General features: G+C 45.2%; 10 protein-coding genes across 13 annotated transcripts; 4 read left to right on the forward strand and 6 right to left on the reverse strand.

Moving 5' to 3' along the window:
• Window positions 1–6,018: 6,018 nt before the first annotated feature.
• Window positions 6,019–45,788, reverse strand: LOC122739136 (antileukoproteinase-like). The gene is made up of 7 exons (XM_043980981.1): window positions 45,704–45,788; window positions 44,508–44,660; window positions 11,862–11,954; window positions 9,785–9,943; window positions 7,009–7,155; window positions 6,435–6,475; window positions 6,019–6,097 (listed from the first exon to the last, which is right to left on the reverse strand). Exons 1-6 carry the CDS (start codon window positions 45,786–45,788, stop codon window positions 6,468–6,470), a joined length of 645 nt encoding a protein of 214 aa, XP_043836916.1. The 3' UTR covers window positions 6,019–6,097; window positions 6,435–6,467.
• Window positions 45,789–47,969: 2,181 nt separating this feature from the next.
• LOC122739137 lies at window positions 47,970–90,971 on the reverse strand. The gene is made up of 9 exons (XM_043980983.1): window positions 90,876–90,971; window positions 89,523–89,681; window positions 88,898–89,044; window positions 85,245–85,418; window positions 84,698–84,746; window positions 82,287–82,428; window positions 57,474–57,602; window positions 57,226–57,245; window positions 47,970–48,135 (listed from the first exon to the last, which is right to left on the reverse strand). Exons 1-9 carry the CDS (start codon window positions 90,955–90,957, stop codon window positions 47,970–47,972), a joined length of 1,068 nt encoding a protein of 355 aa, XP_043836918.1. The 5' UTR covers window positions 90,958–90,971.
• An 8,156-nt stretch (window positions 90,972–99,127) lies between these two features.
• Window positions 99,128–108,691, reverse strand: LOC122741689 (matrilin-4-like). Its single transcript, XM_043985397.1, has 11 exons — window positions 108,568–108,691; window positions 105,477–105,594; window positions 104,580–105,152; window positions 103,881–104,003; window positions 101,953–102,075; window positions 101,736–101,858; window positions 101,402–101,524; window positions 100,854–101,267; window positions 100,326–100,478; window positions 99,606–99,710; window positions 99,128–99,455 (listed from the first exon to the last, which is right to left on the reverse strand). Exons 2-11 carry the CDS (start codon window positions 105,550–105,552, stop codon window positions 99,397–99,399), a joined length of 1,872 nt encoding a protein of 623 aa, XP_043841332.1. The 5' UTR covers window positions 105,553–105,594; window positions 108,568–108,691; the 3' UTR covers window positions 99,128–99,396.
• Window positions 106,398–122,027, forward strand: RBPJL (recombination signal binding protein for immunoglobulin kappa J region like). The gene is given in 13 exon segments (XM_043980984.1): window positions 106,398–106,419; window positions 108,498–108,527; window positions 108,530–108,644; window positions 110,408–110,533; window positions 112,218–112,288; window positions 112,469–112,575; window positions 112,851–113,025; window positions 113,989–114,126; window positions 117,452–117,561; window positions 117,781–117,930; window positions 120,855–121,010; window positions 121,153–121,256; window positions 121,428–122,027. Coding segments are annotated over 13 exon segments (1,578 nt in total). The 3' UTR covers window positions 121,702–122,027.
• A 24,553-nt stretch (window positions 122,028–146,580) lies between these two features.
• On the reverse strand, window positions 146,581–154,985 carry LOC122739139 (matrilin-4-like). The gene is given in 13 exon segments (XM_043980985.1): window positions 146,581–146,729; window positions 147,434–147,586; window positions 147,967–148,380; window positions 148,515–148,542; window positions 148,545–148,569; window positions 149,362–149,567; window positions 149,569–149,636; window positions 149,639–149,991; window positions 150,458–150,961; window positions 153,785–153,855; window positions 154,066–154,223; window positions 154,533–154,570; window positions 154,879–154,985. Coding segments are annotated over 13 exon segments (2,274 nt in total).
• Window positions 154,986–172,134: 17,149 nt separating this feature from the next.
• Window positions 172,135–197,519, reverse strand: SDC4 (syndecan 4). Its single transcript, XM_043987455.1, has 5 exons — window positions 197,385–197,519; window positions 177,523–177,667; window positions 175,602–175,639; window positions 174,599–174,785; window positions 172,135–174,224 (listed from the first exon to the last, which is right to left on the reverse strand). The coding sequence occupies exons 1-5, from the start codon at window positions 197,442–197,444 to the stop codon at window positions 174,073–174,075; spliced, it is 582 nt and encodes a 193-aa protein (XP_043843390.1). The 5' UTR covers window positions 197,445–197,519; the 3' UTR covers window positions 172,135–174,072.
• An 18,989-nt stretch (window positions 197,520–216,508) lies between these two features.
• SYS1 (SYS1 golgi trafficking protein) lies at window positions 216,509–229,837 on the forward strand. 2 transcript variants are annotated; one of them, XM_043984546.1, is made up of 4 exons: window positions 216,509–216,687; window positions 217,179–217,458; window positions 219,044–219,111; window positions 227,703–229,837. In XM_043984546.1, the coding sequence occupies exons 2-4, from the start codon at window positions 217,297–217,299 to the stop codon at window positions 227,887–227,889; spliced, it is 417 nt and encodes a 138-aa protein (XP_043840481.1). In that variant the 5' UTR covers window positions 216,509–216,687; window positions 217,179–217,296; the 3' UTR covers window positions 227,890–229,837. The 2 variants fall into 2 exon arrangements, with proteins under 2 accessions (XP_043840481.1, XP_043840480.1); XM_043984545.1 differs by lacking the exon at window positions 227,703–229,837 and adding an exon at window positions 220,007–221,450 and having other exon boundaries at window positions 216,516–216,687.
• A 2,256-nt stretch (window positions 229,838–232,093) lies between these two features.
• TP53TG5 (TP53 target 5) lies at window positions 232,094–234,251 on the reverse strand. The gene is made up of 4 exons (XM_043982089.1): window positions 234,228–234,251; window positions 233,700–233,771; window positions 232,968–233,098; window positions 232,094–232,508 (listed from the first exon to the last, which is right to left on the reverse strand). Exons 1-4 carry the CDS (start codon window positions 234,249–234,251, stop codon window positions 232,094–232,096), a joined length of 642 nt encoding a protein of 213 aa, XP_043838024.1.
• A 10,031-nt stretch (window positions 234,252–244,282) lies between these two features.
• DBNDD2 (dysbindin domain containing 2) lies at window positions 244,283–257,472 on the forward strand. Of its 3 annotated transcripts, none has more exons than XM_043985255.1 (4): window positions 244,283–244,675; window positions 246,832–246,984; window positions 249,453–249,599; window positions 252,488–257,472. In XM_043985255.1, the coding sequence occupies exons 2-4, from the start codon at window positions 246,840–246,842 to the stop codon at window positions 252,673–252,675; spliced, it is 480 nt and encodes a 159-aa protein (XP_043841190.1). In that variant the 5' UTR covers window positions 244,283–244,675; window positions 246,832–246,839; the 3' UTR covers window positions 252,676–257,472. The 3 variants fall into 3 exon arrangements, with proteins under 3 accessions (XP_043841190.1, XP_043841191.1, XP_043841189.1); XM_043985256.1 differs by having other exon boundaries at window positions 244,314–244,671; XM_043985254.1 differs by having other exon boundaries at window positions 244,569–244,701.
• Window positions 257,473–266,627: 9,155 nt separating this feature from the next.
• On the forward strand, window positions 266,628–272,178 carry LOC122739140 (proline-rich protein 36-like). The gene is made up of 8 exons (XM_043980986.1): window positions 266,628–266,791; window positions 267,069–267,748; window positions 267,821–268,474; window positions 268,595–268,947; window positions 269,254–269,769; window positions 270,013–270,520; window positions 270,641–270,993; window positions 271,300–272,178. Exons 1-8 carry the CDS (start codon window positions 266,628–266,630, stop codon window positions 272,176–272,178), a joined length of 4,107 nt encoding a protein of 1,368 aa, XP_043836921.1.
• Window positions 272,179–285,988: the final 13,810 nt, after the last annotated feature.

Raw genomic sequence — 285,988 nt, forward strand, 5'->3', positions numbered from 1 at the left:
CCAAATTTATCTCCCCAGGGGTAAGGGAGACCAGAATGAAGGGTGGAGGTCCCAAAGCTAGCTCAGTCTGATTTGGTTCCGCTTATCTCTCCAGGCATATCTGTCCTCTGGTTTAGTTTCTTCAAGAAGATTCCTTGGGGCAGCGAGGTGGCGCAGTGGATAGAGCACTGGCCCTGGATTCAGGAGTACCTGAGTTCAAATCCGGCCTCAGACACTTGATACTTACTAGCTGTGTGACCCTGGGCAAGTCACTTAACCCCCATTGCCCCGCAAAAAAAATAAAAATAAAAATAAAAATAAAAAAAAAGAAGAAGATTCCTTGATGTGCCCCAGAGAACTTCTGGGGTGCTCTCTGCACCCCATGACACAACCTATATATAAAAAGAGACCTGAGGACTCCAACCAATCAGATCTGGGCATCAAGCTTATTAACCAGCTAAACACAGGCAGCTGCCATATCAAAGGTGCCCCATGCTTCATCCAATAAGACAAACAGAACTCTAGTTGGAAGTTATTTCTTTATGATATAAAGAGAGGGTCATCAAGGCAGAGTTTCACAGTTTCTTTTTATTTTTGGGGGGGGGAGGATGAGGGTTAAGTGACTTGCCCAGGGTCACACAGCTAGTAAGTGTCAAGTGTCTGAGGTCAGATTTGAACTCAAGTCTTCCTGAATCCAGGGCCAGTGCTTTTTCTACTGCACCACCTAGCTGCCCCCTAAGGTAGAGGCTTTCTCAAACAAAGTCCCTCTGGGGTCACCAGAACATGATAAAGTCTTCATTTATCAGGCTCTTCCTCCACTGGGAAGGTGTGAATGGTAGGGATAATTCAACACAACCTGGGGAAAATACCAGTTCCCCAACTTGGGAAGAGGGAGACCCTGAACCCTTACAGAGGTCAATGGTTATCACAAATCTTAGTGCTAGACAGGACTTTAGAGAGTTTATGATCTGGCTCCCTATCTGTCACAAAGGAAGAAACTGAGGCCCAAAGAAAGTCTATGATTTGCCCTAGGTCACCTGGCCAGGAAATATTTTTGGTTTTTTTGTTTTGTTTTTGTTTTTTTTAGTGAGGCAATTGGGGTTAAGTGACTTGCCCAGGGTCACACAGCTAGTAAGTGTTAAGTGTCTGAGGCTAGATTTGAACTCAGGTACTCCTGACTCTAGGGCTGGTGTTCTATCCACTGCGCCACCTAGCTGCCCCATGTCCAGGAAATATTAGAGTAGGCACTAGGACTGTGCTTGAATCTTGTATCCTGGAGGAATGCTTCCCTTGCAGCATCCTGCTGGGTCTAAATCCACCAGTATTTTTATTCGTCCTAGGTCACCCCAAAGGCCCAGCCGTGAGAATTTCCTAAGGGGCTGGTACCTGTTGTTCCCAATACAAAGAAAAAAATCTACTGGGCAGGGGCCACCAACAAACATACTCTCCCTTGCCTTATGAGGACTGAGGCCCTTGAACCGTAGAGACTTTGCTTTTGAGACGGGGGTATATATAAGAAGATGAAGAAAAGAAAGGTCTCACTCCCCGAGATAGTTCCGGGGTTGAGGAAGGAGAAGGGAAGAAAAAGCCAGGATTATGAAAACAAGATAGTATATTAGAAAGCCCTCTAGACCAAGTAAAGAAATCTGGGTTCAAGTTTCACCTTTCTCCCTCATTAGTTGTGTGACCTTAGATACATCACATTATTTCTTTGAGAGTCAAACTCCTTTATATAATTAGAGTATTGGTCTAGAATGCTCCAGCTCTATCTGTGAAACAATTTCCCACCCTCCATCCTCCACTTAGTTGATATATTCCCAGAAAGTTAGGGGCAGATAAGAGGGGTAGCAAGGTGTTCATATGTGAAGGAAATGCAAAGGTGTATCTATACCCAGTTATCCTTTTACAAAGTATGACTGAGTGATCTGATTGAATTAGGAAGGAGTACATTTTTTTTTTTGCAGGGCAATGGGGGTTAAGTGACTTGCCCAGGGTCACACAGCTAGTACGTGTCAAGTATCTGAGGCTGGATTTGAACTCAGGTACTCCTGAATCCAGGGCCGGTGCTTTATCCACTGTGCCACCTAGTCGCTCCTGATCTGATTGAATTAGAAGGGAAACTTGGCACTGACCAACCAAAAACTGGCTGAGCCCCTGGAGTTTTTTACAAAGCAAAATCTGCCAAGCCCTGCCAAGTTGATTGCAGATTGCCGAGCAGTTTGAGGGAGGATGCATCTGTATGGAATGGCCCTAGAAGACTCCAGAACCATTACCAGATAGGATCCGTGGGTATAACAGATTTTCTCTCTACCCCATTCCAAAAGCCATAATCTTTTTTTGGAGCTGCTCACCCTGTAGGAGACATTGTACCCAGCAGGGAGCAGAGACAGACAATACTCTAGACAGACAAGAGAGGCAGCATTATGGGAAGAAAGCAGCTTCAAAGAGCATGGCCCCTGGCTGCAGAGAAGAGAGCCAACCATGGACTCAAAAGGGAATTAAATCTGGCAACTGGCAGTTGACCTTCATAGAGAAGCAGAGCTAGGAAACTCATCAGAGTGACCAATGCAGAAAAGACTCTGTGCCCAGCGAGGAGCAGCATAAGAACACGAGAAGATAAAGGATTTGGCCATTTGTTTCTTAGGTGTATGCCTCATTATCTAAATGTGTACCTCCTTTTCCTATGGATGCTGTGTGCATTTGCAGGAATAAAGGGTGGGGGTGGGGTGAGGAGTGCACCCCAGGTGTGTGGATGGGGAAGATATTTTACAGCTACTGTTCTAACTATGCCATTTTTGTAAGTGCCTTCGTTTCGAACCACTTAGGTCTTCTTGTTGTTTGTTCGCTCATTTCTCAGTAATGTCCGACTCCTGGGGTTTTCTTGGCAAAGATACTGGAGTAGTTTGCCATTTCTTTATCTAGCTCATTTTACAGATGAGGAAACTGAGGCAAATGGGATTAAATGACTTACCCAGGGTCACACAGCTAGTGTCTGAGGCCAGATTTGAACCCAGGAAGATGAGTCTTCCTGACTCTATCCTGTGCTCTATCCACTCTACCACCTAGATCCCTACATTGGGTCTACTGGCTAATTTTTTTTTTTTGGCAGGGCAATGAGGGTTAAGTGACTTGCCCAGGGTCACACAGCTAGTGTCAAGTGTCTGAGGCCAGATTTAAACTCAGGTACTCCTGAATCCAGGGCCAGTGCTTTACCACTGTGCCATCTAGCTGCCCCCTACTGGCTAATTGTTAAAGGTAAGCTCACTGGTGGGGATTGCTAAACTATACAAACTATAGTATAGTATAGTATAGTACAGTATAGTATAGTATAGACAGAGAATTTAAAACCTAGGGGAGTAGTTACCTCCTTAGGGAGCCAACTTGCAAATCTCTGCTTACTGAGTTGAGGAGAGTTGAGGAGGGGACATGGAGTGGGGGGCAGTGGGCAGGGCTACACATAAAATAGGGCAGATATTCGCAGTAATCGTCTTACAAGGTTGTTATGAGGAAAGTGCTTTGGAAGCCTTAAAGTCATAGAAAAAAAAACAAAATGGAATTGTTCTCATTAGACTTCTGGTGGCTGCTGTTGAGAATTGGGTTGGTTGAATCTGTCCTGATTCCTGTGAGAGTGTTGTGATGTTTCAAGTCTAACACTGAGAGAGGGGACCAAGAGTCAAACCCATGATTTCAGAGAGGGCTGTGGGGGAAGGATGGGAGACATCACTGTTGGGCTGGGCTGGGCTGGGCTGGGCTAGTGTCTTACTCTGCGCCATCATTGCTTAGAAAAGCCTCCCCATCAACTCAGTGACCCTGGAAGGCTTCTGTTGCTATGTAAAAACAAAACAACCCCCCCCCCAAGAAAATAACCTGCCCTAAGGCTCATATATGAATGGCTCATTCCATCACAAGATCTATCACCAAGACCAAGGCAGGGAAGACCCCCTTCCCTCTCCCCCTTCTGTTTACCTTTTACTTTCATGTTAACTGGATAGAAATGTCAGTTTGTCTGTCTGTGTTTAGAGCTCTGCGGGGTGGGGAGGACACTATGATTTGCTCTAGCTGATCTCCCTAGAGATGGTTCTAGACCTCACAGTCCACTTAGAACAGCCCCACCTCCAAGCTTTTGCCATCCTAAATTCTTAATCGATTCATAAACATCTCCTTCCAAAACCTGTCTCCAAGCTAACCTCCTCCTGGAAGCCTTCCGTGATTGTCATAAGAACGTATAACTTTAGAGATGCCAGGAACTTTAGAGATCATCATATATTCATTTTACAGGGAAGGAAGCTGAGTTTCCTAGAGCAGGGCTTCTTAAACTTTTTCCACTGGTGACCCCTTTTCATCCAAGAAATTTTTACATGACCCCAGGTATATAGGTATATAAAATAGGCATACATAAACTTTTGCTGTTGCCAAATTTTTTGTGATGACTCCCCCCAACATTCATTTACAAGACCCCATATGAAGTTGAGACCCACAGTTTAAGAAGCTAAGTCCAGGGGCAGCTAGGTGGCGCAGTGGATAAAGCACTGGCCCTGGAGTCAGGAGGACCTGAGTTCAAATCTGACCTCAGACACTTGACACTTAACACTTACTAGCTGTGTGACCCTGGGCAAGTCACTTAACCCCAATTGCCTCAGCCATAAATAAATAAATAAACAAACAAACAAAAGAAGCTCACAAGAGTGAGAGGGTGTTGACCAAGCTTAAACAGGTTAATGGCAGATCTAAGACTAGAATTCAGGTCCTTAGATGTCTAGGCTAGGGCTCCTTCCACCACTACTATACCACAGCCTATCTACCTCAGACCACTCTCTGAGCCTTCCTCTGACTGCAAGACTTGGCAGGGGTGGTTAATACTCAGACTACATGATATTCCTTTCCACTCATGTGGAGTTTCTTTGATTAGTAAACCATGCCCTCTGTGAATCAGGGGTGGGGGTGGGGCACAATTTTGGCTCAGCTGGTGTTAAGACCTGAAGTTTCTTTCTAGAGTGGTAATGAAGTATGGGACCTCATTCCCCTGGGCAGTCCATAGACCAATGATTCAGCCCCCTTCTTGTCCCAGTCTTCTATTTCACCATGACTGTGCTAACCTAGCAAAGTCTTCTCCCACTGCCCAACGTCACTCCAACGCCCCAAACTGCTTTAGTTCTAGGTGAAATGATTCCTAGGTAGAACTCTGCTCCCTAATAATGACATCTGACAACACTGAGGATGTGATTGAAGAAATCAGGGCTAGGGTGAACAGCAAATGCTTCCACTCTGTCCTCTCTAGTAATCCTGTATGCCTAAGAGAGAAGCCAGTGACTGAATCCTTGGACAGTGCTCTGACTCAGTCAACTGGGGACGGGCCGGTCTCTGGATGAATTCTCTCTTCCCAACTCTTTCAGATAAAAGTCCATGAACCACAGAAGTCATACATGCTAAGATACTTTGGTTCATACATGGATCCCAGTCAACTAACCAGTCATCAAAAGTATACATTATGGGGGCAGCTAGGTGGCACAGTGGATAGAGCACCAGCCCTGGAGTCAGGAGTACCTGAGTTCAAATCCAGCCTCAGACATTTGACATTTACTAGCTGTGTGGCCCTGGGCAAGTCACTTAACCCCAATTGCCTCACCAAAAACAAAAAAAGTATATATTATGCATGTACTATGTGTCAGAGATCCTGCTAGTCTGGGAAAACAAAGACAGAAAGGAAACAGTGGTTGACATCAAAGAACTTGCATTCTATTGAACATAAAACAGGTGTGCCTCTCCTCAGAGGGACCAATGTTTTATTTTGCACCAAGGGCTATGGTAAGGGTTACAACAGGAGTTCAGTCAGTCCCCACTACATGTGAAGCCCCATACCAAACTGGGCTCTGAGGACAACAGATATAGCCAGGCCTTCACCCAAACCTGGATGATTTTGCTTGTGATAACACAGAGAAAAAGAAGACAAGGCCCTCTACCATCCAAGAGTTGCTGGTGACTGGTCTGATCCATGGGAGGTACTCTCCCACAGAGAGCCCCACTTCTCATAGTGCTAGGGGCAGAGAAAGAGTAAGTGTTGCCATCTTGGAATCCAGATATATGAGTTCAACCACCTCAGCTTGGATCAGGAATCAATCTAAGGAGAAAAAAAAAAAACAGATAAAGGAGTCATAGTTCTAAACTGTTCCTTGTGCCCCCCCCCCGCCCCCCATCAAGCCCAGCCCTGATTACCTGGATTCTTTAGCCTGTCTACACAGGGGAGAAGGGAAATGGAGGGACAGGTTGTTATGAAACTAGGAACCCTAACAGTTAAGGACATAGGAAAAAGGTATCCAATTATACTTAGATTTGGGTAAGGAGAGCTCAATAATAAAAGTATTACAGGGGCAGCTAGGTGGTGCAGTGGATAAAGCACCAGCCTTGGATTCAAAAAGACCTGAGTTCAGATCCGGCCTCAGACACTTGACACTTACTAGCTGTGTGACCCCGGACAAGTCACTTAACCCTCATTGCCCTGCAAAAAAAAAAAAAAAAAAAGTATTACTTCTTGTAGGGACTTTGGACCAATAGACCCTGAAAATAGTGATTGAGCTCATAAAATTCTAACTGAAGAAATCACACACACACATACACACACTCACTCAGCCCTCTATCAAATATCAAACTAGGCCAATAGATGACTTAGCTGGGGATTCAAACCCAGCTCTTCTGGGTTTCTTCTCCAAGTTAAGTGCTCTTTCTACTACACTACATTGCCTCTTGATCACCATGAAATTAACTGGGAGAAGGTCCCCCAAAGCTCTCATATGCCCATAATGCCCAAGTTGATCTTGGATTTGGCTTGGGACAAAGGCCCTGGCATAGGATCACTCATGTAGAGATCAGGAGAAGAACACCTTGCGATCAGAATAAGGGGCAGGGAGATCTGGAGAGAGGCCCCTGCTGGGGGGAAAGAGAATAGGAAGGCAGGATGATGGATATGGGACAGGGAGAACAGCCTCCTGCTGGGACTTTGGAGGGGGTGCTGAGGTCACTTCAATTCCATACCTTCAGGGGCCATGCAGACTTTCCCACACATTCCCTTACAGCACTTCAGGTGGCCCTTGCATTGCCTATCGCTCTCACAGGCGTTTGGGGGGTTGAGCATAAGGCACTCAGCCACTGGAACTGGACACTTGCCTGGCTTTGATGAAGCTGGAGAGAGAAAGCCAGACAAGTTAAAAGAGGCTTCCCAAGAGAGAGAAGCATGCTGGTAAACATTTAACAACAGGCTCTTGGTGGTGGGGGTATGCTGGACACACTTTTAAGTATAATCTACATTGTTAACGTTTTTTCCATCACTTTCTTAAGTCTAAATAATCAACACAACTATAATTCAAACGCCTAATTTATAATATTTTCTTATTTCTGAGGCTCAGTGGATAGAGTGCTAGGCCTGGAGTCAGGAAGTCCTGTGTTCAAATCAGCCTCAAACACCAGCAGTGTAACTCTGGGTAAGTCACTTAACCCCTTTTATTCTGGTTTCCTTATCTATAAAATGAGCTGATGAAGGAAATGGCAAACCACCCCGTATCTTTGCCTGAAAAGAAAAAAAAGCCAACCCAAAATGGGCTCATGAAGACTCAGAAATGACTGAAAATGACTGAATAACAACAATGCATATAACAATAATGAAAATTTAACAATCCAGTCTTGCAAGCTGAATCCAGCACTGCTCCTGCCCAGAGAGCATCCCTCTCTGGATCCAGGGGACTTGCCCCAGTTCCCAGCTTGTTGAGACAGAAATTCTGGCCTCCCTCCTTATTCCAAACATACTTGAATACCAGAGTATGTTTCCTAAAGGTAAAAGTTTGATTGTGTCACCCTCCCCTTCAGCAAAGTCCAAAGGCTCCCTATTGCCTCTAAGATCATATATAAGCATCTCTGCTTGAACATTTAAATGTTTCCCACAACCTGGCCCTTTCCTACATTTTCAGTCTTATTCTTTACTCCTAGCCATGTCAGCCTACTCCATGGTTTATACATATAGCACTGCACAGCACACAACCCAAGTCTCCCATCTCCAAGCCTTTGCACCTTCCTTACCCTCCTCATCTTTTGGAATCACTGGTTTCCAATAAGACTCAGCTCAAGTGGCACCTTCTACATGAAGCTTTCCCTGGCCACCCCAAACTAACTTGCATCCATTTTGGTTATGCTCTGTACACTTTCAAGTGTAACTGATGTCTCTCCCATCAGAATATGAGCTTCTTGAGGTCAGGTACAGTTTCACCTTTCTCTCTGTTCTCTCCAGTGCTTAGTATAAAGCCTGACCCATAGTAGACTTGTACTTGCTCCTTGACTGATTGGTTTGTTGACTATGGCTCATGTCCTTGAGTCTGGTCTGTCTTTCCCTTCTTGGTCTCCCTAGTCCCAGATGCTTCCCCAACCTCACCCTCCAGTACTTCTGACCTCTCTTCTCCACATCCCTAAGGCTTGTCTGTCCTTCTCCCCTCTTCATCTCCTCAGACTCAGAAGCCTTCCCTACCTCCTCTCTCTTCTCCCACTTTGTGGGGCTTTACCCCTCTGGTCCCTCCAGCCTCATCCTCTGCAATCTCTGGCCTCTCTTCCTTCATGCCCATCCCTACTGTGGCCGGGGACTCTTCATTTCAGTCCTTAATCTCATCAGGATTTGCACACCTGGAGCCTCAGTGATAATAACATTTCTACTTCTCTGGGCACTGCCTAGCACTGTGGGTGACACTGTTGGGCTTCAACATGAAGACAAGAGAAAGGAGGTGTGAGGCAGGTAACTGCTCTGTTGGCTCTTGGAGAATGAGTCAAGGGGGTGAGGACATAGATGAAGCTTGAACTCCTATGAAGAGGAAGCCTGGGCTCCTAAAGTTCTTGCACAGGGAGCAGTCCCCAAGAATGCAGGCTCATCTCTCTAATTACCATTGTGACTTTGGGTAAGTTACTTCCTCGTTCTGTAGCAGGATTGTCCAGTTCTAAATCCTATGATCTTCAGGGTAAAGGGAAGGGACCAGGAAGGGAGAGGCTCTGGTAGAAGAGGGACTGAGCCCAACTTGACCTTGAACAGGGAAGAGTCACTACTCTGGAGGATGGGCCTTGATTGGCCAGAAGGAGAGATAACAGATGGACAATGAGGCATTAACACAGTGAGAAAGTGTGAAACAGACAAAGGAATGAGAACAAGGGAGAGAGACAGAGACAGAGATAGAACTAGCTGTCTTTGCTGCAACCTGTAAGGGAAGGAAAGCGATGAATCATCAAGATGACCCCAGGGCTCCTCCCAAACAGCCTAGACTATAGTTTGATGATCTTGGACACCATATCTCCAGGGTACTTCCTTCCTAATGCAGGCTTCACCTGAGGTGCCAAACTCCCATCCTTCTTGGTGGGCTGAGCAGAGAATATATGTTTCTGGGCCCTGAGAATTAACCCCCACCCCCACCCCAGAGCTCCCACATCCTGCCTTTCTCATCCAACAGCAATTCTCTCTAGTCTCAGGAGACCTGGAGCCCAACACATTTAGGGTACATCACAACCCCACCTCCCTTCTTGGGAGGAAATCTGATATCTTGTTTCTGACCCCAGAAGCCTCTGGGATTGAAGCTCTTCTCCTTAGAGGCTGGTCTCTCCTTCCCATTTTTCCGTCTGTATGCACAGAACTGTCCATTCCCTCCCTGGGTGCTGCTGCGCTGAGAGCTCTGTGAGAAACCCTGGCTACAACCATCCCTCCCTGGGAGAGGCCTCCTTAGACCCAGGTACTTGTAGTTTCCCTCTCCCTATCCTGGCCCCATGCCCAGCACCAGAGCCTCACCTAGATCCTCTGTCCTGCTGGACTCCACACACTTGAAACCACAATGATAATAACAGCATTTCTGCTCTCTGGGGCACTGCTTATCACTGCCGCACTGCGGGGGATCTTCCCTAAAACAGCGGACGTTGTCTGGGGGGCAGCTCCCAGCTTTCCCTTTAGCTGCAGAAAGAAGCCAGAGGTTAGAATATGGGGCCTAGGCCCAAGCGCCCATCCATGCCCATGGATAGCGAGGTTAGGCTCAGAAGGGGAGAGAGGACACTTACATGGGTGGAATGTCTCCTAGAATCTAGACTCATCCACTGACTACCTCTGTGACTGTGGCCAGCAACTTCTCCACTCTGGCCTTTTCTCTTCTGTCAAATGAGAAATTTGAACTACATGCTCTCTAAGATTCCTCCCATCTCTAAATTTTATGTGAGCTGAGAGAAAGCTCTGGAATGTAAGTTGGGGAGGGAATATGGATGGGGGTGGGGAGAGGGAACTCTGTAAGCAAGAGACAGCTCACTTCACCCTGAACCTGAGGAGTCACTATTTTAATAGTAGAGGAGTGGAAGTCAGGATTTCCCAAGAGCAGCAAAAGGAGCACATATAAAGAGGCATCACAGAGGAGAGAGTGAAAGGGGTGCTATAATAGCTCCCATTCCTTTAGTACTATGAAGTTTATAAAGGCCTTTCCCCACAACTACCCTGCTAGGTAGTTGCTGAAAGCTTTAGTATCCCATTTTGTAGATGAGGAAACAGATTCAGAGAGGTTAGGTAGGTAACTTCCCTAAATAAGTAGAAGGAAGCAGGGCTTGAACTTGGGTCTCTCAACTCAAAGAATAACTAATTCTCCACTCCCAGACAGAGGCAGAACCGGAATGACAATGGCAAAAGATATCTCAGGGACAGAGAAAGTCATTGACGAAATGGGAGGATGCGACAGAGGGAGATAGAATGATGGAAAGAGAGAATGAGCTAGGGAGTAAGAAAAAGAGAAGGAAACAGAGATGGAGGGAGGAAATGAGAGAATACAATGGAGACAAAGGGTGGGGAAGAGAGAGGGGGAGGGTCTGAAACAGAGAGACTCAGGCAGACACACAGAATGCAGCAGAGAAGCTTTTGCATGCCTGACCCTTAGAAACTTCTCAAACAGCTTCTCTGCTTGGGAGCTGGGGCATGGGGGTAAGAAGACTATGACAGGGGTAGGGAAATGGGGACTGGAATTTTCTGTCTTTGTCTGCTGTGTGCAGAAGGCCAAAGCTTCCTATTGATATGGGCCCAGAGCACCCCAGAAGTTCTCTGGGTTACATCAAGGAACCTTCTCCTTGAGAAGCTAAACCAAAGGACAGATACATCTAAAGAGATAAGTGGAACCAGATCGGACTGAGCTAGCTCCGGGACCTCCATCCTTCATTCTAGTCTGAGGAGATAAGATTAGGTGTGGCTGCTGCCTTTGTGTCCTTGGGAGATGGCTTGAGAGATCTGCAGCTACCCCTCACCCAACTCCTCCAGCTACTACCAGTGGGGGATGGTCCTCCCTCACTAAAGGAACTTTCCAGTCAGATGATCACCCCCATCAGTCCTCTATAAAAGTACCTGCTAGGGCAGGCAGCTAAGTGGTGCAGTGAATAGAACACTGGCCCTGGAGTCAGGAGGACCTGAGTTCAAATCCGGCCTCAGACACTTAACACTTACTAGCTGTGTGACCCTAGGCAAGTCACTTAACCCCAATTGACTCACCAAAAAAAAAAAAAAAAAGTACCTGCCTGTCCTCTGCTCAAGGAGATTGGTATCTCAGAGCCACCTCTGTGCCATGCCTTTCTCCCTATGAGAAGTCCAAGGATTTCTTTCATGGTTTCCCTTCCCTTCCCTTCTTCTGCCCCAAAATAAATTACTATCTTACTCTAACTGCTTTTGTGTGCAAGAGGGTATAATTATTTAAAGAGAAATTCCTAAGGACCCCAAACTCCTATCCCTACCCAAACCCCCTACCCCATTTTCTCCATGACACTATCCTGGGAAGCTCACTCTTAGTGAGGCAGAGGGAATTCCAATCTTCCATCCTGCAGGCTTGCCCGGCCAAGCCTGACCTCACCTGTTTTGGCAGCGTTCAGGGTCCTGGCAGGTGTCAGGAACACAAGGGCAAGGAATGCCATGGAGAAGAAGATCCTGGACTTCATGGTGAAGGCTGCAGTCATTGGGGTAGCTCATGCTAGGACCTGGCATTTATAGCTAAACCAATGGGTGTGGTCCCAAAAGGATTGGTATAGTCATTATACTGGCTTTTTGGGGGCGGGTTGTAAAGCTTGGACCTGAATTTAATTTTGCTGACTTCTAAAAATTCTGATCACCATTTTCCCTTTCCCTGAGGGGATGGGGGTGGGGTGGGGGTGAAACCTTGAGGTCCCAAGGAAAGGGATGGGCCTAATGGGGAAGTGATGTGTAGGAGAAAAGGGAGGAACAAAGTGCTGGGTTATCCATCAAGCCTGACAATGTGAATGGGAAAAATTCCTATTCCTAAAGTGCTTTATCATTCAAGGTGCTTTATCAAAGCATACTCTTAGGTTTGAAGTCAGAATCTAGGCTTTGAGCCTTGATTAAAATTCTCCTCTCTGGGCCTCAGTTTCCTAACCTTTAAAAGTCACTTTCATGGGCAGCTAGGTGGCGCAGTGGATAGAGCACTGGCCCTGGAGTCAGGAGTACCTGAGTTCAAATCTGACCTCAGACACTTAACACTAGCTGTGTGACCTTGGGCAAGTCACTTAACCCCAATTGCCTCACTTTTTAAAAAAAGTCACTTTCAGCTCTAAAATGATGATTCTGTGATTTCCCAAGTTCCTTCTGTGAGGGAAAAGACCATCCTCTTCTCAATAATTCTCAGGAACTCAACAGGGATGTGTCAAAAGCTCTTTATTTCCTTCTCGTGAGAAGGATACACCCTAGTGTGCAGCTAGTGGGTGCCCAGAAAGGGGGCTCTCAGGTCCTGTTTTATACCCTAGTCCCTAACGTGAATGGACCCTCCCCTTTTTTATTACTGGTCCCATTACTCAAGGGTTACAATCTACATGCAAAAACTAGCTAATCGGAATGCAGTATTCCCACCCCTCTTCCTTGTATGGGCATGACTCAGGAGTGGACCTTATACTTCCTTATATGGACACAACTCTGGAGTGGACCTTATTGAGACCAAGGCTCCTTGAACCATGTGACTTTGCTAACCTGAGGGGGAGGAGGGGATCTGAGACCTTTGTCCTACAAACAGGTCAGGAGGAGTATGACTATTATATCCACATTGAGAGGAGACAACTACCCATTTTTCTCATACTTCCAGTCTTCCATCCATGATCCTATGATCTCTGACTCCTCTCAACCCTACGTTCTGTGCTCCCCTGGTAAATGAAAAGAGGTTTTGTTCCAAATCTCATATATAAATGGGGTGAGGGATGCAAATTAGGGCTTGGGGCCTTGGAATTTGGGAAAGGAGCTATTTAGAATTGAGCCTGAAGCCAGAGTCCTTCACATGCTTGTGATGGATTAGGCATATGCATAATACTTCTCTGGCACAATTATTCCTGAACTTGCTGGTCTTATGACACCCGACTGTTGGATTTTCAACCCCCTCTCCCACACCTAAACTTGGGTCAGGAAGTGGAATGAACATTCTTCCTCTGAGAGCCCAGACTCAGGGTCTAATCTTGTCTTTGCCATTAACTTACTGTGTGACACTGGCCTCATCAATTAATTGCTTTGGTCTTTGATTGTCCCCTTTGTCAAATTGGAATAATCACACCTCCCCTGCCTACTTCATAGGACTCTGGATGTGAAGGATGGCTATGAAAGCTTTTCAATACTTCCTATGAGATTGACCTGTTTCCTGAGGTATCCAAAGGGATCCAGAGAAGTTTAGGGAAAAGGGGAAATGGTAGGAGAGATCAAACTCACGGGATTGCATGGAGGCATTGAAAGATTTCAAAGGAAGACTGATTCAAACCACACTAAACTGGACTCTGTCCCCGTACTAGGTACCAGTAATAACTGAGCTATACCAGTTTACTGCGTTCCTATTCCTTTTGCCAATATGAGAGTAGATGATTAAAGTTAGCACTAGCCCTGGAAGACTGTTGCATCCAATATCTTGTGATGGAAGAGAAGAGAGCCTACCTGACCCTTAAGAGACTCCAGGAGTCATACTTTATGTAGCCAGGTGAGAATACTGGTCCCATATGCAAGGATGGGAGCTGGCCTGAACAAACACCAAACTCCACCTCTCACTGCTACCTGCTCACTTTTTGGTCAAGTGTTTCTCTGGGTCCATAAAGTCTAATGTGTATCAAGATCTTGAAGTTTCCTAAAATTCTAGAATATCTCTACTTGGCTCACTTATAACTACAGGACAAATTTAGGGAGAAACTCCTCTCTTTTTGGGGTTAGATTCTTCTCATTGTTGTTCATTCATTTCTGACTCTTCATGACCCCATTTGGGGTTTTCTTGGCAGAGATACTAGTATGGTTTATCATTTCCTTCTTTAGTTCATTTTACAGATGAGGAAACTGAGGCAAACAGGGTTAAATGACTTGCCCAGGGTCACATAGCTAGTAAGTGTCTGAGGCCAGATTTGAACTCAGGAAGATGAAGTGTTTGACTCCAGGCCAGGCACTCTATGCACTGTGCCACCTAGCTGCCCTTAGATTCTCTATCCCAATCTCATACCCAAAGGCTTAGACAAGGATCATTTTCAATGGCCATGTACCTTGATATTACTTTCAAATAACATAGGCATGCAGATAGACATTAAAATAAAACATAGCAGGGGCAGCTAGGTGGTGCAGTGGATAAAGCACTGGCCCTGGATTCAGGAGGACCTGAGTTCAAATCCAGCCTCAGACATTTGACACTTACTAGCTGTGTGACCCTGGGCAAGTCACTTAACCCTCATTGCCCCACAAAAAAGCAAAAAAACAAAACAAAAAAAGAGTGGCCTATTTCCCAGGACAATAAAATGGGAGGAACTCAGCCCTTGGCCTCAACTCCCAAGTGAGCATTTAGCCAGGCTATCCCCCAAGCTTTGAATGTTCTTTCTCCTCCTATTTGCCTCCTGGCCTCCCTGGCTTCCTTCAGATCCCAGATAAAATTTCATCTTCTACAGGAAGCCTTTCCTGACTCTCCTTTAACTTAACTTCCAGTCAATCCTGCATATGGCTTGTCTCAGTGTAGCTGTTTGCAGGTTGTCTCCCTTCATTAGTCTGAGCTCCTTGAGAGCAGGCACGGTCTTTTGCCTTTCTTTGCATCCTCAGTGCTTCGCACAGTGCTTGGCATATAATTGACTGACTCTCCAATGTGGCAAATAATTCTTCACACACACACACACACACACACACACACAAACCCTTAACCCCCAACAGCAATGGTAAATTTGAAAAATATGGAAGCTGAGGCACATATGTGGGTTTAGGAGAGTCTGAAGCTTGGCCTTGGGGCCCTGAACACTACTTTTGTTTAATTTATTTTTTTCCTGAGTATAGGTGACCAAAGAGTGATCTTGAGATCTGGAGTGTTGGAGACAACCTTGTGAGTTCAAGGTGTTATGGGCCCAGAGCACCCCAGAAGTTCTCTGGGGCACATCAAAGAACCTTCTCCTTGAGAAACTAATCCAAAGGACAGACACACCTAAAGAGATAAATGGAACCAGATCAGACTGAGCTAGCTGGGGACCCCCACCCTTCATTCTAGTCTCCCTCAACCCTGGGGAGATAAATTTGGGTGTGGCTGCTGCCTTTGTGTCCTGAGGAGAGAGATGGCTTGAGAGATCTGTAGCCACCCCTCACCCAATTCCTCCAGCCACCACCAGTGGGGGATGGTCCTCCCTCACTAAAGGAACTTTCCACAGTCAGATGGTCACCCCCATCAGTCCTCTATAAAAGTACCTGCCTGTCTCCTGCTCGAGGAAATTGGTATCTCAGAGCCATACTCTGTGCCATGCCTTTCTCCCCATGAGAAGTCCAAGGATTTCTTTCATGGTTTCCCTTCCCTTCCCTTCCTGCCCTAAATAAATTACTATCTTATTCTAACTGCTTTTGTGTGCAATAGGAATTCCTAAGGACCCCTAACCCCTACCCAAACCCCCCTACCCTATTTTCCCCATGACAAAGGGATGCAGAGATCCTTTGTCACTTGATCAGTGCTGATGGGCAGGGAGCGCTTATGGGTGAGAGAGAATAGCCACCAATAAAGGGAGGCTCTCAACCCTTAGCCAGGCTTGTCAGAAGACATAGACAGAGGGAATTATGTGGATAGTGCAGAGCTAAAATGAGATGTTAAATGCTTGTTCAAAGCCCTGTAAACTACATTAGATCTTGATGTTTTAAGTTATCAACCTCCCAGGAGACTATAATAGCCCTCATCAGTTATTGCTTTTCACTTGAACTTTTCTGTCAATGTGTGTTTGTGGGTGTTGTGTGGTTTTGGGTAGAGGAAATAAAGAACCAAGCTATACCTAACCCACATTGCAGATTGGATACCTGCTACTCTCTTACATTGGAGACAACCTAGACACGAATCAAACCTAAGCTTTAAGTCATTTTCCCTGAGAATCGAAGATTGGGTTGTAAAGAGCCAATATCTCTGAGAAAAGGAGTCTCACACCTCTCATTGGAGGCTAGGCACTCCTAGGACTGAACCTGGTACCAGCACACATGTGCTGATGGGTTCCCTCATGGAGAGGGAGACAATAGAGCACTCTAGTCCCTTGGGCCTAGCAGTGGCCACACTTCTTTAATTTTTATCTTGAAATATTCATGGGTTGTTGTTTTTTTTTTTTTGGTGAGGCAATCGGGGTTAAGTGACTTGCCCAGGGTCACACAGCTAGTAATTGTTAAGTGTCTGAGGCCAGATTCGAACTCAGGCACTCCTGACTCCAGGGCCGATGCTCTATCCACTGCGCCACCTAGCTGCCCCTAAATGGGGTTTTTTTATGATTGCCAAGTTCACAATTTTTAAAATGAGGAAAAGGAATAAGAACAAAATCAAAAGTGGAAGGGCAGCTAGATGGCGCAGTGGATAGAGCACCGGCCCTGGAGTCAGGAGTACCTGAGTTCAAATCCGGCCTCAGACACTTAACACTTACTAGCTGTGTGACCCTGGGCAAGTCACTTAACCCCAATTGCCTCACTAAAAAAAAAAAAAAAAAAAAAAAAAAAAAGTGGATACAGGTGTGGCTCTTAGCCCAAACATCAGCAAGTGGTCAAGTAATTCATGAATGCTAAAAATACCATTGTATGACTCCATGGAGATTTTTGTTAACATCTCAATGTTCCTAATGTATTTTATCAATGTGAAATTGGAATGCTCAGTCTGTGTGTCTCCCTGTGGATGGTACAGCCTTCCTGATGTCTGCCAAAACCAACCTTTCCTTGAGTGTTTTGCTCTCAGAGTTTCTATTTTGATCAGAATGGAACTTGGCAATTAAAACACCTCATAGGTGATTTCACCTCATCCAAGCCTAACACGAAATGCAGCTAGGTCCTGATTAATGTGAATAATGAATCCCATTGTTATGGGGGAAATGGGGTACGGGGTTTGGTTTGAGGTTGGGGTTCTTAGGAATTCCTCTTTAAAGAATTACACCCTATTGCACACAAAATCAGTTAGAATAAGATGATAGTTTATTTAGGGGCAAGGGAAGGGAAGGGGGTTGAGGGAAGGGAAGGGAAGGGAAACCAAGAGAAATCCTTGGACTTCTCTTGGGGAGAAAGGCACAAAGCACGTGACTCTGAGGTACCAATCTCTCAGAGCAGGAGACTGGCAGGTACTTTTATAGAGGACTGATGGGGAGAGGGGGTGACCATTTGACTGTGGAAAGTTCTTTTAGTGAGGGAGGACCATCCCCCATTGGTGGTGGCTAGAGGAATTGGGTGAGGGGTGGCTATGGATCTCTCAAGCCATCTCTCTCTCTCTTCAGGACACAAAGGCTGCAGCCACACCCAAAGTTATCTCCCCAGGGGTAAGGGAGATCAGAATGAAGGGTAGAGGTCCCAAAGCTAGCTCAGTCCGATTTGGTTCTGCTTATCTCTCTAGCCGTATCTGTCCTCTGGTTTAGTTTCTCAAGGAGAAGATTCCTCAATGTGCCCCAGAGAACTTCTGGGGGACTTTGGGCCCACAACACCATGAAGTGGTAGCATTGTTTGGATTTGCACTAGTCAAAGTTATAATATATGTAAAATATAATCATTGGTCCAGCCCAGTGGAAATATTCAAAGAAAGTTCATGGAAGTCAGAGTTTTACTAATTACTAATTTACTAATTAGGATCTAACTAGAATCTTTACTTTTCTTCGAATCTTTCACAGCTCTCTGTTCAATGACTTTATAATATCCTTATTTTTCTCAGTGACTACTCTCAATATCAAGAGACCTTTGTGTGTCTCTCAGCCATTATATAACAATACAGATCCTGCATTTCAGTCTCCATTTTCTCAGATATTTATAAAACATTTCTATTCAGCAAAAAGTCCTGTTAAACTTAGCATTAGATTGTAGCATCATACAGTGATAACACACACAAAAAAATTCTAGAAATAAATACTAGGTTTAAACAGGAAAATATGGATGCAAATTCAAATGCAAAAATGCCATCATAAAATATTTGTTGTATCATGTAAAGGCAAATACCATAACTGCATACACATACCAGCAATATATGAACAAGCAATGTTCACTAAATTAACATATGTGCACAACCTTAGTAAAACATATAACTGAATGCCACCTGCCCTTTTGCTATCCTCTGTATCTCTCTCCTATTAGAACTTAGACTCTGCCCTGGAACCCTGAGCTCTAATAGGCGAGTTCTTGTATCTTGTTCAGAACCTGGCTTCCATATAGTTTTCCAGCTATTTCTAAATAGCTTTTGCTTGCTAACCATTGCTCACCACAGCTCTCCTTTGTGTGTTGTGTCCCACCCCCCACCCCCAATTATGTAACATCCTCAAGGGCAAAAACTGTTTTTCTTGCCCATGTATCCCAGGTGCTTCTGGAAAGTGCTTAATAAATGCTTCCCCCCTCCCCCCCATATTTGCCTATGCATTCAATGCACAATTTAGAAGCAACAAGAAAAAGGATCAGCTTTGCATTTATAACAGCCCCTTGAAGCACAGTGGGTCAATCATGAGAAAGGAAATAACCATGGAGAAAAACACGAATAAAAAATATAAAACCAGGATATTTTTAAAATTTTAGGACTGGGGGCAGTTAGGTGGCACAGTGGATAGAGCACTGGCCCTGGATTCAGGAGGACCTGAGTTCAAATCCAGCCTCAGACACTTGACACTTACTAGCTGTGTGACCCTGGGCAAGTCACTTAACCCCAATTGTCTCACCCAAAAATAAACAAAAAAACAAACAAATAAATAAATAATTTAGGACTGGAAAAAAAACACCTGAATGACAAACAAAAAATATTTCAAAAATGAGCATACGAAAGAAAAAAATAGTAATAATATTGAACCAACATTTTGCACAAAACTCAAAAGCATTGAAGTCCTTCTTAATATTAGTACTTTCCTTTTGAAATGATCTCTAATTTATCCTGTATATATCTTTGTACATAGATGTTTGCATGTAGTTTCTCCCCATTAGATTGTGAGCTCCATGAGAGCAGTCAATGTTTTTGCCTTTCTTTGTATCTCCAGTGTTTAACATAGCGCCCTGTACATTGTAAGTAGATGCTTAATAAATGCTTACCGACTTGACTTGTTGACTTGAGTTAACAAAAAATTGTCCACAGTTACTATCATCGATATGACCTCTGTGTCAATGAATTAAAACTAATCAAAAGGAAATACAAATAGCAAGAAGAAAGGATTTTTTTAACGTTAAAAAAAAAGTCCCAGAAAAATGAAAAAAATCCTAACTCCCAGGGCTTCATGTATAACCAGTTAGAAGTGGGTGGTGAGAGTGTTATGTATAATCACCTGAATAAATATACCAACATCCACCTCATACTTCTATTGGCACGATTCCTTATTAAATCTTTCTCTGGGTTCATATTGGTTATCTCAAACACTACTAAAGTTACAGAAATTCTCTATCTGATTGGCTCCTTCCTGCTCCAACCTGAGCTGGAGAGAATCTCCTTTCTCTCTTGGCTTTAGTTAGCCTTTCGGAACCAAACTGGATACTTAAGAGGTTTCTACAAGGATCATTTCAAATGTGCTTAATAGCAGTTTCAAATAGCACAGGGGCATAGTAAAGCATTAAATAAAGGTTAACAGGGCATAATATGAATTGGAACTGGGGAGGTAGGAGGTCAGATCTCTTCCTCCTCTGCCCCCTATTCATTGGAGGGAGAACCAGGAAGAAAATGGTCAGCCAGCAAGTTGAGGGTGGCTTTCCAAAGCAGTACTCCAAAGAATCCAGAAAAGGAAGATACTATGGATTAGACTCTTAAAGTCTCACCAACCCTGGTCTTCTGGTTCAACCCGATCTCCTTTCCATTTCTGGAGAAGCCATTGCTGGCCTCTCTGATCACATCTCCTTTTATCTGATCATCATTTCACTTCTGTTTCTAGTCTGATCATTTGCATTTTCCCTGCTCTCTGTGTCAGGGAGGACTGCTCATGACCCCCTTTCCCTGATCTAGGCACAAACCTTCAGGCTTCTGTTTGTCTTAGTTACTGGACTTCTCCAGAGGAAGTTCCTTAAAGATCAAAAATGTAAGAAGTTGGGGAACTCTTAGTGTGTGAAGATCTCCCTTTTCCTCCTCCCCAGCCCTCCCCATGTCTATAGACTCATGTCCCTAAGTAAAAACCACATGTAGTGTAGTAGAACATTTTCTGAACTTTCTGGAAATCCTTGGTTCAAGCTGGGGCTCTTTCATTTATTAGCAATGTGACCTTGAGCAAATAATTATCTCTCTTTGGCCCTGTTGTGGGCCCAAAGTTCCCCAGAAGTTCTCTGGGGCACATTGAGGAATCTTCTCCTTGAGAAACTAAACCAGAGGACAGATACACCTAGAGAGATAAGCGGAACCAAATCAGACTGAGCTTGCTTCGGGACCTCCACCCTGCATTCTGGTCTCCCTTACCCTTGGGGAGATAACTTTGGGTGTGGCTGCGGCCTTTGTGTCTTGGAAAGAGAGAGATGGCTTGAGAGATCCATAGCCACCCCTCATCCAACTCCTCTAGCCACCACCAATGGGGGATGGTCCTCCCTCACTAAAGGAACTTTCCCACAGGCAGATGGTCACTCCCATCAGTCCCCTATAAAAGTACCTGCCAGTCTCCTGCTTGAGGAGATTGGTACCTCAGAGTCACGTGCTTTGTTCCATACCTATCTTCCCATGAGAAGTCCAACGATTTCTTTCATGGTTTCCCTTCTCCCCCCCCCTTCCCTTCCCTTTACCCTAAATAAACTACCATTTTATTCTAACTGCTTTTGTGTGCAAGAGGGTGTAATTTTTTTTTTTTTTATAATTTTTTTTTTTTTGCAGGCAATGGGGGTAAAGTGACTTGCCCACGGTCACACAGCTAGTAAGTGTCAAGTGTCTGAGGCCGGATTTGAACTCAGGTACTCCTGAATCCAGGGCCGGTGCTTAACCACTGCACCATCTAGCTGCCCCCAAGGGTGTAATTCTTTAAAGAGGAATTCCTAAGAACCCCAACCCCTACCCAAACCCGCACCCCATTTTCCCCCATAACAGCCCTTTCCTCATTTGTAACAATGAAGGAGTGGGAAGAAAGGGTTTCTAGGGTCTCTTATCTTTGAAAGTGTCTTCAGTGACCTATGTTCTGTCACCCACAGCCCAACCTCCCTCCCTACAAGGGACTCCAAGCTCATACTAGAGAACCTGCCCCAACTCGGGTGTACACTCCCTTTCTCAAGTCCCTTAAACAATCTCTCAAGACAAATCTAAGGGACAGCTAATGTCTAGGGCTTCCTCATATGTGGCAACAGGGTCACCTCCCACAAAGGTACTCATTATACAACATTAGCATTAGGTTTGAGACAGCCTTTTGTTTCTTCCACCATAAAAATTATAGAAGACACATTGGACCGTGGATAGCCATGAACAAAGAAATACAGGAAATACAAGACACTCAGTAAACTCCCCAGAAGGCAAAGATGTTCATCCAAACTTCCCCACCCCGAAGGGAGAGAAAGGCTCCTCCCCCAGACCTCCACAGAGGCCAATGTTTATCTGAAAAGGGGAAAGAACTTTAGACAATTTCTAAACCAGCCCTCTCATTTTACATGTGAAACTGAGGCGCAAAGAGGGAAGGTGACTTGGTCTAGGTCACCTAACCAATTTAGAACAGAGACAACTCTAGAACCTCAAGAGAGTCTCCTCTCCTGGATCAGGTCTCCTTCCATTGTTATGATCCAGGGAGGAGCTACTACATCCTAATAGTAAACCAGGAAAGGCCCTTCTCTCCTCCTTTCTCTTTCCTCCAGGGGTGTGTAGGAGCGGACTAAGAATCTGAGTGACTCCTGCACACGGCTGAAGGGAATTTCGATTGTGAAATTTTCAGTTTGAGCATTTGCTACTCAGAAATTGGCAATCATGAATCAGACCTTGATTTATGGTTCTGTTGATTGCCTAGTCTTTTCTTTTCTTCTTCTTCTTTTTTTTTTTTACGTGTGTGTGTGTGTGTGTGTGTGTGTGTGTGAGGCAATTGGGGTTAAGTGACTTGCCCAGGGTCACACAGCTAGTAAGTGTCAAGTGTCTGAGGCTGGATTTGAACTCAGGTCCTCCTGAATCCAGGGCCTGTGCTTTATCCATTGTGCCACCTGGCTGCCCCAATTGTCTAGCCTTTTTTTTGGGGGGGGGGGCATGAGGGTTAAGTGACTTGCCCAGGGTCACACAGCTAGTAAGTGTCAAGTGTCTGAGGTCGGATTTGAATTCAGGTCCTCCTGAATCCAGGGCCGGTGCTCTATCCACTGCGCCACCTAGCTGCCCCCACTAATACTTTCTTAAGACTAGACAATTGAAGAGAAAGCATCAGCCCTGGATTCAGAAGGACCTGAGTTCAAATCCGACCTCAGACACTTGACACTTACTAGCTGTGTGACCCTGGGCAAGTCACTTAACCCTCATTGCCCCACCCCCCCCCCCCCAAAAAAGTATTAGTAATACAGATTAACATTTTTTTCTTTCCTTTTTTTTTTTTTTTTTTTTTGCTGAGGCAAATCTCATTTAAGTCTCAAAACATCCCTGCCTCCCTTCTTTCCTCTAAGTGGTTCACTTTCACCCAAATTATGCCAGATAACTATGTTGGTTTATATATGTTTTGGGGGCTTGTGAGTGACCTAACATGATTTTCCTTACCCAACGGGACCTATTAGTCAATCAATGAGCATTTATGAAGTCTGAGATCTCACAACCTGTTGACGACAGACCCACCTTCAAGCTCTTGCCCTCTTGCATCCTTTGTCCACTGTCATAGGAAATACATGGCCTTACAGTCAGGAGAAGCCTTAGAAATCATTATCTGTTCATTTTACAGGTAAGAAAGCTGAGGCTCACAGAGAGGAAGGGTCTTGCCCAAGTTAAATAAAACAAATTAGTAGGAATTCTGGGGCTAGAACTGGGGCTGGGATTTCTTCTACTGTTTGATAACTTATCAATCCCCACCTACCCACTTCGAATCACTTTCTGAACCTTCCAATGGTATACTGTCCCTAGTCCAGTTATATGCTGTTCTTCCCACCTACTTGAAGTTCCTTGATTGGCAAACAATGACCTCTGTGAATCAGAAAGGCAGCTGGCATTAACAAAGATCTGAAGTTCTTTGTAAAGTAATAACTAGGTGGAGTGTGTGTGGGACTTGACCGTAAGCACCAGCATGGGTTGGGGCCTGGTTCCTCCTGGGCAGTCTGGAAATGAGGGACTCAGATTCTACCCCATCCCAAATTGACTCTGATTACTTTTTTTTTGTGAGACAATTGGGGTTAAGTGACTTGCCCAGAGTCACACAGCTAGTAAGTGTTAAGTGTCTGAGGCTGGATTTGAACTCAGGTCCTCCTGACTCCAGGGCCAGTGCTCTATCCACTGTGCCACCTAGCTTCCCCAATAGTTCTGATTACTATTTCTTTTCTTTTCTTTTCTTTCTTTTTTTTTTTTTTTTTTTTGCCAAATTGACTCTGCACAGGGCTGCCCTCTGACCTAGGGCCATGTTCTCTCCTCCACTCTACCTCCCCACTCCATGGTTGTTTTGGCCCCAACCAAAGAGAGTCCTGGTTATAACTCTTCTGCTTTCCATGTTACTAGTTTGTAATCACCATCAGCATCCCTTGACCAACCTATCTGGCCCCCTGAACTTTCTCTAAACTGTCTCCAGGCTTATTTTGTGTATTCTTAGGAGAGTTCTTATCTCAATATGACCCTGAGCTAGGATTATAGGATTTAGAGGTAGCTGGGTCCTTAGAACTGGTCTACCTTTTGGTCAAACCACCCTATTTTAGAGAAGAACAAGCTGAGGCCTGGAAAAATTAAGGAACTTGCCTAGGATCACAAAAGCAAAAGTAGAACTGGATTTCAAAACATGGGCCTCTGACTACAAAATCAGTCTACAACATGCCCTCAAAGCTTCTTAGATTCAGAATCATATAATCTCAGGACTGGAAAGGATCTCAAAAAACAATCTAATCCACCCCCTACCTGAAGCAGAAATCTCTTCTACAACATCTGACCAGTGGCTGCCTAACCTTTGCTTGAATACCTCTGGTAATGAAGAACTCACTACCTTTCTAAGAAGACTTTTCCTTATTGGACATCTGTAATTATGAGGAATTTCCTATTTGTAGCTACAATTGTCCTTGGAATTTACCCTTATTGATCCTAGTTCTGTCTATAAGGGCCAAGTGGAATTAACCTAATTTTCCTTTCTTCCTTTCTTTGACCTCCTTAGAGTATATGCCTCACCATGAAACTTCTCACTCAAAGGGCATGGGCATTTTAACAATTATTTTAGGATTATTCTAAATTGCCTTGGTTGGACCAGTTCTCAACTGGTCCAACAGTTTATTACTTGTTTGTCTTGCCAAAGTCTCTCTAACTCTACCCATTCATCTTTGCCAATTTGCTGGTTGTGAGGTGAGACCTCGTTGCTATTTTGATTTGCATTTTCTTAGTGACTTGGAACATTCTTTGTTATGTTTGTTAATCATTTGCCATTCTTCTTTTGCTTTTTTTATTCTTCAAATTAATGTATGCAGCTAATGTAATTCTTCTTATGATACTAGATAAGATCATAAAGAAATCTGTATGGTAAAGAAGAGCACAGAACAGAAAAGTTGATGAACACAGTTTTGTTCCAAATCAGTTGTCATCAAAAGTATATGATGCTAGGGAAAAATAAACAGACCAGTGGAAAAGAATAGACACACCAGACATTTAGTTACAATTATGCAAAAGATCAGTACTTACAAAACCTAGACAAAATAAAAACTGGAGGAAAAATTCATTATGTAACAAATTTTTGTGAAAAATGTGGTTAACAATCTGATAGGAAACGGAATTAGATGCATCTTACACACAGTATGCTTCAGTCAGTTCCAGCTAGATGAGACATCTATACACACACACACACACACACACACACACACACACACACACACACAATGGAAGAAAATTAAAGCATCTCAATTATGGATGAGAATTTTTAAAAATTCAACAAATGGGGGCAGCTAGGTGGCACAGTGGATAAAGCACTGGCCCTGGATTCAGGAGGACCTGAGTTCTAATCCAGCCTCAAACACTTGACATTTACTAGCTGTGTGACCCTGGGCAAATCACTTAACCCTCATTGCCCCGCAAAAAAAAAACAAGAAAAAACAACAAACAAACAAAAACTGAACTAAGACTTTTGGGATGCTTTGTACAAGACTAGCAGCTGTTCCCCAGTTTATAAGTGGTCAAAATATATTAACAGTTTTCAAGAGGAAAATTTCAGACTATTAACAAGTATATGACTTGCCTAGGGTCACATAGCTAGTAAGTGTCAAGTGTCTGAGGCCTGATTTGTACTCAGGTCCTCCTGAATCCAGGGCTGGTGCTTTATCCACTGCGCCTTAGTTCAATTTTAAGGTGCCAAAACTTTTGGTGCTGTGGCAACATCTATGTATTTCTTCTTAGAATGTGATTGTATCTTTTACAGACCACAATGCAAAAAGACAGACTCAAATGGGATCTTGATCATAGAATCCTCAGTGGGTGAAAGAATAAATAGGAGCAAACAATCAACAACCATGTGAAGGACAATAGTAAGGCAACCAGAGGCACAATGGATAAAGAGCTATGCCTGGCAAGACCTGAGCGCAAATCCAGTCTTTGAGTAGCTATGTAACCCTGTGATTTGACTCAGTGTCAGATCTCAGACACTGAGTAACTGTGTGATCCTGGGCAAGTCACTTCAACTGCCATCTGCTTCAGTTTTCTCAACTGTAAAATGGGGATAATAACAGTACCTACCCTGTAGGGCTGTTGTGAGCATTGTTGTGTGCCTGGCACATAGTAAGTGCTATATAAATATCCATTTCCTTTCCTTCCCTAATAACAATAAGGCAAGATGCCAAAATTTCTAAGATGCACCTAATGTAGTCCTTAGTGGGAAAAAAATCCTGAAAAATATATGTTAACAAAATAGATGGGGGCAGCTAGGTGGCTCAGTGGATAAAGGACCAGCCCTGGATTCAGGAGGACCTGAGTTCAGATCTGGCCTCAGACACTTGACACTTACTAACTGTGTGACCCTGGGCAAGTCACTTAATCCTCATTGCCCCGCAAAAAAAAAAGAGAGAGAGAGAGAATTAATGAATGGAATATGCAATTTTTAAAAGTGAAAAACCAACAAATGAACAAACCCAAAATAAGTACAAAAGAGGAAATATAGAAATTAAAGGAAAAATAAATATATTGGAAGCCAAAGATTATAGGACTGATAAAATTAAAAGCTCATTCTCTGAAAAGACTAAGAAAATTGATAAAATTGATAAAAAGAAGAGGAGGAAAAAACAAATTGACAACTTGAATTTTAAAAATAAAATAAAAAGAAGAAAGGAAAATCAAATTAGCATAATAAAAAATGAACAAGGTGCAATCACAATAAAACCAGAATAAATTAAAAAGTTAACAGAAGCTACCATAATTACATGCCCCAAAACTGAGAATTCAAAAAATAGATAGTCATCTACAAAAATACAAAATACCCAAATTAACAGAGATCATAAATAATCAAATTTCAGTAAAGGAAACTGAGATAGTTTTTTAAAAGACTACCTAAAGGAAAAAAGGCTTGTCCAGATGGATTTTCAGAAGTGTTATACTTTTAAAGAACAATTAATATATATGCCACACAAATATTCTCAAAATTGAGAAAGAAGATACTCTCTCAAACATGTTTATGAGAAAAATATTATCTTAATAACCAAACCAGGAAAGAATAAAGAAAAGAACGCAAAATACAGATCAATATAATTAATAAATCCATTCCAAAATTTAAATTAAAATCCTGGCAAAAAAAAAACTTACAGCAAAGTATAGCAAACTAGAGCAATTAATCAAGAAAAAAAATCACTATGAAGTTGGATTTATACCAGAGAAGCAAGAATAGTTCAAAATTAGGAAGAACAATTAACACAATAATATTAAAACAAAAACATACAAATCCATATAATTATCTTTATAGATGCAATAAAGAAAGCCTTTGTATCTATAGCTATATGAAAAAATGCTCTAAATCACTATTGGTTAGAGAAATGCAAATTAAAACAACTCTGGGGTACCACCTCACACCTATCAGATTAGCTAATATGAAAAAAAAAATGATCAATGTTGCAGAAGATGTGGGAAAATAGGGACACTAATGGATTGTTGGTAGTTATGAACTGATGCAACCATTCTGGAGAGCAATTTGGAACTATGCCCAAAGGGCTGTGAAACTGCATACTCTTTGATCCAGCAATACCACTATTAGATCTGTATTTCAAAGAGATAATAAAAAAGGGGAAAGGACCCACATGTACAAAAATATTTATAGCCCACCAACTGGGAAATGTTTGAACAAGTTGTGGTATATGAATGTAATGGAATAGTATTGTGCTATAAGAAATGATGAGCAGGTAGATTTCAGAATAACCTGGAAAAAACTTAAGTGGACTGTTGCTGAGTGAAGTGAGCAGAACCAGGAGAACATTGTACACAGTAATAGCAACATTGTATGATGATCAGTTGTGAGAGACTTGACTCTTCTCAGCAATACAATGATCCAAGACAATTCATGATGGAAAATGCTTTCCACATCCAGAAACAGAACTCTGGAGTCTGAATGCAGATTGAACCATACAATTTTCACTTTTTTTTTTTCTTGAGGTTTTCCCCTTTTGTTCTGATTCTTCTTTCACAATGTGACTAATGTGGGAATATGGTAAACATTATTGTATGTATATAACCTATATAAAATTGGTTGCTGTCCTGCGGAGGGGGAGGGAAGGAAGGGAGGGAGAAAAATTTGGAGCTCAAAATCTTATAAAAACAAATGTTGAAAATGATCTTTACATGAAACTGGAAAAAATAAAGATTGAGAAAATGAAAATTGAGAAAAAAAGCCTTTGACAAAGTCCAACACTCATCTGTGCTTAAAAAACAAAAACAAAAACAAAACAAAAAACCCTCCAAAGTATCAGTTTAAAGGGATATTTAGAATATAATAAAATATGATAAATATGATCAAATTTATCTACTGAAAACCAAGCTAGACTTATATGTAACTGGGGAAAATTTAAAAGCTTCATGACAAGATAATATACTTTGGAAATTCTGGGGAATCAGCAAAAGAAACATTGACAAAAAAGCTTCAGGAAAGTGGCAGGCTACAAAATAAACCCACAAAAATCAAAGCATTTGAGGGGGTGCAATGAGGGTTAAGTGACTTGCCCAGGGTCATACAGCTAGTAAATGTCAAATGTCTGAGTCTGGATTTGAACTCAGGTCCTCCTGAATCCAGGGCCAGTGCTTTATCCACTGTACCACCCAGCTGTCCCTAGCATTTCTTTATAGCATAACAATATCCAGGAGACGATAAGAGAAAGTTAAGTCTCATTCAAAATGACTATAAAATGCCTAAAATAAATATCTGGAAATCAATTTACCAACTTTGGTAACGACATTCAGTACAGAGACACAATTACAAAATGCTCTTTAAAGAGATGACACTTGTGTGACCCTGGGCAAATCACTTAACTCTCATTGCCCTGCCCAAAAAACAAACACACACAAAAAGAAAAGAAGGAAAGCTAGGGAGTGGTCCCATGATTTGACTAATGTGGGAAAATCCCAGATGAAGAAACTGCATCCAAAAATGTAGGTCAGCATCTTCTCTGCAAATTATCGTCTTAGATGCCCAGAGCAATGAGTGATCAAGTGGCCTACCAGGGATGGTACAGCTAGCATGTCAGAGGCAGGAAATATGAAACCAGGTCTTCCTGATTCCCAGACTGATACACTATCCACTGTACCACACTGCCTCTTCAAAGAACAGCTTAAATAACTGCAAGGATATTCAGTGCTCATGGATGTGTCATGATAATAGAATATCAATATATTGATCAAATATAGTAAAATAACAATGGCAATACTGCCAAAATGGATTTCTAAATTTAGTGCTATAGCAAACTATAGAGTGATCAATCTACAAGTAGTAAGTACCTGCTTGTGCCAAGCGCATTTTATAGTCGTTTTTTTTTTTTTTTTTCTTTATTTTTTTTTTTTTTGGTGAGGCAATTGGGGTTAAGTGACTTGCCCAGGGTCACACAGCTAGTGAGTTGGCAAGTGTCTGAGGTCAGACTTGAACTCAGGTCCTCCTGACTCCAGGGCTGGTGCTCTATCCACTGTGCCACCTAGCTGCCCCTATAGTCGTTTTGAATGAGAATCGCCTTTCTCTCATTGTCTCCTGATGTTGTTACGCTATAAAGAAATGCTGTTGATTTGTGTGGGTTTCTTTTGTAGCGTGCCACTTTCCTGAAGCATTTTGGTCACAAGTTTCTTTTGCTGATTCCACTCTGGCCCTGGGTTTCTTCCTCTATTGTTTTCTCCTTCTTTCTGCTAACCCTGCTTCCTGAGCTTTCCCGGCACTGAGGAAGCAGTTAACTCTGTTCTAAGGGCTCTACCGGTTCTGACATTTCGGGTTTTATGTTCTGAAGTCCATCCCAGCTCTGACATTCTGTATGCTGTGACCTTTGATTAAAACTGGCCTTTCTATCTCTAACATTTTCTGATGTAGGAGTCACTCATTCTAAGCTTTGATGAGGACAGAAGAGGAAGGAAAGATTCCCAAAGAACATACACATTTTCTTTCTGTAGATGTTCCCTTGTCCTGTTCTGCCTTGATATAAACTCCAAGTCTTTGATAATCCTTAAAAAGGGGGGCTTGTAACCTTCAGAACCTCAGACTACCTGTAGTTCCCAAAGTTTGACAGTTAATCTAATTCCTTATCTGAACCTCCCTTGTGGGAAAGAAGCAGAAGGTCAGAGGTGTTGTAGGATTTAGCTAAGGACATGATGCTAACAGCATTTTAACTCTTCTCACTCCAAGACCAAGGAGCTGGTTACACTCGCAATATCTGGCTACCTCTTTGACCTTTGTAAAGTTGAGGGAAGAAGGAGGAGAAGATGGCAGCCCAGGGAGATCAACAAATAAGTAACTTCTAGGGGTAAACTTTTCCCCCTCAGGGCAATGAGGGTGAAGTGACTTGCCCAGGGTCACACAGCTAGTAAGTGTCAAGTGTCTGAGACCAGATTTGAACTCAGGTCTTCCTGAGTCCAATCATGGTCATCCAGTATCCTAGTTAGAAAGGACTTTAAAAATCAACTATTCTGACCTCCTTACTGGAGGAAACTGAGACAATTCCTAACCCAAGGAGCAGCATAGTTTAGTTAATAGAGAGTGGGGTCATGGAGTGAGAAAGACCTGAGTTTCAAATCTTCCCTCAGGCATTATTAGCTATGTGGCCCTGGACAAGTTATTTAACCTGAATGTGTCTTGATTCATCAATTCGTCATATATAAAATGAAGGGATGATGCTAAATGACATTCAAGATCCCTTATAACTCTAAATACATGATCAGACTCTGATCCAAGGTCATAGAGCAAGTTAGGGGCAGAGCTAGGACTAAGTTTTCTTGGATGCCAAAGCCAGGTTCTTTCCAGTAGGTTTACCCTGAAGTGATAGGCCTATCCTTCTCCAAGAAGGTCTGTGCCACCCCCCACGAATGAAGCGATCCTATCTCTGATCAGTGCTTCCTTCCAATGTTCTGTTTACCTGCTTCTCCCTTGTTCCCCATCTGCCTCCTTGGCTACCTACCTGCCCTGTGGCAGGATGAGGGTGCCTGCAACTTTGAGAGTCCTCCAGATAGAATCCTTATCTACCAGTCCTGGACATTCAACAGATCAAAAGACCCTCTCAACATAAGGGAGAAGCCCCAGCACCAATATCAGCATCATAGCCAGCATTTAGGTGATAGCTAGAAAGTGATAATTCTGTGCCATGGGGGGAGGGCATTTAATCTGGAGAAGAGGATGCTCAAAGGGGGCATGAGAGCAGTCTTGAAGTCTTACATGACAGGCTGCCCTGTGGACAAAAGAATAGATTTGTTCTGCTTACCACAGAAGGCCAAACTAGAAGCCATAGGTGGAAGTGTGGAGAAGCGAATTTGGCCTTGGTGTATGAGGCATCTTTTGGAAAATCTCAGGGGTCCTACAGGGAAATGGGCTGCCTTGGGAGGCAGGTTGTTCCTCATCACTCAAGGGTTCCAACAAAGGCTGGAGGAAAGTCTTCTTCTGATACATATTGGACAGGATAATCTCTGAGGTTTCTTCCTGAGATTAGGCTTCCATGGTCCATTCTATATTCCGTCTCTAAGAGAAGTTGAGTAGGAGGGAGGAGACTTGCTTTGATCATATTGTATCTACACACTAATTTGATCTTACACCTAATCAACCACAAGACCAGGAAGATTGGGATGTGCCTGGACAAGCAGTACAGGCCCAGGATGAACCAATAATAAAACTTAGACTTTCTGAACTGGAAGAGACCATAGAAAATAGCACCAATAATGCTAGCACTATAAGGAGAAGTGTGCTGGATCTCATCAGAGCTGATGCATGACCATGCACATGGTGGAAATTAACAAATGCTACAGATCAGGGCTTGATTTCTTGTTTGATTGATTGATTGTATTAAGAAAGTGATTAACAGTGCAGATTAACTGTAGAAATCTGTTTTGCATGATTGCACATGTATTACCTATATCAGATTGCTTACCCTCTTAGAGAGGGTGGAGGGAAGGAAGGGACAGAGGGAGGGAGAGAATTTGAAACTAAAAATTCTAAAAAAGCAAATGTTTAAAATTGTTTTTACATGTAATTGGGGAAAAATAAAATGTTATTCAAAAAACCTCAATGCAGATTAAACTTAAAAGTGTGTCCTTTGTACATGTTTTTCCCCCCAGAGAGCCAGTTGTTAACATTTACTAGCATACCCCTAACTGTAAGGGACCTCAAACATCAGATGGCAGGGCTGCAAAAGACTTCAGAACATAGAACTGAGTATCAGGGCTAGAAAGAACCTTAGAACATAGAAGAAACAATGCTATTGCTGGAAGAGAGCTTAGATCATAGAATACATAATTCTAGTGATAGAATGTAATAGCAGGACATAGACTGTTAGGGCTGGAAGAGTCCCTGTAATTTTGAGTGTTTGAGCTGGTAGAGACTTAAGGATCATCTTGTCAAACCTTTTCATTTTATAGAAGAGAAACCCGAGACCCAAGGATCTAAGTTTGAAGGGATGGGGAGACAGACTAAGGAGTCCAATCAGGAAGGTAAGAATAAGCAAGTTGGTGGAGGGAAGGGGAGCAGCTAGAGATGGACCTACAGGGACAGCAAGGAAGCTAGACTGGTATTTATTGGAGTGGTAGAAGATCAGAAATTATTGCATGACATAGGAGATGTTGCCAAAGAATCACCCTTCATAGCTTGCCCACATCAAAGAAGGTGGTGTAAAGGGAAAAGGGACCCACATGTACAAAAATATTTATAGCTGCTCTTTATGTGATGGCAAGGAATTGGAAGTTGAGGGGATGCCCATCAATTGGGGAATGGCTGAACAAGTTGTGGTATATGAATGTAATGGAATACTATTGTGCTGTAAGAAACAATAAGCAGGAGTTCAGAGAAACCTGGAAGGACTTGCATGAACTGATGATGAGTGATATGAGCAGAACCAGAACATTGTACACAGTATCATCAACATTGTGTGTTGATCTACTGTGATGGACGAGATTCTTCTCACCAATGCAATGGTACAGAAGAGTTCCAGTGGACTCATGATGGAAGGGGCTCTCCAAATCCAAAAAAAAAAAAAAAAAAGAACTGTGGAGTAGAGATGCTGATTGAACCATACTATTTCTTTTGCTTTTGGTGCTGTTGTTTTTCTGTTTTCAGGTTTTTCCTTTTTTGCTCTGATTCTTCTCTTATAAAATGACTAATGCAGAAATATGTTTAATGTTATTATGTGTGTGTGTGTGTATATATATATATATATATATATATGTACACATAAAACTGTTAAGGGGCTAAAATTCTAGCTAGTCTGTCTAAAACCTCTAGTAAGTGGTCACCAATAAATTATAAGCATTAGCAAGAGTTAGACTTTTAAGCATTTATTAAGGAGAATAAGAATTTGGTAAAGAGAGAGAGAGAAAGGCCTACATTCATCTATTGATTAAAGGGAGAGAGCATTCCTAGTTCTGCTCTCCGCCAGAGTCCACAGGAAAAAGCCTCAATCAGAGCAGCAGGCTCCCCCTTCTTCCTTCCACAAGCAAAGGTCACTTCCTGATGCCATAAGAAAAGACTCATGGTTTTTTTTTGCCCTCAGAGACCTTCACCTCTTGGCAGAGCTTTTCTACAGTAAATATCCAGCAGGTGGCATCGTTCCAATCATTACATAACCTATATCAGATTACCTGCTGTCTAGGGAAGGGGGGAGGGAGGGAGAAAAATCTGAAATTGGAAATTGTATAAACAAATGTTGAGAACTATTTTTACCTGTAACTGGAAAAAAAATAAAATACTTTTATCAGAAAAAAAAAGGAAGGTGGTGTGCTCTATGAGCAAAGCAAAATTTCAGTAGCCCAAAAGAAATGTGAGATGCACCTATTTAGAGACATCTCCTCCTCAAATGTTCATATGGACTATTTGTGCCCCACCTATAGTAAAACCTTCTGAGTTCATGTTGCTCTGATCAGTCACAGTCAGTTGGACACACTGTAACTTCACCCCGATATAGTGATGTCATTTGGGTCCTCTGAGAATGAAGGATGACAACTAACCAACCAACCAGAAGGTCTGACTGACGAGGTAGAAATAAGCAGAGAGATGTGGGTCATTGAAAGCAAACAGAGAAATTGTAACAACCAAGCTTGGCCCCAACAAAAGATATACAAGAAGATATTTTCCACCCACTTTGCTGAGGTCAGAATCCTGAATGTGGGATACTACATGTAATATCAGACTTTTTCAATATATTGGGTAGTTTTGCTGGAATATTTTTCTTTCCTCTCTTTTTTATTCTTTATTATAGAGAATAGATCTCTGGGAGGGATGAAGGAAGGAAAAAGATATAAACAAAAGCAAAATCTATTTTTAAAAATCTAAATAGACAGATTTGGAAGTGATGCTGTAGAAATAGATGGGCAACCAAGATGATGAAGGGATTGGAAACCATGTCATATACGGATTATTTGAAGGCACAAGGATATTCAGCTCGAGAAGAAAAGATATGGGCAGGATAGAGGTCATGAACACTATCTTTTTTTTTTTTTAGTGAGGCAATTGGGGTTAAGTGACTTGCCCCAGGGTCACACAGCTAGTAAGTGTTAAGTGTCTGAGGCCGAATTTGAACTCAGGTACTCCTGACTCCAGGGCCGGTGCTCTATCCACTGCGTCACCTAGCTGCCCCATGAACACTATCTTTAAGCTCTGTGGTGTGAAGAGGGTTCAGAGATGTTGTTTGACCCCAGAAGGCAAACCTAGAAGCTAAGTTATAGGCAGTTAAAGTTATAGCTCTTAGCAGATCTTAGCTCAATATGAGGAAATTTAATGCATAGATTGCTGACCCCATAATCAAGAAGACCTCAAAAACTCGCTGTGTCATCATGAGCAGGTAAGTCATTTAACTACAGAGTTTTCTTACCTGTAAATCTGGGATAATAATAACAGTGGTACTCACTTCCCCTGGTTGTTGTGAATCCATAAAGTGCTATGCAAATTTTAAAGCACAATATAAATGTCAACGGTCACAGAAGTAATATCTATCCCATGCAGGATGGGCTATTTTTTCCATAAAAGGCATTGTAGGGGGGTAGCTGGGTGGCGCAGTGGTTAGAGCACCCACCCTGAAGTCAGGAGGGCCTGAGTTACTATCCATGAGATGTAATTGGTCAAAGGACCAAATTACTCAGATAGCTTTCTAAGTACAAAAGCTAGCCTAGAGGGAGCCAGGATCTACATGCTCAGGCATGACACAGGTTTCTGATTGCTGATAGTATGATCAGCATGGAGAGAGGGAAGCTGTGCTGTCTGCTTGCTAAATATCCTTTTCACTTGACTTCTTTTTTTTTTTCACTTGACTTTCACTTCACCGAATATCCTACCTGATGAGGCACATCTGATAACATTTGCTAAATGACCCAACCAGGAGGAAAGCATCTTTTGGTCCTTTGGAATTTGGACTACATCATCCATTATGCCTTGGTACTTGTCTGTGAGCAGCAATTTGTTTCTTTGCACCCTGTACTCTCATTGGACTTTCTCAATGGGAACACTACGGTCTTGGAGATAATGGTATCAATGCCATTGGTCATGAAGTCCTGGCAAGAAAAGGCAGCCCAGCCCATCTTGGTCACCAAGTTGGAGGCGGGAGAAAGTAAATTCAGGGAAAGTATTGTTGTCTATATGGGCCCTAGTTGCAGCTCAGATCAAAAAGTCATCATCGGGGCAGCTAGGTGGCGCAGTGGATAGAGCACCAGCCCTGGATTCAGGAGGACCTGAGTTCAAATCCAGCCTCAGACACTTAACACTTACTAGCTATGTGGCCCATGGCAAGTCACTTAACCCCAATTGCCTTGTAAAAACAAACAAACAAACAAAAACAAAACAAAAAAAGTCATTATCTAAATGGTAAAAGAATCTAACAGGCAGTTTTCAGACAAAAAAATCAAAGGTATCTATAGTCATATGAAAAAAGACTCTAGATCACTATTAATCAGAGAAATACAAATTAAAACAACTTTGAGGTACCACCCCACACCTATCAGAGTGGCAAATATAACAAAAAAGGAAAATATTGGATGTTGGAGGGGATATTGGAAAACAGACGCTAATCCACTGTTGGTGGAGTTGTGAAAATATCCAACCATTCTGGAGAGCAATTTGGAACTATGCCCAAAGGACTATAAAACTGGGCATACCCTTTGATCCAGCAATATCACTGATAAGTTTACATCCCAAAGCCATCCTCCAAAAGAGAAAAAGACCTGTTTGTTATATTTATAGTAGCTCTTTTTGTGGTGACTAAGAATTAGAGATCAAAGGAATGTCCATCAATTGGGGAATGGCTAAACAAGCAGTGGTATATAATTGTGATGGAATATTATTGTGCTATAAGAAATGACAAGCAGGGGGCAGCTAGGTGGCACAGTGGATAGAACACCAGCCCTAGAGTCAGGAGTACCTGAGTTCAAATCTAGCCTCAGACACTTAACACTTACTAGCTGTGTGACCCTGGGCAAGTCACTTAACCCCAATTGCCTCACTTAAAAAAGAAAGAAAGAAAGAAATGACAAGCAGGATGATTTCAGAAAGACCTGGAAAGACATGTGTGAACTAATGTATAGTGAAGTGAGCAGAAGCAGGAGAATGTTGTGCACGGTGACAGCAATATTGTTTGATGATGTGGTAAAAAAATATGAAAGTTTTTACCAGTTGGTTAGGATAACTGAAAGACGCCAGTTTTTGAAGGACCACCCTTTTGGGGAGGAGACGAACAGTTCGCCTGCTGCGCACGTCAGACTGCCTGCGGGGACTCAACTTCCGGGGTGGAGAGAACGGAAGTGGGGCTTTTGCCTGCTCGGCTAGGCTCCTGACGGCGCGGCACAGACGGTCTCTCTCCAAAGGTGGCTTTTCGGTTTGGTGAGTTTTTATAAGGAATATAGACTAAGCTTAGACTTAAGACGATTTGTATTGTGTTTCTACTTTCCTATCCTTTTAATCAACATCACCTTGTGACTACCATAACAATAAATAAAAGGGTCTATCTAGAAAACCAAAAGCTTCTTCCATTTACTAGTCTGGGAGATAAATTAAGGGAAAGGTTAAGTAGGGGAGATTTATGATCTAATATCCAATTTTAAATCTCACAATGAAGAACTGTGAATGACTTAACTTTTCTCAGCAGTACAATGATTCAAGACAATCTCAAAGGACTATTGATGAAACATACTATCCACCTCCAGAGAAAGAACTGATCGTTGATTGAACACAGACTGAAACATGCTATTTTTCACTTTCTTTCATTTTTTCTTTTATTCAAGTTTTCTTGTACATAATGACTAATGTGACTAATATGGTCATGTTTTAGGTAATTGTTATACATGTACAATTATATAAAACATTACCATATTAGTAACTTTATATATTTTATGTTTTACACAATTGTACATGTATAACCCATATCTGAGGGGAGGGGAGGGAGGGAAAGAGGGATAAAAATTGGAACTCAAAACTATAAATAAAAATGTTTATTACTTTAAAAAATAGTACCTGACATTCATATAGTGCTTGCTGTGTGCCAGGTGCTATGCTAAGCACTTTAAAATTATTGCTTCATTTGATCCTAACAGCAATCCTTCAAGGTAGATGCTATTATTATCCCCATTTTACAGATGAGGAAACTGAGACAAACAAGGGTTACGTGACTTACCCAGGGTCACACAGTTAGTAAATGTCTGAGGACAGATATGAACTCAAGTCTTCCTGACTCCAGGCTCAGCAATCTATCCACTGTGCCCCATAGCTACCCATGGCAGAAAAAGATAGCTCTCCTGTGGGTGAGGCAAGGGTGAAAACTCTTTAATTGAACAAAGACAAAATATCTATGGGCAAGACTGAAATTTGATATATCACCAAAGAAGGATATCTTGAGTCAAAGATAAGAAGACTCTCTAGGAAAAAACCATATGTGAGACTTAAATGAGATAAATAACATAGTTATCCCTTCCACATTGTGACTTTCCCCATTGTGTTTTGAGATATCATGGGTTGGCATAAGAAATTAAATGGGAGGGGCAGCTAGGTAGTACAGTGGATAAAACACCAGCCCCAGATTCAGGAGGACCTGAGTTCAAATCCAGCCTCAGACACTTGACACTTACTGTGTTACCCTGGACAAGTCACTTAACCCTCATTGCCCCACAAAAGAAAAAAAGAAGAAGAAATTAAATGGGAATTTTGGGGGAGTTTTTCCAAAGTTTTAGGTTTGTGTGTACAAAGGGCAGCAAGATGACACAGAAACAGTTTCAAAATTCAGATATGCATAAAATGTATGTACTGTCCTGTATAGTATCACCTGTACGGTTTGTATTTTACTATTTCATAACATAAATGAACAGCTACACAATTTTTTCCTTAAAATTAAATTTGTAGTAAAAGGCCTCTGTTCTACGCACTGGTTTAGGGATGCCAAACATGTTTACAGCAATTTGTCCCATGACAACTCACAGTGACCTTACAGTGATATTTGCTTCTTGAGTTTCTTGTATCTTGTGTTGTTTCAATTGCAAGGGGAGGGCCAAAAACATTTACCTGGATTTTCCAGATATCGGGGGCACTATGACCCTAACCTCCTCAACGTGGAAGGGATCATTCTACTTTGCCAACCTCCTCCAGGGAACGAACATGAAAGGTTTATGCCAGCAAGGAGACAGAATCACTATGGAATCAGCAAGCGTCTGCACTGGAAAAGATGTGTAAATCAAATGGAATGCCTTAAAGGGCCAACTTTTGGAATTTTATGGGACCTGAACAATTCTCTTCCTGAACTCATGTAGCAAAAACTAGAGAGGTATCGTGGTGTTGGCAGGACACCATGACAAGTTTATATGATTCCTTTATTAAGATTACCACTCTAGGGGCAACTAGGTGGCATAGTGGATAAAGCACCGGCCCTGGATTCAGGAGTACCTGAGTTCAAATCTGGCCTCAGACACTTGACACTTACTAGCTGTGTGACCCTGGGCACTTAACCATCATTGCCAAGAAAGAAAGAAGGAAGGAAGGAACAAAGGAATGAAGATTACCACTCTAGATAAAGAGGGGCAAAGTCCCCTGACTTGGCGGTTCATATGAAAGCACAGCTAATAAGGTCACCTCTCACCTCACCACTAATGAGGGAAGATGTCAAGCCTGAGAAAGTACATGAGGTATGAGTAGAAGGAACACATGGCAGCTGGAGATGCAATGGCCCAGAGATAAAATGGTATCTAGTTGACATTCATTTGTACTTGCCTCACCCAAAAGTAGAAAAAAATCATGGACATGATACACAGCTCTGTAGGGGAGGGCAGAACTGCCTGAGGTTTTTTCCCTGGGAAGACTCAGCCTCCCCTAGCTCCCAAGGGCCCTCTTGTGTATGGGCAATAGAAGCAAGACAAGACTATCGTAATTTCATGCAGTTTCACTGGCTGTCCCCCCATTCCTTGACTTCTCTCCCTTGACTCTGCCTCCTGGTTTCCTTAACTGTCTCTAAGTTCCAAGCAAAGCCCCACCCTCTGCAAGAAGCCTGAAGGGTTAATACCTTCTCTCTATTGATTTTCTTCCATTTATCCTGATCATATCTTGTTTCTATAGAGTTGTTTGCATGTTGTCTAACCCATTGGCTTATGAGCTCCTTAAGGACAGGGGCTGTTTTTTTTGTCCTTCTTTGTATCCCCAGTGCTTAGTACAGTGCCTGGCACATAGTTGGAAATGAATAAGTGTTTATTGATTGATAGAATACAGAAATTCAAAGGTAGGATGAGATTCCTGACCCTTGACACTTAGCCCTGTTTCCTCAGGCTCAGCTTTCTGTCCTGAGGTTCCGAGGATAGGCCCTTTATACAAGGTTCCTAACTGAACACATAGTAGGTGATTAATAAATGCTGGCTGGCTGACTAAAGATACAGATACAGAGAATAGAATAAGAATAATTCTAAGAGAATAGAAGCGAGGAGATAGAGACCTGAAGACCACAGAAAATCGGGTGAGAGGTAGACAAAACCATGCTCCCTGGAAAATGTAACGGCACAAAGGAATCCAGACCAAGAAGGCTGGACATGCAAACCACACCACCAGGAGACAATCAGAAATCATCTTCTTCTGTGAAGAAGATGGCCATGCCTGTAGGTAAGCTGTACTGGTAAAGAGAATGCAGCCTGGGTGTTATGGAAGCTGATGTGTCCAGGAGCAGCACTGGGGAAAGGAGAGGGGACCAGGGAAGGTGAGAACCTTCGACCCAGAAAACAGGAGGCATGATGCTGATAAAGCACTTGGACTCATGGGATCCATAAAAGAAGACAAAGACTGAGAATGTGAAATGTACTGTCTTAGAGAGCAGAGCACCATTGTATTCTAATTGTTCTGTAGGAGGTATTTGACAACAAATACCATGATAACCTTTAGAAGGGCTTGGACTTAGAGAACTGAGTGGCAAAAACTAGGCTTATCTGTGTTATATCAGAATGAGCCTGGAGTTCACTCTGGAGCTTGTTGATATCAATAGAAAAGTGTATACCTTGGATCATGTGTGCCCAGACCCAGAGATTATTATCTTTGACGTGTTGGTACTAATTGGAACCAAGTCCAGTCTTGTTAAAGATATGACAAGATAATGAATACAAGTCAAGCCCCAATACCTGAGCAGTTTTACCATCTATATAGTCTATACAGAGACCTATAGGAGAATGGAAGCAAGATATGGTAGTGAACATCACAAGAATACTGGCTCTTCAACTTCACAAATTGATGCCAAGATATCAGATTTGGGCGATTGTCCAGTAGCAGAATAGAAGGACTGATTGATACAAAAGCTCAACAAGAGGACAGATGTGTTCTCATTGCATGAGTGGGATGAGGCATGCATGCCAGGAACAACCTACAGGATCCACCTCATTGACCACCAACCATTCCAGTAATGATCTAGAAAGATTTCTTTGTCTGTGACAGATGACCTCAGAAACCTTTTCAAAGACCAACTAGCCAACACCATCATCAGAGTCTGGCAGTCCATATGCATCAGCCATATTATGGTGGTACAGAAAGAGAATGGAAAGATATCAATCAAAGTGAACCAGTAGCCCATGCCAAGGGTTCAAGACATCCTTTACCATGTAATAGGCAGAATAAACTTATGTAATGACCATTACTAGGTTCCTATATCAGACAAGGAATAAATAGCTTCCATCTGCCTAGCTGGATTTTTGGTGTCTGGGAGGCACTTGCTACTTTCCAATGACTGATGGAGAAATTATTTAGAAGCATGAATCAATCTTGGCCCAGCTAGATGACTTCATAATCTTTGGGAAAACGCTAGAATGTGAGAAGAGACCAATGAAGGTGTAGATCATCAAGAGGAAACCTGTTTGAAGCTTCCAATTAACCAATCTTGACTTTTCAGAGCCTTTGTCAAGTATGTGGGTGACATATTATCATAATGTCACCCCATTTCAATGCTATACAAGGTGGGGTAGGATACCTAAGTGAAGACTGTATTTGCGAAGGCCAGGGAACTAGGTTACAAGCAAATGACAGCATAGTGAAGAGTTAGGGACTTCCTACCAGACACTATACTCACAGCATATGTGAAACTTGTTTCATTGAACCAGACTTTTGTGCCTCAGCTGTTTGTAGATACCTAGAAGCAAGAGCAGATAGCATGATACAAGCCAAGAAGTAAGGCAATAAGAACACAAGCCACATTTTGGTGATATCTGACCATATCACAAGACTAGCATAACTAACCAGAAATCAGAAAGCTTTCACAGTTGCTAAAGTGTTATGGGAAAAGTATTTCCCAGTGTACAGACTTCCTTCCAGGTTCAGAGATCTGCCAAGGCAAAGATTAGTCAAGGAAATGTTAGCTTTGGCTGGCATCAAAGAATCCAGAAATCTACTGTTCCAACTTCATGCTGGCTGAATATGTTAGGGACACTGAGAGCAGAACAAAACTCCTGGTGAAGTTAGCATGTAGCATTCATTCCTAGCAATAAATACATTCTACCAAGAGTGTTGGTCCGGGCATTGCACCATCCCTACTGTGGACAGTTTGCCTCAGTTCCTCAATTATGCAATGAGGATAACAGCACCTACCTCCCAGGGTTGTTGTAAATACCAGACGAGATAATAATTGTAAAGCACTTAATACAGTGCTTGGCACATAGTAAGTTCTGTATAAATATTAGCTATTATTATTATACTGTCTGCCATGGAACATACGAATTTGTAGTGTGTTTGCAGAACATTGGAAACCACCTCAATACCTCGTCGTGGAGGGACTAGGCAACTTGCTTATTTATAGAATAGTCCCGGGGACTGGCAAGAGCTCTGTCAAAACATTTTCCTGTACCCTGTATTTACCATATGAGAATCAGTTGGATCTCCCTGATGAGATTAAAGGACAATAACCTCTGTAGACTCTAAGTGAAAGAAGCCATCCGCCGGTTATAAATGTAATGCAGGGCTCAAGTGTGTCTCATTTGCTTAAGACTATCTTCATTGGTGAAGGGCATCCTTACTAAATATCTGCACCAGGGATGGAGCTGCATGAGAGCCTAGGAGAAGAAAGACTTCTTGTTTCCTGCTTCCCATGATTGCAGGCCCTTTTAGGGGAGAAACCCAAAGAAAAAGAGAATATACTTTGAAAGGCAGATATGTAAAGGAAAGCGGCTCCCTTCACCAAACATGTCCCTAATGTCTCCAGTCTTGTTCTCTTTCTCTCTGAGTTTCTCCCTGAGAGGGTCTTCTGAAGCCACATGTGTCCTCTCTCAAAGCAAGAAACAAGCTTTCATGCCAACTCTACCTGTCAGTCTCTCTCATGCAGGCATGTCATGTTATCAGCATCCTTTCCAGAGTTTTATGCAGATGATCTCAGCTGAAATGGCAGTCAACTTGGAAAGACTCTCTGAACTGGGCAGTGGCTCAGAAATAGATCCTTCAAATGAAGAAGACACTATAAGCTGTAACATAACAACCAATTCAGAAAGAGAGAGGACTGAAGCCAGAGACAACACCTCTCCTGCCTAGAGCTTTGGCCCTGGGATTACTAGGGTAAGAGACATCCCAAAGGGTATTGTAACACTGCCAGTCAGCTTAGACCCTCTGCAAGGTCAGGTTCAGGTCTGTAAGACTGCCTTTCTGATGAGGTCTAGGATCAGTCTATACCATAAACCACCTCAGGTTCAGGGGAAAACAGGTCAACAGGTTATAAAAGAGAAATATTTAACTTCTCACCTTACTAACTTGTAAGCAATTAACATTGCTGGGTTGTTAAAATCAATTATCTGAAAAAGAAAACAATTCTGAGGTACAAAGCTTCTGAGTAGATAATGATTTAATAAGTCATGGCTGACAGGTTACCTGTAAGTCAGGTCAACTAATTCCCTCAGTAATTTGTGACAAAGGAGTGATTTCCAGAGCTTATTTTTATAACAGAAAACAGACATAAGATTTACAGGAATAGGGAAGCAGACCAAGACCAGGGAAATAGGTTGATTTGAAGTATCAGGCTGCTGGCATGGCAGAGGCATGCAGAGTTTCCAGGGTGAGACAATTCTTCAATCTGATATCCTACTGGATTAGGGCCTGTGCCTATCAACCTGTCTGGCAAAGTGATATTGCCTTAGGAATCTGCCCTGCACTTGTAGCATTTTGCAATTTTAAAAGGCTTATGTTAAAGGGTGCTATACAGTTATCCCTTCCACATCATAGGAGTTAGGGCACAGCTCAATCAGGAAAATCTGCGTAAAATGTTTTGGCCTTCCCTTCATCCCAGAGAATAAGTCTGAATTTTTTTTCTTTTCTTTTATACAGAATTTACAGTACCTATTGCAAATTTTGGGTTAAGTATCTAATCATAGGCTCTGTGTCATCTGCTGGCCTTTGCATGTCACCTGCGGCATCAGCAAAACTCCAAAAATGTTCCCATTTAATTTTTTTGGGGGGGGCAATGAGAGTTAAGTGACTTGCCCAGGGTCACACAGCTAGTAAGTGTCAAATGTCTGAGGCTGGATTTGAACTCAGGTCCTCCTGAATCCAGGGCCAGTGTTCTATCCACTGCACCACCTAGCTGCTCCTCTCCCCCCATTTAATTTCTTATGCTGACCTGGGAAATATCAAAACCTCAGTGGGGAAAGTCAGGATGACCCCCAGAATGAAATATTTCAAATGCACAGACTCAGGTCCCCAAAACAGTGCTGAGTTTGGTGGTTGAAGGTGAGAGGAAGAGAGGTGGAGGCAGGAAGAAGAAGGGACAAAAAGAAAGAAGAAAACTCCCCTTAAGTCCTGTTCTGTAGTCTTGGCAAAGATCTTATAATTAGGGGAAAGTGTGTGGCAAGGAAAAGGGAGGGATTAGGGATCCTGAGCTCAGAGAGCCTCCATACCTTTCAATGGATCCATGCAGGTCTTCCCACACCTGCCCACGCAGCACTTCAGTTCACCAGGGCAATGTCCATCATTGTCACATTCATTTGGAGGATTTATCATTACACACTGTTCTAACACAAATGGGCATGTTCCTGGCTTTTCTGAATCTCCTAAAGCCAAGCCATGCAAAGTCAGACGGTTTATTTTCTAGAACAATCCTCCCCACCCAATCCAAGCTTGACTTGAGGCACTCAGCTCCATCCCTCCTAGGCTAACTCGCCTAATAGCATCTCTCTCTAGTCCCAGGAAACCTGACACAGCTACCCTCTGGAGCTTGGACACAATCCACCCTTTTCATTTCTGCTTGGAAGTCTCCTAATCCCCATCTACCCCAGCAGCCTCTGGGACTATGGCACTCCTGCTCAGGGGTGGCCAGTGAAAGCATTAGCATCCCACTTGATAGATGAAGAAGCCCAAACTCAAGAGTTTATGGACTCAACCCTCAAGGACAGGTTTCTGTGATTTCCTGAAGTAGGTGGTGGAGACAGGCCTTGAACCCCGGGGTCCTGACTCAAAGAACAATAACCTCCACTAGAACATGCTGCCTCCCAGAGAAAGAGACAGTGACAGAATGGCAATAGCTATAGAGAAGGGGCCAGAGAAGGAGGCAGATAATGAGACAGAGACTGAGAGATAGAGTGATGGACAAAGACACTGTGCTAGGAGCAAGAGAAAGAAGCTAGAGATAAAGAGTGATTGAGAGTAAGAATAAGATAGAGAGGGGCAGCTAGGTGGTGCAGTGGATAAAGCACCAGCCCTGGATTCAGGAGGACCTGAGTTCAAATCCGGCCTCAGACACTTGACACTTACTAGCTGTGTGACCCTGGGCAAGTCACTTAACCCTCATTGCCCTGCAAAAAAAAAAAATGAAGGACAAAGAGTAAGAGGATGAGACAGAGGATGAAACTGAGATACACAGAGAATGAACAGGGAATGTAGTTTGGAATCCTAAAACCTTGGGGATTTCTCAAATAGCAGCTCCAGCTGGGAGATGGCCCACAGGGAGGGGCCATTGAGAGGCTTGGAGGATCTAGGAAGCTTTTGTCTTTGTCCAGAGGGCCCAAACTTCCTACCCTAGAAAGCTCAGCCTTGGGGTAACAGAGGAAATCCCCCAATCCCCCATCCTGCAGACCAGACCCAGCCATAACCTCACCTCTTCTTTCAATTTGAATAGTAGCTGAAGCAAGGGACACAAGGGTCACTAGTGCCAAGAGGAAGAAAAGGCTGCTGGGCTTCATGGTGAGGACAGGAGCCACTGAGATAACTGGTACAAAGGCCTAGTATTTATATCCACCTCAGTGGACTTAATCCCTGGAGAATTGCATCAGGAACTCTTTACTCTTTAGGGTGGAGCTTCGCAAGCAGGAAGCTCTGACCCTGAATTGAACAATCTTGGAATCTTGAAATGTTGATAGTCCTTTCCTCTGAGGCCCATGAGGAAGGGATGGGGTTAGTAAAGCTGGGCTGGAGAGAGAAAAGAAGCATGGGCCAAGTCAAAAAGTCCTTAGGAGAATAGCTCATATTGCTAGTTCAATTTACATACAAAACACTTTGATCTGGTTTGATTTCACAGCACCTGCGTTAAAAATGAGTGACCTTAAGCAAGTCATTACCCTCTTCTGGGCCTCAGTTTCCTCATTTTCTGAGGTCCCTTCTAGCACTAAAGCTATGACCCTATTTTCCCCAAGGTCCCTTTTAACCCTAAATCTTATCCTTCAATGGTCAACAATCTACACAAGCTATGTGCTTTTAGATCTGTGCTATGGCTGGTTAAACCTCCTTTGGCTAACTGTTCAATAATCTGTGAACATCTCACTGTACTTTAACATTGAACCAAAAGTAGCCAGTTAAAAGCCTAGCTCAAGCTCCCCACCCCCATTGCTAATGGGGTTTGGACCTAGATTTGATGCTAGAGCCTCTGGAGCATGAGGACTCCTGTCCTTTCTGGTATTATGACATGCTAATATCCATGTGTCCAGGGGACCAGTGATGAAGCATCTTATCTACCTCCTGCCAGAGAGATGATAGACACCAGAAAAAGAAAGATATGGGCATAGATATAGACATAGATGTAGATGTGGACGTGGTCATGGATGTGGACATTGCCATTGCCATTGAAATGGACATAGACATAGACATAGACATAGACACGGACACAGACACAGACACAGACACAGACACAGACACAGACACAGACACAGACATAGACATAGACACGGACCCGGACACAGACACAGACACAGACACAGACATAGACATAGACATAGACACAGACCCAGACATGGACATCCACATAGACATAATGATAGGCATACAGATACAGATACACATGTACATACATGCACATAAACATACACACATAGATAAGGATATAGATATGTTTGTCCATGGCCCTTGTCTGAATTGATTTTGCTTGTCTAAATGTACTTGTTACACCAATTTTTTTCTCTTTTATTCCATTTTTATGTGGAAAGAGGTTTCGTGGATGGAGGATGGTAATAGTGAAGCCTGAGAAAAAGGGTCATTGAAACAGTTTACCAAATGGACAGAAGAGAACAGAAACATGCTTAGAAGGAAAGAGACAAGGAGGATAACTTGTTGCCATATGTAGAATTTATTAAATACTTGTTGTTGGGGGTGGCTAGGTGGCACAGTGGATTAAGCACCGGCCCTGGATTCAGGAGTACCTGAGTTCAAATCCAGCCTCAGACACTTGACACTTAACTAGCTGTGTGACCCTGGGCAAGTCACTTAACCCTCATTTCCCTGGGGGGTGGGGTGGGGAACAGTCTTGGTACCAAAATAGATAAAACTCATGGGCCTTCCCTGCAGCATGGAAGAATTGGTAAATAAGACAGATCTAAGTCAGAGCAACTTGACATCTATAATTGTACCAGTTACTGGGAATGGCTGATCTGGGTCCTGTTTCTTCCTTACTTAAGCTGTATTTGCTGATATTACAGAAGATTATGGAATGAAAGGCAGCATGACATAGTGGATAGAGGACTGCCACAGAGGAGGCAGACCCAACATGGTAGAGTATGGTATAGTAGAAACTAAAACAGTGAGCTCCCCAGGTCCAAAAAAAAAAAAATGCCACTACCAAACAGATCTGCAAAATGTATCAGACTAAATCCAAATGGGGAAATCCAGAAGAAGCAATGGTGAGTTACTTCTTCCACTCAGGTGGGCATAGGAAGACAGATGGAGAGGTCCATAGAGACAAGGGATGGATACTAGCCAGGAACACACTGGAAACCAAGTTCTCCAGTGCTTAGGGACTGGCTATGCACCAGGGCAAGAGGAAGTCCCAGCTCATCTAGGAAAAATGCATTCAGAGTACTAGAAAAGGTGCTAACTGGAAGCTTTGGAACCCATCATCCAATTCTGGGTCACCAAGACTGAGATGTCAACCAAGATCAGGCTGAGAAATGGACCAGCACCTGGGGATACTCTTCCAAGGTAGGGAGTCCCAGGGTGGTGTACAGAGAAAGGAACAAGTTCAGAAGCAAGCAGCAGTGGTGTGATTCAGACCCCCGGGAACAGAGCAGGGTCTCAGTGCCAGCTTCTGGCCCACACTGAAGCCTACAGAGGAATAACCAGGCAAAGAATCCTCTACCAAAGGGGGCCCTACAATTCTTTTTTTTTTTTTCAATTCTTTCTCTCTAAACTAGCAGGTGAAATCACAAATCATGTCCAAAATTTTTTTAAGTAAATTACTGAACTCTAAACTTGGCCTCTAAGTCTATGGGCACTACTGCCTTGTGCTCAAGGAAGTGGGATAGCTGGGTGGTAAAGTGGTTAGAGTGTTGGACAGAATCAGGAAGACCTGAAGTCAAAGCCTGCCTCAGATAACTATCAGCTATGTGACCCTCAGCTAGCCACTTCATCTCTCCATTTCCTCATCTGGAAAATGGGGATAAGAATAAGCACTTACTTCCCAGAGTTATTGGGAAGACCAAGTGAGATGACTTGCAAAGCACTTTGCAAACCTTAAGGCTCTACATAAATGCTAGATATAAGAATTATTAGAGACAGACAAAAAAAAAAAAAAAAAGAGAGCCCAAGAGGAGTAGTGTGGCCTGGACTTCCTGGAAGTCCTGGCTACAAGGTGGGATTCTGACACTCCTTACCAGAACTTTGACCTTTGGCAAATCCTTTTCCCTCTCTGGCCCTTAGTTTCCTTATCTGTACAATGAGGGGGTGAACCCAATGGTCCCTGAGGTCTCTTAGAAAAGTAGTTCTTGCAGTCTTTGACTTACTCTCTAAATATCAACCCTGGACAAGGGTCACCAGCAAACACACCTGGGTTCATTCTGAGATCTAAAGGATAGACTACCTCTGGATCACTAATGGCTCATTAATTGGGGATACAATTGCAGGAAAATTTGTAAAAATAAAACCTACATTTCCTGAGTTCCCCCATGTGTTGGTAACAACATGCCCTCCCACAAAGGGCTTGGAGAGACAATTTGCATACCAGGTATGGGAAAGATTGTGATTTCCTCTACCAGTGAAACTGAATAAGACAGAGGACCCAGACACCCATAAACATAGATAAGAAACATAAAGCAATCTACTAGCCCATTATCCTTCTTTGATTCCACACAAGGTAAAGATACTCCATACTGACCAAGTGCCAGCCCCTTTGCCTCACAGGGCCACTGTCCAAACAACTCAGAGAAATATCCTGGGCTATTGGTAAGGTCCAGAGCTCCTGCCTCCCCTGACATGGCTGTAGTCCTTCAGCTCCAGAAGGTTTCTGGCAGTGATCTTGCCCTCCCCTGAGAATGGGGCTGTGCAAGGCACTTTCTCCCTCCAGCTGGCTGGTGCCTGGTTCTCAAACTCAGAAGTTTTTGAACTCAACATTGCCAATGAGTTTAACCCAGAAGGCTAAAAACATCCATGTGTCAGCACTGCTAAACACTAGCCTGTGCTCAGAAAAGGGAAGAGAAAGGCAAAACAAGCCCACCAAGAATTGGAAGGCCTAGGAAACCTACCTCAGGCTCATCAAGGAAAGCACATGTCTCCCCTTGCCTTGTGCTTCTGCCTTATTCAGGGAGGGACAACAATTTCTCCTACACCCTCTTATTGCTCTGTAGTCTGCGAATCTAAGAGAGAGAAAATATGTGAAAAAGAGGTCTCCTCCCCTAAGTGCATGGGCCATTTCTCCTCTATTCAAGGATTCACAGGGAGAGGCAGAAGAAAAGTCATTCTTGTACAGCTCAATAACTGTAGACCACTCAGGGGAGCTCACTGTGTCCTCCCTCCCAGCAGGGGCCAAGGGCCTATGTCAAGCTACATGGGACATGCCCCCTTCCTACAAACATCTATATCCTATAATCTCATCAAGTGAATTGGAAAGCCAACAAAAACTCCTCAGGGGCTCTCCTGAACATCTCTTCTACATAGGGGTCCCTGCAGCCACCAATCAATCCACGATTCTAAGTTCTAGGGTGGGGGCCGTGTAAATGATTTCAAAAGGTTTTGTCCCTTAACAACTTCTGCTACCCTCCCAAAACACCCAAGGAAAGGACCACCCCCTGACTCCAACCCCTCTCACCTGCACAAAGGAGAAAAAATCCAGAGAGAGTCACTCTATTCATCATCTCATTACATCATCTCATCAACTTCATTACAACTTTTATTTCTTCAGGTCAGGGCCTCAGACTTGTTCCCTGGAGCTGAAATGGTTCAGCCAAAACCCCACTGAGAACCACAACCAATCAGACAGAGGGGTCTGATGACTTCAACCTGCCAGACACAGGTGCAAACTCATAAACAATCAGACCAAAGATAGCTGATGTAGCAACAAGTCAGGCACAAGTGTTCATTGGCCCCAGCCAATGAGGCACAGGAAGAATCTTAATAGGAAAGCAATTCTTTATTGGACAGAGAGGGGGGTCTTCAATGTGGTGGCCTTTCAAAGCAGATCCCAATTTAGGTTCCTGGCAACCACAAGGTCTTCATTAATTAATCATCCTTTTCCTCCTCTGGGAAAGTGCAAGTGGAGAAGGTTAGTTCTATAGCCACCCAGGAGAAAGTGCCCACTTATTTCTTGGGTAGGTTGACCCCTTTTCCTGCCTCATTCCCACCTCCACCTCCAAGGAAGACTAAGAAGAGCCACTCCAGTGATTAATGTTTATCAGGCATCTTAGAGGTGGGTTGGACTTCAGAGATCTTCAAACCCAGCTCCTTTATTTTATAGTAGAGGAAAAGCCCAAGAGAGAAAGGGGTTTGCCGCATATCAAAAGGCCACTTAATGTCTACAGGAACTAGACACCAGAAACACCAACTGAATCCTATCTCTGGAAGCAGTTCCCCTTGCACTGGAGATCTGGCTCTACTCAGGCTGCAAATGAATTCACTGACAACCCTATCCCCTGAGTCACCAAGGAGGCCAAACTTTGACAATTTTCAGGCAATTACACCCTTCATTGCTCCCAACCAAAGTGAAAGCTGTCACAAGGCAGAAAACTTACACTTCTGTTGCTTCCTGGGAACTGCTCAGCCTTGTATATCCAATTCAAAACTTTTTTTCTGACCTCTTTGAACTTGGTAAATAGCTTGGTCACATAATGTGTCAGCAGGAAGTAAGCACTGATGCAAAGAAGATACAATTGCTCCCCAGATGGTAACATCCTAGAAACCTTTACTAATTGAGGACTTTCCTAGGATTCACTGGCTACTATTGTTGAGTCTCTGAACAATTACACTGCTATTACTAAACCTCCCAACAATCTCACAAGTGGATAGATGAGGGCAAACACTCTAAATCATAACGAGAAGAGGGAGAAAACTTTCAAACTCTAAGAAGTCTTTTGGAGACAATGGGAGGAAGAATTCAAACAAGCTTTTAAAATTTTTGTTAACTGCCTTAAAAATTTCACCATCTTGTCCTATGTTGACCCAAATAAACCTTTTCTATTACAAATACATCCTTTGGGGCGGCTAGGTGGCACAGTGGATAAAGCACCGGCCCTGGATTCAAGAGTGCCTGAGTTCAAATCTGGCCTCAGACACTTGACACTTACTAGCTGTGTGACCCTGGGCAAGTCACTTAACCCCCATTGCCCCACCAAAAAAAAATTAAAAAAAAAAACAAATACATCCTGGTTTGGGGGGTGTTTTGTACCCAGAAAATGATGGTTATTAAAAAGTAGAAAAAGAAAGAAAAAGAAAAAAAGGCCTTGGAATCAGATAATAAAGAATTTCCTGGAGTTAAACTTGGTATCCAAGACATAAACTAGAATTTTTGGATTTAAAACAGTCATCACAGAAAAGTTCAAAAGTAACATCAATAGAGCAAAATTTCAAGTGTGGACAGATGACAACCCACTAAGGTACCTTGTGATCCATCCTAAGTTGGATGCTGCTTGCCAAAAATGGAGAGCAGTTGTAGGTAATTATGAAATTAGTATATCCTACCAACCAGGAAACCTAACCCAGTCCTTCTTTTCTATTTCATGGACCTCATGATACTAATATTATGTGGATAAATATTGATGAAGGGAGAGCTATTGGTAACTCCCAAAAGGATAATGAACAATCAGTATGGACAACCATGAATTTGGAATAGCCACCTAAAAGCATAACCTCAGTAGAGTCAAATACATTGCATTAAGCAAAAAACCTTCTTTATCACAGTTATCACTGGATGACTGGTGATAAGAATAGATGAATGCTTGGGTTCTGTGATAGAATACAATCAATAAATGGAGGGCTAACCCCCACAGACTCTCTGGAGGGGTAACTACTGTGAAGGAATGGACAGAAGTTGGAAATTCTAAGAGCTAATTAATCATCCATATGGTATCTAGAGATGGTTGGTTCTTCCTTCATAAATATGTAATGACCATGTAAGCATTGCATGATGATTGTCAACATTTAAGTCAAGCAAGAACCCTTGAAGTATTGAAAGATGGATTTTATTGGCCCTATATGGTTAATGACATGTATAATTAGTGTGTCATTTCTGTGCTCCATAGGTTTGTCTGTACCAAATAAAGTTGTGCCACTCATGTGGCAGACCTACAGAATATGAGCATGAGAAAATTAGTAAAACTTCTGTGCATGGATATTTTTTTCATTCTGGAAAGAAATTGTTAAAATATGTATCATTTCCTATTGGTAACAGAGCCTTTCAACAGATACACAAGCCCACCCAACAAAAACGTCAGAAAGTTTCTACTGTCACTAAAATGTTATTAGAAAAAAATATTTCTCAATATTGTTTCCCAAACCAGAATTCCCTCTGAAGAAAGGTGAGATTTTGAAAGCAAACTGATCACAGAGATGTTGATTCTGGCAGGAATCAGGAAATCGAGAATGTCACCTTAGGACCCACATGGAGATGGCCAACCTGAATGTTTTATTGTTGTGGGGTGGATTTCTACACTGGGGAAAGGGTTAGACTGGAGAAATAGAAGGTTCCTTATAATTCTGAGCTTTTAGGAGTCTAGGATAGGAAGCCATTTGTAGGGTTTTTTTTAGCAGAGAAGTGACATGATGTATGTTCCCTCATGTCCTTTTCCTCCCTCTTAAGTCCTGGAGCTAGAAGCCAGAGTCTGGACTTAATTGAAGAACTGACCAGAGATCAGTGCTGTGGGATGGTCACCATGAACCTGCCATCCCAGCAGCATTCTGGTCCCCTTAATTCTAAACAAAACTACCCTCCTTCTTCATGCTGAACTTATGACCCACATTGTTCTGCATTATCTTACCTCTTTTTCTTCCCCAAATACCTGAAGCATCCCTTGTCTACAGTGCTCCTTCATCTCTCTGCCCTAGGCTGACCTTCCTAGACTTGTTGCTCCCAGGGCCCCATGAGAAACACATTGAAGGGATGACCAAGAGTGGCCCTGACCAGGCACTCAGTGGGAAGAAAGGCAAGAAATGGGACCAGGGATTTGTGGCTTCACTGCTTGAATTCTAGCCCTTGTCCTGTCACTGACCATGTGCTGTTGGGTAAAGCACTTCCCTTCCTTCATGCTTCAGTTTCTCACTCTGTGGAAGGACATCATGAGACTACATAATATTGAAAATTTCTTTCAACGCTGACATTCTTTTTTTTGTTTTGTTTTGTTTTGGTTTTTTTGGGTTTTTTTGCGGGGCAATGAGGGTTAAGTGACTTGCCCAGGGTCACACAGCTAGTAAGTGTCAAGTGTCCGAGGCCGGATTTGAACTCAGGTACTCCTGAATCCTGGGTCGGTGCTCTATCCACTGCGCCACCTAGCTGCCCCCAAACGCTGACATTCTTGACCTATGACAAGGACACTGGCCAACTGGCAGCTTTTGGTAGAGGGCCCAGGGGAACTGAGAAGTTTGGCTGAGTGGTCACAGTTAGCAATGTAGCCCTTCCATTGGCTTCCTGCCAGAGCCCTGCATCTTGGGTTCTTCTAGGCCATGCATATATTCATCATAATCCTCCAGGGTTGAGCTTCTCTTAGAGGGTTCCCCTTCATTATCTCATTCCATGCTAACCAACCCACTGGGAATGGCACAACAACACATGGCATCATTAACATCATTCAGAGACTGAAGTTCATAGAAAGGAAATGATGTACCTAAGGCCCCACACAGCTAGTTCCTGACAAACCCAGGAAGTTCTTGATGTCATAAGGAAGTATCTTCACTTTCCCTTGTGAGGAATCTCTCATATTCTATGTATATTGTGAAGAGATAAAGGCACCTAGGAAAGCCACATTCTGAAAAGCCCCTAGTCCCAAAGTTCTTCCCTGAAGGTCCACTGGGCAGGACAGGCACAGGAAGGTGGAACCAGTGACTCAAAGATAACAGGGGCATTCAAGATAAACACATCAGGTGGCTTAATATTTTTCAAGAGGCAGTCTGGTATCATGGAAAAAATACTGGGACTGGAATAAGAGAAATTTAGCTTTAATCTGCTCAGGTTACTTAGTACTTAAGTTAGCTTGGAGTACTTGCTTCTCCTTTTCCTCATCTTTAAAATGAGAAGGGAATGTCTAAGGCCTTTTCCATATGGAAATCCTATGATGTCTTCTATTGTTCAATGAAGTAAGGGAGAACCGTAGGGGTTAGGTGGCAGTGGAGATAATGAGAGCCATAGTAAAATGCACTCTGAGTTTTATACCTAAGAACAGCCTGACCTTCCCATCTGTGAGATTTAAAATTGGATATTAGATCATAAATCTACCCTACTTAACCTTTCCCTTAATTTATCTCCCAGACTAGTAAATGGAAGAAGCTTCTGGTTTTCTAGATAGACCATTTATTGTATGGTAGTCACAAGGTGATGTTGATTAGAAGGATAGGAAAGTAGAAACACAATACAAATCGTCTTAAGCCTAAGCTTAGTCTCTATTCCGTATAAAACTCACCAAAACCGAAGGCCACCTTTGGGGAGAGAGACCGTCTGTGCAGTGCAGTCAGGAGACCAGCAGAGCAGGAAAAAACTCCCACTTCCGTTCTCTCCTTGCCTTTTAAGCTCGCACCCCGGAAGTGGAGTGCTAGCAGGCAGTCTGACGTGCGCAGCAGGCGGACTGGCGTGCGTAGCTCATGCCGTTGGTCTCCTCCCCAAAAGGGTGGTCCTTAAAAAAAAAAACTGGCGTCTTTCAGTTATCCTAACTGACTGTTAAAAAACTTTCATATTTTTTTACCACACATCCCATATATTCTTCTCTTTATTTATTCACTCATTCATTCACTCTTTCATTGATTTATTCAACAAATTTGTATTGAAGACCTAGATTCCTACCCCCTTCAGAGAAGAATCCATGACCGAAGAATGCAGAGATGCTAAGGAGAGTCAAGTTCATTCATATAGACAGTCGAAAATGCAGAAGTTGCCCCCCCACACAGGGCCAGGGTTTAATATTTCTCTAAAATTTTTTATTTTGATCAGTTACATGAGCAAAAATTCATTGAGCCACTACTATAGGGTAAGTGATATAGAAGAGCAGAAGACAGGACCCTCCAACCTGCAGGAAATATGGGTGATCAGTCTCATCTATGGCAGGTTCTCCACCACAGATACATTGGCTTCTCAGTGAAAGGCCTTGGAGTTGTAGAAGGAAAGAACATTGTCATCCTAGAATCCAGATATATAGGTCCAATGGACTCAATTCAGCAACAGGAATCACTCTAAGGAAAGAGAGCCAGACAAGAGCCTCAAGCAATAAATTATCCCTTCCCACCCCAAAACCCAGCTCTTGCTATACTGATTCCTACTCCTATTTATAAAAAGGGTGCATGAAGGGATGAGAAGTCATGAGATTAGGAATCCCAGCCATTAAAGATTCAGGAATAAAGGAATCCAATTATACCTATCCCTGAATAGGGACTATTTAATAATAAAGTGACTGCTATGTATAGATCTACATGTGTTATATTATTATTACTATATTCTATTTATTTGTTACATAGCCATTTCAGACCACTAAGCTTTGGGAATAGTCATAGAGCCTACATCATTCTTGGGAAAGACAGCACCACTTCTCTGTCTTTCAAACAATACAGAAGCCGACCCAAGTCCTCTGACTCCAACTCCAGAGTCCTTTTCACTACAACACCTTGAAAACAACTGAGAGAAGGTGGTGATTCTGTCTTTGTTTGGGACAAGGGTTCTGTCCTAGGGTCTCCCTTAGACAAGGAACTGGGAGTGAATCCTTGCCTGCAAGATGCTGGACAGAGAGATAGGACAGAAGCCTATTCTTAGGCCAAGGAAGGATATTGGACAGGGAAAACAATTGAATGCTGGGAGTCTGGGCAAGGGGGAGTGTGAAAACAGGAAGGGTCTATAACTCCTGGGCATTATCATCCCTGCCCATAAATTCACCAAGATTACTGCAAGAGGCCCACACTCTGTCTATTCTCCTTACACTGGCATTTAAGGTTAACCTTGTTAGTATTCCCTGAGATCTGGGCATTTCTCTGGCTTTGGGGAAATGTAGGAGGGGGGCTGAACAAGGAAGAGGAGCCTTTCCTCAGGCATGCCTCTCTGGGCCCAGGGGATTTGCCCCACATCCCACCCCTCTTCTCCAGGCAGACCAGGACTAATACCAGATACCTTTGGAGCTGGGAAGATATTATCACCTTGAGTTTTGGTCTGCCCTGTCCTACTTGGTCTTCCCACTCCCAGATGCCTCTCCAGCCTCACCCTCCAGCACTTCTAGGCTCTCTCCTCTCCATATCTGAAACCATAGGACCATTTTTGCTCCTCTGGGCACTGCCCAGCTCTGTGGGTGGCACAGTTTGCTTTAGCATGGAGACAACAGAAAGGAGGTATGGGGCAGCTCCCTGCTTTGTTGGCTTCTCGGGAAGGAGGCCAGTGGGGAGGGCCCAGAGGAAGCCTGAGCTCCTATTTCTGCCAGTGGAGAGGGAGCCTGGACCCCTCACACAGGGGGCTGTTCCCAAGCATGCAGTCACATCCCTAGACATGCTGCATTGTAACACTGTGACTTTGGGCCACTCATTTCTCTGCTCTGTTTTCTGGTTCCTCTTCTGTAACATGACAAGGCTGGACTAAATGATGATCTCAAAGATCTCTCCCAGTTCCAAATGCTATGACTTACAGGGCCTGGGAGGTCACGGAGGGAAGAGACCCTAGGGAAAGAGGGGCTGAGCCCAGCCTGACCCTGAATAGGGATGAGGCAGTCCTTAGGGGGATGAGCCACACTACACAACACCACACCACACCTCTCAGCCAGGAACATTGGCTAGGAGAAACATGGATGGACAATACGGTATGAATGCAGTGAGGGAACAGAGCCAAGATGGTGGATGAAAGGCAGTGACTTGCCTGAGCTCTTCCCAAGATCCCTCCAAATGCTTTCAAATAATTCAATAAGTCAATTTCTGGAGCAGCAGAACCCACAAAAATACAGAGTGAAATCATTTTCCAACTAAAGACAACTTAGAAGCTCAGTAGGAAAGGTCTGTTGTACCAGGGTGAGAGTGGAGAACAATCCAGTACAGGCTGCACCAGTGTAGACCCAGCCGTAGTGCAGACTCAGCCACACCCACAGCAGACCAAGAGCAGGGCTTGGGAGCCTCTGAATCAGCAGGGGCAGCAACTCAGCCAACAGATGGTAAGGGGGTCAAACAATTGACCAGAAGAGATTACAAAGGTCTCTTTTCCAGCACTGAGGCAGGACCCTGTTGTTTTGCCCATACTTGGATTCAGTCTTGGGTTGCAGCCTCAGGCAAGGAAGAAGTGGTCTCAGTGGAGTGGACTCTGTTCATAGTTCCAAGGCAGAAAATCAGGCCTGCCATTGCTTGCAGACCAGGGCATGGGCCAGGAGAGTAGCAAACATATCTTTCCTTAAAACATAGCACCTTGGAAGAACTAGAAATTGACAAATTCCTGGAAATATCCCTGAGAACAGCTACACAAACCCCCTGAAGCTAGGGACAGTGTGTTCTCCACCCTGGAAGCAGTGCCTCACTTTAAGAAAGTCAAGAGGGGCAGCTAGGTGGCACAGTGGATAGAGCACCGGCCCTGGAGTCAGGAGTACCTGAGTTCAAATTCGGCCTCAGACACTTAACACTAGCTGTGTGTGACCCTGGGCAAGTCACTTAACCCCAATTGCCTCACTAAAAAAAAAAAAAGAAAAAGAAAAGAAAGTCAAGAAATAGTCCAGGAAAATGAGTAAACAGAAAAAAATGCTGACCATAGATAGTTTCTGTGGTAACAAAGAAGATCAAAATACACCCTCAGAAGATGATAACAAAGTCAAAATTCCTATATCCAAAGCTTCCAAGAAAAAAATATGAATTGGTCTCAGACCATAGAAGTGCTCAAAAAGGACTTTGAAAATACTAAGAGAGGTAGAGGAAAAACTGGAAAGAGAAATAAGAGTGATGCAAGAAAAGCATGAAAAAAATTCACAGCTTTGTAAAGGACGCACACATGCGTACACACGCACACACACATTCACACACAAATAACACCTTAAAAACCAGACTAGGCTGAATGGTACAAGAGGTAGAAAAAGCCAATGAGGAAAAGAATACCTTGAAAAGCCAAATTGGCCAAATGGAAAAGGAGGTACATAAGCTCTCTGAAGAAAATAACTCCTTAAAAATTAGAATTGGGGGTGGGGCAGCTAGATGTCGCAGTGGATAGAACACTGGACTTGGAGTCAGGAGTACCTGAGTTCGGATCCGGCCTCAGACACTTAACACTTACTAGCTGTGTAACCCTGGGCAAGTCACTTGGCCCCAATTGCCTCACTAAAAAAAAATTAGGATTGGGGCAGCTAGGTGGCACAGTGGATAGAGCACTGGCCCTGGATTCAGGTGGACCTTAGTTCAAATCCAACCTTAGACACAATACTTACTAGCTGTGTGACCCTGGGCAGTCACTTAACCCTCATTGCCCTGCAAAAAAAAAAAATAGGATTGAGCAAATGGAAGCTAATGTCTTTATGAGAAATAAAAAAAAATAAATAAAGCCAAACCAAAAGTATGAAAAAATAGAAGGTAATGTGAAATATCTCATTGGAAAAACAACTGACTTGGAAAATAGATCCAGGGGAGATCATTTGAAAATTATAGGACTATCTGAAAGCTATGACCAAAAAAAGAAACTAGACATCATCTTCCAAGAAATTGTTGGGAAAATTGCCTTGGTATTCTAGAACCAGAAAGTAAAATAGAAATTAAAAGAATCTACTGATCACCTCCTGAAAGAGATCCTAAAATGAAAACTCCCAGGAATATTATAGCCAAATTTCAGAGCTCCCAGGTCAAGGAGAAAATATTGCAAGCAGCCAGAAAGAAACAATTCAAGTATTGTGGAGCCACAGTCAGAATAACACAAGATTTAGCAGTTTCTACACTAAAGAATCAGAGGGCTTGGAAGATGATATTCCCAATGTCAAAGGAACTGGGATTACAACCAAAAATCACCTATCCAGCAAAACTGAATATGATCCTTCAGAGGGAAAAATGAGAATTCAATGAAAGAGAGAAGTTTCAGGCATTCTTGATGAAAAGACCTGAGCTAAATAGAAAATTTAACTTTCAAATACAAGACTCTAGAGAAGCATAAAAAAAGTAAACAGGAAAAAGAAATCCTAAGGTATATTAAAAGGTTAAAGTGTTTACATTCTTATATGGGAAGATGATACTTGTAACTCATGAGAACTTTCTCATTATTAGGGCAGGTGGATGGAATATATTTAGACAGAAGGCACAGGTGTGAGTTGAATATGAAGGTATAGTACCTTTAAAAAAATAAAATTAAGGGGTGGGAGAGGAATGCATTGAGAGAAAGGGAAAAGGAGAGGTGGAATGGGGTAAAGTATCTAACAGAAAAGAAGCAAGAAAAAGCTTATACAGTGGAGGGGAAGAAGGGGGTGTGCTAGGGAGTAAGTGAACCTTACTCTCATCAGAAGTGGCTCAAAGAGGGAATAACATACACACTCAATTAGGTATAGTAATCTATCTTATCCTGCAGGAAAGTAGAAGAGGAAGGGATAGGAAGGTGATAGAAGGTAGGGCAGATTGGGGGAGGGGGCAGTCAGAAGCAAAGCACTTTTGAGGAGGGACAGGGTGAAAGGAGATGGAGAATAGAGTAAATATCATGAGGGAAGGAATAGGGTGGGGAGAAATACAGTTAGCAATAGTAACTGTGAAAAAATTTTGAAGCAAGTTTGTCTGACAAAGGCCTAATTTCTCAAACACATAGAGAACTGAGTCAAATTTATTTAAAAAAAAAAAAGAGCCATTCTCAAATTGATAAATGATAAAAAGATATGAAGAGTTTTCAGATGAAATAATTAAAACTATCTCTAGCCATATGAAAAAAATGCTGTAATTCACTATTGATTAGAAAGATGCAAGTCAAAACAATTCTGGAGTACTACCTCATATGTGTTAGGTTAGATAATAGGACAGCAGAGGAAAATGACAAATGTTGTAGGGGATATGGGGGAAATGAAACATTAATGAACTCTTTGTGGAGTTGTAAACTGATTCAAACATTCTACAGAGCAATTTGGAACTGTAGCCAAAGGGCTATAAAACCATGCATACTCTTTGACCTAGTAATAACACTACTAGATCACTATCCAAAAAGAGATAAAAAACAAAAAGTTAAAGGACCTATATGTACAAAAAATATTTATGGAAGCCCTTTTCTGGTGCAAAGAATTTGAAATTGAGGAGATGACCATCAAATGGGGAATGGCTGAACAAATTGTGGGATGAGATTATGATGGAACACTATTCTGCTATAAGAAATGATGAGCAGGATGCTCTCAGAAAAACCTGGAAAGACTTCCATGAACTACTGAAAAGTGAGATATATTATATACAGGGGCAGCTAGGTGGCACAGTGGATAGAGCACTGGCCCTGGATTCAGGAGGACCTGAGTTCAAATCCAACCTCAGACACTTAACACTTACTAGCTGTGTGACCCTAGGCAAGTCACTTAATCCCAGTTGCCTCACCAAAATATTTTTAAAAAGAAGAAAAAGAAAAAGAGCTATATTGTATACAAAGTAATAGCAATATTGTAATATGATCAGCTGTGAATGACTTAGCTATTCTCAGCAACACAATGATTCAAGACAGTTCTGAAGGACTTATGAAAAATGTGCTCCATCTCTAGAGAAAGAACTGATGGTGTCCAAATATATTTTTTTAGTTTCTTTTTCTTAAATTTTTTGTCTGTTTTCTTTCATAATCTGAATAATACGAAAATGTTTTGCATGACGACACATGTATAACTTATATTGAATTCTTAAAGGGGGTGGGGAGGAAGGAAGAGAATTTGAAACACAAAGGTTTTTAAATGGATGCTAAAAATTGTTTTTATATGTAATTGGGGGAAAATAAAATTCTAAATAAATGGGGGGAAAGAACACAGTGAGAGACAAAGGAATGAGAGTTAGACAGAAAATAAGATCTAGAGAGACAGAAAGTCAGAGACACACATATGTACAGTGATACACAGACACTCAGAGAAAAACTCTCTTTGCTGTGCCCAGTAAGGACAGGACCTGCACAACTAGGTGGGGTGACCTCAGGACCCTTATGTCAAAGCCCAGCCCACAGCTGGTGGTGAGCTTGGAAGAGCCCCCAACTCCCACTCTGCCCCACCCTCCACATCCCATCTTTCACTCAAGGCACGTGCTAAGAAGAGCTGGGAGGAATCCCATGGCAATGACCCCCAGAATGAAATATCTCAAATGCACATACTCAGGTCCCCAAAACAGTGCAGAGTTTGGTGGTTGAAGGTGAGAGGGAGAGAGGTGGAGGTAGGAAGAAGGGACAAAAAGAAAGAAGAGAACTTCCCTCAAGGTCTGTTCTGTAGTCTTGGCAAGGATCAAATAATCAGAGGAAAGTTCAGCAAAGAAAAGGGGGGGCAGGATTATGGATCCTGAGCTCAGAGAGCCTCCATACCTTTCAATGGATCCCTGCAGATCCTGTCACAGCCTTGAGCACAGCACTTCTGTTCACCAGGACACTGTAGATCATACTTACACTTGGTTCGATAATTTGGCACTGGACAGAGGCTGGACACCTTCAAGCACATTCCTGGCTTTACTGGATCAGATAAGGCCAAGGCCATGCAAAGTCAGAGGCCTTAATTTCTAGAATAATCCTCCCCACCCAGCTCCATCTCTCCTAGGCTAGCTGACCTAAGAGCATCTCTCTCTAGTGCCAGGAAACCTGACACAGCTGCCCTCTAGAGCTTGGACACAATCCCTATGTGTAGCCCTCCTTTCATTCCTGCTTGGAAATCTCCTAATCCCCTTCCACCCCAGCAGCCTCTGGGACTATGGCACTCCTGCTCAGGGGTGGCCAGTGAAAGCATTAGCATCCCACTTGATACATGAGGAAGCCCAAACTCAAGAGTTTATGGACTCAACCCTCAAGGACAGGTTTCTGTGATTTTCTGAAGTAGGTGGTGGAGACAGGTCTTGAACCCCGAGGTCCTGACTCAAAGAACAATAACCTCCACTAGAACATGCTGCCTCCCAGAGAAAGAGACAGTGACAGAATGGCAATAGCTATAGAGAAGGGGCCAGAGAAGGAGGCAGAGAATGAGGCAGACAGTGAGGCAAAGACATAGAGACAGAGTGATGGACAAAGAGACTGTGCTAGGAGCAAGAGAAAGAAGCTAGAGATAAAGAGTGATTGGCAGTAAGAATAAGACAAAGGGTGAGACAGAGAATGAGACCGAGGCACACAGAGAATGGGAATGTAGCTTGGAATCCTAAAACCTTGGGGATTTCTCAAATAGCAGCCCCAGCTGGGAGATGGCCCACAGTGTGTGTGGGGGGGGGGGCAGAAATTGAGAGGCTTGGAGGATCTAGGAAGCTTTTGTCTTTGTCCAGAGGGCCCAAACTTCCTACCCTAGAAAGTTCAGCCTTGGGGTAACAGAGGAAATCCCCCAATCCCCTATCCTGCAGACCAGACCCAGCCATAACCTCACCTCTTCTTTCAATTTGAATAGTAGCTGAAGCAAGGGACACAAGGGTCACTAGTACCAAGAGGAAGAAAAGGCTGCTGGGCTTCATGGTGAGGACAGGAGCCACTGAGATAACTGGTTCAAGGGCCTGGTATTTATATCCACCTCAGTGCACTTAATGCCTGCAGAATTGCATCAGGAACTATCTTTACTCTTTAGGGTAGGGCTTCACAAGCAGGAAACTGATCCTGAATTGAACAATCTTGGAATCCTGAAATGTTGACAGTCCTTTCCTCTGAGGCCCAAGAGGAAGGGATGGGGTTAGTAAAGCTGGATTGGAGAGAGAAAAGAGAGGCATGGCCAAGCCAGACAATTCTTAGGCAAATAGCTCACATTGCTAATTCATTTTATATACAAAACACTTTGACTTGATATGACTTTAAAGCACCTGGGTTAGAAATAAGTGACCTTATGCAAGTCATTTCACTTTTCTGGGCCTCATTTCAGTTTCCTCATTTTTTGAGGTCCCTCTTGGTACTAAAGCTATGATGCTATTTTTCCCCCAAATTCCTTCTAACCCTAAATCCCATCCTTCAATGGTCAACAATCTATACAAGCTAAGTGCTTTAGGATCTGTGGTGAGTATGTTTTCTATGCCAAAGCTAGTTAAACCTCCTGTGGTTAACTGTTCAATAACCTGTGAACATCTTACTTCATCTTAACACTGAACCAAAATTAGCCAGTTATAAGCCTGAGTCAAGCTCCCCAACCCCATTGCTGATGGGGTTTTGACCTAGATTTGAAGCTAGAGCTTCTGGAGTATTAGTACTCCTGTCCTTTCTGATGTTGTGATGTCCTAATATCCATGTATCCAAGGGACCAATGATGAAGCATCTTATCTACCTCCTGCCAGAGAGATGATAGATACCTGAGAAAGATATGGACATAGACATAGATGTAGATGTAGACGTAGCCATACATAAAGATATAGTTATTAGATATAGATATGTCTTGACATGGCCGTTGTATGAATTTATTTTGTTTATCTAAGTTTATTTGTTACACAGATTTTTTTCTCTTTTTGTGTGTGTGTGTGTTTGTTTGTTTGTTTTGTTTTGTTTTTGCAGGGCAATGAGGGTTAAGTGATTTGCCCAAGGTCACACAGCTAGTTAAGTGTCAAGTGTCTGAGGCTGGATTTGAACTCAGGTCCTCCTGAATCCAAGGCCAGTGCTTTATCCACTGTGCCACCCTAGCTGCCCCCTGGTTTTTTCTCTTTTATTCCAATTTGATTTGGGAGAGGTTTCAGGGATGGAGGAAGGCAATAGTGATGCCTAAGAAAGAGAGCCTTTGAAACAGTGTACAAAATGCACAGAAGAGAAGAGAAAGGTACTTAGAAGGAAAGACAGAAAAGTAAGACAACTTGTAGCCACATGTACAATTTATTAAATACTTTAAAAAAATCAAATGGTTTGTAATGGAAATTCATAATTTCATATAGAATTCCTTTTATATTCTTCTATGTATGTGGAAATAGTGCATTTCCTGTGTTCAGAATCAGAATATTTTTTAAATAAATCAACACGCTAGTTAATGTCTGATTTCACAACATTTCCTGTACTTTCAGATGAGCACACTTCTACCAGTAGCCCAGTCACAGGTTCTAATCACACCGGTATCATTAATTCACTATGTGAAACTGAGCAAATGAAGGAAAGGATTTGGTTTTCCAGTAATATTATCTCCTCTGATTACTTCACCATAAGATAATGATTATGAAATGTTTTTTGAATATCAATAGCCACTGAGATTGAAACTGATTCCTTGCATGGCCTAAGGGGTAAATGAAAGCTCAAAGAAAGAAAGTGTTGGCACCAAAATGGAAAAAACTCATGGGCCTGCCCTGTAGCATAGAATGGTTTGTAAATAAGACTGAACTAAATCAGACCAAACTGTCCTCTGTAATTGTACCAGATACTGAGAATTGCTGACCTGGGTCCAGTTTCATCTTTACTTAAGTTATATTTGCCTATAGTGAAGTAGATGATAGAATGGAAGACAGCATGACACAGTGGATAGAGGGCCGTAATCACAACAAATAGAGCCAAGATGGTAGAGGAACCAGAACAGTGAGCTCCCCAGGGCCAAAAAAATTCCACCTCCAAATAGATGTAGAAAATGTGCCAAGTGGGAATGCCCCTCCATTGGGGAATAGCTGAACAAGTTGTGGTATATGAATGTAATGAAATACTATTTGGTTATAAGAAACAAAGAGCAGGAGGATTTCAGAGAAACCTGGAAGGACTTACATGAACTGATGCTGACTGAGAGAAGCAGAACCAGGAGAACATTGTACACAGTAACAGCAACATTGTGTGATGATCAACTATGATAGATTTGGCTCTTCTCAGCAGTGCAATGATCCAAAACAATTTCAAAGAACTCATGATAGAAAATGCTCTTCGTATCCAGAAAAAAGAACTGTGGATTCTGAATGCAGATTGAACCATACTATTTCTACTTTTTGGCTGTTTTTTCTTTCTTTTTTGAGGTTTTTCCCTTGTGTTCTAATTCTTCTTTCACAATATGACTAATGGAGAAATATGTTTAATGTAATTGTACATATACAACCTACATCAGATTGCTTTCTGTCTTGGGGAGAGGGGAGGGAAGGGAGAGCAGGAGAAAAAAATTTGGAACTAAATCCTATGAAGACAATTATTGAAAACTATCATTATGGGGCAGCTAGGTGGTACAGTGGATAAAGCACTGGCTGTGGATTCAGGAGGACCTGAGTTCAAATCCAACCTCACACCCTTGACACTTATTAGCTGGGTGACCTTGGGCAAGTCACTTAACTCACATTGCCCCACCAAAAAAAAAAAAGGGAAAAAAGAACTATCATTACATGTAACTGGAAAATAATAAAATACTTTTATGATTAAAAAAATAAATAACTGAATAAAAATACATTTGTTCCCCCCACCAAAAAAAGAAAGAAAATGTGTCAGACAAATACAACAAAAATGGAAAATATTGGATGTTGGAGGGGATGTGGGAAGGCTGGAACGCTAATCCACTCTTGGTAGAGTTGTGAAAAGATCGAACCCTTCTGGACAGCAATTTGAAACTATGCCCAAAGGGCTATAAAACTGTGCATACCCTTTGATCCAGCAATACCACTGCTAGGTTTATATCCCAAAGACATCCCCAAACAGAGAAAAAGACCTTTTTGTACAAAAATATTTATAGCAGCTTTTTTGTGATAGTTAAGAATTGGAAATCAAAGGAATGCCTATCAATTGGGGAATGGCTAAACAAACTGTGGTATATGATGGTGATGGAATATTACTGTGCTATAAGAAATGACAAGCAGGATGACTTCAGAAAGACCTAGAAAGACTTGTATGAACTGATGTATAGTGAAGAGAGCAGAACCAAGAGAACATTATGCAGAGACAGCAATATTGTTTGATGAAGAACTGAATGACTTGACTATTCTCAACAATACAATGATCCAAACCAATCCCAAAGGACTATTGATGAAACATACTATCCACCTCCAAAGAAAGAACTGATATTGATTGAACAGACAAAAGCATGCTATTTTTCATTTTCTTTCATTTTTTTCTTTTTAATCAAGTTTGCTTGCACAAAATGAATCCAATGGTCCCTGAGGTCTCTTAGAAAGCTAGCTCTGGGGCAGCTAGGTGGCACAGTGGATAGAGCACTGGCCCTAGAGTCAGGAGTACCTGAGTTCAAATCCGGCCTCAGACACTTAACACTTACTAGCTGTGTGACCCTGGGCAAGTCACTTAACCCCCATTGCCTCACTAAAAAAAAAGAAAGAAAGAAAGAAAGAAAGCTAGTTCTTAGGGGGCAGCTAGGTGGTGCAGTGGATAAAGCACCAGCCTTGGATTCAGGAGGACCTGAGTTCAAACCCGGTCTCTGACACTTGACACTTATGAGCTGTGTGACCTTGGGCAAGTCACTTAACCCTCATTGCCTGGCCAAAAAAAAAAAGAAAGAAAGAAAGAAAGCTAGCTCTTGTAGTCTTTGATTTACTCTCTAAATATCACCCCTGGACAAGGGCCACCAGCAAACACACCTGGGTGCATTCTGAGAATCCTGACCATAAAGGATAGGTCTCTGGATCATTAACTCCCACTGGATCACTAACGGGTCATTAATTGGGGATACAATTGCAGGAAAATTTGTAAAATAAAACCTACATTTCCTGAGTTCCCCCATGTGTTGCATACCAGGTATGGGAGAGATTGTGATTTCCTCTACCAGTGAACCTGAATAAGACAGAGGACCCAGACACCCATAAACATAGATAAGAAACATAAAGCAGGGCAGCTAGGTGGCGCAGTGGATAGAGCACCGGCCCTGGAGTCAGGAGGACTTGAGTTCAAACCCGGCCTCAGACACTTAACACTTACTAGCTGTGTGACCCTAGGCAAGTCACTTAACCCCAATTGCCCCACCAAAAGAAAAAAAAAAGAAATAGAAACATAAAGCAATCTACTAGCCCATTATCCTTCTTTGATTCCACACAAGGTAAAGATACTCCATACTGACCAAGTGCCAGCCCCTTTGCCTCACAGGGCCACTGTCCAAACAACTCAGAGAAATATCCTGGGCTATTGGTAAGGTCCAGAGCTCCTGCCTCTCCTGACATGGCTGTAGTCCTTCAGCTCCAGAAGGTTTCTGGCAGTGATCTTGCCCTCCCCTGAGAATGGGGCTGTGCAAGGCACTTTCTCCCTCCAGCTGGCTGGTGCCTGGTTCTCAAACTCAGAAGTTTTTGAACTCAACATTGCCAATGAGTTTAACCCAGAAGGCTAAAAACATCCATGTGTCAGCACTGCTAAACACTAGCCTGTGCTCAGAAAGGGGAAGAGAAAGGCAAAACAAGCCCACCAAGAATTGGAAGGCCTAGGAAACCTACCTCAGGCTCATCAAGGAAAGCACATGTCTCCCCTTGCCTTGTTCTTCTGCCTTATTCAAGGAGGGACAACAATTTCTCCTACACCCTCTTATTGCTCTGTAGTCTGCGAATCTAAGAGAGAAAATATGTGAAAAAGAGGTCTCCTCCCCTAAGTGCATGGGCCATTTCTCCTCTATTCAAGGGTTCACAGGGAGAGGCTGTAACGATTGGAATGACACCACCTGCTGGAGACTTACTGTAGAAGAGTTCCACCCATGAAGCGAAGGTCTTTGAGGGCAAGACCAGGAGTCTTTTCTTTGGCGTCAGGAAGTGACACAGGCTAGTGGGAGGAAGAAGGGGGGAGCCTGGTGCTCAGTCTGGCTCTCTTTCCTTTGGACTCTGGTGGAGAGCGGAGCTAGAAATGTGCTCTCCCTTTAATAGATAGGATGAATGTAGGCCTTTCTCTCTCTTTACCAAATTCTTATTCTCCTTAATAAATGCTTAAAAGTCTAACTCTTGCTAAAGCTTATAATTTATTGGCGACTACTCACTAGATATTTTAGACAGACTAGCTAGAATTTTAGCCCTTAACAGATGGCTGACCACGAAGAGGAAAGCTAAACCTCAGTCTTCTGATCTTCTGGTTGGGTAAGAAATTTCCCCTACCCTCTCCCTTTAACTGCTAAGTACTGGCGTACTGGCGTACTGGCTGCGTTTTCCCTTTAAATTTTTTCAAATGGACCTTTTAAACTCCCTAGTTACCCTATTTTTGATTTTAGTCTGTTTAACCAGACAAATGGGAGATAAGATCATGTTAATGCTTTGTTTTTCTGGATTTTCTATTTTTCTTTTTCTTTTTGTTAAAAGAGCCAGCAACTTACTCACACAAGGAAATATCTCTCCCTCTCCCAACCATGCTTTTTCAGAGAAACCTGAAGAGATTCCTGCAGCTTTTCCCAGTTCTAACACTAATTGTTGCTCTAATTTTGCATGCCTGGAGGCAATGACGGACCCTCTAGAAGCTTTTAATCCCCTAGCACCTAGAGGCAAACTGGGGGAAGAGGAATCCAGGCCTGAGTTCAAAATCAAATCTGATTCAAATTGCGCTGGTCCCTCCCCTCCTCTCCAGACCCCACCCTCTACTCCTCCCATGGCCAAGCCCATTGCTTCCCCGGCCTGGGAAGTCCAGAGATCTAATGCTCATGCGCAACTTTCTCTAACTACATTTGCAGCTTCAGGCTCAGCCCTTCCCCAGCCTGGCTGTGCTTCTGAGACAACCTTAGAAAACCCTTTAAATTCCAGATATGCTCAATTTGTTCATAATTTTGCTAACCTACTTTTGTCTTTAATTAGTAATCTTATAAAGCATTTGTATGGTGAAAAGACTGACAGACAATATAGAGGGGTTAAAGAAGAAAAACTTAAGCTGAATAAAAATGACAATCATCACCATAGTTCAAGACTCTGCTTACCAATTATATTAGATTTTTTAAATTTCTCATAATGGCATGAGAATGATCAGGCAGATGATGCAAAAAGTGATGAAACAAAGATAAAAATTATTTTTAAAAATTAATATTGCAGCAATTGTCTTCTCAATTGCCCTCCATAAGGGGGAACTATATTAATTTTAAAGAATGTTTCAATTTTTGTTCTATTATATGTTTCATGTGTAACAACCAAGATTCTGAATTCCCTTAGACATGTTTTTGAGAACTTTCATTGTTTGATTTGATTATTGACAAAGCTATTTTAAAGTTGTATTAAGCTCAATTTTGTAGGAAATTTTCCTGGCTGATTACCAGCATCTACACATCAACCCCTGAAAAGACTTCCATTCCACGACTACACCTAGAGGACATCTGAAAAAAGACTTTCAGAGACTTTAAATGAACAGTTTTGTTTTGTTTTTGTTGTTTTTTTTTTCTCTTTTCTCTTTCTGTTATAATATACACCATCTGTAACATGTATTCTCTGCAGAGGCCCTCCCTTTGCAAGACCAATGTCAAAGCGTCGGTTCATGAGGACAAAAAAAAATTGCCCCTCTGGACAAAACTTTCCTCTCTCCCTTTTCTATATTGTTATTAACATATTTTTAGTTAGTATAGGTTATTATATTCTGTTATTTTTGACTGTTTCATCAAGGAAACGTACCGTTTCTTGAGGAAACAAAGCGGGGAACTGTAACGATTGGAATGACACCACCTGCTGGAGACTTACTGTAGAAGAGTTCCACCCATGAAGCGAAGGTCTTTGAGGGCAAGACCAGGAGTCTTTTCTTTGGCGTCAGGAAGTGACACAGGCTAGTGGGAGGAAGAAGGGGGGAGCCTGGCGCTCAGTCTGGCTCTCTTTCCTTTGGACTCTGGTGGAGAGCGGAGCTAGAAATGTGCTCTCCCTTTAATAGATAGATGAATGTAGGCCTTTCTCTCTCTTTACCAAATTCTTATTCTCCTTAATAAATGCTTAAAAGTCTAACTCTTGCTAAAGCTTATAATTTATTGGCGACCACTCACTAGATATTTTAGACAGACTAGCTAGAATTTTAGCCCTTAACAAGGCAGAAGAAAAGTCATTCTTGTACAGCTCAATAACTGTAGACCACTCAGGGGAGCTCACTGTGTCCTCCCTCCCAGCAGGGGCCAAGGGCCTATGTCAAGCTACATGGGACATGCCCCCTTCCTACAAACATCTATAGCCTATAATCTCATCAAGTGAATTGGAAAGCCAACAAAAACTCCTCAGGGGCTCTTCTGAACATCTCTTCCACATAGGGGTCCCTGCAGCCACCAATCAATCCACGATTCTAAGTTCTAGGGTGGGGGCCGTGTAAATGATTTCAAAAGGTTTTGTCCCTTAACAACTTCTGCTACCCTCCCAAAACACCCAAGGAAAGGACCACCCTCTGACTCCAACCCCTCTCACCTTCACAAAGGAGAAAAAATCCGGAGAGAGTCACTCTACTCATCATCTCATTACATCATTTCATCAACTTCATTACAACTTTTATTTCTTCAGGTCAGGGCCTCAGACTTGTTCCCTGGAGCTGAAATGGTTCAGCCAAAACCCCACTGAGAACCACAACCAATCAGACAGAGGGGTCTGATGACTTCAACCTGTCAGACACAGGTGCAAACTCATAAACCAATCAGACCAAAGATAGCTGATGTAGCAACAAGTCAGGCACAAGTGTTCGTTGGCCCCAGCCAATGAGGCACAGGAAGAATCTTAATAGGAAAGCAATTCTTTATTGGACAGAGAGGGGGGTCTTCAATGTGGTGGCCTTTCAAAGCAGATCCCAATTTAGGTTCCTGGCAACCACAAGATCTTCATTAATTAATCATCCTTTTCCTCCTCTGGGAAAGTGCAAGTGAAGAAGGTTGACTCCACAGCCTCCAAGGGGAAAGTACCCATTTAGGTTGACCCCATCTCCTGCCCAATTCCCACCTCCACCTCCAAGAAAGACTAGGGAGAGCCTCTCCAGAGATCAGTGTTTATCATGCATCTTAGAGGTAGACTTCAGAGATCTTCTAACCCATCTCCTTGATTTTATAGAAGAGGGAAAGCCCAAGAAAGAAAGGGGTTTGCTGAACATCAAAAGACCACTTAATGTCTACATGAACTATACACCAAAACCACCAATGAATCCTCTCTGAAACCAGTTCTCCTTCCACAGGGTATCTGGCCCTACTCAGGCTGCAAATGAATTCACTGACATCCCTATCCCCTGGGTCACCAAGGAGGACAAGCCTTGACAATTTTCAGGCAATTACACCCTTCATTGCTCCCAACTAAAGTGAAAGTTGTCACAAGGCAGGGATTCTCCAGCAAATGTACCTTCCTGTAGCCTCCTCAGAACTGCTCAATGTTCCATATCCAATTACAACCTTTTTTTTTCTGGCCTCTTTGAACTTGGTAAGTAGCTTGGTCACATAATGTGTCAGCAGGAAGTAAGCACTGATCCAAAGAAGATACAATTGCCCCCCAGATGGTAACATCCTAGAAATCTTGACTGATTGAGGACTCTCCTAGGATTCACTGGCTACTATTGTTGAGTCTCTGCACAATTCCACTGCTATTACTAAGCCTCTCAACAATCTCACCAGTGGATGAGGGCAAACACTAAACCGTAACAAGAAGGAGAAAGTTCAAACTCTCAAACTCTAAGAAGCCTTTTGGAGACTATGAGAGGAAGAATGCAAACAAGCTTTTAAAATTTTTGGTAATTGCTTTAAAAATTTCACTATCTTAGCCTTATGCTGACCCAAATAAACCCTTTCTATTACAAATAGATGCTGGGGGACAGCTAGGTGGTGCATTGGATAAAGCACCAGCCCTGGATTCAGGAGGACCTAAGTTCAAATCTGGCCTCAGACACTTGACACTTACTAACTGTGTGACCCTGGGTGAGTCACTTAACCTTCATTGCCCCACAAAACAAAACAAAACAAACAAAAACAAATAGATGCTGGATGAAAACAACAACAACAACAACAACAACAACAAATAGATGCTGCTTTGGAAGGTGTTTTGTACCCAGAAAGTGATTGTCATTAAAAAGAAGAAAAAAATGAAAATGAAAAAAAGGCCTTGGAATCAGATAATAAAGAACTTCCTGCAGTTAAACTTGGTATCCAAGACATAAACTAGAATTTTTAAATTTAAAACAGCCATCACAGAAAAGTTCAGAGATAACATCTATAGGGCAAAATTTCAAGTGTGGACAGATGACAACGCACTAAGGTGCCTTGTGATCCATCCTATGTTGGATGCTGCTTGCCAAAAATGGAGAGAAATAGTAGGTAATTATGAAATTAGTATATCCTACCAATCAGGAAACCTAACATGGTGCTTCCTTCCTATTTCACAGACCTCATGATAATATTATTGTGTGGATAATTATTGAAGAAGGGAGAGCTATTGGTAACTCCCAAGAAGTTAATGAACAATCAATATGGACAACCATGAGTTTGGGATAGCTATATAAAAGCATAACCTCAGTAGAGTCAAATGTGTTACATTAAGCAAAAAACCTGCTTTAATGCAGTTATCCCTGGATGACTGCTGATAAGAATAGATGAATGTTTGGGTTCTCTGAAAGAATCAATAAATGAAGGACTAACCCTCACAGACTCAAATGTCATTCTCTGAGGGGCAGCTAGGTGGCACAGTGGATAGAGCACAGGCCCTGGATTCAGGAGGACCTGAGTTCAAATCCAGCCTCAGACACTTAACACTTACCAGCTGTGTGACTCTGGGCAAGTCACTTAACCCCAATTGCCTCACCAAAACAACAACAGCAACGACAACAGACCAAATGTCATTCTCTGGAGGGGTGACTACTGTGAAGGAATTGACAGAAGTTGGAAATTCCAAGAGCTAATTGATTATTCAAATGGTATCTAGAGATGGTTGGTTCTTCCTTCATAAATATGCAGTGACCATGTAAGTATGGCATGATGATTGTCAACATTTAAGTCAAGTAAGGACCCTTGAAGGATTGAAAGATGGATTTTATTGGCCCTATATGGTTAATGACATGTATAATTAGTGTGTCATTTCTGTGCTCTTTAGGTTCCTCTGTACCAAATAAAGTTGTACTACTCATGTGGCAGACCTATAGAATATGAGCATGAGAAAATTAGTGAAACTTCTGTGCATGGATATTTTTTCATTCTGGAAATAAATTTTTTTAATATGTAGCATTTCCTAATGGTAACAGAGCCTATCAAGCCCACCCAACAAAAAAGTCAGAAAGTTTCTGCCATCACTAAAGTGTTGTTGGAAAAATATTTCTCTATATAGTTTCCCAAACCAGAATTCCCTCTGAAGAAAAGAGATATTTTGAAAGCAAACTGACCACAGAGATGTTGGCTTTGGCAGGAATCAGGAAATCGAGAATGTCACCTTAGAACCCACAGGGAGATACTCAACCTGAATGTTTTATTGTTGTAGGATGGATTTCTACACTGGGGAAAAGGTTGGACTAGAGAAATAGAAGGTTCCTTATAATTCTGAGCTTTTACAAGTCTGGGATAGGAAGCCATTACACACAGTAGGTTTTTTTAGCAGAGAAGTGACATGATATATGTTCCCTCATGTCCTTGTCCTCCCTCTTAAGTCCTGGAGCTAGAAGCCAGAGTCTGGACTTAATTGAAGAACTGACCAGAGATCAGTGCTGTGGGATGGTCACCATGAACCTGCCATCCCAGCAGCATTCTGGTCCCCTTAATTCCAAACAAATCTACCCTCCTTCTTCATGCTGTACTTATGACCCACATTGTGCTGCATTATCTTACCTCTTTTTCTTCCCCAAATACCTGAAGCATCCCTTGTCTACAGTGCTCCTTCATCTCTCTGCCCTAGGCTGACCTTCCTAGACTTGTTGCTCCCAGGGCCCCATGAGAAACACATTGAAGGGATGACCAAGAGTGGCCCCGACCAGGCACTCAGTGGGAAGAAAGGCAAGAAATGGGACCAGGGATTTCCTTCTGTGGCTTCACTGCTTGAATTCTAGCCCTTGTCCTGTCACTGACCATGTGCTGTTGGGTAAAGCACTTCCCTTCCTTCATGCTTCAGTTTCTCACTCTGTGGAAGGACATCATGAGACTACATAATATTGAAAATTTCTTTCAACGCTGACATTCTTGACCTATGACAAGGACACTGGCCAACTGGCAGCTTTTGGTAGAGGGCCCAGGGGAACTGAGAAGTTTGGCTGAGTGGTCACAGTTAGCAATGTAGCCCTTCCATTGGCTTCCTGCCAGAGCCCTGCATCTTGGGTTCTTCTAGGCCATGCACGTATTCATCATAATCCTCCAGGGTTGAGTTTCTCTTAGAGGGTTCCCCTTCATTATCTCATTCCATGCTAACCAATGCCCATTGGGAATGGCACCACAACATATGGTATTATAGGAGATAGATTGGAATGGGTTAACAAAATATATAGCACATTTACTATACCTGAACAACAACCTCAGGGTCAACAGCTGGAAGACCAGCCATGTGACTCCAAGGCTGTAGCCAGGATACTTATTAATGAACATATTCATCAAATAGAATGCACTGAACAATGTGTTTCAGTTAAAACTACCCATTCCCTATAAAGAATATTTTGTTCCTGTATTCATTCAACATTGTGAAAGTTCTATGCTATATTGTTTAAGTTTGTTCCACTGGCATAGGCACACTGACCATCTGGAAGAATCTGAGAGTATATAAAAACTTAGATTGCTGTGATTAAAGTTTGTCTCTGGTGCATGAATTGAGACCCCTGCTCATCTCATTTGCGACTCCAGCATGGTATCATTAACATCATCTCATGGAACAGAGACTGAAGCTCATAGAAAGGAAGTGATTTAGGGGGCAGCTAGGTGGTGCAGGGACCTTAATGTTTTTTGTTTCTTTGTTTGTTTTTGTGGGACAATGGGGGTTAAGTGACTTGCCCAGGGTCACACAGCTAGTAAGTGTCCAAGGCTGGATTTGAACTCAGGTCCTCCTGAATCCAGGGCCAGTGTTTTATCCACTGCACCACCTAGCCGCCCTGGCCTTAATGTTTTTTAAGAGGCAGCCTGTAAAAAAAATTTTAATTTAATTCAAAATTTAAAATCTAAAAAAATTTAAAAGAGGTAGCCTGGCATCATGGAAAAAATACTGTACCTGGAATAAGAGAAACTTAGCTTTAATCTGCTCTGATTACTTAGTACTTGAATTAACTTGGAGTACTTGCTTTTCCTTTTCCTCTTCTTTAAAATGAGAAGGGAAGTCTAGTCAGTGTCTAAGCTCTTTTCCAGATTGAAGTCCTATGATGCCCTCTATTGTTCAATGAAGTGAGGGAGCAGGGTATGGGTCAGGTAGCAGTGGAGATAATAAGAGCCACATGGGGGCAGCTAGGTGGTGCAGTGGATAAAGCACCGGTCCTGGATTCAGGAGGACCTGAGTTCAAATCCAGCCTCAGAAACTTGGCAATTACTAGTTGTGTGACCCTGGGCAAGTCACTTAACCCCAATTGCCCCCCCAAAAAAAGATAATGAAAGCCATAGTAAAAAGCACTCTGAGTTTAATACCTAAGCACAGCTTGACTTCTGTCAACCCCATATATTCATCTCTTTATTTATTCACTCATTCATTCATCCTTTCATTGATTTATTCAACAAATTTGTATTGAAGACCTAGATCCCTACCCCCTTCAGAGAAGAATCCATGACCCAAGAATGCAGAGATGCTAAGGAGAGCCAGGTTCATTCATATAGATAGTTGAAAGTGTAGAAGTTGCCTACACACACAGGGCCAGGGTTTAATATTTCTCTAAGAATTTTGATTAGTTACATGAGTAAAAATTAATTGAACCACTACTGCAGGGTAAGTCATATAGAGAGGAGAGGAGAAGGCCCTCCAACCTGCAGGAAATATGGGTGATCAGTCTGGTCTGTAGAAAGTTCTTTGCTACAAATACATTGGCTTCTCAGCCAAAGGCCTGGGAGTTGTAGAGGGAAAGAACACTGCCATCCTAGAATCCAGATATACAAGTCCAATAGACTCAGTGCAGCAACAGGAATCACTCTAAGGAAAGAGAGCCAGACAAGAGCCTCAAGTTATTTTTTATCATAAAAGGATTTAATTGTTTTCCAGTTACATGTAAAGATAGTTTTCATAAGATTTTTAGTTTCAAAGTTTTCTTCCTCCCTCCCCAAGGCAGCAAGCAATCTGATATAGGTTATTTATGTACAATCACATGAAACATATTTCTGCATTAGTCATATTGTGAAAGAAGAATCAGAACACAAGAGAAAAACCTCAAAAAAAGAAAAAACCAAAAAGTAGAAAAAGTATGGTTCAATCTGCATTCAGAATCCACAGTTCTTTTTTCTGGATGTGGAGAACATTTTCTATCATGAGTTCTTTGAAATTGTCTTAGATTACTGCACTGCTGAGAAGAGGAAAGCCTATCAGTTTATCATCCTACAATCTTGCTGTTACTGTGTGCAATGTTCTCCTGGTTCTGCTCATCTCACTCAGAATCAGTTCATGTAAGTCTCTCAAGGTTTCTCTGAAATTCTCTTAGAGCCTCAAGTTATAAACTGGCCCTTCACACCTCAAAAGTCTTGTTGCACCAATTCTTATCCCTATTTACAAAAAGGGCTCATGAAGGGATGAAAAGTCATGAAATTAGGAATCCCAGCCATTAAAGATTCAGGAATTGGGGCGGCTAGGTGGCGCAGTGGATAAAGCACCGGCCCTGAATTCAGTAGTTCCTGAGTTCAAATCCAGCCTCAAACACTTGACATTTACTGGCTGTGTGACCCTGGACAAGTCATTTAACCCCCATTGCCCCACAAAAAACAAACAAAAAAAAGATTCAGGAATAAAGGAATCCAATTATACCTAGGCCATGATAGGGACTATTTAGTGATAAAAGGATTGCTATTTATAGATTTATATATGTTATATTATTATTATATATGCTATTTATTTGTTGTATAGCAACTTCAGAATATTACGTTTTGGAAATAGTCATAGAGCCTACAACATTCTTGGGGAAGATGTCACCACTTCTCTGTCTTTCAAACAATGTAAACATTAGCTACAGAAGCAGACCCAAGTCCCCCGACTCCAACTCCAGGGTCCTTTCCACTACAACACCTTGAAAACAACTGGGAGAAAGAGGTGATGCTGTCTTTGTTTGGGACAAGTGTTCTGTCCTAGGGTCTCTCCTAGACAAGGAGCTGGGGATGATTCCTTGCCTGCAGGAAGATAGGACAGAAGCCTATTCTAGGGTCAAGGAAGGATATTGGACAGGGAAAGCAGGTAAATGCTGGGAGTCTGAACAAGGGGGAGTGTGAAAACAGGAAGGGTCCATAACTCCTGGGCATTATCATCCCTGCCCATAAATTCACCAATATTACTCCAAGAGGTCCACACTCTGTCTATTCTCCTTACACTGGCATTTAAGGTTAACCTTGTTAGTATTCCCTGAGATCTGGGCATTTCTCTGGCTTTGGAGAAATGTAGGAGGGGGGCTGAAGAAGGAAAAGGAGCCTTTCCTCAGGAATCCCTCTCTGGGCCCAGGAGACTTGCCCCACACCCCTCCCCTTCTTCTCCAAGCAGACCAGGACCAAGACCAGATACCTTTGGAGCTGGGAAGATATTATCACCTTGAGTTTTGGTCTGCCCTGTCCTACTTGGTCTTCCCACTCCCAGATGCCTCTCCAGCCTCACCCTCCAGCACTTCTAGGTTCTCTCCTCCCCATCTCTGAAACCTCCCCTGTCTCCTCTCTCTTCTCTCCCACTCTGGGGCTGGTCTGTCTTCACTCTCTTTGGTCCCTCCAGCTCCACCATCTGGGACCTCTGGCCTCTCTTTCTCTATGCCCTTCCCTGCCTTGGCCAAGCTCTCATGTCAGTCTTAAGTCTCCTCAGGGCTCACACATCTTGAGCCAAAGGACCATTTCTGCCCCTCTGGGCACTGCCCAGCTCTGTGGGTGGCACAGTTTGCTTCAGCATGGAGACAACAGAAAGGAAGTATGGGGCAACTCCCTGCTTTGTTGGCTTCTCGGGAAGGAGGCCAGGAGGGAGGGCCCAGAGGAAGCCTGAGCTCCTATTTCTGCCAGTGGAAAAGGAACCTGGACCCCTCATACAGGGGGCGGTTCCCAAGCATGCAGCCACATCCCTAGACATGCTGCATTGTAACACTGTGACTTTGGGCCACTCATTTCTCTGCTCTATTTTCTGGTTCCTCTTCTGTAACATGACAAGGCTGGACTAAATGATGACCTCAAAAATCCCTCCCAGCTCCAAATGCTATGACTCCCAGGGTCTGGGAGGTCATGGAGGAGAGAGACCCTGGGGGAAGAGGGGCTGAGCCCATCTTGACCCTGAACAGGGAGGAGGCACTCCTCAGGGGGATGAGCCACACTACACAACATCACACCACACCACACCACAACAAACCTCACAGCCAGGAACATTGGCTAGGAGATACATGGATGGGCAATATGGTATGTACACAGGGATAAAGTATAAGACAAAGACACAGGAATGAGACAGCTGATGAGATCTAGAGAGACAGAGATTCAGAGACCCATGTAAGTACAATGAGGCAGAAGCAGACAGAGAAAAACTAACTCTCTGCTGTGCGCAGTAAGGACAGAACCTACACTAGAGGATGGGGTGACCTCAGGACCCTCATCTCAAAGTTCAGCCCATAGCTGGTGGTAACCTTGGGAGAGACCCCGGCTCCCCCTCTGCCCCTCCATCCCATCCTTCTCTCAAGGCATCTGATGAGAAGAGCTGGAAGAAATCCCATGGCAATGACCCCCAGACTGAAACATCTCAAATGCACAGACTCAGGTCCCCAAAACAGTGCAGAGTTTGGTGGTTGAAGGTGAGAGGGTAGGAAGAAGAAGGGACAAAAAGAAAGAAGGGAGGGGCAGCTAGGTAACACAGTGGATAAAGCACCAGCCCTGGATTCAGGAGTACCTGAGTTCAAATCCGGCCTCAGACACTTACTAGCTGTGTGACCTTGGGCAAGTCACTTAACCCCCATTGCCCCGCAAAAAAAATAATAATAAAAGAAAAAGAAAAAATATAAAAAAATAAAAAGAAAGAAGAGAACTCCCCTTAAGTCCTGTTCTGTGGGCTTGGCAAAGATCAAATAATTAGGAGAAAGTGTGCAGCAAGGAACATGGCGGGGAGGATAAGGGATTCTGAGCTCAGAGAGCCTCCATACCTGTTGCTGGGGCTGCACAAATCTTCCCACAGGCACCCACACAGCACTTCTTTTCACCAGGGCACTGCATATCATACTTACATTTGTTTCGAGGTTTTGGTACTATACACTGGATCAACACAACTGGGCATGTTCCTGGTTTTCCTGGATCAGATAAGGCCAAGGCCATGCAAAGTCAGAGGCCTTAATTTCTAGAAAAATCCCCCCCCACCAATCCAGACTTGACTTGAGGCACTCGATCCCATCTCTCCTAGGCTAGTTGACCTAAGAGCATCTCTCTCTAGTGCCAGGAAACCTGACACAGCTGCCCTCTAGAGCTTGGACACAATCCCTATGTGTAGCCCTCCTTTCATTCCTGCTTGGAAATCTCCTAATCCCCTTCCACCCCAGCAGCCTCTGGGACTATGGCACTCCTGCTCAGGGGTGGCCAGTGAAAGCATTAGCATCCCACTTGATACATGAGGAAGCCCAAACTCAAGAGTTTATGGACTCAAGACCCAAGGACAGGTTTCTGTGATTTTCTGAAGTAGGTGGAAGAGACAGGTCTTGAACCCGGGGTCCTGACTCAAAGAACAATAACCTCTACTAGAACATGTTGCCTCCCAGAGAAAGAAACAGTGACAGAATGGCAATAGCTATAGAGAAGGAGCCAGAGAAGGAGGCAGAGAATGAGGCAGACAGTGAGACAAAGACAGAGACAGAGTGATGGACAAAGAGACTGTGCTAGGAGCAAGAGAAAGAGCTAGAGATCAAGAGTGATTGGCAGGGGGCAGCTAGGTGGCTCAGTGGATAGAGCACCGGCCCTGGAGTCAGGAGTACCTGAGTTCAAATCCGGCCTCAGACACTTAACACTTACTAGCTGTGTGACCCTGGGCAAGTCACTTAACCCCAACTGCCTCACTAAAAAAAAAAAAAAGAGTGATTGGCAGTAAGAATAAGACAAAGGGTGAGACAGAGAATGAGACCGAGGCACACAGAGAATGGGAATGTAGCTTGGAATCCTAAAACCTTGGGGATTTCTCAAATAGCAGCCCCAGCTGGGAGATGGCCCACAGTTGGGGGGGGGGCAGAAATTGAGAGGCTTGGAGGATCTAGGAAGCTTTTGTCTTTGTCCAGAGGGCCCAAACTTCCTACCCTAGAAAGCTCAGCCTTGGGGTAACAGAGGAAATCCCCCAATCCCCCATCCTGCAGACCAGACCCAGCCATAACCTCACCTCTTTTTACAATTTGCCTACTAGCTGAAGCAAGGGACACAAGGGTGACTACAGCCAAGAGGAAGAAAAGGCTGCTGGGCTTCATGGTGAGGACAGGAGCCACTGAGATAACTGGTACAAGGGCCTAGTATTTATATCCACCTCAGTGTACTTAATCCTTGCAGAATTGCATCAGAAACTCTTTACTCTTTAAGGTAGAGCTTCACAAACAGGAAGCTCTGACCCTGAATTGAACAATCTTGGAATCCTGAAATGTTGACAGTCCTTTCCTCTGAGGCCCAAGAGGAAGGGATGGGGTTAGTAAGGCTGGATTGGAGAGAGAAAAGAGAGGCATGGCCAAGTCAGACAATCTTTAGGAGAATAGCTCACATTGCTAATTCATTTTACATACAAAACACTTTGACTTGGTATGACTTCAAAGCACCTGGGTTAGAAATGAATGACCTGGGGCAACTAGGTGGTGCAGTGGATAAAGCACCAGCCCTGGATTCAGGAGTACCTGAGTTCAAATCCGGCTTCAGACACTTACTTAACACTTACTAGCTGTGTGACCCTGGGCAAGTCACTTAACCCCAATTGCCTCACTTAAAAAAAAAAAAAAAAAGGATTACCTGAGTTCAAATCTGGCCTCAGACACTTGACACTAGCTGCGTGACCCTGGGCAAGTTACTTAACCCCCACTGCCTTGCAAAACAAAAAACAACAACAACAACAAACAAATGTTGAAAACTATCCTTATATGTAACCGGAAAATAATAAAACACTTTTATGATTTAAAATAAAAAGAAATTGATTCCTTGTGTGACCAAGGGGTAAATTAAAAGTCAAAGAAAGGTCTTGGCACTAAAACAGATTAAACTCATGGACCTTCCCAAGGCATAGAAAAATTTGTAAGTAAGACTGATCTAAGTCGGACCAACTTGGCCTCTATAATTATACCAAGTACTAGGAATGGCTGACCTGGTTGTACTTTCTTCCTTACTTAAACTGCATTTGCCTGTATTACAGTAGATTATGGAATGAAAGGCAACATGACACAGTGGATAGGGAGTTGCCACGGAGGAGGCAGAGCCAAGATGGTAGACTAGAGGGAAGCAGAACAGTGAGTCCCCAAGCAGGAAAAAAAAATTCCACCCCCAAATGTAGAAAACGTGTCAGACTAGATTCTGATGGGGAAATACAGAAGAAGAAATACTGAGTTGTTTCTTCAACTTAGGTTGGTATAGGAAGACAGATGGAGAGGCTCATAGAAACTGAGGATGGGTTCTAGCCAGGAACACACCAAAAACTGAGTGCTCTAGTGCTTAGGGAGGGTATGGACCAGGGTAAGAGGAGGTCCCAGACCTATCTAGAAAGAATGCAAGCAGAAGACTGGAACAGGTGCTAATTGGAAGCTTTAGTACCCACTACCCAGTTCTAGATCACCAAGATTCAGATGGCAAGCAAGACCAGGCTGAGAAATGGACCAGTACCTGGGGGCAGTGTTTCCAGATAGGGAGTCCCAGGGTGGTGTACAGAGAAAGGAACAAGTTCAGAAGCAAGCAGCAGTGGTGTGCTGCAGACCCCCGGGAACAGAGCAGGGTCTCAGTGCCAGCTTCTGGCCCACACTGAAGCCTACAGAGGAATAACCAGGCAAAGAATCCTCTACCAAAGGGGGCCCTACAATTCTTTCTCTCTAAACTAGCAAATGAAATCACAGATCCTGTCAAAAAATTATTTAATTTTTTTTTTGAACTCTAAACTTTGCCCTTTAAGGCTATGGCTTGTGCTCAAGGAAATAGGATAGCTGGCTGGTAAAGTGGATAGAGTATTGGACAGAATCAGGAACCCAACCTTAGATACCTATCAGCTATGTGACCCTCAGCTAGCCACTTCATATCTTTTTTGTTTGTTTGTTTGTTTTTGGTGGGCAAAGGGGGTTAAGTGACTTACCCAGGGTCATACAGCTAGTAAGTGTCAAGTGTCTGAGGCCGGATTTGAACTCAGGTCCTCCTGAATCCAGGGCCAGTGTTTTATCCACTGCGCCACCTAGCTGCCCCCCACTTCATATCTTTTAACCTCCATTTCCTCATCTGGAAAATGGGGATAAGAATAAGCACTGACTTCCCAGGGTTATTGGGAAGATCAGTTGAGATGACATGCAAAGAACTTTGCAAACCTTAAGGCTCTACATAAATGCTAGATATTAGGATTATTAGAGACAGACAACAAAAAAAGAGAGCCCAAGAGGAGTAGAGGGACCTGGACTTCCTGGAAGTCCTGACTACAAGTTGTGATTCTGCCATTCCCTAATTGCTGTCTTTTTTTCTGGAAGAGGACCATGGCATTGTTATCTTTTTTTTTTTTTTGGAAGAGGGTGATGTCATGACTTGCCATGAAATTGATTTAACTGAGTGAAGGAGATATGGGCAAAGTCACCAAACTCACTCTCTCCTCCAGAGCCATGGGTCCAATGGCAAGATATACATCAGGATGACTGGAGATGGCCCCCGGGATGTTTAAGGCCATTGGGATTGTTACTTACCCAGGGTCATACAAATACTAAATGTCTGAGGTGAGATTTGAACCTGAGTCATGATCACCTGTCTCCAGGGCCAGTGCTCCATCCACTGGGTCACATGACTGCCCCAGTCATCCTTGTACAGCTCAAAAACTGTAGACCAGTCAGGAGAGTTCACTGTGTCCTCCCTCCCAGCAGGGGCCAAGGGCTTATGTCAAGCTTCTTGGGATGTGCCCCCTCACTACAAATATTTGTACCCTATAATCTCATCAAGTGAATTGGAAAACCAACAAAAATTGATCAGGGGCTCTCCTGAACACTTCTTCTACATAAGGGTCCCTACAGCCACCTATCTATGATTCTAAGTTCTAGGATGGGGGCTATGTAAAGGACTTCAAAAGGTTTTGTCCCTTACCAACTTCTGCTACCCTCCCAAAACATCCAAGGAGAGCACCGCCCCCTGACTCTAACCCCTCTCACCTAAATAAAGGAGAAAAAATCCAAAGAGAGTCACTCCATTCATCATGTCAACCTCATTACAACTTACATTTCCTCAGGTCAGGGCCTCAGGCTTGCTCCCTTGAGCTGAAATGGTTCCGCCAAAACCCCACTGAGAACCACAACCAATCAGACAGAAGGGTCTGATGACTTCAACCTGTCAGACACAGGTACCCAACTCAAACCAATCAGGCCAAAGATAGCTGATGTAGCAACCAGTCAAGCACAAGTGTTCATTGGCCCCAGCCAATCAGGCACAGGAAGAATCTTAATAGGAAAGCAATTCTTTATTGGACAGAGAGGGGGGGGGGGTCTTCAATGTGGTGACCTTTCAAAGCAGATCCCAATCTAGGTTCCTGGCAACCACAAGGTCTTCATTAATCATCCTTTTCCTCCTCTGGGAAAGTACAAGTGGAGAAGGTTGATTCCCACTTATTTCTTGGGCAGGTTGACCCCTTCTTTTCCCCATCCCCACCTGCACCTCCAAGATAGACTAGGGAGAACCCCTCCAGAGATCAGTGTTTATCATGCATCTTCTAACCCAGCTCCTTTATTTTATAGAAGAGGAAAAGCCCAAGACAGAAAGGGGTTTGTCCAAGGTCAAAAGGACAGTTAATGCCTACATGAACCAGACAGGAGAACCATCAGTTGAGTCCTCTCTGGAAGTGGTTCTGCTTGCACTGGGTATCTGGCACTGCTCTGGCTGCAAATGAATTCACCAGCATCCCCATCCCCCTGGGTCATCATGGAGGACAAGCCTTAACAATTTTCAGGCAATTACACCCTTTATTGCTTCCACCCAAGTGAAAGCTGTCACAAGGCAGGGACCCTCCAGCAAACTTACCCTTCTGTTGCTTCTTGGGAATTGATCAGCCTTGAATATACTTTTGAAACCTTCTTTCTCTGGCCTCTTTGAACTTGATAATTTTCTTTGCTAAAGGGTGACAAAGAGAGATGGCTCATTCCCTGACTAGGTCTGAGAATAGGAGGGAAAGGACCAGAACCATGAATACACCATGGTCTAATGGAAGGAGCTCGGGACCAGGAGTCAAGAGGCCTGGGTTCAATTCCCAATTCTGCCCCTCATTAGCTGTGGAACTTCAGAAGAATTTCATTCTCTCTGAGCTTGTCTTGAATGCTACATATGATGGTGTTGCCCTAGATGACCTTAAAGCTCTAACTATCCTTCAACATGTAAAGAGTAGAGAAGGAAGGGGCAGCTAGGTGGCACAGTGGATAGAGCACTGGCCCTGGAGTCAGGAGGACCTGAGTTCAAATCCGACCTCAGACACTTGACACTTACTAGCTGTGTGACCTTGGGCAAGTCACTTAACACCAATTGCCTCACCAAAAACAAACAAACAAACAAAAAAGAGTAGAGAAGGAAAAGGACTCCCTCCCAAAGTGGCCAAGAGTGGGAGGGTTCTAGTACCTGTTTCTTTGTCAAGCTCTGGCAAGTCAGGTTTCAGAGCATCCATGCACTTCTTGCCACAATAGCCGAAGCAACACCTGAGAGTCCCAAGGCAGTCTCTGTCCCTCTTACATTCGTTGGGGAGATTTATCTTGGTACACCTATATATCACTTCTGGACAGGTTCCCAGCTTCCCTAGAGACAAGACAGGTCCAGGATGGCCCAGATGGGAGACATGATTCTGGCATCATAGGATTTAGAGCTCAGCTGGAAGGGAACTTAAAACATAGACTCCGCAGCTAAAAATCTCCTGGATTCCAGGAGTCTATACAAAATTCAGTTGTTTCACCTTGATGGAGTAAGTCTGAAACCCACATAAGTAAAACCAAAGACAGTCCAGGGCTGGTGATTCTGCCTAGCTTCTTCCCTTGCTTAGTTGAGGAGGGACTGTGAGAGTTCTGTCCTTACTCTGACTGGGCATTGTGCCAAGCCTCCCCTTGCAAGGGAAGATATCACCTCCCTCCGGTTTACTGCCTCAGCTGCATGAGAAGAGTTTGGCCTTGGAGTCTGCAAACCTGGGTTCTGGTCTCATCTCCAAGATTGATGGAGCATGTGCCCTTAGGTAAAATCATCTCTTTGGGGACCTCAGTTCTACATCTGTAAAGTGACTATAATAATCCTTGTCCTGGGGCACCTAGGTGGTGCAGTGGATAAAGCATTGGCCCTGGATTCAGGAGGACCTGAGTTCAAATCCAGCCTCAGACACTTGACACTTACTAGCTGTGTGACCCTGGGCAAGTCACTTAACCCCCATTGCCCTGCAAAAAAAAATAATAATCATAGTAATAATAATAATAATCCTTGTCCCACCTACCTGACAGGATTATTATGAGGAAAAAGCTCAGGAAGTTCCTAAAAGTGTTAAAGAAAAGGGAGCTATAGGGACAGCCAGGTGGCGCAGTGGATAGAGCACTGGCCCTGCATTCAGGAGGACCTGAGTTCACATCCAGCCTCAGACACTTAATACTTGCTAGCTGTGTGACCCTAGGCAAGTCACTTAACCCCAATTGCATCACCCAAAAAAAAAAGAAAAGGGAGCTATAGTGATGATTATTCTGGTGGTAGTAGAGACCCCGTCCCCAGTTTCTATTCCATACATAGGTTATAATCCTTCAGCCCTTACCAAGACCAGCCAGAGAAAGCTTGCCCTTTGCCTTTCCTTCCCCCACACCACCCACAAAAGGTGGACTTTCTCTTTGATTTGACCTACATAGTAGGGTTTTTTTCCTTTGGGTTTGTTTGGTTTTTGTTTTTTTTTGGTGAGGCAATTAGGGTTATGTGACTTGCCCAGGGTCACACAGCTAGTAAGTGTCAAGTGTCTGAGGCCAGATTTGAACTCAGGTCCTCCTAAATCCAGGACCAGTGCTTTATCCACTGTGCCACCTAGCCGACCCCATTTTGACCTAAACAATAATGGTGCTTTGGGTGTTTTCTGGAGGGTTCTCAGAGAAAGAACAGTGTGATCTATCCTAACTCAACACCCTATACCCTGCAACCCACTTAGAAGAGCCCCACCTCCAAACTTCTGCTATCTTTTTCTCCCCATATCCTTTTTTTAATAAACATTTTTATTTAAAGTTTTGAGTTCCAATTTCTATCCCTCCTCCCCTCTCTCCTGTCCCCCTCCTTGAAGTAGTAAGCAATCAAATATAGGTTATACATGTGCAAATACATAAAACATTTCCACTTTAGTCATTTTGTATAAGAAGACCCAAATAAAAGAAAAAAAGAAAGTGAAAAATAGTATCCTTCTATCTTCAATCAATATCAATTCTTTCTTTGGAGGTGGATAGTATGTTTCAACATTAGTCCTTTGGGATTGTCTTGGATCATTGTATTGCTGAAAAAAGTTCACAGTTCTTCATTGAACAATATTTTTGTCACTGTTCACAATGGTTTCATGGTTCTGTTCACTATATATCAGTTCATATAAGTCTTTCCAGGCCTTTCTGAAATCATCCTGCTTGTCATTTCTTATAGCACAATAATAATCCATCACAATCACAATGGCTTATTTAGCCATTCCCCAATTCATGTGCATCCCTTCAATTTCCAATTCTTAGCCACTCCTCCCCATATTCTTGGTTAATTCATATGCATCTCTTTTCTAAAACCTGGCTTTAAGCTCACCTTCTTGGGGAAAACTTCTTTTATTATCATAGAAGCATCTGATTTTAGAGTTGGGGAAAGAAATTATCATCTGTTCATTTTATAGGGGAGAAAGGTAAACCCCACAGAAGAGTCTCATCCAAACACTTTCATGGAAGATCTGTGAACAGAATTCAAATCCCTCCATGGCCCTTTCATCTTCCTATATCACAATCCATCCCTCTACCGACTCACCCCAGACCACTCTGTGAGGTTTTCACTTGGCATGCGCTCTCTATTCAAATTATCTGATATTCTTCTCTACCCACCTGGAGTTTCCTTGGTTAGCAAACCACTCCTTCTGTCAATCAGGGAAACAACTTTGGTTCAGCTGTTGTTGACAAAGCAGAAGTTTCTAGGTAGAGGAGTAACTAAATGAGGGTGTCTAGGGCTTTGCCACAGGTACCAATATGGAATAGGCCCTGGTTCTTTCTGGATAGCTCTGAGTGAGACCAGTGAGCCAGATCCTTGGTTTCTCCAGGCTAATACCACACAGGGCTGCCACCAACAACCCTCCTAGTCCCAAGAAACCTGAGTTCAAATGCAACTTCAGCTTACTAGCTGTGACCCTGGGCAAGTCACTTAACCACTCTCAACCTCGGTTTCCTCATCTGTAAAATGAAGGGGTTGGATTGATGGCCATATGAGATCCCTTGTACATCTAAATCTAAGATCCTATGATTCTACCCCTAACATGATTTAAAGCCAGATGAATCCTCACTTTTTATCTCCTAGTCATAGCCTTTCATTTTAGAGATAAAGAATCTAAGACTCAGGGGGCAGCTAGGTGGCACAGTGGATAAAGCACTGGTCTTGGATTCAGGAGGACCTGAGTTCAAATCCGACCTCAGACACTTGACACTTAACTAGCTGTGTGACCCTAGGCAAGACAGTTAACCTTCAGTGCCCTGCCAAAAAAAAAAGAAAGAAAGAGAGAATATAAGACTCATAAAGGTTAAGGGACTTGCCCAAGATCACACAAAGCAATAAGTAGAAGAATGGAGTTTCAAAGTCAAATCTTCTCACCACACAACCAGAGGTCTTTCCGCTATACAGTAGGGATTCAGAGAGTCTTAGAATCAGAGAATTGTAGCATCTCAGAGCTGGGAAGGCCCTCAAAGGCTAATCTAGTTCAACCTTTACATAATCAGGAATTTCTTATAGAGTCATCCAACCTCTGCTTTAAGCACCTCTAGTGATGGCTCACTCCCTCTCAAGGCAGCTCATTCCACTGCTGGACAGCTATAATTATGAGGGATTTCCTTTCTATAAGCTAAAATGTACTCTCCTGTTAACTAGTCCATTCCCCTCCCCCCCACACACCCACCATTCCTAGTTCTGACCCTGGGGCCAAAGAGTTTAATCCTCCAACTCTTTCTTTTAATCGCCCCTTCCTCCCCCTACCCCCCCCCCCAGGCATCCCAGGGATCTGCATCCATAGGACCAGCCCGTGTTGAACACTTTACCTGAGAGAGGTCTGCGGCACTCCTTTCCACAGGCCCCTGGACAGCACTTGAACAACCCTCGACATTCTCCATCACAGGTACATGTGTCCAATGGAGTCTTCTTCCCACACTGGCTTTGAATGTTCGGGCAGACCCCCGGCTTCACTTCTACTTAGGAGGGATATAAATAACTTGAGGTGAGAAGAACTTCTCGATACAATATTTCCCTCCCTTCCTGGCAGTATCCAATCACTAATAATAAAATTGTGTCACATGTCACATTTGATTTTCACAAAAACCCTAAGGAAGCAGCAAGGTGTCTCTCTATACTAGAAATGAGAAGACTGAGGCACAGAGATGAGAACTGAGCTAGGGAGAGTACTCATTTTCAGATGGAGAAACTGAAGCCTAGAAAGGTAAAACAACTTGTGCAACATCATTCAGATAGTGGAGGTGTTAGACTGGAATTCATCCCATTCTTCCCACAAAATTTAACAGAGTCAATACTAGTCAATTCATTTCTGGGGAGGGAGGGGGGCATGCCTCCGCCATTCTCCTGGGAGCATTGTCTGTTGGGGTCACTTGTAAACAGAGCTAAGATATGAAGGGCAAGGACCAGAGGGGGCTGGAAGTGGTCTACACTTACCTGACAACCTGTCTTCTACTGTATGCTTACAATTGAAGTGACAGTTATAGAGACAGCATTTCTGTTTGCCACTGCATTCCTCATCGCTCTGGCACTTGGCTTTATAATGCCTTCTGCAGATGGCATTATCTTCTGGACAGGTTCCAGGTTTTGTGGACCCTAAGAGTAGGAGAAGCACTTGGTCACCGATCCTTGAAGGAGTACGGACACCACCCATCACACCATCTCTCCTGGTGAACCTTCTCCAGATTCCTGTGGATGGGGATGACACTCGCACTATGTATTTCATGAGGCAGCTGTGGGCAAAATGCTTTGCAAACCTCAGTGTCCTGGGCAAATGGAAAGTGTTCTTCACCCTGTCCCCAATACCTCCCCCACTTGCTGGCTGATGCCTGAAATTCCCTTCCCTTTGCTTCCCAGCTTTCTCATCTGTAAAAGGAGGAGGTGAGACTACACGACTCCAAGGTCCCTTCTAACTTTGACATTCGACATGATAAAATTTGGGGTTTTAAGGCCCTGGGCCCCTGAGACTGAGAACACAACCTCCATCACAAAAGAGGCTCAGGTATTCCCAGTGAGGGGTAATAAGGCTAAGTATAATTTAGATTTAGTTAGTACCTTATGGTTATAAAACACTTTATGCCCCTTAACTCATTCGGTCCTCCCAACAACCCCATAAAGAAGGTAATAAAGTGGGGCAGCTAGGTGGCGCAGTGGATAGAGCACCGGCCCTGGAGTCAGGAGTACCTGAGTTCAAATCCGGCCTCAGACACTTAACACTTACTAGCTGTGTGACCCTGGGCAAGTCACTTAACCCCAATTGCCTCACTAAAAAAAAAAAAAAAAAAAAGAAGGTAATAAAGCAGTATTGTGCCCATTCTACAGTAAAAGAAAGTAAGGCTTAGAAAGGTTAGATGATTAGAACCTTGAAAGTTGAGAACGAAGGGGACCTTAGAAACCATCTTATCCAATGCCCCCATTCTACAGCTCAGGAAGCAGTGGGGGGAGGGGGCTTGCCAAAGCTCACACACTTACTTGGTAATAGAAGAATAGAAACCAGAACTTAGATCTCTGACTCCTGGTCCAGTACTCGTTAGGCATAGCATTAAAATGAAGGATCTCAGAGTGTGGGGCTTGAGAAGGGGAAGGAGGTTTTGTTTAGTATTAGGGGAGATTATCTTCCAAAGGGGAGAGAAGAGGCACGTGGGGAGATGAATCCCACCCAATAGGTCAGACCCATCCCTCCATCCATCTATCCCTGACTCTTAAGGTCACTGGGGACAGCACACTTCCTCCCTACGGCCATGGGCTGCCCTGACCACTCCAAAAGGAGGGCATTATTGGGGTACTCACCCTTGTCAAGAACAGGCTTATATGACCCAGTCCAAGGCACAAAGAGGAGTGAAATGATGAAGAATAGACCACTGAGGTACATGGTGCGTGATGCCTCTGAGGGGCAGGGACAGGGTGTCTGAAATTTACCCTGCGTCTGAGTGTGGGGGAGGTCTAGGGGCGGGACCCTCTCACCTCCTGCCTGGGGCAACAAGGGTTGTGTAACACCAGGAGGGAGGCCCTGTGGCCAACAAGACTTGCCTAGAGTGGGTAAGGAGAGAATAAAGAGGAAGTCTTCTGGGAGGATCCTGACAGATCCTTCTCCTGGGGAGGAGCCGAAAGCCCATTCAAATTCCCCCCACTGTACAAGAGTCAGGAGACCTTAACTCTCACACTCCATTATGGGGTCTTGGGCAAATTGCGATGTCAGACTCAGAGGAGCCTCAGTTTCTGAATCTATAAAATGGGAGAAGTAGTAGTATTTAAGTCAGCTACCATGCAATCTTATGAGAGAAGCACTTTCTAAACCTCATACTTCTATACAAATGACCATATCATTACCACCAGTCAGAGAGGTGCTAAAACCAGCTGGAAGCAGCTCTAATAACAAGTTGTTAAATTTTCAGTGTGAACATTTATCCCTCAGAAATCAACAAAAGTAACAAATAGGGGCTTGATTTATTGTTTTATTCATTGCCTAGACTTAAGAAAGCAATGGAGAATATGTAGATTAATGTGCAAATTAAATTTAAAAGTATGTCATGGGTACTTTAAAAAAAACAGTTGTTAAACATTTACCAACAAACCCCTATCTCTGGCTACAAGGTCAAGGAGAACAGTTTCCATTGGCAGAACAACTAACATTTCTATGAGTTTGCAAAGCATTTTATACATTATTCAATTTGAGTCCACTATAAAGCTGGAAGGTGGGTGCTATTATTATTATAGAGTCTAAGAGGGATTAAGTGATTTACCCAATGCATACCCAGCAAATAAGTCTGAGGCAGAATTGAAATTCAGTCTTCCTGACTCTAAGTTCATGATTCTAAATATGATCCTTAACTGTCTAAATGGTGAGAGTTTGGGACAAGGAAGATCTTATTGTTCTCCCCTAAAATCCATCCTACTCTGACTAAAGGAAATTCTACCCTTAGAACTTCATTCCTGGGGCAGCTAGGTGGCGCAGTGGATAGAGCACCGGCCCTGGAGTCAGGAGGACCTGAGTTCAAATCCGACCTCAGACACATAACGCTTATTAGCTGTGTGACCCTGGGCAAGTCACTTAACCCCAATTGCCTCACTAAAAAAAAAAAAAAGAGTACCTGAGTTCAAATCTGGCTTCAGACACTTAACACTAGCTGTGTGACCCTGGGCAAGTCACTTAACCCCAGTTGCCTCACTAAAAAAAAAAAAAGAACTTCATTCCTTTGACTTAAAACTTTATTTCTTAACTATCCCTAAATTATTATTTAATGCCTCCTCCAAAAAGTCCCATTATGAACTATTAACACTTTTTGGCAGAGCCAAGATGGTAGGAAAGAGGTAGCAAGCCAACTTTTCCAACATTTCCCTCCCAACATGTGTCAAATCTCATTCTGGTAGAGTCAACAAAAGGTAGGACTGAGACATTTTTCTAGCCTATGACAGTTAAGGAGGTCACCAGAAAAGGTCTGAGATACTGGGGTGAGGGCTGGCTACAGCACATGTGGCAGCAACAACAGTGGTAGGCTTTGGAGGCAACTGCAACAGTAACAGCAGCAGCAGCAATAGCTTCAAAGCTTTCAGCCAACTGCTCAGAAAGATTGGAGGAGCCCCTGAGCTCATACTGGGTGCAGTTCCTGGTTTCATTGCCACACACAGTTTCAAGCCTCAGGTCCAAGACAGAGAGAAGCACTAGCCTTTGAGGCTGCAGGGGAACAAGGACTCTTGTCTCCATTGCAGGGCCAAGAGGATTAACAGCATTTGTGGCTTCAGGGGAGCAGAGGTCTGTCCTAGGTAGTGACCACATCTCTCCTCTGATCATGCCACCTTAGAAGCATCAAAAGCTTACAGACTCCCAGAACTAGCTCTGAAAACAGCAGCAAGAAAAAGCCTGAAGCTTGGTACAGTAGGTACCCCTACTCCTACCCTAGGAACAGAGCCCAACTAACATAAAGTTAAAAGTAAAAAAACAGACTGAAAAATTAGCAAATTAACAAAAAGACTCCTATGATGGCAGGGAATATCAAGACACAAACTTAGAAGGTGACAACATGAAAACAGCTACAAGCAAAGCCACAAAGGAAAAATGCAAACTGGATACAAACCCAAAAAGAATTCCTTGAAAAGCTAAAGAAAGAGATCAGTGTAATAGAGCAAAACTTGGGAGACCCTTATTGATACCTTAGATATGAATTTAAGAGAGAAGAGGAGGACAACCCTGACCCCCAATACTTCAGCCAGTATTGCCTCCTTTATTATGAACTCTATATACCCCTAACTCAGTCCAATCTATTCTATTAGAATGTACCCTGAAGAGGGAGAAAGACAAAGCTGTGACTCATGAAAGAGAATGTGTTTGAAGTCCTAGCAGAGGTCAAGGTGATGATAGGTGAGAACTTGAGTCACTGTAAAACTGGGATGTTCCCTAGGCTTTCAAAGTCCCAGGCTTTCAACCCTATTTCTGATGACTTTCCTCCTCATAACCTCTGATTTAGCCTTGTTAATCAAATGACACCCTCCCCCTTCTTGAAACTTCTCCTCTGCCCAGAAGTTTTCTTGTACAGAGTGGGCCGAAAGGTAGGAAGGGGTTTCAATATTCAATAAATAATTTATTTCTTTTATTTTTAATTTACAATGCCATAGCATCATATACAGTATACATAGGAAATGAATTTCTATTACATGTGTGATAAAATAATTTATTAATGATGAATTTCTAGGAGAAACCCAGAACTTAGTTTTTGTTGCTCTCTTCCCTCACACCAGAAACCTGCCTGGGATGAGTTCACTTTAACAAAAGGAATGCAGATTGATTCTTTTGATTAGCTGGGGAAAGACACACTTAGAGCAGGAACTCACAGTCTAGAGGACCACCCCTCAATTCATGTCAGTCAATGGAGCTGAATGATGCTAACCAATTAGCTTGCATCAATGTATAGTGATCTGCCTCTACCATGAGAAGCTTTTATTGACACCCCCCCCCTTTCCCTCTTGGTTAAATACGCTGGGTATGTAATTATTGTAATTATTTAGGCCTGTAAGCCTGTGACTAGTGGGGAAGTCAGGGAGACATGTAGTCAATACTTTAATAATATGTGATATTAATTAATAATAAATGCTTGCTGGTGTGATAGTCATTAATATATAGTTAGCAATCATTTTTAAAGTACAGCCTAGCCACAAATAATTTAGCTAATACACATGTGAAAAATCAAATCTCATAATTGGTGAAAAAGAAAAAACAATTTTCAAAAAGTTACTAAAACATCATGGCCCACCCTGTATTAATTCCATCCAACTCTGCTCATTGCATCGATGATGACCCCTCAACATCCCTCAGATTACCTCATGCTGCATGCACTGCACTATAGAATGGTTTGTGATGGTCTTTAGATTCAGAAAGCGTGGAACTTTTATAAAGCAGATATGGACTCGGCATTCCTATGACAGCCTTCCTCCAAGTACCTCCTCACTGGTCAACTATCTTGCCTACATATCCTCAAAGACTCATGTTAAAATGGGAACCACTCTAGGAAGACTACATTTTCCCTCTGATACCTTTAAGTAGAGGCCCTTAACTTTTTTTTGGATGAAGTCTAGGCACCTCTTCTCAGAAGAATATTTTTAAATGCATAGAATAAAATAATAAATGCCCCTAAAACCAAATTTTTAAAAACACCAGACTTCCCATCAAGAATCCCTGTCTCGGGGCAGCTAGGTGGTGCAGTGGATAAAGCACCACCCTGGGTTCAGGAGTACCTGAGTTCAAAAATCCGGCCTCAGACACTTGACACTTGCTAGCTGTGTGACCCTGGGCAAGTCACTTAATCCCCATTGCCCCGTTTAAAAAAAAAAAAGAATCCCTGCCTCATGGGGCAGCTAGGTATTGCAGTGGATAAAGCACCAGCCCTGGATTCAGGAAGACCTGAGTTCAAATCCGGCCTCAGACACTTGACATTTACTAGCTGTGTGACCCTGGGCAAGTCACTTAACCCTCATTGCCCTGCAAAACAAAACAAAACAAAACAAAAACAAACAAACAAAAGGAATCCCTACCTCAAAGGAATGTGGCTATCAGGGGCCTGGTTAGAGGGGCCTAGCCAAGATGAGGAGATGGCCCTGGAGACCAGAAGACATACTCTGTGGGCTTGCATTTGTTCTCAGTTAGCTAATTAGGCTACCTAGATGCCAAAGAACCTAAGTTATCGAGAAGGTATCAGTCCTAAGAATTATCTATTGCTTAGATATTTGACTCATTAGAAATATAGGATCTTAGAAGCATAGAGAATCTCATAGATGGTGACCTCTGAGGTAGCCTAGATCATTCCCCCTGTCTGATGCAAGAATCCCTTTGATAAGGTTCCTGATAAGTATCCAGAAATCCAGTCTCTGCATAAGACTTCCATTTTCCTATAACTCCAATTGCTCAGAAATTCTGTCTTGCACTAGCTAAGATCTGCCTTTCTGTAGTTTCTACCCAGTGATTCTAGATCTCCCTTCTGGGACCAAAGAGAACAGGTCAATTCCCTCTTCCCCAGGACAGCTCTTCGGGTACTTGAAAACAGCTGCCATGTCTGTCCCTCCCTCCGAGGAAAATATCCCTAGTGCTTTCATCTAATTTGTGCAGGGCATGGTTTCCAGTCTCCTATTTCTTCTTCCTTCTCCTCTCCTTTGTTGACTCAACTGTCCTTTGACAATTTCACTGATGGCCATTGTGTTTCTTGTTTCTTTAACCTTTCTGTGGGTGCTCAACCCTGGCCATGGGGTATGGTTGTGTGTGTGTGTGTGTGTGTGTGTGTGTGTATAGGGGAAGTCTGCCAAAGCAGGGAACAGTAACAGTTCTGCTCCTGACCATCCAAGAGGACCAGTGGCTAATAGGGAGAGAACTGGGGCAAAACAGACTGAGAGGGGACAGAGAAGATGAAACCTCCCACTAGGTATTTCTTTTCCCTGCTTCCTATGGGTGTCCCCAGTCTCACCATAGACTGATAAAACTTGAGAAGGAGAATCTTTGAACTGATGGAGGCTGAATGCAAATTGAAGCACACTATTTTTTCCCATGTTTTTCACCCTTTTGTTCTGTTTCTTCTTTCACAACATGACTAATGTGGAAACATGCTTTACTTTATGTGTATACACACACACACACACAACCTTTATCAGATTGCTTGCAGTCTTGGGGAGCAGGGAGAGGAGGGAGAAAAATTTGGAACTAAAAATCTTACAAAATATGAATGTTGAAGATTCTTTTTAATAGGGGGCAGCTAGGTGGCACAGTGGATAGAGCACCGGCCTTGGATTCAGGAGGATCTGAGTTCAAATTCAGCCTCAGACGCTTGACACATACTAGCTATATGACCCTGGGCAAGTCACTTAACCCTCATTGCCTGGCAAGAAGAAGAAGAAGAAGAAGAAGAAGAAGAAGAAGAAGAAGAAGAAGAAGAAGAAGAAGAAGAAGAAGAAGAAGAAGAGGAAGAAGAGGAAGAAGAGGAAGAGGAAGAGGAAGAGGAAGAAGAAGAGGAAGAAGAAGAAGAAGAAGAAGAAGGAAAATTCTTTTTACATGTAATTGGAAAAACACAAACTATTTAAAAAAGAAAGAGAATCTTTGTATCAGATAAACTTGGAATCATACAATCTTAGAATCAGAATTAGACTCACAAAATGTTAGCCTAACAGTCCCTGAATGGGACTTGATACAGAGATATTGACAGCTGTGAACCCAGAATCTGGAGCTCAGAAGCTCTTAAAGTTTTAGAGTAAGAAGAGACCTTTAAAGATCATCTGGTCTAATCTCTACTTGAAGTGTGATGCTGAGCCTATTGCTCCTCCTCCTCATCTTGAAGTCACTGTCTCCCTTAGTGACAGCCACCTGACAGATAATAAAGCCTCTGGATGCAATCAGAACTACACTGTTTCCTCATTAAATGTGTGGAGATGGTCACTAGGGCCCTTCCTCCTTATTCCAAAACTCCCTGATCAGGTCCTTCTGGATCTCTCTCTGTCCTCATTACTTCAGCCCCTCCTAGTCAGGTCCAAAGCAGAGTCTACCCAGAAGTGTTATGGGGATTGGGTGGGTGGAAAACTGAAGGCAGATAAATCAAAGACTGGCTCTGGCTCCTTCTATACAGTCCCCAACCCTCTGGCATTCAGGCCTGGCTTGGCAACAGCCAATGGGACAGATAACTTCTTAAAGACTGACCTACTTTAAAATCAGAGGGATCAGAGTTGGAAAAAAGCTGGGGGTATAAAGGGTAGAATGCCAGAGCTGAAAGAGACCTTGGGACACAGAAAGTCTGAGCCAGAAGGGAACTAGTCCAGCTCCCCTAGTTACTGAGGTAGAAAGTGAGACCCAGAAAGAGAAAGTCTCTTGCCTCAGGGGTTCCCTAAAGCTAGTGGCACACCTGTCCATCACACCCAGTTTTCTGACTCCAAACCCACTCTTCCTTGCACTGTTCATTTTCCTTTCAGGAGACAGCAGGGATGGGGCAGCATGGTGGGTGGAGGCAGGGAGTCCTGGCTTCAAGAGCAGTCTCTGACCCGTGCTGGCTGGATGACCCTTGGACAAATTCTCGGTAATCCAGACATCTCTCTGAGACTATGAGTTGCAAAAATAAGGACCAATCTACATTAGTAGAAGGAATTTGTCTCACCAGGCGTTCCCTACACCAAGGAAGTCACAGTGTTACCCAAAGGGAACAGAAGGCTGGAGTTTCGGGATTTGGCAACAGACCTTGGGGGAAAAAGAAGATCCTGGTGTGTGGGTCTCAGAGCCTAGAGCAGTTTCCTTCTCCCTTTTCCTTTGCCAAAATAATCAGCATCCCTTTCTCCCCTGAGCAGGGAGGGGTTGTCTTGGTGGCCTGGCCTGAGAGTGACCAAACAGCAGTTCATCGCCACCTCGTGGCCATGGAAGATGCTTGCAACTTCAGTCGAGGGGGCGGCAAATAAATCACTTGATCCTTATCAAGCCTAACATTGATCCCCGAATGCAGCGGCTGGACAAGGGACCGCAAACTGCCTCGGGCCTTGAGGCCGAGGGTAGCTTCAGTCACGTCATAGTATTTGGAGCCTGGATGTGAGACCTCTGTGATCCAGCCATAAAACCAGCGTTCTCTGCTAGATTTGATCCATGTCTACACTGAGCCCAGGGAAGTTAAAAAGTATGAATTTCAGTCCTCTGTCAGGAAGAGAAATGGCTGGGGGTGGGGCGGGGAGAGCAAAAGGGGGACCATGTTTGCTAAAGGTCCTTGTGCAACACAAGTCACGTGCTTTCAGCTGGTCATAGACTAATCTCCAGAGCAGTGTAGACAACATTGAAGACCACCAGACCCTAGGACAGTTAGGATGCTCAGACCAGAGGTTAGTTGTGGCTAAGGAGAATAGAACTACTCCCAGGCGAGAGATCATAGCATCTAAAACCAGAAAGCACCCAGCTCTCTAGTTTTGCAGAGGGTGAAACTGAGGCCGAGAGAGTGGATTGTCACAGCTACCAAATGGGGCACCCTAAATTCGAACCGAGATTCCAGACCCAGTGTTCTTTGTCTATGACTCGGTATCCTCTCACACAATCAAACCTCTGTTCTGAGCGGTAACCTGCAGTGGAAAAAACTTTAATGGGTTTCAGTCGGGTATCTTAACAGCTCGGCCGTGTCTACAGGCTCCCTAAGGGGTCACTGAGAGAAACTTCCCTTTCCCGTTTGCCTCTCTCCTGCAACAGGTCTCTCCCCCCAGCCCCAGCCCAACTCATAAGGAGTCATCTGTTTTCGATTGAATAAACAAAACGCTGGGAAACCCTGCCCCGCCAGCCTGCCCCCCGCACAATGCGCCTTTCTCTCCGGGAGACGTCCCGGCGCCTAGCAGCTCTGTCTGGCCCAGAGGCGGGGACTATTCTACACTTTCCACTATAGTTGAGGTGCTGGGTGACGGTGGGGGGTGGAAGTGCTGCTCAGCCCGCCTGCTTTCTAGCGGTCTAACAGCGGGGCTGGACAGTGGACCGACACAACTGGAGTAGAGATCAAGTTTTTATTTTTTAAAAAATAGAAAAAAACAATCACATAAATACACAGTGAATGTTAGGGCTTGGGCTCGGCCACGGGGCACTGATGTCGGAGTCCCGACGCCGAAAGTGCGGCCAACGCAAGCTTTTTGCAGGTGGAGCCTGCACAGCTCTCCGCGAGCCCGAGTCCCGCTTAAGTGTGCGGGAGCTACACAGGCCTCCAGTGCTTTACTAGCACGATCGCCCATTTGCGGCGGCCGCCCGCACAAGTGGGCTAAGTCCCCAGGATGGGCGGGAACGGACAGAAGAGAGGTACAAGCCGGCCCGGGTCCGAGCTGCTGCCGACCCTCACTTCTGGTTGGCCAGCTGATTCTCCAGGTCCTCCAATCTAGCCGTCAGCTGGGTCAGTGGTGTCATTAAGGAAACTCTCTAACCTTTGTTTCCCTTCCCGGCCCCAGACCCTTAGCCCGGGCCTGAGCCTTCCTCGGGATCCTGGAATTCCTCCCGGGCCTCACCAGACCCCGCCCCCGGTCCCCGTCCAGAACTTTACAGGATATGTTTCTGCTCCAAATTGCCCAGTGCTGTCAGAGCGCTGCTTTGAAACTCCACGAGACTCTCGCAGTCGCACGGGCTGCGAAGCTCAGTGGCCCCTTTCCCCTCCTCTGCAACCAAGGCATAGAGAAGCCAAATTATCAGGACTTTCTGTGGTTGGAGCCGTAGTAAGAACAGGAGACCCTGGGCCCACGTAAAGATAACTAGCTCTCCCAGACTCCTCTCCCCAAATCCTACTTCATCTAGCTCAGGGCTGAGGAGATTTAGAATAAACACAAAGGCCCTTCGAGAGCATCTAAATCCAACCCCTTCATTTTACAGAGGGGAAAACTGAACCCGGTGAAGGTGGAGCACGGTGCCAGGCACATAGCAAGCGTTTACTAAATGTTTGCTCATTGATTGAAGTGACTTACCCAATCTCACACAGATAATGGGTAGCGAAACAGGGATTCTGACTCAGATCTCAGGACTCCAAACCCAGGCCCCTTGCTACATTACACCAATATCAAGTACACCCCCACTCCCCTTCGTTTTTACAGAAAAGTAAACTGAGGCTCGGACACTGTGGCTTTGCCTAAGGTATCAGCGCGAGTCGGGGCAGGGCTAGGGCTCGATCCATGGTCTAATGCGTTTCCCACTGCACCAGAGGGAGGAGAGGAGGGAGACTGGCAGCGCTAACTGGGCGGACACTGGCTGCTCTTCTTCCTTCGGAAGACTGTTCTCACCAGGACAAATGTTGACTTTCAGGTTCTCCAGCATGTGCGTCATAGTGCTGAAGTCAGGCGAATAGGAGACGTGTTGCTCTGGGGGGTCCGAGGCGATCTCCCTCAGCTCCTCTTCCACAGCCTTGCCTACCCCCACTGCGTACATGATGATGCCTGAGGACCGGGAACACTTGGGATCAGAACCAGGAGGCACCCCCGCATCCAACACCCCGAAGAAGAGAGCTCCTGCCCCTCTTCTTAGGGACAGGGGGCATCCCCAGGATGTATACACCCCTTCCCTGAGGGTGGTACCCAGAAGGTCACGGAATTTGGAGCTGGGAGATCTTTTAGTACAAGCCCCTCGTTTTATGCACGACGAAACTGAGGCCTGGAGAGGGGAGGTGACTTGTCCGAGGTCACACGGGTGGTAACGGTCAAAACTGGAATCCTCAGACTCCAGTGCTCTTTTCACTAGGAATCGATTCCCTGTTCTTCCGGGTATCCATGTCAGGAGCCCCGAATCCCCCCGCCCCTCCTCCGTGGTCCTACCCTCCTTCTTGGCCCGCGCGGCCCACACTGAGATGTCATCCTGGGAGCGGCCATCGGTAAAGACGAGGCCGACGCGGGGCACATTCTGGGCTCTGGACCGAGCTCCCTGCGCCTCGGAGAAGCTGTGCTCCACCAGGTGGCGCAGCGCCAGCCCGGTCATGGTGCCTTTCTCCATATATTCGACGGCCAGGACCGCCTGCTTCACTTCGTCCGCTGTCCCGTAGCGGCCCAGAGGAAACTCGGTGCGCACGCGGCTCGAGTATTGCACCAGCCCCACGCGTGTCCCCTCGGGGGACACGTCCAGGAAGTCCACGATCTGATTCACGAAACGCTTCACCAGCTCGAAGTTCTGCGGTCGGACGCTCTTGGAGCCGTCGATCACCAGAACCAGATCGACGTGGCCCGCCCGGCACCCTGTGGGAAAAGAAGCGGATCGTGGGACAGGTCGGGAGGGTGCCAGAGGGAGCCTTGTAGAGAGAGCGTCAGGGCCCAAAGAGTCTCCAATTGTCTATGTGTGAAGTTCGCTTCCCGCACCCCCATTAACTCACTGCCACAGCTCTTCCCATCAGCCTGGAGCTGCCGGCCCTCGGGGCAAATGCAGCGGTAAGAACTGCCAGAACTCACGCATTGAAATTCACAACCGTGGTCCACTCCATTGCAGTAATCTCGGGCTGAAAGAGATACCAGCCCCCATCAGTGGGGCAATGGCTGCTCTCGGACCTGGACTCCATGGGATCCCCCTCCTCCCCTTTTTCTCCATGCAGGTTCTTTTTTTTCACACACACATTATCCCGGGATAGCTTCTCTTTCCTCCTCCCGCCCACAATTCTCCCCGCCACCTTCCATTCTCTCATGCCCTTACGCTAGTGCCACCCTCCTTACCCTGACAGTGCCTGCCATCTGGCTGCAAGTCAAAACCTTGTCGGCAACGGCAGCGGGGCCCCTCCGGGAAGCTGACACATTCGTGCTGGCAGCTGTGATTTCCGAAGCTGCAGTGATCAATTACTGGCAGGAAGGGACACCGGGAAGGCCATTCAGCCTCGCGACACACAGCAGCTCAGGGGCTGCTGGGGCCATGGGAGCCTAGCTTCTTACTCACCTGTGCAGCGTCTCTGATCTCGGTGGAGGGCATACCCCTTTCGACAGCCGCAGGTGTACGAGCCGTCGGATTTGATACAGAGGTGCTCGCAGCCGTGGGTTCCTTCTGCACACTGATCAATGGCTATGAGAAAAGAGAGAGGTCTGCCTAATAAAATCCACAATTTTCCTTGATCCCTCTCCCGAACCTCCCCCTAATTCCTAGAACACTTGGGATCTCCATTTTAATGGTGATTTGAAAAGTGATAACCTGAAAGTTCAAAAGACCTAGGTTCAAAACCTAGCCTTGACACTTTCTAACTTAACTGTGTATTCTTAATCTATAAAATACTAATTATATTTGCACTACCTCTCAGCGGGATAGGGAAAAATGCTTTGCAAATCTTAAAATGATGCAGAAACACGAGTTAATATTACCTTGTATGACAATTATACACATCTCATACCTCCTATAAGCCTTCCTTATCTTTTGCAGGGTATTGATTTCCATTAATAGGGAGATAATCCCATATGTCATTATTTGGGCTTGGGGTTACATTCCCTATATCCAGGTTTAAGCTTAGTGGGACCATCCACAAAGTGGGGCTTAATATGTTTTGAATTTAATTGTTCGTAGGCCCTCTCTTGCACGCTCCTGACTAGGTCTGCAGACAAGTTATTTGCTAAGAGCCTGTTTTATATGCCTTGTTAGGGATCCTAGTTTAAAACATGCATCCCGTCTTCTGAAAGCTTACTAATGGGGAGAAAAATACACAATCAGAAAAACAGTGAATGACTATATATATATACATTTATGTGTGTATAATTGTAGGACATAGGCACTAGGCATCTAACCTAATGGTTATGAATGAAGTCATTAAACCTGCATTGAGTTCTGCCTTTAACATATACTATACTAGCTGCTAGACCACTGGTAAATAATTCAACTTCAGTGCCTCAGGTGACTCTCTAAACCCATATGTTGTGATTCAAACACAGACTTGAATTCATGGAGGGAATTTCCACATTGAAATTAGATTAAACTAAGGAACCACAGGCAGATTGAAGCATGTACTGGCCTGGGGAGCCAGAAAAGCAAGTTGAAGCACTCCCCATTTTGAACCTCAATTTTCTCACCTGTTAAGTGAAGGTAATTATTTGCATTAACCTCCTCACTGGGTAGTTGTGAGGAAAGTGCCTTTGTAAACCCATATAATATTAAAAGATGGGGAATATACAGTGAGGCCCAATGAAAAAAACCAGCCAGGGGCATTTCAGTTGAGTATTTCTGAGCAAGGGAATGTCACAAGATTATAGACTGTTACAGCTCAAAAGGACCATAGAGGATGAGGTAATGACTCTTTGTCCAGTCCTTTAATTTTAGAAGAAATTACAGATCAAAGATGGGAAGCAACTGATCCAGAAATAGAACATCACTCTCCTGACTCCCTGTGCCTAGTGTTGTTTCTGTGTCCTGGGGCTGCCTGAGAAAGGTGGTATTTGTTGTTGTTCAATCTATCAGATTCTTCTTGATGCCTTTGGAGTTCTTTTGGCAAAGATACTGGAATGCTTTGGCATTTCCTTCTCCAGCTCATTTATAGATGAAGAAACAGAGGCAAGCAGGGTTAAGTGACTTGCCCAGCTACTAGGTATCTGAGGCTAGATTTAAACTCGGGTCTTCCTTCCTGACTCCAGACCCAGCTCTCTATCCATTGACCTACCTAGCTACTTCTGGTGGTGTTTAAGCAAGCTTAATCTTTCTCTCTAGTTTCACGTGCATTTGTGTTCATGTCACATTCACCTACTAAGCTGCAAACTCTTAAAGGGCTGCGACTGGTGTTTTTCATCTTTAAATCGGCAGCACATAGAAGGATCTTAATAAAAGTCGAATTAAATGGAATTGATCAGGTCATGGTGGCATTTGACTGTTCCTTAGAGGAAGCGGCTCACCGGAACAGCTCTTGTTATTCGGGGCCAGACGGTAGCCCGGGTTGCAGGCACAGTGGAAGGAGCCCGGTGTGCTGATGCACAGGTGCTGGCAGCCGTGAGTTCCATCTGCGCACAGGTCTGCTCCTGGAGACACAAAGCCACGGGGGCGGGGAGGAAGGGGTCTGTTGTGACTTCTAGCTGCTCTCTGAGCTGGCCCAGCCCACCTCACTCACACGCGGTGAGAAGAAAGTGAGGACTGGAGAGAAAATTGCATAAGATGAGGCAGAGCTGGTAGACCGAATGAACCCCATTGCAGAAGGCCCCAGAGCTGTAAGGGGCAAATCCTGTATGCTGATAGCGGGAGTGAGGCATGCATGCATAGTCTGGTCTAAGGTAAAGCAAGGCCCGCAGACCCAAAAGATCTGTGTTAGAGCCAATACAGCATGCACTTTCTGGCAACGTGAGAGGAAGGACTTAAGCAGGGAAGGGAGGCTACCAGTTAACCTAAAGGTGCACGTCAGACCAGGCTAAGAGGGGAGGAGCCAGTAAATGGATGGGATGAAGATAAACTAAACTCGTGCGAAGGCCCCGAGTACTGACAGATGTGGCTTAAAGCGGAGGAAGCTGTGGGCGGGACCTTGGAAGATTGGGTGTGGCTAGACCCGGGCTGAGTTCCCAAGAGAGAGGTCATCTTCCTTTCGAGGCCTAGCCCTTGCTCACCGCACAATCGACCTTGAAAATGGAAGCCGAACTGTTGTATAAGGTCGAAGGACTCGACGAGGAAAACATGCTCATCCAGCGGAGGCGATGCCATAGCGCGCAGGGAGCCCACATCAGCGCGCTGCACTCCCACTGCGTAGATCTCGATACCCCGATTCCTTGCCTGGGCAGCCACTTCGGCCACCCGGTCCTGCGGCCGCCCATCAGTCACTATAACAGCGACACGAGGCACCTGGGCCTGCGAAGGGCGAGCACCCTCAGCGACGCTGAAGGCTACATTCATGGCATACTGGATAGCCAGGCCCGTCATGGTGCCCTGTGCCAGGGGGACGATGGCATGAATGGCACGTTCCATGTCCTCTCTTCGGAAGAAGGCTCCCAGTGGGAAGACGTTCTGCACCTGACTTGAGTACTGGATCACGCCAACGCGGGTGGCATTGGGTCCAATGTCTAGACCCCGAATAATGTTCACCAAGAAACGACGCATTGTCTCAAATTCGAAGGGGCGCACACTACGGGAGCTGTCGATCAGGAATACCAAGTCGAGGGGTCCTGTCCTGCACTGCGAGTCTGCTGAAGAGGAAGGGAAGGGGGTGGGGGGAGGGGGCGGGGTTGACGAGTGGCTTTCCCAAAGAAGATGACTACAGGAGCTGTGAGCTCCACCCTCTACTGGGGTGGGGAATACAGGAAGCAGGCGAATGGCCCAACCTGATACAAAGGAGGAATCCTGGGTCTTATCCTAACTTCATAGATTCCTGAAGTCTAGCCCCGGACTCTGCACACAGCAGGATCTTAATAAATAATTGTTTGAATGAATCATTGGCTTTCCATTTCGACTCCCTTCCCGTTCCCACCCCTAACCCCGCTGACCATGGTCAAGCAGCATCCTCAACTAACCTGTAACTGCTTGCGGTTCAGCGTTCAGGGAAACCAGAAAAAGGATAAGCAACAGTGCATAAGGAGGTAGCCTCATGGTGCTTGCAAAGGGCGTTCGCAAAAGGAGCCGAGACGTAACCTAGGGGAAAAAAAGGCCAGGAAAATAAATTGTCATTCCAAGACCCTGAAGTACCCGCGCCCTGCTTCCTTGCACTTCCCATTCTCTCCTCTGGGTGTAGCTGAAAGCGATTACCTGCAGTGCAAGGCTAGCCTCCCTTTCTCCCCCGCCTCCCCCCCTTAGAACCACACACCCTACCCCACCCCACCCCGCTCCCACCAAGTACGAGGCTGACAAGGCATTTCTTTGTGCGACTTCCCGCCTACTGCCAGCCGCCCCCCCCCCCAAAAAAAAGGTCCGAGAACCTCAGACCACAAGGGAGGACCGCGCCCTCGGGAGAGAAGGAGATGGGGGAATGGGGCAGCCAAGACAAACGTAGGCCTAAGCGCTGTTGCTAGACGTCTCGCTCCTAGAGAGCTGGGAAAACCCCCTGCAGAGGCCGATTGCAGACGACCTGCCGTGCTTCTTCGCCGGCTGTTCCCGCCTCCTCACCCCCAACCTCCGGCTCTATCCAAGGGACTCCACTCCCGTCAAACAGCGGCGGCCCCAACCGGCTCCTAGCAGCCAGCGTGGGAAGCCAGCAGCTGCAGAGCAGGTGCCAGAGCCTAGAGCAAACATGAGGGGAGGAGGCGGGGAGGTGGGTCTGGGCGGGGAGCAGACCCGAGGCCTTGAAGATAAGGCCCCCAGAATGGATATAGCAAGGCAGGAGGGGGCGGGGGCCTAGCGCAGTGCTGGGGGGCCAGACGGGGAGAGAGCGAGGACTGTGAGAGCTCAGAATTGCAAGTAACCGGGGTTCGTAGGCCTTGGGCTCCGGGAGTGCTGCCATGGATCCCCCGGGAGGAACGGGTGAGAGAACCTGTCCCCCACCACACACAAGCAATTGAAAGACCCCAGTCCCCCCAGGGCACTCCTCCGCCTGGACTTGGAGTCTTCACCTTTGAACCTAAAATGTCAGAGCCAGAAAGAAATCGCTCTTTTACGGGAGAGGAAACTGAGGCCCAGAGAAAAAAAGTTACTTGTTCAAGGTCATGAAACCAATAATTGTAAGCGCCAAGACAAGGATTTAGGTCCCCAGACCTTTCTGCACTTGAGTCTACTCGCAATTTGGAATTGGGAAGCTTTGTTCAACCTATCTCTATGCGAAACTATTGCCCAGCTGAGCAGCCCCCATTCGGAGCTGAGGTGAAGGTTCCAAGCCAGCCAGAGTGTACTCGGTGGCCCAACTTTTCCGAGTCTTCTTTTCTCTTTCTTCCTTCTTTCCTTCTTTCTTTCATTCCTTCCTCTCTCTCTCTCTCTCTCTCTCTCTCTCTCTCTCTCTCTCTCTCTCTCTCTCTCTCTCTCTCTCTCTCTCTCTGTCTCCCTCTCTGTCTCCCTCCTTCCCTCTCTCCCTTTTTTCCCTCCTTTCCCTCCCTCCCTTCCCTCCCCCTTTCTGAAAAGGGCTGGCTCAGGCCCTGCCCCTCTCCTTTCAACTGTTCCACCCAGCTTTTCCTGGCCCTAGTGAGGGCCTTTCTGAATGGAGCTATTTTTAGCCAGGCTTCCAGAGCCGACCTACTAAGGGTACTAGACCCTTCAGGGATTAAAAAAAAAAAAAGCCCCCAAACAGTGGCTGGCCAACCTGTCCTCAATGGGGCCCTTATGGTCATGTTGAGGGAGTCACGTGCAATCGTATTAAATCCAGATGTGTGAGCTGCAGGAGGTGGAGGAGTGCCAGGAGAAGCTAGCTCCTCCGTTGGCCGGGAAAAGACAACAGCATCCCTGGGGAGTGCTGGGCTGGATCTCTGAGAGCAGTCATCCTTTCCTCTTCCCTTCTCACATCTCGACTCTTTTTCTTGAAAGTTAAATTTAATCCAGTAGAAGGACCCCTTGGACTGGAAGTCAGGAGATCTACTAATTGCTGTATGAGCTTGGACAAGTCCCTTCTCTCTAAGTCTCAGTCTCCCTTTCTGTAAAATTAGGGGGCTGGACTTTGAGTCACCCAGCTGCAGAAGTCCCTGTCCTAAGATCCTTTCTAGCACTAACATTCTAAGGGTCTGTGATTCAGTCCCTTTCACCCTCTCCCCATTCCAACCAAGACTTCCACAAAAAGTCAAGGGACCCACATGGGAACCACTTTAATCTCATGGGTCATCCCAAGATCCCTATGTATTCTCTCCACAAGCCAATAATTCCTGCTCTACCATGGAACCATGATGCCCTGTCCTGACATCTGGCCTCTACCTATCCTATGGCTTTAAGAATTATAGAATATCAAAGCTGGGAGGGACCTTGGAAACTGTCTAGTCCAATCCCTTTATTTTATAGAGGGGGAAACTGAAGTTCAGAGAAGGAAAGTGACTAGGTAACACCAATTTGGGGGGCAGAGACCGGACTAGAACCCAGATCTCCTGACACTGCTCTGCCCAGTCCAGTTCTCTTTCCCCTACAATCAATCATTCAAAAGAGGTACTTGCCTGTGGAGGTTGGGTATTAAGGGTAATTGAGACTGATGTGGGTGACATGTATGAGAGATCTCTGGGTTTAGGAGAAAAATTGGGGTTCCCTCTGGCCAGTAACCAATTGAAGGAATCCTGTAGGTTCAGGGAAGAATTTAGGGATTCTCTTTAGAAGGGCGGACTGTGAGGGTCACATGGTTCATTAGAGAAAGAGTAAGATCTATTTGGTTCCTGGGACTTGGAGGACTTACAGCCCCGAGCTGACGAACTATGGGGACCTTGAGATAAGGGGCTCATATCATTGAGGGTGCCTCAGTAAGATCTGGAATGAGCACCATTGGGCAATGGCCCCAGAATTATGGGAAAAGATCAAGGAAGACTATCTCCCCCAAGATAAAGGAGGCAACCCCTTTATCATATAAGGAAATCATCAAAGCGCCAGGGTTTTCGGGGGGGCACCCTATATTAGAGTCCACGAGTAACTCCATGGAGTGTTTCTCTAAATGAAAAGACTTGTGATTTCTGTGCAGACCCTCCGCTACCCCCAGGACCCCTCACTCACCTGGGTAGGCTAGAGAGCTCCGAGGATCAGAGACAAGAAGAAACAGACTGTCCAAGTCCCTTGTCCTGCTGGAACAGGTAGGAAAGCAAGCGGGCTACTTGCCTTGGATCGACGATGAAGGGAGTAGCAGCGGCGGTCGCATTTAACTCGGGGGCTAGGGGAGCAGTCGACCCCTCCTACCGAAATGCGAAAGAGCCCCCCGCCCCTCTAGGGCGGGGGGGGGGGGGCGAATATCACAGGCCAGCTGAGGGGCGGGGCCGGTGGAGTGTGTGCTCCTGTTTGTGTGAGGGGCGGGGAGCGGGGGGGTGGGGGTGGGGGTCGGGAGAAGGCCTCGCTACGATCTCCACATAAAGAAACCAAGTCGCGCTGAAACTCCTCTGCCGACACACAGTCCAGCTCTACTGCGGAGGGAGGAGAGGATAGCAGGTTTCTTGGAATGCAAGAGGATTCCAACATCACATTCCTCTCCTCTGGACTGCTCCTGAGGGGGGCTGGACAGGCAGCGGGAGCGCTAGATTTCTGAGGGCTAGATCCTGCCCGGAAGACCTGGAATGCGATCACAGGCGCCATTCAGTCAATAATCCTTTATTGAGCACCTACTATGTGCTAGGCATTGTGCTAAGCGCTTGGGGTTTGGGGAGAGCCGGAGGCGCGGGGAGAAGAGTGTCAATGTCCTCCCAGCCTCCCCTGGACTGCCAAACCTCGTATAACCAGTCGTACCCCTGGAGACCTCTAAGTTCCCATATACGGGTTCTTCTAGAGGAGACAGAATGAGTAGGCTCACCTACTCCGTGACCTGATACAACTGAGTCATCTGGGCTGAATTCGAAGAACTGTCCCATTTTTCTTCGTTCTCCCCCCAGCCCCACTTCAACCTACATATTACACGAGTTCCAGCAGAATGGCTGTAGGTGATGCTCCCTGAACCTCTTCACACAACAACAAAATCTGTGTGAAAGTGGGAGCAAGTGTGGAATATGCACGGCATTCTGTCTGGAAACCAGTCGGGTATGGGTGGGATTCAGGACCCTATCCCTTTTTTTTCTGGATTCTTCCTATTAGGACCCTGGCATCCATCAGGCGTCTACTCCTGTGCCCACTAAGCCACAGAACCTTGGCATTCCTAGAACCCAGGAGGGAAATGTATTGGGAGGGATTGGGCTTGAAGTTTCCAGGCCCTCTTCACAGGATGTAGGAGCATCTGGCTGTGGGTTCCTTGTAATCTAACAAGGGAGAGGTGCAAAACTCCAATGCCCACAATTCAGGACTTCGTGCTATGGGATGATTCTCCACTGAATGTCTGGACTCTGTGCTAGAGGACGACACCTGGGGGCAGAGGAAGGGGAGACAGGGAAAGAAGTATAGGCTGATTGAACCATTTTCACAGTCATTTACTGACCACCCAACACCCTTACTCGCCCCCTTCTCCCCTGGATGTGCTCTCTCTGCCCTCAAGAATAGCAGCGGGTAGAGTCAGGGTGGAGGGCAGCTGACATTTGAGCACAAGAGCAGCTATTGTGTAGGTCCTGCTTCCTCTGAGCTGGCCTGGCCTGGCACTGAGCCACACCAGCTGGGGGGAGCCTGGGTGGTCGCACAAAGTAAGGACCAGTGTTGAGGCTCTGTGAAGGCCCCATTCAAAACTAAGCAGCCCAACTATTTAGACCGCAGCCTGTGGTGATGCCCCAGCTCCTCCTTCATGCCCACCTCTGGTTACCCAGGCTGAAACTTCGAGACATATCCAGGTTTCTCATGGGTCCTTGCTACTGACTTAAAAGCTGCTTTCTCCTCGTCCATCATCTCCTCCTCTTTGCCCTTCTTCCCCCTCTCTTTCTCATCCTAGGTCACCCTCAGAGCCATCAGCTCTCCTGAGAGATGGGGTGCGAAGATGTCTACAGATGCAGTCCGAACAGACTGTGAGGATTCTACATGCCAAAGTGGCCCAGAAATCCTATGGGAGTGAGAAGAGGTAGGAGAGGGTGGTCAGAAAGCTGAAGAACCACAAAGCCAAGATCTTTCCCCCTCCCATTCTAACTGTATCCTACAGCACCCCCAGGCTGTACCTAAAACATCTACCAACTCTATGACTTGGGCAAGGAATTTCTCAGTTTCTTCTTTTCTTTTTTTTTTTTTAGTGAGGCAATTGGGGTTAAGTGACTTGCCCAGGGTCACACAGCCAGTAAGTGTTAAGTGTCTGAGGCTAGATTTGAACTCAGGTCCTCCTGACTCCAGGGTTGGTGCTCTATCCACTGCGCCATCTAGCTTCCCCTCAGTTTCTTCAACTTTCAACTAAAGGAGTTAATTCATTCAACAAACTTGTATTAAACCTCTACTCTTGTACAGAGCACAGGCCCCAGAGTAGATGCCCAGTTTACGTAAGATAGCATTTTTCCCCTCCTAATGCTAGTAGGGGCACTAAGGCAAACACATAAAAAATGATTAACATGGTTACATGAATGTAACCAAGAGGAACAAAATAAAAGTCATGCAAGGACTGTGTGGGAAGGTATTTATTCCCCTTGGAATCGAAGAAGGCTTTGATTCAATACAATTCTAGGAATGTTTCTGGAGATCATACCCTATGTCAGTCCCTGACCTCAGTGCTGAAAATACCATCATAAAAAGGAAACCAGGGGCAGCTAGATGGCCCAGTGGTTAAAGCACGGACCCTGGATTCGGGAGTACCTGAGTTCAAATCTGGCCTCAGACACTTGACACTTACTAGCTGTGTGACCCTGGGCAAGTCACTTAACCCCCATTGCCTGCAAAAAAAAAAAAAAAAGGAAACCAGTACCTGCCCTCCAGGTCCTTACAAGAGGAGCTGATAATTTCAGCTGGACTTTAAAGGTTATATTATTCCGAAGAATAACAAATGAAGTGGGGGAAGGAGGCATTGAGGCATATGACATGGGGGGAAGGGTGGAGAGAAGATGAGATATATTTGGGAAGCAAAGACTTCCATTTTGATTGGAATCTACAATGCATGGAGGATAGAAATAAGCCATGATGCTGGAAAGTTAGAATGCCTTCAGATTGTGGAGAGCCTTTAATGTCAGATGAAGGGGTTTTAATTTGTATCTCTTGATACATACAAGTGGCAACTTGTCTTCCTCTTCTCATTCTGGGACTCTTGTCTCAGTTCTTCCATAAATCCTCTTTAAGGGGATCTATCTTTGAGGTCTCCCTGTCTGTCTTTCAAATATTTCAGGAGTACTAAGGCAGTGCTCCAGGTGGGAATTCTTTCTTTTCCAAACACCATGGCCCCACTTCCGTTTCTGATCAAACATTTTTCTTCCATTTCTTGTAGCTAAGTCGTCATAGGTATTATGAACTTTATTGGGTAGCAATAAAAAATAAAGAAAGATAGAAAAAACCCCTCCCATTTATATAGTTGATAATTTGCAAACCTCTCTGAGGTTTCGGAGAGAAGTGACTTGATAAGGTCACAGAGCTAGTAAGTTTCAGAGCTAGGATCCAAACCCATTTCTTTTGACTCCCAAGTCCTGGGCTCTTTCCACTTCATCCCTGGCTAAATTATTTCTAAGATTCCTTCTTAGGGCTTGAGGCAGATTTGGGACGTATACAAGCACTTGCCCATCCCTTTCAGCCGGTCTTTCCGTCGGCCCACAGGTGACAACAGCCTCTCGTTGTAGGTTCTTCTGTCCGCCGCCCTGTGTCTATCTCACGGGCCCAGGCTGGAGGCTGAAGCCAGAACAGGGGCAAGGTGAGTTGGGAAAGGGCGACTGATTGATTGCACAGCTTCTCCCTGATCCATTAGTGGGGTCAGCCGGGATCAAGAGGGTGAGGGCACAGCCCCACAGCTCCCCCTTGAGTCCACTGTACTAGAGTCCACTGTATGGTGCATTCCAACCTGGTCTCATCCGTCACCTGCGCTGTATTCTAGCCAACGAGACTGGGGAGGCGGGGTGCACGGTCTGCGGTTACATGGGGTTGGACGGCGGTTCCGCGGAGACGCAGAAGCTGAACTTTGAGGAGCAGCCCGACTCTAGAGTGAGGAGGGGAAAGCTGAGCGGACAGATCCCCACCTCTCCACTGTTGGAAACTCCACTGTCCAGACCATGACCTTGGGCAGGGAGTGTCCACAGCTGGGTGGGAGGGACTGGTGTGGGCTTATGGAGGAAGGGGACCTACCTGGGCAGTCCAAGGGGACCAGAGGGACTGGGAGAGCTTGAGTTGGGTGCCATCCTCAACTGGGTAGCAAAGGCTTCACTGAGCCTGCTGGCCCCAGGACAAAGGCAAAGCTGCTCACTTTGATGGCTGGCTAGGAATTCGGCTGCGCCAAAGCTCTATATATCTCGGACTCGGACAAGAGAAAGCACTTCCGGTTGGTGTTAAGGCTGGTGTTGCGAGGAGGCCAAGAGCTGGGTACCTTCCACAGTCGGCTCATCAAGGTCATCTCCAAGCCATCTCAGAAGAAGCAGTCCCTGAAGAACACAGACCGTGAGCTGGGGGATAAACCTGCGCCAGAGGAGGCGGGCTGCGGCTTAGGAAAGGGGAGAAAGAAACCCGAGTTGGGGGTGAAGGGAAGGGTGCGGCCTAACATGAGGGAGTGGGACCTAGGGAATCACGGAGTCCTAAAACTTCAGAGTTGGAAGGGATCCTCAGAGATAAAATGTCACAGTTGGAAGAGCCATTGAGTCCAACCCTGTATGGGGGCATGGCCAGAGAGAGCAAGTGAGCGCTTGGTTCCCAGGCTGCAGCGATGAGACTCACAATTAGACAATGGAAGAACCAAGTCTTACCTGATATTTGGGCTCTGAGAATGGAAAGAATAAAGAGGACTGGAAGCTGAAAGGCAGATTACTCTTACTTTCTAGAAGTAAGATGTAAGACCACAGTAGCTGAGAGAAGATTCCAAGATAAAACTGGGGCCCAGAGAGGTCAAGAGATTTGCTCAAAATTACCCACATAGTGAGTAGCAGAGTCAGGATTTGAACCCAGCTCTACCCGATTCTAAGTCTTGAGTTTCCCACATTCTCTGAGCTGGATCATATTTACCTGAGCTCTAAAGAAAGGCAGAAGCTGTAGTTTATAGAGAGCTGACCCAGGAGGCTGCTCAAGTCCTCCCCCCTTCCCTGCTAGATACATACTAAAAGCATTGTTCTGAGCAAGTTACTCACCTCTCAGGGGTTGAGGCAACTAGGTAAAACTATTCAGTTTCAGCGAAGGTCCTGGCCTGCCTTAGAAAAGAAGGTTTCCTCACCTAGTAGGTCCCTGTGCCAATGAAATCCCATTTTCAGGCCTCCTCCTATCACCTGAATACTAAGGGGATGTTGGTAAAGTAGGAGTCAGGAGATAATGAAAGGTCTTGTAAATAAGGGTCTCCTTCCATGATGAGGGGTAATGGAGAGGGAGAGGAGCCAAGTCTGAGCGGGTAGCATTGACCAGCCCCTTCCCTCACAGTATGCATCTCCTCGGGATCCAAGGTGTCCCTCTTCAACCGTCTTCGATCACAGACTGTCTCTACCCGATACCTATCTGTGGAGGGTGGTGCATTTATCGCCAGTGCCCGACAATGGGCAGCCTTCACCCTGCATCTCGGTACTGCACCTGGGTTCAACTCTTTCCACACCTCAGTCTACCATTCATGTTCAAATAGCCCCCCAAAAGAGGAGTGTTTCCCCCACAGTCAGCTCTCCTGTGTTTGCTTGGTGGGTCAGTTATAATACTCAGTGCCCTCCAGGGTCTTGGAAATGAGACCAAGTTGAGCCATCTGTATTGCTACCTTCTCCCCCGGGGGCAAAGCTCAGGGATCTGTAGTCTTGTCATCCACAACCAAGGGACTTGAGTTTTCCTCTGAAGCAAGTGCCTGGAACCAGCTGGGTATTGAGCCCATGTTCCAACCCCAAGCTGAAGATCATGGCCCAAACCTCTTGCTGAATCACTGAATCAAGCATAAAATCAGAGCCAGCAGGGGATCCCACAGGCCAGCAGCCCATTTTACACAGGAGAATCAGAGAAGTGAGTTAGCTTAGAGTAGCATAGCTCAGTGGCAGAGCTAGGGGTGTACCGACTCCTGGCCAAGGCCTCTTCACCCTGATACCTCCAATGCCTCTCTCAAGCCATCCTTAATTGGAAGGGGGAAATTTAGAGGGGAATGAGGTCGTCCAGTTCACTTTTGCTTGGGGGAGGGGAGATGCAGACACTTATAATCATATGAACCAACTTTCCATAGTGATTTTATCTTTTTAAAGCACTTTGCTCACAACTTTGTGAGGTGGGGAATGAAACAAATTGTTGCCCCATTTTACAGGGGAGGCTCAGAGATATTGAGTGATTTGCATATGCTCACAAAGCTAAGTTGTGGAGCCTGAATTTGAACCCAGTACTCCTGATTTCAGGTACAGAAATCTTTCTAATACACTCTATACTCTAACCGTCAGAACTTTGTCTTAGGGGCAGCTTGGTGGCACAGTGGATAAAGCACCAGCTCTGGAGGGCCTGAGTTCAAATCTGACCCCAGGCACTTGATACTTACTAGCTGTGTGACCTTGGACAAGTCACTTAACCCTCACTGCCCCACCTCCCCCCCCAAAAAAGAAGAACTTTGTCTTAGTAGCTAACAGTTCTTGCCCACTGGGGTCTTATCTTCACAGTCAGCTCTTGACCCCAATCCGGGAAGCCTTGAGGGTCTTGTTTAAATGAACCAAGCTGGGGAGAAATATTGAACCATTCTTCCCTTCTCCAAGCCACATGCACTCACATATTACTCTCACACCTCAATTCCTATAGCCAGCATACTCAGTCACCAATTTCTGCCCCTACCTGCACTCTTCCATATCCCTTCTCTACTCCATCCAAAGTCTCCCAAGAGGGCAGCAATCCCAGGCAGTCTGCAGTGTTAAAAGAATCTAGAGTTAACAGGACTGGGTTTGAATCCCAGCTCCAAATACTTGCAGTAGTGCTTATATTAGACTACATTTATACAGGATATCCCCAAAGTCTTAGTGCAGTTTGTTTTGAGAGCTAAAAAACACACTAAGACAGGGGCAGCTAGGTGGTGCAGTGGATAGAGCACCAGCCCTGGAGTCAGGAGTACCTGAGTTCAATATGGCCTCAGACACTTAACACTTACTAGCTGTGTGACCCTGGGCAAGTCACTTAACCCCAATTGCCTCACTAAAAACAAACAAACAAAAAAACCACACTAAGACTTTTGGAACACCCTATCTAACAACATAGCCTTTACCAAATCCCTTTCAAATTCCATTCACGTCTGCCCTGAATGGAGCTGGCAGGATAAGTATGGGTATCCTCATCTTACTGATGAAGAAAGCTGGGTCTCGGAAAGGAGAAATAGCCTCATCTGAAAATGGAGACAAGAATACTTGTTTCATAGGACTATGATATAGAATTTTGTAAACCTTAAAGGAACATATAGTACTATGAGTTAGTTACAGGATATAGAGAGAGTTATAGTATTTATATATTATTATATATAGTATTTATACAAATTATATATAGTATTTATATATATTTATATAGTATATATTTAGTTTTAGTTATAGGATATATATGTGTAAACTATATATATAGTTTCAGTCATGTCCAACTCTATGACCCCATTTGGAGTTTCCTTGAATGGTTTGCCATTTCCTTCTCCAGTTCATAGTACAGATGAGGGAACTGAAGCAAACAGGGTTAAGTGATTTGCCCAAGATCACACAGCTACAAAGTGTCTGAAGCTAGATTTAGACTCAGGAAGTTGAATCTTCCTGATTTCAACCTGGCACTCAATCCACTGTGCCACCTACCTGCCGTAGATAGATAGTTGTATATGTGTATATATAGATATACATATAAAGTTGTGGATATATAGTTGTAGATATTTAGATATATAACATTTTAATTACATAGGATAATAAATTAAAAGTGGAAAGGACCTTAGAGATCACCTTATTTTACAGGTGAGGAAGTGACTTAAACAAGGTCACACAGTTTATTAATGGCAGAACTGAGATTCAAACCCAGATCCCTTGACTCCAAACTCATTGCCCTTTCTGTCATGCCACACCACAGGTTTGTTGTGAGGAAAGTGCTCTGTGAATCATAAAGTACTATAGACATTGAAGCAATTGTTTTCAAATGACTCATCCAAGGTTCTACTAATGTAAATCATGGCCATGGAATTTCAGAGCCAGCAGTCTTTGTACTGTACCATGTTGTCTCTCTTTTTTTAAAAATTTCCTTATATCTTTATTGAATAGAATTTTGTTTTCCAAAATATATGTAAAAACAAAATTTTAACATCAATTTTTAAAAAACTTTGTGTTCCAACTTCTCTTCCCCTCTCCATTCCCATCCCCCACCCACAAGAACTCAAACAATTCAAAATAAGTAATAAATGAGTAGCCATGGAAAAATTCCCATACTAGCTAGCTTTCATACCCAATGGGGAGGAGCAATCTATTTAACCCTGCAGGAAAATAGGAGGGGAAGAGGATAAGGAAGGAAGGGTGAAAAAAGGGAGTGCAGAGCAAAGGAAAGGATAGTCAGAAGTAAAACACCTCTGAGGAGGAATAGGTGAAAAGAAGATAGAGTAAATGTCGTGTTGTCTCTTAATACCTGTTTGACCTTAGGGAAGTCTTTTCTCCTCTCTGAGCCTTAGTCTTCTCCTCTATAAAATGGGGATTACTCCTATATCAACTATGATTTTATGAGGCTAAAATGATATGGCATCTGCAAAGGCCTTTGTAAACCATAAACCGCCATAGAAATATCAGTGTCCAATATTATTGTAATCTAACATCAGACCTACCTGACCTTACAAGAAAGTCCAAAAGTTCCCATGTGGTGCTGGGAGAGGGGAAGAGGGCATGGGGAGGAAGCCAGATGTCTCTAAACTCACTGTCTTCCTTTCCCTTAGCTGATGATCATCGTTCCCGGGGAGAATTCCCTCTCCGAGAAGGTTATGTCCGCTATGGCTCTCTAGTACAGCTGGTCTGCACAGTCACGGGCATCACACTGCCCCCCATGGTATGACAAAAGTAACCAGACTGGGCCTGGGTGGCTTCTTTCTGGTCCTCATGGAGGGTGACTGTGACCACAGGGTTTAGGGACAGTCATCATAGGGGCTCAAAAGGGACCCTTGGGAGATTAGGGGGAAGTCCCAGCATCTCAATGGGCAGGTTTGGCCCTAAAGTGAGTTGATCAAGTGCTCTCTGAGTACTTGGGCACTTTCCCCTTCTCCCACAGATCATCCGCAAAGTGGCCAAACAGTGTGCACTCCTGGATGTGGATGAACCAATCTCCCAGTTACACAAATGTGCCTTCCAGTTCCCAGGTGGGGGACCAGGAGCTGGTACCTACTTGTGCCTTGCCATGGAAAAGATTGTGCAATTCCAGGTGAGACTGGGAGATGAGCAGATCATGGAGGGACCCGAAAATACAGGACAGAGTGTCAGAGATTTAGAGCTGAAGAGGCCTTCAAGGGCATCTAGACCAACCTCCTCCTTTTACAGTTGAGGAAACTGAGACCTAGAGAGGTAAATAGCACTCAAGGTCACATGGACAAGATCTGGGATTTGAACCCAGGTCCTCTCCCCTCCAGGATGAACCTCATCAAATATCATGTTTATCAAAATAATCCTTTGAATGGGGTAGTCTTTTCAAATTTCTTTAAATCTTTGCTCAAAACCATTCAATGACTCTCTATTGCCATATGGTAAAATGCAAACTCCTTAGCTTGACATTCACTCCCCTCCACTGTCTGGCTACAATCTCCCTTTTCATGCTTAGTCCTTTTCCTCTCCTTCACAAATTCTACATTTCAGCCAAGCCAAGGGACTATTAGTTGTTCCCTAAGCTCTCTGTGCATACAAACAGATCATCTCCTGTCTCTGGATCATCCTCAAGTCCTTCCCCATCTTCACCCCTTGACATCCTTCTTTTCCTAAAGGCCCCACATCTTCTCCATTTAATATCACATTCTCTCCCCACCCCCACTCCACTGCCTCACTGCTGAAATGAATCTTTCTCCCCTCAAATTGTCCTAGAACACTTTCTCCAGGTCTCTTCTTTGCCTTTAAAATATCCTGCTTTGTCTAATGCTCATCAGGATACATGTAACATACCCCAGTAGAGTGTAAGCTCCTACCAGGCAGGGCCTGTGTCCTTTTTTATCTCCAGATCCCCAGTATTGAGCCCAGGGCCTGCCATATTTGTTGTTGTTCAGTCATTTCAGTCATATCTGACTCTTTGTGATGCCATTTGGAGTTTTTTTCTTTCTTTTTTTTTTTGGTGGGGGATGGTGGTGGTGCAATGAGGGTTAAATGACTTGTCCAAGGTCACACAGCTAGTAAGTATCAAGTGTCTGAGGCAGGATTTGAACTCAGGTCTACTTGAATTCAGGGTCAGTGTTTTATCCACTGTGCCACCTAGCTGCCCCTCATTTGAAGTTTTCTTGGAAAAGGTACTAGAGTGGCTCACCATTCCCTTCTCCAGCCAGTTTTATAGATGAGGAAACTGAGGCAAACGGGCTTTGCTCAGGGTCACCCAGCTACTAAGTGTCCAAGGCCAGTTTTTTTGTTTGTTTGTTTTTTGCAGGGCAATGAGGATTAAGTGACTTGCCCAGGGTCACACAGCTAGTAAGTCTCAAGTGTCTGAGGTTGCATTTGAACTCAGGTCCTTCTGAATCCAGAGCCAATGTTTTATCCACTGTGCCACCTAGCTGCCCCCCAAGGCCAGTTTTGATGATGAGTTTTCCTGACTCCTAAGCCTGGTGCTCTCTCCACTTCACCACCCAGCTGCCCATGCCTGGCACAGAGCAGCCTTTAAATGTATTCATTGTGTTCAATTGAGTGTAATATAAAAGTACCTTAGAAAGCATTCATTCATTTAATCAAGAAAACCTTTACTTGTGCTGAGAGATTACTGTACATCTCTACTGTGTGCAGTGCACTTAGAACACAGACACTAAGAAAGATGCCAAACTTATGTAGGACAAGTAGAAGAATAACAATTCTGGTCACTATAATATATAAAAGTGCATAAGAAGAGCAACTAAAGAAGGATTTAAAAAATGCTATATGACATCCAAGGCCAAAAGTGATTCCTCACCAAAGAGAACAGGAAGCAAGGTATACTTTAAAGGGTGAGTAGGAATCCAAGAGGGGCAGCTAGGTGGTGCCACAGTGCACAGAGTGAAGGGCCTGGAGTCAGGAGGACTCATCTTCCTGAGTTCAGATCTGGCCTCAGACACTTAGTAGCTAGGTGACCCTGGGCAAGTCACTTCACCCTGTTTGCCTCAGTTTCCTCATCTGTACAATGAGATCGAGAAGGAAATAGAACCATTCTAGTATCTTTGCCAAGAAAACCCCAAATGGGATGATGAAGAGTCAGATACTACTGGAAAATGACTGAACAACAACAAGGAATTCAACAAGTGAAGCAAATAAGGGGGCATCTGGGTGGCGCAGTGGATAGAGCACCGGTCTTGGATTCAGGAGGACCTGAGTTCAAATCCATCCTCAGACACTTGACACTTACTAGCTGTGTCACCCTGGGCAAATCACTTAACCCTCATTGCCCTGCCAAAAAAAAAAGAAAGGAAGGAAAGAAGAAAAGAAAAGAAAGAAAGTAGAGCAGAGCAGAAAAATTATTCTGTCAGCTACAATGGATGGATGACAGGTGGGAGAGATTGGTAATGGGAAGAACTGTTAGGAAGCTATTGGAATAGTCTTACAGGTGGGTGTGAGGGCATGTATGAGGGTTGTGGCCATTAGATTAGAGAAGAGAGAATGAATAGGAGAGATGCTTTTGAGGTAGATTTGGAAGAGATCAGAAACTGAAAGGTTGTGAGGGATGAGGGAAGAGGAAGAGTCAAAGATAAGACCAAGTATTCGGAGCATCTAGGTGGCTCAGTTGATAAAGCACCAGCCCTGGATTCAGGAGGACCTGAGTTCAAATCCAGCCTCAGACACTTGATACTTACTAGCTGTGTGACCCTGGGCAAGTCACTTAATCCTCATTGCCCTGAAAAAAAAAATCCATCAGGGCTGGAAATGTGTCTGCATAGAGGTGGTGATTGAAGCCATGGGAGGGAAAAAGATCTCCACGGGAGATATTATAAAGAGAAGATCTCTAAATCCCTCATTCTTCCAGAGGGAGAAATGTGGCCTAGAGAAGGAATAAGAGCTGCCCTTGGTCACACGGTGAGTGGGTTAGATTAAAATCAATCCCTGAACAGCAGATGGAGTAGAAAGACAGGGATCCACCTCCCCTCTACCCCAGGCTCTGGTACTGTTTCATCTTCCAGTGCTTTCTCTTAGGCCTCGCCGTGTCCCAAGGAAGCAAACCGAGCTCTGCTGAATGACAGCTCGTGTTGGACGATCATTGGCACTGAGTCAGTGGAGTTCTCCTTCAGCACCAGCCTTGCCTGCCCCCAGGAGCCTGTCACCCCAGTGCCCCTCATCAGTACCTTAGAGGTACTCACCTGGGTACAACCCCAGGAACTCTGCCCCTACCCCCCGGCCTGGGGGGACTATATGGCCATGACTGTTCCCAGAAGGGAGGGTCATGGTCCCTTGTTCCTGGTGCTAGCCTGACTAAAGACGTTTTGCCCCACAGCTTAGTGGTGGGGGTGATGTAGCAACACTGGAGCTGCTGGGTGAGAATTTCCATGCAGGCCTCAAGGTGTGGTTTGGTGACGTGGAGGCTGAGACCATGTACAGGTACAGAAGGTGGCTGGGGAGAGTCTGGGAGTTTGAGTCTGACTCTGTGGATCTCAGTTTCCCCAATTGTAACAAGAAGGGGTTATTTTTCAGTTTGGGGGATCTCATCTATCTCATATTATAGGGTTTCTTGTAAGCTCTGAAATTTTGTGTTCTGACTTGTGCCTCCAGGAGTCCCCGGTCCCTGGTGTGTGTGGTACCTGATGTGGCAGCTTTTGGTAGTGCATGGAGGTGGCTTCGCACACCCATTACGGTACCAGTGAGTCTGGTCCGTGCTGATGGGCTGTTGTACTCCAGCGCCTTCTCCTTCACCTTTACCCCTGAGCAGAGTGGGCGGCCAGCCCCTTCGGGTGCTCCTGAACCGCCTCCTGATGCAGACACCCTCTTGGAAAGCATTCACCATGAGTTTACCAGAACCAATTTCCACCTCTTCATTCAGAGCTAGGGGAGGGGTAGGAATGGGAAGGAGGTGAGTTGCAGCAAGGGAATGTTACTGTTGGTCATAGAAGTGACCTTCTTTAGCCCATAAACCCCATTCCAAGTGCTCCCAGGCTGCAGTGAGGTCCGAGGGCTTCCTATGGATCATCAGATTTACAGTGAGAAGAGATTTTAAAGGTCACCTTAGTCCAACCTCCTCACCTGACACAGGAGGAAACAGGTCCAGAGAAAGGAAGTGGCTTGCCCACAGGTAATAATGGCAAAGTCAGGATTCGAACCCAGGTCTTCTGACTCCATATCCAGTGCTATTTCATGCTATCATTCAGTGTGATACCACAGAAGTATGTGGCACCTTTCATTAGGGTATACCCACAGGGAACATTTTTTAAAGATGAATATAAATTGAATATTCAATAATAAAGGACATTATTTTTATTCAACAAAACTTAAACTTATTTTTTTAAATAACAACTAAACTTCACTTTAAAAGGTTTTTTTTTAAACCTTTAAAATGAGGCATAGGATAGCAATCATTTTGGGAGGACATTCAGGTGTGCCAGGGCATGGCTATTGTACTCTCTATTAACATAGTTTGATTAATCTATCCACAAACATTTATGAAGCACCTACTGTGTGACCATGTGGCTGGCCTGGTGGACACCTACACATGCCCTCCTCCCTGAATATAGAAACTCCAGCTAGAGGTGTAAATGTTGCTTTCCTGAAACCCCTCCAATACCTAATCAAATGTCTGCACATGTACAGACTCAGCTGTAACTTGCTGCAGGGAGAGGAGCTGTCTGGAGGAGGGAAGTCTGACTTTAAATTCCAGCTTTGTATATATTCTCCAGGGCTCAGCTCAATGCTTGGCACATTATAAGGGATTCATCAACATTTCCTTCATTTATTGTGAAAGCCTTGACCACAGGTCTTCACTCTAAAGTAGAAAGAGCCCTCACCTTCAAGTCAATAAAGAAGTATTTCATACCAGCTAGCTGTGTGATTTTTTTTTAATTAATAAAGTATTTTTTTCCTGTTACATGTAAAGATAGTTCTCAACATTTGTTTATACCAGTTTTCTAATTTCAGATTCTTCTCTTTCCCTCCCCCCTCCCCCCTCCCCTAGACAGCAGGTAATCTGATATAGGTTTTATATATATATATATATATATATATAACATTAATCCTATTTCTGCATTAGTCATGTTATAAGAGAAAAATCAGAGCAATGATGAAAAACCTCAAAATAGAAAAGACAACAGCACCAAAAACAAAAGAAATAGTATGGTTCATTCAGCATCTATACTACACAGTTCTTTTTTTTTTTCTTGGATTTGGAGATCCTCTTCCATCATGAGTTCCCTGGAACTCTTCTGTACCATTGCATTGGTGAGAAGAATATAGTCCATCACAGTAGATCAACACTCAATGTTGATGATACTGTGGACAATGTTCTTCTGGTTCTGCTCATCTCACTCATCATCAGCCCACGCAAGACCCTCCAGGTTTCTCTGAACTCCTTCTGCTCATCTTTTCTTACAGCACAATAGTATTCCATTGTATTCATATACCACAACTTGTCCAGCCATTCCCCAATTGATGGGCATCCCCTCAACTTCCAATTCCTTGCCACCACATAAAGAGCAGCTATAATTATTTTTGTACATGTGGGTCCCTTTCCCCTTTCCATGATTTCTTTGGGAAAAAGACCCAAAAGTGGTATTGCTTGGTCAAAGGGTATGCACAGCTTTAGCGCCCTTTGGGCATAATTCCAAATTGCTCTCCAGAATGGTTGGATCAGTTCACAGCTCTACCAACAATGCATTAGTGTTCCAATTTTTCCACTAGCTGTGTGATTTTAAGGAAGTGACTGTCCCTTTCTGAGCCTCAGTTTCCTTATCTGTAAAATACTTGCATTACCTACTTCAAAAGAGTAATATTTTAAAGTACTTTGTAAAGCTTAAAGCAATATACTTTAATGTGAAAGACAGCAAGGCATAGTAGATAGAGAGTTGGTCTTGCACTGAGGAAGACCCAAGTTCAAGTCCATCCCCTGGCTTTACTGACTGTGTGACCACTGGGACTCACTTCCCTCACTTGCAAAATCAGGGAGTTGGACTGGATAGTCTCTAAGGTCCTTTTGTTTTGTTTTGGGGGGGTTTGTTGTTGTTGTTTTGCGGGGTAATGAGGGTTAAGTGACTTACCTAGGGTCACATAGGCTAGTGTCAAGTGTCTAAGACTAGATTTGAACTCAGGTCCTCCCGAATTCAGGGCTGGTGCTTTATCTACTCCACCATCTAGCTGCCCCCCTAAGGTCTTTTTAAGTTCTAAATCTATGGCTCAATTTGCCTCCTGAACAAATCCCTCTTAGTGACCAGAGGGAAAGCCTGGCAGGTGTTGGGAGATGCCCTTAGGTGGAATGACCAGCAGGTGGCAGTGCTACACCAGCCCTGACTGTCCTAGACTCCAGAAACCGTGTTGAAACTGGATGGAGTTTTAGGACATAAGATTGTTCATCAGAGCTGGAAGAGGCCACAGTCCTCGGCCAGTCTGAGCCTCTCACTTTGTAAGCAATGAAACTAAGGTTGCAAGAAAAGGAAAAATGTGTTGGCCGTTCTTGCCGTGCCTGAGGGGCAGCCCCTGGGGAGAAGCCAGGTCCCTCCCCTCCCAGCCAGGCCAGCTCACTGCCTTACATGATCTCTCTGCTTTTTCCATCTTGTCATAGGACACATTGTAGGTATGCAGCCCTTTACAACTGACGGAGCCTTTTCCATCTATGTTTCATTTGAGTTGAGGATGAAAGTTCCTTAAGAGCAAGGGTAGCATCCTTTGGTGTCTTGATCCTCATAACAGTCCTGGGAGGGGCTGGAACACTTGACACATGGGCACCAGAGGGCCTGAGAGAAGAGACTTGTTGCCCAAGGTCAGGACTCAAAGCCAGGACTTCTGATTACAAACCTGGGGTTTTCTTTTTTAAATATATGTTATTTATTTGGGGGCTTTTAAAATCCCAATTACATTTTTAAAATATTTTAACATTAAAAAAATTTTTTTGAGTTCCAACTTTTCTTCCTCCCTCCTGCCCTTCTCTTATCCCTTGGAAAGGCAAGCAATATGATATCAATTGTACGTGGAAGTAATACAAAACATATTTCCATATTAGTCATATTGCAAAAGAAAACATGGGGCAGTTAGGTGGCACCAGGCATGGGGTCAGGAAGACCTGAGTTCAAATCTAGTCTTAGATACTAGCTGTGTGACCCTAGGCAAGTTACTCAACCCTCTTTGTCTCAGTTTCCTCATCTATAAAATGAACTGGAAAAGGAAATGGCAAACCACTCCGGTTCCTTTGCCCAGAAAACTCCAAATGGATCACAAAGAGTTAGACATGACTTAAATGACTGAATAACAAAAGAAAACACCCATTAAAAAATACACACACAAGAAAAATAAAGTGAAAAAAGCATGCTTCAATCTACACTCAGAATTCATCAGTTCTCTCTCTGGAGGTAGATAGGATTTTTCATTATGGGCCCTTTGGAATGATCATGTTCAGAGCAGCTAAGTCTTTCACCATTGATTGTCATAATATTGCTGTTACTGTCAATGTTTTCCTGCTTCTACTCACTTCCCTTTGCATTAGTTCATATAAATCTTCCCCAGACCTGGGACTTTAGCTATTATAATAATCAATGATGAGTCTAGGGGCTCCTTTGATTAAAGCTACCCTTGGGGGCAGCTAGGTGGTGCAGTGGATAAAGCACTGGCCCTGGATTCAGGAGGACCTGAGTTCAAATCTGGCATTTGACACATACTAGCTGTGTGAGCTTGGGCAAGTCACTTAACCCTCATTGTCCTGCAAAATAAGTGAATGAGTGAATAGATAAATAAATAATTCAAAACAAGGCTACCCTTATAAGCTGAAAGCGGATTTTGGCCTCCTCATGGGATTTGAAGGAGCCAATGAACCCCGTCTCTCCTCTTTTTTTCTCACCCAGGAGCCAAATTGCCTGAAATCTCTCCGTCAGTTTTCTGAGTAAAGCATTGCCCTCTTTTGATCCTTTGCTTAAGATGCAAGCCATCTACCTCCACAATGCAGTTTTAATCCTACCTTAGCCACTTACTTATGTGCTACGTGATACTGGGCAAGTCACATAATCTCTCTGAGCCTCATCTAAAATGGGAATAATTACACCTCTTTTATAGGGTTTTTGCAAAGATCAAAGGAGTTAGCCTGTAAAGTGCTTTTCAAACCTCCAAATCCATGTAAACGCTAGCTATTTTATGTAGGAGACTAAAGAAAGCCCCCAAGAACTTTGCCCAACTCCCTATTTTGGTGAACCCCATCCTGATCTCTCAGGAACACAAGGGAACTTCCTTGGGCTGAGTGGGGTGAGGACCTCTCCCAGTCTCCTTTGTTGGGTCTGGTAAATTGAACCAGGAAGGCAGATAGAAGATAATCAGGTTATGGAGAGATTGTAAACAAAGAGTAGAGGGGAAGGGTGTGGGGAAATCAAAGTCCCTGAGAAGGCAGAGAAACAGCTCAGCCCAACCTAGGCTGTTAACTAAGCCATGCCAAAGGATTCCTTCCAGGGAGCTTTTCATAGACTTTAGTGCTAGACGGAGCATCTAGTCCACCATTTCACTTCCTCCACTTTTTATAGATGGGGAAACTGAATCCCAAGAATCTCTGGGAATATTCTCATTGGCCTGGTATACTGGAAAGAACACTGCACCACTAGCTGAACAATCATGAGTAAAAGGCATGATCTCTCTGAGCCTCAGTTTTGTCATCTATAACATAGAAATAATACACCACCAACCTCATGGGAGTTGTTGTGAGGAATGTACTTTGTAAATCTTTAAGTGCTGAAGGACTGTACTAATAAAGATGATAATAAGTAATCATAAATGATGATGATGTCACAGAAAAATTTGTGAAGATGATCACCTTAGGTGTAAGGGATCATCATATCATAGATTAAGAGCAGAAAGGGACTTTAAAAGTCATCCAGGGGCAGCTAGGTGGCACAGTGGATAGAGCACTGGCCCTAGAGTCAGGAGTACCTGAGTTCAAATCCAGCCTCAGACCCTTGACACTTACTAGCTGTGTGACCCTGGGCAAGTCACTTAACCCCAATTGCCTTACCAAAAAACCAAACAAACAAAAACTAAAAATAAAAAACTAAAAAAAGTCATCCAGACCTATCCCCTGATTCTACAGATGAAGAAACCAAGCTCCAGAGAGGTAAATCCATTTGTCCAAGGCCACACAGTGTTAAGTGGAAGGATTTGAATCAGGTACTCTGACTTGAAATTCAGGATTCTTTCCACTATGCTACTACAGCACTGTGCTGGGCTCTGCTTTTCTGAAAAGATGGTATAGCCACCACACGGGTGAAATTACAGATTGTCAATGTTATATAGCAGACAGGAGCACTCTTCCAGTACCTCTGTGCATGGGTGGGGTGTGTAGGAGGTCCAAGGAGGACCAGCACCTCTGGTAGAAGGACTTTTCAGGGCTGTTTATCCACCTTTAGTGTCCATCTTCACCTGATTCCCACCTGTGGCTCCAAAAAAGTACAGGACATGCAGTGACCATACTCCAGTAAAACCATCTTGGCAGATGGGCCAAGAAAACAACTTGTGCCAATGACCATGAAGGTGGCTGAAGCAGGCACTTGTGGAGCACTTAGAGCTTGGTCAGACATCGAAGATGCTAAGGTCATCCACTGCATCCCAAGCCATTGTCAGTTGTCTTGATCTCTCTTTTGCCACTGGACTTCAATGACTCTGGAAAAGACAGTGAGGCTGATGACTGTGCAATTCTGCCTCACTCAAATCCAATTCACTTGAAAGTGAACAAGTCACTTAAAAGTGGGCAAGTCACTTAACTCCAATTTTCTCACCAAAAAAATATAAAACTTAAAAAATAGAAAATGAAGGATGAACAACAATAACAATAATGATAATAACAGCTAACATTTTTATAGCATCTACTATATACCAAGGACTGTTCTAAGTTCTTTATTGTTATTATTCCATTTGATCCTTGCAACAACTGTGGGTGCTATTATTATCTCCATTTTACAGTTGAGGAAACTGAGGCAAGCATTGGTTAAGTGACTTGTCTGGGGTGACACGGACAGGTCTTCCCACTGTGCCAGGTAACTGGGATTGCAGGGGCTTCAGGGCTTCAGGGAGCTGGGAGCCAAGAGAGCAGCAACACAATTTCTAAGTATGGGATTCTTTCTACTATCTTAGGTGTGTTTCCCTCTAGACCTATAAACTCCTAGAGAACGAGGGAGGCTTCCACAAAAAGGCATTCAGAACGCTTCAGGGACAAGAAATGTTTTCGGAAAAACAACTTCTAAGTGGGAGATCAAACTAGTCCTTTGAGCTTTGGTTAGAACACCCATACCAAGAAGGAACATATTGGTGGAGCTGCCATGTGGGGTAGGCGGCTGCACTATTGGCCTTGGAATGCTTTCTGCATATCCTGGCTTCATCACTTGCCAGCTTTCCAACTATTGGCAAGTTTACTCAGCCTCTGAGAGGTAACAGAAGGCTACTGATATATATATATATATATATATATATATATATATATATATATATATATATATATATATACCCTATGACATAGGGCTATTGGCCATTGCTTATTAATAACTATGTTGATTAAGAGATTACCTCTTGGGGGCAGCTAGGTGGCGCAGTGGATAGAGCACCGGCCCTGGATTCAGGAGTACCTGAGTTCAAATCTGGCCCCAGACACTTAACACTTACTAGCTGTGTGACCCTGGGCAAGTCACTTAACCCCAATTGCCTCACCAAAAAAAAGAAAAAAGAGCTTACCTCTTGATGTGGAAAAATAGGGACACACACACACATACTGTTGGTGAAGTTGTAAACTGGTCCAACGATTTTTTTTTTTGAGGGGCACTGAGGGTTAAGTGACTTGCCCAGGGTCACACAGCTAGTGTCAAGTGTCTGAGGCTGCTTTTGAACTCAGGTTCTCCTGAATCCAGGGCCAGTGCTTTATCCACTGCACCACCTAGCTGCCCCCCAACTATTCTTAAGAACAATATGGAACTATGGCCAGAGGACTATAAAACTGTGTATACTAGGAAGAGGAAAAGAATTTGTAAATAAATGTTTTTCTATTAAATATTTTAAAATATTAAATTGAATATTTTAAAATATTGATTTTTTTTATTTAGTGAGGCAATTGGGGTTAAGTGACTTGCCCAGGGTCACATAGCTAATAAGTGTTAAGTGTCTGAGGCCAGATTTGAATTCAGGTACTCCTGACTTCAGGGCCAGTGCTCTATCCACTGTGCCACCTAGCTGCCCCAATATTGAATATTTCAAAATAAATATTAAAATAATCAAAGTATCATTTTTTAAGGTCACTTAATAAAAGGAATTCTCTCCTCACTATGGAGGAGAGGGTAAATCTAGGGTCAATGAATCTGAGACAGTAGAGCCTACTCTGGAGAGCTTATTCACTCTCTCCTCCCTCATTCACTTTCCCACACCCATAAAGTGAAATAGAAACATGGGGTTTGAGAAAGTTTTTTATTTTTATCCAAAATGTCAGTAACAGAAACAGGGAAAGGCAACTACAAAAAGGCAGGAGGTGCCCACTCCCACCACTCAGTCACAGCAGTGGGCAACAGGGAGTTGGGGGGGGGTATCAAAGGGGAAAGAGGGCAGAGACCCAGCCAGCTGGAATCCTGGGACAGGCAGAGGGCAGGGAAATCAAGTCAGATCAGGGAGCAGCTTTCCCAAGGGAGCAAGAGCAGGTTGGGAAGAGCTGCCCACCCCAGCCAGCAGGATGGTGGTGGAAAAGGGAGTCCCCAGAAGGCCCTTCTCTCTTCACCAGGGGCCCTTGGGGCTGGCTCCCTGGGATCTGTCTGCTCTCACATAAGGAGACAGCTCAGGACTGTGCCTCTATCAATAGTCCCAGGTAAGTCCCCTCCCTCCAGGATCTCAGAGCAGGGCCAACCAACTCTCAACATCATGGCTACTGCTGCCATCCAGATTGGGAGAAGGCACCAGAGGGAAGAGGCCAGGAAAAGAAATGAGGGCTGAGGTCAACCACTCAAGAACTCCCACTCACCCACCCACCCACCCACCCAGCCAGCCAATTTTATACTCTTTAAATCACACACTTTACTCGAAAAATATATCTCTCTAGCAAGAACTGAGGAGATGTTTTGCCTCAAATAAAGAAGTAACTAAAAGCTCCCTGTATTTCTTCTTATATCTGTTCCCTGTTCACATGCTCCATCTTCCCCTTGTTGGGGCTTCTTCCTACAACCCACCCCATTCCCATCACATTCGCACGGCACAGGCATTCAAGCCGTGCTTCAGACTGACATGTCCCACACTCAGGCTTGATCTTACTTCCTTTTCCCTATATTACCCTATGTGTTTTTCACAGCCCACCAGGGTATAATAAAAAAACACCAGGCTATGGATCAGTAGCCCAGGGATTTTGTCCACGGCTACTACAAGAGTACAGGAAGAAGCCTAGGACATGAGATACAAGAAACTGAACATCTACAGCATAGAATTTCAGGGTTGATGAATACCTTAAGGTCTACTTAGGCATGGTTTAAAATAAATTAATGTTATTGCAAATGACCAAGCTTGGCCCTGAAGAATGAATCAAAAAATATACCACCCTCTTTTTGTGAGGTGGAGAACTATGGGGGTAGAATATTATATGCCTCGATAGACTTGGTTGAGGGGCTAGTTGGTATCTTCTCCACCTCATCTCTCTTTTTTATGTCTTAAATAATATTTTATTTTCCCCCAGTTACATGTAAAGACGTTTTTTACATTTTAAAAAAATTGTTTGAGTTCCAAATTTTCTCTCCCCATCCCTCATTTCTCCCCTCCCTGAGACAGTAAGCAATTTGATATAGGTTATTCATATTCAATCGGGCAAAACATTACCATTTTATTCTTTCTTTAAAGGGAAGAGTGTCTAAATGAAGTGTGTGTGTAATTAAGATGATAGAAAAATAAACAAGAAAATCAAACAAGAACAAAGATAAAATAAGGTTGAGGAACAATCTGCTCAGTCACACAGACTCTTAATGGCAGAGAAAGAAGGAGCAAATCCAGTTCTCCTGAACTTGTTCTAGTCTAGTGCTCTTTCCACTAACTATGGGGCTGTGTGCTCGATTTCCTTAGCAATAAGCTAAATGCCGCCGCCTCGACAACTTTACCATATTGAGACCCGTATCAAGTTCTTTGGAAAGAAAAACAAAAAGCAAAAAAAGACTAGCATTCTCGGCTCATGCGAGATCGTGCATTTTCGCTAGCAGGAAGCACAGCACCTGGGAAGTCACTGGGGAACAGCGAATAGCCCTGAGATTATAATCTCCAGACCAGTCAACTCTCCCTATACATACCTTCTCTGCAACTGACAAATTTAGAAAGTTACCTTGGAGCATTTTTCTTGCCTTCTCAGTGGGTGGGGAAGAGGTTGAGGGAAAGAGAGAATTTTGAACTAAAGATAAAGATTAAAAATTAAATTAAAAAAAAAAAGAAAATTGCCAAGGGCGCTGAGCTCACAGTGGGTATGTGTCAAGGAGAATTGAATCCAAATGTTCCTGGCTGCCCATCTTCTCTAACATCAATTCATAAAATGACAGATCACAGAGGGATCTCAGAACATAGATGTTGTTCATAGTTGGAAGGACCTTGAAGCACAAAACATAAAATGTCAGAACTTGAAGATCACCCAGGGCAGGGTTGTTCTTAACCCTTTTTTGTAACATGGGCCACTTGGGCAGGCAGGGGGATGATTTTAGACCCCATGTCTAACCCCAAAAGGCTTAAAGAAAGTCTTTAAACCCCTGAGAGTCTCTTCTCAGGATACTATTTAAAATATATATAAAATATATGGGAAATTTATGGTGTTGAAATAAAAATATAATCCTTTACCCACCCAAGTTCACAAATCACCTGAGATCTACCCAGGACCACCAGGTAAGGACCCCCCACACACTGTATTCCCTAGGGTATGCTACAATCAATCATCAGAGCTGGGTGCTTCAATTCTGCCTTGGTAGCTAACTGGCTAGGTTAGCCTGGGTCAGTTACTTGCTTTCTTTGAATCTTCAGTGAACTACTCTGTAAACCTTAAAGAGTTACTACTGACAGTCCCAATTATGCTGCCTGATGGTTGTGCTTACCCTGTTTGGATGAAATGTTTTCTTTTTGAGAAGGGAGATCTGTTTGATAGTTGTTTGAAAATTGTCTAGACCAGGGGCAGCTAAGTGGTGATGTAGATAAAGCACGGGCCCTGGATTCAGGAGGACTTGAGTTCAAATCCAGCCTTAAACACTTGACACTTACTAGCTGCGTGACCCTGGGCAAGTCACTTAACCCTCATTGCCCAGCCGAAAAAAAAATTGTCTATGCCTATTTATACAAAAATATTTATAGCAGCTCTTTTTGTGGTGGCTAAGAATTGAAAATTGAGGAAATGCCTATCAATTGGGGAATGGCTGAACAAGTTGTGGTACATGAATGTAATTGAATACTATTGTATTATAAGAAATGATGAGCAGGCAGATTTCAGAAAAACCTGAAAAGACTTAAGTGGACTGAGGCTAAGTGAAGTGTGCAGAACCAGGAGAACATTGTACATAGTAACAGCAACATTGTGCGATGATCAACTATGATAGACTTAACTCTTTTCAGCAATACAATGATCCAAGACAATTCCAAAGGATTCATGATAGAAAATGTTCTCCACATTCAGAAAAAAGAACTGTGGGGGGCAGCTAGGTGGTGCAGTGGATAAAGCACCAGCCCTAGATTCAGGAGTACCTGAGTTCAAATCCAGCTTCAGACATTTGACACTTACTAGCTGTGTGACTTTGGGCAAGTCACTTAACCCTCATTGCCCCACCCAAAAAACCCAAAAAAAACTATGGATTCTGAATGCAGATTGAACCATACTGTTTCTACTTTTTGGCTGTTTTTTTTTTCTTTTTTTAGGTTCTTCCCTTGTGTTCTGATTCTTCTTTCACAATATGACTAATGCAAAAATATGTTCGATGTGATTGTACATATATAACCTATATTGGATTGTTTTCTGTCTTGGGAGGGAAGGAGAAAATTTTGGAACTAAAAATCTTATGAAAACAAATGTTGAAAACTATCTTTACATGTAACTGGAAAATAATAAAATACTTTTATGATAAATTTTTTAAAATGCTGCCTTGAGCAGTGCTAGACACCAACCCTTTATTGTCTATATTTTTGCCCTTGAAGGAAGATCTCTTCTTGGAGAAGAACTTATTCTCCTCCAGCTCTTCAGAGTCTTTGGGATCCTGGCTTGAAGGCTGCCTCCAGGATGTGGTTATCGAGGCCCTAGCAAAGAACAAATCATCCAGCAGGTTTGGGAAAAGAAGCCCAGCTCAGTTTTTACATAACAACTCTGGCCACCTTACATAGACAAAGAGAGAAAGAGAGACAAAGTGACAGACAGACAGACACAGACACAGACACAGACACAGACACAGACACAGACACAGACACAGACACAGACACAGACACAGACACACACCACCATCACCACCACCACTGCTGCTGCTGCTCACCAGAGAAGTTGGGGAGAGCTAGGACAGTTCTGGCTGTGTGTAGAACAGGTGTTGTCTCTACATTGCCAGGCACCTTAGTTCCACCTTCCCTTTTTGGTTTTATCTGTAACTCCCCTCCACCCACCCCATGACCCCCAAGCACTCTCTTCTTCAGCAGAACTGGATCATCTGTCTCTTCAACAGACCTGTTTATTCTCTCCAGGCTTTTGCTTATGATGGTTCCTTTGCCCAAAGTACCTTCTGTGCCCCTGTCAAGTTCCTATTTTTTTAGAGCTAAACTCAAGCCCTGTCTCCCCAAGGCCTGCCCAGATCTTCCCCTGCTCCACCTTTACCTTCAGTACTTTGTGCCTCTAATTGATTATTTTTCAGTACTGAATTTGAATTATCCATTTGCACATTAACCCCCTTCCTGCTTCTCTTGGACCTCAGAACTATCATTTTATCCAAACCCAGTACCTTTTGTAACATGGAACTCAGCTCTACACCCATTAAGTCTGTTGAGAACACTATGGAAACATTCAGCACTGAGTAGTTAAGTTACACCATGCGTAGATCTCTGGCCCATAAATAGCCTTCGGGACATCATAAAAGCGCTTTGGATTGTTACCATCAGGGAAAAACTAAATGTCATCTGCCTTATTATTGAGCCAAGAATCCTGCATCTCTCTAAGCTTGGCTTGTACTTTACTTTTGATGAAGTTAAATGCTGCCTTCTTATATATGGATGAACCATCTTTTAGGTTAACCCAGTGGAGTTCTCATTTTTTTTGTTTAGCATCTTCTGAATTTCCCCATTATTTTTGTCAAACCAATATTGCTGTTTGTGAGTGTCCTGGCCCAGATGAGTAAATGCAGTGCTGTATACCAAATCTCTTTGAGCTGCCTACTCCTTTTCTGCTCCATTGCTGCCAACACTGTGTGTGTTCAACTTTCCCTCTAAATTAGCAAAAAAATGTTCCCACTCAGAGAAGTACTCTAGTGTGTTGTCATTAAGTTTTCTAGTAGTTGTCTTTCCTTAAGGCTGCTGCTTTTGTTGAATGCAAATATTTACCTTGGAGAAGATAAGTCTATGATCCATCCAGCACTCTTTGCTGCACATCACTTTTGTCATTCTCACATCCTGCCTGTCTCTTCTACTTATAATAGCATAGTCTATTAAATGCCAATGTGTCCTATGAAGATATATCCACAAAGTTTTATTTTGTTTAGGTAAATGGAACACAGTGTTGATGGTGAGGTCATGAGATGCACAAGTCTTGATTATTAAGTGACCCTTACTGGGGGCAGCTAGGTGGGGCAGTGGATAAAGCACCGGTCCCGGATTCAGAAGGACCTGAGTTCAAATCCAGCCTCAGACACTTGACACTTACTAGCTGTGTGACCTTGGGCAAGTCACTTAATCCTCATTGCCCCCCCCCAAAAAGTAAGTGACCCTTACTGTTGCTGTTTTTGACTCCATTCCTCCCAAGGATTCCCTGCCATGTCTAATAGTCTGTTAGTTATGGTGTTAAAGTCACCCAGAATTACTAGCTTGTCCTCTTTTGATGCATTGATGATGAGAGTTTCCAGGTCCTTATAAAATTTGTCTTTGACCTCATCAGGGGTAGAACCCTATGCATTGATGATGGGGGCATGGCACTTTCTTGCAAGTAGCGATTGCATTGTCATGAGCCTATCATTGACTCCTTTTGAGCAGTATACAAGCTTGTTGACTAGATTAGGGTTTTTTAAGCTTAGTTTTGAGTGTGAAACCTACACTGGCTTCACAATGCTCCCTTTCACTGCAGCCACTCCAGAAAAACTTGTACCTACCTCTGACTTCAGTAACCTGGCCTTCATTTCTCTGCCTTGTTTCATTCGGGGATGCTGTTTGGATGAGATACCTGCTGAGTTCTCTCAAAACAAGAGCTGTTGTTCTTTCAGCTCTACTGGATTTCATATTGTGCATAAGCATGTACACATTCCAAAGAGCTATGGTGAGTGCAATCATCTTCACCAAAGTTTTTGTATATTTTGTGTGTTTTGACCACAGGGCTAAATCCCTGCCTGCAGAAGAAAGCAGGTCAGGGTTGGGTTAGGTAAAGCAGACAGTTTTTAGGGTGCCTTTCTTAGCCCCTTCCTCATGTTGTCCTTCAAAAAGTTGCTAAATCAAGGGGCAGCTAGGTGGCACAGTGGATAAAGCACTGGCCCTGGATTCAGGAGGGCCTGAGTTCAAATCTGATCTCAGACACTTGACACTTAACTAGCTGTGTGACCTTGGGCAAGTCACTTAACCTCTGTTGCCCCGGCCCCCAAAAATTTGCTAAATCAATTGGGGAATGGCTTAACAAGCTGTGGTATATGATTGTAATGAAATATTATTATGTAAAATAAATGACAAGCAGGATGATTTCACAGAAACCTGGAAATACATGAACTGATGCATAGTGAAGTGAACAGAACCAAGAGAACAACATACACACTAACAGTAATGTTGTTCAATGAAGAAGTATGACTTAGCTATTCTCAGCAATACAGTGATCAAGACAATCCCCAAAGGACTAACGATGAAGTATACTATCTACCTCCAGAGAAAGAACTGATATTGAATAAATACAAACTGAAGCATGTTATTTGATACTTCCTTTTTCTTTTATTTGAGTCTTCTAGTACAAAATTACTAATATGGAAATATTTTACATAATTGCATATGTATGTATAACCTATATCAGATTGCTTTCTGTCTTGGGGAGATAGGAAGGAAGGGAGGGAGGGTGAAAAATTTGGAACTCAAAATCTTACAAAAATGAATGTTGAATTATGTGCTAATCAACTGTGATAGACTGGATTCTTATCACCAATACAATGGTACAAGAAAGTTTCGGGGGACTCATGATGGGAAAGGCTCTCCAAATCCAGAAAAAAAAAACTGTGGAATATGGATGCTGATTGAACCATACTATTTCTTTTGTTTTTGGTGCTGTTGTTTTTCTATTTTGAGGTTTTTCCTTATTGCTCTGATTCTTCTCTTACAGCATGACTGATGCAGAAATATATTTAATGTTGTTATGTATATGTATATGTATGTGTGTGTGTATATATATATAACCTATATTGGATTGCCTGCTGTCTGGGGGAGGGGGGAGGGAGGGAAGGGAGGGAGAAAATTTTGAAATTGGAAATCTTGTGTAAACAAATGCTGAAAGCTATCTTTACATGTAACTGGAAAATAATAAAATACTTTTATTTTTAAAAAAAATGAATGTTGAAGGGCAGCTAGGTGGCACAGTGGATAGAGCACTGGCCCTGGATTCAGGAGGACCTGAGTTCAAATCTGACCTCAGACACTTAACAAGTACTATCTGTGTGACCCTGGGCAAGTCACTTAACCCCAATTGCCTCACCAAAAAAAAGAAAAAAAGAAAAATTAATGTTGAAAACTATCTTAACATATAATTGGAAAAAATACTATTAAGTGAAAAAAAGAAAAAATAATTGCACATTTATAACATATCTGATTGCTTACCACCTGGGGGTCTAGAATTTGGAACACAAAACTTTAAATGAAAATGTTTTTTTTTTATTTTAAATAATAAAAATACTGTTCAGACTTGTAGGAGGCTGCTGAATCCCTCTATTGCTTCCAGTGAGAAGAAGATCCTGTGGCCCAGGCCACCTGTGAGCAGAGTTGTGACTACAACTCCTAATGAATCCTCACCTGTTGCTTTATCACTTGCATGTCACCCCAGGTCTTTGAGGTGGGTAAAATTGGCAAGATGGTGTAGGTGTTGTCTTCTGACTCACACATAAATGTAAATGAGGCAGAGTTGTGTGAAGCTGTTTCCCTCCCTCTCTCTTTCAGAGTCATCACAGTCCACTGACTTTGACAAAAGTCGAGACCATTGGCGATGGCCCAGGATGCAGTGGGTGACCTTGGTGTCTTTGTTGTCTAACAAAGCTCTAAGCTTGCACCTGCTTCAGGGGCCTTCCTGGCCATTGGAATAAATTGTTCTCATTCCCCCATTCCACGGGGGGGGGGGGGGCAGTGTTCACATGCTTAAGGGTAGATGCCATCCTAGAGACCCCTGGGTTACCCTCATCTGCCAAACCCATCTGCCAAGATGGCTTACCAGGCTGTGGCTCCTGCCCATGCTAACATTTTTTAGAGGCACAGGTGAGACTTGTGTGAATTCGGCAGACAACAAAGGTGGAAAGCACTTTCCTGAATACCCATACACCCCATAGGAAATAAAAGAGGAAAAGTCCACCCTCCCTTGGGTGGACCCAGGGTTCCATCCCAGTTTCCCAACGATCAGCCACCATTCCTGTCACTTGCTTAGTCCACCCTACCTAGCCCTGAAGCCCAACCTTGCTCTCATCCTCCTGGGCCTGTTCTTTCCCCACTTCTTCACCTTCTCCCACAGCCCCCTCCCCAGCTCTGCCTGCACATGCCCTACTGGTTTCAGGGCTGGTACTTCTTCTTTCCTCCCCACCCCTGGGGCAACCCAAGCTAAAGGGAGGGGCCTGTTAGGACAGGTTGGGGCCAAAGCTCTTGAGAGCAAAAGTCTCACAGGCAATTTCATAGGCTCTCAGAAGTGGAAGGAACCTGAGTTCAACCCCCTCATTTCTCAGGAAGAAGAGAGCAGCAGAATCCTGCAGAAGGGAAGGGACTGGCCCAAGGCCACACAGTCATTGAGAGCTAGGGCTCTTTCCAGCTTCAAACATTCATTTCCCAGAGCCAGCACCAAAACAGCACCTACCATCCAGGAATTCATTCAGGATGAGAAGGAGCATCTATGCTTTTGTTTAAGTTCACATGAGGGACTTGAGAGCCCAGACCAGAGGGAGGCAGGCCCCTCTAGCCAAGGACCAGCAGCAGAGGGAGAATGTTAATGAGGATGGGATGGAGGGGGGAGGCAGGTTCCCCAGTAACTTTGGGGAGATCTCTGACAATAGTCAAATAGAAAGGGAAGCCACACCCCAGAACTTACAGGGCCAGGATTGCCCATGGCCAGATGTGGCCCACTGCTTTCCAGAATTACCCTTCCCATCCTCTCATCCTGGGAGAAATCTTGGAACTCTCCTTCCCAAACACCATCCAGGACTCCCAGGCCTACCTACCCCTCTCCACTTTTCCCAGAAGGAGTTAGGCCTTACCCATATCTCCTGAGCCTGACAGTTCAAAGTCATCAGAAGGGCCCTTCCCATGTCTGGCAAGGCCCCAGAGAAGTAGTGGGCTTCATAGAGGTCCTGGGGGTCCATCACTTCCGTCTCACAGATCTGACCAAGAAGAAGTGAAGAAGACCTGTCAGCCAACATGCAGAGCCTGTTCCTTACCAATTACAGAATCCTGACTCCTCTGAATTCTAACAGAAACCTAGGTTTTTCTCTAAGTATCTGAACCCTTGATTTCCTTCCTGAAGAGCTATGAGGAAATGGGTATCCCTCAGGCAGTCTACTCAATAAATAGGTCTGACCCAAATCATCTTCTGCCAGGGAGAGGAGGCTGACCATAAACTTAGGGGAAGGGAGGGGAGGGCGGAATGTCATGGTACTAATTAGGTTGATAACTATAAAAGAAATGAGAGCTTTTTGTACCTTTCAGGGAGATAACTAAAAATCAATCTGTACAACTGCAAGCTTGGGACTGCCACCTAAAACCATAAAATGTAGTTGAATATAATACATTAAGCAGAAACCACTTTATCTCAGTTACCTTTGTATGACTGGGACAAAGAGAAATGAACTACAATGGATTATGTGAAATAATAAGATCAATAAATGGAGAGTTAACCCACAAATGTCTAAATTTCCCTTTCAAGAGGGATTACTACTATAAGAAAATGACAGAAGCTGGAAATTTTGAAGAGTTAATTGATCCTACATGTGGTATTTGGAGATGGTTGGTGCTACTTTTATAAATATCATACTGTGACCATATAAGTATTAAATGAGAATTCTGAACCCTTAAGTCAGGAGAGAACTCTTGAACTATTAAAATATGGGTTTGGCTACAGGATAATAAGTGCATAACTGCATGTTCAATGTGCTTGTGTATGCAACAAAAAGTTGTACCAACTCATGTGGTAAATTTAGAGAATGTAAACATCAGGGAAATTAGTGAAACTTGTGGGCATGGATTTTTTTTATTCATGAAAGAAATGGTAAAAATACATATTATCTCTTGGTAGTTACATACCCTTTCAACATATACAAAAGCACAACCAACAAAGAAATCAGTAAATTATTACCATCACTAAAGTGTTGTTAGGAAAATATTTCTCAATGTTGATTTGCGTAACCATAATTCACTCTAAGCAAAGTAGAGATTTTGAAAGCAAATTGATCACAGAGATGTTGACCTTGGCAGGAATCAAGAAATCTGGAATGTCTCCTTATGACCCTCAGGGAGATGCTCAACCTGATTATTTTATTGTGGGATGGATTTCTACCCTGGGAAAAGTGTTGGACTAGAGAACTAGGAGGTTCTTATAATTCTGAGCTTTTAAGGTTCTCGGATAGGAAGCCATTACACAATAGGTTGCTTAGCAGAGAAAAGACATGGTGAAAGTTCTCTAATGTCCTTGCCCTCCTTCTGAAATTCTGGAGTCAGAAGCTAGAATCTGAACTTGAATCGAAAGTTGACCAGTGCTCAGTGCAGTGCAATGGTCCCCATGAACCTGCCACCCCAGCAGCATCCTGGCCCACTTAACTCCAAACAAAACTACCCTCCTTCCTCATCCTGAGCTTATGACTCAAATCATTCTGCATTCCCTTACCTCCAGAATGACCTCTTTTTCTTCCCAAAAACCTGAAGCATCACTTTTCTACAATGCTCCTTAATCTCTCTGCCCTAGATGGAGATTCAAAGAAGTTTCCCCTTTATTATCTCATTCCATCCTACCCATAGGCTTATGAGAATGACACCACAATACATGGTATCACCGATATCATCTGATGGAAGAGAAACTGAACCTCATAAAAAGGAAGTGATTTACCCAAGGCCACACATAGTCAATTAGTGACAAAACTGGGAAGTCCTTGATGTCATAAGCAAGTATTCTCACTTTCCCTTCTGAGAAATCTCACATATTCTCTGTATCTTAATTTTTTTTTTCAGGGCAATGGGGGTTAAGTGACTTGCCCAGGGTCACACAGCTAATGTCAAGTATCTGAGGCTGGATTTGAACTCAAGTACTCCTGAATCCAGGGCCGGTACTTTATCCACTGCGCCACCTAGCTGCCCCCTATTCTCTGTATCTTGCAAAGTGATGATGATACCTAGGAAAGACAACCTGGAAAACCCCAGGCCCCAAGATTCTTTCCTGAAGGTCCAATGGGCATGACAGGCACAGGGAGATGAGGCCAGTGATACAAAGATCACACAAGCATTTCAGCATCGACTCATCAGGTGTCTTTAAAAAAAAAAATTAGTGTGGTATCTTGGGAAAAGGACAGGATTCTGGAGAAAAAGAAACTTGGCTTGAATCTACTGCTGCTGCTACTTCCTACTCGAGTGATCTTAGGAGAGTTGTGTTTTCCCTTTTCCTTGTCCTTAAAATGAGAAGACCAGTGGATAAAGCACTGGCCCTGGATTCAGGAGAACCTGAGTTCAAATCCGGCCTCAGACACTTGACACTTACTAGCTGTGTGACCCTGAGTAAGTCACTTAACCCTAATTGCCCCACAAAAAAGAAAAAAAAAATGAGAAGAGCAGACTAGTCAATCTCTAAGGTCTTTTCCAGATCTAAATCCCAAAATGCTTTCTACTGTTGACTGAAATAAGAGAACTAGGGGTGGGGGTTGGGAGTGCAAATAATGAGTTTAGTACCTAAACCAAGTTTGAGCTTCCCTGCTCCACTCATATATTCATCTTCTTATTCACTCATTTGTTCATTCAATAAATATTTATTGACTACCTACTGTGTGTGTAACTCCTAAGAATATGACCAGAGAACTGAAGGATGTTAGAGAGGGATTTGTCAGAGAAGAAATCCTAACAGTTAAGGATATGAGGAAATGCAATCAAATTATACCTAAGTCTGATTGGGGAGAATTTAGGGATTGTGATAAAATAATGGGATTTGGCAGCCACCCAGGGGCCCCACCTGAAGATTGATTTGGAATTGATTGAATTGGGTGAGACTGAGAAACTGACTGAGAACCTACTTAAGAATGATTAATTTGAGATGACACCTGGCTAGCCCTCAGTGGGGTGTTGTTCTCAGAGGCTGTGGACTATACCATCAACAGGAGACCACTCTCAACCAATCAGTTTGAAGGACCTCCCCTTTTGGGGAGAGAGACAGGAAGTAGGAAGTTGAGGCTGGCTCACTGGATCTCACTCTTTTCATTCAGGAACCGGTGTGTGGAGGTAAACAGAGAAAAGGCAGACAGAGAAAGAGAGGAAAGTAGATAGAAAATAGATAGATTTTTCTGGCATTACGGGATCCCATGTGTTGTCTTTACTCTTTAATAAATTCTTAAAAGCCTAAACTCCTGCCGAATTTATCAGTTATCTTAGCCAGTTTCCCACCCAAAACTGGGGCGAGGTGGGGGGGGGGGCAGGTTAGGACCCACATTAAATTTTAAACATCACAGGATAAAAGGGGTGTTATTTACAAAAGAAACTTTGGACTAATCATCGTCATAGAGCATGCAAAATTCTTTTTGAAGACATCACCAATCTTCTCTATCTTTCTTTTTTTTGTTTTGTTTTTTTTTGGCGGGGCAATGGGGGTTAAGTGACTTGCCCAGGGTCACACAGCTAGTAAGTGTCAAGTGTCTGAGGCCGGATTTGAACTCAGGTCCTCCTGAATCCAGGGCTGGTGCTTTATCCACTGTGCCACCTAGCTGCCCCCTCTATCTTTCTAACAATGTAGATGGATGGATTTGCTACAGAATCCTATCAAATTCCTTCTATGACCTGGGAAAGCAAAAACAGGGAAAGAAAACTACAGACTAATTTCCCTAATGATTATTCATGCAAAAATGTTAAATAACTATATCAGATTACCTGCTCTCTAGGGGAGTGGGGAGGGAGGGACATTGTAAAGCTTGTATAAACAAAAGTTGAGAACTATCTTTACATGTAACGGAAAAAATAAAATACCTTATATGTAAAAAAAAATGTTAAATAAAATATGAATAAGGAGATTATGTCAATATATCACAAGGATTATACACCATGACCAGGAGGGATTTATACCAAGAATGCAGGACTGGATAGATTTTGGGAAAACTATAATCATAATTTACTATATCCATAACAAAACAACAAAAATTATATAATTATCTTAATAGATACAGAAAAAGGGGCAGCTAGGTGGCACAGTGGATAAAGCACTGGCCCTGGATTCAGGAGGACCTGAGTTCAAATATGGCCTCAGACACTTGATACTAGCTGTGTGACCCTGGGCAAGTCACTTAACACTCATTGCCCCACCAAAAAAAAAAAAAAAAGAAAAAAGAATGTTAATAGATACAGAAAAAACATTTGACAAGATAACACCCATCCTTATTTTTTTTAGCACCCATCCTTATTAAAAACATTAGAAAGCATATGAATAAATGGAGGCTTTCTTAAAGTAATAAGTAATATCTATCTAAAACCATAGAACTTCACAGATGATAAGGTCATCTGGGAAGCTAGGTGGCATAGTGTATATAGCACTGGGACTGGAGTTCAAAGGAAGACCTGAGTTCAAATCTGGCCTCAGACACTTCCTAGCTGTGTGACATTGGACAAGTCATTTCACCCTTTTTGCCTCAGTTTTTTCATCTGTAAAATGGCAAAGCACTTCAGTATCTTTACACACACACACAAAAAGACCCATATGGGGTCACAGAGTCAGATACAACTGAAAGGGATGAATAAAAGTATAGTCATCTAGTTTGTCTCCCTATCTGATACAAGAATCCCTTTGATAAGGTTCCTGATAAGTATCCAGAAATCCAGTCTCTGCATAAGACTTCCATTTTCCTATAATTCCAATTGCCCAGAAATTCTGTCTTGCACTAGCTAAGATCTGCCTTTCTGTAGCTTCTACCCAGTGGTTCTAGATCTCCTTTCTGGGACCAAAGAGAACAGGTCAATTCCCTCTTCCCCAGTACAGCTCTTCGGGTACTTGAAAAGAGCTGCCATGTCTGTCCCTCCCTCCGAGGAAAATATCCCTAGTGCTTTCATCTAATTTTGTGCAGGGCATGGTTTCCAGTCTCCTATTTCTTGTTCCTCCTCCTCCCCTTTGCTGACTCAACTGTCCTTTGACAATTTCACTGAAGGCCATTGTGTTTCTTGTTTCTCCAACCTTGCCCACCATGGAGGAAGCTAGTACCAAAGCAGGACCTCTGGGCACAGTGACAGCCTCCATACTGTTCCTGACTATCTGAGAAATCTGAAGGTTTATAGGGAGAGAACTGAGGCAGAACAGACAGAGAGGGGACAGAGAAGATGAGACTTCCCACCAGGTCTCTCTTTTCCCTGCTCCCTATGGGTGTCCCCAGTCATACCATGGGCTGATAAAACTTGAGAAAGAAAATCTTTGTATCAGATAAACTTGGAATCATATGATTTTAGCATCAGAATTAGATTCACATAGCATTAGACTAATAGTCCCTGAATGGGACTTGATATATGGAGACATTGACAGCTACGAACCCAGAATTGGAAACTCTTAAAGTCTTAGAGTAAGAAGAGACCTTTATGTGACCCTGGGCAAGTCACTTAACCCCAATTGCCTCACCAAAGAGAGAGAGAGAGAGAGAGGGAGAGAGACCTTTAAAGATTATCTGGTCCAATCCCTACTTGAAGTGTGATGCTGAGTCCATTGCTCCTCCTCCTCATCTTGAAGTCACTGTCTCCCTTAGTGACAGCCACCTGACAGATAATAAAGCCTCTGGATGCAATCAGAACTACACTGTTTCCTCATTAAATGTGTGGAGATGGTCACTAGGGCCCTTCCTCCTTATTCCAAAACTCCCTGATCAGGTCCTTCTGGATCTCTCTCTGTCCTCATTACTTCAGCCCCTCCTAGTCAGGTCCAAAGCAGAGTCTACCCAGAAGTGTTATGGGGATTGGGTGGGTGGAAAACTGAAGGCAGATAAATCAAAGACTGGCTCTGGCTCCTTCTATACAGTCCCCAACCCTCTGGCATTCAGGCCTGGCTTGGCAACAGCCAATGGGACAGATAACTTCTTAAAGACTGACCTACTTTAAAATCAGAGGGATCAGAGTTGGAAAAAAGCTGGGGGTATAAAGGGTAGAATGCCAGAGCTGGAAGAGACCTTGAGACACAGAAAGTCTGAGCTGGAAAGGAACTAGTCCAACTCCCCTAGTTACTGAGGTAGAAAGTGAGATCCAGAAAGAGAAAGTCTCTTGCCTCAGGGGTTCCCTAAAGCTAGTGGCACACCTGTCCATCACACCCAGTTTTCTGTCTCCAAACCCACTCTTCCTTGCACTGTTCATTTTCCTTTCAGGAGACAGCAGGGATGGGGCAGCATGGTGGGTGGAGGCAGGGAGTCCTGGCTTCAAGAGCAGTCTCTGACCCGTGCTGGCTGGATGACCCTTGGACAATTCTCGGTAATCCAGACATCTCTCTGAGACTATGAGTTGCAAAAATAAGGACCAATCTACATTAGTAGAAGGAATTTGTCTCACCAGGTGTTCCCTACACCAAGGAAGTCACAGTGTTACCCAAAGGGAACAGAAGGCTGGAGCTTCGGGATTTGGCAACAGACCTTGGGAAAAAGAAGATACTCGTGTGTGGGTCTCAGAGCCAGCCCAGAGCAACCTCGTTCTCCCTTTCCATTTGCCAAGATATTCACCATCCCTTTCTTTCTCTCTTCCCTGAGCAGGAATGGGTTCGTCTTGGTGACCTGGCCTGAGAGTGACCAAACAGCAGTTCATCGCGCCACCTCGTGGCCATGAAAGATGCTTGCAACCTTGGTCAAGGGGGCCGCAAAAAAATCTTTGGATCCTCATCAGGCTTAACAGATAGGTGATCCCCGAATGCAGCGGCTGGACAAGGGACCGCAAACTGCCTCGGGCCTTGAGGCCGAGGGTAGCCTCAGTCAGGTCATAGTATTTGGGGCCTGGGTGTGAGACAGCCGCGATCCAGCCCTAAAAACAGCGTCCTCTGCTAGATTTGACCCATGTCTACACTGAACCCAGGGAAGTTAAAAAGTGAGTGAATTTCAGTCCTTCTCTGTCAGGAAAAGAAATGGCTGGGGGTGGGGCTGAGAGGAGCAAAAGGGGGACCATGTTTGCTAAAGGTCTTTGGGCCAAAGGCTGCGCAACACAACTCACATGTTTTCAGCTGGTCATAGACTAATCTCCAGGGCAGTGTGGACGACGACGTTCAGGGCCACCAGACCCTAGGGCCGTTAGGTTGCTCAGACCAGAGGTTAGTTGTGGCTGAGGAGAATAGAACTACTCCCAGGCGAGAGATCATAGCATCTAGAACCAGAAAGCACCTTCAAGATCATCTAGTTCCCCAGCTCTCTAGTTTTGCAGAGGGTGAAACTGAGGCTGAGAGAGGAAAGTAGATTGTCACAGCTACCAAATGGGGCACACTAAATTCGAACCGAGATTCCAGACCCAGTGTTCTTTGTCTATGACTCAGTATCCTTTTCATACAATTTCTTTCTGAGTGGTAATCTGCAGTGGAGAAAATTTAAGTAGTTTCAGTCGGGTGTCTTAACAGCTCCGCCAGGACTACAGGCTCCCTCCGGGGTCACTGAGAGGGAAACTCCCTTTCCCGTTTGCCTCTCCCCTGCAACAGGTCTCTCCCCCCCCCAGCCCCAGCCCAGCTCATAAGGAGTCATCTGTTCTCGGTTGAATAAACAAAACGCTGGGAAACCCTGCCCCGCCAGCCTGCCCCCCGCACAATGCGCCTTTCTCTCCGGGAGACGCCCCGGCGCCTAGCAGCTCCGTCTGGCCCAGAGGTGGGGGCTAGACTCCCCTCTCCAACATCTGTGAAGTGCGGGGTGATGGTGGGGGGTGGGGACGGTGGGGGTGGGGGGTGTCCAGCCCGCATGCTTCCTAGCAGTCTAACAACCGGGCTGGACAATGGTCCGACACACTTACGATGGCAACTGGAGATCAGGTTTTTATTTTAAAAATAAAAAACAGTAACACGCAAAATAGAGAGTAAATGTAAAGTCCTGGGCCCAGGGCAGTCGCAGTCCGGTCGCCGAAAGTGAGAGTGGAGACTTGTTGTGAGTGGGGCCTGTCTGAATCCCGCTTAGATGTGTGGGAAGGAGATGGAGGCCCCTGTGCTTCACTGGCATGGTCGCCTATTTGTGGCGGCCGCCCGCACAAGTGGGCCAGAACCCAGGATGGGCGGGAAAGGAATGAGGATGCTACAATCCGGTCGGGTCCGAACTGCTGCCGACCCCCACTTCTGGTTGGTCAGCTGATTCTCCAGGTCTTCCAATCGAGCAGTCAGCTGGGTCAGTGGTAGCATCAAAGAAATTTTCTGGCCTTTGTCCCTCCTTCCAGCCTTGGAAATCCTTTGGAAATCCCTTGGATCCTATTTCCTGCAAGGGGGGGAAGGGGGGGGAGAACAGGAGACCCTGGGCCCACGTAAAGATAACTCGCTTTCCCAGACTCCCCTCCCCAAATCCTACTCCATCTAGCCCAGGACTGAGGAGATTTAGAATAAACACAAAGGCCCTTCGAGAGCATCTAAATCCAACCCCTTCATTTTACAGAGGGGAAAACTGAACCCGGTGAAGGTGGAGCACGGTGCCAGGCACATAGCAAGCGTTTACTAAATGCTTGCTCATTGATTGAAGTGACTTACCCAAGCTCACACAGATAGTGAGTAGCGGAACAGGAATTCTGACTCAGATCCCATGACTCCAAACCCAAGCCCCTTGCTACGCTACACCAACATCAAGTACACCGATCACCCCACCCCCACCCCCCTTCGTTTTTACAGAAAAGTAAACTGAGGCTCGGACACTGGACGTGGCTTTGCCTAAGGTATCAGCGCGAGTCGGGGCAGGGTTAGGGCTCGATCCATGGTCTAATGCGTTTCCCACTGCACCAGAGGGAGGAGAGGAGGGAGACTGGCAGCGCTAACTGGGCGGACACTGGCTGCTCTTCTTCCTTCGGAAGACTGTTCTCACCAGGACAAATGTTGACTTTTAGGTTCTCCAGCATGTGCGTCATAGTGCTGAAGTCAGGCGAATAGGAGACGTGTTGCTCTGGGGGGTCCGAGGCGATCTCCCTCAGCTCCTCTTCCACAGCCTTGCCTACCCCCACCGCGTACATGATGATGCCTGAGGACCGGGAACACTTGGGATCAGAACCAGGAGGCACCCCCGCATCCAACACCCCGAAGAAGAGAGCTCCTGCCCCTCTTCTTAGGGACAGGGGGCATCCCCAGGATGTATACACCCCTTCCCTGAGGGTGGTACCCAGAAGGTCACAGAATTTGGAGCTGGGAGATCTTCTAGTACAAGCCCCTCGTTTTATGCACGACGAAACTGAGGCCTGGAGAGGGGAGGTGACTTGTCCGAGGTCACACGGGTGGTAACGGTCAAAACTGGAACCATATCTTCAGACTCCAGTGCTCTTTTCACTAGGAATCGATTCCCTGTTCTTCCGGGTATCCATGTCAGGAGCCCCGAATCCCCCCGCCCCTCCTCCGTGGTCCTACCCTCCTTCTTGGCCCGCGCGGCCCACACTGAGATGTCATCCTGGGAGCGGCCATCGGTAAAGACGAGGCCGACGCGGGGCACATTCTGGGCTCTGGACCGAGCTCCCTGCGCCTCGGAGAAGCTGTGCTCCACCAGGTGGCGCAGCGCCAGCCCGGTCATGGTGCCTTTCTCCATATATTCGACGGCCAGGACCGCCTGCTTCACTTCGTTCGCTGTCCTGTAGCGGCCCAGAGGAAACTCGGTGCGCACGCGGCTTGAGCATTGCACCAGCCCCACGCGTGTCCCCTCGGGGGACACGTCCAGGATGTCCACGATCTGATTCACGAAACGCTTCACCAGCTCGAAGTTCTGCGGTCGGACGCTCTTGGAGCCGTCTATCACCAGAACCAGATCGACGTGGCCCGCCTGGCACCCTGTGGGAGAAGAAGCGGATCGTGGGACAGGTCGGGAGGGTGCCAGAGGGAGCCTTGTAGAGAGAGCGTCAGGGCCCAAAGAGTCTCCAATTATCTATGTGTGAGGTTCGCTTCCCGCACCCCCATTAACTCACTGCCACAGCTCTTCCCATCAGCCTGGAGTGCCGGCAGCCCTCGGGGCAAATGCAGTGGATTGCAATTCACACTTATGGTCCACCCTACTAGCTACTAGCAGTAAGCAATTGTAAGTAATTGGACTAAAACAGAGACACCCATTCCCATCTGAGTAGAGTAGGGCGACAGCTGCTTCTGCCCTCGGGCCTGGACTCCAAAGAAGTCCCTAGCGCCTAGGGGGAGCTCCCCTTTTTCCCAAGCAAGGGGCCTTCTTCACCGCCGTTCGGTCTGCGCATAGGTAGGAGCCTGGCAACGTAGGCTTTGAGGTTTGGGGAGGGGAGCGTCAGTTACGTGACTTATCGCTACTCTCTGAGCAAGCGGCTGGAGAGAAAATTGACTAGGATGAGGCAGAGCCGGTAGACTGAATGGAAGCAGGATCCACGTGCCGAAAAGGTCCAGAACCGGAAGGCGCAAGTCCAGGATCATTATAGCGGGAGTGAGGCGTGCGTGCAAAGTCTGGACTAAGAGGGGAAGGGCCAGAAGGAAAACTTCTGGGCTGTGTCAAGCCTGAACTGGGGGTGAAGTGCAGGCTCAATGGTCTGTATGAGTTAATGCTCACTGGTAGACCTGGGAGGACGGACTTAAATGGGAAAAGGAGCAAACAAAAAAGACAAGGTGTGAGTGGGGCCAGGCTTAGAGGGGCGGGGCCAGTGAATGGGTAGGGTAAATCAAGATGAAAAAGCGGAAAGGGCCTGACTAGCAACCAAGGAGGCAAAAAGTTGAGGAAGTATGGGAGGAATGGCTGTGGCAAGACAATGGATGAGTTCCAAGAGAGAGGTCTTCGCCTTTACAAGGTCTAGCCTCTACACGGCCCAATAGGCTCTGAAAAGAAAGCCAAACTGTTGTATAAGGTCCAAGGACTAACGTTCGTCCACCAGAGGCGATACCATAACAGGCAGGGAGCCCACATCAGCGCGCTGTGCTCCCACTGAGTAGATCTCGATACCCCTTCGACCACTCATCATCAGTGGCCGCCCATCACTCGCTATAACGGCGACACAAGACACCTGGGCCTTCCAAGGGTTGAGCGCTCTCGGCCACGCTGATGGCTACATTCATGGTATACTGGATGGCCAGACCGTCATGGTGCCCTGTGCCAGGGGGACGATTACGACGGCATGGATGGCATGCTCCGTGTCTTCTCCGGAAGAAGGCTCCCAGGAGAGAAAACGCTCTGCCCCCTGGCTCGAGGACTGACTGGATCAAGCCAACACGGGTGGCATGGGTCCAACATCTAGACCCCGAATAATGTTCACCAAGAAACAACTCATTGTCTCAAAGGGGTGCACACTACGGGAGCCGTGGATCAGGAACACCAAGTCCAAGGCCTCTGTCCTACACTTGGGGTCTGCTGTAGCGTAAACGTAAGGAAGAATGGTAAGGAAGAAGGGAGGCTTTCTCAGAGAAGACTCCAGAGCTCGCTGCGAGCTCCACAGTCTATTGGGGTAGGGACCACAGAAGGCGGCAAAGGGGGAATCCTGAGTCTTATCCTAATTCGTAGATCCCTAACATCTAGCCCAAGGCTCTGCACACAGCAGGATCTTAAATAATTGAATGAATGAGTGAAAGAAAGAATGAATGGACGAACGAAAGAACGAACGAACCAATGATTTTCTTTTCTTCCCCGTTCGCGTCCCTACCACTATCCCCGCTGACAGTGGTCAAGCAGCATCCCCAACCTGGAGATGCTTGTGGTTCAACCTTCAGAGACTCCGGAAAGAAAATAAGCCACGGGGCGTAGGGCGGTGGCCTCAACGCTTGCAAAGGATGGAAGCAGGCATTTGCAGAGGGAGCTAAAATGTAACCTGGAAAGAAGGTCCAGTAAGTAGGCAGTCATCCCGAGAGCCTGAAGCACCAGGGTCCGGCTTCCCTGCGCTTCCCCTTCTCTCCCCTGGGCGATTACCTGCAGCTGCCTCGGTGGCCTCCCTTTCTCCACCCCCGCTCCACTTCGTTCCCACTGAGTCTGAGGCTGAAAAGGCACTTCTTTGTACGGCTTCCCTCCTGTTGCCAATCCCCGCTCCCACCCCAGCCCCAGCCCGGGACGAGAACCTCTTGCCACAAGGCAGGACCGCGCCCTTGGAAGGGTGGAGATGGGGGGATGGGGCAGCCAAGACAAACTTTGGCCAAAGAGGTGTTGCGAGAGGTCTCGCTCCTAGAGAGCTGGGGAAACTCCAGGCAGAGTTGGATTGCAGACAACCTGCCGTGCTTCTTCGCGGGTATTCCCTCCTCCTCACCCAACCTCCGGCGCTGTCCAAGGGACTCCACTCGGGTTAAACAGCGGCTGCCACAGCCAACTTCTAGCAGCCAGCGTGGGAAGCCTGCAGCTGCGGAGCAGGTGCCAGAGCCTAGAGCAAACATGGGAGGAGGAGGCGGGGAGGTGGGCCTGGGCGGGGAGCAGATCCGAGGCCTTGGAGATAAGACCCCCAGAACGGATATAGCAAGGCAGGAGAGGGCAGGGGCCTAGCGCAGCGCTGGGGGACCGGGGAGTAGAGAGTGAGACCGAGGGCTGTAAGACCTCAGTATTTCGAGTAACCGGGGTTCATAGGCCTCGGTCTCCAGGAGTAAGGCAATGAATCTCCCGGGAATAATAATGTGAGAGGACCTTTCCCCCCAATCCATATACACGCAGTTGAAAGCTCAAGTCCCCCGGGGACGCCCCACCCGGCTGGACTTGAAGTCTCTGCCTTCACACTAAGGGTGTCAGAGCCACACACACAAAATGATCCATTTATGGAAGCGGAGACTGAGGCCCAAAGAAGAAAAGTTACTTGCCCAAGGTCATGAAACAAATTACTGGAATAGTCAGGACTAGACTCCAGGTGCCCAGACTTCAGACCTTTCTGCATTTGAGCCTCCTCAACAGTTTAGAATTGGGAGACTTAGTTCACTCTGTTTGTGGGAAACTATTGCCCAGCTGAGCAGCCCCACCTCAATGCTGAGGTGATGGTTCCAGGCTGGCCAGAGTGGACCCGGTGGCCCCACACTCCCGGTTTCTTTGGGGTTTTGTTTTGGTTTTTGTTTTTTTTTTCTAGGAGAAAAGGGCTGGCTCAGATCCCGCCTCTCTCCTTTCACAGCTCCAGTTTGGGGGTTGGTGAATACAGCTTTGTTTAGCTAGGCTTCCAAGGGCGTCTCACCAAGAGTCCTAGATCCTTTAATCAACTACTTTTTTTTTTTTTGCGGGGCAATGGGGGTTAACTGACTTGCCCAGGGTCACACAGCTAGTAAGTGTTAAGTGTCTGAGGCCGGATTTGAACTCAGGTACTTCTGAATCCAGGGCCGGTGCTCTATACACTGCGCCATCTAACTGCCCCAATCAACTACTTTTTAAAAGTCCCCAAATCATAGCTGGCCGACCTGTCCTCACTGGGGCCCTTTATGATCAGGCTGGGGGCGGTCAGGTACAGTGGCATCGAACCCACATGTGCAAGCTTCAGCGGGAGGAGTAGTGCTGAGGCAACAGCATGACTGGGAGGAGGGGGAGGGTGCTAGGCTGGAGCTCTATAAGTCCTGCAGTCATCCTTTCCTCTTCCTATCTCAGGTCTCTTGACTGTTTTCCTGAGAGGAAATTTAGTCCGATGGAAGCACCCCTTGGACTGGAAGTCAATCTACTCTTGGCTATGCTACTAATTCCCTGTTTGACCTTGGACAAGTCCCTTCCCTCCTCCTAGTCTTAGTCTCCCCTTCTGTGAAATTAGGACTTTGACAGTCATCCAGCTCCAAAAAGTCCGTATTCTAAAATGGCTTCCAACTGTTCTATGTCCTAAGATCCTTTCTAACAATAACATTCTAAGGGTCTATGATTTAGTCACTCTCTCCTCATTCCACCAACCAAGTCTTCCACCTAGGGTCAAGGGACCTACATGGGAACCACTTTAATTCCATGGGTCATCCCAAGATCCCTCTGTGTTCTCTCCACAAGCCAATAATTCCTGCCCTACCATGGACTCATGATGCCCTGCCCAGCCATCTGGCCTCTAGCTTTCCTAAGGCTTTGGGAATTATAGAATATCAAAGCTGGGAGGGACCTTGAACACTGTCTGGTCCAATCCCTTTATTTTATAGAGGAAACCGAGGTTCAGAGAAGGAAAGTGACTAGGTAACACCAATTTGGGGGGCAGAGACCAGACTAGAACCCAGGTCTTCTGACTGAGTTCTGCCTTGCCAGTTCTCTTTCCCTTGCAATGGTTCAAAAGAGGTATTTGCCTCTTTTGTAGGGTGGGTATTGAGGATAATTGAGACTGATGTGAGTGACATGTATGAGAGATCTGTTTAGGAGGAAAATTGGGGTTCCCTCTCACTAGAGACAGATTGAAGGAAGGTTCAAGGAAGGACTTAGAGATTCTCTTTAGAATGGTGGACTGTGTGGGTCACATAGTCCATTAGAGAAAGGGTAAAATATGTTTGGGTCTTGGAACCTTGGAGGATTTAAAACGCTGAGTTGTTGAATTATGGGGACAACCTTGAGATAAGGGGCTCATATCTGTGGGGGTAGCTCAGTAACAGGAAGATCTGGAATGAGTACCATTAAGGCAATGTCCCCAGGATTATGGGGGAAAAAACATTAGGAAAGAGTCCCCTCCCCAAGACAAAGGGGTCAACCCCCCCCAAGTCCTGCTCTCTTCCCCATCAATGGGGGAAGGTTTTCTTAGGGGTCACCCTGTATTAGAGTCTACGGACAAACCCTATACGTGGTCTTTCTCGGGATTAAAAAACGACTTCTTCATGCAAACCCAACACTGCCCCCAGGGCCCCTCAGCTGACCGGCTGGAGAGCTCCTGGGGTCAGAGATAAAACAAAACCAACTGTCAGGATCCTTTGTTCTGTTGGACCAAGTAGGGACTCCAGCTGGCTACTTGGCTGGGATCGGGGTTAAAAGGAGTGGCAGCCGGGGCAGCTAGGTGGCGCAGTGGATAGAACATCGGCCCTGGAGTCAGGAGTACCTGAGTTCAAATCCGGCCTCAGACACTTAACACTTACTAGCTGTGTGACCCTGGGCAAGTCACTTAACCCCAATTGCCTCACTAAAAAAAAAAAAAAAGGAGTGGCAGCCGCGGCCCCGCATTAAACTGGGCGGGGGTTCACTGGCTCACTATGCCCTCCACAGAGAGAAACCCTGACGCGCCCAAACTCGGTCCTCTGTAGACACATAGTCCAGCTCTGCAGGTGGGGAGGGGAGATAACCCTAGTAGGCTATATTTCCGCGGGACTACAGGAAAAAATCCAATATCACCTTCTTTCTCGGGCCCCTCCGGAGGCGGGCTGGACCGGCAGCCCGAGCACTATATTTCCCAGGGCACGATCCTGCCCGGAAGACCTGGGTGGAAGATCCCAGGCTCCATTCAAGCAATGAACATTGATACTATGTACCAGGCACTGTGCTAAGAGCAGGGGACTGGGGAGGTGAAGAGAGCCAGCTTTCTTCAGTCTCACCAAGCCTGCCCTGGCCTCCCTAAAACCTCAGCCTCTCCTGACCCCACCCCCCCACCCCCGAGACATCCCCCAAGCTCCCACCACCTCCGGGGCTGGATGCAGCTGAACCCACGTGGGCTGAATTCGAAAAAACTGTCCGATTTCCCTCTGCTCCGCCCCCGCCTCGCCCCACGTCAGCCTAGAGATTACTTCCAGCAGAATGACCACAGGATGCTCCCTGAACTTCTTCCCAAAAAGCTCTAGGTTTAAATAGGAGCAAGTGCGGAGGATGCAACGCATCCTTTCCTGTCAGGGGACCTGTCTGGTAGGGGATTTGGGACCCTAACACTTTCTCTGACTCTGTTTCTGTCTCTGTATCTCTCTCCGTCTCCCCCTACCCCTCTGTTTCTCCTCTTTCTCAGGTCCCTAGGCTCCAGCACTCTACCCCCGTGGCCAGCCCCAGCCCCTTGTTGTTCCTAGGCCAGGGAAAGGGAGAGGAGAAGAAGGAAAATGTATGGTAGGGTAGGTGGTAGAGGTGGGGCTTGGTTTTGAAGTTTCCACGTCCTCACCACAGGAAGTAGGAACATCTGGGTGTCGGTTAGTAGCGCTATAACAAGGGTGAGGTGAGAAAAAGGTGCTACAAATCCCCCAATTCCGGACTTCGTGCTATGGGACCATTCTCCACTAGAAGGTGGCAGGGAGACGGAGGAGTCGGAAAGAAAAGTATGGGCTGGGACAATTTAGCCCTTTTCCACGGACATTTACTGACAACCCAACAGCCTTGCTCTCCCCCTTCTCCCCTGGATCCGTTCTTTCTGCGATGAAGAATAGCTGCGGATAGAGCCGAGGCGGAGGGCAGCTGACATTTGAGCACAAGAGCAGTTATTGTGCAGGCCTTGCTTCCTCTGCCCTGACCTGTCCTGGCACTGAGCCACACCAGCTGGGGAGTGGGGTGGGGGAGTCTGGGTGGTCGTGCCGCGGAGTGACCAGTGCTGAGGCTCTGTGAAGGCCCCATTCAACATTCGGCAACCCAAATATTTAGACCACAGCCTGTGGGGATGCCTGAGCTCCCCCTTCCTGCCGACCTCTGGTTACCCAGGGCTCCAGGGTGGCCATGAAACTTCGAGACGTGTACAAGTTTCTCATTTGTCCTTGCTACTGATCTCAACGCTGCTTTCTTCTCCATCTGGTCCTAGGTCACCCACAGACAAAGACATTGGGCCTGAGAGACTGGGTTTGAAAATTCTATTAGAACACGAGATGTTCTTTCTACACACCAAAGTGACCTAGAAATCCTATGGGAGTGAGAAAAGGTAGGAAAAGGTGGTCGGAAAGCTGGGGAGCCCCTTCTCCCCTTCCCATTCTAACTGCAACCTGCAGCACCTCCGTGCTGTACCTGCATCGACCAACTAACTCCCTCTGATTTGGGTAAGTAATTTCTCAGTGTTCTCAGCTGTCAACTAAATGAGTAAATTCATTCATAAAAAAAACTTGTGTTAAGCCTCTACTCTGTACAGAGCTCTGGCCCCAAAACAGATGCCCAGAGGAAATAAGGCAAACACACACACACACACACACACACAATCACACAATTACATGAATGCTATGAATCAGCACAAAATAAGGACAAAATAAGTCATGCAAGGACTGAGTGGGAAGGTCCTTATTACCTAGGAGATCAAGGAAAGCTTTGGTTCAATTCAATTCCATATATGCTTCTTTTTAAAATTTTTAATAGTGTTTTTTTCCAATTACATGTAAAGACAATTCTCAACATTTATTTTTTGAAAGATTTTGAGTTCCAAATTTTTCTTCCTCCCTTCCCTCTCTCCCCCATTCCTCTCCCCAAGATGGCAAGCAATTTGATGTAGGTTATATACAAGCAATCATGTAAAATATATTTCCACTTTAGCCATGTTGTGAAAGAAGAAAAAAACAAGGGGGAGGCTAGGTGGTGCAGTGGATAGAGCACCGGACCTGGATTCAGGAGGACCTGAGTTCAAATTTGGCCTCAGACACTTGACACTTACTGGCTGTGTGACCCTGGGCAAGTCACTTACCCCCCCATTGCCCCGGAAGAAAAAGGAGGAGGAGGAGGAGGAAGAGGAGGAGGGAAAAGACCACAGGAAAAAAAAATATGCTTTGATCTGAATTTAGACTCTATCAGTTCTTCTTCCAGATGTAGATACCATTTTCCATCAAGTCTTTTGGAGTTGTCGTGGATCATTATATTGCTGAGAAGAGCTAAGTCAATCATAGTTGATCATCCCATGATGTTGCTGTTACTGTATACAATGTTCACCTACTTGTGCTCACTTCACTCAGCATCAGTTCATGCAAGTCTTTCCAGATTTTTCTGAAATCCACCTGCTCATCATTTCTTATGCACAACAGTATTCCATTACATTCATTTACTACATGTTCAGCCATTCCCCATTTGATGAGCATCCTCCTAGTATTCAATTCTTTCCCTACACAAAAAGAGCAGCTATTATATTTGTTTCTTGAAATCATTCTCTATGCCAGGCCCTGCCCTCACTGCTGGAAATACCAACATTAAAAACAACAACAACAACAAAAAACCCAGTACCTGCCCTCCAGGTCCTTACAAGAGGAGCTGATAATTTCAGCTGGACTTTAAAGGTTATATTATTCCGAAGAATAACAAATGAAGTGGGGGAAGGAGGCATTGAGACATATGACATGGGGGGAAGGGTGGAGAGAAGATGAGATATATTTGGGAAGCAAAGACTTCCATTTTGATTGGAATCTACAATGCATGAAGGATAGAAATAAGCCATGATGCTGGAAAATTAGAATGCCTTCAGATTGTGGAGAGCCTTTAATGTCAGATGAAGGGGTTTTAATTTGTATCTCTTGATACATACAAGTGGCAACTTGTCCTCCTCTTCTCATTCTGGGACTCTTGTCTCAGTTCTTCCATAAATCCTTTATAAGGGAATCTACCTTTGAGGTCTCCCTCTCCGTCTTTCAAATATTTCAGGAGTACAAAGGCAGTGCTCCAGGTGAGAATTGGTTATTCTTCCTTTTCCAAACATGATGGCCCCACCTCCGTTTCTGATCAAACATTTTTCTTCCATTTCTTGTAGCTAAGTCTTCATGGGCAATATGAACTTTATTGGATAACATTAAAAAAAGTTTTTTAAGATAGAAAAAAACCCTCCCATTTATATAGTCGATTATTCGCAAACCTCTCTGAGGTAGGTAAGGGAACTCTGCTTGCATTTTTCCAATGAGACTCGGAGAGAAGTGACTTGATAAGGTCACAGAGCTAGTAAGTTTCAGAGCTAGGATCCAAACCCATTTCTTTTGACTCCCAAGTCCTGGGCTCTTTCCACTTCATCCCTGGCTAAATTATTTCTAAGATTCCTTCTTAGGGCTTGAGGCAGATTTGGGACGTATACAAGCACTTGCCCATCCCTTTCAGCCGGTCTTTCCGTCGGCCCACAGGTGACAACAGCCTCTCGTTGTAGGTTCTTCTGTCCGCCGCCCTGTGTCTATCTCACGGGCCCAGGCTGGAGGCTGAAGCCAGAACAGGGGCAAGGTGAGTTGGGAAAGGGCGACTGATTGATTGCACAGCTTCTCCCTGATCCATTAGTGGGGTCAGCCGGGATCAAGAGGGTGAGGGCACAGCCCCACAGCTCCCCCTTGAGTCCACTGTACTAGAGTCCACTGTATGGTGCATTCCAACCTGGTCTCATCCGTCACCTGCGCTGTATTCTAGCCAACGAGACTGGGGAGGCGGGGTGCACGGTCTGCGGTTACATGGGGTTGGACGGCGGTTCCGCGGAGACGCAGAAGCTGAACTTTGAGGAGCAGCCCGACTCTAGAGTGAGGAGGGGAAAGCTGAGCGGACAGATCCCCACCTCTCCACTGTTGGAAACTCCACTGTCCAGACCATGACCTTGGGCAGGGAGTGTCCACAGCTGGGTGGGAGGGACTGGCGTGGGCTTATGGAGGAAGGGGACCTACCTGGGCAGTCCAAGGGGACCAGAGGGACTGGGAGAGCTTGGGTTGGGTGCCATCCTCAACTGGGTAGCAAAGGCTTCACTGAGCCTGCTGGCCCCAGGACAAAGGCAAAGCTGCCCACTTCGATGGCTGACTAGGAATTCGGCTGCGCCAAAGCTCTATTATAGGTATACCTCATTTTATTGTGCTTGTCTTTATTGTCCCAGAGTTGGGGGTGAAGGGAAGGGTGTGGTCTAACATGAGGGAGTGGGACCTAGGGAATCACGGAGTCCTAAAACTTCAGAGTTGGAAGGGATCCTCAGAGATAAAATGTCACAGTTGGAAGAGCCATTGAGTCCAACCCTGTATGGGGGCATAGCCAAAGAGAACAAGTGACCGGTTGGTTCCCAGGCTGCAGCGATAAGACTCACAGTTAGACAATGAAAGAACCAAGTCTTACCCGCACTTTGGGCTCTGAGAATGGAAAGAATAAAGAGGGCTGGAAGCTGAAAGGCAGATTACTCTTACTTTCTACAAGTAAAATGTAAGACCACAGGAGCTGAGAGAAGATTCCAAGATAAAACTGGGGCCCAGAGAGGTCAAGAGATTTGCTTCAAAGTTACCCACATAGTGAGTAGCAGAGTCAGGATTTGAACCTAGCTCTACCTGATTCTAAATCTTGGGAGTTTCCCACATTGTCTCTGAGCTGGATCATATTTACCTGAGCTCTAAAGAAGGGCAGAAGCTGAAGTTTATAGAGAGCTGACCCAAGAGGCTGCTCAAGTTCTCTTCCCACCCCATACCTTGGGGTCAATAAAAGAGTTACATAGCAGCTAGTTGTGTGATTTTGAGAAAATTACTTCCTCTTTCTCAACCTCAATTTCCTTTTCTGTAAAATACTTTCTTGCACTACCTACCTCAAAAGGGTGGTATAATTAAAATACATTGTAAACCTGCAGCATGGCATAGTGGATAGAAAGCTGGTGTTGGACTGAGGAAGATCTGAGTTCAAGTCTAGTCCTTCATCCCCATACTAACTGGCTTTACTGACTGTGTCACCCTGGGTAAATCATTTAACCTCTCAATACCTCAAGCAACCTCTCAGGACCCCTAGGCACTAATTTCCATTGGTAGAAATGGTGGGACGGGCTTGTTTTTGTTTTGTTTCATGAACAAGTCTTGGGACTTAGTCCACAGCTGTGTGTCAAGATAATGGAATGTGATAGATGAGATTTAGCAGATACTTAGGAGCCCACCTGGAGATTAATTTAAACTGATTGAATTGGATAAAGTGACTGACTGCTGACTGGATTATTGGCTGACTTCTAGTTCTGTTTTATCCCAAATCTACTCTGTTTTGGGAGTAACTCCCAAATTCCATACACCCTACCACCCACAAAGTTCAGGCCAGGTTTGATCCAGAAATATGGTGGTAAGAAGTGTTATAGATTGTGTAACTACCGCAACCCTGTATTATATAAAGGAGGGGAATGTAATGGAATGTATTCCTTTGATCATTGACAATGCTAATTATCATACTAAAAATATAAGACGAAGAAAATCTAGAAATTTAAATTACACAGCTGAAAAATGGGAAAAGGTCGACAGAGGGCAGAGATAGTGGTGAGAAGACTTGGAATTATAGAGGAAAATCTACGGGATTACAGATTCGGAGGTAGAAGGAAGTTTAGAGATCGTCAAATCCAACCCCCTCATTTTATAGAGGGAATTGGGTTCAAAGCCAGGTCTTCTGATTGCTCTATGTGTGACCTTGGGCAAGTCTTTTAACCACTGGGACTCATCTCCCTCATTTGCAAAATCAGGGGGTTGGACTGGATGGTCTCTAAGGTCCTTTTAAATTCTAAATCTATGACCCAGTTTGCCTCCTGAACAAATCCCTCTTAGTGGCCAAAGGGAAAGCCTGGCAGGTGTTGGGAGATGCCCTTAGGTGGAATGACCAGCAGGTGGCAGTGCTGCACCAGCCCTGACTGTCCTAGACTCCAGAAACCGTGTTGAAACTGGATGGAGTTTTAGGACATAAGATTGTTCATCAGAGCTGGAAGAGGCCACAGTCCTCGGCCAGTCTGAGCCTCTCATTTTGTAAGCAATGAAACTAAGGTTGCAAGAAAAGGAAAAATGTGTTGGCCATTCTTGCCGTGCCTGAGGGGCAGCCCCTGGAGAGAAGCCAGGTCCCTCCCCTCCCAGCCAGGCCAGCTCACTGCCTTACATGATCTCTCTGCTTTTTCCATCTTGTCGTAGGACACATTGTAGGTATGCAGCCCTTTACAACTGACGGAGCCCTTTCCATCTATTGTTTCATTTGAGTAGATGATGTAAGTTCCTTGAGAGCAGGGGTGGCATCCTTTGGTGTCTTGATCCTAACAGTCCTGGGAGGGACTGGAACACTTGACAGACAGCACCAGAGGACCTGAGAGAAGAGACCTGCTGCCCAAAGCCAGGACTTCTGATTACAAAACTGGGGTTTTGGCTGTTATACTAATCCATGATGGGGCTCTTTTGACCAAGGCTACCCTTATGAGCTGAGAGAGCAGGTTTTGGCCTCCTGATGTAATCTGAAGGAGCCAATAAGCCCTCCTCCTCCTCCTGCTTCTCTCTTTTTTTCTTTTTCTTTTTCTTTTCTTTTCTTTCTTTCTTTCTTTCTTTTTTTTGCAGGGCAATGAGAGTTAAGTGACTTGCCCAGGGTCACACAGCTAGTAAGTGTCAAGTGTCTGAGGTCGGATTTGAACTCAGATCCTCCTGAATCAAGGGTGGGTGCTTTATCAACTTCACCACCTAGCTACCCCTCAATGTTTGTTTCTTTGAGTAAGGCATTGTCCTCTTTTGACCCTTCCCTCAACATGCAAATCATCTACCCACACAATGCAGAGTTTTGAATCCTTCCTTAATCACTTACTTGTGAGCTATGTGATGCTGGACAAGTCACTTAACCTCTCTGGGCCTTAGTTTCCTCATCTGTAAAATGGGATGTTGCAAAGATCAAATGAGGGGCAACTAGGTGGCGAAGTGTCTAGAGCACCAGCCTTGGAGTCAGGAGGACCCGAGTTCAAATCCAGTCTCAGACACTTGACACTTACTAGCTGTGTGACCCTAGGAAAGTCACTTAACCCCAATTGCCTCACTGAAAAAAAATCAAATAAGATAGTCTGTAAAGTGTTTTGGTTTTGCAAACCTTAAAATCCATGTAAATGCTCCTGCTATTATTTAGGAGGCTAAAGTAAGCACATGGGGTCGCTAGGTGGCGCAAGTGAATAGAGTGCCAGGCCTGCATTCAGGACGACTCATTTTCGTAAATTCAAATCTGACCCAGGCACTTACTTAACCAGCCTTGTGACTCTGGCCAAGTCATTTAATCCTGTTTGCCTCATTTTCCTTATCTGTAAAATGAGCTGAAGAAGGAAATGGCAAACTACTCCAGCATCTTTACCAAGAAAACCCCAAATGGAGTCAGGAAGATTTGGACAGGACTGAAACGACTGAACAATAAAACTAAGCACCCAAGAAATTTCCCCAACTCCCTATTTTAGTGGACCACATCTGATTTTTCAGAACAGAACACAAGGGAACTTCCTCCGGCTGAGTGTGGTGAGGACCACTCCTAGTCTCCCTTGTTGGGTCTGGTTACTTAAAACAGGAAGGCAGATAGAAGATAATCAGGTTATTGAAAAATAGTAAACAAAGAGTTAGAGGGGAAGGGTGTGGGGAAGTCAAAGTCCCAGGGAAGGCAGAGAAACCTAGCTCAGCCCAGCTCAAGCAGGAACTGATAACTAAGCCATACCAAAGGATTGGAGAGCTTTTCATAGACTTTAGTGCTGGACAGAGCATCTAGTCCAGCATTTCACTTTCCCCACTTTTTACAGATGGGAAACCTGAACTCCAGGAATCCCTGGGATTATTCTTTTTGGTCTGGAACTCTGGAGAGAGGACTGCACCACTAGCTGAGTAATCATGGACCAAAGGCATGACCTTCGTCTGTAACAAGCGGATACTACTTACAATCTCATGGGGTTTGCAGTGAGGGATGTAATAATCATAATTTAAAATATGAAGATGATCACCTTAGGTGGTGGAAGGATCATCGGATCTTAGATTTAGAGCAGAAAGGGGCCTTAAGTCATCCAGAGGTGGGGGGGGGGGGAGCGGTGGGGTGGACAGCTAGGTGGTGTAGATAAAGCACAGGCCCTGGATTCAAGAGGACTTGAGTTCAACTCCAGCCTTAAACACTTGACACTTACTAGCTATGTGACCCTGGGCAAGTCACTTAACCCTCATTGCCCTGCCAAAAAAAAAAAAAGTCATCCAGACCAATTGCCTCAATCTAAAGATGAGGAAACCAAGTTCCATAGAAGTGAATCTATTTGGCTCACTGTGAGAAATATCACCCCAATAACTTCTGGAACTCAGCATTGGTGATGTGTCAAAGGCTCATTTATTGTCATTCTCATGAGAATGGGCCACCCTGTGTCCCGCTGGTGGGTGACCACCAAATGGAGGTTTGAAGGCCTTTTATCTCCTAGTCCCTAACTCAAATGGCCCCTCTCCTTTTTCACCATTATTTTGATTACTCAAGGGTTATAATCTATGTGCAAAAACTAGCTAATCGGGAAAGCAGTATTTTTTAGCCAATGAGGGAGGTGATACAGGGAACAATTCTTTAATTCTTCTTTCATATAGACATAGCTCAGGAGAAGATCTAATTGTGACCAGTACAGGGTTTCCCTGAATCCCTGGAAGGGAGGAGGGAGAAGCAGAACTTTTTCCTCAAACAGGTCCAGATTGAGAGGAGACCAATCCCCATTTCCTCACACTCACCCAGTGCTAAGTGGAAGAACTTGAACCCAAGTCCTTTGACTTGAAATCCATGATTCTTTCCACTATGCTACTACAACACTGCGCTAGGCTCTGCTTTTCTGAAGAGATGGCATACCCACATGGGTGAACATTTATGTGTATGTATGTATGTATGTATGTATGTATGTATGTATGTGTATACATGTGTGTATGTATATAGCAAAGTTGGCAATATATACCATGCAATACACATGTACATACATGTGTGTACATATATATATGCATGCATATATACATACAGGTGTGTGCCAAGTTTACGATGATTATTATCTCATTTGATCCTCACAACAACCCGGGGAGATAGGTGCTATTATTATTACCATTTAACAGTTGAAGAAACTGAAGCAGATAGAGATTAAGTGACTTGTCTGGGGTGACCCAGACTGGATTTGAACTTGTCTTCCTGATTTCTAGCCCAGTGCTATAGTCACTGTGCCACCTAGCTGCAGTGACTGGGAGAACAAGGACCTGGGAGCCATGTTTAGCAATAGTTGACCAATGGCAGCTTGGGAAGTAGCAACCTAAGCCAAAGCTGGTTCCATGCACTTCAGTGTACTCAGGCTGCTGGGACTTCTCCTAGACTTCCCCTAAAGGGGGTAAGAGTTTGGGAAAACTGAGACCGAAGTATTCTGGAGAGAAGGTGGCCATGGAGCCAAGAAACAGCACCAAGTGATATGACTGGCCCTCATATCTACTAAACAGGCCCAGCGATGCATGCCCCTTCTAAGTCCTGTATATATTTTGTTTTTTTGTTTGTTTGTTGTTTTGTTTTGGTTTTTTGGTGAGGCAATTGGGGTTAAGTGACTTGCCCAGGGTCACACAGCTGGTAAGTGTTAAGCTGACCGAATTTGAACTCAGGTCCTCCTGAATCCAGGACCAGTGCTCTATCCACTGCGACACCTAGCTGTCCCTCCTGTATATATTTTGAAACAACTTGGATACACACCATTGCTTTCCTAAAACCTTAGGTTCAAAAGCACTGGATTATTTACAGGAACAAATTCTAAATAGCCATAAAGAAAAATCAAAACAAGTCAGATTGTGGTACTTTTTTTCCCCAGAGAAAGGTTCAGGGTGGAGGTCCAAGACAAAAGAATGAGTTGTTCTTGTTGAGAATGCCCAAATATTTACAGCTGCTCTTTTTGTGGTGGCAAGGAATTGGAAATTGAGGGGATGCCCATCCATTGGGGAATGGTTGAACAAGTTATGGTACATGAATGTAATGGAATACTATTGTGCTGTAAGAAACAATGAACAGGCAGATTTCAGAGAAACCTGGAAGGATTTACATGAACTGATACTGAGGGAGATAAGCAGAACCAGAAGAACATTGTACACAGTATCAACAACATTGTATGTTGATCAACAGTGATAGGCTTGACTCTTCTCAGCAATACAATGGTCCAAGATAGTTCCAAAGGACCCATGAGGGAAAATGCTCTCCAAATCCAGAAAAAAAGAACTGTGGTATCTAGATGCAGATTGAACCATATTATTTCTATTTTTTTCTTTTTTGAGGTTTTTCCCTTTTGCCCTAATTCTTCTTTCACAGCATGACTAATGCAGAAATATATTTAATGTGATTGTACATATATAACCTCTATCAGATTGTTTGCTGTCTTGGGGAGGGGGAAGGGAGGGGAGGGAGAAAAATTTGAAACTAGAAATCTTATAAAAACAAATGTTATGGGGCAGCTAGGTGGTGCAGTGGATAGAACACCAGCCCTGGAGTCAGGAGGACCTGAGTTCAAATCTGGCCTCAAGACACTTGACACTAACTAGCTGTGTGACCCTGGGCAAGTCACTTAACCCCAATTGCCTCACCCAAAAACAAACAAAAAAAAAATCAAACACACAAATGTTGAAAACTATCTCTACATGTAACTAGATTACATGTTACTATATTACATGTAACTTTGTAACGATTGGAATAACGCCACCTGCTGGATACTTACTGTAGAAGAGTTCTGCCCATGAAGCGAAGGTCTTTGAGGGCAAGACCAGGCATCAGGAAGTGACGCGGACGAGTGGGAGGAGGAAGGAAGAGACTGGCGCTCGGTCTCAGGCTCTTTCCTGAGGACGCTGGCGGAGAAGGGAGCTAGAAATGTGCTCTCCCTTTAATAGATAGAAATCTAGGCCTTTTTCTCTCTCTTTACCAAATTCTTATTCTCCTTAATAAATGCTTAAAAGTCTAACTCTTGCTAAAGCTTATAATTTATTGGCGACCACTCATTAGATATTTTAGACAGTTTAGCTAGAATTTTAACCCTTAACAGATGGCTGACCACGAAGAGGAAAGCTAACCCTCAGTCTTCTTCTGATCTTCTGGTTGGGTAAGAAATTTCCCCTCCCTCTCCCTTTAACTGCTAAGTACTGGTGTACTGGCTGTGTTTTCCTTTGAATTTTTTCGAATGGACCTTTTAAACTCCCTAATTATCCTATTTTTGATTTTGGTCTGTTTAACCAGACAAATGGGAGATAAGATCATGTTAATGCTTTGTTTTTGTGGATTTTCTATTTTTCTTTTTATTTTTGTTAAAAGAGCCAGCAACTTACTCACACAAGGAAATATCTCTCCCTCTCCCAACCATGCTTTTTCAGAGAAACCTGAAGAGATTCCTGCAGCTTTTCCCAGTTCTAACACTAATTGTTGCTTTAATTTTGCATGCCTGGAGGCAATGACCCACCCTCTAGAAGCTTTTAATCCCCTAGCACCTGGAGGCAAGGTGGGGGAAGAGGAATCCAGGCCTGAGTTCAAAATCAATGTGATTCAAATTGTGCTGGTCCCTCCCCTCCTCTCCAGACCCCACCCTCTACTCCTCCTATGGCCAAGCCCATAGCTTCCCCTGCCTGGGAAGTCCAGAGATCTGATGCGCATGCTCAACTTTTTCTACCTGCATTTGCAGCTTCAGGCTCAGCCCTTCCCCAGCCTGGCTGTGCTTCTGAGACAACTTTAGAAAACCCTTTAAATTCCAGATATGCTCGATTTGTTCATAATTTTGCTAACCTGCTTTTGTCTTTAATTAGTAATCTTATAAAGCATTTGTATGGTGAAAAGCCCGACAGACAATATAGAGGGGTTAAAGAAGAAAAACTTAAGCTGAATAAGAATGACAATCAACATAGTTCAAGACTCTGCTTCTTTTGCCATGGAAGGGTATATATTGTACAGAAATGTAGAAGTAAGCAGCAAGGTATTGATATGAGTATTGGGGATTTTAGATACCGGAATCAAAAGTGTTCTGAACTCACTCAGAGTAATAGTATCAGTTCAGAGGTTACATAGGATTTCTATGCTATTACATATACATTTTGAAATTAATGGTATGGGTTTATTTTCATAGAGATTTTCATGCTTTTGAGATTGTGTCTTATACCTAGTTTCTAAAACAAGGAGAATATTTGTAAAAGCTTTTTATAGTCATGTGATCAAGTTTATATTTTATAATACTCTTATTGATATTAAGTTCATATTCATTTAGATTTCCTTAGTTTGAATTTCACTGTCTTTTATTGTTCCATGTGTATTTTCTTCTATTCATTTGTCTATCTAATTTTGAAACATTGCAAGATGGTTTTGATTTTATTATACAATGTTAATTCTAGGAGTATTGTGCTCCCATATTCTGAGTTGTTTGTTTTTGTTATTTTTTCTCAACTGATTATTTGATCAAACTCTTTAAAGCATTTCCCTGGCAAATTGTTTGCCATGGCAAGTGTAAATTGATTCTAGAAGTATTATTTTTGATAAGCATATTCCAAAAAAAAAAAAAAGAGGGGAACATTTGTAAAAGTTTTCTTTTTAAAAAAAAAGTTTTCTTTGAGATTCTGTTGTGCTTTAACTTGTATTTAAGTATGTTCTGATTTTTCACAAAAGTAATTGTATACTAAGTAAAAAAAAGGGTATTATTTGAAATTGTTGCATAATTATATATTATATTTTGAGTCAAGATGTATTCACATTTTTTGCAATCATTTATTATCCTCAATTTTAAATCCATATGAGACTTGGATTATGGGAACTTATCATTTAAGACATTAATTGCCTTTATTCTGAGTTATCAGATGCCAGTTGGCCAAGATGCCATCCAATCACAAGAGGAATACATGCAAGAGCAGACACTGAACTGTCACATGAGGGGAGACATGCATGAAGTCAAGGTATGGCCGAGGGAACGGCTTTTGACAAATGTTGAGGTTGGATTCTCTTGGTTTAATATTTTATTCTCTTTTTCCCCACAATATTGTACAGATGGCTGGAAGTATTCATCCCACCCATCTCACTTCTACACCTGGCTTCTATGCTCCCTCCTATATGCCTGATGCCATGGACATCTCAATCCCATGTATCTGATTAAGTCTGACTCAGTTTCCTCCAATATGTTCGGTGGCATGGACATATATTCCATCCACCTATTTTAGACCTGGCATACTGCATGGGCAGTATATATTGCTCAAGTGTGGGAATACTCATATCCCATCATTTCTCTGTTCTTTTATGGTAACCCCCATAATTATCTCAGGTGTCATGATAAATAACAGTGTTGAATTTGGCCTTGACATCTGTTACCAATTATATTAGATTTTCTAATTTCTCATAATGGCATGAGGATAATTAGGCAGATGGTGCAAAAAGTGATGAAACAAAGATAAAAATTATTTTTAAAAAATTAATATCACAGCAATTGTCTTCTCAATTACCCTCCATAAGGGGGGACTATAGTAATATTATAATTTTAAAGAATGTTTCAATTTTGTTTTATTATATGTTTCATGTATAACAACTAAGATTATGAATTCCCTTAGAAATGTTTTTGAGAACTTTCATTGTTTGATTTGATTATTGACAAAGCTATTTTAAAGTTGTGTTAAGCTCAATTTTGTAGGAAATTTCCTGGCTGATTATCAGTATCCACACATCAACACCTGAAAAGACTTCCATTCCACGACTACACCTAGAGGACATCTGAGAAAAGACTTTCAGAGACTTTAAATGAACAGTTTTGATTTGTTGTTTTTGTTGTTTTTTTTCTCTTTCTGTTATAATATACATCATCTGTAACATGTATTCTCTGCAGAGGCCCTCCCTTTGCAAGACTAATGTCAAAGCGTTGGTTCATGAGGACAAAAAAAAAATCGCTCCTCTGGACAAAACTTTCCTCTCTTCCTTTTCTATATTGTAGTTCACATATTATTAGTTAGCAATAGTTATCATATTGTTTTTACTGTTCCGTCAAGGAAACATTTTGTTTCTTGAGGAACAACAGGGGGGACTGTAACGATTGGAATAACGCCACCTGCTGGATACTTACTGTAGAAGAGTTCTGCCCATGAAGCGAAGGTCTTTGAGGGCAAGACCAGGCATCAGGAAGTGACGCGGACGAGTGGGAGGAGGAAGGAAGAGACTGGCGCTCGGTCTCAGGCTCTTTCCTGAGGACGCTGGCGGAGAAGGGAGCTAGAAATGTGCTCTCCCTTTAATAGATAGAAATCTAGGCCTTTTTCTCTCTCTTTACCAAATTCTTATTCTCCTTAATAAATGCTTAAAAGTCTAACTCTTGCTAAAGCTTATAATTTATTGGCGACCACTCATTAGATATTTTAGACAGTTTAGCTAGAATTTTAACCCTTAACAACTTTTATGATGAAAAAAAAGAGAGAGAAAATGCCCAAGACACAACCGGATCCAACTGCCAAGAAGCTTTAGAAGCTTTCTCTGACACTTGGGCTACAATAACAATCACAGCTCACGTTTCTAACAAAGCACTCTCCTCATAAACAAGGCTGTTAGAATAGCATGAGAGGATTATCACCATTAACAATGAAGGAAAACAGCTCAGGGGGGATAACTCAGATGGGCTCCTGGGATTGTAAGAGCACAGATTTAGAACTGAGGGGGATCTTAGGAGTCCCTCATTTTGCAGGTGAGGAATCTGCTGCCGGAAGAGATGTCCAAGGTCACACTGCTATAGAGTCTGAAGGACGATTCAAAGTCAAGCCTTGGATTCCAACCCCAGGGCTACAGGTGGTGCCCCTTAATCCCCAAGGTTGTTTGCATTTTAATTGAGTATGTAGGAATGAAGCTAGGAATCCAGAGCTTTGAGCAGAAACTGGGACTTTCACAGCACATCTACATAAGCCCCATTCTCCACAGCCATTCTCTAGTCCCTGGTTTATTTTTTATTTTCAATTGAAGGTCCAATTTAAAAAAAAACCCAACACATCAAGAGTAAAAGCAGGAACTCTGACTTTTAAAAAATGAATGTTAAAATTTTTTACATATAATTGAGAAATATTTAACAAAATATATATATTTTTTTATTTTAAAAAGAGTAATAGCAAAAATTTGAACCAGAAAGGGTTTTAAAGATCATCTGCTACAAATCTTTCATTTTTACAGATGGGGAAAACTGAGACCCCCAAAAGAGGAAGTGACATAGCCCAGGTCACAAGGGGTTAGGAGTTCTCAAGTCCACAATTCCAGTCTTTCTTGAGTGTATAAACCACTCTCAACTTGGCTTTGAACCCAGCCCTCCACCAAAGTTAGTTGTTGAGAAAAAAGGGATAGAGGGCTAACTTGAACTAGAGGAAAAATTTCGTCAGCTAGTCAATTTAGTCTCTTCAGGTCACCCCCATCAAATTGATTTATTATTCAATCTAGATTGGAAAGCACTATGCAAACCATAAAATGTCATATAAAAACCAACAAGTGTTTCCCTACTTCCCCTTAGGTATAACTGCCTCCTTCAGGACTCTCATGCCCCCCATTCAAAGCCACAAACATTAAGCACCTACTCTGTGCAGGAGGACCCAGAAGGGAATGAGCAAGAACTAGGCCCTACCCTTTATTGAGGGGTTTTTTGTTTTTAAATAATAAACATTTGTTATTTATAGTTTTGAGTTCCAAATTCTATCCCTTCTTCCCTTCCTCTGCTCCCCCTCCCTGAGGTAGTAAGTAGATATAGGTTATACATGGGTAATTATGTTTTTTTTAATTACTATATTAGTCATTTTGTACAAGAAAACTTGAATAAAGGAAAAGTGAAAAGTAGCATGCTGCAGCTGGTGTTCAATCAATATCAGTTCTTTCTCTGGAGGTGGATAGTATGTTTCATCATTAGTCCTTTGGGATAGTCTTGGATCTTTGTATTGCTGAAAATAGTTGTCATTCACAGTTCTTCATCAAACAATATTGCTCTCTCTGTGCATAACATTCTCCTGGTTCTGCTCACTTCGCTATACATCAGTTCATACAAGTCTTTCCAGGCCTTTCTGAAGTCATCCTGCTTGTCATTTCTTATAGCACAGTAATATTCCATCACCATCATATACCAGAGATTGTTTAGCCATTCCCCAATTGATGGGCATTCCTTTGATTTTCCAATTCTTAGCCACCACAAAAAGAGCTGCTAGAAATCTTTTTATGCAAATGGGTCTTTTTCTCTTTTGGGGGGATGTCTTTGAGATATAAACCTAGCAGTGCTATTGCTGAATCAAAGGGTATGCACTAACGCTGTAGTTCCAAATTGCTCTCTAGAATGATTGGTTCTCTTCACAACTCCAACAGTGGATTAGCATCCCACTTTTCCACATCCCATCCAACATCCAATATTTCCCTTTTTTTGTTATATTTTAGGCCCTGCCCTTTAGCAGGGGAGATTATACATGTTCCCCAAAACAACTTAGGCCATCATGATTTGGGACACCACTCTCCTGGATCTCAGATTTTCCTGGATCCTCCTCCAGATCACTCCCTCTAAATATATGAGTAAATCATGGTTCAGTCCTGGGCCCTCTGCTCTTTTTCCAATACCTTATCTCACTCTGGGATCTAATCAGCTCTCATGGATTTAATTATTATCTCTATGCTGATGATACTCAAATACACCCATCCAGCCTCAAACTGGCTGATCTCCAAAGTCACATTTCCAACTGCCTTTCAAGTATCTGCAATTGAATGTCCAGTTGCTATCTTGGATACAAAACAGAGCTCCTCATTCCGACCTTCCTTATTACCATAGAGGGCCACACCCAGTCCCTCAGGCTCACACCCTAGGAGTCATCGAAGATTCCTCACCCCTCACCATTGCAGCTTTAGCCAAGGTCTGTCCATTTGCTTTGCTTGAATGAGCACCCCCTCTTCTGATAGTTACCTCTCTAGTGCAGGCCCTCATCACCTCACCCTTTGATTATCGTAATAGACTCTTTTTTGTTTTGGGGGTTAAGTGACTTGCCCAGGGTCACACAGCTAGTGTCAAGTGTCTGAGGCCGGATTTGAACTCAGGTACTCCTGACTCCAGGGCCGGTGCTTTATCCACTGCGCCACCTAGCCGCCCCTGGTAAGACTCTTAATGGGTCTCCTTGTTCCAAGTCTCTCTCCCCACCTCAAGCCATTCTCTATTCAACCACAAAAGTGAATTTTCCTCAAACACAGGCCTAATCATGGTCACCCCGTATTCAGTAAACTCTATTGGCTTCCTATCACCTCCAGGAGCAAGTACAAAATGCTGTGCTTCCTTACCTTGCCCCCTCCTGCCTTTCCAGTCTCCTTACACTTACATTCTGCAACAGATATTCTTCAATCTAGTGACAGTTGGCTTCTTGGCTGATCCAAAAACAAGAATACCATTCTGGATGCCTGGATTGCACTCTCTCCTCTGCTGACTGCTGACCTCACTGGTTTCAATTAAAACTCCCAAATTCTAGAGAAAGCCATCCCCTCCTTTGTACATGGCCTTCTCCATTAGACTCCTTGAGGGCAAAAGAGGTCATTTGTATATCCTCAGTATTTAGCCCATAGTGTGCTTAATATTTTTTTAATTGATTGAGATTGGGGCCAACCTGGCATGCCCCTGCTCATTAGTGGTACAAGGAAGTGTTATTCCAAGTATGGGATTCTTTCCACTGCCTTGGGTGTGTTTTCCACTAGACCTACATACACCTTAGAGATTGAGAGGCTTCCACAAAAAGGCATTCAAAATGCTTCAGGGAGAACTGCTTTCAGAGAAACAGCTTCTAAGTGGGAAATAGAGCTAGGCCTTTGAGGTTTGGTTGGAACACCCATACCAAGAAGGAACCTATAGGTGGAGTTGCCATGTGGGGTAGGCGGCTGTGCTATTTGCCTTGGCAATGCTTTCTGCTGAACCTCTGAGAGGTAACATAGGATTACTAACATATGCCACCTATGGCACAGGGCTGTCAGCCATTGTTGGTAAATAATCATGGTAAGGGATTCTTCCCTCCCCACCATGGGGGAGATGGGAATGTAGAGTCTGGACTGGGATCACTCTCATACCCACCCATTCACCCCCTACCCAAAGGAAAGAGAAACAGGGGGTTGAGAAAGCTTTTTATTTTTATCCAAAATGTCATAACAGACAGTGAAAGGCAACTACAAAAAGGCAGGAGGTGCCCACTCCCACCACTCAGTCACAGCAGTGGGCAACAAGGAGTTGGGGGGGGGCAGGTATCAAAGGGGAAAGAGGGCAGAGAGACCCAGCCAGCTGGAGTCCTGGGACAGGCAGGGGGCAGGAAAATCAAGTCAGATCAGGGAGCAGCTTTCCCAAGGGAGCAAGAGCAGGTTGGGAAGAGCTGCCCACCCCAGCCAGCAGGATGGTGGTGGAAAAGGGAGTCCCCAGAAGGCCCTTCTCTCTTCACCAGGGGCCCTTGGGGCTGGCTCCCTGGGATTTGTCTGCTCTCACATAAGGAGACAGCCCAGGACTGTGCCTCTATCAATAGTCCCAGGTAAGTCCCCTCCCTCCAGGATCTCAGAGCAGGGCCAACCAACTCTCAACATCATGGCTACTGCTGCCATCCAGATTGGGAGAAGGCACCAGAGGGAAGAGGCCAGGAAAAGAAATGAGGGCTGAGGTCAACCACTCAGGAACTCCCATTGACCCACCCACCCACCCACCCAGCCAGCCGATTTTATACTCTTTAAATCACACACTTTACTCGAAAAATATATCTCTCTATCTAGAACTGAGAACAATATATTACATACTAAGAAAAACAAAGGCCCACCATTGCCTATGACACCAACACAATTTGGGATCTGCAAAGACCTATTTTCTCAATGTGGGAGGATAACCTTGGAAAGGGTTGAGGTTGAAGATAGTGTATGAAGTATCAAAAAGGAAGGGATCAGAGAGGTAAGGAGTGTCCATAAATAATAAAAAAATTTTTCATAAAAATCACACCCCAGGCTCTCCCCTCATTTCAAACAAAAACAGAAAACAAAAACAAAACAAAAAAAAAGACACATAAATAGACAGGCCACAGCAGGTGCTAGGAAGATGCTGGAGGCAAGGCCCACCCAAGCTGGTAGCTCCCACCATGCACCAGGGTAGGAGCAGCCTCCACCCCAAGGAATGAACTCTTCAAAAATTGGAAAGTTATTTTTTCAAAAGTTCTTACTTTTTTCTTCTTTAAGAGAAAACTCTACAAATCACTTCTATATAAGAATTCACCTGTGTTTGTATGCTCTCTCTACCTACCCACCCTACCCCCCAAAAGAAATTATAAAAGGAGTCCTCAACAGGCCAGGTACAACTTAACTTGTCTCAGATCTTCTTCTTTTTTTTAAACACAAGAGCTGTTTCCCACTATCTCTTCTCCCTGACATTAGTAGTGCATTGCTATGGGTCATGAACACCTCTATTTAACAGCTCAATCTCCCTCTCCTCCACCAATTGCAATGTCTTGAAGATATGGGGTAGTCCTGGCCCACCCCTACATAAAAGGACAGCTTGACTTGGACAGAAATGCGAGACCTATAAGGCCCTGCCTACACTGCCAAGAAATGGTTGGGGTCCATCAGGGTCCATCTAGTTCTCCTCTCCCTTCCCCAACTGTGCCCTCAAACCAGACTCCAGAATGCCCAGTATTAGACCAGGCATCATAAAATTCTAAGATCAGAGCAGGAAGGGGTTTCAAGAGATTTCCGTATCTAAGCTCGGACTTTCAGACAGAATTGCCATTTTTCATATGAAAAAATTGAGGCTCAGAGAGATACAAGGAACTGGTAAAGGGATGGGGGGGTGGGGGAAGAGATGAGGAAGAGGAAAATTTTCTTATATAACCTATCTGCCCAAATGTAACCCCACCCCCCCAAATGTAAATGCACCCACTTTGTGGGAAGAGGGGGAAATAAGCAGAAAGAAACAGTGGAGACTCACTGGCTGGTCAGTACCTCCCCCTCCCACTGAGAGGTGCCAACCCTCCCCTCCCTGCCCCACCCTTAAGTCTATGCTCCTCCGTGCCCATTGGAGGGCCTCAAGCATAGAACTCATTGGTAGGGGCTTTCTTGTAGATGGGCTTCTTGCCCAGATCATAGCTGCCTTCATCCTTCTTCTTCATTCGGTAGATCAGCAGCAGGACCAGGAATATGGCAAATAGGAGACCCACGGCACCACCAGCGATCAGAGCTGCAGAGGAGGAAGTGGAGGAAGCTGTTAGAGCTAGTAAGTGTCAAGTGTCTGCGGCTGGATTTGAACTCAGGTCCTCCTCAATCCAGAGCTGGTGCTTTATCTACTGCGCCACTTAGCTGCCCTCACTAGCTTCTTTGAAGGAAAGTTTCAAGGAAAACTTTGTAAACCTTAAAGAGTTACTACTCTCAGTTCCAATCATGCTGCCTTATAGTTGTGCTTTTTCTGTTGGGGGGTAATGTTTTCTTTGGGGGGAAGAAATTGGAGCTGGGATTCCTTGGTTATAGGTCAATAGTTAAATAGTTAGATGGACCTTAGCCCGCCCCCTCCTCCCCCACACAACAGTCGGCCCCCAAGAACTGAAGCCCAATTACCTGCCAAGACTTCCGTCTTCTCAAAGATGCTGCTTTGGGCAGTGCTTGACATAGCCACTTTGTTGCTTACATTTTCTTCATGAAGGGAAAATCTCTTTCTGAAGATCTCATTCTCCTCCAGCTCTTCATTGTCCTTGGGATCCTGGCTTGAAGGTTCCCCTTGCTCCAGGATGTGGTTATCCAGGTCCTAGGCAAAAACAAAGCAGGGTTTGGGAAAGTAATCCCAGATCAGTGTTCACATAACCACTCTGGCCACCTTACATAGATAGAGACAGAGTCTCTCTCACTCACACACACACACACACACACACACACACACACACACACACACACACACACACACACACACACACACACGGGAAGAGAGTAAGGACAGTTCAAACTGTGGGTAGGACAGGTGTTCTTACTACCTTGCCAGGCCCTCCTTCCCTTTTCAGTTTTATCTGTCAATCCCCTCCACCCACCCCATCAGCCCTAAGCAGAACTGGATCATCTGTCCTTTGAACACACCTGTTTGTTCTCTCCAGGCTTTTGCTTATGATGGTCCCTACTTAATCCCAGAGTACATTGCCCCACCCAAGTTTCTAATTTTTTTCCACCTCCCCAAGAAAGCCTTCCCTATTCTCCCCCTGTCCCACCTTTACCTTCAGCACTTTGTTTATGCATCTAACTGATCAGTATCAATACTGAATGTGAATTATCTGGGTTTGCATATTAGCCCACCTCTGGCAGCTCCATGACATCAGAACTTGCATTTTATCCAAACCCTGTATCTTCTGTAACAGGAACTCAGTTCTGCACCCTATAAGTGCTTACTTAATAAATGCTAAACTGACCTCGGGACTCACACCCCTTTAGATATGTGTGTACATGTATATGCATGTGGGTAGACACATGGACTGAATGGGAAGCCTCTCCTACGCTCCTCACCACCCCCCAATATATTTGAGGTTTCACTTTCAGACCATAAGGGAAAGGAGGAATCAAGGTTAGTGCTACTCACCAAGGGCTCAACTGTGTTAAGGAATGTCTCGGTATCATCTGTAGGGACAGAAGATAGATGTTAAGATAAGGATTGTAAGGGGAGTTCAGTCTTTGTTTCTTGTTCAGTCGTTTCAATCATGTCTCACTCTTGGTGACCCCACTTGGGTTTTCTTGGCAAAGATCCTGGAGCGGTTTGCCATTTCCTTCTCCAGCTCATTTTACAGATGATGAAACTGAGGGAAACAGGGTGAAGTGACTTGCCTGGGGTCACAGAGCTAGTAGGCATCTGAGGCTGGATTTGAACTCAGGAAAATGAGTCTTCCTGACTCCAGGCCTAGCACTCTATCCACTGAGCCACTTAGCTGCCTGACCTGTTGGTTAGATGATGTGAAATTAGCCCCTCAGTGGTCACCTCCCACCCAGAGGGGTGCATACATAGATAGGACCTGAGCACCTCATACCAGAAGAACCTTGTCCATTTGTCTAGTCTCTCCAAAGGTCAGAAGAAAGCAAGAGTGGTATACAGCAGGGCTTCTTAAACTTTTTCCACTTGCAACCCTTTTGCCCATTACCTCAACTATATAGGCATATAAAATAGGTATACATAACTTTTTGCTGTTGCCAAATTTTTCACGATTCCCACATTCAGTTACGTGACCCCACACAGGGTCACAGCCCACTGTTTAAGAAGAAGCTTTGGCAGAGACAAGGGTAGGCCCTACAGCGGGCCCTTCCATGGGGCCCTCAAAATCTGAAGACTGAGCTGCATTCTTTGCCACCCACTTGCTGCTGTAAGACTGACAAGTCACTTTCCCTTTCTAGGCCTTGGATTCTTCCTTGAAAACATGGAGTTTAGATTAGATCATTTTCGACTTGAGTCTACAGCTGCAAGGGACCCTAGGGACTATTTAGTCTCCTCCCCTTCCATAAAAGGGGGCTTATACTTGCTAGCACAGATGTGAGGAAAACACATTAAAACACATTTTAAGCCTCAAGGCTCTAGAGAAAGGTCAGAAGAGAAGGAAGAGGAGGTTTCTGGGCCTCCTGATGGGCCCCCTCCTCCACCCTCCCTTGGGTGGACCCAGGGGCCTGTCCCCAGCTCACTTGCCCAGTCCACCCTACCTAGCCCTGAAGCCCAACCTTGCTCTCATCCTCCTGGGCCTGTTCTTTCCCCACTTCTTCACCTTCTCCCACAGCCCCCTCCCCAGCTCTGCCTGCACATGCCCTACTGGTTTCAGGGCTGGTACTTCTTCTTTCCTCCCCACCCCTGGGGCAACCCAAGCTAAAGGGAGGGGCCTGTTAGGACAGGTTGGGGCCAAAGCTCTTGAGAGCAAAAGTCTCACAGGCAATTTCATAGGCTCTCAGAAGTGGAAGGAACCTGAGTTCAACCCCCTCATTTCTCAGGAAGAAGAGAGCAGCAGAATCCTGCAGAAGGGAAGGGACTGGCCCAAGGCCACACAGTCATTGAGAGCTAGGGCTCTTTCCAGCTTCAAACATTCATTTCCCAGAGCCAGCACCAAAACAGCACCTACCATCCAGGAATTCATTCAGGATGAGAAGGAGCATCTATGCTTTTGTTTAAGTTCACATGAGGGACTTGAGAGCCCAGACCAGAGGGAGGCAGGCCCCTCTAGCCAAGGACCAGCAGCAGAGGGAGAATGTTAATGAGGATGGGATGGAGGGAGGAGGCAGGTTCCCCAGTAACTTTGGGGAGATCTCTGACAATAGTCAAATAGAAAGGGAAGCCACACCCCAGAACTTACAGGGCCAGGATTACCCGTGGCCTTCTGGGGCCAGAATGTGGCCCACTGCTTTCCAGAATTACCCTTCTCTCCCTCTCATCCTGGGAGAGATCTTGGAACTCTCCTTCCCAAACACCATCCAGGACTCCCAGGCCTACCTACCCCTCTCCACTTTTCCCAGAAGGAGTTAGGCCTTACCCATATCTCCTGAGCCTGACAGTTCAAAGTCATCAAGTTCTTTTTCCAGAAGGGCCCCTCCCACGTCCTCATCATCCGGTAGGGCCCCAGAGAAGTAGTGAGCTTCATAGAGGTCCCGGGGGTCCATCACTTCCGTCTCACGGATCTGGCCAAGAAGAAGGGAATAAGACCTGTCAGCCAATAGCATCCCCACTCCAATCAGACAGCTGACTGTTTGGATGGGGAGTAAACCCCAACACCAGGCCTATCTGGAAAACATGATGAACGTAGGCACTCCGGATGGGTAGAGGCGGGAGCTTCAGGAATATAGCCAGAAAAGGTAGGTCAGGGCCAACCTCAAACTATTCTGTGACCCCCTCAGGGGAGCCAGAAGACAGCCCTCACCCTGAGAGAGCTGTCAGTCAGAATGCCAAAAGATCAGGATGGTGGGCCTTATCCCAGTCCTGTCTCTGCTGGGCATTGGAAGCTGCCACAACCAAAACATTAGGGCCTTTAGGTAAGAGTCAAAGAACCCAGCTTGGGATCCAGCGAGGTCCAGGCACAACGGCTCAGTCACTAACTTGCTGGGTGACCTTGTATGACCCCAGGTTCAAGGCATCCCCTATTTGAGCTCCTTGCAGGCAGGAATTGTGCCTTTTGCCTTTCTGTCCCCCGTGCTTGGCAAGGTACCTGGCACATTGTAAGCAACTAGTAGTAAGTGCTTGTTGACTCATGACTCCTCAGAACCTCAATTTTCTTCTCTCAACAAAATAAATATCCTCCAAGTGGAGGTGGAAAGGGAGAGACACTCACTCGCTTTCCTGGGCCTGTTGAAGTATCTGAAGACTAGAGACTTGATTTCCCTCCTGAGAGTTATGAGGAAACATGTATCCCTCAGGCAGACTAATCAGCCAGGAGGCCAGACCAAAGTCACCTTCTGGCAGGGGCTGGTCAGGTGCTTAGCACAAGAGGATGGGGGGGGAGGGGGAAGTGGGAGGGAGGAGTTCTAGCCATGCTTGCAACTGCCCCAGGCTCTAGGATTCAGAGGATCTGCTCTAATAGGTGACTCCAGAAAGAGAAGACCCCACTTCCTGCCTACCAGGACACAGGCATCCACACGTTTTGCAATAGAGGAGCTCTCAGGGCCTGCCAACAAGGCCAAACCCACAGGCTGCACGCGGGGGCTAGGAATTCCTGCTGCAATAGCTCCTGATTCCCAAACTGTGAAATCATCTCACAGCAAGGGCCTTAACCCCTTCTCTTCTCCCCTTTCCTGTCAGGGGAACTGTTCAGAATAGTACAAAGGGAATCTGGAAGCCTTTCTGTTCCTAGCTCCAGTCTGACTCACTGACACAGCCTCTCTGGGAGAGGGCTATTTCTTTTCTGAAATCATGGGGTAAGCAAGACTTTGCCTCTGTGGCCCCTCCTCGATCTAAAGTTCTAAGATTCAGAGTTGGGGCTGCTTGTGTGTGTGTGCGTCTGTGTGTGTGTGTGAGAGAGAGAGAGAGAGAGAGAGAGAGAGAGAGAGAGAGAGTGTGTGTGTGTCTGTGTGTCTGTGTCTGACAACCACCAAGGAAGGAAGGAAAGTTAATGATGGTCCAGTTAGAATCAAAAAGGGGTACAAAGGCCCTTTTTGATGATCCCTGAAGATTCTTGCTAAATTCAACTGAATTTGGGGAGGGGGGGCAGGGGAGAACCAGAACTTTCTATATGATACAAGTGATCACCTCTGCCTCAGTTTGTCTCATCTCAGTTTAAGGGTTGTTTGTTGTTTTTAAATCCTCTCCAACAGTTACCGAAAAAGAGTGTGAAAGTAACTGAAAAATGGCAAAGGGCTACCTAAGCACATGGGTATGACACAGCTATCCCCAGAAGATTGCAGGCAGGGTGAGTGGTCACACTCATGTGCTCACACACATACAACCTCTGAGTCAGCCGGGCTCCTGGCACCACCCAGACCCAAGGCTCTGAGTCCCAAGGCTCAGTCATCCTCCATACAGAGCCAGCCAAGCCTGCTCTGGGCCCCCTGACCTGGTTCAGGCCTAGCTGGGAAAAAAAGGTATCTTTTAGGCATGGGGAAGAGAGCCAGTGGAGGAAAGGGAGAAAAGAGAAATGAGGTGGGGAACCATTGATGTCAGCATCAAGCAGCTGCTAGATCTTAGAATCCCAGAATTTAAAGACGGAGAGGCCTGCTTCCCCATGCCTGGAACGGAAAGTCTCCCTCCTCTCTCGGCGGGTTGCGGATCTATTTATTTCTCAACGGTCTCAGAGCCTACCTACCACCTTAGAAGTGATCTTTCCCTGGTTTCCAGCATTCTCAACCTCACACTCTATCTGTGGACATGCTTAATCTTTCCTAGAAAACCATAACCTCCCTGACAGCAAGGACAAAATACAGAGTAGGTGCTCAAGCCCAGTGGTTTTTTAAATTGATTTTTGTCCAACACTGAACATGGGAGCTCGCAGACTATCCATAAATGATAGAGCCCAATTTCTTTAAAAAAAAAAAAAAGGAAAGAGGACCAGGAGAAAGGCAACTTGTTCAAAGTTATGTGGGGCAAGAAGTTGGCCCAGAATTGGTGATAGGCTAAGAGTGAGCTACCAAGGCTACACTTCAATGTGAGCATCTACACCTCGCAAATAGGCAAACTCTACTCTAAGGAAGTGTTAATAATACAAATTAAACTTAAACATGTGCTTTGCAACACCCCCCCCCACCCCCGCCCCCAGAGAGCTGGTTGTTAAACATATATACCAGCACACTCCTGCCTGCCTAGAATCCTAGGCGAGTACGGGACCCTCAGGAGGTGGTATATCAAGCATGCTCTGAACACTGTTAGCATTAGAAGCAGGCCCAAACCAAGGCCAGGATGGTGGTGCCAAGCCTCCAGCCCCTGGAGACTCATGGCTGGCCTTCAACTCCCTCCTAGCCCCTCCTCGTGGCCCCTTTTTACACAGGGCCCATTCAGCACAGGGTGGCTTTCTTTCAGAACCCAGGCCACCCAGCAGTCTATGTCTGCAGAGGTATATACCAACAGCTCCCAAAGTCCAGCCCAACTAGAGGCCAGGGACCACACCCCTTAAGAGCTGGGGAAGGTCAGCATCCCATGAAGCACTCTGTGTGTGTGTGTGTGTGTGTGTGTGTGTGTGTGTGTGTGTGTATCCTTCTTCCCCCAAGGCAGTCTGCAGTTTGTCTGCCTCCCTGTTCTCCTCAACAGAGAAAGGTGCCCTCCCAGAAAGGGACACAGGGTTCTCTTTGGCTTTGCTGGGTTCCAAGGACAAAAGGTTGCTGAATCTGGTACCCTGGACTGGGAAGCAGGAAACCTAGGTTTGAACACCTATTATAGCTACATTAGTTAAGCCACCACCTGATTCTGTTCTTTAAAAAAAAAAGAACAAATGGAGAAAATGCTAATGCTACCTGTGTCTCCCAAGTCTGTTAGGAAGAAAACATTAAAGAGACTCAGAGCTAGAGTGTTGGAGGATCCTCTGGTGGGTTGGTTTAACCCCTCTTAGTTCATTGATTAGGAAACTGAGCAAGGTCCCAGGAGTTGTCCAAGATCACACAGACAGCAACCATCAGAGGCAGAATTTGAATTCAGGCCTTCAATTCCAGGGCCAGAAAGGCTTTTCCCACTGGATCCTGCTGCCTCTAATTCAGAGGCCATGAATGCCAACAAAAGGCTTTACACACACCAAATCAGAGCTAGACCCCTTTCAGAGACTATACAGTCCCTTTATTTTATTAAGGGAAAACTGACCTACCCAAGGTCAAAGAGCTTTTTATTACACAGTTGTTGCTGCTCTATCTAAACAACCCTGCCCTAAACTAGGAGAGGAAACAGGGTGGGAAAAGGACAAGAAGATGGGACCAGCTGCCTCCCTGCCCAGCTGCCTCCCTGCCCGTAAGGACCCCACTGGGTCAGGACCAGGCTTATAAAGTACATGGGGAGAAGACCCCTCCTCCCCCTGGGTAGGGGTAAAGATCCAGCATTAATTCCAGTCAGTCATCAGGAGCCAGAAGATCTCTCACCTCTCCCCACCCCCTTCCAGAAGGACAAAGGCATCAATCAGTTGCCAGTTATTCTGGCTACTAGACAACAGACCCAGCCTGCCCAGGAGCCCAGGAGCCCCCATCCTAGGAGGAAGGTAGGAAAACAGGGCCTGAAAGAAGGCCCTTTGGAGGCCTTGATGCCCTTCTATCACCTACCCAGGCTGCTCTCCATTCCAGAAACCCTCCCTTTGCCCACAGAACAAACACAGTGAACGTCTAGGTTGTTTAAAGTACTGTTTAAACGGAAACTTGGCCCCTTTTCTAGAGGGCTCTAGGCAGGGTCTGGTTAACTGTTTGTGAGGTGAGGAGAGAGAGAAGGGCATATGCAGGGAAAATTTCTAAGATTTGGCCCCTGGGGTTGGAGGAAAAGGACTAGAAGCTGGAGATTTTTGCTTCCTCCATTCCTTCTGAGGGTCAGAAGGTTTGCTGGTTAATGGGGGTGGTCCAGGTAATGGAGGGGGGATGCTGCTGAGTGTTCCCCTCCTGACTCCTGGGAGTCATTGCTGACTATAGCCCAGCATCACTTGGCCAAAGCCCGGAGACCCAAGGAAGAAAACTTCAGAGACAGACAAACCTTGCCCTCCCCTACCCACAGGGTAAGAAATTCCCCAGGAAATAAGGACCCAAGTGCCCCCACACCCACACCACTGCAGCAATCCCAGTTCATCTGGATCTTCGGGCTCCCTGTAAAGATCCCCTTGTTCCTCCCTTTGGATTTCATCTTGGTATACATCTCTGATTTACTTATTCACTTAGCCAGGAAAACTTGTTAAACTCCCAACAGCCTTTTTCTCCATCTCACTGGTCTCCTCCTGTCTTAAAGTGACCGAGCTCCCATCAGTTCCAACATGAGTGTCTAGTACACGCAGAGCACCATGCTGGACATGAGAGAACAAGATGTAGTCCCCACCCTCAGTTTACAAGCTAATTGTAGTGCCAGTGCACAGAAAGCAAGTCACAAAACATAGTAAGAGTAGAACTGTGGTAAGGAAAGAAATCAGAAGGCCTCACAGAAGAGGTAGTATGTGAGCTGGGCTTTAAAAGGAAGAGGATTTCAAAAATGGAGGGTAGAGGAAGAACAGTCTGAGAAAGATGAGTGGATCTGGGAATAATCTGGGGAAAACCTCAAACTCAATCTGGTTGGTAGGCAAGGGGTCTTCCAGAGCCCAAAGACAATTGTGCAGCCCTTCAAAGAAAAACTGGGGGGGGGGGGCGGGGGGACGGGGACTCTCAGCCAGAGATAAATCAAAATCAGAGGGGGAATGGTATGCGTTGGGGAGGGGGCAGTTTGGAAATGAGGGAAGACTAGCAGGAGCCCTGGAAAAATCAGCCCAGTGCCCACTGGAATTTTCTTTTTTTTTTTTTTTTTGGGTGGGGGGGAGGTGGTTTGGGGAAGAATGAAACTCACATTTCCTCCCTCTACATATGTACCTGCCCACACACATGTACTGAGCTCTAAATCCTAGGATCATCATATCCAAGGTCACAGGGGATGGTTGAGCCAGAGGGCTAAGCACTTCTCAGACTCAGGGAACATCAGAGCTAGAAGCAGCCTTTTTGAAGAATCTGGTCCAGTCTCTCTCACTTTACCAGAGGCCCCAAGAGGGGAAATGACTTGTCCAAAGTCACACATTCAGTTATTGGCACTCAAGGAGTTAAACCAGGTCTCCATGGGGGCTCAAATGGCAGGCCAGGCAGGCAGCTCGGCTCCAAGGTCGGGTTACTTTCAACACAATCGTCCTGGAGGGAGCCCAGACCTAGGCTGCCAGTCTCTAGGCAAGAGTTTGTACAAGAACCCTGTGGGACAGCCTATTCATCCCCATGCAGAGGGCAGCCCCTGGCTGGGGTACTGGGGGGCCATGGGTGGGAAGGCTCACTAAGTGGCCCGATCCTCCCTGGTCAGGAGGTGCTGGGAAGTGCTCAGATCTCTTTTGGCAATACCTAAGGCAGGCCAGAGGAGAGAAGGAAGAGGAAGAGCCCCCTGCAGCACCCCACCCCCTTCCTCCAGGGGCTCCCAGACAGAGATGCATTGAGTCTGGCCTTTTAATCTGAGAAGCAGATCTGAAATCCCTGCCGGATAAGTGTCCCGAAGAGCTCTCAGGCTCGAACACAAATCTCCTGTTCTCCCAGCCTCGGTCAATAGGCTCTTTCCAGGCCTGTCGCCCTTAATTATATCACCCCTGAAACCAATCCAGAAGGCCTGGCTCCCCAGACTCTCCCCCTTCTGTCCCAGGGGTGGGAGGGTGGGCCTCTACCCTTGGGGAAGCCTCCTCCAGAGAGGGTCAGTCTGCCCCCACAGAAGCTGGGCAAAGGAGGTCAGGCTTCCCCAGGCTGGGGAGAGGAGAGGGCGCCTGATCTCCCCGGGTGATGGGGCGTCAGCCAGCTCCAGCTCCACCCCCACCCCTCAGACTCTGAATGGGAGATTTTTCATAAGATCCCAGTACACGGGGTCCCAGCAATTGGCCACAAGCTGTTTCTCTGCTTGGGTCATTCTTTCCACACACATACTTACCACTCCACCCCCTCACCCCTTTCCACTACCCCGGTCACCTGACTTCCAGCTCCTTTGGCTTCAGGGCAGAAGGAACTGGGAACAGCTGGGCTGCCCGCCCTACTTAGGGGACAGCCCTTCTCCCACTAGAGCTCACTAAGGTTAAATAGAAAAGGCCCCTGGCCGACTGGCACACTCACACTTAACGTTGCTGCCCAAAGGAGACCATCCAGGCAACACAGACACCAAGGACGAATATGTATGCAAACCTGTATGGGGGGGAGGGGGAATCATGCTACTCTTACCCCTCTATCCCATGCTTCACATAAGAGCCCATTTTACAGATAATCAAACTGGGACCCAGAGAGGGCAGGGGAAGTCACACCACAGGACTCAGGACTTTTAGTCCTGCACAGTCTCCATTACAAGCAATAGCCCAAGCTCTTCCCTACTCCTTCCTTTTTATAGGATCTGATGGCAACATATAAGACAGATCCATACCCCCTCCCCCCCCAAAAGTTCCTTCAACTCTGGGCCCGAAGACAAGTAGGGAGGGGCACCTAAAAACTAGTTCTAGTTTAAATATAAACTCATCTGATAATTAGCAAACAGCCTAGTTCTTAGGTAAATAAACAGAAAATTCTGGATCTAGGCTCCACCACACCCCCACCACACCCCCACCACACCCCTTTCCCCAACAACAGAGCAGTAGGGCAGAGGGAGAAAAGCAGCTGCCTTGGGTAGGCTCCACTCCAGGACACCTCTCTGAAGAGAAAGGAGCCTCGGCCCAGCCCCACCCTCACCCCCACAGCTGCATCTCAGCCCAGGGCTTTTGGGTTTTTTTGTTGTTTGTTTTTAGGGGTGGAGAACAAGGACAGAACCAAAAGCCCAAAGACTTGGGTTGGAGCCCCAATTTTGAAAATGAACTGTGTGACCTAGAACAAGTCATTTCCCTTTTCTGGCCCTCAGATTCCCCATCTATAAAATCAAAGGGTTGGGGGGGCAGCCAGGTGGCCCTGGATTCAGGAGGAACTGAGTTCAAATCCGTCCTTAGACACTTAAGACTTACTAGCTGTGTGACCTTGGGCACAAGTCACTTAACCCTCATTGCCAACAATTTCCTTACTCCCCACTCTGACTTCAGACTGAAAGGACAGAAAAATGAAAAAATGAAAATCAAAGGGTTGGACAAGATTTCCAGGTCCCATTCTAGTTCAGACACCCCGTGACTCTAGGTGCAAACACAACCAGGGGGTTCATAATGACCTATTACTGACCCAAGAGGATCTTTTCCTACAGAAATTTATCTAGGCTTTGACCCCAAAACCATCAGGTAGGAAGACACTTCCTCCAGCAGAGGAAGCTGTCCAGACCCCAAGCCAGAGAAGAACTCATCAGCACAATCCCTTATAGTAATGTTTCTATTAAAATAAGTTTTATCCATGCCCCCTGGAATAATCATTATTTCCAGATCTAGCCCAAGGCAGCTCAGTGGATAGAGTGCTGGGCCTGGAGTCAGGAAGACCTGAGTTCAAATCCAACCTTAGACTCTCATTAGCAGTGACCCTGGCCAAGTCATTCAACCTCTGTTTGCCCTAATAGACTGGAGAAGGAAATGGCAAACTACTCCAGTATCCTTTTTTTTTTTTTTAAGATTATTTTATTCTGAGGGCAGCTAGGTGGTGCAGTGGATAGAGCACCGGCCCTGGATTCAGGAGGACCCGAGTTCAAAAGTGACCTCAGACACTTAACACTTACTAGCTGTGTGACCCTGGGCAAGTCCCTTAACCCCAATTGCCTCATCAAACCAAACCAAACAAAAAAAAAAGAATTATACCTCACACACAATCTAATTAGAATAAAATAATCTTTTTAAAAAAATTTTTTTTTGCTGGGCAATTAGGGTTAAGGGACTTGCCCAGGGTCACACAGCTAGTAAGTATTAAGTGTCTGAGGCCGGATTTGAACTCAGGTCCTCCTGAATCCAGGGCCGGTGCTCTATCCACTGCACCACCTAGCTGCCCCTCCAGTATCCTTTTCAAGAAAATCCCATGGAAAGAATGGATCTTGGGTTCACAAAGAGTCACCCTAGCATTAAACACTCTTATAAAACTAGTGCTTTGTAGCAAAATGAGATTCAAAGAAATCAACTGATATGCACAGTCACACAACTAGTAAACCTCATGGTCTGGACTTGACCCCAGTTGTCTGGGTTCCCTGGCCTTTATCTTTCTTACTGCATACTAACTCACCAGCACTAAAGGGCCAGGTGCTTTGCTTAAAGGGGGGTCTGGGGCAGGCTTCATCCTGTCCCGGGCTCCTTTCTTTAGAAAGAGTGGCAGCAAGTCAATGTTTAACTGACTTTCCAAGGAAAGGACTAAACAGCTTTGCAGGGGCCCCAAGGGGCCTCCCAGTCTGGGCCCCAGCAATCCTGGAGCAGTTCGGAAGAAGTATGAATAACTAACTCACCCTGAGTTAGTCCTGAGTTAGTCTGGGACTGTGACTCAGGGACCCAGAGCTAAGGCCCTCTTCTCCAAATGGTCATTCCCAAAGCCTTCTCCCCATTCCACCCCAGCATGGAGGCTAGTTGGGCAGTATGGTGCCAAGATGGGCTTCCAGCTCCCTCCTCCACTCATTTGGGGCTGCCAGCTGGGAGCCTGACTTTTCAAATTCACAAAGTGGGGCGGCCTTGACCCCCCACAGTCTAGCACTCAGAGTCCTTGGAAAAGCCCAGAACGGAACTTCTGTTGCCGGGTGAGGCGGGGGTGGCAAGGACTGAGTCCTGAATCGCTGGTTTGTCTGACATCCAGCTGAGTTAAGAGGCACCAGCCTCCCTCTCCTCCCCCACAGGCCAGGCAAGGGCCAGGGTCAGGGCCTGGACCTGCTTGGCTCAACTCAGTCACTAAGGCATAGTACTGCTACCTCTACCTGGTGGCCTCCCAAGCCTCCAGCAAGCTCATGTGCCCATGCATGGGCACACTGACATGTGCTGGCAGAGTCCTTGAAAGGGACTTTGGGAACCATTTACGCAGGCAAACCTTGTTTTACAGAGCAAGAAACCAAGGCTCCAAAAAGGGAAGAGAGCCAGGCTTTCTAACCACTAGACCAGGGTTTCTCTACCATACCACGTCAAAAAAAAAATTTCTATCCAGGTCCAACAACCTTGCAATTAAGAGTTATATCTAAACCTCTGTCATTCTAAGGTACAGTTAGGTGGCACAGCCGATAGGTCTGGAGTCTGGAAGACCCCAGTTCAAATCTAACCTGTTTGCCTCAGTCTCTTCCATGATAAGATAATAATAGCTGAGCTGTGGTGAAGATCAAATGAGATAACAGCGGTAAAGCACCAGGCACATAGTAGCCACTTAAGTGCTTGTTTCCTTCCTTCCTTAGATAAAATAGAGGTCGCTCTAAATTCTAGTCCCTGCTTCCTCCTCCCCCCACCAAAAAACCCCACCTTCACCCACCAATCCTCCCACCTTGTTAGGCATGGTCAGGCTGCCTGCCCCTGAGATTAGAGTAGATAGGGTCCTGGGATTTTTTACCCCACCCTGGGTTTCAGGGCGACATTCCAGGAAAACATTCCTGAGGTGACACCACAGGGAATAAGGTGACACACACACAGGTCTCCAATCCTAGAGAACTACCTGTATGTAGCCCTATAAATAAAGGTACTAGAGCATCTAAGGAACTCTCCTAGATTAAGTCAGCCCCCTCCCAGGGTCATTCTGACACCTACCCCACCCCTCCATGCAAATCAAAGCCAGTACTATCCCCCAAAGTATGGAGTATAAAACATCTCCCAACCAATTCCCAGGCTTCCTTTAAGACACAGCAGGTCCTCAGTGACCCTGTGGCTGATTTCCACCCCCAGCCTCAGCCCCACCACTCAGTACAGGGATCTTTCTCTTCACTGAGGAAGCATGGAAAAGGAAAGGAAAGGAATTCAGAGCAGGTGGGGATCTTAAGAGATCACACAGGGGCAGTTAGGTGGTGCAGTGGATAAAGCACTATCCCTGGATTCAAGAAGACCTGAGTTCAAATCCAGTCTCAGACACTTGACACTTACTAGCTGTGTGACCCTGGGCAAATCACTTAACCCTCACTGCCCTGCAAAAAAAAAAACAACAACAACAACAAAAAAACAAACAAGAGATCACACACAGGGTAGGTATATAATCCAGTCAATTTTACAGACAAGGAAACAAGCTCAGGAAAAAAAAAGGTAGCAGAGTTTAGGATTTGAACTCAGGTGTTATCCCTTTCTCTCCCTTGACACTTTCTTGAATGTGTCTGGTCCTCCCCAGCCAGACTAGAAGCTCTCAAAAAGGTGGGACCATGATTTATGTTCTCATCCCTCCAGGGCCAACAGTGTCCTCTAGGTAGCAGACAGCTGATAATAAACACTCCTGTTGATTGATGGGAGTTGTCCAGATGTAGGGAGAAGAAAGGTGAGAAAAATCAACATCCTCCCTGGTCAGAGCAGCTGGGGCATCACAGACTGGCTTGGAACCAGGTTGTCCTTTCATATGGAAGGCACAAGGTATGACTCAAGGCAACAGAAACAGATAGGTGGCAAAATAAATCCAGACCTGGGCATGGACTTCAAAGATCTGAGTTTGAGTCCAGTCCCAGATGCTTAGAAGCCCTATTTTTCCTCATTCATAAAAAGGTGGATTACAGAACCCACCTCACAGGGTAATTGTGAGGCTCAAATGAGTCAACATATGTAAAGCACTGGATTAATTTAATTTCTATGATTCCATTTTTCTTTCAGCTCCTTGACTTTCTCATGGGCAGCTACAAAGACCTCAGCTTGTCTGAACACTGGGGGCATGCAGCTTGAAGCTGAATTCCAGTTTTAGCACCAACTAGCTGTGCACCCTTGGAGGCTTTCCTCCTTTGGGCCTTATAAAACTAAGGTAAAATGGGGGCATTGGCTTAGATGACCACCTACTTCTAGGGTTCCTTCTTGCTCTGACTTCCTAAATTCCTCAACCCTATCACACTGATGTCCTCAGCCTATTTCTGAAGGACATTTCCTCAAGTGGCCCTTCTCAAATCCAAGAGGGACATTTCTGAAGGCCTCCTCCCAGTAGTTTCCATTTCCCTCACCCAGAGGCAGCTAATAAATTCAAGGGGGAGGTTGTTTGGCCAGGCTAGAAGCCTTCCCTAAGCCCAAATGTTGCGGGAACCAATGACTAGCTCTACCACCTGTTGTCTAAACTCTGGGATAGAGAGATTAAAGAAACGTTTCCCTTCTTTCCTGTGACCACAGCTCAGCTACATCCCCTACAAAGGTCTACATGAGGGTCTATTTTGTTGCTGCCTTGTTTTTGCCTCAGTCATTTCTGGTGATATCCACCCGCCCCCTCCTATATGGACTCTCCTTGAAACAAGCCAAAACAGTCAAATGCAGTGACCTCACAGGACAGTGGATATAACATTCTGCCCTAGTGGTCCCCGGCTTCTCTGAGAAAGATTTCATTATCTATTCCCAGGGACCCTTTATTGGTTTTTCAATTACTCAGAGTCTGGCTTCCTTTTCATTTCCAGTGATGTGGTCACTGTTGTATATTGCTCTTTTTCTTTCTGCTTATTTCACCATCGGTTCACAGAAATCTTCCCATGTGGCTCTGAATTCTGCATATTAGTTATTTCTTATTGCTCCATAATATTGCATTAGATTTCACATGCAGTAATTTTTTCAATCTTTCCCCATAATCAGAAACTTTGCTGTGACAATAAATGTGTCTAGGAATGTTTTGGTATATATTGGACTGTTGTTTCAGACTTTGACCTCCTTTGGTAGGATCCTTGGCTCCCTTCTAAAATAAGATGGATAGGCTAGAGATTATCACTCCTATTTGATAGAAGAGGAAACAAGACCCAGGGAGGATTAAGTGAAAGAATACTGAATTAGTCACATAACCAAAGTTCAAATCCTGCCTCTTTCTGCTATATCCAACCAGTGACTGGGGCAAAATCTCTTCACCTCCCCCTAAGTCTCAGTTTCCTCTTCTGAAAGATGAAGGGGCTGGATTAGATGACCTCTAATGTCCCTTTCACATCTCCCACCAATGATGCTAGGACCCTGTCCATGCAGCCAGCTTGTCTGAGCCAGCCACTCCAACAGGAGACAAGGAGGCCTTTAATTGCTTGGGGTGGGAAAGCTGAGTAGGGCACTGAAGGAATAGGCCCCAGGGAGTGCCCTCCCCACCGGACAGGAAGAACAGGTTTGAAATTGTAACCAACACTGGAGCATGGGCCCAGGCATCAGGCCCCAGAGGGGTGACCCACAAACATGCTGTGCAAGGACAAACAGCTAAGGGACCTGCTTCTACCCAGGCCCCCTTCCTGGGAGCCTGTCACATGAGACAGGGTGACAGGATCATCAAATCCGGAGCTGAAAAAGGCCTTCTCTAGTACTGCTCCTTCATTTTTATGGACGAGGAAACTGAGGCTAGAGAGGTTAATCGATCTGCCAAAAGTCAAGCTACTTTGAATGAAGATGTGTTTTCTCAAAGTGGAATTTTGGGGGAAACCAAGTAGGGAGGGTAGGATATAACAGAAAAGTTACATCTGTATGACCTTGAGAAGCAAATCAGTTCTCTACTCTGGCCCTCAGTTTCTTTCTGTAAAATGAATATTGGACTAGGATCAAAGGGACCAGCTTCTAACATTCTGCTCTTCATGAGCACTGCATAGAGTGAGGAGACCCAGGTTTTTTGGGTTTTTTTTAGTCAGGCAATTGGTGTTAAGTGACTTGCCCAGGGTCACACAGCTAGTATGTGTTAAGTGTCTGAGGCCGAATTTGAACTCAGGTACTCCTGACTCCAGAGCCAGTGCTCTATCCACTGTGCCACCTAGCTGCCCCGAGACCCAAGTTTTAATGCCAGTTCTGGGCTGTTGGACAAATCACTTCGGTAAACCTGACTGGACAAGGCCCATCCTATGGAGCCATGAATGCCAGATTAGGAATCAATAAACCTGGGGTTAAATCTCAACTCTGTTATAAACTAGCTGTCTGATGAGAGCCTCAGTTTCCATTATCTGCAAAACTGACCATCTCTGGCTTCCAGGGTTGGGGAAAAAAAATTGAATACAAATAATAGGTGTGAAGATGTTAGAAAAATGTAAAAACAAGAACAACCCTGAATTGAAATAACCTCCTCCCTTCTCCCATCGCCTTTGCATTAACTCCTTATCTCTGCTTTCCTTACCCCAAGCTCAGACCACAGGTCAGATGATAGATAATTCCTTCTTTTGGAGAAATCTTGGCCTTTTTTCTTTGTTGAAGGGGGCAACAGAAGCTAGGGAAGTGGAGTCAGGTCAGAGGTTAAAGATCAATGACCTATATCAAGAGTCAGGCAAGCAGCAGCAGGTTGCCTTATCCCTGTGACTCAACTAAACATCTAACTCTCCCCCTCTCACTGAAGAGAGAGAGCCCTTTACTTCCTCAATGCAGCAGCAGCAGCTCTTAGCCAGGCCAAAGTATCATGATGAACCACTGCTGCTCAAAAGCAGGGTGGGGAACCCCAAAGCACCTGATAACAAATAAAGGCTCTTCATTTATTTTATTTATTTATTTATTTTTTTTTGCGGGGCAATGGGGGTTAAGTGACTTGCCCAGGGTCACACAGGTAGTAAGTGTCAAGTGTCTGAGGCTGGATTTGAACTCAGGTCCTCCTGAATCCAGGGCCGCTGCTTTATCCACTGCGCCACCTAGCTGCCCCCAAGGCTCTTCATTTATAAAGCTCCCCAAAGGCACTGGGAGGGGAAGCAAGACTGCCCACCACATAGTGAAATTAAATCTTAGACCAAGTCTAAGACAAGAATTCCAGTCCCAACTATACCAATTTAAAAGTCATATGACCTTGACCAAATTGAATCCCTTTCTCTAGGTGTCTCAGTCTAAGCTAGAAAATGGGGAGGGGGGGCAGCTAGGTGACACAGTGGATAGAGCACCGGCCCTGGAGTCAGGAGGACCTGTTCAAATCCAGTCTCAGACACTTAACACTAGCTGTGTGACCCTGGGCAAGTCACTTAACCCCAAATGACTTGCCAAAAAAAAAAAGAAAGAAAGAAAATGGGAAGAATGTTCTGGACACAGGTTTACCTTGTAAACATGAGATCACGGGATCAGCGTTAGGTCAGGAAGGAACTTTGGAGGTCATCTAAGAGCATAACCTCTGGAGAAGCCAATTTGAGGCCCAGAAATGCCAAGTGATTGATTTTTACCAAGGTCAAAAGGTTGGTAACAGATCCAGGTTTTGAACCCAAGTCCTCAGATTCTACATCCAGCACCAAGACCCATAAAGACAGAAAAGAGTCTATGCATCAGTGCTCTGCTCTGCTCTGTAGGTGCTATTTCCCTACTGATCATAACATTTAGATGTGGAAGGAACTTCAGACCCAGTCCAGGATAGTCATTTAGCAGAAGGAAAATAGGATTCAAGAGGAAAGTGACTTGTTCTGGAAGTCACACGGGACTGAGGCAATGAATGGGGCCTTTTTAAGCCTTTGCTAGTGCTGTCTCCTCCTCCTCCTCTTCCTCTTCTTCCACCTCCTCTCTTTAAACCTACCTATCCTTGAAAGCAGCTGTGGTGTAAGTAGAAAAGAACGCTGGGCAGAATATCTGGCTTCTTTCTACTTCCAACACTGCTAACAGTTCACCATGTTACTCTGGATAAGCCTCTTTCACCCAATCCCAGGATCAGGACTCATGGAGAGCTCAGAAATCATCCAATCCAACCTGTTTATTTTACAGAAAACCGAGGCCTAGAGTAGGGAAACGTTTTTGCCTAAGGTCAGCCAGCCAGCCAGCCGGCCAACCAACCGCAGAATTGGAATTCAAACAGTCCAGCAGACCCACCTCAAACTCAAATAAGGCAAACACATGATCATCTTTTCCCCTACAAACAAGCCCTGCTTCTGGATTTCTCTCGTTGCACCACTAACTCTCTTTCCACTCCCTCAGGATCAACTCTGATTCATTCATTCTTTCTTTTTTTCTTTTCTTTTTTTTTTGCAGGGCAATGAGAGTTAAATGACTTGCCCTGGGTCACACAACTAGTAAATGTCAAGTGTCTGAGACCAGATTTGAACGATTCATTCTTATTCTCACTCATCTCTCTCCCCGCCCCCCCCCTCCAAAGTGTCCAGTGAAACAAACACCTCTCTCCTTTTACGGCTTTCTCCTGATCCTTTCTCTCCACCCACAGGTTCCACTCTATCTCAGGCCCTCACCATCTTTCACCTGGACTATTACACTAACTTCCTAAACTGGTCTCCCTCCCTTAAGTGTCTCCTCTCCAATTAGCTACCAAAGTGAAATTCCTACAGATCTGGTGTTGACTCCAATTCCACTGGCTCACTGATGGCAAACTCCAATGGCTCATTACCTCCAGGACCAAATATACACTCCCCTGTTCGAAGTTCACAATCTGGCACCAAATGACCTTTCCATACTTATTACACATTTTCCAAATTTCCCTTTCATTTTCCAAAACTAAGGTCCAGGCAAACTGGCTGGCATAACACACATAGCACTACTTCCATCTCCCATCTCTACTTGTACAGTGCCTGACACACAGTAGGCTCTTCATAAATGCTTGTTGATTGGTTCCAAGTCCTGTGCTCTTTCTAGAGAACCAATGTCTCTAGTTATTTTTCCTCAAAAGACAGCCTGAACTTGGTAAGGGCTTCACTTCCAAGTTCAGTAATTTGGTGATTCAGCATTTATTAAAGTCCTATGTTCTGGGCTGTGGGGATACATATTATCCAAGGAGGTATTTGAGGTCTCCTTCCCCTTGGCAGCACAGGCTACTCTAGCCCAGGATGGACAGTTTCTCTTTTGAGGACTCCCAAAGAGCTGGCAGTATGAACTACAGGAAATTTTGACTCTAGTTTCCTGTTACTTGTTCATGAATTTTATCATCCCCAAAAGATGAACAGAACAGTCCCAGTCCCGGGAGGGTATCATTATTGTACTGAAATGGGATACAGGATGAACACAGCTGGCTCACCAGGATATTTACATACAACCTCCTTTTTAGCAGTAATGATAATAACAGCTAGCATTCAAGGTCAGCAAAGTGCTTTAAAAGTTAACTCATTTAGTAGTAGTAGTAGTAGTAGTAATAATAATAATAATAATAATAAGATAGCATTTGAACAGCTCCTGCTATGTGTCTGCACTGTGCTAAGCACATAGATCCTCACAATAGCCCAGTGAGGTCTGAGACTAGATATGAACTCAGGTCTTCCCAATGCCCTGTGTATAGGACTCCCTCATATTTCCTGAGGGTTTTTTGTTGTTGTTGTTTTGGGTTTTTCTTTGGCGAGGCAATTGGGGTTAAGTGACTTGCCCAGGGTCACACAGCTAATTAAGTTTCTGAGATCAGATTTGAATTCAGGTACTCTGAATCCAGGGCCGTGCTCTATTCACTGCGCCACCTAGCTGCCCCTCACCTAGTCATCTTAAAGAGGTTGAGAGCTCATTCTAGGGAATTCCACTGACTTTCCTTTAGCTTACCTTTCTCCTGCTTCATTTCATATTGCTCCCCTTTTCAGGATCCTTCTAACTCCAGAGAAACTAGACAAGTGGGCCCCATGAAACTATTCTCAAAGCATTAAGATCGTTCAATTTCAAGTCTCAGTTGAGAAGCCATTTCTTCCTCTAAGCTCTCACTAAGTCCCTGATACTAAGCAGAAATTGTTCTCACCTTCCTCCAACTTCCCCCACAGAACCTAATTTTGATCAATGCTATGAAAAACTCAAATAGAAATGGGAGGGGCAGCTAGGTGGCTTAGTGGATAAAGCACCGGCCCTGGATTCAGGAGTACCTGAGTTCAAATCCGGCCTCAGACACTTGACACTTACTACCTGTGTGACCCTGGGCAAGTCACTTAACCCCCACTGCCCCGCAAAAAAAAAAAAAAAAATAGAAATGGGAACCAGTAGGAATACATATGGAACCCTGAGAGCCACAATTGGCTTGGTCTTAAAATATAGCATTATCCAATTTTCATATTTTTATTCTTTTTTTTTTCGGGGGGGGGGGGGCAATGAGGGTTAAGTAACTTGCCCAGGGCCACACAGCTAGTGTCAAGTGTCTGACGCAGGATTTGAACTCAAGTCCTGAATTCAGGGCTGGTGCTTTATCCACTGCGCCACCTAGCTGCCCCCTATTTTTATTCTTTTTGCTAAATACTTCCCAATGACATTTTTTTTTTAACTGTTCTTTTATTTCTAACTAGGATGTGTAATTCTTTTTTTTGGAGTGAGGCAATTGGGGTTAAGTGACTTGCCTGGGGTCACACAGCTAATATTTGTTAAGTATCTGAGGCCGGATTTGAACTCAGGTCCTCCTGAATCCAGGGCTGGTGCTCCATCCACTGTGCCACCTAGCTGCCCCATTACTTTGTTTTATCTTCATCTATGGCAGGGATGCTTAAACTTTCTCCACTAGCAACCCCTTTTGCCAGAGAAATTTTTACGTGACCCCAGGTACATAGGTATATAAAATAGGTATAAGACAACCTTTTACTGTTGCTAAATTTTTCGCGACCCCCACCTTCAGTTATGAGACCCCATATGGGGTTGTGACCCACAGTGTAAGAAGCCAGGATCTATGGACATACCATATTTATGTACCCAAGCTCCTAAATTCCTGCCCTGCTTACATGTAATTTTCTCAATTCTATCTGCAATGCAGTTCCTGAAAAAGTAGGCAAGTAAGTATCTGTTGAACTGAACGATAATATTGTCCATCCTGTCAAAAGGTTGTCCCCAGACTGGTCTCAAGAGGCCTCAAAGTTCTAAGTTGAATCAATATTTAATGATTAAACTGCTAGGACTCCCAAGTCTGGGCTAAAGTTTAGCAAGAAAATGGTTTAAAAAAAAAGTCCTGCTCTAGATCACAGACATGGTAAAGAATAAAGTTTCACACATCCTGGGGCAAGGGTATTGGGGGTGGGGGGGATGCAGGCCCCGGGGAAGAGTCCAGAAGGCACTGCTTCCTCATCCCAATGGAGTCGACTCTTTTTGCTTCAGTTTTTACTGTGGTTTATGAGAATAACCCCTAGCAGTCCCACACACACCTCAGGCTCTCAGGCTCCATTGGGGGGGGGGGGGGAGAAGCCAATAACAAAACAGATTTTTTTTCATGTAAACTTTTAAAAGTCCAAAAGCACTTTGGCGTCCATAATATCTTCTGATCCTCAAAACAGTTCAGGGGAAGATACTTAAGCATAAGCCACATCATTCGCCCTTTTACTTTGAGAAAATTGATTCTGTGACGGGAAGTCATCCCTTATACTCAGGAATGAAGTCCAAAGTTAACTTTGTATCTCTCACAATAAGAACAAATCTCTACATATAGTAGGCACCTAAACAACGCTTGATGAAATTGACTTGTCCAAGATCAGGAAGTTAGCGCCAGAAAAAGGACTTGAAAACCCAGTTCTTCTGACTCAAGCTTGGGACTTTGTAGAAAAAGTTCTCGGTAGAACAAGAGAGGCTGAACTTTGCTTCCCTCTCCCTACCCTCTAAGCGGGGAGGAAGGAGTAGGGGCGAAGTTGGAGGTCAGTCTCTGGATTGTAACAGGCCACAAGAGGAACCCAGATCCAGAAAAGGAGGAAGGGAGGGCGCCAATCCCAAACTCCAAGCGGCAATGGATTTAGAGGCGGACGAGAGAATCGTGACTCTGCCACTCAATAGCTTCTCTGGGCCTCAGTTTCCTCAAATGTAAAATGAAGCAACTGGACTAGATGAGTTTTAAGATCTAAAATTTCAGTTCTAAAGTCCTACCTATGCGCGCTAGATCTGTCCCCGGCAGCACCCTCCCCCCGCCCCACTTCGGTGAAGGCAGGCTGGGGCCCAATGGGGGGGGGGGGGACTACGGTGTAGAGATGGGATAGAGGGGCTGGCCACAGGGCGTGGGGAGCGTTGGTCTCAAGTTAGTCACGTCCCTGGCAGAAAGGAAACTCGGCAGAGGAGGGAGGAACCCCGGTATAGATGGGGGTGGAGGCAGAGGCGGGGCTGGTGATATTTTGGGTCAGTTTCCCCAAGGGCTGAGTTGAGGGCAGAGGAGCCCAACCCCACACCCCGTCTCTGGGCCCCCTCTGCCTCACCGCCATTCCGGAGTAAAGTTCAGGGAAAAACAAAGTTAACTCTAGTGGAAGTGGCCTCTTCCCTTCATCCTTGAAGTTGAGAGACGTGAGTCCTGGGCACAGCCTCCCCGCCCCCCTCCATGCACCCCAGGCACAAAGCAGGCGACAAACTCTCCCCACTTCCACCAACCCCCTCTTCCAAGGAGCACTCCGACTACCTACCGATTCGGCTACGGCGCTGGCGGCCAGGAGCAGGAGGGCGAAAAAGCTGAGTGGGGGCATGGTGCCTGCCAAGCAGGCTGGCGTGCACGAAGATTAAGCTAGGGATCCGCAGAAGTACCGGGCCGGCTGCGCGCGCTCCTCTTATAGGTGGCGTGCTTCGTCTGCCCGCCCCTCCCCGCCCCGCCCCGCCCAGCCCGAGTTTTGAGCAGCCGCCCCCGCCCGGAATTCCCCAGCCTGGATTGCGTCCCTGAGCTCGGACTGCCGAGCACCCGGGCTGCGAGTCTCACTCTCCCGGGGAAAGGAACCGCGAACCCACGCGGTTTTCCGGAAACTCCCACTCAATTCGAAAAGTCTCTTCTTCCACACCCGGGACACCCACCCGTTTTCTTAATGCCCCCCCCATCCAGGCCACTCCCACGTCACCCTTCTCCTCCACCTTCCCCACAGCCCCAGCAGGCTCCCTCCTCCCTGCCTTCTAAGAGATGAGTCCTAAGATACTGGAATTCTGAGCGAACTGCCCCCATCCTACCTTCTCCTCAGTAATGAGCTCTCATCGGGTTATACCTAGATTTGGAAGGAACTTTAGGCTTCAACTCCTCACGTGAGGAGATAGAGGGTCAGTAGAAGTATTGCAAAACAAGTTCGAATCCATAAGGTGTTTTTGTTGTTGATGTCATATTAATATTAGGTTAGAACCGTGATATCACTGCTGTGGGGAACTCCCGGGGAGGAAATTCACCTTCACCATGCGGATCTGACAGTGTTTTGTTATTCCTACCAGTGTAAACTTGGAATGGCCAGAGGACTTTGAGAGGTTAAATAACTTGCCCGGGGTCACAACGAGCAACCTAGCGAGTAGACCTAGGTAGGATTTGAATTTAGGCCCTGGGGACCCGCTCTGAGATTGGCTGTCTCTCCATTCAGCCATTCTCACCAACCTGCGCTTTATCGTCATTATGTAGCACATATAAACTTTAGAACAGTCTCTCCCAACTCCTACTCACCCAGGAGAGTCAGGTCTTCAGAACGAGTATATGCTTGAAGACCATATGTGGCAAAGAGGGAACACAGTTCTTGGAAGTCTTTTAGCTGTCCCCTCAGGTATTGTATAGCTTTCCTGATGGCCTCCTTGTGGAGATTTAACTTTGCTTTTCTTCATGGAGTCCAGTCAATATTAGGCTTCCCAGACAGACACCAGCTAGTCACCAATGCATTCCCAGGGATTCTGCTAGGACATGGATGAAAAACCCCCAAGAATGAGGTCAGGGCCTTTTTCCTCCCCCCAAGCAATTCCTTCTCAGTGGCTTAGCTTTCCAACCTAACCTATTACACACTGGAATTTTTTTAAGTTCTGAAATGGTTTGCTACTTTATAAAAACCCCACAGAGCATGACCGAGTCTCTCAAAAGCCAGTGAGTGACGCAGCTGGTGACACCAGGTCTGGAGTCAGCAAGACTTGAGTTCAAATATGGCCTCAGACATATTAACTGTGTGACCCTAGATGAGTCACTTAACCTCAGTTTCCTCAAATGTAAACTGGGAATAATAATAGCACCTACCTTGAAGGGTATACTTAATACAGCATCTGGTATATAGTAGGTGCTATATAAATGCTTATTCTCTTCCCCTTCTTAACCAATCTGAAGATGTTTCTTGTTAAGCTAGTTAAAATACTGGAGATGCCCAAACTTTTTTACATATCTGATTGTTTCCATTGATATGTTTCCATCTGATAAAGGCTTCAGGGCTATGTGGGCTAGGGTAACTTGGACTCCCACAATTATACTGATATAATTAATAACAGAATGAAGCGCAAAGGGGAAGGGGGGTGTTCAATCCTAGGTCTGCTGCTATGTGACCTTGACCCCTCAGGCTCAGTTGCCTGCCTCATCTGTAGAGTGGGGGAGGTTGGACTAGATGATTTCTAAGCACCCTTATAATTCCAGCATATATTAATCCACGAAATGTACCTGTCTTGAGGCAGCTAGGTGGTGCAGTGGATAAAGCACCGGGCCCTGGATTCAGGAGAACCTGAGTTCAAATCCAACCTCAGACACTTGACACTAGCTGTGTGACCCTGGGCAAGTCACTTAACCCCCATTACCCTGAGGGAAAAAAAAGAGAGAGAGAGAAAAAAGAAAAAAGAAATGTACCTGTCTAAGGTGTTTTACAATTTACAAAGTACTTTCTTCACAATGACCTTGTGAGACTATGGTGAAAGTATTCTGATCTTCATTTTAAAGCTAGGGAAACTGAAGCCCAGAGATGGGAAATTATTTGCCAAAGGTCATAGAACTAGTAAATAGATAGCAATCTGATCTCTCTTGACTCTTCTGTTCCTTCTGCACCTTATTGATGGTCCGCACATCAACTACATAGACACCACACTCACACAATGCTATTTTACCTTATTGCAGGGGATGGGGGAGAGTGATTACAGTGTGTCATTTGTCCCAGCCCTGTTTCTGCAGGACTCTGACTTAACTGGTGAGTTTTCCTGAAGAAGACATGAACTTCACTAGAATGTAGACATCAGGATCCCCGAGAAAAGGTACAGTGCCCCAGCCAACTTATTGGGTATTGGCAGACCCCTGGTTGGAGAGGAGATAAAAATAACTCATTTTTATATAGTATGCTAATGTCTGCACTTTCCTCAGAACAGCTGTAGGGCAGGGTCTATAGTTACGATCATCCCCACTTTACAGTTGGGAAAACTGAGTCTCTGAAAGGGTTAAATGACTTGGCTGGCATCAAAAAGCTAACAGGTATTTAAAGCAGGATTCAAACCCAGATGTCAGCAATTTCTCTGCCATTCCACTACACCAAAAGAGGAGCCAAACAGGTATTCTTACAAGGTTCATCCTCTATTAGTATAGCTCTTCTATAGGCCAACGATAAATGCCTAGCTATGGGTATTAATATCACCTCTTTCTCCTCTAAATTATCTCCTTGACTTTTCCACAGAGCCCAGTCTGGGAGAGAACTCAGGATCAGGGTTCTCTTAATGCAAGGAGCATGGTGTAATGGAGTAAACTTCTTCTTGTTCAGTGGATTCAACTCTTCTTGACCCCATTTGGGGTTTTCTTGGCAAAGATACTGGAGTGGTTTGCCATTTCCTTCTCCAGCTCATTTTACAGATGAGGAACTGAAGCAAATAGGTTGAAGTGACTTGCCCAGGGTCACACAGCTAGCAAGTGTCTGAGGCTGGATTTGAACTCAGGAAGAGGAATCTTCCTGACTCCAGGCCTGGCATTCTATCCACTTAGCTACCTAACTGCCCCAAGTGGGGAGAGAACTGAACTGGAAACCAGGATTAAACCCATACCCCCTGATTTCCTGACCTGTGCTTTCTCCATGGGCAAGTCATTCCCCTTTGCTAGGTTTCTGTAAAATGAGGGGCTATGATGAGACTGCCTGGAAGGTTCCTTCCAGCTCTTTCTGACACATGGTCTGTATCACTCCTAATGGTGCTTAGTCACTAAGTGTTCTCTAACTGTCCTCTCTGAGTTAATCTTGTCTTCCCAGATTGATTTTCAACTTTCCCAGGGCAAGGCCAGGGTCTTCAACTTTGGTGTTTAGCACAGGACTGAACACATACAGTCCACAGCCAATAAATACTTGCAAAATCGAATGTTCATTACCATACTCAGAAGCCCTTACAATCTGTTTCAACCCTTCAATCTTCATTCCCCCTTTCAGGGGCAGCTAAGTGGTGCAGTGGATAGAGCACAGGTCCTGGAGTCAGGAGGACCTGAGTTCAAATTTGACCTCAGACACTTAACACTTACTAGCTATGTGACCTTGGGCAAGTCACTTAACCCTCATTGCCCACCCCCCCCCAAAAAAGCTTCCTTTCCTTTCCCCCTTTCCTCTAATCCCCCTCTCCCCAATAACTCCCCTTTCTCCTTTATGGGACCTAGTTTGGTCCAGGCAGCAGACTGTTGAACCATAGGTCAGACCCAGAAGAAATATTGAGGGCCCACCTAGTCTGACCCTTTCATAGATAGGAGGAAACTGAGACCCAGAGAGGGCAAGTGACTTGCCAAAGGTCACACTGAAACTAGATCCCAAGTATCCCTGTGCTCTTTTCAGAATTCCAACCACTAAAAGAAGGTCATTGTGAAAATCTAAGGAAGTCAAAAGAACTCCAGTGAATAGTCCCCAGAGCTCCAGAAACACAAATCTTACCAACAATTAAATAAATGTGGAATGAACTGTCTCTCTCTAGGACATGTTTCCCATCCTTGAAGGTGTTAGAGCAGAGACTGTTGTTCATCTGTTCATCTGTTGGGGATACTGTAGGTAAATTTCCTACTTCAGAAAGGAGACATCAGAGATGAACCTAGTGATCTCTTCCAGCTATATGTGCCTTAGATTACCAGTAGCTGGATCCCAGCTTTGTATAGCACTAGGGAAACTGAGGCAGAAGAGACTCAGAGGAGGTTGATCTATGGGATTCTCCAACATTGAGAAACATGCTTCTTCCTTCCTAGACCTACTTCACTGCAAATCTCCCTCCAGATAATGAACTCAGAGTTGACTTGGACCACAGCCAGTGTCCAGCCACAGCCTTTCCCAATATTAAGCACTTGTCTCTGTTCCCGTTTCCCTAGAGACACTATGACTCACTCACTCTAGAGACCATTTGGAGATCTATTCCCACCCCATGGGCATAAGTTGCCTCCAAACAGATCTTCTACATCAAAAACAATACAATCCTGAAGTTTCTTCACGCACTAATATTTTAACTTACTATGGCATCTTTTTTGTCCCCTCACCAAGGCACTTTTGAATGTCTCTTCTCCAAGGCAAACATGGAGGAGAAAGTGGGAATGGGGAGGTCAGATATCCTTAAGAGAGCTGTGTTTGTATACCTTATCATCTCTCCCTCCAGACTATATCCTCCTTGAGGGCAGGGACACCATCATTTTTCATCGTATCTCCCCTAGACAGCACTCTGAACAGAGTAGGCATTTAATAAGTATTTATTGAACTGAACCAAATTAAACTGGTTCTCCCCTAGAGAGAGTCAGTAGCTACTTATCTTACCAATTCCCTCTTACAGTATCCAGGCCCTGGAAGATGAAGTAAAAAGACCTTCCACCAAGTATAGGATCACAGGATTTAGAACTGAAAAAGGAACTGGGACCCAGAAAAGTGAAATGACTTCTTTAGGGTCACACAGAGAGTGAGTAACAGAGCTCAGAGTCAATCTCTGGTCCTCTGGTCCTCTCATATCTAGTATTTTTTACCATTACATAACAATTGCTATCCCCAGAAGCACAGACCACCAAGCCAAGTATTTGTTTAAGTAGAATTAGAAGCAGTTGGGGGGAAAGGAGAAAAGTAATGAGGGTCCAGCTGCTGTCTTCCTATATAGATCACCAGGACAAATTCCATCCAGCCCTGTTGGTCATTGGAGTCTCACACTTCCCAAGGAGCTGCCTGAAAACGGAAAGATGTTTCCCAAGGTATAGCTACCTGAACAGCAGGAACTAGGGGGAAAGAGTCTGCCCCATCTCTGGGACAATGTAGGTTTCAAGTTCCTCTTTCACACTGTGATGAAATCTCTGGCTGGTGCCCAGTTCAGCCAGATACTTAACTCCCTAATGGGTTTTCCAAATTTGTGTGTACACAGTTGCATAACCTGCCCCAATAATATGCTTCCCCCAGGGAATTGTTTTTCTAAAATGTTCCCTACAACAGGAGCGTGTGAAGGGAGCTGTGAGCCAGCCGAAATGAGGGTGGGGGTAGTGAGGAATCTGCTGGAAATATCCATCATTCTCCATGTGCACAGGAGAAGCTGCCCCTTTTCTATTACACTGGGAAGACTCCAGAAGGACACCCTGGAAGTGGGGGGTATACAGGATATTTTAGCACGACCTTGGTATTTGAACTGAGGATGGCATCTTAGGAGACCATCTCCTTCCCAGCTTTGGTTTGGGGCTTCTGTCACCAGTCAGTTCTCTATCAAAGGCAGATTAAAAGTAACTTTGAGAGGCAGCTAGGTGGTGCAATGGATAGAGCACCGGCCCTGGAGTCAGGAGGACCTGAGTTCAAATTCGGCCTCAGACACTTAACACTAGCTGTGTGACCTTGGGCAAGTCACTTAACCCCAATTGCCTCACTAAAAAAAAAAAAAAGGTAACTTTGGCCATAATGGCTGGGTCATCCTCTTTCTGTGGGGTTTATGGGTTCCATCATTATATCAGTGGTGTCCTGTGGGGACCCCAGGAAAGCTGGTGGCCATTCCAGCTGGATTCTTACAATAGGTTGGTTCATAGTCTGAGAGACTGGGAGGATGTTCAATCTGGAAGAGACCATTTAGTCAAAGCTCTATATTTTATAGTTAGAGAAACTGAGGCCCAGATGGGGCAAGTAAGTTGCCCAAGGTCACCCAAGGAGTCCCTTCCCTTGCTCCTAAATAAACTATCACCTTATTCTAAGTTTTGTGTGCAAGAGGGTGTAATTCTTTAAAGAGGAATTCCCAAGAACCCCATACCCTAACCCCAACCCATACCCCATTTCCCCCCATTACAGGGACTATAACCCCGGCCTCAGGAGTGCTAGGCCAGGACCCTTTCCATGATAGCTCACTTTTGCCCAGGTTTTCTCCTAGATAACCCCACAACATAGTATCTCTTCTACTCCTTCTGCTCCCTTTTGATCTACTCCCTGCATCCCAGCTCCCTTTTGATCATCCCTCAGAGTCTTTGAAACCTCTTTCTCTTGGTCTGGGCCAAAAGGGGCTTGCTTGGTAGGGCCAGGGCCCACCACCTCATGATAGTTATCTCTTTGCTTGTCTCAGTGGTCCTATGTAGCAGTGTGATACAATGGAGAGAGCATTGAATTTGGTTAGTTAGCTGTGTGACCCCAGGCAAGTCACTTAACCTCTGTGGGCCTCAGTTTCTTTATCTGTAAAATGAAAATATTTCCATTAATTGCCTAGGCACTGGAGATACAAAGACACAAAAGGAAAATTAAAAAACCCACAAAGCAGTTCCTGCTCTTAAGGCTCTTGATTTTTTTTTTAAACTAGGGGGGAATACAATGCAAAAAGCATAGAGTAGTGTAGGGGAAAAGGAAATCTTAGGTTCAGACTTGGGGATATGACTTCGGGTATCCCTCCCCCTCTCCCTCCCCAGTCATGTATAACTCACTAGTAACTACTATCAGACTTCTCAAGAAAAGGACCTTATATTTTTTATCAAGCTGTTCATGCCATATCCCACCAATAGAAAATAAGCCCTTTGAGGGTAAGGACTGTTTTATTTATTAATTTGTTTGGACTCGATAAACACAATAAATTCTTGGTGGATGAATAAATGAAACCACTTAACTTGTCTAGGTTTCCCAATTTTCTTTACTTGTAAAATGAGGAGATTGGATTAGGTGATTTCTAAGGCATCCAAAGTGTGGTTCAAGGACCTTTCCAGAGACTCTTGCAGAGTATCTGTCAGGTCAAAACATTTTCATAATATTAAGATGTTTTAATTTCTTTTTTTTTTTTGGTTTTAATTTCTAATATGATAACTATCAATAAGAATCCATTTGAACAAAGCTCTTGGGTGGGGATTGGGAAGAGGGGTCAAGGGGGACTGGAGACCAAAAGGTTAAAGTATCTCACAGTCCTAAATCTATGACTCTAATATAAGTTAGGGGTTGAATGAGCCTGGGGAGAGATCAAAGAGCTCTAGGAAGGAACCCCAGGGAGGAAGAGAGCCCTAATATGTGTATGTAAAGGATATAGATGGGGATTGCCAGGGGGCGGGGGGGGGGGGGCCGGGAGAAGATAGTAGCTCTCTACCTTTCCTGCTGTCTCTAAATCATATTATCCTAACTCTCTGGGAGTGTTACAGGGAAGTCTCCCCAAGGTGCCAAATCGGAGAGGCAACCGCCAAAAGGGGAAGTGGGGAAAGGGGGAAGCTGAAAAAGAAAACTGCAAATGGAAAAGGAAAGAGCATCCTGCTCAGGTGGGGAGAGGTGGAGATGGGGAAGAACTGCAGGCAGGAAGGGTGCTTTCCCAAGGGCAGTAGGAGCACACGCAACTCAGGGGATTACATCAGAAACCAGCTATTCAGCACAGGCAAGCAGCCAGCCCAGCCAGGGCGCAGCCAGCTCAGCCCGGGAAGCCAGCCCCTAGCCACCTCAGAGTTCCATTTCGGGAAAAAGGGGGCAGGGCCAGGACACTCCCAGTGAGGAAAAGAGGGGGATGGGCCCCACCTCACAAAGTTTGAATGGGAATGGGGGTGGGTCCAACAGTCCAGGAATCTGAAGGCTGAATTCCAGCCTCATCCAGGGAAGAATCCTCCAACTGAATAATATAAATGACCCCTCATATTTCCATATAGTGTTACACCCTGCAAAATAATCGCCTTACTATTAGGGAGGTCATTATTATTCCCATTTTGCACATAAGGAAAAAGGCATAGTCCACTCAATAGAGAAGAACCTTCTTTCCCATAGAGAATTCAATCTCTGTTACCCGCTTCTCTGCAATATAGTTTCACTATTCTTCCAACAGCCGGGCTCACTTTCTAATGGGGAATATTTCCATATTCCCCCTTTTCATTCCTACAGGAAGTTGGCTCCACAGCTGCATTCCTCCAAGGCAACTGACACTTCACCTCCAGGCTGATGGGCTTTAAAAAAAAATCAGAAATCTTGGAGGTGGAGGAAATGACTGGTTACTGGGTGAAAAGAATTATTCATAGACTTATTGAATATCTGGATTGGAAAGTTATCTGGAAGGAGGAATGAAGTTAGAACAAAGAAATTCCAGTGGGAAGAACCCTTGAAGGGCGTCCAGTCTAAACATTTTACTGAGGGGGAAACCCTTGCTAAAGGGTGTTTGACAAAGACCCTGAAACTGGCATGTTTCCTAATCCTAGGCCAAGACTCTTTGCCCTTACTACCTCCCCTTCAATCCCATTCTATATAGGGAAAATTGAGGATTAGTGAAGAACTAATTAGTCTGCTCAGGCTGGGAGGTAAGGGAAATAATCTTGTTTCCCTGCGCCTTTAAATCAGTTCAACAGTTATCTCTTCTATTTACATGTTGTATGCCCGGATCCAGGCTAGGAGGAAATTTCTAAGTTTAAAAGTATTTTGCTTATTTGAGCTTATCTCATTTGTGCTTGCGAGGGAAAGGGAATCTTATCTCTCCTTATTTTAACTAGTCTCCCCAACACACTTAGATATTTTGATAAATCTGTTATCTTGTCCCTGTGGCTTCTCCCTCGGATGGGAATGGTGAGATTATATCCTAGTCATGCCTTCTCATTAATGGCACTCTTGTGCATGTACTGGGACCTACTCAGGGGACTGGGGGCCTTCCTCTGGATTTCTTGACTGTTGTATATCAGTGGAGGTTCAAGGCTGTGCATGAGTTACCCCCAATTCTGGCTGCTTTGGAAGGCTACTGTCATTTTTCCAGTTATCCATCTCTATAATGAAGTTCCCTCAAAGTGTTCTTCTCTAGCACAATTTTTAGTGGGTGATATGTTACAGACTTCTCATGGAGGTCTAATTTGTCTTATTTAGATGTTCTTTTGGTTAGGTTTTGTGCTCTCTCTCTCTCTCTCTCTCTCTCTCTCTCTCTCTCTCTCTCTCTCAAGAAGGCAGTGTGGTCAAGTGGGAAAACAAGTCAAGTGAGAACCTAAAGTTGTCACCCACTTGATGTATACCCTTGGTGAAAACTGTATCACCTTGGGCTAGGCACTACAACTTCCCTTTGGCAGCTGGGCAGAAGCTGCAGAGAAGCAGATTTAGGTTTGGTTTAAGATAAACCTTTCTAACAGTTACACTTGGTCTAAAGTGAAATGGACAGTCTTATAGGCAGTAAATTCTACTTTATTAGCACTCTTCTAGTAAAATCTGGATAACACCTTATTGTGTACAATAGAGAGTGATTCTTGTTCTGGTACAGTTTGGACTTAGCGCCCTCTGAAGTCTTTTCTTTTTTTTTTTTTTGGTGAGGCAATTGGGGTTAAGTGACTTGCTTAGGGTCACACAGCTAGTAAGTGTTAAGTGTCTGAGGCCGGATTTGAACTCAGGTCCTCCTGAATCCAGGGCTGGTGCTTTATCCACTGTGCCACCTAACTGCCCCTGAAGTCTTTTCTAATTGTGAAATTCCATGTGATTATTGGCTCTGGATAAGTGACTTCCCATCTCTGAGCCTCAGTTTCTTCATATAGAAAGGTTATATAAGAATCTTGCTCATCACACATAGTACTTTTTTTTTCTTTTTCTTTTTTTTCTTGCAGGGCAATGAGGGTTAAGTGACTTGCCCAGGGTCACTCAGCTAATAAGTGTCAAGTGTCTGAGGCTGGATTTGAACTCAGGTCCTCCTAAATCCAGGGCCAGTGCTCTATCCACTGAGCCACCTAGCTGCCCCACACATACTTTGATGTACATTATTGTGGGTGCTCCCTTTGCTGACTGAAACCCCTCTTTGGCTCTGGGAATGCCTTTTTTTTTTTTTGGTGGGACAATGAAGGTTATGTGACTTGCCCAGGATCACACAGCTAGTAAGTGTCAAATGTCTGAGGTCAGATTTGAACTCAGGTCCTCCAGAATCCAGGGCTGGTGCTTTATCCACTGTGCCACTGAGCTGCCCCCAGTAATGCCTAAGAATTGTTGTGTGCTTTGCTGATATGGCATTAAGAACCCCAAGTCACATGTAATGTTTAGTTTAGTTATACATATTGGTGTCAACCCCAGTTAGACTGTGAGTTCCATGAGGCCAGGACCGTATCAACTCAAGTTGAAAAGTTAATTTATTTGAATAATAGGAGGGGGTTATATGTGGATGAAGGGTTTAAATTCTAAATGGGGGAAAGGAAACAATTGTTCTTCAGAACCTTTCTTATGAAGGTATTAGAGGGAGTTAATTTCTGAGGTTATCAAAAAGAGAAACAAAACAAAGGATAAAAAGAAGAAATGTATTCTAGTGTAGAAAGAAGGAAGAGGGAGATAGAACTTACTTCTTATGGCTGGAGTAAGTGAGAATGAGGGAGGAGGCAAAAAGGGGTTAACAGAAAAACTGAAGCTTGAGTCCTTATCAATAGTACATAAAAAGGTTGATATGGGATAGAATACGATCAATCTGATCACCCTAATTCCATCCCACATCAAAGTTAATAGAGAAATTAAGGTTTGTGTTCTTATCAATAGTACTGTAACCAAGAGGGTTCAAGTCCCTATCAACCCTCACCATCAACAGAGACTGTAACTAGGGACCATTAACCATTAATAGCCATTAATATTCCTAGATGGGGGCAGCTAGGTGGCGCAGTGGATAGAGCACCGACCCTGGATTCAAGAGTACCTTAGTTCAAATCCGGCCACAGACACTTAACACTTACTAGCTGTGTGACCCTAGGCAAGTCACTTAACCCCAATTGCCTCACAAAAAAAAAAAAATTTCCTAGATGACAGGACACCTAGAAACCAGATCTTAAGTAAAGAGATATAAAAAACACTGAGACCCTCTGGGTCTCACAAATTTAAGCATGTCTTTAGGAACTTGCGCAGAAAAGGCCAAATGTGTCCTTTGGTTCACCTAATGATGCCTAAACCCTAAAAACATACCTCTAAGGACAAAGGTTGGGGGACATACCTCTAAGGACAACCTTGGGGGATGTTTTAGGACTCCAGGAAAATCCAAATTAGGATAAAACCTCCCAAGAATTTCCCACAAGGAGATTAAGATAATGAGGAGATAATCTAATTTTTTCACTATAAATCTAATTTTCTTTCTTCCCCCATTTGAGATATCTATCTCCTTGGTGTCTCCCGGTGGTCATCACAGTATTTTTTTTAAGTGAGGCCATCTAGCTGCTCCCCACAGTATTTTAATAAAACTTGGGGGGTTAGCCAGGTGGCACAGTGGATATAGCACCGGCCCTGGAGTCAGGAGGACCTGAGTTCAAATCCGGCCTCAGACACTTAACACTTACTAGCTGTGTGACCCTGGGCAAGTCACTTAACCCTAATTGCCTCACTAAAAAAAAAAGAAGAAGAATATGAAAAATGAAGAAAGTAAGAGGATATGTATTAGATGAACTTTCCTGTGATCTAATTACACAAAGGAGGGTTGAATACACACAGTTATGTATATATTAAAAAACCCCAACATGATTAGAAAGCAGAGTGGTAGTTAGAAGGAAGCTAATACTAGGAAGAGAATTTGTTGTTTAGTCGTGTTCCAGTGGTGTTTGATTCTCTGTAACCCCATTTGGGATTTTCTTGGCAGAGATACTAGAGTGGTTTGCCATTCCTTCTCCAGTTCATTTACAGATGAAGAAACTGAGGCAAACAGGGTGAAGTGACTTGCCCAGGATCATGCAGTTAATGTCTAAGTCTGGATTTGTACCCAGGAAGTTGAGTCTTCCTGACTCCAGGCTCAGCACTCAATTCACTATGCCACCAAGTAGTTCAGAGGGATTGGTAAACTGTTAAAAATTACTGAGAATTCAAGAAGAATGGGGCCTGAGAACCCATCTAAGAGGTTGTTGGAAGGTAGAAGAATGTGGTTTTAGTTGAGTGGTAGGACTGAAAGTCAGATATTCATCAAAAAGTAGCTTGAGGGTAGGGCAGGGTTAAGTATTTTAAGAGATTTGTAGGACTGATTGAAGATGGGAAGAAGGCTTAATTGAAAGGGAAAACTCTTGGAGAAGATAGGAATAGGATCAGGAACTGAAAGGGGGAGGGGAAATGGGCTGACTACCTCTATACTACATCACTTAGCCATCTCACAGCTCCTAAGATTTTTTGGGTTTTTTTTAGTGAGGCAATTGGGGTTAAGTGACTTGCCCAGGTTCACACAGCTAGTGTTAAATGTCTGAGGCTGGATTTGAACTCCGGTACTCCTGACTCCAGGGCCGGTGCTCTATCCGCTGCGCCACCTAGCTGCCCCAGCTCCTAAGATTTTAATTATCATCTCCAAGTTGATGATTCTTAAATTTACTTATACAGTCTTTTTTTTTTTTTAATTAGTGAGGCAATTGGGGTCACATGACTTGCCCAGGGTCACACAGCTAGTAAGTGTTAAGTGTCTGAGGCTGGATTTGAACTCAGGTCCTCCTAACTCCAGGGCCGGTGCTCTATCCACTGCGCCACCTAGCTGCCCCTACTTATACAGTCTTAACCTCTCTAATGACCTCTAGACTTGCATTTCCAACTGTCATTCAGACAGTGCAAAGTAGATGTCCAGGAGACATCTTACATTCAGTATATACAAAACAGAACTCATTATCTTTTCCCCAAACCTTCTCCCCTTCCAGACTTCCCTATCTATTACTATCTAGGTATCATCATCTACTCACTCTCATCCCCCACCTCCACCCCAATAGCCAATCTGTTACCACAGATTGTAGATTTCACATTTGTAACATTGCTCCAATATGTGACAACTCAGAGCATTGCAATAAAACTTGGTAAACTGAGTCACTGAGTCTTGTAATTCTTTTGGGACAACTCACGATCAATGGACCCCAAATTTCCTGCCCATATCACTACTTTCTTCTGCCCCTAGGTGGCCCAAGTGATAGAGTACCAGGCCTGTGATCAAGACTGCTCTTCCTGAGTTCAAATCTGACTTCAAATACTAGCTGTGTGACTGGGAAAGTCACTTAGCCAAAGTGTGTCTCAGTTTCCTCATCTGTAAAATGAGCTGGAGAAAGAATGGCAAACCCCTCCAGTATCCCTGCCAAGAAAACACCAAAATGGGGGTCACGGAGAGTTGGAAAAAGTGAACAACTCTTCTAATATTGTCACCATCTTGGTATAGGTACTTATCATGTCACACCTGAAATATTGCAATAGTTTGTTGATACTGCCTAGCACAAGTCTCTCTCCCTCTTCCCTATTCTCTGTCTTTTTCTCTCTCCGTCTCTCCGTCTCTCTGTCTCTGTCTCTCCGTCTCTCTCTGTCTCTCTCTGTCTCTCTCTGTCTCCTCCAGTAGCTCCCTACTACCTCCAGGTCAAAAACAAAATCCTCTGGACTCCAAAGCCCTTCATGACCATCTCCCTTCCCCAGTTTTCTTACTCCATACACCTCTCCCCTACCCCAGTGACACTGGCCTCTGGTCTTCTGGCTATTTCCCATGCAAGGAGTGCTCTCCTCCTCTTCATCTCTGCCCCCTGGCTTCCCTTACTTCTTTAAAGCCCTAGCTAAAATCTCACCTTCTAAAGGAAGTCTCCCAACCCCTCTTAATTCTTTTTGTTTGTTTGTTTGTTTTTGCTGAGCAATGACAGTTAAGTGACTTGCCCAGGGTCACACAGTAAGTGTCAAGTGTCTGAGGCAGGATTTAAACTCAGGTCCTCCTGAATCCAGGGCCGGTGCTTTATCCACTAAGCCACCTAGCTGCCCCCTGCCCACATTATTTTTAACTTATCCTGTATATAGCTTGTTTGTTTGTACTCCATGTTGTCTTTCCCCCATTAGACTGTGAGCTCCTTGAGAGCAAGCACTGTCTTTTGCTTTTTTGTATCCTCAGTGCTTAGCACAGTGCCTGGTACATAGTGGCCCCTTAATAAATGTTTATTGCCTAACTGACTAATCTTGGCAAGGAAAAGGACCACCTCTTTCACAAAGACCAGAACAAAAGATATATAGAGAACGGGAATATTGAAATGTGCAGTAGAGGAGAAAAGAGACCTTAGAGTCTTGATTTTCTTAGTAAAGTAAAAGATGAGGTCTTCTGCCAAGAAGGGGGTGAAGGTTGGCATAAATATCTTGAGAAAGGAGGGGACAGGTTTGGAACTCTCACTGTAAGTGGCATGACAATCAATTGGGGAAGAATACAAGGATTTTTGAGTAGCAATGAGGACTCACCAGGGATATATAAAAGGGCTTTTTTTTTCTTTTTTTGCAGGGCAATGGGGGTTAAGTGACTTGCCCAGGGTCACATAGCTAGTAAGTGTCAAGTGTCTGAGCCTGGATTTGAACTCAGGTACTGCTGAATCCCAGGTCGGTGCTTTATCCACTGCACCACTTAGCTGTCCCTATAAAAGGGCATTTAATCAATAGTGCAGACTTATTTGCAATTAGATAATATAAATATGCAACAGACGCAGTCTGTATGACTTCTTCCTTCCTTCCTTCCATCCTTCCTTCCTTCCTTCTATCCTTCCTTCCTTCCTTTCTTTTTGGTGAGGCAATTGGGGTTAAGAGACTTGCTCAGGGTCACACAGCTAGTAAGTGTTAAGTGTCTGAGGCTGGATTTGAACTCAGGTCCTCCTGACTCCAGGGCCGGTGCTCTATCCACTGCACCACCTAGCTGCCCCTGTATGACTTCTTTCAATGGCATTCAGTAGCACCTCAGTAGGAGCAGAGCATGAGGATAGTAGGGTTAACAAGAGGTTGGAGTCCGTCAAGATGTGAGCAGTAGTAGGACAAGGAGGCAAGATTTTCAACAGAAGAGGATAGTTTTTAGTTGAACTGGTCAATCATGTGGTCCAGATTATGATTGGAGGAAAGTGACATCAGAGTAGGAGTGAGATAGTAGCTGTTACAAGAAGAACAGCAGTGGAAGTATGAAGCAAAGGGAGAAATGGAAGGATGGGAGGGTAAGATCAGTCCAGAATTTCACAATTCAGCAGGATCAGATGAGACAATGTAAAGCACTTTGTAAAGATTAAATCATAATATAATTGCAAGCTGCTATTATTTTCATTACATTACATTACAGTGTCCTGTAATGGATAGAGACCTGGACTCACAGTCATTCCACAAGACATGGGTTTAAGTCTTACCTCTGACCCATTCTGGGGGTGTGACCACATTGGTAGAGGGAATTTCCTATTCCAATGAGATTACAAAGATAGTCCATATTCCTTTTATTATTATTAAAGATTTAGGTCATGGGAGTTTAGGAGGGTGGTGAACTAGATCAGAGTTTTTGAGGGGACATTGATGATGTCCCTTGTTGCTGTTGGTCCTTCCTTCTCAAATCATGATATCATGACTTGCACTGAATTGGATTTAAGTGAGGGAGGGCTATGCAAGTTCACCAACCTCAGTCTCTCCTCCAGAGCCATCTGGGTTCAACAGCAAGAGATATAGATTGGAGATGGCCTCAGATGTTTAAGGCAACTGGGGTTAAGTGACCAATCCTGAGAATTGAACTCAGGTTCTCTTGACTGCAGGGCCAGTGCTCTATTCACTGCACCACCTAGCTCCCTAAATATAGGAGCATAGGTTGGGATTGAGAGGAAAACTGTGAACTAATTATGGATAATAATAATAGTGTATATATACATGTATATGTTATGTATAATTCACATACTATATGTAACTTTAAGGTTTTCAAAGCACTTTATAAATATTATCTTATTTTATCCTTAGGGAGGTAGGTGTCAGTATCCTTATTTTAAAGATAAAGAAATTGAGGTTAGGAGAGGCTAAGTGATTTGCCCAGAGTCACACAGCTAGTGTTTGAGTTCAAATTTAAACTCATCTTCCTGACTCTATGCCTATCTCTCTATCCATTGTGCCATCTTGAGAAAATAGGAAGAATGACTTGGATTTCAGTAGTGACAACAGTGAGAATTGGGATTGGGTCACAGAAACCAATGGAGTGAACCTCAAAGAAGGGCAGGCTATGGCTATGTGATGGTGGCAAAGGAAGGACCTGGAGAAGTGGCAGTAATAAGGGAGAAATGCCTATTTGTTTGTCCCAGACTATTGTGTTGGGAGCATGAGGGAATGAGCAGACAGTTACTAAAGAGGGACAGCATTGTGCTCAGAAGGGAACCTGAGCCAGATTTCTTTGAGTGAAAAAAGATGGAAAGAATGTGAGATGTGAGATCTGAGTAGATGAGAGTGTCTAAGATGAGAGGGAACTTGTTAAGAATGAGGTGTGGTTTCCAGAGGGCAAAATTGAAGGGAAGGTTTGAATGAGGATAAGGGACTGTGGAAGAGTAGGATTTAGGTGGATGAAGATGAGGTGAGGGCTGGTAGCAGGGAGATAGAAATTTTCACCAATTTAGTCTCAGAGATAAGGTATAGTTTAGAGGTAGAGGTGGAAATTTATTAACCATTTGAAGGCGGATGTTGAAGTGGCTGGGTCTGGAGTTGGGAACACCTGACTTCAAATCTGGCTTCTAATTATTCTAATTATGTCACCCTGAACAAGTCATTGAACCTCTATTTGTCTCAGTTTCCTCAACTGTAAAATGGGAATAATAAGAGCACCTACCTTACAGAGTTGTTGTGAGAATTCTCTTTCTCACACAAATATATCCATGTGTATGTGTGTATACACATACATACATATATACATACACACACATACAAATCTCAAATGGGATAATATTTGTAAAGAGCTTAGCACAATGCCTGGCACATAGTGAGTGTCTAATACATTAATAAATGTCCCCCCTCTCTCCATAGCACAGTCTATGGCTCTAGTATGCTACGATAGATAGTGATAAATTGATAAATTGGATCCCTCCCCAAACACAGAGGCCAGATCAGATCTCCTTGGGCCAGGAACTATTTGGTCCCTAGGGACATTGAGTTCACATTTGGTGGCAGCTCCTTTGCTTTCTCTCAAGATAATAGGGGATGATGAATAACTATGAGAAACTACACATAAAGTATGTGCTAGGCTCTTGTTTTAATCCTATGTTTGAGATCCAGTCCTTGGTGCTGTCCTAGCAGTGAAAGGCATGGTATAACCATCCAGTGTGCCTTGATGTTTTGTCAAATGTTTTAATGGCCCAGGGCAGACCTGCCACTTCTTGTAAGGCAATGGGTTCTGGTAGAGTGCTTTCTGAGACAAGGTGGCTTACAGAGTACCCTAAAGGGGCTGGGGGCTTGGGAAAGCACTTTCCCTCGCTCTATAGCTACAGATCTATTTGCTTTCTGGGTCTGGGAGCTCACTTTGTTCACTATTGATATTCTCTACAGCCAGTTGCTTTTTTTTTTCTGCAAAAATTTGGTGTTTAATGCAACTTTAACATATTGTATTTTGAGGAAAGTCCCTTGTAAGTCTCAAATAAAAGCAAGTTATTACTGACCTGGAATTAGGGTCAAATTGATCGTGAGTCATCTCAAAAGAATTACAAGATTCAGTGACTCAGTTTCCCAAGTCTTATTGCAATTCTGTGGGTGACCACAGGGAGAGAACCAGAATGGTGGAATAAGGAAAGGAAAGACAGTTATAGTTTGGATAAATTGATTATCAGTCTTATTATAATAATCTCCACCTTAGGGAGGTACAGGGGAGGGCCTATCCTAATTTGGAGTTCCTGGGGTCTTAAACCAACCCCCCCCATGGTGTTTTGGGGGTTTACATGTCATAAGGTGAATCTGGGGACAAATTTGGCCTTTTCTGTGCATGTCTCTTTCTGTTTCCCATGGCTAGATTCAAAATATCTTCATTTTTCTTTTCTTCCTAGTTTGAGTTTCTATAGCCTATCAATGTATTATTGTCATAGTCTAAGGTCTTCATGGTCTAGCTCCCTATGTTCCTGTTATGGCTACTGATTTATATGGGTAAGAGAACCTAGCATTCTGACTTGTAAGTTATCTATTAACTGGGATCTGAATCCCTCTTACAGCTCATATCTAAATTAGAGCTTGGGTCTTAGGTTTTTCTATTAACCCCTTTTTTGCTTCCCAGATCAATTACCATCTACTGTGAACTTCCTGAGGGCATGGTCTGAGTGTTATTGACCTCTGTCTGATAAACAGAACCCACTACGGCTCCTTGTATACAGTAGGCACTTAAAGTTTTAAAATTCTAATTTTACTGGGTATACAGCAATAGTGTGATCTCAGTGACTACTGACAGGCTAAAAAGAAAGGCAGATCCATGCCAGGGCCATTTTAGCTGAGGAATTTCCCAGTTTGACTCCTTCATTTACTTGGAACTCCTCCCTCCTTCCCTCCTACAGAGTCTCAGGTCCCCAAGACATCCAAACACAGGCTCCCGCCAGAGGGCACACACGTTCCACTGAGCTAACGCCCTACTTCCGTTTCTCTTCAATTTCTTTAATACGCATGTGCGCTTATTCTTCTTCCTTAGAAGTTCTTCCTCCCCTCCTCCGCCCCGCCCCTTCTTTCGCAGGTCATTCTCAGTGCGCTTGTGCAAAGCCGCATTTCTCTCCTCTCCTCTTCCCCGCCCCCTACTGTGTCCCCGGAAGCGTTAGGTCCCTTCCACTACTGGGGCTGTGACCCGGAGGAGTTAAGGCGCTCTAGGAGCCACCACCACCATGGTTCCAGCTGTCCGCGCCGCTCGAAAGGCTACTTGGTAAGACCGGGCCGAGCTACCAGCACCTCAGTCCGTGGCCGGGTGAGTGAACCTTAGACTCGTGCGGAGGTTTGAGAGCCTGCTTGACCTTCCAGAGTGGGACAGCCTGACCTCTCAGGGCCCCTTTCCCCCTGCCCTCCGCCAGAAATGGACTCGTCCGTTCTCCTCCTTTTCCCCCCCACCCCTCTCCGGTGGAGGGAGGGTCTGGTTACCATGGAAACAGGCCAGTCCGCACCATCCACTTCTCTCCAGTATTCAGGCTGTTGGAAGAAGGAACCTGGGAGGGGGGGGGGGTGGTTGCAATAGATACTGCTGAGTACCCTGGCCCTGCCGACTGCTTATTGAGGCCTCGTTCACCTTAGTTCCCTCATAATTATATTCGCTTCCCCTCCCCCCCCCGCCCCCCAGCAGTGGGTTCCCCCCCTCCCTGGGCTGGCCAGGGGTTGGGAGGAGGATGGGTCTGGCATCTGGGTTGCCATGGTTATCGAAGTTCTCCCTGACTGCTGACTGTGCCTTGGACCCCGACCCCGCAGGCTCGTCCCCCGACCTCCACACTTCCCCTTCCCATGGCTTGGGCACACGAGGAGACCACCGGGGGAAGGAGGCAGCAGTGGTCCTGAAACTGGAGGCTGGAGCCCTGGAGCCCTGGCCATGGCCGGCCAGTTCCGCAGCTATGTGTGGGACCCCATCCTGATCGTCTCCCAGATCGTCCTCATGCAGAATGTCTACTATGGCTCCTTGGGTCTGTGGTTGGCCCTGGTGGACAGCCTGGTGCAGAGCAGCCCCTCTCTGGACCAGATATTCAGCCCGGAGGTAAGGGCCCTCGGGAACCAGATGTTCAGCCTTGAGGTTGTGGAGGGTCTGGGACATGCTCAGTCAGTAACTCCTTCACTAACAATCACTTTCATTCATTCATTCAGCTACTCAGTGGCTCATACTTTCAGCCAGTTACACAGTCACCCACTCACCCAGCCAGTCAGTGAGTCTAGCCACCTGGTCAGCCAGCCAGTCCCAACCAGTAGCCCACTCAGTGACCCTGGTGGGCAGACAGTCACTCATTCAGCCCTTTCATTCACTCAGCTCTGTGTCACACAGGGCGACACTTGGTCGCTGGTCAACGGTGTCAGCCAGCTGGCACTAATTTGTTAACCATTAATACTGACTGTGCACAGAGATTTCTGCTTATACAAAGCTACAAAGTTGAGATAAGACAAGTTCCCAGTTCTCATGGAATTTATATTGTAGTATGGTGAATTGACACATATACAAATCATTTTGTAACATGTTACATGATAATTAGACAGAGTGAAACAAAGTAGTACTTGAGATTTAGAGGGAAAGAATGTTACTTACTTGGCGGGGAGCAGAGTAAACATCTTGGAGATGGTATTTGACTTGGACTTTACCCCCCCCCCTTTTTGTGGGGCGGTGAGGGTTAAGTGACTTGCCCAGAGTCACACAGCTAGTAAGCTTCAAGTGTCTAAGACAGGATTTGAACTCAGGTTCTCCTGAATTCAGGGCTGGTGCTTTATCCACTTTCACGACCTAGCTGCCCCAAGTTTTGGGTTCTCTATGGAAGGTGACTAGGCAGGAAACAAAGATCAATGAGACCCAATCTCTCTGACTTAAAAGAGCTTCCCATTGGGGATGTCAGGGTGGGATAAGCTAAGTATAATATTAAGAGTATGATAAACATGTAAGAGAAGTGCAGAGTGTGCCATGTTCAAAGAAGGGAAAGATCAGGAAAAAGTGGCATTTGACCTAAGCTTGTAAAGATTTAGGTAGAGTTAGGGACACATTGTCAGAGATGGGAAGATGTAGACTATAGGGGAAGATTGTGAGCAGTTCATTGTGCTGGAGAGCCGAGTGTCTGGGGAGGTAGAATAGGGAGATGAGACTGGAGGGATAATTAGAATCCTCTACTCGAGAGGAGACCCTGCTGAGACTCCAGGGACCTAATCAAGGCTACTTGATAGGGAGACCTTTTCTGGGTGCATAGCCTTGACCAGGATCTATCATCAGGTTATTGGTTGAACCTCAGTAACCTCAGGATTTAACTTCTCACTTATACCTGAATGAATCCTAGGAATATCTACTTAGCCTTTATTTGGTGATAGGTTCTAATCCTTTTCCTTGTTAGCTGTGACTTATTCTCTTTGAGCCTCCGTTTCCTCACTTGAAAAAAATGGGTATAGTACAGTTCATTTGATTATCATTTGAAGGGGTTTTTTTGTGTATGTATAAATAATTTTAAAATACTATGTAAATCTGAGCTGTTATTAGCATGTGATATCATTATCATCCTGCTGGGGTTCCTAATCTGGCCCATTGTTGAAAAATTATCTTCACATCCAATGTCACTACATTTGTGAGTTCTTCCTTCTCTGTTTTTCCTCAGATCCTGGGCTTCTCTACTCCTCCTGGCCGTCTCTCTATGATGGCCTTCATTCTCAATGCTCTTACCTGGTGAGTATCCCCAGCCTCACAAGTCATCTGGAGTTCCTAAGACAAAGCTTCTTTTGGCCAAGTATTAGGGCTATCCCCATAGATTATGACTTGATATGAGTGTCCCTTTCTGGGGCAGCTAAGTGTCTCAGTGGATAGAGTGTGCTGGGCCTGTAGTCAGGAAGGTCTGAGTTCAAATCTGGCTTCAGACACTTATCAGCCATGTGAATGTGGGAAAGTCACTTAACCTTGTTTGTCTCAGTTTCCTCATTTGTATGAAGAAGGAAATGGCAAACTACTCTGGTATCTTTGCCAAGAAAACCCCAAATGGGGTCACAGAAGTGTTGGACATGACAACAACCACCCCTTTTTAGGGAGTAGTGAAAGAAAGTAAGCTTATTTAGGTACTTATCCCATTTCTAGTTTCCGTAGAAAAGTAATTCTGACATAGATTGACATCTTTATCTTTCTGCCAGATGTAATGTGGTCTAGAGATAAGACCACTGAGTTGAGACCCAAGAGATGAAGATTCTAGATCTCCCCTCTGTTATGACCACCTCCAATGACCCTGGGCAAGTCACTTCTCTCTGGTCTTCAGGGACTTCATACCTAAAATGATGAAGTTAGGCTACTTGGTGTCTAAAGTTATTTCCTGCTCTGTGTTCTTTAAAGATACCTCACAGCCTCTTCAATTGTCTATGAATATATGGCCTAATCTTTTTTCTCTGGGTGGCATCTTTGATTTTTACAGTCACAAAACTCAACTTGTTTGTTATTTGCCCATTTCCTGTCCTTATGACTTTTATCCTTCAGTCTAATCAGTGACCTGTCAGATAAGTTCCCTTCAGATTGCTGGATGCTTCTCTCAAAGTAGGACCGACCCAGTGATATCATCCCATTTTGTCTCTCATGACAGTGCTCTTGGTTTGTTATACTTCATCCGTCGAGGGAAACAGTGTTTGGACTTCACTGTCACAGTCCATTTCTTCCATCTACTGGGATGCTGGATCTACAGTTCCCATTTCCCCTCGTCACTGACGTGGTGGCTGGTGCATGCTGTGTGTATCGCCCTGATGGCTGTGATTGGGGAGTACCTCTGTATGAGGACGGAGCTCAAGGAGATCCCCCTTAATTCTACTCCCAAATCCAATGTCTAGGAGATTGACTTCTGGGGCCATGCATATCCTTCAGGTCTTTTTGCTGGCACTGAGAGGGACTTGGCCAATGTGAAGTTGACATTGGTGTGAGAGAAACAGACTCCACCAGTCAGCCAGGGGGCAGTCGACCGGCATAAGCTGAGGCAATGGTGTCTGCTGGGAAGAAATGCATCAGGAAGAGAACGTTTCCTATGGGCAAAGGCAGAGTGAAAAGAGAAAGCAAAAATTGGAGATGTCTCACTCTTTCCACCATTCTTGCCATCATCCTTTTGTTTTTTAAAGAAAAAAAATCAAGAAACTCTGATTGGAGTAAATCACCTGCATAGCTATCCACCCTGCCTACTTGGGATAGATAGAACTTCTCCAGTTTTGCTGGACCAAAGACGTTCAGTTAGGGGTGACACTTGTTTCTGTGGATGGGGAGATCATAAATGGGGTAATCCAGGCTGATGGAGGCACTCAATGCTGGTGAAACCCAAATCCTGCTTCCCCGAAACATACATACTGGCCAGTGACCTTCCTTTGGCTCCCCCTTGTCTGTTCTATTCCTGACCCCTGGTTCCCGTGAGGGATGGCTCTTGGGACCCTAGGGAGTATGGGCTGGCAGTTACTCCCTCCTTCCCTTGGAACTATAGTACAGATGGGAATACAGAGTTATTCAGTGATGGGACAAGCCCAGTGTTCCACCCATCTAGGGTTTTTCTCTTACCAGTTGGAGGTGATGTAAGGAAGAGGAAGAGGAGGTAGTGCTTTACCATTGGGATGCTCTTTTGGGGAGTAATGTCCTGTTGGAGTGGCTGACAGCTTCTCGACTTCCTTTTGACATAAATACAGTATTTTCCAGTTCTGCCCATGTTGATTTTGTGTTACTGTGATAAATTATTGGGAAGAGTGTCTCACTAAGTAAGGTATTGGCCTCGTTTCCCTTCCTGGTTGTAGAGGCAGCCTTTCCATTGGACTAGCAGAGCAGGATGGGAGAGAGCACAAGAACTGGGGTCAGGAGAAGGGTTCTAGTCCTGGTTTGGACACTCACTAGCTACACAACCAAGGGCCTTTCTTTTCCCCTCTTGTAAGCCTTAGTTTCCTTATTTGTAAAATAGGGATAATAATACTGGTCCAACCTGACTTACTGAGCTGTTGTGATGACTGCATTTTGTAAAGCCTTAAAGTCCTATTAAGAGTTAATAAATTTGTAAAGAACCAGTGTTGTTCTTTGGTGAAAAGAGTGCTGAACCAGGCATCAGGAAACTGTTCAGTCAGCAACTAACTGGGTGATTTTGAGCCAGTAACTTCCCTTTTTGGAGCTTCGGTTCCTTCATCTGTCAAATTAGAAGGTCAGACTAATGTCTTGAAGTTCCTGGCCTGTTCTCACATTTCAACATTCAGATACCCCTTTCCTCTGCTCTTACTATAGAAGTCCAGTCTATTCCCCCTTCCCACCCTCCCCCTCCCAGACCCTAAGGGAATTGCCTTTGAAACTGAGTTGAGAGATACCACCACAGGCTCCTTATCATTTCCTAGCCTAGGGGACAGTGGTCTCTGTTCTGTTAAACATTTGCCTGACACCTACTTTTGGTGCTAATGAGTTATAGTGATTCTTGCTTTGTAGAGAGGAGGTGTGAGCCAGAAACCTGCCCAAGAGACCTGTAAAATGCCAGATTTTTCCACATCCAAAGTGGATCTGACTTTAAGAAGTCACTGGATTTCCCATGCTGCTCTGGATTTTAACCTAGAGGGAAGTTTAAAGGCCAACTAGGTTCAAATTTAAGCAGGCCAATGATTAAATGGAGAGATATTGGGGAAGGGTAAAGATTGGACTATGAGGGAAATGTAAAAGGTGATATCCTGCCCTACAAGGAGATGGAAGAAAGTGACTTTATTAAGGTTTCAATCTTTAAGGTGAAGAAGCATAGAACCTGACATAGGTTTTCAGTGTCTTGGAAGGAACCCAACTCTCTAACAATGCCTGAATTCTTTCCACAATGGTCCCAACAGACAGTAACCCAAATTTTCTTTTCCTAGTTAAGTTGCTGCATCTTATAATGGGACCTGGTGACCCCTTAGGGTGTTATGAGAAGAGAGCTGCCAAAGGGCACCCGGTTCTTTCCTTTGCTTCAGTTGATTTGAGATATGATTCCTGGTATAGTAGAGTCATAAATAATGAACTTAAAGAGAGGACACCTCTAATTCCTTCTTCACAGGTCTGCTGTGAGGCTTAAATGCAATCATGTCCTTAAAGTCTTGTTTTGCAAGCCTTAAAGCACTATTTACATGTCATGGCAATGCTGTCTCTATTCATAGTTATTGTAGATTGGAGAAGTAGTATGATGGAAAGAATTCTAGTTTGAGGCCCCAGGTTCTGCTTATTACACTGTGTGAACTGGGCAAATCCATAGCCCTCTTTGGGCCTCTTTCCTCATCTGTAAGATGGGAATAATGCTTACTACACTAATTTAGCTCAAAGGACTGTTATAAGGAAAGTACAATTTAAAAGTAAGCTATTGGGGGCAGCTAGATGGCGCAGTGAATAGAGTACTGGCCCTGGATTCAGGAGTACCTGAGTTCAAATCCGGCCTCAGACACTTAACACTTACTAGCTGTGTGACCCTGGGCAAGTCACTTAAACCCCAATTGCCTCACTTAAAAAAAAAAAAAGTAAGCTATTATTTGGAACTCATATAGCAAGAGTATCACACTGAATACCGAGAATTCAGAGTTTCTAAAAACATTAACTCTGGTCTGCTTCCCTTCATTCCAAATTGACTTCCTAAGGACGGCTTACTGATACATAGCAAAATCCATAAAATGCAAGACTCCTGAAGCACAGGAAGGTTTTTAATTGCCAAGGATACATTGTGGTTCTTTTCTCAGCATGTATTCTGGGAGAGTGGGGTACTGGTAGCTAGGCAGTAAACCAGTAGGTGTTAGGACTCTCTTCTGTTAGGATCAGTCATTGGATCAAGTGACCTGGCAAAAGGCAGTAAAGAATCTCCCATCCTTTGGACAGGAGAAGGTTTGGCTCAGGGAGACAGGTTCCATGCACTGGCCCAGGCCTGCTTAGAACCAAACAAGGAGCAGAGTAGTGCTTAGCAGGTGCCAGGGGAGGAGGAATAAAGGGCCTGGCCCCCCAGAACCCTTGGGGCTGCACAGCTCAAACAAGTTCCCAGGAAAGTGGAGGTTCCTAGATTCCTTTTTTAATGTCTCCCAGATCAGGGTTGCTTCCTCTTCACAGTCCTGGAGGGTAGTCAGGGCGCAGGCATGAAACTCTTCCCAATACCTACAGTCAAAAGGACCAAAGAGGTCAGGGCTTTGTATACTTTAATTAGTAAGCCTTATGATAAGCATCTTCTATTTATCAACACTAGGTGCTAGGTGCTGACCACAAAGAGAAAAACAAAATCTGTCCTGCAGGGATAGTGCTGGGAGTGGGATCTGCCAGGTACACAAATAAATGTGATACAAAGAAAATTGAGGGGGGCGGCTAGGTGGCGCAGTGGATAAAGCACCGGCCCAGGATTCAGGAGTATCTGAGTTCAAATCCGGCCTCAGACACTTGACGCTTACTAGCTGTGTGACCCTGGGCAAGTCACTTAACCCCCATTGCCCTGCAAAAAAAAAAACAAAAAAAACCCCCAAAAATAAAGAAAATTGAGGAGGGAGACAACAATTACAGAACAGGGAATCACCCTCGAATTTCAGATTTGGAAGGGAACTCAGAGGCTGACTGGTTTAACTCATACCTTAAAAAGAACCTCTTTGACGACCTTGTCAGTAAATCTTTGATTAAGGGCTCTCCATGAGGGGGACCCCCCCCCCAACACCTCCTGAGGCAGCCCATCCCACTTTTAGAGGGCTCGAACTGTTAAGTTTTCCCCTTACATCCAGCCCTAAATTTGCCCCTTGGCAAATTCTACCCTTTGCAGCTTAGTTCTGCCCTTGGGGCCAAAAAGAACAAGTCTGATCCCTCTTAAACATGATAGCCTTTCAGATATTTAAAGCCTTCCAAATACTTTAAATCATGCTCTGAGTTTCTTCCCCAGGCTAAACATCCCCAATTCCTTCCAACAGACAGGGCATCAACTTGGGCTCTTCGTAATCATGTTTGTTCACGGGTCAATTTCCAATTTATCAGTGAGGGAAGGCTTCTCTTAAGAGATGGAACCTGAGCTTAGTCTTGTTGGAAGAGAAGGTTTCTTTGTGGCAGAGATGATGGAGGCATGTATTCCTAGCATAGAGGATGTACCGGTTTGAGTCCCTAGCATAGGAGAGCCAATGCTGAGTGCAGAGAACAGCTAGAAATCCAGGTTGGCTAGAATATGGAGTGTAGAAGGCAGAGTAGCAAGAAAAAAAAAATGGAAACCTGGATAGGAGCCAAATTGAGGAGGACTTTAAATAATCAGGTTAGAACAAATGGGAAGCCACTAAAGATTTTTTGAGCTGGGGAGTGGAATGATACGGTTAGACCTATGTTTTAGGAAGAATTATTTTAGCAGTACAGAAAAGACTAGGAAGGGGGAAAAACCAAAAACAGAAGCCAAGTTGGAGCCTATTAAATAGGCTAGGAGAGAGATGATAAAAGATCTTAACTATGGTATTAGTCCATGAGTTGAGAGAAGAGGCTAGGTAGGTAGTGGATAGATTGCTAGGCAAGGCTTCAGGAAGATGTACACGAGTTCAAATCTAGCATCAAACACTAGCTGTGTGACCATGAGCAAGTCACTTAACCTCTGTTTGCCTCAGTTTCTTCAACTGTAAAATAAGGATAATAGCACCTATCCCTCAGGGTTGTGATGATCAAATGAGGTGATATTTGCAAAGTGCCTGGCCAGTAGCAAGTACTATATAGATGCTAGCTCTTATTATTTCAAGAGATATTGTGAAAGTAGAATCTAACAGATTTTGGGGGGATGCTGAGGGTAGATGAAGATTCAAAGGCATTTTTTTTTCCCGCGGGGCAATGAGGGTTAAGTGACTTGCCCAGAGTTACACAGCTAGTAAGTATCAACTGTCTGAGGTCGGATTTGAACTCAGGTCCTCCTGAATCCAGGGCCGGTGCTTTATCCACTGCGCCACCTAGGTGCCTACAGGATATCTAGGAAGAAATAGATGATTGCCAGTTGGTGTTATGAAATGAACTCAGGAAAGGGACTAGAGGTGCATATAAGGGTTAATTAACTGAACCAGTGTGAGCAGATGACAACACCAAGGAAAAGATTAAGCATAGAGAGAGATAAGGGTATAGGACAGACCCCTGAGGAGTTCCCCTGCTAAAGGGGTAGGAGACAATGATCTGGCAAAGGGGACTGAGAAACAAATCTGGCAGGTAAAAGGATCAAGTGAGAGCAGTGTGATAGAAGCTTATCGATTAGGAGGGGGTGATTAATATTGGCAATATCTGCAGAAAGGACAAGGAGCATGCTTACCAAGAAGCCATCAGATTTAGTAGTTAAGAAATTGTTGGTCACCTTGGAGGGAGCAGTTTCATTCCAGTGTGAGATTGAAAAACAGATTGCAAATGGCTGAAAAGTGAATAGGTAGTGTAGAAATTGAAGAAGCAAATGTAGATTATTCTTTTGAGGAGATTGGCAGTGAAAGAGAGAAGAGATGAAGGACTTCTAGCTTGAGAGCAGATGGGGTAGATGAAAACCTGTTTGTACTGGGAGGGAGCCAGTTAAGAGAGATGCTGTTGGTGAGAGCAAGAGAAGAAATGATGGAAGATGATGAAAGCAAGGGCACAAGTAGAGAGCTTTATGTTGGCAAGGAGTCTAGAGCAAAGGAACAGGCAGCAGGGAAAAATCTAGAGGGATTCTGAGGTGTATGTGGAGTAGGGGCAATGTGAGGTGATTTCCCAATCATTAAAATAGGATATAAGAACATCTGCTTAAAGGGAGGTCTTGAAGAGAGGAGCTTTGGAATAGTCACTGAGAGGGAATTGGATAGTTAATCAAAGAAGAATAAAAGGATGCTGTACAGCAATGAGGGCCTGAAAATTTTAAAAGAGGAATTTGTAGTGGACACAGGGAGATGTATGGCTTCTACTATTAATGAGCTACAGAAAAGTGGGGGTGGAAAAAAAGCAGATAGCTGAGGAGATCAGGGTTGATGGGGATGAATGACAAGATGAGGGGGCAAGGGAATTATGGGAGAAAGACAATGTATGTAGCTGAATTTTAGCTAACTGTAGGGCTGTGAAGGGAGGAAAGTGAGGCCAAAATAGAGATGAATGGTTTGGATGTTGTAAGGTTAAGAACATGATGACTTGGTGACTTGTTCCAAGGCATATTTTCCTATTGGGGGAGGAGGGGAAATTATGTATGTGTGTATATATATATATATATATATATATATAGTGAGTGAAGCAATTGGGGTTAAGTGACTTGCCTAGGGTCACACAGCTAGTAAGTATTAAGTGTCTGAGGCTGGACTTGAACTCAGTTACTCCTGAATCCAGGAGGTGCTCTATCCACTGCCCCGGGAAATAAGATTTTAAAGAGATAGTAAAGTATCCAAAGTAAAACTTACTGAATTTTGGCCTTGTCTTCATTATTTGTGGCTTTCCTGGAGAAAAGAACACTGATTGGGCTTAGGAGGCAGGAGATCCCAAGACCTTTCTGTAACTTTGTTGCTGTGTGACCTTGTCTCCCTCTCTACCTCAGTCCTTTCAGGTAAATCATAGAATTATAGAGCAGAAAGGGACCGTAAGGATTAACTAGTTCAGCGACTTCATTTTTCAGAGTAAACTGAACTTCCGACAGAGATTTAAAAGTCACACAATGGGGGGCAGCTAGATGGCACAGTGGATAGAGCACCAGCCCTGGATTCAGGAGTACCTGAGTTCAAATCCGGCCTCAGACACTTAACACTTACTAGCTGTGTGACCGTGGGCAAGTCACTTAACCCCAATTGCCTCACCAAAATAAATAAATACAAGTCACACAATGAATTAGTGCCCCGGCAGGATTAGAACCCTCATTCAACATTTATTAAGAGGCTGAGGTGCTACAGAAGGTAACAGACTTTGGATCAGATCCTGCCCTTGTCCAGTGCTCTTTGCTGAAAAGACCATGAGCTTCAAAGACACTTAAAACCATCAGCTTTCTGACAGGTCAGCAAAGGATTTCCATTCGGGTAATGGCAGATTTTGCACCACTCTCATTAGAAATAACCTTTTTGCCCATCAGAAAGTCAAGCTTGCACGGGCACTGTGGGAAGCAGGTCAAGAATCTTGGTATTTCAGCAGATGATTCGGGAGGTTATGAAGGAACATAAACTCCCCTTTCAAATACCGTGGGTAATTAATTCCCGGAGGTTGGGTGGTTGAGCAGCTGCTCATTAGTGGGAAGAAATGAGGTCATGAGTACCCTCAGGACATGCTAGTGAAGCAGGTGAAAAGGAGTGAATAGGGGTGTTATCTCCTTTCTTCTGATTTCAGTCCCCTTCATCCAACTCTTCCAGGGACCTGTGGGGACCCCAACGCTGGGCAAGCGGCCTCCAGAGGGAGAGGAAGGATGAACTCTCCTTACCCACAGACTGCCGGCAGCCCCTGTGCCTCAGCCATGCTGCTTCCCAGCTGCAGTACGCAGGCAGAAAATCCGCGGTACACTTGAAGGCATTCTACTTGGGCATCCCGAGCCTTGCCTGAAGTCCCTGGAATAGAAGAGAGGGGATGGGATGGGATGAGCTAGCCCAGCTCCATATGCAGTGGCAGTATAGGTCGCTAGTCCTGCTCCCCCGACTCTACCCCCAATCCCCACAACGGCACTTGTCGGACAATCACTGAACAACTTGTCGCTCTCCCTCATGCAAACTCTAGTTTTCCTGTTGCTCGCCCTGTACCCCAGAAAAAGCCCGTTCTTAAGCCACCACGGTTCACTCTCCTCAGTCTTCCGGGACCCCACATCCCCCCACCCCCGAGCCTTTCATCCGGGTCTTCCCTTCACCCTACCTCAATTTACAGTTAAACTCATTTTGCCCCAGGCAGTGAGAGAGACAAACAAGTTGGGCAGGACTAGGAAGAAGGGAGCCAAGGGAGGCTCTAGGACCGAGGGGGAGGTTCCGCGGATACAGAGAAGGAAGCCTCTTGGAGTGGGAATGGGCAGAGAGACCAAAAGGCGTTCCTAAATAAGAGGAAACGCGGAGGGTGCGGAGACAAAGCTGGGCGCAGTGGCGGGTTGAGAGCGCACACGCTCTAGAGGATAAAAAGCAGTTTGCGCTGGGCACGGAGAGTGCCGCTCAGGGACTTACTTAACTGGGAGGGAAGGCGCCACAGTCGCAGCCCCAAAGGGAAGAAATTAGAACGCAGAAGTGAGAGTTTGCCCAGGGAGGGAAGAGAGCGCACCTTGGGGGCTGGAGGCGGGAGGACGAACGTGGAGGAGCAGAGAGGGCGCATCGCAGAGAGATGCAGTGAGTGTTTCAGCATCTCTTGGGTGACTTACCAAAGGTGGGCAGCAACAGCAGCAGCAGCAGCCCCGAAAGCAGAAGACCCAGCGCCATGGCTTCTCTTAGCGCAGTCTGCACGGTCCCAATGTGGAAAACGGAGCCGCGGAACCCGGAGCCCAAACCGCTCACGCTTAGCTTCATCTTAGCCAACCCGTTAGCTCCCACCGCCTGGCTCCCTCCTTCTCCCTCCCTCAGCTGCCCAGTGTGCGGCTTGCCTCACCGCCCCAGGTCCCGCACCTGGCCAGGCTCACTAGCCAAAACCAGCTGCCGCTGGGTCCCGTCCAGAGGCTTGAGACTAATAGACAAGCAACAAAGGAGGAACTGTTGGGTCGGACCGGAGTCCTACGAGGGAAAAAGCACTGCCTGGATTCCGAGGACTTGGATCCAAATCCTTCCTCTTATGCTTCCTACCTGCGTGATCGTGGGCAAATCACCAACTTCCCGGATTCATCTGTAAAATGAGTAGGTGGGACCAGTGGCTCCTGAATTTCCTTTCAGTTCAAAATCAAAATCTCTGATCCTAATGATCCTATAGTCATAGACCCAATGTTCTTATAGAGGAAGAAACTGAGGCCGAGTCAGGACGGAATCACTGATTAAACTTAGAATCTAAGTCTCCTCAAGCTAAATTTGGGCTCCAGGTCTCCTGGTCCTTTGCATCCGATCTGCATCTTATCTCTAACCCTTTTCAATATGTTATTTTAAAAAATATCAGTTTGAGTCAATGACAAGAACTCTGGTCTCTTTTCACTTATTTGTTTATGCATTTACTTATTCATTCATTCATTTAATTGTTTATTTTTTAAGAACTCTGGTTTCTGAAACAGAAACTGAGTTCTAATTCTGGCTCTGGACACTTGCCCGCTTAGTGATCCTGAGCAGTTCACTTCCTCTTTTGGGGTCTCACTTTCCCCATCTGTAAAATGAGGGGCGATCTCTAAGGATCATATCCAAATCTAAATCTAGCCTTTCCAAAGTGGAAGGAGCTGCCAGAGGCTTGGTGAAACTCCGGGTTGTGGTCATCTACAATGAAGCAACATTGTATGATGATCAACTGTAATAGACTTGGCTCTTCTCAGCGGTGCAAAGATCCAAGACAATTCCAAAGAACTCATGATGGAAAATATTCTCCACATCCAGAAAAAAGAACTGTGGATTCTGAATGTAAATTGAACCATACTGTTTCTACTTTTTGGTGTGTGTGTTTTTTCTTTATTGAGGTTTTCCCCTTGTGTTCTGATTCTTCTTTCACAACATGACTAACGCAGAAATGTGTTGGATGTGATTGTACATAAATAACCTATATCAGATTGCTTGCTGTCTGGGGGAGGGGGGAGGGAGGGAGAAAAAAAATTTGGAACTAGAAATCTTATGGAAACAAATGTTGAAAACTATCTTTACATGTAACTGGAAAAAATACTTTTATGATTAAAAAAATCTACAATGAAGCATCTGAGGAAATATTGGAAGATCACTTGTCTGAATGTACCCCCTACTACATAAGGGTACCAGTGCCCATTCCAGGTAGGCACTCTGGGAGGGACTGGATCCCTCTTTTCTTTCCTCCCCCAGAGATCATCCTTGAGGTGGGGAATGGAAGGGGGAGAGTTCTGAAGCCAGAGAGAAACAATTATGACGTCCCGATCCCGATATGCCGTACTCACTGGCCAGACCTGGATTAGCCCATGATTAATTCTACTCTTCAGTAAGTCCCACCATTCTTGGCTTCCCTGCCCAAGACTGCCCACTTCCTCCCCCTTTCCTAAGGACAGACGAATTTTGGCCAGATGGCTCTAACCCCGTGCTGTGTTGCTTGGGACATTTATTTGCACAGTCGTGACTCCTCTCGAACTTCCCGAAGGCGCGGGCTGACCTCTCGCCTTCCCAATCACTCTGAGTACGCACCACCTGCCTGCTCAAAGACCCTGTTAAGTGGACGCGCTGTCGCTAGGGGGCGCTGCTTAAGGGTAGGTTTTACAGGGGATGTCTAAAGCCACCTGTCTGGGAAGGTACAGGTTTCCAGAGTTCTAGGGTGGGCCATTGTAGAGGGCACACTGCTGGAACGGTGGGCTGCGATGGGATGAGTGCTGGGCTGGAAGAATGCTCATGGTCAGGGGAGAAGAGGCTCTCAGTCAGAGAGCCCTTTGTGGGGAGTCACTTCTGTACCCCAGGATCTTCACATAAATTTAGGGGCTTGCTTGAGGCAAGGAGGAAAACTGTAGTTGCCTTGTATGATGTAATATCACTGACCTTGCATGAGAAGACCTGAGTTCAAGTCCCACACATACTATTTGGTTGACCCCAGGCAAATCACTTAACCTCTCTGTTATGTCTCTTTCCTTATTTGTAAAATAGGAATACTACTGCTTGTACTTCCTCTTCAATATTGTTTGAGGAGAGCACTTTGTAAAAATAACTTACATTTCTATAGCTCATGAAGCCCTTTCCTCATAAACCCTGTCACCTGGGGAATATATAGATAGGTATGTATGTATGTATGTAGATTTTCCCCATTTGACAGATGAGAACTACGGCTCAAAGAATTTAACCGACTTATTTGCCCATGACCAGAGCACATCAGCAAGTTCCAGAATTAGGAATTGAATCCTGAGTCTAAGGTTCAAGATCTTTTGGCTTCATGCCCAGTGACCCTTTCACTGTACCAAACAGAAAGCTGAACCCTTATTTACAATATTTTTTAGTCACTGATATTGGAAGCTCATGCTCTTATGTTAGGAGAGTTGTCTGGGGCTCAAGGAGATTAAGACTGCCCAGGTTCAAATCAGAATTTTTTATTAGAGGTGGCCCAGTGGATAGAGAGTGCCAGGCCTGGAGTCAGGAAGACATGAGTTCAAATCTGGCCTCAGACACTTCCTAGCTGTGTGATCCTGGGGCAAGTCACTTCACCCTGTTTGCCTCAGTTTCCTCATCTGTAAAATGAGCTGGAGAAGGAAATGGCAAACCACTCTGGTATCTCTTTCAAGAAAACCTCAAATGGGGTTATGGAGAGTTGGACACAGCTAGAAAAATGACTGAACACCAAATCAGAGGTACAGCTGTAACTCTGGTTTTCCTGATTCTTAAGGCCCAGTCCCTCTGCAAATATGCCATTCTAACATCTCCTAGGTTATTGTTATCAGTTTAATATAGCACTGTATTTGTAGTTAGGAAGCCTGGGTTCCAGTCCCAGCTCTGCTGACTGTTAGCTGTGGTCAAGTCATTTCCCCTCTTCCCTGGGCCTTAATGTCCCAACCTGTGAAGGTGAGATGATCTCTAAGATGGAGGGGAAGGGTACTGTCAAGCTCTATGATTTTAACCTTTGCCTTCCATCCCCACCCCCCAAACTGCCACCAATAAACACACAGAGAGCCTGTGTCTAAGACATTTGACCCAGGCAGCAGCCTGAATCATGCTTTGTAGGGGTAAGCTCTTGGTAGCTCCAAGCATGCAGAACAGAATCGGGTACAGCAGCGCTTTACCCAGCGAAGTGAAGAAGGCCGACAGAGCGTTCTGGGGGCTGGTATATGGATGCGTTTGGGCAGGCCCTCGAACCATGTCCAAGGTTTGCTAAAGTTCTGGGAGGTTGCTTTGGGGGATTTGGAAAAGTTCTTCAAGACGATGAAGTGGGGAGCCTTGGCGGCTTTGGCCTTAGAGTAGGAGGAGCAGTGACTCTTAGTCCTTGGGGCCTTCTTGACCTCTCTCTTGGCCTTTTCCACCTTTGCCTTTGCCTTCTCTACTTTTGCATTCTTTGCTACCAGTTCTCCAATCTCTATGGGAGCTCTGTTCATCTTCATCAGTTGGGAGGAAGTACCACTACTGGTCCTAGAATGATAGTGGAAAGGGTAGAGGGTGGTCAATACAACAGAAACCCAAGCCCTGGGGGAGATCAGATCCAGTTAGCCCTACATTTGCATTCTTCCACTCATTCCTCTTCCTTACCCCTCCCCCAACCTTAATTAAATCTGCCTCTGGGAAAGGAGAGGGGATGCTTGACCTCAGCCTGGACACAAGAGAGAATAATGTCATCTGGATACTCCTGTCATCAGAAGCAAAGACTTGTACCAGCAGAATGAGATGGGAGAAGGGTGAAAAGGAGACTAGTGTTGGGGAGAAGAGCATTTTATGGAGATTCAGGAAGCCTGGATTAGAATCCTGCCTCTACCATGAATTTAATGTTAAACCTTGGGCCTTCATTTCCTCCTTTATAAAATGCAGGGCCTTGGACCAAGACAGACATGCTCTATGGACTAAGTTTCTGGGCACAGGGAGAGCCTTAATCACCTAGAGGAAACACGCAGTATCTGGGGCACTTGAAAGAGCAGCTTCCAGCAGGACTTCGCCAGACTGTGGAGACCTATTACACGGGGATTTGACTTCTTCAACAGCTTCAGGAGGGACAGGTTCTTCATCACCTACACAGGAGGACAGAAAGGGTTAGGAGAGACAATCATTCTTTTTTTTTTTTAGTGAGGCAATTGGGGTTAAGTGACTTGCCCAGGGTCACACAGCTAGTAAGTGTTAAGTGTCTGAGGCTGGATTTGAACTCAGGTCCTCCTGACTCCAGGGCTGGTGCTCTATCCACTGCGCCATCTGGCTGCCCCAGGAGAGACAATCATGAGCTTTCTTGGACCTTCCCCTACACTCTGCCATCCTGGCCTTGGTCATTTAGACCTTGAGGACCCCTCAAGCCAGCTCAGCCTGTGATTTAAAACTGTGAGAAGACAGCAACATCACATAGTGGAAACAACCCTGGATTGGGAATCTGTGTCCAAGTTGTGACTCTGAAAAGAGCTCTGGGACCTTAAATAAAGCATTTGTCCTCTTTTAGACTCATTTTTTTCCTCTACAAAATGAGGGGGGTTGAACTAGATTACTCTAAAGTTCCTTCCAAGTTCTAGGTCCCACAAAATGAGATGGACTGAAGCCTGTTGGCTTGAAGACCTCTTTGCTGGGCGATCAGTCCAAAGTTTTAGGAGCTTGTGTAAAGAAAAGATGGGGATGTCTGTCTCTTACCATCCTTAGCTGGTTCAGCTCAGCCTCCCTGCCGGGTCTGGAGTTCCTTTTCCACTGCTCCATACTTTGGACCTAGGGAAAGAGAAGTTTTGGGGATATGTTTAGGGAGAGGAAATTCTATGTATTATATAGCTTGGGCTCTTACATTCAATAGCCCTTGATGACTTCTGGTGAGATGGAGTGATTGTTGAGAGCCCAGTTTTGGTTCAATGGTCGGTATATATGGCAGCTCCATGTAATGTGTTTTCTAGGGTCATAGGATTTAGGGCTAAAAGGAAAATTAAGAGGCCATCTAGAATGATTATCTCATATTTCAGATTAGGGAGTGGGTCTCCTTAGAGAGTTGAAATGACTTTCAGAAATTTACAAAGCTTGGAAGCTGCACAGCCAAGTTTCAAACTGAGTTCTCCTAACTTTAAATTCAGTATTTTGCCCACTACTTTTCTGAGTATTCTCCATGGCCTTGCTCTGGTCCCTACTAAGCCCTGATCCCTTGGGGACGCCTTTGTGCCCTGCATGGTACTTAACCTTGGGAACAGGCCTGGTTTTCATTCTCTGTTTCACCGAGGGGCTAATTCTTGGTGGAGAGCAAGTAGTGTCTGATGGGGTAGGTGTGGTGCCAAGATAGGCCTGCTCCTCTCTCCGCAGAGGAAGTCAGTGATTTGCTGTGGCTGGTGGGTTGTGACTTAGATAAGGGTGCTGTGACCTCATGGAGCTTTGTGATGCCAGAAATGTGGCTCTTGGTGGTGCTATACTTGGCATGGGGGAGGCCCTATCTTTGGGGATTGACAAGGTGAAGCATGGGAAGTGAAATCCAACATTTCTCCTAATGGGAAAATGTTTATTTTCCTACTTCAAAACATCTAGACTTTCTATGGTGTGGGTGCTTCCTTCTACAGTGACTCAGATTAAACCCATTTCAAGCCTTCATAGGACAGTTTCATGAGTTGCTGTGGCCAAAAAACCCCCACAACCAACTCCCCAAATACCCAAACCCCACAAAAACCCTTTTATCCCCTAGGGATCCAATAATAATAGCTCACATGTTATATAAAAATGTCTTCTGTGATTATTATATTTTCCACAGTAACATAATAATAGCTCGGTGTCTATAGTTACTTAAGGTTTATAAAGTACTTCCTCGCAACAGCCATATGAGTCAGTCAGTACAAGGGTTATTATCCCCATTTTACAGATGAAGGAACTAAAGCTCACAGAGTGGGAATGATTTGACCAAGGTCACTTAGCTGGTAAGATCAGAGGATGAACATTTACACTGGGATCCTAAAGTACCTTCATATCCATTATCTGGTTTGACTTTTACAAAGAAAGCTTAGAAAAGAGCAATGAATTCTAAGTCAGAGGCCTTGGTTTCAGGTCTTGGTTCCATTCATCACTATTTCTGTGGCCTTAGGCAAGTCTCTTGACCTATCTAGGCCTCAACTTCTTCATCTGTAAAAGGAAGGGATTAGACTCTATGATCTGAAAAGTTCCTTCTTGCTCTAAATTGATTGATCATTTATGATTCTTGTGAAGTATGTGGTGCAAAAATTCTCATCCCTATTTTATGGATGGGGAAACTGAGGTTTGGGAAGGTGAGGTCATAAAGCTAATAAGTAGCACAAGTGCCAAGTTCACTGTTCTCTGTGTGTGGCAATTGGGGTTAAGTGACTTGCCCAGGGTCACACAGCTAGTAAGTGTCAAGCATTTGAGGTTGGATTTGAACTCAGGTCCTCCTGAATCCAGGGCTGGTGCTCTATCCACTGGGCCACCTAGCTGTCCCCAAATTCACTGCTTTTTCCATGACACTATGGTGTCCCTTGCTATACACCACTTGATTAATAGAATAAGAGAATTACAGAATGTCAAAGCTAGACTATAAAACATAGAATGTTGGTATAAGTGTGGTGGGACTATGTTTTGTTTGGCCCGTGTAGATTATGTATGTCCACATGGGTCCATCTAAATGTGGCTCAAATGGAAGCAAGAATAGACATCTCTAGGGTCTCCTCCCCTCACCTTCTTTAAGGGAGACTTTGATTCCTTCCAGGAAATGAAGCAGGATGTTGGGGACAGAGACTAGCCATTCTGCTCTCCTCAGAGAAAAGGACTACCAGGCTAGAGTTAGATCTATCTGCTCCATTAAATATTATTAGTATAGGGAAAATCATTTTTAGGTTGCAGCTAAACTCCTGATCTCTGTTACTTAATTGGGAAGGAGTGCCCCAAGCTACATAGCCAAAGTTTAATCCCTTTTCCACAAGATTCCAGTTCCACAGTGAATTCACAAAGCAAATTGCAAAGAAACCCATTTATCCAAGTTGATAGCAAAACAGAAATCAGAGAGAGTATACATATGAGCATATATACCAGACAATACAGAGTGAAAAAGCTCTCCTTTTGGATGTGAGATAAATTAGTTCAATCAAGAGTCTCAGATCTCACTCAAGGAGAAATCCCCTAAAGTGTCTAGTGTAGCAAGCTGGGGATAGGGACATAACAGAGATTTGTCTGCTTCTCTACAAGTGAGCTTTTGTCTAGAGTCTTTCTCTCTTCATGAACCTGAAGAGAGGTTGGAATTATGCATCTTCTCTCTAGAGGTCAGAAGTGCCTAGTTATCTTCTTCCTCCCAATCTCATCAACTTAATATTACATGTATATACATATGTATATATGTGTATATATATACATATATATTAAAACTTAATATAACTCATGCACTGTTATCAGTTTCCACCAATGAGGAGAGTCCCATACAACTGCCCCTTTGAGTCAAGAATTACACTAGAAAGACCTTTAGAAATAATTTTGTTCAGCTCCTCATTTTGCAGAGGAAGAACCTGAGACCCAAAGAGGAGAAATGACTTCCCAAGTTTGCACAGCTGTAAGTGCCAAACTCAGGATTTGAACCCAGGTCTTTTAATTCCATGTTTATGGTGTAGAAGAAAGATTCTTGGTTTTAGAATCAATAGGTCTGCTTGAGTTTGAATCCTATTTGTGGTGCTATCTCAGTGGGTATGGAAAACTATGGACTTCCTCTGTCTGGGCCTTAGTTTTTCCCATCTGTAAAATGAGGACCAGATAGTTTCAAAAGTCCAGATAGTTTCAAAACTACCCATTTTTTAAGGTCCTTTCAAGGTATAATGTATATGCTTAAGTGCTTCTCCCTACTTATCCTATGAGAATGTAAGCTCTCTGAATATAGGAATTACTTCATTCTTTGTGTTTGTATCCATAGCACAGTTTCTTGCACACAGTAGGTGCTTAATAAATGTTGCTTATTTGGTTAATTGCTATCCTTACCACAATTATTTCCTTTTCTTTCCCCAGATTTCTCCATCTATTTACTCTTGGCTGACCAACTATATTGCTTTCACTTGCTTTTTTCCCCTTTCAGGGAACTGATAGTTCAGTTATTTTTCTCAATGAATAGTTATTTTTCTTATTCTCCCACCTCAATGGTCAAGATTTATTTCAAAATGATTCTTCAAGACAGGCCAATCTATTAGAGGGAGGAAATGGATCCACAGTCTTGCAATCCTCTGGATCACAAGGAAATAATTATAATCCCAGGCACATCAGAAGGGAACAATCTTTTTTATAGAGGGGAAATTATTTATTTAAAAATTTAACATTGTATTTTCCCCCAATTACATGTAAAAACAAATTTTAACATTCCATTCTTAAAACTTTGAGTTCCAAGTTATCTTCATTCCTCCATCTCCTCCCCCCCTTATTGAGAAGACAAGCAACTTGACATAGGTACATTTCCATATTAGTCATGTTGTGAAAGAAAACACAAACTGAAAAAAAAGAAAGAAAGAAAGTAAAATATGTATGCTTTGATATGCATCTGATCTTTCTCTAGAGATGGATAGCATTTTTTATCATAAGTCCTTAGGAACTGTCTTGGATCATTGTATTGCTGAGAATAGCTAAGTCATTCATAGCTGATCATTGTATAATATTGTTATTTTGTAAAATAATTTCCTGGTTCTGCTCAGTTCACTTTGTGTAACTGAGTTCATGTAAGTTTTCCTAGTTTTTTTCTGAGAACATCCTGTTCATAATTTTTTATAGTACAATAGTATTCCATCAAATTCAAATAGCACAACTTGGTTAGCCATTACCCAGTTGATGGGCATACCTTCAATTTCCAATTCTTTGCCATTACTAAAAGAGCTGATATATATTTATATTTATGTGCATGTATATGTATATATGTATGTTTCTATATATAGCTATCTATATAAAGAGAGAATATATATATGCCCTTATACTTTTTTTTTTTAGTGAGACAATTGGGGTTAAGTGACTTGCCCAGGGTCACACAGCTAGTGTTAAATGTCTGAGGTCGGATTTGAACTCAGGTACTCCTGACTCCAGGGTTGGTGCTCTATCCACTTCGCCACCTAGCCACCCCCCTAATACTTTTTAAAAAAAATCTCTTTGGGCTACAGATCTAGTAGTAGTATTGCTGGGTCAAAGGTTTTTTTTTTTGCATGGTTTTATAGCCATTTGGACATAGCTCCAAATTGCTCTTAAAAAATAGTTGAGGGGCAGCAAGGTGGCGAAGTAGATAGAGCACCAGCCCTGGAATCAGGAGTACCTGAGTTCAAATCCAGCCTCGGACATTTAATACTTACTAGCTATGTGACCCTGGGCAAGTCACTTAACCCCAATTGCCTCACTTAAAAAAAAAGAATAGCTGAGGGGAAGCTAGGTGGCACAGTGGATAAAGCACTGTCCCTGAATTCAGGAGGACCTAAGTTCAAATCTGACCTCAGACACTTGACATGTATTAGCTGTGTGACCTTGGGCAAGTCACTTAACCCTCATTGCCCTGCAAAAAAAAAAAGAGAAAAGAAAAGAAAAGCAGAAAGAATAGTTGAATCACTTAACTCCACCAACAATGCATTAATGTCTCAATTTCCCCATATCCCCTACAACATTTGTCATTTTCTTTTTCTGTCATATCAGCCAACCTGATAGGTGTGGGGTGGTACCTCAGAGTTATTTTAATTTTAATTTCTCTAAACAATAGTGATTTAGAGCATTTTTATATGGCTATAGATAGGTTTGATTACTTTGAAAACTACCTGTTCATATCCTTTGACCACTTATCAAAAGGGGAATGGTTCTTATTTTTATAAATTTGACTCAATTATCTATATATTTGAGAAATGGGGTCTTAATCAGAGATACTTGCTGTAATTTTTTTAATATTCATCATTACTGTATATTCTAGAAGGGAAAATTATTTAAGAGGTAGGAGCTCTATCCACCAATTCAGATCTCAACATATGAGTATGTATATGTATATGTATGTATATGTGTATATGTGTATATGTATATGTATATGTATATGTATATGTATATGTATATGTATATGTATATGTATATGTATACATATACAATTTAGGTGCTAAATCCTAGGGAGTTGCTTGAGGCACATAGAGATTAAAGTGACTTGCTCATGATAACAAAGCTAATATTATTGTTTTAGTTGTTTTTGAAGAGCTTAAGAGGGTGATGTTGACTTGCCCATGAATTGGAATTAAGTGAGGCAGAGTTGCACAGTCAGCTTCAGTCTCTTTTCCAGAGTCAATGAAATCTAGTAGCAAGACAAAAATGAGGATGACTGGCATTGGCCTGGGATGCAGCTGATGACCTTGGCATCTTCAATGTCTGACCAAGCTCTAAGAGCTCCACAGTGCCTGTTTCAGCCACCTTGATGACCTTTGGAACAAATTTTTCTCATTTGTCCACCCTATCAGGGGAAATATTTTCATATGCTTGGGGGTAGGCATCCCCCTAACTTACCAATGGGTTTAAGGCCTGTTGGTTACCCTCAGCCTGGTTTAGTCCATCTACCAAGATGGTTTTATAGGGGTGTGGTCACTTCACATGATGTTGTTCTTGTTTGTCTTTTGTTCTTGACATCAGGCTGATGTCATGACTTTCAGTGAATTGGATTTAAGTAAGGCAGGGCTGTGCAAAGTCACCAGCCTCACTCTCTCCTCCAGAGTCATCTGGGGCCAGTGGCAAGATATACATCAGGATAACTTCAGATGGCCTTGGATGATGTTTAAAGCAACTGAGGTTAAGTGGCTTGCCCAGGGTCACACAGCTAGTAAGTGTCTGAGGTGATATTTGAACTCAGGTACCCCCAACTTCAGGTCCAGTGCTGTATCCACTATACTGCTTAACTGCTACACTTTGAATGCTACAGCTTCTTGGAGCCACAGGTGAGAGTAACTCCTAGTTTGATGTTCTATCAACTATGTCAGGTTGCCTCATCATCAATCGTCATTTTTGTGTGTGTCTGGATTTGTGATTTCATAGGTTTGTGGAACTCTTCATATAGAAATTCTCTTCCCCAATGTACATCAGCAACACATCTCGAAGTCTTAGGTTAATTTATCTGTCTATTGTCATATAGCTGATCTACATCAGAGGCAGGACTTGAACTCTGGGAAGATGTAGGTATTCTTGCCTCTAAGACTGGTCCTTTATCCACTCTGCCTACCTGTTTGTCTTACACACACATGCATGCATATACACAATACATATATATGTATTCTCAAGGTCTCTCTGAAGAACTTTGGAATCAGTCGTGAGATGCAGAAGACACCAGCATAGGACCACTCAGCCTAGCATGCTCACATCAAAGAAGGCACTGTACTCTAGGAGCAAAGCATGTACATATATATACACACATGTATTACTTGGTTGCTTGGTTGTCCTTGTTCTTGAAGTGGACCAAAATGACATCACTATGTTGGAGTCAAGATCCAGTGTGTCAGGGGCAGCTAGGTGGTGCAGTGGATAGAGCACTGGCCCTGGATTCAGGAGGACCTGAGTTCAAATCAGGCCCCAGACACTTAACACCTACTAGCTGTGTGACCCTGGGCAAGTCACTTAACCCCAATTGCCACACACACAGAGATCCAGTGTGTCCGACTGTGGCTGATTAGGTCAATATAAGCTCAGAAAGAATAGTCCATATGACAATTGGGGTGGAGATATCTCTAGATTTTTGCATCTCATGTTTCTTCTGAACTGCTAAATTCTGCTTTGCTCCTAGAGTACAGTGCCTTCTTTGATGTGAGCATGCTAGGCTGAGTGGTCCTATGCTGGTGTCTTCTGCATTTCACAATCGATTCCAAAGTTCTTCAGAGAGACCTTGAGAATACATATACATGTATTGTGTAAAGAGCATGTTCTGGACTTACTATCCGATCCCTATTCATATAGTACATCAGATCTCCACAGGGCAGTTAGCTAAGTAGTCAGGGTTCTAAGGTTTGTTTGTTTTTGGTGAGGCAATTGGGGTTAAGTGACTTGCCCAGGGTCACACAGCTAGTACTTGTCAAGTGTCTGAGCTCAGATTTGAACTCAGGTCCTCCTGACTCCAGGGCCCATGCTCTATCCACTGTGCCACCTAGCTGTCCCCAGGGTTCTAAGGTTAACTAGAGTTCTGAGGGATTTTGTACTACTATAGCTCACAAGCCCCCACTTGTGTGTCCCATATTGTATATTATTTGATATTAATTAGCCAGCTGGATTTAATTAGCATTTACAAACAGATATTTACTAAGGTAGTATAGTAATAACAGTTGATACAAATATTCCCCTCTACCACCTGCTCCTAAAGCTCCCTGAAAAGAACATATAGACATGGATGGAATCCAGGGGAAAGTGGGCTCTAACTTAGAGAACATACGTAGCAAAAGGGTAACTCACAGTGGCTCCTGGTTGCTGGCAGAACTTTCCTTCCATTTGTGGGATCTTCACGAAGTTGCCCTTGGATATGAGACAGCATTCTGATGGGCTCCTTGAAGCTATCTTTCTTCATTGTGTATACTTTGTCATCCTCTTCCAATGTAGACACTGACATCAGCCACAGCTGTTCCAGGGATATTGCAAGGGCACTTGTGGAAGTCCAAAATATTCTCACCTTTTGAAATTTACGAGGTCATCCTCTGGTCAAGATGGAGGACAGATAGAGGCTCTCTTCTTCTTCCCATTCCCATTCTCAAGCAGTTCCCTCTCAGAGGCTTAGCTGAAACCACTTTCCCCCACTAGAATGGCCTGCCACTTGAATGCCAGGTTCTGAACTAGATTGTTATTTTATCCAAAACCCTACAGGGTATGACTGAGTCTCTTCAAACAATATCAATACACTTCATGTGTAGCATTTCATTTAACTCTTTCCAAATTGAATAAGAATTTTTCTGCACCCATTTTAATGCTTTTGGTTGATTGATAAAGGTATCAGGGTGTAGAGCATGTATTAGTTACTTTATATTAGTTACATTAGTTACTTTAAGTGTGGTGGGGCCATTTATTCGATTGAAGACCCCCCATATATATACACACACACACACACACACATATATATATATATATATATATATATATATATATGTACTACATATATACAAAGAATGAAAGGCTATGTGCAGTGTGATATAGTGGAGAGAGCTGACATTGGAGTTGGAAAGGTCTGAGTTCAAGTTCAGTCCCTGACATATGTAGACTTTGAGATCCTGGGCAAATCTCTTAACCTCTCAGTGCTCTATAGAGAACTCTCTAGGAGATAAAGTTTAAGAAAAAGTATTGATGATGAGTTTTGCTAGAAGACAATTCCTCACCTGGAAGTTCCCTGTAGTAATGAAATCATAGCACTGGTCCCTCTTTCTATACAAGCATCACACAGTAGACTGTGAGCTTCCAGAGAGCAGGGATGATCCTTTTGCTTTTCCTTGAACTCCTAGCACAGTGCCTGACACAGTAGGCACCTGATAAATGCATACTCTCCGACTATATGTGTGTATGTACATATAAATACAGACATATATAATGTGCATTCTGCACACAAATATATACAGATAGTATTTTATAAACAAGTATTTACTAAGGTGATATTATAAGAACAGTTGGTTCAGATGTTCCCCTAGGTATTATCTAAGTAGAGTACATTACTCTGGAAGTCTAAAAACCAGAGCTTTGGCTCTGGCTCTGCCACTAACCCACTGTATGACTGGGCAGGTTCCTGCCCTGCTCTGAGTTTCAGTTTCCTCATTTGTAAAAGGAGAGGGTTGCACTAGTTGATTTGAAAGGTTCCTTCCAGCTCTAATCTAGCTCCAAAAGGAAGTTCTATGATTATATTATATCTAAGGTCTCAGAGCTGTTATTTTAGTGCAGAGTTTCTTAGTGGTTTTTTGTGTCATGGACCCCTTTGGCAATCTGGTGAAATCTGTGAACCCAATCCTCAGAATAATGTTTTAAAATAATTGAAGGGAACATAATTTTTCAGTTAGAGAAGAGTGAAAATAAAGATGTAATTTTCCCCCATCCAAATTCACAGACTCCCTGAAATCTAGACGGGGAACTCCCAGGTTAAGACCTCTGTCCTAGCAGAAGGAGGCAAGCCCGTTAATTCAGGAGGACTGGGTTCTCCTCCAGGCTCTGCCACTTAATTGCTCTGCCACCTTTGGAAAAATGACTTTAACATAGCTTCAATTTCCTTCCCTATAAATGAGGAGATTGGACTAGGTGACCTCTAAAGCCTTTTCCAGCCCCAGAGGTCTTTAATTATATGATTAGATGATCGCTAAAGTCCCAGCTGTGATATCCTAATACTATGTTTCCCATCTGTCAGCTCCAGGCCTTCCTTCCTTAGTTCTTTCCACAGTGCCCTCTCTCGGTCCCTGCGTTGCTGAGCACTCTGAGCCAGCTGTGGGAGCCGGCTCCGGACGCGTTTAGACACCGCCTCTCTCCCTTCCCCAGGAGCTCCGCCCTGGCTCTGGCTTCCTCCCTACCCAGTGCGCCCGCAACGTCGATCCGAGAGCAAAGAGTGGGAAGCAGTCTGGTGAGTCTTAGGGAGAAGGGTTTATGACCCAGCTTTAGTGCAACGGTACACCTGTAATGGGTCAGGGGAGGCGGGGACACGGCTCATTGCAGCGTGTTATACGTTCCCACAAACGCTCCGGGAACATAGTGTGACCCCTTTCAGGTCCAGCCCCTACCTTTCTGTGCCCTGTGCCTTCTAGGGAAACGTCAGTGTGCAAAAAGACCATGTGTAAATGCGCGTGTCTGTGTGTACAAGGAAGACAAGTGCGTGTGTATGCGTGTGTGTTTATGTACAAAGGAGATTCTGGGTTGAGTGCACCAATGTGTCTGATGGTCTGCATGGGAAATCATTTGTATTTGAATGTTGTTTGCGTGTGGACAGGGTTGCTATGGGTGTGTGCATTGTGTATCCTTGGTTCACTGAGTTGCCATGAGGAAAGTGCTTTGTATATTTATTTAAACAATACAGAGAAATGTAAGTTATCCCAAATGTGAGTGTGTAAGAGAGAACTTGGGTGTATTCTTATCTGATGAAAGCAAAGGAGACCTATCAGTATGCTTGTGTATTCAAAGTATGGAAGGAAGATTATTAGGTGTCAATTCTGTTTGGGATACCAATTTGTTTGAAGGCTAGAAAAAATTACTGTGCGTCTAACTTTGTCTTTTTTTTTTTTTACTTTCTGTCTTTTTGTCTTCTCAACTGGTATGCTTATGTTGAGCTGTGTCCCTTCGGGAAGCTGAGTCTGCCAGAGTCCGATCGTGCGTGTGGGGATCCCAGACACCCAGACCACAGGGACACTCCATCTCCTTCCAACCCCACTTCCGCCGCCCTCCTCTCTTCCTAGTTCACTCTCCCGGGGCCTGTCCGCAGGGAGCCCTCGGCGACGCCGCCGGACGGGCGGAGCGTGGGTCCCTGTCTCCGCCAGGGCCACACCCCGCCTGGCGGGGCCGGCTAGCTCTCACGCCCACGCGGCCGCCGCCCCGTCGGAACTGCTCACACCGGGCGGGCGAGCGCACACGCGCAGTGTTCCTTCGGTGCCAGCGGCCCCCGGAGCGTCTCCACGGACTCATCGGGAAGCCGAGGCAGCTTGGGAACTGGGACAGGGGTTGCCAGGCAGGTAGGAAGGAACCCCGTTAAAGACAGGTGCGCCCCGGGTGCGGAGCGGAATGGACTGGGGAGGCTCAGGCGGGCAGCTGAGGGTCAAGCAGGAAGCTACCTCCTTGGGCTCTTCGTTCCCCCTCCCCCAACCACTCCGCGCCTTTTCCTTTTTTAGGGAAATTCTTTAGCTCTCGCTCTATCGGGAGCCTTTTGGGAACCGCTATGGGTGGGGGAGGAGGGAGAGAGCCCTCGCGATCTCTGGGTCGGGATCTCCGGATCTCATCCCCTGCCCTGTCCCCTGGAGCGTCCTCAGTATCTGCTTCTCTCTCCTGTCATGCGCGCCTCCCCCAAGACCAGTAAACAAGGCTTTCTACCTAACGTCCCCCCACCGCCCCCCCCCTTCCTTCTACTTCCTTCTTCTTCCCTCCTTCCCTCTCTCTCCCCTGCGCTGTATCGTCATTGCTACAGTATCACTGGCCTTGGGTCCCCAGGGTAGGGTGACGGGGAAGGTGGGAAAGGATTTCTTAGGGAAGGGGTTCCTGTGCCCAGCTCAGCCCCCTCCCCCTCTTCTTCCACCCTCGGCTAGCACCCCTGCGGGGCTCAGGGGTATTTTTAGCTCGGTGACCTGGGCGGCTTCTCTAAGAGCTTTTCCCAGGGCTCCTAGTCACAGCAGTTCTCCCTGTCCCCAACCTATTTCTGCTGCCAAATCTCCCGCCCCACTCTGACTTCCTCTACGCCCTTGCTAGCCCCATATTCCGGGATCCCACCCTCCCTGACTGGCCTCCACCTAGACTCCTGAGACCCCCGGGGCCCTGTTGATCTCATTCAAATGGGCTGGGGACCTGGCTGTTTCAAATGATAAGTAGAAGGACACCCTGCTGGGAAAGGGTGTGTCTCCATCCCAGGTCCAAGGACCGAGAGCCAGAAGAACTCTGTTCTTAGTGGAAACCCCATGAATAATGGGAAGACTATTCTAGTGACCATCTTCAAAGATGGAAGGCACCTTAGACTCTGAAATTTCATATTCAAAAGTCTCTTAGCTATAAGAGGGTACCAAGAGACATCAGAAGAATTGGATTTAGCATTCATTCCCCTGGCTCCTTTTCATTCCCCTGTTCAAATAGCCTACTCTGCCAATAGCTTCTTGATATTAGGTAAATGACTCTAAGTTCCCTGCACTTCAGTCTCCCGCTCCGTAAAGGGGCAGTGCTTGGGCCAGGTGATCTCTAAACTCCCTTTCATCTCTGATACATTATGCTAAATCTCTTCTGGCCCTGACATCATCGATTCAGTCATTCTGTGTGCTATTATTCTGTGTTCTAAGGTCTATTTTGTAGTTTTAACATTTTATAATAACTTTTCGCATTGATGGAGCCCTTGACATTATATATAGTGATATCCCACAGATAGAATGAATAAACTGAAGCTCAGCAAATGCCAAAATTGATAGTTCTATGAACTTCAGCCAGCCTTTTGACATCCAGGGAGTTCTAAGTTTGCAATTTCAGAAGCTCAGACTAAATTATTCTTTTTGAGGAAACATGTAGGGAGATTCCAATCCATGTCCAAGTTCTTCATTTCCTTCTCATACCCTGGCCTTGCTAATGTGAACCTTTTTGCCCTGGTCCTGTTCATCCAGGCCGATCCAGCCTTAGACTTCATTGTCCTCTAGCATTTGGCAGGATTTCCCTGATAAGGAGCAGCTTCTTCTGCAGAGCCAGCTTCCCCCCAGCAGTGCCTGGGACGGGCATCCCTTTTGTGGGAGCACGAGTCAGCTTCAGTGGGGATTGTGTGTGTCTGAAGGGAGAGATGGAAATGGACTAGAGAGGGAAGTCAAGTGAGGAGGGGGGTGGGGCAGTGTGGATGTATGTAGCTTGGAGCCAGAGATGAGGCCAGGTGCTATGGTGAGCCAAGCACAAGGTTAAGTCAAATGTTCAGGCTTTCTGCCACCAAGATTTAGAATCATAGAAATTAGAATGTCAGAGCCCGAAGAATCCTTAGAGATCATTGAGTCCAATGCCATTGTCTGACAACTTACCTAAGGTCATACAGGAAATTAATGGCAGGGCCAGAACCAAGATCCCCAGGTTACTTGGCTCTCGGTCCAGTGCTCTTTTCACTACAACATGCCACCTCCTTACTTGGAGGGGCTTAACCTCCTTTTCATCCTCACAGGAGCCAGCATGGACCCCAATTCCCGTGGAGCCCTGGACCGGCAGCAGCAGCAGCTCCGACTTCGAGATCGACAGAAGTTCTTTGAGGAAGTTTTCCAGCAAGACTCAGAATTCTTCTTTCCTCTATCACATCTTCACCTTGAGTCCCGGAGACGTGAGCATAGCTAGAGGGGGATGGGGTGTATCTTTCTGGTACAGGGGGAAGGAAACAACACAACACGCAGCAGATAGCGAGCCAACCAGCTGCCCATTAACAGGCATTTACTAAGCATTCATTATGTGCCAGGAGCTGTGTTGTACCATGGGGATTCAAAGAAAGGCCAAAACACAGTGTCTGTCTTTGAGAAACTGACATTCCAATGGAGGAGACAGCATGGAAAGACTATGTACTTATGAGATATGTACATGACATGTGTAGGAATCTCATAAGGAAGGAATTATGGGAAAGAGGGAGAAGACCAGGAAAGTCCTCTGCAGAAGGTGAAATTTGAGTTCAATCTTAAAGGAAGCCAGGGATAGTCTACGAAAAGGCTTGGGCTTGGGGCAGCTAGGTGGCGCAGTGGATAAAGCACTGACCTTGGATTCAGGAAGACCTGAGTTCAAATCCAGCCTCAGACACTTGACACTAGCTGTGTGACCCTGGGCAAGTCACTTAAACCTCACTGCCCTTCCCCCCCCCCCAAAAAAAAAAAGATGGAAAAGAAAAGGCATGGGCTTGGGAAATGAGGTGCTGCATTTGAATGACAGCAAGACAGCCAGTGTCTCTGGATCATAGAAGGGAGTAAAATGTAAGAAGAGTGGAAAGGTAGTAAAGGACCAGGTTGTTAAGAGCTTTAACAGCCAAATGGAAGATTTTAGAAGTGGTAGGGAGCTGCTGGGTGTCATGGTCAGACCTGCACTTTAGGAGGATCACTTTGGTAACTGAGTGAAGGTTGGATTGGTTATGGAGAGAGACTGGAAGTAGGGCCTCGGTCAACACTGAGAACCTACTGCTCATAAAATCATTTGGTTTCTGAAGATTCTGCATTAGTACTTTCCTTATTCTTCAGCCTTGGTGGCTGATCTTCTGTAAAACCTTTTTCTAGCTGCTTATAAAGGATCAGTTCATCCAGCTTGCTATGACCCTCCACAATCTGACTCTAAGATCCTAGTCCAAGATTACTTCCAGATCCTTGGCTTTGTGCCTTCTCTGACCAAACTGAATGACTCTCTCCTTAAATTTATGCTCTCTGATCCCCAAACCTGGAATAGACTCCATGTCTCTACCCATTAGAATCTTCTTTCAAGATCCAGCCCAGGTGTCACTTCTTCCTCAAACTTGCCCATATTCTTCCAACTAGAACTTATCCTTTCTTCTTCAAATCTCTCAGGTCACTGAAATCACACACACACACACATACTCACAGTCCAGTGTACTTAATAATTTTGTGAGAGTAGCTATTATAGTTACTTGTGTGCTTATTCCACCTCCCATGAGAGTGTAAGCTCCTTGAAGGCAGGGATTTTGACTTACTTCATTGTTGTATTCTCAGCACAGAGCAAAACACTCTGTGTCAAGTAGTTATTTAATAAACCTTCATTGAATTTGGATGGAATTGGATTGCTATTCCCGATTCCCAAGTGTCCTAAAGGTTGGATTAGTTCCAGATCCCCTCTGAAGTAGTTCAGTTCAACAAACATTTGTTAACGTGGATATACTGAAAGAACAGAACTATTGTTGGCATCTTTCCTGGATTCTTCTTGTCTCTCTGATCCATTCCTTTCCTGCATTTTGTTCCATTCTGGAACAATTCCAAAGTCCCCTTGGAATTACAAAGACAAAAGAAGGCTCCTTTCACCAGTCATTAAACAATTGTCTGGGGCTTGCAGTAAATGTTGCACTGTCCGAGGTGCTGGGAAAGATCCAGAGTTTACATAAAACTCCCTGCCCTCACTAAGCTTATGGTGGAGTGTGGGACAAGGCAAAACAAATAACAGCAAATATAATATATAACACAGAATCTGACACTTGATAGCTCTGAAGGCTTGAGTACGTCACTTTTCTTTAGTTTCCTCACCCCTATTTAAAACGGGGACAGGAATATTTGCATTACCTTCCTCCTAAGGTGGTTTTGAGGGCAGCAGTTTGTGAACACAGAAACACTATAGAAATGTGAATTATTATTATTGTTGTTATTAAATACAACTACTTATTCTTATATTACATGATAAACACATAAAAGCTCCTATGTCTTTCTTCAGTGTGTGAGGTTGCAATCTTAAATAAAAGAAAAACATGCCTAATAATAATTGCTGACATTTGCATAGCACTTCATTGCTTATAGAGCAGTTTAAATAATCATGAATTATCTCGATTTATCTTTATAGCTACCCTATGGTAGCTTGTGTTAATACCTCCATTTAAGAGATAAAGAGGCAGAGTTCCAGAGAGATGAAGTCACACAGTCAGTGGAAGAGCCCAAAGCATAACCCATGTCTTTTGTCTCCAAACATGGTATATGGCAATGCTGAGTCCTTTGTGGCAAGGGGTTGCTTGGACTGGTGTGGTAAGAAGAATCTGGGGTGCAGAGCACAGTGGAATTGGTGGGCCTTCAATGCTATTTCACTTGCTTCTCTTCCTAGCTCCCATTGGCAGTATCTCTTCTATGGAAGTGAATGTGGATACACTGGAGCAGGCCGAATTGATTGACTTTGGGGACCCAGATGCTTCAGATGTGTTCTTGCCCTGTGAGGAGCTCCCATCAACTCCACAGCCACCCACTGTATCTGGTATGTCTTCTGCCCTCGGGGCCTGTGGTTTCCACAGTCCTCCTCCTCCCAACTCAGGAATCTGCAGTAGCAGAACATAGGGATGTTTAGTTTGGAGAAGATAACACTTTAAGGGGTGGAGCAAGAATGATAGCTGTCTTCCGGCATCTGAAGGACCAAGCTACAACATATTTGTTCTTTGTGGTCCCAGGGAAAGGACTGGGACCAGAGGAAGTAGGCATGTAGTTTAGAGCAAGAGCACTGAGTTTGAATCCTTGCTCTACTATTTACCGTCCATGTGACGTCGGGCAAATTACTTAACCTCTCTGTGCCTCAGTTTCTTCCATTTAAAAGGAGGAAATTGGACTAGTTGATCTCTAAGTACCTTTCCAGCTCTGAATCCCATGATCCTAAAAGAGCCTCTTAATTAGATCGTCAAGTATGTTCTCTAGAGGCAGCTAGATGGATAGCTCCCTGGAGTCAAGAAAACTTGAGTTCAGGTCAAGACTCACATACTCCCTAGTGGTGTGACCCTGGGTAAGTCTCTCTCTCTCTCTTTTTTTTTTTTGGTGAGGCAATTGGGGTTAAGTGACTTGCCCAGGGTCACACAGCTAGTTAAATGTTAAGTGTCTGAGGCCAGATTTGAACTCAGGTTCTCCTGACTCCAGGGCTGGTGCTCTATCCACTGTCTGATTTCCTCTTCTATATACTGGGAATAATAATAGTATCTGCTTCCCACAGTTGTTAAGAAGATAAAATGAAATAATATTTGTTTTGTTTTGTTTTTTAGTGAGGCAATTGGGGTTAAGTGACTCGCCTAGGGTCACACAGCTAGTAAGTGATAAGTGTTTGAGGCCGGATTTGAACTCAGGTACTCCTGACTCCAGGGCCCATGCTCTATCCACTGCGCCACCTAGTTGCCCCTGAAATAATATTTGTAAAGCACTTTGCAAATATTAAATCATTCTAAGTATTATTATTACCATCATCATATGACATCATCACCACCACCATCATCATCTATTATTCTCTTTCACTGGGAAGGTTCAGTCAAGCAGGAAGCTCCCTTTCCCTGGAGAACTTCAGGTTGAAGCTGAATGCCCATGTCAGACAGTGCAACATTCACAGGGTTCCTGCTCAAGGAACAGTTGACTCGCTGCACTTTGAGATGCCTCCCAGCTGAGCGTGTGCTGCTAGCCAAGCACAGGCATCCTGGTGCCCAGGGAGTGACCACCAGCAGCTCTCTCTCTCCATCTCCTCTGCTGGGCTGTGTGTTCAACTTTGGGAAGGAGTAGGACTGGAGACAACTGGGCTGAGAGAGGTGGCAGCAGCATTGCTAGCAATTTTGGTTTTTCCTTTGCCAAATTTTCAGGAAAAGGCCCCTTTGCCCTTTGTTAATTGTAAAATAAACAGATGGCCAGCCCTCCTTCCACCCTTCCTCCAGCCCTGCTAATTACAGAGCCAGATTGGGCAGTAGAGAGAAAAGGAAGCAGCTGGCAGGGACTGTGGTGTGTCTCCTTGGCTCTGGCTCTACTTTGCCATCCGTTGCCCTCTCTACCTTCTCCATGCAGAAGAAGGTTATGTTGTGGAACGAACATCCAACAGCCTGAGTAATGGTTCTCCTCCTGCAGATCTAAAGGACTGAACTGAAATGGACACCTTGTGTTAGAGCTGAAAAAGGTTTTAGAGGCCAACCCCCTTGTTTTATTTAGAGGGAAGGAAATGACTTGTCCAAGGTCATACAGAGAGTAAGTGGCAGTCTGTTTTAGGACCCAGAGGTGCTGGCTCTACCTCAGCATACACAAGATGACCTTGGGGAAAGAAACCCAAGAATGAAGCTCTAATGAGGATTTTGATCATCCTGGCACCTGGGTGGGGGAGGCTTTTTTTGGCAACTCTCCTTCCCTGGCAGCGGCAGGATGGCGCTGGAACCACCCCCACCCCCTGTGAGGCCCCACCTGCTGCAGAAAGCAGGCAGCTGGCTCTGTGACTCAGGCCTGTTGGAGGAGGAGGACGAGGAGGAGGAGGAGGAGGACGAGGAAGAAGAGGAAGCAGGATACAATTAGCAAATATAATTACTGACATGGGTAGGACTCCCAGTCTTCTCCTCCCATTATCACCCAGGCAACAATCTCCTCTTCCCCCTCCTGCTCTTGGGATTCAGCTTAACCTGGTTTCCTAGAATTCCAAAATATCTGGGCTGGAAGAAGAGGATTTACTGAAGAACAGGAGATGCAGAATGTCAGACTTAAAAGCGTAGCCTCTCATTCCACCCCTTTATTTTACAGAGTAGGGCTAGTGAGGGGAAGTGATTCCCCACAGGTCACTGAGGTAGGTAGCTAATAGCAGAGCTGGTACCCACTTCCACCTCATAATTTTTTCCACTAATCCAATAAGTAAACTTGTGGAAGAAAAACCTTTGAATAATTGGCATAACCGTGTTCTAGGGCAGGAGTTCTTAACCCAAGGTCCTTGATATTTTGATCACTGTGTTTTGGAATAATTGATTTCTTCTGTAACCTTTGTACTTTATTTTGTGCATCTGAAAACATTATTCTGTGAAGGAATCCATACCAAAAAGCTTAAGAACCTCTGTTATAGAGGCTGATGGTTGTGTACTGTATGACTGATTGATTAATTGAATTTTTAATTTTTTAAAAGAAGGAATCAAGGTTAAGTCACTTGCCCAGGGTTACACAGATAGTAAGTATCTGAGGCTGGATTTGAACTCAGGTTCTTCTGACACCAGGGCTAGTCTCTATCCACTGTGCTACCTAGCCCTCCCACAATGTATGATTTATGCTGGCACTCCCCAGACGGACCCTCTATATCACACCCTTAGGAAACCCAATACTCCTTAGCTCCATCTTGTCCTGCCTGGCTACTGACAAGTGCTTCTCTTTGATTAGGTGTGGGTGACCACCCAGAGGAACTGAACCTGCAGAGGCCCCCATCAGACAGAACCATGTCAAGGACCTCCTCTTCCTCTTCTTCTACTGAACTCAATAGTCCAGACCTGATTGGAGATGGTGTGGACACCCCTTTGGCACAGTCTGATGAGGAGGACAGTGGTGCAGAGCCTGCAGCCTGCAGCTAGCAGTGGGTGTTTCCCTTTGGACCGAACCACACGGGGCCTGGTCACACCCTAATTTGGAACCCCAGCTCCTGCTAGGAGTCTTTGGGGAAAAGGCCAGACCCCTCCCGAGCAGTTGGCACTAGAGGGAGAAGACTACGGAGCCTTCCAGAAATTAACTCTCTCCTGCTTTTCTGCTAATGCTTGCCGGCCTCCACTGCACATACCTACTCATGATCTACATAGGCAACGACTGAATTAGGGGGATGTGGGGAAAAGGTGGAAGGTAAGGTGGGACGCCATCCACACCACATTTTAGAAGGGCCAGAAAAGCCATCCCACTCTCTTTTTAGTGTACTTGACCAAAAGGACTTGTGGGTGTAAATATGCCATCCCACTTCCTTCCTTCTCTCAGTGAAATGCTACACAAACCATCCTTCTGCTTTCCTCTCCTTCTAGAAATGATGTATCAACTGTCCAGCCTTCTCCTTTCTCCCACTGTTATGATTCACTGACCTTCTCACCTTCTTTCACATATTGAAAAGTCATCCCAAACCATCCCACTTGACTTTCTGTCTCTTTTCAAGCACAGCCTGTGGGGTCCAGGATGGTCATTTCCTAGTCTTATCTACAGGCCTTCCCTTACCCTGAAGAGACCAAATCTCTCCAGCTCAATGTGAGGCCCTCCAGCTGCCCATTGCCAACAGCAGCTCACTGTCTATGGGGGGGATAGAGTGTTTGGGCAAAGCTGAGCAGCCCCTCCTTGCTCCAGGAAGGTTGGGACCCGGATCCCATGCCCCCAGCCAGCAAACCTTGGTGCTGAGACCATCTACTGTGCAGCCAAAGGGGCGGTGGCTGCCCCTACCATCGGCAGGGTCTGCAGTTATGTTTCTCTTGGCCCCAGATCTCCCTGTGGGAGGGACAAAGCTTCTGGGGGCACTTTAGCAGTCTCTCCTCTCGACCTGACCACTCATTGCTTCACTCCCAACCTCACAGCAGGGCCAGCACCTGTGGTCTGACTAGGATCAGATAATTATAGGCTTTAGAACTAAAAGGGACCTTAGGTCATCTGGTCCAACCCCTTCATTTTACAGATGGAGAAATTGAAGGCCAGGTCATTAAAGTGACTTGGCCAAGACTACTCAGGTAGGAAGTAGTAGAGGTGTACTTTGTCCCACACAGGCACTAGTGACCCTTGCCCCCAATGCCACAGTGCTTCTGCTCCACAGCTCAGCTTTGGTGCCTACCCCCAACCCCCCTGCCCCCCTGCCACCATTTTCCATGGGGTTCCCACTATGGATGGCTGGAGCCCAGCATGTCTGGGCTGCTGCCACAGCTGACCATGGGTTAATAAATCTTTTGATTCCAGCAGGCGTGTGCTATCATTAGCCCTCTGAGTGAGTGAGTGAGTGTGGGTAGCGGCATCTCAGTCACTCTCTGGTGGTACAGGAATGTGGATAGGTTTATGGGGCCTTCGTGCATGAATCAGATTCTAGATTGTAGTACAAAGGAGGTAACCTTCCTGCCGTCCTCTGCCATCATCAGAACTGCCTTGGAGTATTGTGTCTAGTTTAGGAGGTCACATTTTAGGAAGGACTAGGAAGCATGCCACAGGGATAGAGGACCACCTTGGAGTTTGGAAACTTGGGCTCCATTTCTGCTTCTGACATGCTCCCTATATGACCCCAGGCAGTCAATTAACTTCCCAGTTCTACAGGTAAATTTCTAAGACTATAAGTTACAGACTGACTGATCTGCATCAATGGAAGAAATGGCTAGACCAGTTAGTAGGCAGGTAGGTGGTGCCACAGTGCGCAGAGCACTGAGCCTGGAGTCAGGAAGACCTACTTTCAAATGTGACCTAAGACACTTAAATCCAATTCAGCACAAGTCATGACATCACCCTGATGTCATGGTCCTTTTCGGGAAGGAAGGACAAACAACTGGACAGACACTTCCTATTATGTGACCCTGGGCAAGCCACTTTTAACCTCTGTTTGTCTCAGTATACTTAACTGTAAATCGGGGATGATAATAATGGCACCTACTTCCTACTCCATAGGGTGGTTATGAGGATCAAATGAGATGATATTTGTAAAAAAAAATTAGTAAGCAATATATGAATGCTAGCTATGATGAAAATGAAGAAATCACAGGTCTGGATGAAAAAAAAACAAAAGCAAAAAGCAACCCTAAAAAACCAAAAACTAAAACATGCCTAGAGCTTTTAAACCTGGTGAAAGATGGGATGTGGGGAGGAGGGTAGTTGATTTGTAATTAGCAATTGGCCCCAAAGGGCAAAAATAGGACCAAATGGAAATTAAGATTTTTGTTTCTAAATCAGGAAAAAATAAACCCCAATAATTAGAGCTGTCCAGAAGTTCAAGAGGCTGTCTTAGATTCCTTTTTTTTTTTGCAGGCAATGGGAGTTAAGTGACTTGCCCAGGGTCACACAGCTAGTAAGAGTCAAATGTCTGAGGCCAGATTTGAACTCAAGTCCTCCTGAATCCAGGGCCGGTGCTTTATCCACTGAGCCACCTAGCTGCCCCCAAGAGGCTGTCTTAGGAGAAAGTGAGTTCCCCATTGTTTAGAGGTATTTCAGTATTGTGATGTTTTGGGAAGGGGTTGATTTAGATCATAGACTCATAGTGCTAGAGCTAGAAAGGACCTTAGAAATTATCTAGTTCAGTTGGAGAGGGACATTTGACTTGCCCAATGTCAAGCAACTATTAAAGTCTAAGAACTGGAACTTGAACCCAGGCTTTCTGACCCAAGTTCAATGTTTTGTTTTGCTTTTTTCCCTTCTGCCCCATGCTGCCTTCTTTATTCATACCTCCAGGTTTCCTTCTAGCTCCAAGTTCCTACGAGGAACTAAATTCCTATGAGAAGCCCTCCTGTTTGGCAGTGCCAAAGGGCGTCTCTAACCCTGAGCCGATTGGGTAGCCCTGGGTAACCAGAGAGAAGATTCTGGTCTTAGCTGAGACCAGACCACAGGGTGGCTGAAACTGTCACCCACTTCCTGGCCAGGGACAATGGGCTAATCCTGTGCCAAACCACAGGGGCTTGGCTTGTCATCAAGAGCTTCCTTGTGCCCAGTCTGGCCTGGTTTTCTAGACCGCGTAATGCTCTCCCAGGGACAGGATGGTTTGGAATGATTTCATGGGGCATTGAGCCCAAGCCCTACCCAGCTCCCCTCAGCCCTGTCACCTCAATGGCTGTTCTGTTGTTTTTCACTGTTTTGTAGGGGTTGAATGATGTTTCTTCCCAAATTTCTGGCACCCAGTGAGGGGCAGGGGTTTGCTGATCCTCATAGTGCTTCTTGGATCTGGAGGATGGAAGATGAGCCACCACTTGGAGGAAAATGTCTTAAGAGAGAGGACTGATAACTGTATCTGAGAGTGCAAGGAATTAATATAATAGGAGGAAATCAGCTACTCAGGATTTTTACTCTCATACAGATCTCAGGGTCAGGGCAAAGGAGACTGTTTGTGGTCCTTTTGGTTGGGATTCAGGGTCTTATAAGACAATCCATGCTTCAGTGAGTGAGGGGTTATACTGAGTTTCCAGCGTTCGCCTTTTCATCAATTAGCAACGAGTAGGGGCAGCTAGGTGGCACAGTGGATAAAGCACCAGCCCTGGATTCAGGAGGACCTGAGTTCAAATCCAGCCTCAGACACTTAACACTAGCTGTGTAACCCTGGGCAAGTCACTTAACCCCAATTGCCTCACTTAAAGAAAAAAGTCTTCCTATGTTTCTCTGAATTCTTCAGCTTTGTCATTTTTTATAGTACAGTAATATTTTATTATATTCATACATCATAATTTATTCACCCATTCCTTAATTATTGGGCACATGTTTTTCAGCTTTTTATGATCACGAATAATGTTGTTCCAAACATTTTTGTACATATGAGTACAGGACAGTGAGGATTAAGTGACTTGCCCAGGGTCACACAGCTCATATCAAGTGTCTGAGGACAGATTTGAACTCAGGTCCTCCTGAATCCGGGGCCGGTGCTTTATCCACTGTGCCACCTAGCTGCCCCCATGAGTATATTCTTGTTGTTTATAATAATATATAGCCCCAGGAATGGCATCACTGGGTCTAAAGGTATGAGTGACTTTCTTTTTCTTATATAAATTCAAATTGTTTTCCAGACTAGAATCACTTTACAAGTCTAGCAGCAATGAGTTAGCGTGACTGTCTTCCTATAGCCCATCCATTAAGGAATTTTCCCATCTTTCAGCATTTTGGTCAACTTTGTGGGTCAACTTTGTGAGCTGTTTTTAATTTTCCAATTGTTTCTGATAGTTATTTTGTACATTTCTCAACAAGTGATTATTGATAGTTTATATTTCTTTTTGAAAAATATTTCTTTCTTTTGATTACCACTGGGGAATTGATCCACCCTTTCACTTTATTTTTTTTCTCACTTAATAGTATTTTATTTTTTCCTGATTACATATAAAGGTAGTTTTCAACATTCATTTTGGTAAGATTCTGGCCCATGTTATACATGTACTTCGTAATGTCTTTGACTTGTCCCATTTGCGTATTGTGTTTAAGGCTTATGAGGGGTTTTCCTCATACCGCCTTATGAGGTAGGTCCTGCAAATATTAACCTATTATCTCCATTCCACAGATGACAGAACTAAGAGTAACTTGTCCAGCTTGACATAGACAGACACACATGAGGTCTTTTGACTCTAAATCCATTGTCTCTTTCCATTTCATCCACTAGGTGGCACAGTGGAGAACGTGGTAAATTGGCATCTTTTTTTTTTTTTTTAAACTAGAGGCAGCTAGATGGTGAAGTGATAACCCTCAGGGTCTGGAGTCAGGAAGACCTGAGTCTAAATCCAGAGTCAGACACTTACTAGTGGGTGACGCTGAACAAGTCAACCTTTGTCTGCCTCAGTTTTCTCTCCTGCAAAATGGGAATAATAATAGCATCTACCTCACAGGGTTTTGTGAGGATTTTTGTGAGCCTGGCATACACATAGTAAGCACTTAATGATTGCTTGTTATATATTCTATAATAATAGGGAGGTGGTGGTGGGACAATTTAGGGGGAAAGATGATAAGATGATGAATTCTGGTTTGGATTTGTTGAGTTTAAGATGTCTATAAGATATCCAGTTTGAAATGGCAGTTTGAAAGGTTGGAGGGCACCGGAGAGGTTGGGGCAGGATAGATGGATTTGAGAATTGTCAGCATAGAGATAATTGAATCTATGGAGCTGCTGAAATGACCAAGTAAAGTAGTAAATAGGAAGAAGAGGACCCAGGATAGAATCCCTGTGGGCCATCTGTGGTTAGAGGGTGTGATCTGAATGAGTGAAATTCAGAAATCCAGCTCTGTATAATCTATATCAGATTGCTTACTGTCTTAGGGCAGAGGGAAGGGAGTGAGGGAGAAACATTTGGAATTCAAAATCTTATAAAAACAAATGTTGAGGGCAGCTAGGTGGTGCCATGGATAGGGTACCACCCCTGGATTCAGGAGGACCTGAGTTCAAATGCGGCCTCAGACACTTGACGCTTACTAGCTGTGTGACCCTGGGCAAGTCACTTAACCCTCATTTCCCTGCCCCAAAAAACAAAAACAAAATAAAAAAACAAATGTTGAAAACTATCCTTACAATTAAGGGGGGAAAAAATCCAACCCTGCTCCCAGAAGTTTGAAATGCTTCAAAGATTTCAATATGTCATTGATCTTTAAGGTATCTGCAGATAGGACATATATTGGGATAATTCTGATTTTACAGGTAAAGAAGTTAAGGCCTAGGGAGTTACAGCATGATCTCCTGAGAAGCAACAAATCCTCAGAACGAGGAATTCCAGATCTCTATTCTTCTGGCTCCTATCCAAGGGGATGAGGAGGACTGGGCTCATGTTTCCATGAGCTCTTTCAAGGAAAACTCTTAGGGGTATAATGAGAGCTACTTCCCGCCCCCCCCAAACCCAGAAAGAAAGGCCTCAGTTCATGAGAGAAACAGCAGTCCAGTGACTTAGAGGTTTGGGACACAGGGCTGAGTGGGAAACTCAAATGAGCTTTTTTCTTAAGTTCAGGAGAAGTAAATAAGATCCTGGATCAGAGGGAAACATAGGGATAAGCTTCATAGACAATGGGTCCTTAGAATATCAGAGGCAGAAAGGACCTTAAAAGAAAGTCAGGGGGGCAGCTAGGTGGTGCAGTGGATAAAGCACCAGCCCTGGATTCAGGAGGACCTGAGTTCAGATCCAGCCTCAGACACTGGACACTTTCTAGCTGTGTGACCCTGGGCAAGTCACTTAATCCTCATTGCCCCACAAAAAAAGAAAAAGAAAAAGAAAAAAAAGTCAGAGGGGACCTTAGAACAGTGAATATCAGGTCTAGAAGGCACCTTAGGACATAGGATGTCCAAATAGAAAGCCAAAGTAGACCTTAGCACATAGGATGACAGAAGTGGAAGAGATCTTGAAACATAAAATGCCAGAGCTGGAGGGGACTTTAGAACACAAGAGTCCAAGGCAGGAGGAACCTAGAATACTGAGTGTCAGAGCCAGAGTGAACCTTAAAGCATTGAATGTTAGGGTTGGAATGAATCCTAGAACATAAGACTGTCAGAGCTGGAAGGGAACTTAGAACAGTGCTTCCCATCCTCTGGTCCCTTAGAGATGCTCGATTTCATGTGTGAATCAAATAAGCACACATGCTTTCTATAAGTTGAACAACATCTAGTAATATATGTATCACTATTTTCAAATGTATGCCAATGCAACTGTGACTAATAAAGTATAAATTGATTTTAAAGGCATTATTGAATGTGTAGCCTTTGTCATTATGTGCTTTCTTGGTCGATGCATAATCAAACAATCAATAAGCATTTATTGAATGCCCACCACCACCGGCAGGCCACTGAGGATACAAAGGCAAAGAAGAAAGCATCTTTGTGATTCAAAGAACTAACGTTTTATTAAAGGGAACCTGTACTCAAAATAAATATACAAAAATGCAGAGTAGTTTTGGGAGGATAGGCATTGACAGATGAAGTTGATCAGGAAAAATTTCATACAGAAAGTAGTGCTTGAACTGAATCTTGAAGTAAGTAAGGGATCCTAAGAGACAAGATGAGGAGATAGTGCAATGAGGAGGCATGAGGGATGACTGGTGAAAAGCCTGGTGGTGGGTGGTTGTCCTTCATTCTCGAATAAGACCATGCCATCAGGGTGATGTCATGACTTACACTGAATTGGATTTAAGTAAGGGATGGCGGTGCAAAGTCACCAATCTCACTATCTCCTCTAGAACCATCTGGGTGCAGTAACAAGATATACATCAGGATGACTGGAGATGGTCCCAGATGTTTTGTTTTTGTTTTTTGGGTTTTTTTGCAGGGCAATAAGGGTTAAGTGACTTGCCCAGGGTCACACAGCTAGTTAAGTGTCAAGTGTCTGAGGCCGGATTTGAACTCAGGTACTCCTGAATCCAGGGCCGGTGCTCTATCCACTGCGCCACCTAGCTGCCCCTTTTGGGATGAGTGTGGTGTCAACAGTAATGCCGAGGTTACAAAACCTCATGTGATTGAAAGAATAGTGTTGTCCTTGATAGAAACAGGGAAGTTCAAAAGGGAGCTTGGTTAGGTGGACAAGGTAAATGAGTTCTATTTTGAACCTTTTTGAGTTTGAGCTGTCAACACGACGTTCAGTTTGAAATGTTCACTTAGCAGTTGGTGATTTAGGGTTGGAGTTCGGGAAAGAAACTAGGGCTGGATATTTGGATATTTAGATCTGGGAGTCATCTGCATAGGAACAGTTAAATCCGTAGAAATTAGGTTCAATTAAGATAAAATTTAAAGGAAATATGAATTGTGAAAGAAAAATTTGAAAGGATAATAAATAGCTTAGAGGGGGCGGCTAGGTGGCGCAGTGGATAAAGCACCGGCCCTGGATTCAGGAGTACCTGAGTTCAAATCCGGCCTCAGACACTTGACACTTAACTAGCTGTGTGACCCTGGGCAAGTCACTTAACCCCCATTGCCCCGCAAAAATAAATAAATAAATAAATAAATAAGTAAACAAATAGCTTAGAATAGAAGTTTAAAAAATCTTCCCCAAGTAATGGACTCCCTAAAAATTAGAAGGGACCAAACAAATCAATAATTTCATGAGACAAATATTAGAATAAAATCAACTTTTTTTTGGAAAAATGACCTAGAAAACAAGTCAAGAAGAGATATTTTAAGAATCCTCAGACTCCCAGAAAACCATGAAAAAAAAGTGTGCACACTATATTTCAAGAAATTTTAAATTTAAATTGTCCAGATTTATTAGAACATGTAGAAATATTTTTGATGACTAGGGCTAATTTGGGGGGCTAATTTGACTGCGGTACTTAATCTGGGACTGTTGACTAGCTGTAAATTTAATGTGGGCCTTTTATAAAGTTCCACCACACTGCTCCACTCCCAAATTGATAAGCAAAATAGTAAGAAGCCTCTTAACTAAATAATCAAAGCAGAGTTTATTTATGAGATACTATTTCACATTAAGAATACAGGGAAATAAAATGTACAACCTGACTGCATTGCGGTGTGTCTCTTTCCCACCTGCTGGGCTTCAAACTTTTTGAATACAACAAGGGCCTTAGCCCCTCGACTCAGGGCACTCAGATACTTTATTCTAACTCCCCTTTCACTTTGTAAATTCCCCTGCTTCTAACTTTCCTCTCCTTACTGCCACTGCTGAACCCCTGTGTTTCTCTCTCACCAACCTTCTGTTTGTCTGCTCCGTCAGTCTGCCCTCTGCCACCTTTGCAGCCCCTCTAATCTTGTCCGCCTCTCTTAATCTTGTCCACCGGCCTTTCCTCCTTGCTCCTAGTCCTGCGTTACTATTGGTCTCGTCCCCCCTAACTCCCAGGTCTATATATACCTTTCTTATCTCCACTCAAATCTCGGGGCTTTTTGTGCCCCCCCGCAGACCAAGATAATCCGCCAGCCAGGGCTGCGGCTGGTGTGTGTGTGTGTGTGTGTGGGGGGGGGGGTGCTTCTGCTTCATGTGCCTCAGCACAGGCCACGCCAGAGCCCAGCATCTCTCAGATACCTCTGCTCAGGTCAGAGGGAACTGGGGGCTTTTTCCCCCCAGCTGTCTGACCTGGCATCTTGTACAGCCCACAGGATTTTTTGGCTCAGCTGAAGCTGAGGAGGAGGGGAAGAGACCCTGAGGGCCTAAGGCTTTCTAATCTCAGCCTAAAGGTACGGTCCCCAAATAAAAATAAATTTCCACAAACAAAAGGCAAAGAAAATAGAAAGAATTCCCTAGTCATCCCCTAAAAGAAATCCCAAAATGAAGACTCAGGAATATCATATCCAAAACCCACAGCCTCCAGGTCAAAGGAAAAAAATACTCCCAAGTAGCCAAAAAGAAAGAGTTTAGGGGGCAGCTAGGTGGCACAGTAGATAAAGCCCTGGATTCAGGAGGACCTGAATTCAAATTTGACCTCAGACATTTGACACTCACTAGCTGTGTGACTCTGGGCAAGTCACTTAACCCTCATTGTCCCACAAAAAAAAAAAAGAGTTTAAGTATCTAGGAACCACAGAATCACACAAGCCCTGGAAGCTTCTACTATAAATATTTATTTATTTTTTGCAGGGCAATGAGGGTTAAGTGACTTGCCCAGGGTCATATAGCTAGTAAATGTCAAGTGTCTGAGACCAGATTTGAACTCAGGTCCTCCTGAATTCAGGGCCAGTGCTTTATCCACTGTGCCACCTAGCTGCCCCCTCTATTATAAATAAAAGTAGATCTTGGAATACAGTTCTTGAATAAAAGAATAGTATATCTAACCACGGCTGGTAAGAATGCTAGTCAAGAAATCCAGGAATCAGACCAGGGAAGCATGGGGGAAAACATTAGGTGAAGGTCAATTGCAGGAGAAACAAGGAATTTTCATGCTGCAGTATATAAGAGACCACTTGAACATAAAGAGGAGACAGTTGAAGAATTTGGGAAACATCACAAACCTGTCACAGAGGCATGATATGGTAATGATGGGGGACTTAAATTATACAATCATCTGCTGGAGCTGTCTCTTTTGCAAAAGCAGAGCAACTGATAACTTCTTGATTTGCCTAAGTAAAAATTTCATCCAAGAGATGGATGACCCAAAAAGGGGAAATCTTCTACCAAATCCTTCCTTGAGTATATAATACAGAAAGAGAGGAAATCTTACATATACCCTAGAATTTGGGAAAGCAGATTTCAAAGGGTTCAGAGAAAAGATAGATGTGATCCCAAGGGCTAAAATTTTACAAGGAAATTCAGCTCAGGAGGGTTGGAAGAGGCTCAAGAATAACAACTAGGAATACAATCTTCGTGGGGAATAAGCAGGAGATTTGTTTGATGAAATCATTGTGAATACACAAGGAACTTGCCAACCAATTTAGATGCTTTTAAAGAAATGTACAGAAGATGGCCGCAAAGCTAGATGACAGAGAATGAATGTTTGATTGTGGCATTGTCCTTTAAAAATAGTGTCAGAAATACTGAAGTTCAGACTGAACTGAATCTGGTGAAGGAAGCTAAGGAGCTAAAGCTCCTAAAATGATTTTCCAAGCTAAAAAGGTTTTTTAAAAGCCATATTTGGAGAGAAGAGAGATTATTAAAACCATAGATTTCTTGGGGGTAGATGGAATGATAACAGACAACCGAGAGAAACTTCTCTATTCTCATTTTGCTTCTGTTTCCCCAAGGCCAAGTGAAGAGAATTTGATGAATTTAAGTCACCTGACCTAGGTGAACTACATCCTGGGATACTGAAAGAACTGGTAAGTATGATTGCTGTGACATTTTCAATAACTTCCAAAGAGCATTTTTTTTTTTTGCGGGGCAATGAGGGTTAAGTGACTTCCCCAGAGTCACACAGCTAGTAAGTGTCAATTGTCTGAGGTCAAATTTGAACTCAGATCCTCCTGAATCCAGTGCTTTAACCACTGTACCACCTAGTTGCCCCTCCAACATCCTGCTTAATCTGTGATGCCCAGATACTCCAAATGTGGTCTGACCAGGGCAAGGCACAGTGGAACTAACATTGTTCCTCTAAGGTATGCCCCTCTTAATGCAGCCCAGGATCTCCAGGGCTCTTTTGTCTGCCAAATCATGCTGCAAACTCATATTGTGCTTGAAGTCTACTTAAAACCCTCAGGCATTTTTCAGAATAGGTGCTGCTTCTGCCCCCTCCCCAATCCTTACTTGTGAAACTGATTGTTTTTGTCCCCAAGAATAAGAATTTACACAATTTATCCTCATTTAGTTTTATCTTGTTAGATTCCACCCAGTGCTCTAGCCTGTCAAGATCTTTTGAGATCCTGATTCTGTCTTTCAGTGTGTTAGCTGATCCTCTCATCTTAGTGTCATCTAAGCATTTGATGAGCATGCTATCTATGTCTTTACATATCCCTGGGAAAAAATGTCAAACAAGATAGGGCCAAAGGTAGATCCCTGGGGCACTCCATTGGACACCTCCTGCCACATGGACATCAAACCACTAAGAGCCATGAATCCATCTGATTGTATTATCTTCTAGTCCATTTCTCTCTAGCTTTTTCCAAAAGAATAGGCGATACTTTATCTAAAGCCTTGATCTAGGTAACTTACATCCCTAGCTTTCCCTAGCTTTTCCCTGTCAAAAAATGGAAATAGGGTTAATCTGGCACGACCTCTTTTGTGCGTGCGTGTGTGTGTGTGTGTGTGTGTATGTGTGTGTATGTGTCATGACCTCTTCTTGATGAAGCCATTATTATTTCCCTTTATTGACTCGCACCAAACTATTCTTTGATAATCAGTTCTAAAATTTTCCCCAGGAATTGAAGTCATGTTCACTGACCTATAATTTTTAGACTATTCTCTTTTTTTGAAAATTGGGACATTTGCCCTTTGTGGTGCTTCTCATTTCCCATGCTCCCTTACTATCTCTTCCACTGTGCCACCTAGCTGCCCCCTTAGAGTTGTTTTAATTTGCATTTCTCTAATCGATAGTGATTTAGAGCCTTATTTTTCATATGGCAATATGAAAATTTCTTCACCAGAAAACTTCCTGTTCATATGCTTATATTCTTATATTCTTATAAATTTGATTTAGTTCCCTATATATTTTAGAAATGAAGCCTTTATCAGAAATACTGGCTGTAAAAATTGTTTCCCAGCTTTCTGCCTCCCTTCTAATTTTTGCTGCATTGCTTCTGTTTGTACAAAAACTTTTAAAGTTAATGCAAAGTCTTCCATCTTGCATTTCATAATATTCTCTATCTCTTGGTTGGACATAAATTGTTTTCCTCTCCCTTTCACCAATATGAGAGATAAATTACACTTTCCCCTCATCATTTATCTGAATCTTGAATGCATTTTGACCTCATTTTTGTATAAGGTGTATGATGTTGGTCTATACCTAGTTTCTGGCCTTACTCTCCAGCAGTTTTTGTCAAATACTGAATTCCTATCCTAGAAGCTGGAGTCTTTGGTTTATGAAACAAAATATTACTATAGTCATTTACTACTGTGTCTCCTTTGCCTAACCATTGATCCACCACACTATTTCTTAGCCAGTACCAAATAGTTTTGATTACTGCCATTTTATAGTATAGCTTCAAATTTGGTATAGCTAGCTCACCTTGATATGCATTTTTTCATTAGTTCCCTTGATATTCTTGAATTTATATTCTTTCAAATGAATTTTGTTATTTTTTCTAATAGGTAAATTAATTTAGGTAGAACTGTGATCTTTTTATATTATTAACTCAGCGTATCCATGAGCAATTGATATTGCTGCAATTATATAAATTATATAAATCAGATTTTATTTGTATGAAAAATGTTTTGTAATTGTATTCATAGAGTTTCTGGGTTCATCTTGGCAGGTAGACACCTAAGTATTTTATATTATCTACTGTTACTTTAAATGGAATTTCTCTTTCTATTTCTTGCTGCTGAGCTTTGTTGCTCATGTATAGAAATGCTTATAATTTATGTGGGTTCATTTTCTGCAACTTTGCTAAAGTTGTGAATTTTTTCAAGTATTTTTTAGATAATTCTCTAGGATTCTCTAAGTATACCATCATATCATATGCAAAGAGTGAAAGTTTTGTTTCCTACTTGCATATTCTAATTCCTTTAATTCCTTTTTAATCTTATTGCTTAAAATAACATTTCAAGTACATTATTAAATAATAGAGGTAATAATTATTGGGAAGGCCTCTAACTTATCCCTGTTACATATAATGTTTGCTGATGGTTTTATGCAGATACTACTTACTATTTTAAGAAAATCTCCACCTAGTCCTTTGCTCTCCAGTGTTTTTTTTGTTTATTTGTTTTTTGGGCAGGGCAATGAGGGTTAAGTGACTTGCCCCGGGTCACACAGCTAGTAAGTGTCTAGTGTCTAAGGCCTGATTTGACCTCAGGTCCTCCTGAATTCCGGGCTGGTCCTTTATCTACTGTGCCACCTAGCTTCCCCCTCAGTTTTAATTTTTAAGGGATTCTTTTCCTCTGTAAGATTTTGTACCTCTTTTTCCATTTGACCAATTTTTTTTTCTCATTTGGCCAATTGTATTTTTTAAGGAATTGTTTTCCCCAATCAATTTTTAGCATAACTCTAATTTCTCTCATTTCTTTTTCCACTTTTTCTTTTACCTTTCTCATTTGTTTTTTAAAAGCCTTTTTGAGCTCCTCAACGAATTTTTGGTATTGAGACAAGATCATCTTTCCATTTGAGTCTTCACTTGTATGCATTTTTACAAACTCATCTGAGTTTGAGTTTTTGGTCTTCCCTTTCACCATAGAAACTGTCAGTGGTAAGGGTCCTTTTTTGTTTCTTCTTGTTGTAGCCTATTTTTAAACTTATAAGGTTGAAGTCTGCTCCTGGGACACATGGGTCACTTTTGCAAGCTTCTTACCATTCACAGCCACCCCACTCTCAACTACATTGAGCTGCAGGTATGTTGAGAGCCAGGCCTGGCCTGGCCAGGGCGAGGGGAGCCGAGGCGGGGCGAGGGGAGCCGAGGCGGGGTGAGTGCCGGGGCAGGGCGAGGGGAGCCGTGCTGGGGCGAGGGGAGGCGGGGCGAGCCCTGCCGGGGAGAGCCAAGCCGGGGCGAGACGAACCGTGCCGGGGTGGGGCGAGGGGAGCCCTGCCAGGGCGAGGGGAGCCCTGGCACGGCCCGCCCCGGCAGGGCTCCCCTCGCCCCGGCAGGGCTCCCCTCGCCCCGCCTCCCTTGGCCCAGCTTGCCCCGCCCCACCTCCGCTCACCCCACCTCCCCTTGCCCCGGCACAGAACAGCTCCCCTCGCCCCGGCACGAACGGCTCCCCTCGCCCCGGCACGGCTCCCCTCGCCCCGCCTCCACTCGCCCCGGCACGGCTCGCCCCTCCCCGGCACGGCACAGCTCCCCTCGCCCTGGCACGGCTTCCCCCGGCACCGCCCGCCCCGGCACAGAACGGCTCCCCTCGCCCCGGCACGGCTCCCCTCGCCCCGGCACAGCTCCCCTCGCCACGGCTCGCCCCTCCCCGGCACGGCACAGCTCCCCTCGCCCTGGCACGGCTCCCCCCGGCACGGCCCGCCCTGGCACTGAACGGAACGGAACGGCCCGCCCCGGCACGGAACAGAACGGAACGGAACGGCCCGCCCCGGCACGGAACAGAACGGAACGGAACGGCACGGAACGGCCCGCCCGGGACAGAACGGCTCCTCTCGCCCCGGCACGGAACGGCTCCCCTCGCCCCGGCACGGTTCGGCTCCCCTCGCCCCGCACGGCTTGCACGGCTCCCCTTGCCCTGGCAGGGCTCCGCTTGCCCTGCCTCCCTTGGCCCGGCTCCCCTCGCCCCGGCACGGCTCCCCTCGCCACGGCTCGCCCCTCCCCGGCACGGCACAGCTCCCCTCGCCCTGGCACGGCTCCCCCCGGCACGGCCCGCCCTGGCACTGAACGGAACGGAACGGCCCGCCCCGGCACGGAACGGAACGGCCCGCCCCGGCACGGAACAGAACGGAACGGAACGGCACGGAACGGCCCGCCCCGGCACAGAACGGCTCCTCTCGCCCCGGCACGGAACGGCTCCCCTCGCCCCGGCACGGCTCCCCTCGCCCCGGCACGGCTCCCCTCGCCCCGCACGGCTTGCACGGCTCCCCTTGCCCTGGCAGGGCTCCGCTTGCCCTGCCTCCCTTGGCCCGGCTCCCCTCGCCCCGCCTCCGCTCGCCCCGGCACGCCTCCCCTCGCCCCGGCACGGCTCCCCTCGCCCCGGCACGGCTCCCCTTGCCACGGCTCGCCCCTCCCCGGCATGGCACAGCTCCCCTCGCCCTGGCACGGCTCCCCCGGCATGGCCCGCCCCGGCACGGAACGGAACGGAACGGCCCGCCCTGGCACGGAACGGAACGGCCCGCCCCGGCACAGAACGGCTCCTCTCGCCCCGCACGGCTTGCACGGCTCCCCTTGCCCTGGCAGGGCTCCGCTTTCCCTGCCTCCCTTGGCCCGGCTCCCCTCGCCCCGCCTCCGCTCGCCCGGCACGCCTCCCCTCGCCCCGGCACAGCTCCCCTCGCCACGGCTCGCCCCTCCCCGGCATGGCACAGCTCCCCTCGCCCTGGCACGGCTCCCCCGGCACGGCCCGCCCCGGCACGGAACGGAACGGAACGGCCCGCCCCGGCACGGAACGGAACGGCCCTACCCTGCACGGAACGGAACGGCCCGCCCCGGCACGGAACAGAACGGAACTGCCCGCCCCGGCACGGAACAGAACGGAACGGAACGGCACGGAACGGCCCGCCCCGGCACAGAACGGCTCCCCTCGCCCCGGCACGGTTCGGCTCCCCTCGCCCCGGCACGGCTCCCCTCGCCCCGCACGGCTTGCACGGCTCCCCTCGCTCCGGCACGGCTCCCCTCGCCCCGCACGGCTTGCACGGCTCCCCTTGCCCTGGCAGGGCTCCGCTTTCCCTGCCTCCCTTGGCCCGGCTCCCCTCGCCCCGCCTCCGCTCGCCCGGCACGCCTCCCCTCGCCCCGGCACGGCTCCCCTCGCCACGGCTCGCCCCTCCCCGGCATGGCACAGCTCCCCTCGCCCTGGCACGGCTCCCCCGGCACGGCCCGCCCCGGCACGGAACGGAACGGAACGGCCCGCCCCGGCACGGAACGGAACGGCCCTACCCTGCACGGAACGGAACGGCCCGCCCCGGCACGGAACAGAACGGAACTGCCCGCCCCGGCACGGAACAGAACGGAACGGAACGGCACGGAACGGCCCGCCCCGGCACAGAACGGCTCCCCTCGCCCCGGCACGGTTCGGCTCCCCTCGCCCCGGCACGGCTCCCCTCGCCCCGCACGGCTTGCACGGCTCCCCTCGCTCCGGCACGGCTCCCCTCGCCCCGCACGGCTTGCACGGCTCCCCTTGCCCTGGCAGGGCTCCGCTTGCCCTGCCTCCCTTGGCCCGGCTCCCCTCGCCCCGCCTCCGCTCGCCCCGGCACGCCTCCCCTCGCCCCGGCACGGCTCCCCTCGCCCCGGCACGGCTCCCCTCGCCCCGGCACGGCTCCCCTCGCCCCGGCACGGCTCCCCTCGCCACGGCTCGCCCCTCCCCGGCACGGCACAGCTCCCCTCGCCCTGGCACGGCTCCCCCGGCACGGCCCGCCCCGGCACGGAACGGAACGGCCCGCCCCGGCACGGAACGGAACGGAACGGCCCGCCCCGGCACGGAACGGCTCCCCTCGCCCGGGCACGGCTCCCCTCGCCCCGGCAGGGCTCTCCTCGCCCCGGCAGGGCTCCCCTTGCCCCGCCTCCACTCGCCCCGGCACGGCTCGCCCCTCCCCGGCACGGCACAGCTCCCCTCGCCCGGGCAGGGCTCCCCTCGCCCCGGCACGGCTCCCCTCGCCACGGCTCGCCCCTCCCCGGCATGGCACAGCTCCCCTCGCCCTGGCACGGCTCCCCCGGCACGGCCCGCCCCGGCACGGAACGGAACGGCACGGAACGGAACGGCCCGCCCCGGCACGGAACAGAACGGAACGGCCCGCCCCGGCACGGAACAGAACGGAACGGAACGGCACGGAACGGCCCGCCCCGGCACAGAACGGCTCCTCTCGCCCGGCACGGAACGGCTCCCCTCGCCCCGGCACGGCTCCCCTCGCCCCGGCACGGCTCCCCTCGCCCCGCACGGCTTGCACGGCTCCCCTTGCCCTGGCAGGGCTCCGCTTGCCCTGCCTCCCTTGGCCCGGCTCCCCTCGCCCCGCCTCCGCTCGCCCCGGCACGCCTCCCCTCGCCCCGGCACGGAACGGCTCCCCTCGCCCCGGCACGGCTCCCCTCGCCCCGGCACGGCTCCCCTTGCCACGGCTCGCCCCTCCCCGGCATGGCACAGCTCCCCTCGCCCTGGCACGGCTCCCCCGGCATGGCCCGCCCCGGCACGGAACGGAACGGAACGGCCCGCCCTGGCACGGAACGGAACGGCCCGCCCCGGCACAGAACGGCTCCTCTCGCCCCGCACGGCTTGCACGGCTCCCCTTGCCCTGGCAGGGCTCCGCTTTCCCTGCCTCCCTTGGCCCGGCTCCCCTCGCCCCGCCTCCGCTCGCCCGGCACGCCTCCCCTCGCCCCGGCACGGCTCCCCTCGCCACGGCTCGCCCCTCCCCGGCATGGCACAGCTCCCCTCGCCCTGGCACGGCTCCCCCGGCACGGCCCGCCCCGGCACGGAACGGAACGGAACGGCCCGCCCCGGCACGGAACGGAACGGCCCTACCCTGCACGGAACGGAACGGCCCGCCCCGGCACGGAACAGAACGGAACTGCCCGCCCCGGCACGGAACAGAACGGAACGGAACGGCACGGAACGGCCCGCCCCGGCACAGAACGGCTCCCCTCGCCCCGGCACGGTTCGGCTCCCCTCGCCCCGGCACGGCTCCCCTCGCCCCGCACGGCTTGCACGGCTCCCCTCGCTCCGGCACGGCTCCCCTCGCCCCGCACGGCTTGCACGGCTCCCCTTGCCCTGGCAGGGCTCCGCTTTCCCTGCCTCCCTTGGCCCGGCTCCCCTCGCCCCGCCTCCGCTCGCCCGGCACGCCTCCCCTCGCCCCGGCACGGCTCCCCTCGCCACGGCTCGCCCCTCCCCGGCATGGCACAGCTCCCCTCGCCCTGGCACGGCTCCCCCGGCACGGCCCGCCCCGGCACGGAACGGAACGGAACGGCCCGCCCCGGCACGGAACGGAACGGCCCTACCCTGCACGGAACGGAACGGCCCGCCCCGGCACGGAACAGAACGGAACTGCCCGCCCCGGCACGGAACAGAACGGAACGGAACGGCACGGAACGGCCCGCCCCGGCACAGAACGGCTCCCCTCGCCCCGGCACGGTTCGGCTCCCCTCGCCCCGGCACGGCTCCCCTCGCCCCGCACGGCTTGCACGGCTCCCCTCGCTCCGGCACGGCTCCCCTCGCCCCGCACGGCTTGCACGGCTCCCCTTGCCCTGGCAGGGCTCCGCTTGCCCTGCCTCCCTTGGCCCGGCTCCCCTCGCCCCGCCTCCGCTCGCCCCGGCACGCCTCCCCTCGCCCCGGCACGGCTCCCCTCGCCCCGGCACGGCTCCCCTCGCCCCGGCACGGCTCCCCTCGCCCCGGCACGGCTCCCCTCGCCACGGCTCGCCCCTCCCCGGCATGGCACAGCTCCCCTCGCCCTGGCACGGCTCCCCCGGCACGGCCCGCCCCGGCACGGAACGGAACGGCCCGCCCCGGCACGGAACGGAACGGAACGGCCCGCCCCGGCACGGAACGGCTCCCCTCGCCCGGGCACGGCTCCCCTCGCCCCGGCAGGGCTCTCCTCGCCCCGGCAGGGCTCCCCTTGCCCCGCCTCCACTCGCCCCGGCACGGCTCGCCCCTCCCCGGCACGGCACAGCTCCCCTCGCCCGGGCAGGGCTCCCCTCGCCCCGGCACGGCTCCCCTCGCCACGGCTCGCCCCTCCCCGGCATGGCACAGCTCCCCTCGCCCTGGCACGGCTCCCCCGGCACGGCCCGCCCCGGCACGGAACGGAACGGCACGGAACGGAACGGCCCGCCCCGGCACAGAACGGCTCCCCTCGCCCCGGCACGGAATGGCTCCCCTCGCCCTGGCACGGCTCCCCTCGCCCCGGCACAGCTCCCCTCGCCACGGCTCGCCCCTCCCCGGCACGGCACAGCTCCCCTCGCCCTGGCACGGCTCCCCCCGGCACGGCCCGCCCCGGCACGGAACGGAACGGCCCGCCCCGGCACAGAACGCCTCCCCTCGCCCCGGCACGCCTCCCCTCGCCCCGGCACGGCTCCGCTTGCCCTGCCTCCCCTGTCCCGGCTCGCCCCGCCCCACCTCCGCTCACCGCCTCCGCTCACCCCACCTCCCCTTGCCCCGGCACAGCTCCCCTCGCCCCGCCTCCGCTTGCCCCGCCTCCCCTCGCCCCGTGCCCGGGCAAGGGGAACCCTGCCAGGGCAAGGGGAGCCGTGCTGGGGCGAGAGGAGGCGGGGCAAGCGGAGGCGGGGCGAGTGGAGGTGGGGCGGGGCGAGGGGAGCCGGCTGAGCTGGGCTGGAAAAAGGCAATGCAGTCTGGGGTAAGGGATCAAAGAGCAGAAGTCAATTCAATAAAAGTAGATTAAGTCTGCTATATGTAGGTAGGGACCATGAGAGGCAATACAGTGGGCATCAGAGAAAAATCCTCAGCTTGAAGTCAGGACACCATGGTTCAAATATCACCTCTGGCTCCCCAAGACACAGCGACTTCATTTACTTAAAAAAAGAAGAAGAACACAGCGACTTCATTTACTTAAAAAAAAGAAGAAGAAGAAGTAGTATTTTGGGGCAACTAGGTGGCGCCAAATAGAGCACCAGCCCTGGAGTCAGGAGGACCTGAGTTCAAATCTGGTCTCAGACACTTAACAATTAGTAGTGTGTAGTTCAAAAAAAAGGATGTTGGAGAGTGTTCAGAGATGGTGAAGGGATGGTGAAAGGCCTTGAATCTGTGTCATTAAGGGTCTTTGGAGGACCTGGAGATGTTTATGTTGGAGAGGAGAAGAATCAGTGGAATATGACATCTGTCTTCAAGTATTTGTAGGAGTCACACGGCCGAGCGATTGACCCCAGGGGGCAGAACCAGGTTCCAAGAATCAAATTAAGGTTTGATATCAGGGAAAACTTCCAAACATTTGTTGTTATTGATCCTTTGTTCTCCAAGAGAACCAATGACATCATGAGGGCAATATCCTGACCAGCCCTAAGTGAGGCAGAGCTGAACAAAGTCATCAGCCTCACTCTCTCCTCCAGAGTCATTGGAATCCAGTGACAATGATGGAAGAGGCTAAAAGGGTTAACAGATAAACTGAGGTTTGAGTCCTTATCAATTAAACCTAAAAGGGTTAATAGAGAAACTAAGGTTTGTATTCTTGTTGACAGTACTGAAACCAAGAGGGTTCAAATCCCTATCAACCAACACCATCAACAGAGACTGTAAGTAGGGGACCATTAACCATTAGTAGCCATTAATATTCCTGGATGACAGGATACCTAGAAATCAGATCTTAAGTACAGAGGTATCAAAAACACAGAGATGCTGTGTGACCCTGGGCAAGTCACTTAACCCCCATTGCCTCTCAAAAAAACCAAACAAACAAAAAACCACAGAGACCCTCTGGGTCTGACAAGTTTAAGCATGTTTTTAGGAACATGCGCAGGGAAGGCCAAATGTGTCCTTAGGTTCACCTTATGACATTTAAACCTCAAAAACAAACCTCCAGGGAAAAAGGTACCCGCCTAAAGGGTTGTCTTGGGACCCCAGGAAGTCCAAATTAGGGTACAACCTCCCATGTACCTCCTTAAGGAGGAAATTAAGATAATGAGGAGATAACATACTTTTTCTCACTATAAATATAACCATTTTAATCTTCCTATTGAGACACTTTGGGGTACTTCTCTCTGTGGCTTCACTTGGGAAACTGAGTCACTGAGTCTTGTAATTCTTTGGGATGCCTCATGATCAATTAAATCCACCCCTACTACAGGAAGACAAAAGTCAGGACAACTGGTGATGGTCCAGGATGCAGTGGGTGACCTTGGCCTTTCTCTTTCCCAGGTCTCAGTCTCTCTGAGGCTGTGCCCATTCAAGGACTAAGGGCTAGGTAAGAATTGAGACAAAAGATGGCTTAATTTACTATCACAAAAATATCCATCTCGGAGGGGAAGACCCTCAAAGTTTCTGGCCAGAACAGCAATTGATATTTATGCTCATTCTAAGCCATCAGAACCTAAATAATGAACAAAAGCATTTGGCAGGAATTAAAAGTCTCTCTTGGTGGGGGAAGATGAGGCTCCAGATGTCTGTTCTGCCTCCCTTGCAGTCACAATCCCCATAGCTCCTCCCCATATGTTGTCCCTCTCCCTAACATTTAGAGCTATCTAGAGGTAGAGTGGGCTGCCTCCAGAGGTGGTGGGTTCCCCCTCCCTGGAAGTCTTCCAGCAGAGGCCTGGAGGCCTATTTGTGTATGTTGTATTGGGTAATCCTTTTGGTTAGGGGTTAAATTTGATGTCTGCTGAGATCCATCTGGAGTCTCAAATTCTGCGGTTCCTTTTGGAGCCAGAATAACCATACTTTCCCTTCTATAGAAGGTCTCGGGGGCAGCTAGGTGGCACAGTGGATAAAGTACCAGCCCTGGATTCAGGATGACCTGAGTTCAAATCTGGCCTCAGACACTTGACACTTACTAGCTGTGTGACCCTGGGCAAGTCATTTAACCCTCATTGCGCCCCTCCCCCAAAAAAAGAAGGTCTCTCCACATGTGAGGGCTGTTTCCCCTAAGTCCTCTTCTCCTGCAGTAACTTCACTGTATCCTCATGCTTTGGTTTCTAGTCCCCTCACTAAGCTGGTCTCCCTTTTAAGTTATGGTGAACTGAATTGGGCCCAGTTCTCCAGATGAGGTATGAATGTATTTACTAATAACGTATCACAATGCAAGCAATCTTTCTCTTCTGTGATCCTCAGCCCTCTTCTCCCTCCCTCAGAATGTCATCCCATCTGACTTGACTTCCCCCATCCCTCAGGCTGCTTGACTACTCATATTCCTTCTGTTTTTGTTTTTTGTTTTGTTTTTTTAGTGAGTCAGTTGGGGTTAAGTGACTTGCCCAGGGTCACACAGCTAGTAAGGGCCAAGTGTCTGAGGCTGGATTTGAACTCAGGCCCTTCTGAATCCAGGATTGGTGCTCTATCCACTGTGCCACCTAGCTGCCCCCACCAGATTTTTCAAGATCCCTTAGGCTAGAAGTGTTAAATGGTTTGGGGACTCTCAAGTAGCCCCCAAAACTCTCCAAGTGTAGCCCCAACCAAATTAAGATATAATTGGGAAATGTTTAATAATATACATAAAAATCCAACAACATAGACAATGTTAATTTGTGGTTTTCTAAGTTACTGTGGGGGCCAAGAGATCCTTTTCTATTTGAGTTTGATGGCACTGGTCTAGAGGCAGCTAGGTAGCACAGTGGATGGGGCACCAGCCAGGAGGCAGGAAGACTCATCTTTCTGAGTTCAAATCTGGCCTCAAACACTTCACCCTGCTTGCCTCGGTTTCCTTATCTGTAAAATGAGCTGGAGAAGGAAATAGCAAACCACTCTGGTATCTTTGCCAAAAAAAAACCCAAATGGGGTCACAAAGAATCAGACATGACTAAAATGACTGACTAACAACAGGGCCTTATTATCTGTTCTGTCTCTATGCTCTGTGGTCCCCCACTTCCATCATCTTACCTACTTATGTAACTTAAGGACCCTTGGGCCTTGCCATCCTCTCCACTCTGAATCCTTAGGACTTCTGGGACTTTTTGACTGTTCTGCAACTGAATTTTCTTTTATGTGTTGGCTCCCAGTTAGATAGAGTATGGACTTGAAATTGAGGTCTGTCTTGATCTTTATATTAGTATCCTAGCACTCAGCACAATTCTTTGCACATAATAAGCACTTAATAAATGCTCATTCATTCATTCATTGCTCTTCTCCTGGGCCTTTTGGGGCTTGGCCTTAAATTTGTTCCTGCTCTCAGGCATTGGGAGAGGGATCCCAATTTTGCTCTGGAGAAACAGGATTAATAATAACAACTAAATAAAATCTAGCACTTATATATGTGTATTGTATGTTATCTCATTTTATTTACCCTAGGAGGTAGATGCTATTATTTATTCCCAATTTTACAGATATGGAAACTGAGGCAGAGCTGGATTTTTGACTCAGATCTTCCTGATTCTAGGTATAACACTCTACTGAGCCACCTAGCTGCCTCTATAGGATAATAATGAAGGCTGAGACCTGAGGTCAACTTATTCTAAAAGACCCCCAGATATGAGGGAATGTCACTGAGCAGGAGAGCAGAGGATACTTCTAACCTTGGACCCCAGAGCCAAGCCTGAAGTGGGCACAAGTCACTCACCAGTGGGAGCCACACTAAGATCCCACTAAGGCCAGTCTGGGGAAAAACCAGGACAATGATAGGCATCAAGAAAAGTTTTGGGATGTGAAGTAGATCAAGTTTGTTTTTATCTTCTTATTTCCCCCTCAATGCTCTGCTCTGGCCTCCTGTTGGAGGCCTCACCTCCCAGCTTAGTGCCCCAGGCTTTCCCAAATCCTCTTCTTTCCTCCCATCAAACTCTAATTCCTCCCTTCAGCCTGGGGAGATAGTGGTTATTCCTGTCATGGGTAAAGTTGTCCTGAGCCCTGCAATAGGCTGTATCCATGATCTCATGGAGGTGCCTTTGCCCCAGAGGATGCAGGGTGTGGTACATTGAACTTTAGTGTTGAAGTTGTTGGAATTCCCCCCCATCAGCTTCTACCTGACGGACAACTCTATTGATTCTTTTTTTGTTTTGTTTTTATTTTATTTTTTTTTTTTAGTAAGGCATTTGGGGTTAAGTGACTTGCCCAGGGTCACACAGCTAGTAAGTGTTATGTGTCTGAGGCCGGATTTGAACTCAGGTACTCCTGAATCCAGGGCCGGTGCTCTATCCACTGCGCCATCTAGCTGCCCCCGATTCTTTTTTTTGGACTCTATTGATTCTTGTTGTTGTTCAGTTCTTTCAGTTGTGTCTGACTCTTGGTGACTCCATTTAGGGGATTCCTTGGCAAAGATACTGGAGTGGTTCACCATTTCCTTCTCCAGCTCATTTTACAGATGAGGAAACTGAGGCAGATGGGGTGAAGTGACTTCCTCAGGGTCGTACAGCTAGGAAGTGTCTGAGGCTGAATTTGAACTCGTCCAGAATGAAATATAAAATCTTTTGTTTGTTTTTTAAAGCCCTTCATCTGGGCTCCTCCCTCCCTTTCTAATATTCTTACACTGTTCTCTTCTTGCTGTTTTTTTCCCAGAAGACACTTCACCAATGGACTGGGCATTTTCTCTGGCCATCCTCCATACCTGGTATGCAATACCTCCTTGTCTCTGTCTCCCCACCCCCCTTAGTGCCTTCCCTATGTGACTATTTCCAATTCATCTTAGTTGTTTGCCAGTTGTCTTTCCCATTAGATTGTGAGCTCCTTGTATCCTTAACACTTAGCACTGTGCCTGACACATAGTAGGTACTTAATAAATACTTGTTGACTTAGGAACCTGTGTAGTAAGTTACAAAAACCCTTCCATACCGCTGGCCCGTTCGGAACTACCCATAGGCTGAATGGAGATCCTAGGGGAGGTTAAGATGACATCCACAGTAAAGTTTCATAGGATTTAGAACTGTTAGAGATTGTCTTATCTAACCTATTTGTTATAGGCCCTGGGGTACCTCAGAAGTTTTCTGGGGGAACTCAGGGAAACTTCTTGAGAAGCTAAACGAAAGGACAGACACACCTAAAGAGAGAAGCGACACCCGATTGGGACTGAGTTAACTCTAGGACCACCACCCCTCATTCCAGCTCCCAAATAAAATATTATTTTATTCTAATTGGATTTGTGTGTGAGAGAATGTAATTCTTTTTTTTTTTACATATAAGGTATTTTATTTTTTCCGTTACATGTAAAGATAGTTCTCAACTTTTGTTTATACAAGCTTTACAATTTCAGATTTTTCTCCCTCCCTCCCCTTCCTCCCCCCTCCCCTAGACAGCAGGTAATCTGATATAGGTTATATCTATATATCTAGATATATATACATATATCTAGATATATATCTATACACACACACATATATATATATATATACACATAATAACATTAATCCTATTTCTGCATTAGTCCTGTTATAAGAGAAAAAATCAGAGCAATGATGAAAAACCTCAAAATAGAAAAAAAAACAACAGCACCAAAAACAAAAGAAATAGTATGGTTCATTCAGCATCTATGAGAGGATGTAGTTCTTTAAAGAGGAATTCCTAAGGACCCCAACAACCCCACCAACCATTTCCCCCATAACACTATTCATTTAATAAATGAAGAAATTCTGATTAATAGAAGTTATGGGCTTCAAGTACATGTGGCCACGAAGGAAGAGAGTCAGAAAATACATGAAAGGACACGAGAGTTCCTTGGGACAGGCCATCTGTTCATCAGAAATCAGGACCCTGTTGGCTCCTTTGGGGTAGTTATCTAATGCAGAATCCCAGTCTTTGTTTTCCAACCCAAAGGTCAGGTTTCTTTCCTGAGGCTACTCCTGGGAGATATTACCTATCTAATCTCCCACCTAAGGAGTTTAATAAATGTTGAAGTGGTAAATCAGCAGTGATAGCATGTTCTCAGCTCAGTTTATTTTCAGAACAACAGAACTCTAGGTTTATTTCATGTTCCATCCCATTCTTTCCATATTGTTCTGTCTGGTTCCATTTGGTTCCATAGTTGCTGATTGGGGCATAAAATGTATTTATTATCTTTCCCTGCAGAGCTGCCCTTCTTCCCAACTTCCCTCTTATAGTCAAAGGCAGCATCATCCTCCCTGTTACCCAGACTCAAAACCTGAGGGTCATCCTTGGCTTCTCCTTCTTAATCTTTTTTTTTGGGGGGGGGGCGGGGCAATGAGGGTTAAGTGACTTGCCCAGGGTCACACAGCTAGTAAGTGTCAAGTGTCTGAGGTCGGATTTGAACTCAGGTCCTCCTGAATCCAGGGCTGGTGCTTTATCCACTGCACCACCTAGCTGCCCCCTCCTCCTTCTTATTCACCCCAATGATCATCAGTTGTCAGATCTTGTCATTTCTCCCATTATAACATCTCACATATGTCCATTCATAAACAACAACCCTAGATTAGGCCTCTATCACTTCTCAGTTTGATTTATTACATTATTAAATAAACAATCTGAGAACAATAAGGAGATTTTCCCCTCCCTTTCTCCCTCCCCCTCCCCTTCCTCTTTCTCTACCCCACCCCCAGGAAATAACTAATTCTGAAAATTTTTAAATGACCATGTTTAACAAAAAGCTGTACTGGAACATCACACTACATTCAGATGTGTCCAAGTTGAGAAACTCTCAACCCTAAAAACAAATTCTGAATTTATATTTCATACACGCAGAGATTCTTAATGAAGCTAGAGATCCCACAAGGGATACAACAGCTCAAGGGATTCAGTGTTGGTAAAAATTCTCACTTCACTTCTGTTTGTTTTCAACTCCAGGTATGAACTTTGAAAAACCATTTAATCTCAGTTAAAACTACTTGACCAAATTCCTAACAGAGCCGACTGACAAAAATGTAACCCTGTGGACATAAACAAAGTTATGGATAGGAATTCTTTTAAAATTTGTGGTAGCCTTCTAATTGGTCATCCGGTGATAAGCCTCTCCCCATTCCACTCCACTATCAAATTGATTTCCCCAAAGAACAGGTTTGATCACCTTCCTACTCAATAAATTCCAGTGACTTCCTATTACCTCAAGGATCAAATATAAGGTCTTCTGTCACTTAAAGCTCTTTACAACCTGCCCTCTTCTATCTTCTCAGTCTTCTTATGCTTTTTTTTACTATGACGAAGCAACACTGGCCTATTTGTTGTTTCTTGAATTGTTTTTGTTGTTTAGTCATGTCCCACTCCATGTGACCCCGTGGACTTTTGTCCATGGAGTTTTCTTGGCAAAGATACTGGAGTGGTTTGCCATTTCCTTCTCCAGTGTGTCCCCATTTTATAGATGAGGAACTGAGGCAAACAGGGGTTAAGTGACTTGCCCAGGGTCACACAGCTAGTAAGTGCCTGAGGCTGGATTTGAATTTGGATCTTCCTGATTCAAAGCCTGCTGCTCTATCCACTGTACCACCTAGCTGCCTCATTCTTAAATAGGATACTCCAGCTTTTTAATGGCTATATTCTTTGCCTGGAATACTCCTCACCTTTGTTTCTCTGGCTTCTCACATGCCATCTTCTGTAGAAGGCCTTTCCCCAGATGTGCTTGCCTTATCCTTTGAAGTTACCTTCTATCTATCCTCTATCTATCTCATATATACCTAGTTATTTACATGTTATTTCCCCTGTAGATGATGAGCTCTTTCAGGACAGGGACTGTTTTTTCCTTGTTTTGTATCCCTAGCATTTAACACAGTGCCTGGCACATAGTAGAGGTTTTTTTTTAAAAATTTTTTTTTTAGTGAGGCAATTGGGGTTAAGTGACTTGCCCAGGGTCACACAGCTAGTGTTAAGTTTCTGAGGCCGGATTTGAACTCAGGTACTCCTGAATCCAGGGCCGGTGCTCTATCCACTGCGCCACCTAGCTGCCCCGCATAGTAGAGGTTTAATAAATATTTGTTGACTGACTGGGTGCTAAAGAGAGGCCTACCTGAAGAGCTATACCTGGGTTTGTGGGGGTGAGGGAAGGGCAGGGCCTCAGAAATCAGAGAAAGCTCTTGATTCTTCCTACAGGAAATTAAGGAAATCTCATCTAGGGCCCAAGAAAGAAGCAGAGGAACAAGGAACACTCATTCAACTTACTCAATGAATATTTTTAGGCTATTTAAAAATTTTTAACTTAATTTTTTTCAGTTATTAAGCATTTAATTTTTTCTCCCTCCCATTCATACTCTCTATTACTAGAAAAAAAAAGAGAGAGAAACCCCTCAATAAATATGTATAACCAAACAAAACAAATTCCCACACTGGCCATGTCTGAAAATGTATGTGTAAGTCTAAGTTTTTCCATCTGTCATCTTTCTGTCAGGGGGTGGGTAGCTCACTTCACTGTTAGTCCTCTGGAGTCACAGTTGGGATTCTGAATCAGATAAAGACCCCAAGTGAGAAAGTGGGAACATGGCTTCTGATGGAGGCACAGCCTGTTCTTGAGAACTCTCCATCCTTTCACATGTTCTCTGAGACTCTCACTCTCAGGCAACAAACAGGGAGGGAGGACCCCTGCCAAGAAGACATGTCACAGTGGGGCTAACTGTAAGGCCTGGTGTGCTCCCAAGCCTTTGTTCTTCTACCAGTTTCTCCCTGCTTTTCTCTTCCCCAATCCTGGCCCCTTGCTTCCCCATGGGCTGAAGGTATGTGTTAGCTAAGGGCTGGGTCTTCCTAGAGAGAGGCACCATGAGACTCTGGGTACCCTTCACCCTCCTGGTGCTCTTCCTAACTGTAAATCTCTGCTTAGAACTGAAGGCTAGGGGCAGCTAGGTGGCACAGTGGATAAAGCACCGGCCCTGGATTCAGGAGGACCTGAGTTCAAATCCGGCCTCAGACACTTTACACACTTACTAGCTGTGTGACCCTGGGCAAATCACTTAACCCCAATTGCCTCACTAAAAAACCCCAAAACAACAAAACCCAAATAAGACAAGTGCTTAGCACTCTCTCCAAAAAAAACCAATTAAAAAAAAAAAGAACTGAAGGCTAAAATAAGGAGGGGTAGAGGCAGGTAATATACATCAGGGTTTCTTAAACTTTTTCCACTTGCAACTCCTTTATGCCCAAGAATTTTTACATGATCCTGGGTATATAGATATATAAAATAGGCATACACAACCTTTTACTGTTGCCAATTTTACTGCGACCCTCACATTCAGTTAGGCAACACCGTAGCAGGTGGAAAGCCACAGTTTAAGAAGCTAGGATATATATGCTTGAGGCTGGAGGAGGCTGGACCAAGAGGTTCTCTTTTTCCAGATGAGGAATACACCATCTCAACCACCCTACCCTGGCATTGAGCTGACAAGACAACTTTCTTCCTTTTCCTTTTTTTTTCCCCTGAAGGAAAAACACATTATTTTTTCACTAATAGTATTTTCTTTTTTTTCAATTACATGCAAAGACAATTTTCAACATTCAGTTTTGGAAAGATTTTGATTTCTAAATTTTTCTCCCTCCCACCCTTCTCCCCATCTGCCCCTCCCCAACATGGCAATCCATCTGATATAGGTTAGACATGTGCAATAACATAAAACATATTTCCTTATTAGTCATGTTATGAAAGAAAAAAAAAACAGAACAAAAGGAAAAAAAATGAAGGAAAATAAACCCCAAACCAAAAAAAGGGAAAAATAGAATGCTTTGATCTACATTCAGACTCTATCAGTTCTTTCTCTGGATGTGGATAGCATTTTCCCTCATGAGTCTTTTGGAATTCAGACAATTTTCTAAGCGACACAGGACCTTAAGGAATTTGGGGAGGGTACTTTGGAGAGGGGAATGGTAAAAAGGGAGGAAGAGGAAGAGATTCTCACCATTATCAAACAATACTGGCTGACCATTTTTTCCTTTCAAAGACTCTTTAAGATGCAAATATACATTAAGCTGTTATCAACCATAACTAGCTTAATGTGAGTATCCTTTTTAAGTTGCCATCTGAGAGCATGAACTTGGTGCAGATAGTCAGTAACCAAAGTTCCTTCTTGGTTCAAAAATTCTTGAATTCTGGGAAGTTTGTGACATAGGTTCACAAAGACCTAGAATATCTGTATTAGATCAGATTTAGAGGGGGCAGCTGGGTGGTGCAGTAGATAGAGCACCGGCCCTGGATTCAGGAAGACCTGAGTTCAAATCCGGCCTCAGACACTTGACACTTACTAGCTGTGTGACCCTGGGCAAGTCACTTAACCCCAATTGCCTCACCAAAAAAAAAAAAAAAAAGAGTGGAAGGAAAGACCAAACCAAAAAAAAAAAAAAAGATCAGACTTAGAGGTCATCTAGTCTAATCCCCTGCCTGATACCTGTGTAACCTGTCATACTTCCACTTCCTATACCTGCAGCTACTGGGGGCTTGAAATGATGATTTACTTGTCTGACTGGGCTAGCTCTCATTCACCAGAGAAACTGGGAAGTTCTGAAGTTAATTAATTATTTAGTAGTTTGTCATGCTAATTGATTCAGCCAAGGAGTGACATTGAAAGAGTAAACATTGGGGCAGCTAGGTGGCACAGTGGATAAAGCACAGGCCCTGGATTCAGGAGGACCTGAGTTCAAATCCTGCCTCAGACACTTGACACTTACTAGCTGTGTGACCCTGGTCAAGTCACTTAACCCTCATGCCCCCACCCCCCCCAAAAAAAGAGTAAAAATTTATTAGGAGCAGAGGTTACCATGAAGGCAGTGAAAATAATATCATGTACATCCCTGAATGAGTACAATCCCCCAGACTAGTTGAGTCAAGTTCCTCCAAGCTCATAAAATCCCAGTTGCCAAAGCATGCACTAACGGTCTTGTAGCCAGAGTGTCCTCTTGGACAGATTCTTGGCCCTATGCTAGTTAATATTTTTGTCAGTGACTTAGAAAAAGCTAAGGATGGTATGGTCATCAAATCTGGAGATAAGATAGGTCTGGGGGGGTTAGTTAACATACTATATACCAGAGTCAGAATCCCTAAGGATTCTTGTGGGCTAATTAGAAGATGAAAAATTCAATAGTGATGGCTACAAAAAGTCAACTCACAATAAAAGATGGGGGGAGGCATATTTAGACAGCAGTTGTTCTGAAAAAAAAAAAATCTGGGGGTTTTAGTGGGCAGCAAACCAAATATGAGTAACCTATGTGAGGTGGCAGCCAAAAAACCTACAGGGATCTTGGGCTGCATTAAGAGAGACAAGGAGGTGATAAGCCTACACTGTACACTGCCCTGGTCAGATATCATATATAGTATTGCACTCAGGTCTGTGGAAATTTATTTTGATTTGGGGACTCTACCTTTAGGCTGAGATTAGAAAGCCTTAGGCCCTCAGGGTCTCTTCCCCTCCCCCTCTGCTTCAGCTGAGCCAAAAAGCCCTGTGGGCTGTGCAAGACGCCAGGTCAGACAGCTGTGGGGAAAAGCCCCCAACTCCCTCCAACCTGAGCGGAGCTATCCGAAAGATCCCAGATAGCCTGTGTTGAGACACGTGAGGCTAGAGTGCACCCTCCCCCCACCACCAGCCACAGCCCTGGCTAGCAGATTAGCTTGGTCTGTGGGGGCACAGGAAACCCAGAGATTTGAGTGGAGAGAAGAAAAAGTATATATAGACCTGGGAGTTAGATTAGAGGGGATCTGTCAGGGGGTCGGGACCAACAGTAACGAAGGACTAGGAGCAAGGAGGAAAGGCCATCGGACAAGATTAAGAGGGGCAGATGAGATTAGAGGGGCGACAAAGGCGGCAGAGGACAGAGCAGACAGACAGAACAGGAGGCAGCGGAGAGCACAGAAGTGGTCAGCACAGGCTACAGGTTGGAGAAAGTGAAGATTAAGAGGAGTTAGAAGAAAGGAGCTGAGCAGGGAAAGTGTAACGTGCCCTGAGGCAGGAGGTGGCTAAGGCCCTTATTGTATTCAAGAAGGTCCAGGCCAGCCGGTGGGAAAGAGGCAGTGTGGAAAGAAATGCACTGCAATGCAGTCAGGTTGTACATTTTATTTCCCTGTATTCTTAAATTTAAATAGTATCTCATAAATAAACTCTGCTTTCATTATTTAGTTAAGAGGCTTCTTAATCCTTTCCTTATCAATTTGGGAGTGGAGCAGTGTGGTGGAACTTTATAAACGGCCCATGTTAAATTAATAGCAGTCAGATAGCCAAATAGTCAAAAGCCCCCAGATTAGTCCTCCAGTCAGATTAGCCTCCCAAATTAGCCCTAGTAAGTCAAAATATTTTTACATTTGAATGGCGACCGCAGCAGGATTTACGGCCCAATTATAATTTTCCTAAACGTATCATTTTTCATATAATCATAATTTTTCATAAATCCTACATATATAATTTTCCCAGGTTAGATATAGTTATATAATTAATGTTTTTACAGGTCTGAGTATCATGGATTTGGAAGGACACCAATAAGCTGGAGAGTGTCCAGAGTGGAGTATCCAGGATGGTGAAAGGTTTCTAGTCTATGTCATTTTAACATCAGTTCAAAAAACTCGACATTTTTAGTCTAGAGGAGATTCAGGTGGGACAGATCTTTAAGTATGTGAAGGGCTGTCATGCAGAAAAGGGATTAGATTTATTCTGTTTTACCTAGTGGGGGTGGGGCGGAATCTGAAAAGGGCACAGAAGCAGATAAGGTGTCCTTTTTTTTTTTTAGTGAGGCAATTGGGGTTAAGTGACTTGCCCAGGGTCACACAGCTAGTAAGTGTTAAGTGTCTGAAGCCGGATTTGAACTCAGGTCCTCCTGAATCCAGGGCCGGTGTTTTATCCACTGCGCCACCTAGCCGCCCCTGGACACTTTTCAATAAGGAGTTGAGAGCAATTCCTGTGAGTGCTAGAAGCAGACGACTTTTATCCGGCTTGCTGGCCAGAAGCTGGATGATATTGATATGGTTTTCTCTTCCCCTGAGATTTTCTTCATTCAGGTTGGGATTGTGAAAAGCAGACACAGAAGACAGAGTGCGAGGGTGGGTGGGTTAAAGATACTAAGATTGTCAACATCCAGCCACTCAGGAAGTTTACTTTTGATTTCACTGAGTACTTTAATTTACATGAGCCAGTAATCCTTTTGGATCATAGGAAGCTAGATAGGAGATTGGATTCTTATTGGGACAGGAACAAACATATGCCACATAAATTGTGAATTATTGGAAGAAATATATTAATAACCTTAGACTAGACCAAATCAGGGTCACTATGAAGCAAAAGGCTGCTCCCATCCATTCAGGAGCCAAGGGAATGAGAAAGACTCAGGATTTAGACCTGTGAGGTCCTGCCTGAACCTGCACAGAAGGAAGCTGGAGCAACTTGAGTATTGAGCGCCATCTGGTGGTTTTGTGGTCTTGGAGTGGTCTGGAGACAAAGCAAAAGGAAGAAGAAAAAAATATATATCCTAAGAGGTGAGGAAGAATGAGGAGCAACTTGTTATTTTCCCTGTTTGTGACACATGAGAAGAAAAGGCATATGGGAAGAGTAAACACCTTATGAATCTCAGTCATATGAACTAGACAAAGTAACAGAAAACACATATACAGATAAGCACAAGAAGAAAGGGAGTAGGGGTTAAAAGGGAG

Source organism: Dromiciops gliroides, chromosome 2 (assembly GCF_019393635.1).
Source record: "Dromiciops gliroides isolate mDroGli1 chromosome 2, mDroGli1.pri, whole genome shotgun sequence".
Taxonomy (NCBI): domain Eukaryota; kingdom Metazoa; phylum Chordata; class Mammalia; order Microbiotheria; family Microbiotheriidae; genus Dromiciops; species Dromiciops gliroides.

Excerpts from the sequence above, each read along its gene's own strand:
- LOC122739140 (XM_043980986.1), top strand. The coding sequence starts at position 266,628 with ATGTTGAGAGCCAGGCCTGGCCTGGCCAGGGCGAGGGGAGCCGAGGCG. Across the intron at positions 266,792-267,068 it reads AAGCCGGGGCGAGACGAACC|CTCCCCTCGCCCTGGCACGG; the intron begins GTGCCGGGGTGG and ends GGCACGGCACAG. Across the intron at positions 268,475-268,594 it reads GCTCCCCTCGCCCCGGCACG|GGCTCCGCTTTCCCTGCCTC; the intron begins GTTCGGCTCCCC and ends TTGCCCTGGCAG.
- SDC4 (XM_043987455.1), bottom strand. The coding sequence starts at position 197,444 with ATGCCCCCACTCAGCTTTTTCGCCCTCCTGCTCCTGGCCGCCAGCGCC. Across the intron at positions 174,786-175,601 it reads TTAACACAGTTGAGCCCTTG|GACCTGGATAACCACATCCT; the intron begins GTGAGTAGCACT and ends GTTTTTGCCTAG. Across the intron at positions 174,225-174,598 it reads GAAGACGGAAGTCTTGGCAG|CTCTGATCGCTGGTGGTGCC; the intron begins GTAATTGGGCTT and ends CCTCCTCTGCAG.
- TP53TG5 (XM_043982089.1), bottom strand. The coding sequence starts at position 234,251 with ATGAAAACCAGGCCTGTTCCCAAG. Across the intron at positions 233,772-234,227 it reads AAACCAGGCCTGTTCCCAAG|GTCCAAAGTATGGAGCAGTG; the intron begins GTTAAGTACCAT and ends CTCTTTCCCTAG. Across the intron at positions 232,509-232,967 it reads ATACTGCGTGTTTCCTCTAG|GACCAGTAGTGGTACTTCCT; the intron begins GTGATTAAGGCT and ends CTATCATTCTAG.
- LOC122739137 (XM_043980983.1), bottom strand. The coding sequence starts at position 90,957 with ATGTACCTCAGTGGTCTATTCTTCATCATTTCACTCCTCTTTGTGCCT. Across the intron at positions 89,045-89,522 it reads AGTAGAAGACAGGTTGTCAG|AAGTGAAGCCGGGGGTCTGC; the intron begins GTAAGTGTAGAC and ends CCTCCTAAGTAG. Across the intron at positions 84,747-85,244 it reads AGAGCTTGACAAAGAAACAG|CAAAGAAAATTATCAAGTTC; the intron begins GTACTAGAACCC and ends GTCACCCTTTAG.
- SYS1 (XM_043984545.1), top strand. The coding sequence starts at position 217,297 with ATGGCCGGCCAGTTCCGCAGCTATGTGTGGGACCCCATCCTGATCGTC. Across the intron at positions 217,459-219,043 it reads ACCAGATATTCAGCCCGGAG|ATCCTGGGCTTCTCTACTCC; the intron begins GTAAGGGCCCTC and ends GTTTTTCCTCAG. Across the intron at positions 219,112-220,006 it reads ATTCTCAATGCTCTTACCTG|TGCTCTTGGTTTGTTATACT; the intron begins GTGAGTATCCCC and ends CTCTCATGACAG.
- LOC122741689 (XM_043985397.1), bottom strand. The coding sequence starts at position 105,552 with ATGAGGCTACCTCCTTATGCACTGTTGCTTATCCTTTTTCTGGTTTCC. Across the intron at positions 105,153-105,476 it reads TGAACCGCAAGCAGTTACAG|CAGACTCGCAGTGCAGGACA; the intron begins GTTAGTTGAGGA and ends CTTCCTCTTCAG. Across the intron at positions 101,525-101,735 it reads AGATGGCAGGCACTGTCAGG|CCCGAGATTACTGCAATGGA; the intron begins GTAAGGAGGGTG and ends TATCTCTTTCAG.
- LOC122739136 (XM_043980981.1), bottom strand. The coding sequence starts at position 45,788 with ATGAAGCCCAGCAGCCTTTTCTTCCTCTTGGCACTAGTGACCCTTGTG. Across the intron at positions 11,955-44,507 it reads CTGCATGGATCCATTGAAAG|CCTTCACCATGAAGTCCAGG; the intron begins GTATGGAGGCTC and ends CAATGACTGCAG. Across the intron at positions 9,944-11,861 it reads CCTGAACGCTGCCAAAACAG|CTAAAGGGAAAGCTGGGAGC; the intron begins GTGAGGTCAGGC and ends TTCTTTCTGCAG.
- DBNDD2 (XM_043985255.1), top strand. The coding sequence starts at position 246,840 with ATGGACCCCAATTCCCGTGGAGCCCTGGACCGGCAGCAGCAGCAGCTC. Across the intron at positions 246,985-249,452 it reads TCACCTTGAGTCCCGGAGAC|CTCCCATTGGCAGTATCTCT; the intron begins GTGAGCATAGCT and ends TTCTCTTCCTAG. Across the intron at positions 249,600-252,487 it reads ACAGCCACCCACTGTATCTG|GTGTGGGTGACCACCCAGAG; the intron begins GTATGTCTTCTG and ends CTCTTTGATTAG.